This window comes from Pyrus communis, chromosome 6 (assembly GCF_963583255.1).
Source record: "Pyrus communis chromosome 6, drPyrComm1.1, whole genome shotgun sequence".
Lineage (NCBI taxonomy): Eukaryota > Viridiplantae > Streptophyta > Magnoliopsida > Rosales > Rosaceae > Pyrus > Pyrus communis.
In genome coordinates, this window is record NC_084808.1 from 25,342,977 (window position 1) to 25,622,352 (window position 279,376).

The 279,376-nt window shown below is 36.8% G+C and overlaps 35 protein-coding genes, 1 long non-coding RNA gene and 1 pseudogene across 47 annotated transcripts in view; 21 read left to right on the top strand and 16 right to left on the bottom strand.

Moving 5' to 3' along the window:
* Positions 1-2,190: 2,190 nt before the first annotated feature.
* On the bottom strand, positions 2,191-17,181 carry LOC137737981 (protein TWIN LOV 1-like). 2 transcript variants are annotated; one of them, XM_068477575.1, is made up of 7 exons: positions 16,186-17,178; positions 15,761-15,968; positions 15,584-15,648; positions 15,388-15,467; positions 15,225-15,280; positions 15,075-15,138; positions 2,191-2,844 (listed from the first exon to the last, which is right to left on the bottom strand). In XM_068477575.1, exons 1-7 carry the CDS (start codon positions 16,757-16,759, stop codon positions 2,692-2,694), a joined length of 1,200 nt encoding a protein of 399 aa, XP_068333676.1. In that variant the 5' UTR covers positions 16,760-17,178; the 3' UTR covers positions 2,191-2,691. The 2 variants fall into 2 exon arrangements, 1 of the variants encoding a protein (XP_068333676.1); XR_011068853.1 differs by having other exon boundaries at positions 2,760-2,844; positions 15,245-15,280; positions 16,186-17,181.
* A 2,662-nt stretch (positions 17,182-19,843) lies between these two features.
* Positions 19,844-26,170, top strand: LOC137737133 (uncharacterized). Its single transcript, XM_068476520.1, has 11 exons — positions 19,844-20,094; positions 20,643-20,971; positions 21,173-21,250; positions 21,354-21,910; positions 22,664-23,272; positions 23,569-23,723; positions 24,220-24,434; positions 24,519-24,652; positions 24,742-25,076; positions 25,157-25,260; positions 25,755-26,170. The coding sequence occupies exons 2-11, from the start codon at positions 20,653-20,655 to the stop codon at positions 25,823-25,825; spliced, it is 2,577 nt and encodes an 858-aa protein (XP_068332621.1). The 5' UTR covers positions 19,844-20,094; positions 20,643-20,652; the 3' UTR covers positions 25,826-26,170.
* A 3,072-nt stretch (positions 26,171-29,242) lies between these two features.
* On the top strand, positions 29,243-33,388 carry LOC137737043 (serine/threonine-protein kinase PBL34-like). 2 transcript variants are annotated; one of them, XM_068476394.1, is made up of 6 exons: positions 29,243-29,964; positions 31,287-31,621; positions 31,721-31,856; positions 31,961-32,097; positions 32,175-32,298; positions 32,611-33,388. In XM_068476394.1, exons 1-6 carry the CDS (start codon positions 29,748-29,750, stop codon positions 33,132-33,134), a joined length of 1,473 nt encoding a protein of 490 aa, XP_068332495.1. In that variant the 5' UTR covers positions 29,243-29,747; the 3' UTR covers positions 33,135-33,388. The 2 variants fall into 2 exon arrangements, with proteins under 2 accessions (XP_068332495.1, XP_068332494.1); XM_068476393.1 differs by having other exon boundaries at positions 29,244-29,967.
* Positions 33,389-40,751: 7,363 nt separating this feature from the next.
* On the top strand, positions 40,752-44,354 carry LOC137736967 (hypersensitive-induced response protein 2-like). Its single transcript, XM_068476297.1, has 6 exons — positions 40,752-40,911; positions 42,274-42,465; positions 42,633-42,753; positions 43,156-43,247; positions 43,330-43,426; positions 43,743-44,354. Exons 2-6 carry the CDS (start codon positions 42,277-42,279, stop codon positions 44,096-44,098), a joined length of 855 nt encoding a protein of 284 aa, XP_068332398.1. The 5' UTR covers positions 40,752-40,911; positions 42,274-42,276; the 3' UTR covers positions 44,099-44,354.
* Positions 44,355-44,946: 592 nt separating this feature from the next.
* LOC137737356 (mitochondrial outer membrane protein porin of 36 kDa) lies at positions 44,947-48,012 on the top strand. Its single transcript, XM_068476808.1, has 6 exons — positions 44,947-45,104; positions 45,216-45,283; positions 46,210-46,320; positions 46,902-46,988; positions 47,137-47,345; positions 47,461-48,012. Exons 1-6 carry the CDS (start codon positions 45,056-45,058, stop codon positions 47,765-47,767), a joined length of 831 nt encoding a protein of 276 aa, XP_068332909.1. The 5' UTR covers positions 44,947-45,055; the 3' UTR covers positions 47,768-48,012.
* Positions 48,013-49,373: 1,361 nt separating this feature from the next.
* LOC137736711 (alpha-amylase 3, chloroplastic-like) lies at positions 49,374-56,007 on the top strand. Its single transcript, XM_068475948.1, has 13 exons — positions 49,374-49,744; positions 50,004-50,134; positions 50,212-50,266; positions 50,342-50,461; positions 50,562-50,682; positions 51,202-51,557; positions 51,959-52,608; positions 52,982-53,171; positions 54,018-54,124; positions 54,481-54,730; positions 54,842-54,964; positions 55,065-55,232; positions 55,356-56,007. Exons 1-13 carry the CDS (start codon positions 49,472-49,474, stop codon positions 55,512-55,514), a joined length of 2,703 nt encoding a protein of 900 aa, XP_068332049.1. The 5' UTR covers positions 49,374-49,471; the 3' UTR covers positions 55,515-56,007.
* A 3,484-nt stretch (positions 56,008-59,491) lies between these two features.
* LOC137737324 (probable pectate lyase 3) lies at positions 59,492-61,638 on the top strand. Its single transcript, XM_068476771.1, has 4 exons — positions 59,492-59,887; positions 60,054-60,714; positions 60,804-61,046; positions 61,275-61,638. The coding sequence occupies exons 1-4, from the start codon at positions 59,655-59,657 to the stop codon at positions 61,494-61,496; spliced, it is 1,359 nt and encodes a 452-aa protein (XP_068332872.1). The 5' UTR covers positions 59,492-59,654; the 3' UTR covers positions 61,497-61,638.
* A 1,582-nt stretch (positions 61,639-63,220) lies between these two features.
* Positions 63,221-65,344, top strand: LOC137736307 (AP2-like ethylene-responsive transcription factor At1g16060). The gene is made up of 7 exons (XM_068475596.1): positions 63,221-63,483; positions 63,568-63,659; positions 63,914-64,002; positions 64,090-64,163; positions 64,255-64,305; positions 64,406-64,482; positions 64,695-65,344. The coding sequence occupies exons 1-7, from the start codon at positions 63,221-63,223 to the stop codon at positions 65,342-65,344; spliced, it is 1,296 nt and encodes a 431-aa protein (XP_068331697.1).
* Positions 65,345-65,907: 563 nt separating this feature from the next.
* Positions 65,908-70,433, bottom strand: LOC137737134 (uncharacterized). Its single transcript, XM_068476521.1, has 13 exons — positions 70,289-70,433; positions 70,127-70,188; positions 69,843-69,902; positions 69,657-69,744; positions 69,369-69,439; positions 69,157-69,258; positions 68,897-68,986; positions 68,415-68,489; positions 68,174-68,206; positions 67,828-67,905; positions 67,429-67,497; positions 66,810-66,922; positions 65,908-66,331 (listed from the first exon to the last, which is right to left on the bottom strand). Exons 1-13 carry the CDS (start codon positions 70,341-70,343, stop codon positions 66,310-66,312), a joined length of 918 nt encoding a protein of 305 aa, XP_068332622.1. The 5' UTR covers positions 70,344-70,433; the 3' UTR covers positions 65,908-66,309.
* A 518-nt stretch (positions 70,434-70,951) lies between these two features.
* LOC137738178 (uncharacterized) lies at positions 70,952-73,942 on the bottom strand. The gene is made up of 8 exons (XM_068477803.1): positions 73,750-73,942; positions 73,614-73,669; positions 73,097-73,259; positions 72,777-72,865; positions 72,310-72,439; positions 71,932-72,024; positions 71,704-71,806; positions 70,952-71,502 (listed from the first exon to the last, which is right to left on the bottom strand). The coding sequence occupies exons 1-8, from the start codon at positions 73,927-73,929 to the stop codon at positions 71,153-71,155; spliced, it is 1,164 nt and encodes a 387-aa protein (XP_068333904.1). The 5' UTR covers positions 73,930-73,942; the 3' UTR covers positions 70,952-71,152.
* A 5,172-nt stretch (positions 73,943-79,114) lies between these two features.
* Positions 79,115-79,919, bottom strand: LOC137736629 (uncharacterized). The gene is made up of 4 exons (XM_068475867.1): positions 79,857-79,919; positions 79,695-79,756; positions 79,412-79,471; positions 79,115-79,314 (listed from the first exon to the last, which is right to left on the bottom strand). Exons 1-4 carry the CDS (start codon positions 79,909-79,911, stop codon positions 79,168-79,170), a joined length of 324 nt encoding a protein of 107 aa, XP_068331968.1. The 5' UTR covers positions 79,912-79,919; the 3' UTR covers positions 79,115-79,167.
* A 619-nt stretch (positions 79,920-80,538) lies between these two features.
* LOC137738242 (uncharacterized) lies at positions 80,539-83,533 on the bottom strand. The gene is made up of 8 exons (XM_068477872.1): positions 83,354-83,533; positions 83,218-83,273; positions 82,701-82,863; positions 82,370-82,458; positions 81,903-82,032; positions 81,525-81,617; positions 81,292-81,394; positions 80,539-81,090 (listed from the first exon to the last, which is right to left on the bottom strand). Exons 1-8 carry the CDS (start codon positions 83,531-83,533, stop codon positions 80,741-80,743), a joined length of 1,164 nt encoding a protein of 387 aa, XP_068333973.1. The 3' UTR covers positions 80,539-80,740.
* Positions 83,534-83,916: 383 nt separating this feature from the next.
* Positions 83,917-86,357, top strand: LOC137736308 (single-stranded DNA-binding protein WHY1, chloroplastic-like). The gene is made up of 7 exons (XM_068475597.1): positions 83,917-83,934; positions 84,272-84,591; positions 84,922-85,011; positions 85,107-85,180; positions 85,594-85,682; positions 85,821-86,002; positions 86,143-86,357. The coding sequence occupies exons 1-6, from the start codon at positions 83,917-83,919 to the stop codon at positions 85,938-85,940; spliced, it is 711 nt and encodes a 236-aa protein (XP_068331698.1). The 3' UTR covers positions 85,941-86,002; positions 86,143-86,357.
* Positions 86,358-102,751: 16,394 nt separating this feature from the next.
* Positions 102,752-106,806, top strand: LOC137737816 (WRKY transcription factor 72A-like). 3 transcript variants are annotated; one of them, XM_068477380.1, is made up of 5 exons: positions 102,752-102,937; positions 103,438-103,518; positions 104,511-105,086; positions 105,430-105,543; positions 105,649-106,806. In XM_068477380.1, exons 1-5 carry the CDS (start codon positions 102,788-102,790, stop codon positions 106,564-106,566), a joined length of 1,839 nt encoding a protein of 612 aa, XP_068333481.1. In that variant the 5' UTR covers positions 102,752-102,787; the 3' UTR covers positions 106,567-106,806. The 3 variants fall into 3 exon arrangements, with proteins under 3 accessions (XP_068333481.1, XP_068333482.1, XP_068333484.1); XM_068477381.1 differs by having other exon boundaries at positions 104,514-105,086; XM_068477383.1 differs by lacking the exon at positions 103,438-103,518 and having other exon boundaries at positions 104,514-105,086.
* An 8-nt stretch (positions 106,807-106,814) lies between these two features.
* On the top strand, positions 106,815-107,951 carry LOC137737817 (SNF1-related protein kinase regulatory subunit gamma-1-like). Its single transcript, XM_068477384.1, has 2 exons — positions 106,815-107,255; positions 107,557-107,951. The coding sequence occupies exons 1-2, from the start codon at positions 107,056-107,058 to the stop codon at positions 107,825-107,827; spliced, it is 471 nt and encodes a 156-aa protein (XP_068333485.1). The 5' UTR covers positions 106,815-107,055; the 3' UTR covers positions 107,828-107,951.
* A 744-nt stretch (positions 107,952-108,695) lies between these two features.
* Positions 108,696-110,591, top strand: LOC137738323 (SNF1-related protein kinase regulatory subunit gamma-1-like). The gene is made up of 5 exons (XM_068477961.1): positions 108,696-108,876; positions 108,988-109,430; positions 109,516-109,782; positions 109,871-110,043; positions 110,312-110,591. The coding sequence occupies exons 1-5, from the start codon at positions 108,696-108,698 to the stop codon at positions 110,589-110,591; spliced, it is 1,344 nt and encodes a 447-aa protein (XP_068334062.1).
* A 104-nt stretch (positions 110,592-110,695) lies between these two features.
* LOC137738322 (pentatricopeptide repeat-containing protein At2g02750-like) lies at positions 110,696-112,405 on the bottom strand (annotated as a pseudogene).
* A 5,519-nt stretch (positions 112,406-117,924) lies between these two features.
* LOC137738314 (ubiquitin-conjugating enzyme E2 2) lies at positions 117,925-121,047 on the top strand. Its single transcript, XM_068477952.1, has 6 exons — positions 117,925-118,065; positions 118,791-118,924; positions 119,034-119,059; positions 119,162-119,251; positions 119,834-119,922; positions 120,738-121,047. The coding sequence occupies exons 2-6, from the start codon at positions 118,800-118,802 to the stop codon at positions 120,864-120,866; spliced, it is 459 nt and encodes a 152-aa protein (XP_068334053.1). The 5' UTR covers positions 117,925-118,065; positions 118,791-118,799; the 3' UTR covers positions 120,867-121,047.
* Positions 121,048-121,329: 282 nt separating this feature from the next.
* Positions 121,330-124,326, bottom strand: LOC137738313 (probable LRR receptor-like serine/threonine-protein kinase At1g14390). Its single transcript, XM_068477951.1, has 7 exons — positions 122,961-124,326; positions 122,732-122,865; positions 122,362-122,605; positions 122,085-122,278; positions 121,934-121,992; positions 121,751-121,859; positions 121,330-121,654 (listed from the first exon to the last, which is right to left on the bottom strand). The coding sequence occupies exons 1-7, from the start codon at positions 124,183-124,185 to the stop codon at positions 121,421-121,423; spliced, it is 2,199 nt and encodes a 732-aa protein (XP_068334052.1). The 5' UTR covers positions 124,186-124,326; the 3' UTR covers positions 121,330-121,420.
* Positions 124,327-127,968: 3,642 nt separating this feature from the next.
* LOC137737705 (protein IQ-DOMAIN 29) lies at positions 127,969-132,140 on the top strand. Its single transcript, XM_068477249.1, has 7 exons — positions 127,969-128,108; positions 128,523-128,651; positions 129,320-129,610; positions 129,780-129,950; positions 130,121-130,201; positions 130,624-131,620; positions 132,002-132,140. The coding sequence occupies exons 2-7, from the start codon at positions 128,568-128,570 to the stop codon at positions 132,031-132,033; spliced, it is 1,656 nt and encodes a 551-aa protein (XP_068333350.1). The 5' UTR covers positions 127,969-128,108; positions 128,523-128,567; the 3' UTR covers positions 132,034-132,140.
* Positions 132,141-132,557: 417 nt separating this feature from the next.
* LOC137737707 (uncharacterized) lies at positions 132,558-134,757 on the bottom strand. The gene is made up of 4 exons (XM_068477250.1): positions 134,554-134,757; positions 133,996-134,444; positions 133,139-133,748; positions 132,558-133,029 (listed from the first exon to the last, which is right to left on the bottom strand). The coding sequence occupies exons 1-4, from the start codon at positions 134,659-134,661 to the stop codon at positions 132,571-132,573; spliced, it is 1,626 nt and encodes a 541-aa protein (XP_068333351.1). The 5' UTR covers positions 134,662-134,757; the 3' UTR covers positions 132,558-132,570.
* Positions 134,758-152,024: 17,267 nt separating this feature from the next.
* Positions 152,025-158,014, top strand: LOC137736309 (probable serine/threonine-protein kinase PBL11). Its single transcript, XM_068475599.1, has 5 exons — positions 152,025-152,320; positions 155,543-155,729; positions 156,772-156,999; positions 157,302-157,425; positions 157,614-158,014. The coding sequence occupies exons 1-5, from the start codon at positions 152,025-152,027 to the stop codon at positions 158,012-158,014; spliced, it is 1,236 nt and encodes a 411-aa protein (XP_068331700.1).
* A 265-nt stretch (positions 158,015-158,279) lies between these two features.
* LOC137737222 (probable serine/threonine-protein kinase PBL3) lies at positions 158,280-162,343 on the bottom strand. Of its 2 annotated transcripts, none has more exons than XM_068476646.1 (6): positions 161,992-162,343; positions 160,573-160,913; positions 160,350-160,485; positions 160,012-160,148; positions 159,792-159,915; positions 158,280-158,878 (listed from the first exon to the last, which is right to left on the bottom strand). In XM_068476646.1, exons 1-6 carry the CDS (start codon positions 162,053-162,055, stop codon positions 158,427-158,429), a joined length of 1,254 nt encoding a protein of 417 aa, XP_068332747.1. In that variant the 5' UTR covers positions 162,056-162,343; the 3' UTR covers positions 158,280-158,426. The 2 variants fall into 2 exon arrangements, with proteins under 2 accessions (XP_068332747.1, XP_068332746.1); XM_068476645.1 differs by having other exon boundaries at positions 160,573-160,919.
* A 4,542-nt stretch (positions 162,344-166,885) lies between these two features.
* On the top strand, positions 166,886-169,525 carry LOC137737712 (UDP-galactose/UDP-glucose transporter 3). The gene is made up of 7 exons (XM_068477258.1): positions 166,886-167,159; positions 167,320-167,417; positions 167,526-167,656; positions 168,049-168,079; positions 168,244-168,347; positions 168,504-168,625; positions 168,917-169,525. Exons 1-7 carry the CDS (start codon positions 167,056-167,058, stop codon positions 169,323-169,325), a joined length of 999 nt encoding a protein of 332 aa, XP_068333359.1. The 5' UTR covers positions 166,886-167,055; the 3' UTR covers positions 169,326-169,525.
* Positions 169,526-173,716: 4,191 nt separating this feature from the next.
* Positions 173,717-176,997, top strand: LOC137737083 (uncharacterized). The gene is made up of 3 exons (XR_011068815.1): positions 173,717-174,022; positions 174,130-174,267; positions 176,893-176,997. It is a non-coding gene; the product is annotated as an uncharacterized lncRNA (long non-coding RNA).
* Positions 174,169-179,132, bottom strand: LOC137737081 (transcription factor MYB124-like). 3 transcript variants are annotated; one of them, XR_011068814.1, is made up of 13 exons: positions 178,474-179,129; positions 178,287-178,333; positions 178,104-178,160; positions 177,890-177,962; positions 177,473-177,528; positions 177,205-177,384; positions 176,950-177,119; positions 176,574-176,722; positions 176,165-176,307; positions 175,867-176,087; positions 175,597-175,742; positions 174,914-175,150; positions 174,169-174,810 (listed from the first exon to the last, which is right to left on the bottom strand). XR_011068814.1 is itself a non-coding variant. In XM_068476444.1 (12 exons), the coding sequence occupies exons 1-12, from the start codon at positions 178,528-178,530 to the stop codon at positions 175,040-175,042; spliced, it is 1,401 nt and encodes a 466-aa protein (XP_068332545.1). In that variant the 5' UTR covers positions 178,531-179,132; the 3' UTR covers positions 174,169-175,039. The 3 variants fall into 3 exon arrangements, 2 of the variants coding, with proteins under 2 accessions (XP_068332545.1, XP_068332544.1); XM_068476444.1 differs by having other exon boundaries at positions 174,169-175,150; positions 175,867-176,078; positions 178,474-179,132; XM_068476443.1 differs by having other exon boundaries at positions 174,169-175,150.
* Positions 179,133-191,720: 12,588 nt separating this feature from the next.
* Positions 191,721-192,580, bottom strand: LOC137737085 (uncharacterized). Its single transcript, XM_068476446.1, has one exon. The coding sequence runs from the start codon at positions 192,495-192,497 to the stop codon at positions 191,883-191,885; it is 615 nt and encodes a 204-aa protein (XP_068332547.1). The 5' UTR covers positions 192,498-192,580; the 3' UTR covers positions 191,721-191,882.
* Positions 192,581-197,021: 4,441 nt separating this feature from the next.
* Positions 197,022-199,025, bottom strand: LOC137737084 (homeobox-leucine zipper protein ATHB-13-like). Its single transcript, XM_068476445.1, has 3 exons — positions 198,588-199,025; positions 198,080-198,456; positions 197,022-197,600 (listed from the first exon to the last, which is right to left on the bottom strand). Exons 1-3 carry the CDS (start codon positions 198,715-198,717, stop codon positions 197,238-197,240), a joined length of 870 nt encoding a protein of 289 aa, XP_068332546.1. The 5' UTR covers positions 198,718-199,025; the 3' UTR covers positions 197,022-197,237.
* A 9,367-nt stretch (positions 199,026-208,392) lies between these two features.
* On the bottom strand, positions 208,393-214,133 carry LOC137736848 (sucrose transport protein SUC3-like). The gene is made up of 14 exons (XM_068476141.1): positions 213,618-214,133; positions 213,103-213,168; positions 212,738-212,836; positions 212,577-212,641; positions 212,408-212,492; positions 212,229-212,262; positions 212,005-212,104; positions 211,667-211,742; positions 210,646-211,011; positions 210,269-210,412; positions 209,922-210,155; positions 209,774-209,837; positions 209,637-209,680; positions 208,393-209,125 (listed from the first exon to the last, which is right to left on the bottom strand). The coding sequence occupies exons 1-14, from the start codon at positions 213,909-213,911 to the stop codon at positions 208,958-208,960; spliced, it is 1,839 nt and encodes a 612-aa protein (XP_068332242.1). The 5' UTR covers positions 213,912-214,133; the 3' UTR covers positions 208,393-208,957.
* A 1,781-nt stretch (positions 214,134-215,914) lies between these two features.
* Positions 215,915-216,559, top strand: LOC137736310 (uncharacterized). Its single transcript, XM_068475600.1, has one exon. It carries the CDS (start codon positions 215,915-215,917, stop codon positions 216,557-216,559), a length of 645 nt encoding a protein of 214 aa, XP_068331701.1.
* Positions 216,560-221,784: 5,225 nt separating this feature from the next.
* LOC137736926 (binding partner of ACD11 1) lies at positions 221,785-224,104 on the bottom strand. 2 transcript variants are annotated; one of them, XM_068476248.1, is made up of 5 exons: positions 223,948-224,104; positions 223,622-223,750; positions 223,457-223,532; positions 222,489-222,596; positions 221,785-222,353 (listed from the first exon to the last, which is right to left on the bottom strand). In XM_068476248.1, exons 2-5 carry the CDS (start codon positions 223,735-223,737, stop codon positions 221,955-221,957), a joined length of 699 nt encoding a protein of 232 aa, XP_068332349.1. In that variant the 5' UTR covers positions 223,738-223,750; positions 223,948-224,104; the 3' UTR covers positions 221,785-221,954. The 2 variants fall into 2 exon arrangements, with proteins under 2 accessions (XP_068332349.1, XP_068332348.1); XM_068476247.1 differs by having other exon boundaries at positions 221,785-222,362.
* Positions 224,105-226,627: 2,523 nt separating this feature from the next.
* Positions 226,628-227,774, bottom strand: LOC137738400 (transcription factor PRE6-like). Its single transcript, XM_068478034.1, has 2 exons — positions 227,392-227,774; positions 226,628-226,993 (listed from the first exon to the last, which is right to left on the bottom strand). Exons 1-2 carry the CDS (start codon positions 227,527-227,529, stop codon positions 226,841-226,843), a joined length of 291 nt encoding a protein of 96 aa, XP_068334135.1. The 5' UTR covers positions 227,530-227,774; the 3' UTR covers positions 226,628-226,840.
* A 5,197-nt stretch (positions 227,775-232,971) lies between these two features.
* On the bottom strand, positions 232,972-235,295 carry LOC137737522 (peptidyl-prolyl cis-trans isomerase CYP23). Its single transcript, XM_068477031.1, has 7 exons — positions 235,090-235,295; positions 234,740-235,002; positions 234,545-234,617; positions 234,375-234,464; positions 233,754-233,793; positions 233,372-233,454; positions 232,972-233,292 (listed from the first exon to the last, which is right to left on the bottom strand). Exons 1-7 carry the CDS (start codon positions 235,216-235,218, stop codon positions 233,272-233,274), a joined length of 699 nt encoding a protein of 232 aa, XP_068333132.1. The 5' UTR covers positions 235,219-235,295; the 3' UTR covers positions 232,972-233,271.
* A 13,856-nt stretch (positions 235,296-249,151) lies between these two features.
* Positions 249,152-251,937, top strand: LOC137736846 (F-box/kelch-repeat protein SKIP11). Of its 4 annotated transcripts, none has more exons than XM_068476135.1 (3): positions 249,153-249,446; positions 249,782-249,882; positions 250,083-251,937. In XM_068476135.1, the coding sequence occupies exon 3, from the start codon at positions 250,152-250,154 to the stop codon at positions 251,478-251,480; it is 1,329 nt and encodes a 442-aa protein (XP_068332236.1). In that variant the 5' UTR covers positions 249,153-249,446; positions 249,782-249,882; positions 250,083-250,151; the 3' UTR covers positions 251,481-251,937. The 4 variants fall into 4 exon arrangements, with proteins under 4 accessions (XP_068332237.1, XP_068332240.1, XP_068332236.1 ...); XM_068476138.1 differs by having other exon boundaries at positions 249,789-249,882; XM_068476136.1 differs by having other exon boundaries at positions 249,152-249,446; positions 249,782-251,937.
* A 14,851-nt stretch (positions 251,938-266,788) lies between these two features.
* Positions 266,789-267,370, top strand: LOC137736311 (uncharacterized). The gene has a single exon (XM_068475601.1). It carries the CDS (start codon positions 266,789-266,791, stop codon positions 267,368-267,370), a length of 582 nt encoding a protein of 193 aa, XP_068331702.1.
* A 7,849-nt stretch (positions 267,371-275,219) lies between these two features.
* On the top strand, positions 275,220-277,398 carry LOC137738021 (protein GAMETE CELL DEFECTIVE 1, mitochondrial-like). Its single transcript, XM_068477623.1, has 3 exons — positions 275,220-275,821; positions 276,423-276,612; positions 276,957-277,398. Exons 1-3 carry the CDS (start codon positions 275,283-275,285, stop codon positions 277,164-277,166), a joined length of 939 nt encoding a protein of 312 aa, XP_068333724.1. The 5' UTR covers positions 275,220-275,282; the 3' UTR covers positions 277,167-277,398.
* A 385-nt stretch (positions 277,399-277,783) lies between these two features.
* The window catches only part of LOC137737245 (pentatricopeptide repeat-containing protein At1g26900, mitochondrial), a 2,061-nt gene continuing 468 nt past the window's right edge, over positions 277,784-279,376 (top strand). Inside the window, exon 1 of the mRNA XM_068476674.1 lies at positions 277,784-279,376. This exon is cut by the window's right edge and continues 468 nt beyond it. Coding sequence (XP_068332775.1) covers positions 278,044-279,376 — 1,333 coding nt within the window. The 5' untranslated portion in view covers positions 277,784-278,043.

The window sequence follows — 279,376 nt, forward strand, 5'->3', positions numbered from 1 at the left end:
CCCGTAATCGGAGATTGAAGGAGTTGTAGTTGTGAAGCAGTCACCATCGTGAATTCAAGATCAACTTGTCAGTGAGACAATACAACAAACACAAGGTGTGCAGAATTGAGCACGTACCAAAGAAGAGCAAAAAAACGATAGGAAACCCTAGAAATTGCAGAAATGAGAAATAGGAGAAGACGAAGTCGGATCGAGAAAGAAAAAAGAAACCAATCCGAATCAGAGAAGGCGGAAGCAACAAAGGATCGTATCTTCAAGCGTAAGCAACAATGGCGATTGATACCATGTTAATCTATATCAGATGATTAACATATACTGTAATCTTGTATATTGAATCAAGAACAGAGGAGAAAGAAAGAGAGACTAGAGAGAAGTTAGAGAGAGAAGAACAATCTGTTATATTTCTCGATCATAACAGTAATTACATCATGAGTTCTTATATATACTGTTACATATAACAGCTAACTATCTAACTATAGTAAGATTGTGACAAGTGTCACAATGTTAAAACACTATACTCTAACAGTTTTTACCTATTTAAGTCAAAGCGGTAGGTTTTGTTCTGTACGGAGGGTCAGACACAGCTTGGTTATTGCCAAATTGGGCTTGTGGGCCGGGCCGGGCCAGGCCGCACCAATATGCACATATTGCTGTATATGGTAGGGTTTGGCGGGGTAAAACTGTAAAATCATTATGTGGGTGTTCCTTGAACTTGTTCATTTTTGTTCTGTGGCGGAATCGATATGAACTTAATTTTTTTAAACGTATTTACCTTTTTTAGTTATTGAAATTACTTTTTGAGTTAAAAAGTTTTGTTTTTTTGGTAATCTTACGGGCTAAGGTTATGAGCAAAAAATTAAAAATCTTGATGGAGAGATAACCACCTAATTTCCATAAGCATTTTAAGTAAGGTTTTAAATATCTCTAACATCGAGTATTCATAAACCGAGTTGTTGATCATGAAAGGAAGTGAAGCACTATATTCTTATGATATTTTTTAAATTTCATGGATAATTTGAAAATATCAACAAGTTCAATGAAGTTTTTACACAATTTGTTACAAAGTTAAGATATTTGAAAATATTTCGGTGTAATTTTGATTCTTCGTTTTTTTTTTTTTTTTTATAAGGACTAGCTCGTGATTTCGTCACGGTATTTACCATTTTGGAGGACAAGAAAGAATGTCTTTTAAACATTGTATTTAAGAATTAACGTCTTATTAGTGAGGTGCTGTGCTTTCCACCTCACATGCAAATTTTTATTAAAGAGTAATTTTTTCTAAATTTGAGTTGCCGATATACCCATAAGAAAATGGAAACAAATTATTTGATAATTTAGTAAATCGACCTTCGTCTAATTATTTCATCCACATTTACAAATTGTTGTTGAGTCCTAAATTGGCTGTGAACTGACAGCACTATCATTTGTAACCAAATACCAGTTGCAACTTGCAACATGAGATGGAGCAGTTTTATTTCCAAAGTATATAATAACACGGTAAAAATTCTACAATGCACCTCTTATGGGATGCACCGGTCCACTGAACAGTTCAATTTGCAAAGTGTCAATATAGCCATTTAAATACCTGCTCATCGCATACACAGGTTCACTAAACGGTTAGGTTCACGTAATCTCAATTTGACCGTTCAAACACCAGTGCATTCAGATCATAGAAACAGGAGTATTATAGAAAATTGCCTAATACAAGCTAGCCTTGTCAGGTTTTTAGCCAAAATGGTTTATGATATTGACATAACTCTTCACTTTGGTCTCTGAGATTTGAAATCGAGAGAAGTGGTTCCTAAGTTTGTCCATTATCAATCATTTTGGTCATTCCTTGAAAAACTTATGTTAAATAAGGACCAAAGTGACAAAATACCCTTACTTTAATAAACAATAGGCCAAAATGATTTGATAAAAAGTAAGGGTATTTTTGTTATTTTATCTTATTTAACAGAGATTTTTCACAGAATGACCAAAATAATAAATCGTGAATAGACTCAAAACTAGTTCTATCGATTTCAAATCTCTAAGACTAAAATAAAGAATTATGCTAATTTCAGATCATTTTAGAGAAAAAACCGCCTAATCGTTGTCCAAACTCATGCTAGATGCTCAAACCTAGAACTTTCAAGCCATTTTATTTTCCCAAATTATTTATTAACTATATATTTTGCCACAACACAGACGTTTGATAAAAACAAAACACAACACAAACTTTGGTGTTTAATTTAATAGACGATTGCAACGCCAAATTGCTTTCTCCACATCTCTTTTCTTGCCAAGAAAGGTGCAATACACCAAACAAGGAAGGAAGACATCAAAGAGGGAGGACAAACACCAGAAGAAAAAAAATTTAAACAAATAAATAAATAAAGCGCCACAGAAGATAAACGACCATGGAGAAGAAGACCAATCACCATCAGCAGCTTGAAGCTGGAGGGAGACTTTCGAGCAGAAAGTCGATAAATTTTCACTGACAAACCTTTCATATATACACAATTAAGTGTAACAAGGATCAGATGCGGCAACAAACCCAACTTTTTTTCCGATTTCTGCATTTCCATCTACTGTCAGATAAGATTATAAACGCAACCCAATGGAATATATTTCTAGCATGGGACCGTGGGAGACACCGGTGAGATATAAGGCGGTACTAGCAGCAAGCAAGGTACGGAGGTTGTTACTCTCTCAAGATTTGGAAGGGCCAGCACCCATTGATAAGCTCCTCACTGCAATTCTGACTGCACCAACAGCGCTAAGCTGCCTCATCTCAGGGCTTAGCCCATGTCCGACATGGTTCTTACACCCTTCCTCCATCTGAACACCCACAAAGTATGCAATCTGAACAACCATAAACATAGTAAGAGAAACGGAGAGACATGAGATGGGCAACTCAGTCCATATCAATAGATCGAGTATAAAGTGATTTTGTCAATTAGCACTGCCAGTTGAGTATTAATCTGGATCCTTTGGATCCAAGGATGCTGTGTCTAAGACTCGTAAATGGGATTTATGAAGAAAATAAACAACCACATTCAACAGGCCAAAATATCAAGAGGTTCAATTCTTTCATAGAATGGAGAAAGATCAGAAATTGGTAAACTGTAACACCTCCGAGATATTATCCATCAATGTACTTTAGTTGTGTAATACGCATACGGATGGCCAATAGCTTATTCTGAATTTACCCCAAAACATATTCTGAGCTGAACATGACGGTGCAAAGTGGTTACGCAATCAAACAAATGCGTCACATATATGTTTGCAGCAGTAAACTGAATCGCTATTGAGAACAGTAATACTTGTGCAACACAAAACGCATAGTTACAGCTCTGCCAACACATCTCTCCAAGGTAATTATGTCTAAGCTAACATAATTTCTCATTTGTTCATATAGTTGCACACAAACATGGAAATTGACAGTGTGAAGCAATGATGCAAAATATATTAAGCACACAAATTAAACCCTCTTCTGACAATTGTAGCAAAGTATGTAAGTAGGGATCGTTCAAAACCGGGGATTAGGAGGGATTGCTAAACTCTTGAAAACTGACCTAAGAACTCCAAAACAAAGTTAAAAACACTAATTTGGACTCAAAGAATGAAAAACCAAAGTTAAAACACTAAAACAAAACAAAAACTCAAAACAGCAACTAGAAGACTCAAAACTGCCTAAAAACCACTTTCTGGGCAGTTTTGAGCACCTACACTAATTTGGACGAAATTGGTTGAAAACTTGACTCAAAACACTTAAAAACATGAACCAAAACAATTTCTAACTAAATTGAGACTTCAAAGTAAAGGGGGATTTGATTTGGACGAAATTAAAGTTGAGAAAACAGATTGCAAAGTAAAACTGATTTTGAAACGTTTTTGGGGTTTTTAATGGATGATGGACTAGTTAGGGGTTCCTTCTCCACACATGACAAGTATGCAAATGACTCGATTTCCAGTTATTCCTTCATAGAATTATGAATGACAATGCCCCAAATTAACCATGACATCACTAGTTAATTCTCAAGTTTTCCTTGTGTTATTGAATTGGATGACATCATACGACAACCCAAAGCATTCTTCAAAAGTTCCTTACATGACATCATAATAAAGATACAATCAAAGATCATTACGTTCAATGAAAACTATAAGCATTGACAAAGCACTTGTGACTATGACATCATGACACTTATGCTAGGAATTGAACTTAACGCGATTGTGACTAGCAACCTTCACTACTTGTGAATATAAGTGTGTGACAATTATGTGAAACAAACTTATATTCTAGCATCATATTCATGCAAGCCAATTAAGTGTCGACCCCTAATTAACAAACACAAATACGTTATTACTCTCACAGTTAAGCCAATTGCATTCACGATTCAAGAACTCATAACTGGAATTTATCAAATCAACTTGCACACATAGTTATGGCTTCGAAATCACCCCTAACCAATAGGGGTTTAGCCACTCATGTTCATAGCAAAATGAAAGGAAAATAAATTAAACATTGAAATCATAAAACGAATTACACCTAGAATGCACCAACGACGAAGCTTGAGCATCCAAGAGTTTTTCCTTCTTTCTCCTTGCTACGGCACAAAGGTGGATGGGATGGTTGGGATGTGTTTTAGGATCAGGGATTATGGAATTGGATGGAGGATAGGCACGGCAAGGTGTAGTGTTTGGCTGGAATTGTGTTTTTAGGATTTTAGGATGTATAGAGTGGTGTGGCTAGATGAATGGACGAAAATTGGGTGAATGAGTGATCCCCCCAAGTGCCTTGCTGCAAAGCCTTATTTATAGGGCTAGGAAAGGTTTTTGAACTTAGTTGAAACACTTAAAGGATATATGTGTGTAGCTTGGACAAGGTAGGAGACAAGGTAGGACGGCTAGGAGACAAGCTAGGACGGCTAGTGACAAGCTAGGACGGCTAGGAGACAAGCTAGGACGGCTAGGAGACAAGGTAGGACGGCTAGTGACAAGCTAGGACGGCTAGGAGACAAGGTAGGACGGCTAGGAGACAAGCTAGGACGGCTAGGAGACAAGCTAGAAATTAGGCACCATGTGTGATTAGATAAAGCCTTCTAGAAATAAGGTTTTTTAGGCCCCCTTGCAGCTCCCTAACTGAATTCAAGCCTTCAAATTCGTCCATCCTTATGCCTCCATGCTTGCACTATCCAATCTTGGCCCAAAAATGCTCTAGAATGCTCCAAATTGCTTCTTTTTGCATACTTTGACACTAAAACCTGAAATTGCACGAAAATGACTTTAAACACTAAACTAACTAAGGAAAAACAACATAAATGCATGAGAACAAGCCAATTAAGTCGCATAAAAATGCTCCTATCAAATTCCCCCACACTTAGCTTTTGCTAGTCCTCGAGCAAAACAAAGAAATAAAACAAGACAAAACAAACAAACATAATCTAAACCTTCCAACGTTTGCCTCAGGGGTTTCCAATGCACATGACATGTTAAAGATTATCATTCCCACAGATTTGAGTCAATTTAACACTTAAGCACATGCTTAATCATAGTCACTACTTACTAGTTCACAATTAACCAATTAAAACAATGTTTTGAATGTAGTAACATGCCTTAGAGAATTCCTTCTATCCTTAATAGATTTGCACTCTATTTTCACTCAGATTTTCTAACTACACACCCTATACTAGTTATATGTGAGAGAATTGATGTAGATATAAAAACGAATGCTCACATATATGTATCACAAAGAATGCAATTTCCGGAGTTAATAGGCATGTTTAGATATGATCTCATGAATGGAATGCTACTACTTAGATGCGAGAACCAGTGACACCATATGCTCATACCAAATTCAAACTCAACAAATTGAAACACATAACACTCAAGATAGAAGTTTAAGGGTTGCAACGGGGCTTGGGGTATTGGTTAACAAAGAAAGGATAGGGAAAACAAACGTTACTTCAAGCATTAGTAAGCAAAGTAATGAAATTAAGACTTAGAATTCACTTAGTTTGCAGAAATTAACTTAAAAACACAAGGGGAAGACTTTAAACAACTTCTTAGGGCCGAATTCAACTTTTTGGACCCTTTCTTCAACAAACAACACCTTGGAACTCTTTTTCTCATGTTGTTCAACTCTTTTCATACTTTTTTTTTTTTTTTTTTTTTTTTTTTTACGAATTTTTCTTTTCTTTTCTTTCTACTTCCCCCACACTTGGTTTCTGCCATAAAGGAATTCCATTTGAATCATGCTTACTATACTTTAAGAACGAGGGTATGGATAGTCCTAATCTAGGCTAGGTGAAGGTAATGTGGGTTAACAAAGAAAAGGCTAAACAAGGCTCAATGGGGTTAACACCTAAACATATAATGGAGTAGGGCACACGGCTTTTTGGTTAAAGTGGTGGTCACTACACAACTTCATCTTGAATATGTGTTATGCTAATCAATACCATGCTTTGAATGAAATGGGCATGACTTCTAGTGTTTGGAACTAAATGATGAAACGCCTTCTAAGTAGCAACCAAGCAAAGAATAATGAGATCATGCAACGATTTTAGAAAACAAAGAATGCACAGATTTTAACTCTCCAAATAAACGTTTAGGTTCAAGTCTCACAAGGTTGTAGCGTTAATTTGAGTTCCTTCCTTCAAGCATGTTACAAAAACTGATTTTTTTCTTTTATGATTGCATGTGAATTCATAAGTTATAATCACAACCAAGCATAAACATAGAGTAAATCAAACTTTCATCCATGTTAATCACTCTCTTTAACAGCCATGTATTTAAAAACCAAATCCTCATCATTGTGTTGGAAGGTACTCTAAGACACAAACAAACACACAAAAACAACTCTTTTTTGGGTTTTTTAAAACAAATTTTTCAAATTTTTCTTTGATTTTCGGATTTTTATTCAAAACATACTAAAACACACCAAAACTGCTTAAAAACACTTAAAAACAGCAAGGAACAAGTTTTGAAATAATGGGTGATAAAATCCCACGAATTTGCATGAAAAACACTTAGTTACCCCCCCCCACACTTAAAATCAAACATTGTCCTCAATGTTTTAAGCATAAAATCACACAAAGAAACACACAAACAGCAAGTAAAACAACTAAATAGGCAGATTAGAAAGAATCAACAAAGATAAGGGTTTAGGAACGCAAATCTGGAATTGGAGTGCTTTCTAGGTCTTCCTTTGTTGAATGGCATGGGTTGCCTCCCAAGTAGCGCTTTCTTTAACGTCTTGCAGCCGGACGAAGAACATGTTCAGGCACCATTGGTGCCCACGGCATGGAGTGAGATCTCCTCCACAACCTGCCCCACGACATTCTCATAGTATGGCTTCAATCTATGTCCGTTGACCTTGAATTCCACCCCATTCCTTAAGCTTTGGACTTGAACTGCACCATGTGGAAAAACATTAGTAACAACAAAAGGTCCAATCCATTTAGAACGTAACTTTCCGGGAAATAAACGTAGACGAGAATTAAAAAGTAAAACTTTCTGCCCAATTGTGAAGGTTTTGCCCCTAATCATCTTGTCATGAAACGCCTTCGTCTTTTCCTTGTAAATGCGGGCATTCTCGTAGGCTTCATTCCTTAGTTCCTCAAGCTCATTCAATTGGAGCTTCCGATGCATTCCAGCAGCATCTAAGTCCAAATTGAACGTTTTGATGGCCCAATGTGCCTTATGCTCTAGCTCCACGGGTAAGTGACAAGGTTTTCCATAAACTAGCCGAAATGGAGACATCCCTAGGGGTGTTTTGTAGGCAGTGCGATATGCCCATAGTGCATCGTCTAAACGCATGCTCCAATCCTTCCGGTTAGGCCCCACGGTCTTCTCCAAGATTTGCTTGACCTCTCTATTTGATACTTCGGCTTGGCCACTTGTTTGTGGGTGATAAGGTGTTGAAACCTTATGCTTGACATTGTACTTCTTGAAGAGTGCCTCAATGGTCCTATTGCAGAAATGTGAACCTCCATCACTTATAAATACCCGCGGCATCCCAAATCTAGAGAAAATGTTAGTCTTGATGAAATCTGAAACCACTCTAGAATCGTTAGTACGGGTAGCTTTTGCTTCTACCCATTTAGAAACATAATCAACCGCAAGCAAAATATAAGTGAAACCAAATGAAGAAGGAAAAGGACCCATGAAATCAATACCCCAAACATCAAAGATTTCAACATTGAAGATGGGTGTTTGCGGCATTTGGTCTTTTGCACCAATAGAACCTGTTCTTTGACATCTATCACATGTTAAGCAAAACATTCTAGCATCTTTGAACAATGTAGGCCAATAAAAACCAGATTCTAACACTTTACGAGCTGTCCTTTGGGTACCAAAATGGCCTCCACATGCAGAAGAATGACAAAATGCTAGAATTGAGTTAAAATCAGAAGTTGGCACACATCTTCTAATAATCTGATCTGGGCAATATTTCCATAGATATGGATCATCCCACACATAAAATCTTGCATCATGTATCAATTTATCACGTTGAACCTTGCTTAGGGTGTTAGGAACTTGCTTAGTCACCAAGAAATTGACCAAATCGGCATACCAAGGGGTACTTACCTCAATGGACAGAAGTTGTTCATCCGGAAACGTCTCAGAAATGGGGAGGGATTCTTCTTCACGCACCAATCTACTCAAGTGGTCAGCCACCACGTTTTCACAACCTTTCTTGTCCCTAATTTCAATATCGAACTCTTGAAGTAGGAGCATCCAACGAATGAGCCTTGGTTTGGCCTCCTTTTTGGTGAAAAGATACTTCAAGGCTGCATGGTCAGTGAAAACAATTACTTTAGTTGCAATAAGATATGATCTAAACTTATCTAAAGCAAATACAACCGCCAAGAGTTCTTTTTCGGTTGTAGAATAATTCAATTGAGCATCATTTAAAGTGCGGGAAGCATAATAAATAACATGTGACTGTTTATTTTTCCTTTGACCCAAAACAGCCCCAAGTGCATAATCCGAGGCATCACACATCAATTCAAATGGAATGGACCAATCCGGGGGAGTTATGATGGGTGCCGTGGTTAGGAGCTCTTTGAGATGCTTGAATGACTTCTCGCATGCCTCGTTGAACTCAAAAGACACATCTTTTTGGAGGAGGCGGCATAGGGGTTGTGCAATCTTGGAAAAGTCCTTGATAAATCGTCTATAGAATCCTGCATGACCAAGAAAAGAACGAACCTCTCTAACCGAAGTAGGAGAGGGTAAGTAGCGTACAAGATCTACTTTAGACTTATCAACTTCAATTCCTTTTTCAGAGATTATATGACCCAAAACAATACCTTGTTTAACCATAAAATGGCATTTTTCCCAATTTAAAACAAGGTTTGTTTCAACACAACGTTTCAAGATTAAAGTGAGATTATCCAAGCATTTATCAAAAGAATCACCAAAAACACTAAAGTCATCCATGAATATCTCAATAATCCTTTCAACATAATCAGAAAATATGCTTACCATACACCTTTGAAACGTGGCAGGGGCATTGCACAAACCAAATGGCATGCGTCGATATGCAAATGTTCCAAAGGGACAAGTAAAAGTGGTCTTTTCTTGATCATCCGGGGCAATGACAATTTGATTATAACCTGAATATCCATCAAGAAAGCAATAAAAAGAATGACCCGCTAACCTTTCCAACATTTGATCTAGGAACGGCAATGGGAAGTGGTCCTTCCTTGTGGTGGCATTTATCTTCCTATAATCGATGCATACACGCCAACCGGTTTGGATTCTCATGGGTACAAGCTCATTCTCGGCATTTTCCACAACCGTCACTCCGGATTTCTTAGGCACACATTGGATAGGTGAAACCCAACGACTATCGGAGATAGGATAAATGACTCCACAATCAAGAAGTTTGATTATCTCCTTTTTCACAACTTCCATCATTGGAGGGTTAAGACGGCGTTGAGCCTCTCTAGTTGGTTTGGTCCCCTCCTCAAGAAATATGTGATGCATACAAGTTGTGGGGCTTATACCTTTGATATCGGCCAATGTCCATCCTAGGGCAGATTTGTACTCCTTCAACACATGCATGAGTTTTTCCTCCTCTTGTGCCGTGAGGGATGATGATATGATGGCAGGCAGTGTCTCATTTTTTCCCAAGAAAATGTACTTCAAATGGCTTGGCAAAGGTTTGAGTTCAAGGATAGGTGCCTGAATTATGGATGGAAGCAACTTGTTAGTCGAAATGGGAATGGACTCTTTGTTAGGAAACTTACCATCATGTATTGGTGATGACTCAAGGGCAGCAACTACTTCAAGAAAATCCTCACTAGGAGGCACGGCATAGGATAGTGTATTTGTGCCGTGGGGTTGCATGGATGTTGCTCCCTTGGTTTTGACTTCTACACCACTTGTAATGACTTTTTCAAGCATATCATCATTCAAATCTTCAAGGTATCCCTGCGCCAAAGAGTCAACAGTATCAATAGAGAAACATGAATGATCTTCACTAGGATACTTAATAGAATCGGAAAGATTGAAATTAACAACTTCCCCATCAAATTCCATGGACAAAGTTCCATTAAACACGTCAATCTTAGTCCGGGCCGTTTTCATGAATGGCCTTCCAAGTAGAATGGGCAGCGAGGTTGCATGATCCGATTCATCCATCTCAAGGACATAGAAATCCGCCGGAAAGATCAAATGATTAACCTGCACCAAAACATCTTCCAAAACTCCCTTTGGATAGGCATTAGATCTATCGGCCAATTGTATGATAACACCATCCTTTTTCAATGCTCCTAGGTTCATAGATGCATATATGGAATATGGCATAACATTTATAGAAGCACCTAAGTCAAGCATGGCAGATTCAAATCTAGTGTTACCTATGACACAAGGAATGGTGAAACTACCCGGATCTTTGCATTTGGGAGGTAGTTTGCGTTGCAAGATGGCGGACACATTCTCACCTACTTTTACCACTTCCTTGGTCGACATCCTCTTCCTAGTGGTGCACAACTCCTTCAAAAACTTGGCGTATCTAGGGACTTGCTTGATTGCATCCAACAAGGGTATGTTCACTTGAACTTTCCTAAATGTCTCAAGGATGTCCTTTTCAGCTTCTTCCTTCCTTGTTTGCATAAACCTACTAGGAAAAGGAGCATTCAAAGGAAAAGCATTAGTAGAAACTGAATTTGACACATTCTTACCCTTTTTGGCCGAATTAGACAGTTTTGGGGCACTAGGAACTTGCGGCAAAGACTCTCCCACCTTTGCCGTGGGTTTGCTTGATTCTTCCTCTTCAATTTGCAAGTTTTCATCACCTTTGGGACCTGATTGTGATGGTGTAGGATCTGCCCCAATCTCTTCTCCACTTCTCAAGGTTATGGCCTTTGCACTTTCGAAGCTTCCCTTTGGATTTGGAACGGTGGAACTAGGGAGCTTTCCTTGTTCACGAAACTGCCCCATAAACTCGGCAATTTGCCCCATTTGTTTCTCCAATTGATCCACCCTTTTGTCTTGGTTTTGCATAGCCTTAGCTTGATCGTCCTGCCCATTAGACAACTTAGTTAGTATCTTAAGAAGTGCATCATTGTCAAGGGACGTACCTGAGGCACTTGGGCCGGATTGGGCTTGATTTTGGGGTGGGCCGTAGATTTTGGGAAAGAACCCAGGGGGTTGTTGCCTAAAGCCTCCTTGGTTTTGAGATTGTTGGGGCTCCCTCCATTTGAAATTTGGGTGGTCTCTCCAACCGGGATTATATGTGTTGGAATAAGGATCGTTCCTTGGTTGGTTTTGGCCTTGAAACCCAATTGCATTGGCGCTTTCCCATCCACCATTTTCAATCAACTGTGGACATTTTTCAGAGGCATGTCCATGCATAGAACATACGCCACATACAATTGGTCCTTGCATCTTCATGCCCTCGGCCAACTGAGACACAATAGAAGTAAGATTAGCCAATTGTGAATTAATGTCAGAAGTAGAACTTACCTCATGAACATGTTGCCGTGGGGGTCCTCTTTGGCCTACACCTTCGTATTGTTGATCGTTCAACGCTCGATTAGAAATCAAGGTCTTGGCAGCCATAGGTGTTTTGTCCACTAATGCTCCACCTGCCGAGGCATCGAGCATTTGACGTTCTAATGGTAGGAGGCCCTCGTAGAAGTATTGCAAAAGTAGCTCCTCCTTCATCTGATGTTGTGGACAAGAAGCAACAAGTGATTTAAAACGTTCATAGTATGCAGGAAAAGACTCACCTTCATCTTGTTGAATTCCACTTATTTTTTTACGAAGAAGAATGATGCGAGAAGTTGGGAAAAACTTCTCCAAAAACGCTCTTTTCATACTCTCCCATGAAGTGACAGTGCCAGGAGCCAACTCGTATAACCAATCCTTAGCTTTATCCATTAAAGAGAACGGAAAAGCTTTCATCTTCAAAATACTTCCGTCAACATTGACGGGAGTCATGCTTGAACAAACTACTTCAAACTCTTTAAGATGCTTGTTTGGATCTTCCATGGAAAGCCCATGGTATTTAGGAATGTGGTGCAACAAGCTTGACTTCAACTCGAATTCATCGGTCTTGCCTTGGGCAGCCGCGGGGTATTGAATGCATAATGGTGCGGCATTGGCCAACCCTGAGGCCGAAAGCTCTTTAATGGTCCGATTGTCCGCTGCCATAACTTCTTCTTCCACTTCTTCAAACTCAGATTCGGCCTCTGAACTTGAACTAGGTTCACTATGTTTGGGATGCCTCCTCTTTCTTCTCAAATCACGTTCAAAATCGTCGTTAAAGTCTAAGATATGTGCATGCACAGTTTGAGAACTCCGCGTCATGCACTAGTACCTAAAAAAAAACAAGAAACAAAAATAGGTCAGAAACTAAAACAAAATCAGAAACAAAGTGAAATAAATGAAACAAAAACAATCCAAGGGATTTAGCAAAGTTGCTAATCCCCGGCAACGGCGCCAAAAATTTGATGCAAAATATATTAAGCACACAAATTAAACCCTCTTCTGACAATTGTAGCAAAGTATGTAAGTAGGGATCGTTCAAAACCGGGGATTAGGAGGGATTGCTAAACTCTTGAAAACTGACCTAAGAACTCCAAAACAAAGTTAAAAACACTAATTTGGACTCAAAGAATGAAAAACCAAAGTTAAAACACTAAAACAAAACAAAAACTCAAAACAGCAACTAGAAGACTCAAAACTGCCTAAAAACCACTTTCTGGGCAGTTTTGAGCACCTACACTAATTTGGACGAAATTGGTTGAAAACTTGACTCAAAACACTTAAAAACATGAACCAAAACAATTTCTAACTAAATTGAGACTTCAAAGTAAAGGGGGATTTGATTTGGACGAAATTAAAGTTGAGAAAACAGATTGCAAAGTAAAACTGATTTTGAAACGTTTTTGGGGTTTTTAATGGATGATGGACTAGTTAGGGGTTCCTTCTCCACACATGACAAGTATGCAAATGACTCGATTTCCAGTTATTCCTTCATAGAATTATGAATGACAATGCCCCAAATTAACCATGACATCACTAGTTAATTCTCAAGTTTTCCTTGTGTTATTGAATTGGATGACATCATACGACAACCCAAAGCATTCTTCAAAAGTTCCTTACATGACATCATAATAAAGATACAATCAAAGATCATTACGTTCAATGAAAACTATAAGCATTGACAAAGCACTTGTGACTATGACATCATGACACTTATGCTAGGAATTGAACTTAACGCGATTGTGACTAGCAACCTTCACTACTTGTGAATATAAGTGTGTGACAATTATGTGAAACAAACTTATATTCTAGCATCATATTCATGCAAGCCAATTAAGTGTCGACCCCTAATTAACAAACACAAATACGTTATTACTCTCACAGTTAAGCCAATTGCATTCACGATTCAAGAACTCATAACTGGAATTTATCAAATCAACTTGCACACATAGTTATGGCTTCGAAATCACCCCTAACCAATAGGGGTTTAGCCACTCATGTTCATAGCAAAATGAAAGGAAAATAAATTAAACATTGAAATCATAAAACGAATTACACCTAGAATGCACCAACGACGAAGCTTGAGCATCCAAGAGTTTTTCCTTCTTTCTCCTTGCTACGGCACAAAGGTGGATGGGATGGTTGGGATGTGTTTTAGGATCAGGGATTATGGAATTGGATGGAGGATAGGCACGGCAAGGTGTAGTGTTTGGCTGGAATTGTGTTTTTAGGATTTTAGGATGTATAGAGTGGTGTGGCTAGATGAATGGACGAAAATTGGGTGAATGAGTGATCCCCCCAAGTGCCTTGCTGCAAAGCCTTATTTATAGGGCTAGGAAAGGTTTTTGAACTTAGTTGAAACACTTAAAGGATATATGTGTGTAGCTTGGACAAGGTAGGAGACAAGGTAGGACGGCTAGGAGACAAGCTAGGACGGCTAGTGACAAGCTAGGACGGCTAGGAGACAAGCTAGGACGGCTAGGAGACAAGGTAGGACGGCTAGTGACAAGCTAGGACGGCTAGGAGACAAGGTAGGACGGCTAGGAGACAAGCTAGGACGGCTAGGAGACAAGCTAGAAATTAGGCACCATGTGTGATTAGATAAAGCCTTCTAGAAATAAGGTTTTTTAGGCCCCCTTGCAGCTCCCTAACTGAATTCAAGCCTTCAAATTCGTCCATCCTTATGCCTCCATGCTTGCACTATCCAATCTTGGCCCAAAAATGCTCTAGAATGCTCCAAATTGCTTCTTTTTGCATACTTTGACACTAAAACCTGAAATTGCACGAAAATGACTTTAAACACTAAACTAACTAAGGAAAAACAACATAAATGCATGAGAACAAGCCAATTAAGTCGCATAAAAATGCTCCTATCAAGCAATCCCAATACAAGAGAAGAAATGAAGAAAACTTAAGTCGCCGGAAAGCAAAACTTCGTATTTGTATGCCAGAAAAGGTTGATCAATTGAAAAGGATTTTCTGCCCTAGTTTTCTCTAAGCCAAGGCACACCAAGTCGACACACTACGTCTCATTGAAAAAAGCCATTAACAATATAAAAAATTGAGTCGTGAAAGCTTTAGCCATAAAATACCTTTCCAGAAGCATTACGAATGGGTGATATGTGAAGGAGATTCCAAAATGAACTTTTATCCTTCCTGAGAATGAAACAGCAACAAAGTCAAATCCGATGAGTAATATGTAGTGCATTTGGAACGTATAGAACAAATCGTTAAGTAGCAACCTGTAATTCAAGATACGTACTGTGCATGCTGTTTCGTTTTGAACGCTTTGCTTTATCTGGGGGAAAACAAGCAAAAATGGGATGATGCACTAACATCTATCTATTCCACCAAACCAACAAAGTATATGGTGATGACATGATCACGACGGAAAAGGAAAAATACCCGATATATTATTGAGGAATTTGTGTCCGCCCCACTTAAAAACCTACAATTGCGCCCCAAAACTTCGTGTCTGGCATAGCCTATACATGGAAAACACTGAGTTCAGTAACTGCATATGCCCAATTATTCTATAGGTTTGCAAACAACATGGAGTTTAGAATGGTTTAGAGAGACCCTGGTAAATAATACATGTTACCTGTCAGTTTGAAGAAGGCATCACTTGCATAAACTATTGGCATGTCTGGTAAGTTCGGATCAGTTCTGCAAGGCAACACGATCATTTCAAAGCAAACAAAATGTACAATCATCAGCAATCTTCAGAAAGTTTGAAACCTTCTGCAAAGTAAGAAAATGAGAATTTGCAACAACTCACAATACAAAACTTTGTTTGATTCTACCAAGAGATATATTTAAGGCTGAACTGAGAAGGCCCACCCCTGATAAGCTGCATCTCTTCCCACAAACTAATCTGCCCGTTGACTCGCTATAGTGCGTTAGCACGGACAAGATGTTATTAATTGCAGTTGCAGCTCTCATCTTCTCTACATCACTTGCCTCGCACGATTCTTCAATGTCAAATCCTGGGGGTTGCATAGTAAACGAAGACTCAACCACAACAAAAATTTGGTCACCATCCAAAACCAGAAACCGCAATCAACATAGCTCCAACACCGGAGGAATGTAACTTTAACATTAACATCACCAACACTCATATAGATAATAGGAAACAACAATTGAAAAAAAAACATATTGCAACATTACTTGGAACAAAAAATTAAGAAATTGCATTACACGAACCTCTACTATCAGCATCATCCAATGCAGATTCCAACGACAAAACACGACCCAAATCAACCAACGAATCGAAGCACACTTCTTTTCGACACGACCCGTAAACAATCTCACTCATCCTAGACCCCTCCTCACACAAACCAACACCATTTCTCCCACCAGACCGCCTCGGCCTCCTCGAAATCGGAACCTGAACTCCGACGAAATGAATCACCCTCCCGTCCTCCTTCCCAAAAACAGGACACATATGAAACAGCATCCAAAACGGCGTCCCATCTTTCCGATAATTCAGCAAACTAACTTGAACATTTCTCTCCTCCCTGATGGCCTCCCGGACCTCCATGACCGACCGCCTGCAAGTCCCCGGACCCTGAAACACTCTGCCGTTCCTCCCGACCACCTCGTTCTTCGAATATCCCGACATTTTCAGGAACCCTTTACTCGCAAACACGATTGGATGCCCGGAAATCGAAGGGTCAGTGATCGTGAAGCTGTCGGGCAATCCGCTCAGAGCTTCGTGCACCCAGACAGAGTAGCGGCTGATCAACGACTGCTCGATTAAACCCAGCTCCGATTCCATCGTCCCTGTTCCTCAATCACTTCCACAAAACCTTCCTCGCTCTGTGTTCGATCGAGTCCCAATCCCATGTGGGCACCCGTAAAGTTCAAAAATTGGAGAAACCCCAGTTGAGAAAACGAGCAGAGAACGCAGAAATCCAAAGAATTTGATCAATTGGCGTCGCCCATTGATTACTAGGGGAGTTTGGTGACCAATGAAACGTAAAGATTGCAGCTTTGATGAACATTTCTTGTGAGAGTGAGCTTATAGCGAAGGGGTAGCCATCAGGATCTTCAAATTCAGAAAATATCTAGTGCAGGTTGTTGTGATTTCGAAAGAACAATAATCGCTGATAAATACCCATCAATCGTTTGCTGTTTAATTAGTGGGAAAAATATATAAATCTGAATTCTTTTTTTTTTTTCTGATGCAATATTTGACACAGTAGTGTGTAGAAACGCACGAACCCCACGGGACAGAAAGGTTGTCGCAGCTGTGCAGAGTCACAAATTAAAATACTTTAATTTATTTTATGAATTAATAATTAATTTTAATATCAGTTGATTAATTTTGCTCTGGTTATTTTATTCACTTTGGGGTGGAGTTGAATTAAGTTCTTGTCACTTTATGGTTTTAACATGAAAAGGACAAGAGTTACGACAACCACTTGCATTGGGATTTCAGATGACACCAACCTGGGATTGTGTGCGTATGTGGATTTCAGTAACTTTACAATGTACTTGTGGTGTAGTCTTCTGTTTCATTTCAAATAATTTGTTTTTTAACCTTATTTAGAATTACATTCTATTGATATTTTTCTTCAATTATAAGTAATAAGTTTTAAGTTCGATTTGTCTTTGATGAATTTGAACCATATTATTTATAGTTCATTGTGAAGTTTAATCAACTCTCATCCCTTAATATAGATAATTATCCCTTGTACGAAAAAAAAAAACTCTGCTTCTCATTGTATTAATTTAACTCGATTTTAACTTAGAACTTCTATCTCGTAACTACAGTTCTAACCGGAGCAGTTGTAGGTATTTTGTTCATATGTTCAAACCATCTTAATCAACTTTCCTTCATCTTATCTTCAATTGGAACAACTCTTACTTTACCTAAGATATCATTGTTTCTTAATCTTATCATTTCTTGTACGCCCATGTATTCAACGAAGCATTCTCATCTTTCATTCACTTAGTTTATGCACGTGTTGATACTTGATCGCCCAACATTTCGTGCCAAAAAGCATTGTTGCCCTTATTGCAATCCTATTAATTTTTCCTTGAGTTTTAATAGCATACCAATGTCAAAGACCCTTAAATTCCAACATTTTTTGTCAAAGGATAATAAGTAAATAATAAAATAAATTTTGTTACTTTGTTTGCATGTTCCATTAGAGTGACAGTTTTTTCCTAAAGCAATCGAGAAAGCAACTTGCTTGTACTTCAAAAAAAAAAAAAGAGAAATGCATGGTAATTGTGGGAAAAATGACCAGAAGGAACTTTCCTTTGTCATTGTTGTGGGGCGTTGTGGTGGGACGTCGGTTATCCTCATCCCACAGGCCGACGCACGCCACCATCGGTTTCAAGTTTCAACTAACCCGCCTTTGGTTTGGGTTACAATGGGACCACTCATATTTGCACATGTGGACCACCCCAGCGTCCAGCTTCGACTTCACTCCAATTATTTGATCCAAACCATTTATTATTACACATCTTTGATTTGACCTCCTAATCCCATCTTAATCAGACTTGTTTAACTAATTTCTGTGGGTTTAATTCTGTTGGTTTATGGTAGTCATTGTCAAACCAAGTTGGGTTAACAAAACAAAATTGGGTTTGAGTTCGAAAATACAGTGATCGACTCTAATCATACTTATTCAATTCCTGTCATTATGTGTCATTCTTTTGTTTGAGACTAGTTTAGTACTGTTCTTTTTTCTTTTCTTTTTTTATTTTTAAACAGCTTTTTAAAAAATTTGAGGTAAAAATTGTGTTTGTGTCATTCTTTTGTTTGAGACTAGTTTAGTACTGTTCTTTTTTCTTTTCTTTTTTTTATTTTTAAACAGCTTTTTAAAAAATTTGAGGTAAAAATTGTGTTTAGTAAATAAAAAAAATGTTTTTTTTTTTCTCAAAATTATGGATCCAAAATATCAGAAAACAAAAGCAACTGTACTCCTACTTCTGAAAACAATTTTTTTTTTTTTTTTCACAGCATAACAATCTCAAACTAGCTCTTAACGGGTTATAGAATAGGGACCTTTAATGAAAAGCTCCCAGTGGTGTTCACTTTAACGAAAAACCACATTTTTACACTAAAAAGTCAATCCTGGTACTATTCATTTTACCCTTTATTTTGTCCTTATCATTAAATCTCAAAGTTTTCAAGTCATTTTCATAAGTTTTTCTTATAGAATAAAATGACAAAGAACAAAAGAAAAGTGGCTTCATTGATTTACCAAAAAAAAAAGAGTAAATGGCAGCAATGGTCCCTCAACTTTAATCAAATTGGAGCAATGGTTCCTTAACTAAAAATTCATTAGCATTGTTCCCTCAACTTATCAAAATGTGTAGCTATAGTCATTTTCATCAATTTCGTCAAAATTTTGTCAAAATAAGTTATGTTGGGATAACCATTTATATAATAAGGGTCTCTCAACTCATCAAAGTGTGTAATTATGGTCATTTTCGTTAACTACATCAAAAATTTTGTCAAAACGAGTTATGTTGGAATGACCATTGCTACCATTGGGTTAAAGTTAAGGGACCATTTCTCTAATTGAATTAAAGTTGAGGGACTAATGGTAATGAATTTTTAGTTGAGGGATCATAACTGCACGTTTTGATGAGTTGATGGACCATTGCTCTAATTGAGTTAAAGTTAAGGGACCATAGTTATAATTTACTCAAAAAAAAAAGAAAAAAAGAGAGAGATTAGAATATTTTTAAATATTTATTTACCAAAAAAAAAAAAAGAAAAAGGAAAATCTGCAATTTGGGCCCAAGTCGTTTGGGCCGATTTTCATAGTCTTGTTTCCTTCTCTTTTGGGCTTCATGAATTTGAAAGTTTCCGACCGAAAAACCAACAAACTATTTTCTTCATTTTACAGTGACGGTTATGGTGGCACCGCAGTGGTGAATTGGAACCCGGAAGTCTACCATCACAGCTCGCAGACTGTCCCATCTGAACTCTGATCGCACTCCACCGTCGCATCACCGTCGTTCAACTTCCGGAGCTTACGATTCGGAATTTGCAGGTAGAGAAGCACCGGAATCGAACAATTAGGGTTTTCAGCTTCGAAACGTTCCGGGATTGCAATCACCGCCGAGGTTCGACGGAGGACTCGATCTCAGGTCAGTATATTTGGTTCTGATGAACAGCTAAATGGAATTTAGATTTTAAATTCTCAGCCATTTGCTGCTGGATTCGGCATTGGAAGGTCAATCTCGAAATTCAATTCCAATGCCGAATCCAGGGAACCAGAAATAGCAGTATAGATTTCGTAATGGGTTGTGGAGATTTTAGAGTTTTTTTTTGTTTGCTTATTTGTTATACGTATCCCATGATTCATGAATCGTGATTTGAGATTTAGAGTATTTGAACTGTTTGATCAAGGGCCATTGTTGTAGTGTGGTAAAAGCCTCTGATTTGGATGGCTTTTCCATTGGCATTTGATTGCGTGTATTGAAAATTTGGGTGTATGGGAAAAATGTTTAGGAAGGTGATGGAGAATTTTCGGTTGTGAATTTCACTTGCTAGGCACTTTAAGTGCCGTTTCAATGAGAGTTCTCACCAGTCTTATCGGCATGGGTTCACATGTTCAAGCTATACATACATACACATTCGCTTGTTTAACGTAACCCCTGTTTTGTTTGACTGACAACATTTATGGATTTTGCAGTGGTGGGACAATGAATTTTCTTATGCGATCTACTCACCATGTACAGCGTGTGACGGCAGAACAGCCATCTGTTCCATCTGTTCCGTCTGTACCGCCTGTGTCTCCTGTCCACGAACCACCTGCAGAGACGTATACTACCCCAAAATCAGCAACAACCTTGGAGGGTCTAATTGCTGAAGATTCGTATCCACAGTATTCCACAACCGAAGATAATGCAGCAGAAAGTGAATCTAGTGGTGAAAATGGAATTGGTGCAAAGAAGGAAACCTCTGTCATAGCAAAGCATTATGATGTCTCTGATGAGGAGGGATGGATTGCCATTCCATACAGTAAGTGCTTTCCATTAGACTCAACCATGTTTTGATAATTTGCATAGTGTCAGACTGCATGTGCTCTTATAGGTTTGCACATAAACTGAGTTATGATATACACATATATAGTTGACTGAGTGCTTATATTATGTATTAAATGCGCAATTCTATCATGGTGATTATAAACTAGTATGTCTAAAGATTGTTTTGCTCTTGCAGAAGAACTCCCTGATAATTGGAATGATGCACCAGATATACAGTCATTACGCCCTCTGGACCGCTCCTTTGTTTTCCCTGGTAGTTCTTCAATCTCCCGACTCTTTTGGTCTTGACATGCTTTTTATTCTTCACATGGAGGATACATCCTTTATGAGGACCTGAAATCTATTTTTTAATCCAGGTGAACAAGTTCACATCCTTGCATGCTTGTCAGCATGTAAGCAGGACACAGAAATTATTACTCCCTTTAAATTGGCTGCAGCCATGAGTAAAAATGGCATAAGACTAAGTCCAAAGAAACAAAATCGAAAATTGGAAGATAGCAATGGCACATTGTTGGGAAAAGGAGATATGAGTCCTGATAGTCAAGGTGCAGATCAAAATGGTGAAACCCTTTCAAAAGAGAGGACTGATTCACAAAAGGATGTTTCTGCTAGTGAATCTCTTCTTAGAATGGAAGATCACAAAAGACAGACTGAAATTTTATTGCAAAGATTCGAGAGGTCTCATTTTTTTGTTAGGATTGCAGAGTCAAGTGAGGCACTTTGGGCGAAAAAAAGTATTTCTAAGAAGTCTTCAGAATCTGTTGAGGTGGATGGTCAAGAGTACACAGAAAATGGAACCCAGAAAACTGCAGTAAATGCCATTATTGATAAAGGGAATTTTGATCCCAATGTATCTGGAGGTGTAGCAAGAAATAATGTCAAGTGTTGCTCTCTTTCTAATGGTGACATAGTGGTATGTGTAATGAAGCTTGTAGGTTATTCATTGTATACATACATAATATGTGTTGTATACACGCGTGCACACACACACACACACACCCACCATATGTATATTCATATCGTACTTCAACCCGCTTGAGAAACAAACTATCTAAAAGATATTGGGACATTGTTTATAGGGTGAAAAAGTGGTGAGCTTCTATCTGCACCAAATGTTTTGCTTACCCATCCAGCTAGTCTTCACACTTAACCCCCTATAATCCTCTCATAATTTTATCTATCTTTTTCTTACGTTGACCATGGCTCACTGGCAATGACTCTGCCACCGGAATTTTTTTAGGTTTATGTTATTCTGTGCTTGTATTCCAATAATTTTGTTTTCAGGTTACTGTAGGAAAAAAAAATTGTTAATAGAATAATAGAGAGGTATGTTTAGCAGGTTTTTAGGTATACATGGAAGAACCCATGTACGCTTTTTGCTGGTTTGTTGGTCCTCATTTGTTAGCTGAAAGTTTAGAGTAGAATTTCCATCATATTCATGCAGCTTTAGTTTTTAAGCTTCCTGCAAGGTTTCACAGGAGAAAAGCCCTGGTGGGTCTTTTTTGGTACTAAAATAAGTAAGAGTTGTATAACTCTGATAACAAATTCATGACCCTTCCATTTTAAAATATTCTATATTTTCTTTTTCCTCTCACATTCATGGCTAGTGTAAGCAGTTGTTCAGATCACTTATTCTCATTCCATTTTCTTGTTTGGAAGGATGCAGGTTCTTTTACAAGTGAATGTTGGCGTAGATTTTTTGAAGGACCCTGTTATTGAGATTCTTCAGTTTGAGAAATATCGTGAGAGAAGTTTGTTTGCTCAGACTCAGGACAGCTTAGTTGATGCAAATCAGGACCCATGTGGAGAATTGTTGAAATGGTTGCTTCCTTTGGATAACACCCTTCCACCTCCGGCTCGCCCTTTATCTCCTCCTTTAACTTCCAATTCAGGAATCGGTAGCACATCTCAAAAATCTGGTTCTCAACTCCTTTCCCATTTTAGAAGTTACTCCATGTCATCATTACCACAAAATACTACACCACCACCGGGACCTATTAAAGCTGCAAGTTCTAAGCCAAGCTTTGATCTTGAAGACTGGGATCAGTATTCATCTCAGAAGTTCTTGAAGAATCAAAAAACTGGTGGCGAGGGGCTTTTATCTTTTCGAGGCGTGTCATTGGAGCGAGAAAGGTTTTCTGTTTGTTGTGGATTGGAGGGAATCTATATACCTGGAAGAAGATGGAGGAGAAAACTTGAAATTATACAACCGGTAGAAATCCTTTCTTTTGCTGCTGACTGCAATACAGATGACCTTCTTTGTGTCCAGATAAAGGTGTGAGCAATGATTGACTAGATTGAGGTGTTTGTTAAATATGCTTTTTTTCCTCCTGGATTTTGATAATATCTAATCACGCTTGTTCGAAATGACATGTTTGTATGCTTTGTTTCACATTCCTATTAAGTTATCATTTTGTTTTGCAGAATATTTCTCCAGAACATGGGTTAATACTTGTTTTTGCCCTTTTTTTTTTTTTTTTTTTTTTTTTTCATGTCTAACACTTTGTTAGGAATGACATGTTTACTAGGCTTCGTCTCACGTTCCTATTAAGATACCCTTTTGTCGTGCAGAATGTTTCTCCAGCACATGCACCAAACATTGTGGTGTATATAGATGCTATAACAATTGTTTTTGAGGAGGCTTCAAAGGGTGGACAATCCTTATCATTACCAATTGCATGTATTGAAGCAGGAAATGATCACAGTTTGCCAAATCTAGCCCTCAGGTTGTTGTTACGTCTTTGGTATCTCAATTTGGTTTTCATTTCACACTGTAGTTTTCCTTGTTACAAAAACTTCATTTTTTCATTGTGATTGTGCGTTTCTTGATCACATTAATGTCTAGGATTAGAAAATTATATTGGTCGGGCGAAATCCCTAGTACTCTGTGTTCACATAGAAGAAATTCCTTTGCATGTATAACAGTTGGCAAATTCTCTTGAACTTAGAAAGAGCTTAGATGCCTGAGAAAAAGGGTAAAAAAAAAGACTTGCATCTAGTTTGATAAAACAACGTCTGGCTACTCTGATACCAGGTTTGATACAGCAAATGCAAACTTAGTGACATAGAAAAAGGGCACCATCATTCTGGAATAAAGTTGGAGCTTCATATCTTTAGAATTTGAAACTCATATGTTACATCACACATTTTTTGAAGAAAGATGTATAGCTTTTGGAATCCCAAGTTTATTTGTTCTCTTCTCATTAAAGTTTCTCATGGCAGGAGAGGTGAAGAGCATTCCTTTATTCTTAAACCAGCAACATCCTTGTGGAAGAATTTCAAGGCTGGTGGTGATAGAAGAAATCACTCATCACAACTACAGGCTGGAAATGCAGCACCAAGCTTGCGTCCGCCGCCCAAGACTGTTGGAGGAAAGAAGGGTGCTTCAACTGCTGATCAGTACGCAATTATGGTATCATGTCGGTGCAACTACACTGGTAATTATATATCTCTCAGTGTTCCATATTTGGAGGACCTAAGTTTTAATTTCTAATTCTTCTCCTTTTATGTTACATCTGCAGAGTCAAGATTATTTTTCAAACAGCCAACAAGTTGGCGTCCGCGTGTTTCAAGGGATCTTATGATCTCTGTTGCATCTGAAATGTCTGAACAATCTAGTGCACCCAACGGAGGAGTCTCTCAGCTTCCTGTTCAGGTTTCATATACTTAGTAGCTCAAATGTGTCTTTGGGGGATTTCCTTTTTTCATGTTGTATTGGGTTCATCCAACTTTTCAATTTTGCAGGTCTTGACTCTCCAGGTTTCAAATCTAATGTCAGAAGATCTAAATCTAACAGTTCTTGCTCCAGCTTCATTCACTTCCCCTCCTTCAGTGGTCTCCTTGAATTCTTCCCCTGCTTCACCAATGAGTCCATTTTTAAGTTTTCCTGACTATACAGGAAAGAGTCCTACAATACAGAGGCTAAGCTCACCACTCCTTTCGGACAATCAGAAACAAAATGTTAAAGGTGGAGTTTGGCCAGCTTCTTTTAGCGAACAGACTTCTCCATTGTCTGATGCCATTCCAAGCGCTGGTTTGTGTTGTACACATCTGTGGCTTCAGAGTAGAGTTCCACTAGGGTAATGCTCCATTTTCTTATCTCTTTTCGTTTCATATTCATTGATATTTCAGTTATTATAATTTTCTATGGTCACATCAGGTGTGTCCCATCTCAATCTACGGCAACCATCAAGCTTGAGCTACTTCCATTGACGGATGGTATAATTACACTGGACACTCTGCAAATTGATGTCAAGGAAAAAGGTAAACATCTCATTATTTCTGCCATTTTTGTTTCCCATGCATCACTGTCGGAAGAATGAGTGGTTTATGCATTTTCATGTCTAGCAAAGTTAAGTGCTACGCTCGGATGATTAGTTGATGCTTAGGGGGAGTGTTCTACAGTCCTACTGTTCAAATTTTTCCTGCCTTGAGTGTTAAAAGACCATTGTTATTCATAGGTCTGAAAAGAAGATAAATAGCACTTGTATAGGTGTATTCTTTATGGATTCTAGGTCCGCTAGTTTGATTGCTTAACGATGGAGCATCGGGAAAAAAATTGGGCACGAGTATTGGGCAGTTAATTTAATCAATAACGAATCAGTATCCAGAAGGCACTTTGGCTGGTTTTCTGCTTTCTCTCTGGTTCCTCCCTCAACACAATCTTCCATCATACCTGAGGGTTATCCTTACTTTAATGCGAACCTCCAACTGATGCATATGTTGTTCTGATCAAGCATCATTTTCTTGCACGACAGGTGTTACCTACATACCCGAGTACTCACTGAAGATTAATGCGACTTCCAGCATTTCCACGGGGATTCTTTAGGAAATATACAGTGCAGCATGCATTTCATTCTCCCATTTTAACCCGAGCCGTGGAGGAATTTTGAACCGTCACACATGTAGTCATCCAGCAACAGGCTCTCGGCAACAGGTACCGCACCGGGGTTTCCGTTTGCTATGTTCAGTCGAGATTCTCATGTCAATCGTTCTATAAATACAATTTCCCCGTGTGTGTGTGTGTTGTAAATGGTGGTTTGGGAGAGAGTAGGGATTGTTACAAAATATCCCTTCGATGGGAGGCTCTATTCTCTGTAGACGAATCTTACTTGTGTGAGAGATGTAATCATTTTATACAGGAAAAAATTATAGAGCTTTTCATTGAGTTTTATACGTGGCAATATTGGCTCATTATTTTTTGTTCAATATTTTTGTTCAACTTTTTCAGTCTCTCTAGATCACGGCCGGATACACCACGTGTAATAGTACAATTATTTGGAATCTGAAAACAAAATTTCCAACCAATAGTATGAAAAATTTCCCCACCGTATGATGTGATGCCTCTTGCAACATTCTGAAGAGGGCTTCTTTACCTGCACCCCGCTACGTGACCGTACAGTATATTAAACTAATGATATAATGTTATTTGTTTTAATTTTTCAAACACAGTGCGTTATTTATATTGTAGCGCACTCTGCAGTATGTTAAACTAATGACATAATGTTACTTGTTTTAATTTTTCAAACACAGTGCGTTAGTCTCTTTTAGAGGTTGAGACTCGTGATTTCAACAAAAAATAAATATATAGATGTTAGATTTTTTTATTTTTTATTTATTTTTGTGTACGGCCATTGACATTCATACTAAAATTTTTAAAACAAAATAAATAATGGCAAGTTCTGAAAATGCAGGCAGATGATATTGACAGAGTTGTGGTATTCAACTTTGATCCCTTAACCTTATGGCATGATACAGGACAGGTTGGCCTACTCCCCCAAATCCCAATCATCATTTAACATTGGGTAATAATCATATGAAATTAAGTTGTAAAATGTAATGTTTCCAAAAAAAAAAAAAAAACATTGTAAGTAGAGTGAACTTTCGATTTAGTCGCTTAATTATTACTGCATTGAAAATTAAGTTCTTAAATTATTTTTTTTTTGATAAAATAATATCATAAATTCATTAAAAACTACTAATTTCATCTCTATTATTATATTCATAACTATTTTATCCTATTTCTTCGTCAACTTATATGCAACTTTAAGGGTTTATATGTGAGAAAATGATGGTATTACTAAGTAAAATGCATCATATGGCTTATGTGGAAGGAAAATTGGATAAAATAACTTCAAATCTAATGTTACAAATGTAATTGGCAAATTATTATTAGTTTAAGGAATGGCTTCTTTGAAAAAAATAGTTTTGGAACTAATTTTTACTTGGGTGATAATTTAGGAACAAAGTCGACCGTTCATACATGTCACATCCCGCCCTGAGTCCCCACCATATTTCGGGCTCGACTCTACCATAGCATGATATTGTCCGCTTTGGGCCCCTACGACACCCTCACGGTTTTGTTTCTGGGAACTCACATAAGAACTTCCCAGTGGGTCATCCATCCTGAGATTGCTCTCGTGCGAACTCGCTTAACTTCGGAGTTCTAATGGAACCCGAAGCCAGTGAGCTCCAAAAAGATCGCGTGCTAGTTAGAGATGAGAATATACATATAAGACTTACATGATCCACTCATTTGGGCGATGTGAGATGTTACATTACATGTGATTATATTCATGTCAAACTTGGTGTTGGTATAATTAGGTATAAGTTATAACCATGTGCTTCTTAATGTTCCAAACTCTATTTTTGGATTCAGTTACTGTGCAGTAAAAAGTTTGTTTTCTTCTCCATTTTTGGTACTCAAGAGCGACAAGTTTAGAGGAAAGATATTTTGTTTTCTACGAAAACCAGTAACTTTGACATTCTTATTTTTTGTCACATTTTCTCGTTTTTATTTTTATTAATTTAAAAGTTGAATCATATAAATTAAATATAATCATTGAACATTGAAAACAAAAAGTGCAGAAGGGAAAAAAACGCAGGCACAACATTCTTATTCGATAAATGAGCACAATATTGTAATTAAAAAAAGAAGAAGAATAATTAGCATATTGGAAGTTGGAAGTCAATCTTTGCGTTGCACGCTAAGACCTTAATCTCAACTCACATTTCTTAAAACTAATAAACAAACTAATGATGTCAATACCTTAATCTTAATCTTATCCTCCTTTTAATTTAGCTCTCAGTACTTATCCTAGCCGAGATCAAATCTTCTGCACCCAAAATTCGACATCTTTATGACTCATCATTCGTTGACACCTGACAATTCATTTAAACTTCACTTAACAGTGTTAACTCTTCAACTTATCTTCTCAGCAAAATAAAAAATAAAAAAACTAAGAATAAATAAGGCCAAAAGAACACGTGTCACACAAGTAGACAAGACACAAAGAGGCCACAAAATTTTAATTGCAGAAGATTGTAACTCCTCTGTCCATGATCACATAGGTTTGGCATCAATAGTCAAAGTATCTTTATTTTCATTAACAATCATAAATTTAGACGCAAAATATTTTTTGTTTTTCGCACCAATGCTTTTTACATTTTTTTAGAAGTTTTTTTTTTTTTTTAATCTAAAAGCAAATACGAGTTAAATAACTTATAATTTTTATAATTTTTAATTACTAGTAATTTTTACAATCTTCATTTTTTCAATATGAACTCATTTCTCTCTCAATCGAATAACTAGATAATGCCTGCCATTACCTTTTCTTTGTTTATGTGTTTTATCGCATTTTCTATATCTATTCAATAATTGACCATCCCTCTCTCACCAATACAAAATTAGAAAAAAAAAAAAAATGCTATTATTATTTTTTTTATTTTTTTTTAAATTGTCAACACTGTTTTGTTTTCCAACTCCACGAATCCGTGACTCATAGAATTAAATAAGATTCGGAAATACTTTTTAATTTTAACATAACAAAAACAAGTTGAAAATTTGAAAAAAAAGAAATTAAAAAAAAAGAAGAAGAGAATAACTAGATGCATGCATTGCAAGATTTTGCAGGTTCTGAGTAGTGATGATATAAACCTGACGCGGGCGTTTCCGTCCGACCAACCAAACCAGACACGTCACCATCCGACTGGGTCCCACCCTAGCCCCTTTCTCTCTCCTGCCCGAATTGTCCCTACTTTTCCCTTCTCCCCCCTGCCCGAACTGCCCGCCCCCTTGCATCTTTCCCAAAGCCTCTGAGCCTTGCACCTCGCAACGTCCAGCAATACAACGGGCACCCAGGGCAGCTCATACAAGCTGCCCGTTTTCTCCGGGCAGCTCGATTTGCTTTTATCTAGTCTTCGGTTCCATTAAAAATAGCCTTTAAACAATGAAGAGAGAGAATCGATAATTCGGAATATTATATGTGTCTTGTAAGGGTATTTTATCAAATTATTTATTTATTTTTGGTCCCCCAAAATTTTTTATTTTTTATTTTTTCACCCAACTTTAAACTGGTTAGCTTGTGGGAGTATTTTCTGAGATTTCTGCAGACATTTCTGGGTTAAAACTGAAGATTTGGCTGTTCCTTTCTGATAAAAACGGACACTTTTCTATTGGGTTTTTTGGTCTTTGTCCCTTTTTCCTCGCGAGCTGATCGATTTCACTTCAAGGGTTCGTCGAATTTGATCTACTTTCTGCGTGATCTAGCTATTTTCTCAGCGGGGTCGTCTTTTTTTTTTCTCTCTAAATTCAGTTGGATTTTTGTAAAGTTCGGAAATTTCAGAGATTTTGGTGGGTTTTCATATGGGTTGTGTCGGCGGCGGCTAGAGACGGTTCTGCGGCGGTGGGAAGGGTGGTGGGTTTGGGTGTTTGATGGTACCGGGATTTGATTTTTTTTAGGGTTTGTGAAATGGGATTGAAAGCTGAGGATGGTAAGGTGGAGGCCTGGGACATTAGCAAATCGAAGGTGAGGAGGAAGAAGAAGCACAAAGCTGACGGGGATGATGATGACGACGTGGAAGAGGAGGGGAGTGGGTGTTGGGTTAGGCTGAGGTTCTTTGGGAGCTGCATTTCTTCAAGATCCAAAGTCGATAGCTCAACCAGTGGGACCAGTGCTGCTCACTGTGGTAGTAACTTTTTGTTTTTCTTGGAATCACTTCTTTTACTAGCTCATATGCTTTCAAGTTTGCTTGTTGAGACTTGAGATTGATTGCTTTTTGGGATTGTTCTGTTGTTTCTGTTTGAGCTTGTGTTGTGTAATCTGTAGAGTTCTTACTTTGTTAGTCATAGGATAAGCAAATTTAGAGTGGAGATTCTGTAAGTAGTTGCTCATAAGTTGACTGCATTATACTACTTCGGTCCATCCAAAGAGCTTTGCTCTTGGTGGATTTTAAAGCATGGAAATTCCCTTTTATTTTTTAAAAATATACCTGCAGTTACCGGGGTAAAATTTGGGTTTTGGAAGGGGGGTTTAGAGTCTAGAGATGAAACCCAGTTGAGCTTTTTTGATTTCTCATTTGAGAATAACCCGATTGGTGGCTGAAAAAGCCTCTTGATCCTGAAAGAAACATTCCACAGAAACATGTAAGCTTGCTTTTGAGAACAAGAGTTATCCCTCTTTGCTGGGCTCCTATAGCGCGAAAACAATATCTTGATTCCAGACTGTATGACTAAATAAATACGTAAGACACACGTTTTCGAAAACTTGAAGTGTGTTCTGCCTTATTGAAGGATGAAGGCTTGGGTATCCTGATACTGTACTATCCTGTAGTTTTCACTCTCTTTTGGTTTGTTGTATGCTTTGTATAAAACTTATCTGCTTCTTCTGAGGATTGTCAACCAACAAATTTGGTCTGTCTTGTGTGGAAGGATATGAAAACTAATCACCAACTAGGAAGGCTCAGTCTGTTTGAGTTAGGAACAGTGAGGTTGATAATTACGGAATTGGCAAGGAGAAGATTGGGCATGCAGATGAAATTTTGGTAGCAGAGGTGAGTCTGTATCATACTGGGATGGAAAATTATGGCTTTAGCAACATTTTCCTGGGGTTGGAAGAGTGGTTGTTGAGTTAAATATATAGTGATTCTAGATATAAACTGGTTTTTTAAGATACATGGCCCATGTCAGATGGCTGTCGTCACAATGTCTAATTTAGATGGTCTTCTAAATTCCTATTCAACGCTACTGACTTATATGATAGTTGGAGCAGTTCTATTTGATATTCTATTCCGTGTTGGACAGCTGATACTCTTATCAAACACACAGAATTTGGTATATCTTTTTGTGCATTTCTTCGGCTGTGTGTACTTGTCTTCTTGAATAATCTCTTATATCAAATCCTATGTATGCTTTAAACTTAATTTGCTTAATGGCAACATGTTTTCAACTTTATGCGATTAAGAAATCATGTTTTTATCAGTTGTCAAATGTTTCTTTTTGGTGTGTGCAGAAATTAAATCTATAAATGATACGAGCAGAGACCAACCAACAGCTACTGTAGTCTCTTCGTCAACCACTAGTAATACAGAAAGTAATGCATCCACTTCCAAACTTGAAGAGGAACTTAAAGTTGCTTCACGGTTGCGAAAATTCACATTTATTGATCTTAAATTGGCAACAAGAAATTTCAGACCTGAAAGTCTTCTTGGTGAAGGTGGTTTTGGTTGCGTGTTCAAGGGGTGGATAGAAGAAAATGGAACTGCTCCAGTAAAACCTGGCACAGGTCTTACTGTTGCAGTGAAAACTCTTAACCATGATGGACTTCAGGGTCATAAAGAATGGCTGGTTTGGACCTTTCCTTATTTTTTTGTAACTTAATAGTTTGATGTTCTCTGCCCATTTTGTATTCAATTATTGATTTTTGTTTGGCTTTCAACGTGGCAGGCTGAAGTAAATTATCTTGGTGACCTTGTCCATCCAAACTTAGTTAAACTTATAGGATACTGCATTGAAGATGATCAAAGGCTACTAGTGTATGAGTTCATGCCTCGAGGGAGCTTGGAGAACCATCTATTTAGGAGTATGTAACTGCCTTTCTGAAAATCTATTTTTCATTCAGTGCACCCAATTAGCCAATTAGGAGTATTATTTTTGGCATTCTTTGACAGTATCTACTATGTGCAGGGTCGTTGCCTCTTCCATGGTCTATTCGAATGAAGATTGCATTAGGTGCTGCAAAGGGCCTTGCTTTTCTCCACGAGGAAGCAGAAAGACCTGTGATCTATCGTGACTTTAAAACCTCCAACATTTTATTGGACGCAGTATGTGCTTAAAGCTTTGGCAAACTCAGATACTCCCCCTTTATATCATTCATCTTTCTAATAAAGTGCCATTTCAGGATTACAATGCCAAGCTGTCTGACTTTGGACTTGCCAAAGATGGTCCCGAGGGTGATAAAACTCATGTCTCCACCCGTGTGATGGGAACTTATGGTTATGCAGCTCCAGAATATGTAATGACTGGTAAGGAATTGATAGTATATCTCTCAAAGATAATTAGTTAAGGTACTGCTTTTGAAATACTTAAATGGTCATCTCTTCGTTTTTTCTTGTGATTGTCCATCCGCCTCACTAGTTTGCTTGGTTTGGTTTCTCAAACTTCATGTCTTGGGCATATAGAAGTTATAATGCCATTATCTGGTGGTGAGTGTTATTTACAGGAGCTAGGTCTTAAGATGGTGGCTGCAATTGGTGCTCATCCTGTTGGACATTATGTTGTTGATATACTAATACTTTGTTGAAATCTTAAGTAGATTCACTTATATGTTGTTGCAGGACATCTTACATCCAAGAGTGATGTCTATAGTTTTGGTGTGGTTTTACTCGAGATGCTGACTGGCAGAAGATCCATGGACAAAAATCGACCCAATGGCGAACATAACCTTGTGGAATGGGCACGGCCACATCTAGGAGAAAGAAGAAGATTCTACCGGTTGATAGACCCTCGGCTTGAAGGCCACTTTTCAATAAAAGGTGTTCAAAAAGCCGCACAACTAGCTGCTCACTGCCTTAGTCGAGATCCAAAAGCCAGGCCCTTGATGAGTGAAGTTGTCGAAGCCTTAAAGCCGCTGCCAACCCTCAAGGATATGGCAAGCTCGTCATATTATTTCCAGACCATGCAAGGTGACCGTGTCAGGTCCAGCCCAAATACCAGAAACGGCGTCAGACCACAGGGAGGATTGCTGACAAGGAACGGGCATAATCAGCAGAGGAGTCTTTCGATACCAAATGGTACCCATGCTTCTCCATATCACCTTCAACATCCCCAACCATCACCAAAGCCTAATGGCAAATCGTAAGATAGGGTTGGCAGCTGTCTGTATCATTTCCCACCTCCTGTCAGCAATCATTTTCTTCTTCTTTTTCCCCGTTTTTCGCTTCCTCGATCCGTATAGATGTAATTTTCGGTTAAAGCATTTGTTCTTGGATAGCTGGAAAAGCAGCAGGGATTCATGTTTGCTTTGGTGTTATGTTTTAGAATGCAAGGGCAGGTGAAGCTTCTTTGAGCAAAAATGTCTTCTGCCATATTTGGTTGGAAATACCATATTTAATTTGTCATCTTTTTAATACAACAGTTTCACTATATGCGAAACAGGAACCATCCGAACACAACACGTTATCTATTTTCCATGAACAGAGGGACACACACACACACACACACACACACACAATGCTCTCAATTTCTTAGCTGGGAATCTTAAACTCCTCCCGCGGCGTGTACCCAAAATCCAGGAAAATTTTGGCCATGGAATCAATCCCATAACCATTCACCTATTTATTGTTCCAAATTAAAACAAACTTCAATACACAATGCTAACGAGATCAATTAAAAACGAATATGTGAATTAAGTCAGTTAGTGAGGGCAATATGATCGTAGTTTAGATTCTATAGAACATCGCTTTTTGTCAACAAAAATGAATGCGTATCATCATATACAAAGTCTGAAGTCTTATAGTGTTACCCCAAGAGTCCTGAATGCAAAATGATCATAGTAAATTTGTTCATCGGAAGCGGACCCAACAAGCTCCAAGATTGCTTTTGCAGTTGGGTTTCTGCTTAGGTAGACAGCCTCCATGCTTGCCAACGCTCCTCTGAAAAACGATTCAGCTCCCTCCAATACATGATCAAATAATCTAAATAACAAATACAGACTACTGTCTAGCGGTATTCCTCCCTACTAGGCAAAAGGTAAAACCTAGGAAGGAGAATCATGGGATAGTGCATCGTGTTCTGGAGCTGGGAAGGAAAATCATTCTAAATCCATCAACTCTTACTAAAGTTAACATTTTTTTATTTAAGGTACAGATTATATTTGTGTTAAATTCGATACTTAGTAAGTAGGCGATCAATTGTGTGGTTGTTGATTCTTAAAATTACAAAGCCTATGTGGCACATATGCTGAATAACTAAGAGCTAACTACGTCCTTTTAGTAGCTCGAATGCTAATGCAGGCGTGCTAATTTATTGATGAGCTCAAGCGTGTGAATATTAAGGAAGGGTTGGCTGTCTGCCGAATTGGTATTATGAACACATATACTCAAAGAAAATGAGTGTCTTAATCGTAAAGAAGGTTTGGCGTGAGTAACCAATCGTAGGTGTGAGGTTTTCGCGTAGAACGTTGATTTGTGTGTTTAGTTGAAAGTCCTCATCTTGTTGCATGATCTCTTTTTTATATACTGCACTCCTCACAAATCATTCTTCCACCGAAAATCTGTCACCTCCGAATCTCACCTTCTTTAACTTGAATTAAGATTTTGAACCTAGACTCATTGTGCAATTAATTTAAACTTCATCCAGAAACCAATCCTGATTTTTAACAATCCCACTTTGCCTAGAATTCAATCACATCAGAAGCTAATCCAAATCCCTAGGCAATCTTACATCGCCAAGAACTCAACCACGGCATCAACGTTTCATCGCTGGGCCGAAACTCACTTCTTTTAGGGTTCTTTTTGGGCCGACTTCTACCATTAATACTAATGTGACACATAATGTACCATCTCGTTTTCCAATCACATTGAAAAATCTCTCTTAATTTATGAGAGATGTGATTGGATGAGAAGGCAAAATATGAAACAATAACCTACTATAACTTCCAAAATAAGGACAGATTTTTAAGCGTTTCCATCACTTGTGCCAGGTGGTGTTCTCCACTTGTTAGAATATAAAGAAAACTAATGAAAATGATTTTAAAACTTTAAGTTTTAACCAAAAGTCATTTAATAACTTTTATTTAATGATAAGGACAAGAAATAAAAAACATAAAAAACAAAAACTTATTCAACCCAAAGCGCGTGTGCACATTAGCAGTGCGAAAGCAAGCATCTACCAATTCAACAGAAAACCAACAATGCAAAAGCAGCACACAAGTTACTTTTTAAATATTTCATCGGGAAGAAAAATGTTCACAGAGAGAGAGAGAGAGAGAGGAGAATGCCAACCAAATCCATTCAAACTAACATCAACAAACCCAAAAATTTTAGAGAGAGAGAGAGAGAGAGAGAGAGAGAGAGAGAGAGAGAGAGAGAGAGAGAGAGAGAGAGAGAGAGAGAGAGAGAGAGAGAGAGAGAGATTTGAGATAAAAAAAATATATTGTTGACATCAATACATGACTACCACTTAGCCCTACACTGGGCTAGCATCTCATCATCACCCCATGTTCAAATTATGGAATTCTTTATTAATTTTAACCCTAACTAGCTAAAACCTAAAAATAAAAAATATTACATTACTTTCCTCAATGAAAGCACATTAGCTTTTCTGATCTTTCATTTATGCTTTTGTTGTTAATTTTGTATTAAATAAATTAAGGGGAAGTCAAATAAATTGTTCGAATAATGTTAAGGAACAAAAAGGAATGTGAAAATAATTATTCTAACTCTGTAAGAATATAAATATTATTGTCAGTGATTCATATGATAATGAGAAGAGAGCTTCAAATTTTGAAATTTTTAGTGTTCAGTTTAAAAAACAATGATAGTGCTAGTGTTCGATTTTAAGAAATAATCAGTGTTTAGTTTACGAAATAGTTAGTTTTTGGTTTAAGAAATAGTCAGTGTTTAGTTTACGAAATAGTGACAGTGCTAGTTTACAAAATAGTGATAATACTAGTGTTTGGTTTAAGAAATAGTCAGTGTTTAGTTTACGAAATAATGACAGTACTAGTTTACAAAATAGTGATAATACTAGTGTTTGGTTTAAGAAATAGTCAGTGCTTAGTTTACGAAATAGTGATAGTACTATTACTTGGTTTAATAAATAGTCTATTTAGTTTACGAAATAGTGATAGTACTAGTGTTAGGTTTAAGAAATAATTAGTGTTTAGTTTACAAGGTTTTCAGTTTAAGAAATAGTCAGTGTTTTATGAAATAGTAATAGTACTAGCGTTTAATTTAAGAAATAGTTAGTGTCCAGTTTACAAAATAGTCAGTGTTCAATTTAAGAAGTAGTGATAGTATTAATGTTATGTTTAAGAAATAGTTAGTTTTCCGTTTAAGAAGTAGTCAATGTTCAGTTTAAGAAATAATGTTCGGTTTAAGAAGTAGTCAATGTTCAGTTTAAAAAATATTGTTTAGTTTAAGAAGTAGTCAATGTTTTGTTTAATAAATAGTGACAATATTAGTTTTTATAAAACTGAATAATGAAAATTTTCTTTATTTTTGATCTTGTAATACTATTACTTTTTGTTCTAAAAAAAAATTGAAAGAATAGTCAAATAAACAAATAATAAAAAAAATGTTTATAGAGTGAGGTGAAAGGAGAGAGAAGAGTGGCGAGAGGTAAAAAAAAAAAACAAGAAGAAAAAAAGTTGATGTGGATGGGTGAGGTGAAATGAGAGAGAAAAATTGATGGAAATATGAGAGAGAGAGGTTGAACGGTTGAGTGAGGAAGAGTATGTGAATGTGTGTGATGTGATGTGTGGTCTTGCACGTCAGAATGTGTTGGCTGCTTTTTATTATTATTATGATGTAAAACTTTGGTCATTTTTATTAAAAGTTTTGATTAAAGTTTTCATTAAAAGTATATGAATCGTTTTTATTAAAGTTTAAATATTTTTTATTAAATAAAGTTTGTAGATGATTTTTTATTAATTAAAAGTTTTGAGAAGTCATTTTCATTAAAGCTTCCTAGAATATAACACCTAAATTTCGTTAATTAAAAAAAAAAGAAAAAAAATATTTAAATGTTAAATTTCCACTAGTGGAAACATCACCTAGCACAGGTGCCTAGTACCCTGAATATTTCTCCTAAATAATAGACAAAGAGAGAATTATTGGTGGTGGGCTACCAAGCTTTGAATTGAAGCATGACTAAAATGCGAGGTGATTGTGTGAGGTTTTTGATCTTGGATAACTAATGAATTAGCCTATTAAATTCGTCATTTAAAATATTTGAAATTAAATCTTCAATCTTACAAGTAAAAGGAAATACTGTAATTTTAACTAGTATTGGTACAAGTAATTTGCCAAATTATAGGATATTTACAAAGTATTTATTGTAATGAGTCAGAAGCTCACTCGTATAGCCTAAAACAGGTTATACCTTAGGACCTATTTGGAGTTAACATTTTAAAGTACTTCATGAATAAGCATTTACATGTACTTCTTCATAAAACGCTTCTACGAGTCGGATATACTTTCAATTTTTTTCTGCCAACTGCAGCCAAACTCATTTTTAGATATTAAAACAAAGCTATGATTTTAATCATTTTTGAATCAGCGTCTAGTAAACCCTTAAGGACATAAGGTCGCCTTCGTTCACAATAAAATTAAAGAAAGCAAGCCTCTCTCAAATAGTAGAGCAAACGTTTTTCATGTAAAACGAATCACAAGAAAAGAAAAAGGGGGGTATTTCGGGCAGCGGCGGAGTCAGAAGTCGAGGTTAGGAGGGACCTCTGATGTGACGTCCCACATCACCCAGAGGAGTGATCCTTATATGTATATTCTCATTCCTACCTAGCATGAGGCCTTTTGGGAGCTCACTGGCTTCGGGTTCCGTAGGAACTCCGAAGTTAAGCGAGAAGGGGGCTAGAGCACTTCCAAGATGGGTGACCTACTGGGAAGTTGCTCGTGAGTTTCCAAAAACAAAACTGTGAGGGCGTGGTCGGAGCCCAAAGCAGACAATATCGTGCTACGGTAATGGAGCGGGCTCGAGAAGTGATCCACCTTGGGCGGGGATGTGACAATTTAGTATCAGAGCGAGCCTAACCCTGGTCGTGGTGTGCCGACGAGGACGTCGGGCCCCTAAGGGGGATGGATTGTGACATCCCACATTGGCCAGAGGAGTGATCCTTATATGTATATTCCCATCCCTACCTAGCACGAGGCATTTTGGGAGCTCACTGGCTTCGGGTTCCGTAGGAACTCAGAAGTTAAGTGAGAATGGGGTTAGAGCACTCCCAAGATGGGTGACCCACTGGGAAGTTGCTCGTGAGTTCCCAAAAACAAAACCGTGAGGGCATGGTCGGAGCCCAAAGCGGACAATATCGTGCTACGGTAGTGGAGCGGGGCCGGGAAGTGATCTGCCCCGGGCCGGGATGTGACATCCGAGCTATATAAAAGCAATTGGACAAAAATAATATAACTAATGGGAGAAAACTTAAGGTTCACTTTATGTAGTGGAAAGAAAATTTAATAAAAAAGAGAGTAATGTAGTCACGAAAAAATACAATTAAGATAATTATATCATCAACACTGCCTTCTTATGAGTTCCTAAATTGAAGTTGAATGAAAATTAAGGATCATGGCCCAAAACTACAGCTATGAAAATTTTCTTTTAAGATAAATTCTTCCTTTATTTCTTATATATGAGTTTGACTGTGAAACAACATTCTATCATGCAAAATTGTGAACTAACTAGGGAAGGTTAGTTCATATAAGCCTTTGGTTTCATAACAATATTATTGTAAAATACATTTTTTTAATCAATTAAAGAAACTAAATAAAACTAGTTGGAAGCAAAAGCACATAAGTTGAAGAATGAGTATCCAACCTAAAGCACACAAACATAGCTACAAAGTGAAAGAACTTCAGGATAGGCCCGAGTCTCTTTTGGTCGTCAAGTGGCTCTGCCACTAATTATGAGAAGAGAATTGCTAATGAGACTCTCTATGGACTTTTTGTCACTTCACGTTTTTCTCATAATATTGTATAATACTGACACGATAATTTGTCAAAAAAAACATAAAGTTACGAAGAATATGAAAAAGTCTTAATTTTAAGAGAATTTATTTAGTGTTTCTCTTCCGAAAAGGGAACGTAGGTGCTGCCGAATTTCCTCATTCATCTTTGGCCTTTGTTTTTGGATAATGATACAGCGCGTAGACCATAATACAAGTTTACTGGCTGGGTCAACCAATTATATCTTAACCACAAAATGTTGATTAATGGGTCCAAATTTTATACCGATTGTTGCTTTCAAGCAATTATATATTATTTTAGGAAAATTAATTAAGGAATTTTAACGAAAAGTCTACGGTATTGTTCATTTTAACGAAAAAGTCAAACCTGGTACTATTTATTTTACCCTTTATTTTGTCCTTATCATTAAAACTCAAAGTTTTTAAACCATTTTCATTAGTTTTCCTAATTAATTAATGGTTGCTTACTCGCAATTATCTATTAATTTAGGAAAATATATTTTGACAAGTCACCAGCAGCCAATTAAAATCCAGATTTTCTCACAAACAGTTGAATGACAAACAAATGAACGCCCACGCTTCTTCGACTTTTCTTCAGACGTCATATAAATGTATAATGGTGTCACTAACACGAGTACTCCTCAATTCAACATTTTTTTAACAAAATTTGTAAACTTTAGAGAGAGGAGGCACTTCTGCTCGTTAAACATTTTTGTTGAAAGTGTTTTTACTATAAGCACGTCGAAATTTTAAAAAAAAAGTCAAATAAATAATTTTTTACGCATATTTATTTGTTTTATGCACACTCTTGTTTGTTTATGTTGCACACTCTTGTTTGTTTATTCAATTCAAAGTTCATAAATAAATAGATACGTGTATGAGAGAAAAGGGGTGTGCAAAAATTAGTTCTCAAAATCAAAGTGCTTCCTGTAAAAGCACTCGAGGATCTTCCAACTCAAGTTCGATCTCCCACGATAAATTTTCTGAAGCTAAGGCTCTACTTTGGCGTAGTGATTGACGAGGGGGCTAAAATTAGTACACTACGGCTTCACATGGTATTGGGACTACACTAGAAAGGGAATTTGTCTGTGATTAATGTGCGGTGCAATACCTTTTATAAAGTTTTATGATAACATTGTCACATGCATATTTGGTTATCTGAATATATTTTAATAATTTTGAAAGCACTTCCAAACATATTCTTAGCATGTAATTAAAAAAAAAAAACACACAAATATTAATTATAAATATTTTTAGTTATTTATTTTTATTTTTTTGGGTTGGCTTGGGTTGAGAGTGAGATTGAGATCTGAGCATTCATTCATAGACCACGGTAGAATTTCAAGTCGGGTTTACTCTTTGATTTTGGGTTTGAGATATGAAACTAACAAACATACAATTGATTACCTGGTTGAAAGCTTTTAAGAGAACGTGTGTTATTTGATTGTTGTAAAAAAATAAACTGAAATGCCTCTAACCTTTTCGAGCCCTATTAAAGATTAGTCATATCTTTCGAGGTATGAGATACATAGGCTTTGGAAAAAAAATAAAATAGAAGGACCACACTAGATCAAATTAAAGTAAAATTCAAGCATTAAACATCACATGAAAGCCTAATCATCATCAATAGAATTAATCTTATTATTAAAACTAGTAATCTCATATTTAAGTTCTACCAAAAGAAGATACGGTACGGAGCTGCCCACAGAACCCGCGTTTCACGCACCAGGAAAATTCTGCGCAATGCTGTGCTGTCCCCGAGAGCGACCCGAACTTGTTCCTACGCGCGGATTAAGATAAAACCCTTTCGCCCAAAAATTCCACTCCCTTCGCGGCCCTATAAATATCCACTTCTCTGCAATTCCTATTCCCCAAATTTCACGTGGCCGCTTCTCGTCTTCCGCTAGCCTCGCAGACAAACTCTTCCGTTTCTGAGGTGAATTTTCACTCTAATTTTGCATTCCTTACCGTTTTCGTTGCTGTAATTGTTCGATTTTTCAAAGGAATTTGTTTTTTTTCTGGTTCTTCTAGCTCTTGATTTTACGGTGTGAATCGGTTGGAGTTTTAATTTTTCTTGAATTTCCGACTGAAACTTGTGTGATTTGATTTGACATCGTATAATTTTCGGTAAATTTGCTTGAGAAATTGTCATAAAATTGTTGTGTAATTATTTATTAATGTTTATTTGTTGAGAAATGCTGGGAAACTCGCTTAAAAAACAGAGAACAAGTCTGCATTGACTGAGTCTCTACCCTGGCCCAGTACACACTTTCTCAAATACTTAATATGGGTCCCAATTATGGATAGACTCTTTACCCAAGTAAACACTTTGTCAAATACGGGTCACACCAGTGTAATTTTCAGGTTTGGGCCCCACTTTTCTCCCTTCCATCACCGATTCACCGTCTCCCTGCAAACACCTCCGGCAAACCAAGATATCTCCACCACCACCACTTCCAAACTCACCCACTTTTTGTCGGAAATCCCAACAACCCCCCATCGTTCCCTTCATCACCTAAATCTGCGACCATTTCACTTTTTTTTTTTTATTTTTTATCAAAAATATCAATCAAGAGATTGAGAATCAAAATCATAATACCACGCCCTCCCTCCCTCTTTAAGAAAATTTACCACCTAATGTTCCGGACACACAAAAAACTCTCATTATTGAAAAAAACTAACAAAAAAATCTAAAAAAAGCTTTAGTTTTAATGAAAAAAGACAAATAAAAGTGTAATGAATAGTAGTAGGAAAAAGATAAAAATATGATTGTTCGTTAAATTCGAAGAGTATCGAGAATGTTTCGTTAAAATCTTGCAAATATTTCTTGTGTGGTCAAGCCGGTAAGACGTGTGTAGAAGGCTTAGGTTTGTAACAATCCAGCTCTGGTTGAACAGTTCAGCGTTGAGGCACTTAGCCAGTTGTTCCATTTGGCAGCTCATCTGCGTTATCCTTAGTTTTATGTTTTCGGATTGCTATCCTGTAGTTTATAACTTTATATGTTTGTTCGCATTGCGACGGGAACTAAAGTTTGAACATATCTTGTTGGTTACTTGTGCACTTGGTGAAATTTGTATAGTATTTTATAGGGTCATAATATCTTGTTTCTGAAAGCAAGCCTTGCCTGTATAAACCTTCTTGAAATTGAAATTTAAATGTGAAGGTTATTGCAATTTATTAAAAGATATCGTAATCCTTCTTCCTGAGATAAAATTTAATTTTCTTAAGTTGACTATAAAAATCTGCATTACAATTAACCTCTGATTACCATTGTTGTTACCGTTGTTGGCATAATCAGAAAATGGGACAAGTTCTTGGTTGTGTTCAAGTGGACCAGTCTACTGTTGCTATCAGGGAAACTTTTGGGAAGTTCGACGATGTGCTTGAACCTGGCTGTCACTGTTTGCCATGGTGCTTGGGTAGCCAGGTAGCTGGTCATCTCTCTTTACGTGTGCAGCAATTGGACGTTCGTTGTGAAACAAAGACGAAGGTTCGTTTCATATTGATTCATTTCAATAAGAAGATTTTTATGACCTTCTAAGCACGCACAGTAGCGCACTGCACACGCACTGTAGGAGTATCTCTTAGTACTAGAGTAACAAAGTCGGAGTTTGGAATTTGAAGTGCAATCAATTCTGATGTTTGGTAGTTCTTCAGGATAATGTTTTTGTTACTGTGGTTGCCTCTGTTCAATACCGAGCTTTGGCTGAAAAGGCTTCTGATGCTTTTTACAAGCTCAGCAATACCAGAGGGCAGATCCAGTCTTACGTCTTTGACGGTATGAATTTATTACTGAAACTCATAATTACACAAGTTATTTTTTGTTGTTATTTTCCTTCTAGCAATCAAGACATCTGTAAATAGCTAGTTCAGTTGTGTCATGAATAATCATTTATCACTGGGTAGAAAATAGTGCAGCTTGTGGATAACTGTGATAAGTCGACTTTTGATGGGGCTTTCGTTTAAATTTTTCTTAAAACATGATTTTGAACCGTTTAGAAATGGGACTGTTCTTTAAGTAAAACATAAAACTGCTTGGTTTATGGTTTGAGTTTCGGTATGGGATGTTTCTTAGGCTCAAGGCTTTCAAGTCTGGCTAGTTCTTGTTTCAAGCCATCGTACCCTGGAGAGGAGTATGGCGTAGTAGTTTAAACTAATGGAATTCTATTTTTCTTTTCAGTTATCAGGGCAAGTGTTCCAAAGTTGGACCTAGATTCAACCTTTGAGCAGAAGAATGATATAGCCAAAGCTGTGGAAGACGAACTTGCAAAGGTATGGATGTTTCTGCCTTGTTCGGTATAGAATCCAGCTGTGAAGCATCTATTATGCTTAGTAATTTATTGTCAATACGCAGGCCATGTCGCATTATGGGTTTGAGATAGTTCAAACACTAATTGTGGATATCGAACCAGATGAGCATGTGAAGAGAGCAATGAATGAGATAAATGCAGGTATAATATTTTGTTTAAATATTGACTGATAGAATTTTCTGGCAGTTAAAACGATTGGGATTTTTTTTTTCGATTATAAGGCTTTCCACTCCTATCTTCCAAATAACATCGGTGTGGATTCTCCTCCGTTGCACTCTGGAACATGAAAAGTGTCGAGACTGAGATGTCTCATGCGTCTCTTTGAATTATAATTCCTTTTTGTAGGACACTAACACAAATGCACCTGCAATAAGTGTTTTTCTTTGCATTATTAAGTTTGTTTGGCCGTAACAGCTGCAGAATGACTAATATATGCTTGTTTTCCAATTACTAATAGCTGCTAGGATGAGGCTGGCTGCAACTGAGAAAGCTGAAGCGGAGAAGATACTACAGATTAAGCGAGCTGAGGGAGAGGCGGAGTCCAAGTATCTGTCGGGGCTCGGCATAGCAAGGCAGCGCCAGGCCATTGTGGACGGGCTGAGAGACAGTGTGCTGGCCTTCTCTGAGAACGTACCCGGGACATCATCCAAGGATGTCATGGACATGGTTCTGGTGACCCAGTACTTCGACACATTGAAGGACATTGGTGCGTCCTCAAAGTCCAACTCGGTTTTCATCCCACACGGACCCGGTGCTGTGAAAGATATCTCTTCACAGATAAGGGACGGCCTCCTTCAAGGAAGTCAGGTGTAATGCCGTTACTTGGTAAGAAGTGGGAGGCTCGGCATCTTTAAGCTTCCGATGGTTTGTTAGCGCGGTTGCGCTAGACTCGAATTTGGGTGTGATTTAGGATCTAAAAGAGTGGTTAATTTTACTGTTGGACGTATCTTCATGTATATAATTGGCAGTGTGAGTTTTCTATGTTTGTTTTGGCTTTGAAACTGAAGGGTAATGCTTCAACTTTGTAATATAGCCTACAAGGGATTCAAAGTATTTGCCCCTTTTTCTATTTACAATTTTCTTGCTCTTTTTGTGGTTTAATTTGCTATTTTTTGTGGTTTAAATTTAATTTTGGGTTTCTCGTTCTTAAGTATAATGCTATTCATAATATGTTTTTATATCACATTTTTGTACTATCTTAGGTATGATTTGAAAAATTTGTAAAATCCAAGGAAAGGAAGGAGAAAGACTTTTTGTATATCACAATCATTATTTAATTAACTAGTTTTTCTTAATTATTAATTTATTAAATAATGAACTAAATTTAAAAATTCGATTAATTTAAATAATGTGACTGTACATATTAAATGTCACTTAATATGGTACGAGGGTGTAATACAAAAACATGATACTAGTATTACTCCGTTCTTAATTAGAAATCAAGAAAATATATGTGGAAAAATTTAAAGAAAAGAAACCGGCAACGTGTCACAGAAAGGCACCAAAAAGCCGAATATGCCCGACGCAACCACTCGTACGATTCTCGAGGTCATCAAAGCACCGAACCTCTCCTCCAAATCAACGGCCACAAACCCGTACCTCTACCCAGTACAAGATCCAACGGCCCACGCCTCTCCTCTCAGTCTCGGCAATCACTGTTTGTTGGGTTTCTAGATTATATCCACTTCGCTTCATCGTCTTCTAACTAGAACACAAATCCAGCTCTGATTTCTCTGAAATTTTCCTTCCAAATTTTCTCGAGAAATAATCATGGTGAAGGGCCCAGGACTCTATCTCGATATCGGCAAGAAAGCCAGAGGTCCGTCCTTTTAATTTTTCTCTTCATTTTTTTCTCTGATTTATCGTATTTCCTAATTTTTTAATTTATTTTTCACCCATAAATATTTATTTTTTGCTTTTTTCCGTGCAGATCTTCTTTACAAGGATTACCAGAGCGACCACAAGTTCACCGTCACCACTTACACTTCCACCGGAGTTGTAAGCTTTATATTTTGTTGAAAATTTTCCTGTTTGGTTGCTGAGAAAGTTCATAATTTTTCCTTGATTTAATTTTTCTGTTTAAATCATTCAAATCACACGATCAATACTAGAAGTTTAAGGCCTGCACTTACATTCTACTTAGGGTTAACTAATTTTCGTTCTTTGGGCTAACGAAATGCGAGCTAGTGGACTGGTTGATTGTTTTGTAGCTAAATCATAAATCAACTGTTTGATTGCTATTTGTTCCTGTGGGTTCTTTGGATTTGCAGCACGGTTTTTCACCGGTTTATGTTAAGTTAATCTTGCAATGCCATTGCATTTGTAATTTTGTGTTTTCGGTTGCTTTAGTCGAATTTATGGTCTTTCAGTCCGCTCTTTCGCGCATATGTGCAATAGGCATAATTTTCTTTTGATTGTCAAAAAATATTTTACTCCTCGAGCACGCAAAAGTACATTGTTTGTCGATATGTGTTTGAGTAATGCTATTCATATTATGTTTTTGTACCACATTTTCATACCACCTTATGTTAGATTTGATGTGGACAGTCACATCATTTGAATTAATCAGATTTTTAAATTTAGTTCATTATTTAATAAACTAATATTAAGGAAAACTATTTAATTAAATGATGATTGTGGTATACGAGAAGTTGTTCTCCTTCATTTCCTTGGGTTTTGCAAATTTTTCAAATGATGTGGCTGTCCACATCAGATGCCACCTAAGTTGGTATAGAAATGTGGTATAAAAACATGTTATATAGGCTCAGCCCTTTTGTACAGGCTCTGTTTGTAATTTTCTGCTTGCTATGTAAGATTTACGATATCTGTTTTGTATATATATTGGATCCTACTCCCTGTGATGTTAGCTTTGTTTTATCCTACTTTGTTTTGTTCTGATATTTTGAATCGTTGTACTTCTCAAGGCAATCAGTTCGACTGGAATCAGGAAGGGTGATCTGTATTTGGGGGATGTCAGTACTCAGCTGAAGAACAAGAACATCACAACTGATGTGAAAGTTGACACCAACTCTAACGTAAGTCAACAGAACTAGTCGTATCTCCATTAGCTTTTTTTCCTTCTCATGTAAAGAACTTGAATAGGTCAATGCAGTAGCCGGAAACTTCCTGTCCCGGTACTCACTACTGTTTATCACTTGTTTGTACGAGCTCTACGAAGTTTTATGGTTTTCTTAGCTAGTTTTTACTTTTTTATCTTGGTACTTTGAAGACGTGATCCCGGTGATTTAAAACATGAAACTTGTTTTTGTATAAATCTCAGATGGAAGGTATGTTTAATAGTACATGTTCTTCATTTTTCTTCCCAACTACTAGATAAGACTGTAAGCTCATTTTGTGGTGTTAGTGCAACCATACAGGCTATACTGTTACAAATTCATTGTCTACATTTACTTGGCTGATAATATTGTGTACAGGATTGCATTGGCTTCGCCATCTTGTGTATGGTTCTTGTAATTATGTGCTTATCTTATATCGTGAATTTATTCGAGACAGGGTTACACCTGTAAATGTTAGTATTTTCCTGTTGTTCTCTGGATATGAATTTCATAATATAATACCTCGTTATTGTGACTGATAATTGTATGTTAACGTGCAGGTTATCACGACCATTACTGTTGATGAACCTGCACCTGGTCTCAAGGCAATCTTTAGCTTTATTGCACCTGACCAGAGATCTGGCAAGGTAAGAATCATCGTGTCCATTTTCTGACTTCTTAACATTGTTGCTTCAGTTGTGTTCACTTTTTTGCTCTGTTGATGCATGTCATATCGGGCATGATATGCACACGTATCATTGCTGTATGGTCTGAAATTGGTTATTTTGTAAACAGGTGGAACTCCAATATCAGCATGAGTATGCTGGGATAAGTACCAGCATTGGGTTGACTGCCAATCCGATTGTTAACTTTTCTGGTGTTGTGGGGAACAATCTTCTCTCTCTGGGAACCGATCTTTCTTTCGACACTGCTTCTGGGAACTTTACCAAAGTGAATGCAGGGTTGAATTTCACCCATTCTGACCTCATTGCTTCCCTGTTACTGTGAGTACTTCTTCTTTTGACAATGTTTTGTTGTGTTATTCGAGTCGAGTTGGGCTTATTGCATATGCGTGTTTAGGTTGATGGTGCTTATCTGATATTGTCGGTGGGTATACAGGAACGATAAAGCTGATACTATTACTGCTTCCTACTACCACACTGTAAGCCCACTCACCAACACTGCTGTTGGTGCGGAGCTGGCCCATAGCTTTTCAAGCAATGAAAACAGCCTCACAATCGGCACAGCGCATGCACTTGACCCTCTAACTACAGTGAAGGCTCGGGTGAATAACTACGGCAGGGCAAGCGCTCTCATCCAGCACGAGTGGCGTCCCAAGTCATTCTTCACCATCTCAGGAGAGGTCGATACCAGGGCAATAGAGAAGAGCGCAAAGGTCGGTCTAGCCTTGGCACTCAAGCCCTAGGCGTAGGCAGGTATTCAGTGCAAACGGAGTGTTGATTGTTCTGTCTTTTGCATGGAGGGGGCAGAAGGGTAGGTAGACAGTAGGCGAATTCTCTCTGATGAACTTTGTCCCTTCGCTATGGTGATATTTGATTCCGTCATACGTTGTATAAAATAATTGGCACGAACCATGTCATGTCATTCCTTCTGAATGTCCATCCAACCCAAATCTTAACGGAGGGTATACTGAATGTGGGTTTTTGTCAATCGCCGTATTTTGTTTTAACACATTCCCAAGTTTTATTCCGGTGTTATAGTTGCGAATATAGGGTGAATTCGAACTGATGGTATATTCAAATCGGGTCTTTTGATATGGGTTTAAAGTCATTACAAATTAAACCTATTTCAAAGTCAAAAGTTATTAAAAATTGGATCTATTTCTAAAGGTGGTTTATAAAATTGAACTTATTTCAAATTTTTCCAATTCAAATTTAGGATAGATTACATGTCTTCGTGTTTTTTGAGTTTCCCTCATACCTTTTTTGGGTCATTTCCTTTCGGATCTGGCGATCGGTTCCTTGAAAGTTGTTAACGAAACAAAAAAGCTCGTACACATGGGACCCTGTGGACAAGACAAGAGGGTTCCTGCTCCACGAGACATTCGCAAGAGGGAAAAAAAAAGAGAACATCCAAAAGATGCGTGTTGCGTGAACGTAAACATCTGGAGGAACGTGGAAAATAAATCAAGTGGTCCGATTTAATTTTGAAGAAAATATCCCATGACTTTAATCATCATGTGTCAGATTTTGTTAAAAAATTAAAATGAAAAATCGTTTCTCGTCAACGGCAAAATTATGAGCGTAATCAAATCTCTATTTTCATCTCTCATCATATGTATGGTAAAATTTCTCTTAAATGAAATTTGAAACAATAATTCACTTGATTATATCATTTTTACTACATTTTAACATGAAAATATACTGAGTCTGTTTTTGCTCACCCTCCTAACTCAACACTTATGGTGAGCAAAAACGGACTCAAATCTATTAATCTGATTAAAAGAAAATTACACTCTTATAACTAATTGACTAGTATTCAAAATTGGCATGTTCTTTACTTGAGTTCGAATCCCTTTATTAAAAGTCTTAATTTTTTTTTTTATGCACAAGCGATATTGACAAAAAAAAAATTCAAACTTCAATCTCAATTTTAAAAATGAATACACTTATGTTTCGTTTGGTGTTACTTCCATGAAAATTACATCCTCTTAAAAACACTCTTACCAGAAATGTTTATTAGAAGCTCTTTTCTTTAAAACTCCATGATGCATAAATACTTTTAAATTTTTTTACTGAACGTAATCAAAAGTAATTTAATTGTGATAAAATATTTTTATCATTTTTAAAAACAATCTCAAAACTTTCTCAAAAAAAAAAAAAAAAAAACATTCTCAAACCAGCTGTTAATCACATGAGATTAGACGACGTCATGAGATTAGACCACGTCTTGAAAGCTTTGTCGTTTGAGTCGACATGCTTGAGATTAGACGACGTTGATAATTCGACCAACAAAAAGACAACGTTCAAAATAAATAAATAAATTTGAAATAAAAAGTTAAAATAACAAGAGATCCACCACCTCCCTTCCCTCATTCTTTCACTTATATTCCGTCCATAAATTTCGTTTCTTCGTGTCCTCAGTCTCCTGAGTGGCCGTTGCTCGTACCATGTCGACGGTTAGGATAGAGCCCCTCCTCCACCACTACCGTCGACAGAAACCCAGCCACCGCTCTCCCCCGTCGAAGCACCCATTAAAGCTTAGCTCTTCTTTCACTGCTTTTCCAAAGAAGCTAATAGTCTCCAATGGCCGCAGCTTCTGCAACTTCCAGCCTCCCAGTCTGAGAGTCAGAGCTGCCTCCACCGATACAGCCACCGTCGAGACCTCCGAATTCGCCGACGCCTTCTACAAGGAGACCTTCCCTCTCAAGCGAACTGAAGCGGTCTGTGCTTTCTTTCTGCCATTTGTGAATTTGCTGCTTCCTTTTCTTTTGGGTTGTCGACACTGTTTGAGTTTGTAGCCCCAATTATTGAACTCGAATTAATTTCTCTCGGTGAACAGTGTTTTCAAAGCTGGAAACTTTGAGTGGTGCTCGTTTGTTTCGTTCATTTTTCTTTCTTTTTTCCTCTGTTTTCTCTGCGATCAAACAGAAAGTCGAGTTTTCTTCTGAATTGTCTGATTCAATCTGTTTGAAATTGTAGGTGGAGGGAAAGATCATCGTGAAATTAGACAATGGGAAGGATGCAAAGAATTGGGTGCTGACTGTGGGTTGTAATCTTCCTGGAAAATGGGTTCTTCACTGGGGAGTTAATTATGTGGATGACGTCGGCAGGTAAAGCTTCAGACTTTAATGGTAGATTGCGGTCTCTCTCTCTCTCTCTCTCTCAAATGTATGTTTGCATTGTGCAGTGAATGGGATCAGCCTCCTAGTGAAATGAGACCAGCTGGTTCAGTATCCATCAAGGTATGTATTTGGGTTCTTCAGTTTGATTGCAGAGCTGTTGGTTGGCATAAGTTTGATACAGATGTGGATTTTCAGGACTATGCAATAGAGACACCCTTGAAGGAATCGTTGTCGCCCGTGGGAGGCGATACATCTCACGAAGTGAAGATTGATGTTACATCCAGCGCAATCGCAGCGATAAATTTTGTTCTCAAGGTTGTGATTTCCAACTATTAAGCCCTTTATGTTATATATGCTGGCTATTATGTTATTCATCTTTAGTTTCTGTTCTTGTTGGGGGCTTTTGGTGTTGCAGGATGGAGAAACCGGTGCCTGGTATCAGCATAGAGGGAGAGACTTTAAAGTGCCTTTCGTGGGCTACTCGCAAGACGATGACAATGTAGTTGGAGCAACAAAGGCATTGGGCGCGTGGCCAGGTTGTCAAAGCCACTCTGTTCTCTGGTTTGCTTGATTTATTTTGTTTGTGATACTGTTGAATCTTTTCCACTTTACTGCTATTTTCATTCAGAACCAATTTGTGATTAAGAAATGGTGTAACGAAAGCCTCAAAGGAGTGACGACTGTCCTAATTCCGCTTAAGAGTGAAACTCCGTTGTTTCTATACATCTTTAAAAATGATTCCTTTTCTGTTTATCCTTAGATGCAGTTAAATGCTGAATCGGAAAACAGGTGTTGTTTAGTAGCATGAATTATTCCCTTTCTTTTACCTTTCCGAGTTTTTATGGTGTGAGTCTATATTCATATGTAACCAATGTTGACAGGTGAGGTAAGTGTCTGTCTCGCAGTCGTGGCTAAATTGTATTGCCCACACAGACCCACTCCTCTCGGCTGTGGAGGTGGTGGGTTATGGGTGGTTAGTTTTGTAGTTTCAATTTATTTCCACAGTTTGTCCAACTTGAACCGAGTGAAAATTGATAGTCTCTTTTTTATTCTAGGAACTTTGGGAAAACTATCCAATGTGTTTGTCAAAGCAGAATCATCAATTTCCCAAGATCAAGATAGCAGCAGTGAATCCAGAGACCCTCAACAGAAAACTATGCGTCTAGAAGGATTCTATGAAGAACTGCCAATTGCAAAAGAAATTGCTGTTAACAATTCAGTAACTGTTTCCATTAGGAAGTGCCCTGAGACTACTAAGAATCTTCTATGCTTGGAAACAGATTTACCTGATCATGCTGTTGTTCACTGGGGAGTTTGCAGAGATGATACTAAAAGATGGGAAATTCCAGCTGCCCCACATCCACCAGAAACAGTAGTTTTCAAGGACAAGGCTTTGCGGACTCGATTACAGGTTTCTATGATCTTTTCTGTTTCTTTTCTATTCCTTTTCCTCTCTTGTTCGGTTTAAATTTATTTATAGATTTTAATTGACCATTCTTTCTTGTGGTATAAACACCGGATGTTTGTGGATGTTGTATTTCTAGTTATGGGATCGCTGTTAAATTTTCTGTGTGAATTTTCGTGGAAAGGAATAATTTCTAGAAGGAGGGTTTTTTTAGAAATTTCTGAGTGCATACATACTTGGTGTACATGATGTACATGATAGAGAAGTGGTGAGTGCATATAAGTTCCGGCTATATGCATCCTCATGCTCGCATTAATTTGTATACAATATGCCATCGTAAATCTTAGCAAGTTTATTAGCTATGTTCTTGATCAATATTGTTGTTCTCATGGACATCTTGTGTGCAGAAAAAAGAGGATGGAAATGGATGTTTTGGACTGTTTACTTTGGAAGAAGGACTCGCAGGATTTCTTTTTGTTTTCAAATTAAATGAAACTATGTGGTTGAATTGTGTGGGAAATGACTTCTACATCCCCCTTTTAGGCTCAGATAACTCAATTTCTGTACAAAGAGAGGTTCAGTCTGAAGATGCTCAGGTACCTGACAGAAGTACAGAAACTAATTTTACTGCGTATACCGATGGTATAATCAATGAAATAAGGAACTTGGTGAGTGACGTTTCCTCTGAGAAGAGTCAAAGGAAAAGATCCAAAGAAGCACAAGAAACCATTCTTCAAGAAATAGAAAAATTGGCTGCTGAAGCGTATAGTATCTTCAGAACTACTGTTCCAACTTTACCGGAGGAAATCATTGCAGAAACTGAAGAGGTGAAAGTCGCCCCTGCCAAAATATGCTCGGGGACAGGAACAGGTTTTGAAATATTGTGCCAAGGTTTTAACTGGGAATCTAGTAAATCTGGAAGATGGTACATGGAACTCAAAAGTAAAGCTGCAGAATTATCTTCACTAGGTTTCACCGTGATTTGGTTCCCACCTCCTACAGATTCTGTGTCGCCTGAAGGGTACATGCCGAGGGATTTATACAATATGAACTCCAGGTACCATATGTTACTCATAATACTTTTGTCACGGTATTCACTGTTCATTCCACCTTTCACATCGATAACTATTGTCACTTGTCTTCTCATATATACACATACCAAACAACTATTTTCTTTTGTAAATTTTTTGAATAAACAAAAAGTAGTTCGGCATGCCTCTTCTTGCCGGGTTTATCACCATACCAGTTATGTGGTGAGTCTTAAAGGCGAATTCTTTATCGTTATTGTAGTAAAATTTCTTTATTTGGTGCAGCGAGTTAACTTTTTTTTTTCAGTCTTGATACTGAACTGTCATTTAAGAGATGCTAGTTAGTACCACTATGGGAAGGATAATGTAAAAGTAGTGATTGCTCTTGTTCACACTTCTCAGATACGGAAATATGGACGAACTGAAGGAGGCTGTGAAGACATTCCATGATGCCGGTATAAAAGTTCTTGGAGATGCTGTTCTGAATCACCGTTGTGCAGAATATCAGAATCAAAATGGTGTTTGGAATATATTTGGTGGTCGTTTAAATTGGGATGAACGTGCAGTTGTTGCAGATGATCCACATTTTCAGGTATACAACTTTTCAGTGCTTGTCTGAATTTCACTTCTAGATATTGTTCATTAGTATCACATGTGCACTCGCGTACATGTGATACTGTAGTTTATGAACTTGTTAGAATGTGATACAGCAGTTTATTTTACGTCCTCACATATGCCCATGGGATGCTGTAGTTCATTACGTTATAATGTGACAAACTTCCAAAGACATCTAAACTTCGTTTCTGGAATGTCCATGCTGCCCAGTGTTGCAACCCCAAACATGGTGCCCAGTGCTGCACAACCCCGTACCATATACATAGCGCATGCACAGTCCAAATCAACCAAATGGTGACCAAAATTAGTATTTGGCTTCAAACAACATAATAATAACGGACTCTTTAGCGAAGCATGTTACCTGTTCTTTAGATAATCTTCTTGAGCGTCTTTTTTCACATGTGTGTAGTTAAAAAATTCAATTGCCTAGGTCTGTTAATAGATTTGATTATTTTGGAAAGTACTCTACTTATGTTACTTGAAGACAAACAGAACAAATGTGATATGTGGTGATGTAGGACAGAGTAGGGCAGCGGAAATTTAATAGCTTAGCGGAAGCGAAAACAATAGATTAAAACAACAATGAAGGATAACTGGAAATCACTCTAGGGACATCACACCCGTTCTTGGCCTCTCACCAAGAATTTTGGCATCACACCAGTATAATCCCATCGCAGGATAAGAATTCCAATCTCTGGAAAACCAAACTTTTCTGTTCATCGACTCTTCATTGCTGAAGTTTGCTTAGTGCATTTTTTATGGGAAAACTGTATTTTGTAGCTATACTTTAGATTTGTGAAAACATCTTCTTTCGGTTATACAGGGTAGGGGCAACAAAAGTAGTGGAGATAGTTTTCATGCTGCCCCAAACATTGATCATTCACAAGATTTTGTGAGGAAGGATATCAGAGAATGGTTATGCTGGCTAAGGTTAATTTCTAAGATGTTCTGATTTTTTACAAGTTCTTCAAATTTGTCTCACTCAATAAAAACAAAGATTGTACGTAAAAGAGCAAAGCACGTACTATATCCTAAACTTGAGTTATTTTGCACTGGAAATTATAGAGATTATAGATTTTCTGGGATTTCAAAATATATTGTGATGAGGTTGTGTTCATGCATTTCTTATGCACATTCTGACGTAGAATTTCGGTTTGTGGACGTGCCTTACAAGATTCATGGACATGTTATATGTTATCCAATTGAAGTGCATTTCCCTTTTGCTGCATATTTTATTGAAAGTTTACTATATTACTTTGATATAAATGTATGAGTGATTGTCACAGGGACGATATTGGGTATGACGGATGGAGGCTTGATTTCGTTAGGGGATTTTGGGGTGGCTACGTCAAGGACTACATGGATGCCAGTGAGCCCTACTTTGCCGTAGGCGAGTATTGGGATTCCCTAAGTTATACATACGGGGAAATGGATCACAATCAAGATGCACACAGGCAGAGAATTGTTGATTGGATCAACGCTACTAATGGAACTTGTGGTGCATTCGATGTCACAACAAAAGGGATTCTCCATGCAGTAAGTGTGCATCTTTGTAATTTAAAACTCAACTGTTATAACTTTTGTGACTTTGCTTTTGATGTTTGTATGGCGGATGATACTTTTATTCACATGGAACTACTTATACAGGCACTGGAAAGATGCGAGTATTGGCGATTGTCAGATGAGAAGGGTAAGCCTCCAGGTGTTCTTGGATGGTGGCCATCTCGTGCTGTCACTTTCATAGAGAATCATGATACTGGTTCTACTCAGGTCTGAATTTTTTTGATCTTGAATTCTGTCATTTTATAAACAAGCATAGTAATATTTAGAAGTATCGAGATACAAATTCTTTTATTCTTCCCTTTTGAAGGGTCATTGGAGGTTTCCAAATGGAAAAGAAATGCAAGGATATGCATACATTTTGACTCATCCGGGAACACCTACAGTTTTCTATGACCACATTTTCTCTCACTACCAATCTGAAATTGCTGCTCTGATCTCTCTCAGAAACCGGAACAAGCTCAACTGTCGAAGTAGAGTAAGTTTCGCTAATCAAGTCGGTCTCATTTACAAGGAAATATAAGTTGAAATAGATTTCTGTTTTCGTTCTTCTGTGGAACGTATCACCGAAGCTTGAATTTCATTTCACTTTTCACTGTAGGTTAAAATCACCGAGGCAAAAAGAGACGTCTATGCGGCCATCATTGATGAAAAGGTCGCCATCAAAATCGGACCAGGTCATTACGAACCTGCTAGTGGACCTCAAAATTGGAATAAAAGCCTTGAGGGAAGAGACTACAAGGTCTGGGAAGCGTCATAAATTTTTTCTGCACCGGTATATATGTAACTTCGAGTGTATAAGTTGAGTAGGATGATTCAATAAGGAAGTTCCCATGTTTACATTGTAAGCAAATCAAAGGATGCCAATATAGAGTAATATGTACTTCTCTCTAGAGTCTGGCTGACAACCTTGAATTGAAGTTGTTTCGGCAGACATTTCCCGAATTTAAGGGACTGTAGACGCTCAGCTGAGGATGAGACGGGCCGGCCTGCTTCAGCAGTACAGAATCGCGGCCAGTCGGCTGAGTGTAGAAATGGTGAGGATGGTATTGGTGCATGCCTGTGACTCGTGGTCCATGAACGTTGCGTGAGTTTGCTATCTGAACTTTTATTCTGTCTCGCATTGCTCCAGTCCGTCGACTTTATGCATGGACTCGTTAATTTTTTAGTATTGTTCCTGAAACGGGATGTTCGATGTATCGTTAATATGTGATCCATATATTATATATGAAACTGTTATTGACACACAAAAATTTTCACCTGTTGTGAAGTGACTACACACACAAGACAAACATATTCATATAACACAACAAATAATTAACTGATTTGTGCTTGAAAATAAAAAGTAATAAATAAGTGACTTGAGCCGAAGTTGATGATCATGAGATATATGCATCCAGTCCAATCTCAAGTTATAATAATAAATCAACAATTAAATGTCATGCTTGTTTAATTTACATATCAATCCATTCTGTTCTTTTTTTGCAACATGTAGTCAATTAGTAAATTAAAATCAAGTTACAGAAACCCCAAATCTGTTTATTTAAGCATTTATTGGTTGAAAGATTGAGTGTATACATGTGTTCCCATGGACAACCAACCTCTATTAATGATTAACGAATTTTTAATATTCAAACATTATAATTGAAACCATTCGTTCTTTTTATCATTATCTAAAGATCATATTGCAAAATTTCATTCAAGTTAGAGATCATTTAGTCATCCATACATGTCAAACCAATCAACGGTTTTGATGAACCATCCATTTGTTTTATGCATATAAATGACTAAAAAAATCTCCAAAACGAATAATTTTTTGCATATATGATCTTTAGAAAATAATAAGAGAATGAATGATTTCAATTATGATATCCAAATGGTGAGGAATCGTAAGTTGAGAGATAAGTAGGTTCACAAAATTATCCTTTTTTGACATGAATGACGGATTTGAATGTCAGTATTCTTTCTAATATTGAGAAAAGAAATACTATTATACTTTATGACTCCGTAGAACATTGTTCTAATCAAAACATCAGTTATCAGCATCATCATTAAGTTTAGGGTTTTTATCACAAATGATTCCTGAAATTGACTCTCACCATCAAGATGGTCCTTGAAATTAAAAATCAATCAATGTAGTCCCTAAAAATAGGTGTCGCAAATCATGTGATTTGTCTGTCACAATTTTGTTAAAAATTCCGTTATGTGCAGATGTGGCACATAAATAGGCCCCATAAGATTTATGGGTTTTCATCACAAATGGTCCCTTAAATTGATCCACACTATCAAGATTTATGGGTTTTCATCACAATTTTGTTATGTGCTGATGTGAGTTTAATAATTAATTAAAAAAGTTGTCTAAATATCTTTTTGCACAATGGAATTTTTTTTTTCTTTTCTTATAGTAAGACACTAAGACATACTTCGAAGAGAGATCATTTTCATAAATTCTCAAGGGCACAAGGCTTAACCAAAGTCTAAGAGGGGGTGTGAAAATATTTTTCAACCAACAATAGATGCACCTCGGTTATAACCTCAGGCCTCGTTTAGCAGTTCAGACTGTATTGACTATTTTAGTCGGATAGGATAAATAGTTATCGGATAGTAATAACTAAATAATCGGATGTTTGGTGTAATATCAAACTAATGACTCTATTATTATATTGTGTTTGTCACTCTACCGGATAAGAGGACTTGCGATTATTATTATTTGTAAGATAAAAACTAATGATTAATGGAAAAGAAAGATGAAAATTTAACTTCAAGTCTAATTTAAAATTTTAATTATTTTGATTTTTATAGAAACCAATCAAATGGTGGTTCCTAATAAGCTGGTAAAATTAACACGCCTCGAGGATTTTGTGTAAAAAAGCGGCTTCTCAACATGTTCTAATTAACAAAAAAGGGACGACAACGTCTGGTTCCTTGGTGCTCAACAACCCAGATGAAAACCAGGAATAAAAAGGGACGGCAACTGAGTTTCCGAGAAATTCTCCAACTTGGCTCTTCCAATTGAGTTCAGCAACCCATATGAAACCCAGGAAAAGAAAAGAGACGGGCATGCGTTGTCGGAGAAATTGGTCAAAGGAGTGCAACCCAGATGAAACGAAGGAAAACTCAGTTCTTGAATCCAACCAAAACTTAAAACCCAATTCTTGAAATCTTGAAAAGGAGAATAAAACCGATCGAAATCGTTGAAAATCTTGAACACAAAGTAGATCTGATTATTGCTACCATCACAATAGATACTGAGGAAATCATCATCGCCGGCGGGAATGAGAATGCAAAAAGGATTATGGAGGTTGAGGGAAATCGAAATGATTGTTGAAGCGGGAGGAAATTTGCGAAACCTCGGTTATATTAGTCAGAGTACTAAATAGGTAGGGCGTGAGTTGCACTAAATAGGTAGGGTCAGATAAATTAGTCGGAGTACTATTAATACATAATTGCACTAAACAACCGGCTCCGTATTATTAATCCTATCTAGTCCCTTATACGAGTTGTCAAATGAGGTCTCATTATCTTAAGGCAGACCTCGTCGTTCTTTGCATCACCAAACCATAGGGAAGCACCAAATAAGCTCCCCAAGATTAAGGTTGTGAGAATGATAATCGCCTAAATGTTAACGGTGATGTCACAGAAGTTGTTGCCAATGGACCAAGCCGTCACCAAAGGTGATCTCGATCTAAGTTGAATTTGGTGAAAGGTGTCAAAGTGTGTAAGATGGGTGTATTGATATTGATATATATATATATATATATATATATATATATATTTTTTTTTTTTAAGAGAATAGAGAGCGAACGAGGTAGAGAAATATGGACTGGGATCATTGGTGATTGCAAGACTGGGTTTTTGGGTTGACAATTTTTTTATTAACTATTAAATTATTAAGCCAATTTGTAATTTTTAAATTTAATTATACTTGCGTGACCCATTTATGTGTCACATCAGCACATAACAGAATTTTTGACAGAATTGTGACGGAATGACTACATTGATTTGAGACACTTGCGGGACTACATTGATCAATTTTCAATTTTAGGGACTATTTTGATGTTGTGGTCAATTTCAATGACCATTTGTGAGAAAAAATGACTTATGAGATCCATTTATGTGCCACATTAGCACTTAATAGAATTTTTAACAGAATTGTAATGGAAATATCACATTGATTTTCGACACATTTTCAGGGACTACATTAATTGATTTTTAATTTCAGATATCATCTTAATGATGATGGTTAATTTCAGGAATTATTTGTGATAAAAACCCATAAGTGTATAAAAAAACTTTTTTACAAACAAGGATGTTTACAAATATTACTTTTCAATCAAAAGATCCAAATTGAACTTATCCATACAGTCAAGACACTTGATTTACGCATACGTACGCACGTAAACCTTGAAAACCGTTATGAAAAAAAAAAAAAGACTTTGACTATTACAATTTACAAATGTATTAAACATGTGTCGATGCGAGTATTATGGTGATAGTCTTTCCTGTAACAACATCCAGAATTAGCTACCTGAATTAATCAATGCGAGAAGATAAAGAACTTTTCAAAAGGGAAGGGTAGCCCTATTGCTATTTTTAACGGTCAACCGATGCAGGGGAGCGGCTGCCCACACTTCCCGTCAAATGTTAGATTAAGACGCTTAATTATAATTAATTAACTGCAAATGACTTATTTAGCGAGTCTGTTCTCATATTTAAAGACACCCCCAGGCAAATCAATAGATAAGTCGGTTGGTTAATTAATAATCTCTTGTGACCGGTTTAATCTGTTGGCTTGGCTTGGCCGGGACTGCTTCAACACCATCGAGCAACCCTGTCCTCGCCCAACCCGACAGTGTCCTCTCGCAAGGTGTCGGTGGCCGCCGACGAAGTACCAACAACAATGGCAGCGATGTTTAACTCGCCCTATTTCTTTCTGTGTTTGTTTTTCTTATCCTTTGCTGCATTTGTTTCGAGTAATGATGGTCCAACCGATGTTACAAATGAAGATACTATGGTATTAGATTTAGATGCGTACTGGAAAGAACGAGCCCAAGAAGCCTTAAAGGAGGCCATGGAAAGCTACCATAAAAATCCTGAGCAAGCCACTGAGGAGTTCAATACTGGAGTTGCCGAGTAAGTCTAATTATTGCATGCAGATTTACCGTTCGACAATAATATATATAAACTTTTGCTTAACAATATAAGTCTGGCAAAAAATGGTACTTCATACATTTATATATACGAATGTATATGTTTTAGTTTTGTCATCAGTGACATATATACACATATATGTACGCAGGCTTTTGTCCAAGGAAAACACCACAAGAAGGAACTTGAGAGGTAACAAGGGTTATAATGGTCCATGCATGGCGACCAATCCAATTGACGCCTGCTGGAGGTGTGACGCTAATTGGGCCAATAACCGAAAGAAGATTGTAGGCTGCGCCCAAGGCTTTGGTAAAAAGGCCACCGGAGGTAAGGACGGTCCCATTTACGTGGTGACTGTGGGCACAGATAATGACGTACAAAACCCCAAACCCGGAACCCTACGCCACGCCGTGATTCAGAAAGGGCCTTTGTGGATAATCTTCGCAAGAAGCATGGTGATTAGGCTGGAGCAAGAGCTGATGGTGACCAGTGACAAGACCATCGATGGTAGAGGAGCCAATGTTGTGATAGAAGAGGGTGGTGGCATTACCCTCCAGTTTGTGAAGAATGTAATCATCACCAACCTTCACATCAAAATGATTGTGTCCAAACCCGGTGGTATGATCAGGGACTCCGTCGACCACATGGGTTTGAGGACCAAGAGTGACGGCGATGGTATCTCCCTCTTTGGTGCCTCCAACGTCTGGATCGACCACGTTTCCATGTCCCGGTGCGCAGATGGGCTCATCGATGTTGTCATGGCTTCCACCGCCATCACCATCTCCAACTCCCACTTCACTGACCACGATGATGTACTTAAATTGGAATTACTTTAACCTTAAGCTAATTAACCTAATAATTAATGGTGCGTACAAAATCTGAAAATCATGCATGCATGCAGGTGATGTTGTTTGGCGCCAACAACGCGCACACTCAAGACAAAATCATGCAAATTACTTTGGCCTTCAACCACTTTGGTCAGGGACTGGTGCAGAGGATGCCGAGGGTCCGGCACGGATTCTTCCACGTGGTGAACAACGACTACAACCACTGGATCATGTATGCCATCGGAGGAAACATGAACCCTACCATCATCAGCCAGGGTAACAGGTTCATTGCTCCCGCGAACGCGGCCACCAAACAGGTAACATACAGTTTACATGAATTAATTTTTATTAATTAGTAAATACTAATTAGCCCCAGTCAAGTGTCTTCACGCACGAGCGCGGATGTTAGTTTTTACCAAAACGTGCTAGCTTGATCCAAAAAGTAATCAGTAAATATAGTCCAAATATAACCGTTTATTATTATACATGCTCTAATACGTTCGTTCATATTTAATCTGTCAATAATTCTGGATTTAATTGTATAGGTGACCCATAGGGAGCATACACCAGAGTCAGAGTGGAAGAACTGGGAATGGAGATCTGAGGGAGATTTGATGATGAATGGAGCTTTCTTTGTTGAATCTGGATCAGGAGCCAGCCAACACCCAGCAAAGTTGGACATGATGCCCTTCCAACCAGGGACCTTTGCCACAAGGCTCACAAAATTTTCCGGCGCTCTAAACTGCGTTGTCGGCAAACCCTGCTAGGTTTTTTTGTTATTATTTTCCTCTTTTTTGAACGTGCGCACCATTGGATGTAGTACGTGTTATTCAAACGCAAAAACAAGGATCGAAACATATGAAAAAAGAGGATATTCTGAAGCCGTACATATATGTCACCATTGTTGCACTTTCTAATTATTTTCTTATTCTCTTTTTGGTAATTTATTGGGGAATTAATGAAGGAAAAAAAGATGGAAGTGGGAGAGGGATATACACCTAAATTCAAATCTAATATAAATTGAAGAAAGCAGTAAAGGTCATGCCCAATCAAACCGATCGAATAATTAATTTAGGACTGCATGTGGATGCTAATTGCAGCATTAGAGTTAACAATACTAATTATAATGGAATGATCCATAAAGATGCGCGCAGCATAATATGATCTATATATCATGATTAGTGCTAATTGATTAATTAACAATTTGACATCCAGTCTGTGAAAGCATCATCACAAGGACAAGGGTTGGTTCGAAATCTCCATAGGAATTAACGTGGTGTATGGAAAGCAACTCCACACATTTTAATTGCATACAATATTCTAGATATAGGAGATTGACACGTTTGCCATAAAATACAAGTGAATCATATCAGACACCAAGTAGTAAATATTGGACGAAGAACCCTAAGCTAAAACCACAACAAACAAACGGGGAATCATATGTTGTCGTATAGCAACACAAGCGACAGGTTTGGCCATGCCTAATTATCCCACAAAACAAAATATAATGCCCCTTGGACATTGTCATCTTTGGAGAAGCCAGAATTTTCTTGTCTCGTCCACTGCTTGTCTACTATGATTCTCCAAAACTTCACCATTTATGTGTTAAGATAACTTTTTTTTTTTTTTTACTTTGCTGCCATTTCTTGGAAATATAGGGTTCAAATTCCCTTCATACCCTCAGTGGAAACATATAATTTTATCCACTTTTATTGTACCTTGATATGCACTAGCTACTTTAATTTATTTCTATTTTAGACAAGCAATATTGAAAGAGGGGGCCCTGAATCGAGCGCAGAACCTCGATAACAGTAACGAATGCTGACTGATCTTAACAACTTTAAACTACAATCTCTTGGTATTTACAATGATTGTTGGGCTAAAAGTGCATTATCCTCCTTAATTACAAAATTGCACTGCGGATATGTATAGTTCAATATTTTCTGAAGAATTCATGAGATTTGAACTCAAAGACTGACTGTCATATTAGATCAAAATAGTTGTTGGCCAAACTTATGCTTCCTAGAAAAAGGGCAATAAAGCCATGAAAAAAAATATTTTTTTTGTCACACACAATCTGAACTTAGACAAAGTCAGCCTTAGTGTTCAGCATGTGAATTTAAATATTTGTTAAGTTAACCTAGATTATGCCGAAGAGTTAGTATAACTAATCCTCTATCCAAGAAAAATAAAAGAGTTAAATAGTGTCAATCCTGTATCATCCACTCGGAGTTTTGAAAAAAGAATAACATGGATGCCTTCTTCAGAGGCTGAAGTCGGCCGGAGTTTCTGCTAGCATGCAGACACTCATTTCTTGTCTCAGAAAGGCACCGAAATCATCGCAACTCAAAAGACAAAGTAAGCATAAAACAAGTGAAAGCACATGCATATAAGCACTTTGCATTTTTTTTTTTTCCAACAGCAAACACTCAAAAAGTGAAAGCCTAATTGTCTTATGTTGTTTAGTATTGACAAAGAAAAAGATAAAGAGATGGATACTAGTGCTGTAAAATCTGAACTGATCAGCTCCGGGAGGCGTCCGTTGTGCACGATAGAAGTTGACGCTTTGGTGAGCAAGTGCGTCAAAAGGAGGCGCCGCGATTCGTCTGCTGTTGCTGCTACAACTGCTCCAGGAAACAGTGATCAGCAAGGTGATCAAAGACTAAAGCAGCAGGCTCAGGCTGATCAATCTCCTACTAGTACTACCACGACGACAACTGTGAAGAGAAGTTCCAGATTTCGTGGAGTCAGCCGGTCTGATATGTTGTGTTTATGCTGACAATTATTTGTGTTTTAGTCGAATGATGAGGCTTGATATCGAGGAGTTTATAAATGCAGGCATCGATGGACCGGAAGATATGAAGCTCATTTATGGGATAAAGGGTCTTGGAACCCAACACAAAGGAAGAAGGGAAAGCAAGTTTATTTGGGTAAGTACTAACATGACATGACTAGTCACAGATTTAGGGAAGTGATTTCCGCACATCATTTTACCTCTCCATCACATCAATGCTATATATGTTTGGCCTTTAGATTAAATAAATCGAAAGAAACTCAAACGACAAATAAACAGGATATGCTAAATGAGAAAATGAATGCAGAAATCGTTTCACATAAACTTCTAATCATTATCTTGGTCCACATTTTAGTGTGCAACTAAACATTTTTTAGGGAAATCCAACAGGGGCTTATGATGAAGAAGAATCTGCTGCAAGAGCCTATGATTTGGCAGCACTCAAGTATTGGGGAACATCAACCTTTACAAATTTTCCGGTATGATTTTCTGACGACACGCCATTTATAGGCAATAATCTATGCGAGTGTCGTGTTAATTTTGATTCAATGTCTTCTTGTTTTCAGGTGCCTGATTATGAGAGTGAAATTGAGATAATGAACACCTTAACAAAAGAAGAATATTTAGCCTCTCTGAGAAGGTAATATTCATCTCCTAATGACCACTCCTCCTGTAAACATTTTTTGTATACTAATTTCATGTCAGTGATCTCCTTTTTCTTCTGTTTACAGAAGGAGCAGTGGCTTTTCAAGAGGTGTATCCAAATATAGAGGAGTTGCAAGGTAGTACTACTTAACTTCTTTACCATTTTAATCTTTTGTTTCTCTTAAGTTAACCAATTCGTTCAAAATTTCTAAGATTGAACGCTTGTGAGAACTGCAGGCACCATCACAATGGGAGATGGGAAGCAAGGATAGGGAGAGTTTTCGGAAACAAGTACCTCTACCTCGGCACTTATGGTGAGTTTCAATCCGATCTCTAGGGTAGCGATTTCCACTCTCCTTTTTGTCACTATGCTCCAAATTGAATATTTGATGCTCCTTCTGCACTCACAGGAGTGTAGGAGGCTAAAAAATGAGCATTAAAATCGTTGGCTGACCTTTAAATCTATTTGTTTCAAAGTACAATGGGTGTGTGAAGTGGTTTATATGGCTTCTTTTATTCCATCTAGGTACCCAGGAAGAGGCTGCTCATGCTTATGATATTGCAGCGATAGAATACAGAGGCATAAACGCAGTGACCAACTTTGACTTGAGCACATACATCAGATGGCTGAGGCCAGGAGCCAACTCTCTTGGCCCTCAGGAACCGAAATCGAATCCAGATCAGCCTCTCCCCATGCCAACTTCCTCAAATGGCGTCCCTCTGAGAAAGGAAGGAAGACAGATGTCCATGTTCCAACCGAACTCCTTCGCCGTAGATGACATAGACGCCTCAAAAAATCGCGACATTTTCCCAAGGCAGCAGCAGCCTCCTATGCCCGTTAGCCCCTGCCCCAAGTCATCATCTTCCCCAACAGCACTTGGCCTCCTCCTTCAATCCTCAATATTTAAAGAGCTGGTGGAAAAGAATTTAAATGGAGATAATGAAGAGAGTGAGAAGAATGATTCAAACCTTCTTCCGGAACAGAACAACAGCGACAATATTAAGCAGATTTCGTACGAAGAAATGCGAAATAATCCCTTTACGTGTCCTTCAAACAACGACGTTTTGCCAGCATTAGAGTCACAGGAGGAGAGCCTGCTGCCCTTGTGCAACTCCAGGGACCAACCCCTTTGGAATGGTGCCTTAAACATGTTTACTTCCCCGGACTTCAACTAATTTAACTTTAGTTTTAGTTAAATCACTCGTAAAACTCCAGCTAGATCGTTTCGGTTTCGCTTCTTCTGACTGTTAGAGGGAGTTGGTGTTAATAAATCCCTGGATTTTTCCATACGATGCAGAGCCACTGGGAATATAAAGAAATAACAAGGGATATCAGTCTTAGTGGTTTACTTTGATCTATAAGATAGGGTTTGGGTTAAATATTACTCCACCAAGAACATTAAAGATAAATGCAAGCCTTTTAATTTCCGTCTTTTGATTCTTCTTTTTCCAACGTATTTTATGAGAAGGGAGATGTGAATTCTTGTCGAGGAGGATAGATATTAGATTAGATACATTGCTCTAAGCAACTTAATTAATTCCGGTTACGTGACAACTCTTCTTCTGCCACTAAAATGTGGGTTAAGAGATTTTTCGAATTGGAAGTTGTGGCTACATATATGTGCACGATATTGAGAAAGCAGAGATTCAAACTCGGGATATCGGATGCACAGAACAATGCAATTAACGGAGGGCAAGCTCCTTGCACGATTGAGAAGACATTAGATGAACCAGAGGGAGAGAAAAAGGGTTGAGGTGAATACAAGTGAGTCCTAATTTTTCAAATCAGTAGAAAAATAAGGACAAATCGAGATTTTGAAAGTAACACTAATAGGAACTAATCAACAGCATAATGGCAACACCAAAAGAACCCGAAATTTGTACTCGAACATTATGCTTTCATTTAAGCCAACAAAATAAGGTTACTAAGCTCCACTGTAATATTTACTTCATCTCTCCGTGATCCGAAACTTCAGAAATAAAACATCTAAATGCATAAATGTGAAACAACTCCGCGGTTGCTGAGATTTTGTACATCAAACTTGAACTACTGGACCAAATAAACCTAGTTGTCTCTCATGAGTTATGACTACATAGCATTAAAACATAGCGATGCAGCCATCTTCTTTAGAATATTGCAATCAACACCTGGTTGACACCGACCTGCAAAAACAGCGAATTTAATTACAACGTAAGAATATCAATCGACGCTCAACAGGGATATAGCTCATGCATATCAGTTCCGAAAAAGAGACTTATGACACTCAACAGGATATCCATTGGACTGCCCCAGATCATTAATCTAGGCTCTAGCTACCTTATAGATACAAGGCGGGATTGAATCCTAAATCAATATCTACAATCAGCCCTCAGTAACATGGTATTGTCTCAAACTAAATGTTAATTAACGACTGCCCAAGATAGTTCACAGCAGTTAAAATTAAACACACAAATAAGAATAAAATGCAGTTCTCTCCCCTACAGATAAGAGAAACTAAAAAGAGCTAAGTCCAAAATAAGTATGGCTAACATTGCTTGGTAATCTCAGTCGAAGGCATCAGATATGGATACAAACAGACTGATAGCCATTACACTGTTCAAGAATGATGCAAATACTAGATAATAGAGTTTCTATTCAAACCTTATCAGGTTATTCTTCTGATTCTCTCCTGTCATTTCAGTATCATCTTTCACAATAGCATCAGTTGATGGATTTAAAGTTTCAGACAGAGAGTCCGCAATTTCTTTAAGACCCTGCAAAAAAGTGGAACGAATTACAATTAAGTAGCAGGTATTAATGCTTTGGATGTCAAGATTCCAGTGGCTGATATAGTAGTGTCATTTTTCAAGCCAAATAAAACAACACGACCAACTCATCCTCCAATATAAACTAAAGACACTTTGTAGGAAACGGGAAAAACTGAAAGGCCTATGATTTTCAGTAGCTACTCGGGTATATAGCTTGAAAGGAAGCCATATTTGACCTCTTTACTTGCTCCAAATGTTGTGGTGTAAAATGACAATGAAAACAAAGAGAATGCAAAACTAAAGCATCTTGCTTCGTAAATGCACTAATTTGGCATTTAATTGCCATAGATTACTCTCTGTTTTTCAGAAAAACAAAGGGATCAACCGCCTTACATTATTACACGGTTTTATCAACCACAAATAATAATAACAAATAAATATCAAGTCCTCTGCAATATTTCCAACTAGCATATAATCAACAACCAGAAGAAAAGGGATTCTTAGAAACAAACCATCAGGCCCGAAGCATCTGAATATGATGGTAAACGACCACGTGACTTCCCAGAGTTTTCAAGTTGCTTCTGCAAGTGGAAAAAATACACCATCCAGGTGGTATTACTAATTAAGTACAGGATCACAGTAAAAGATAAAGGGCAGCGCGAAAAAAACAACTTTGCAGTCACTATGTGCTGCTTTGAAGAATTTATCTGAAACTGTCGAGTAATAAGTAGCTTGCACTGAATTGATAACAGGTAGATCAACAATATCAGATGTTTCTGTTGCCACATTAACTTTGACTACGATATGACCTTACTAATTAAAGGTAACTTTGATAAATGAACACAATTTTAATTTATTTTTTCATTTTCTTAAAGTCAAAAGATATTATAAATCCATGAACGTGTACAAACCTGCAGAGTTTTAGGCATTTCAACTTTTTTTCCATCGACAAAATTGACCAGGTAGATAACACCAAGATTTGCAAGATCCTGCACAACACATTTATGTAAGTAAGACCTCAAGCAGACAAATGGATGATGTATGTACTGAACTAAATGCAAGAACCACTCAAAATTCTCCAAAGCGAAAACAAATTTGACTTACAACTCGTTAGTTTCAGTTTTAAAGATGAAGAAAGAGCCAAGTTATGCACAATAAAAAGTAAGATCAAGCATGTCATCCCTAAAAAACAAATTCTATAATTTCTCATCAATTAATCATGGCTCAACTATTCCACTAGAAGTAAAGCTGTTTTACCTGCTTTTGTTCAAGAGAACCCATCTTATGATCCTGAGAAAGGGAAATGGAAAACAAGTTACTACTAATTCAGATATATTGTGCATGCGTGATAGAGAAAGAGATACGTAAAGGACAACGAGGTACATAAGAGAAAAGAAAAATGGGTGTGCATCATGAAGAGAGAGAATGAAAACGTGCGTGCTTAAAAAGAGAGGTAAAAAATTGGCCTAAAGCAACATAATCTCGAAGGAGAACTCACCAAACCAGAAACCATGCTCTGCAATCTACTCAAGTCATAGTCAATATCAGTGAGAGAATGTTGCACTCCAGCAACCTGTTTCACAAATTGTAACCAAATATAGAGATGAAGCTAAGAAGAAAGTAAAATATATTTCTAAAGTATGGTAATCAAAAGAAAGCCATATGATATTACGGATCGCAAAATATCCATATGATACTAAAGAAAGTACGAATACCATACATCTAAGGTTAAATTGGATAGGGCTTGTTAAATACTAAAATGTGTACATTTAAGACATCAAGCATCACACTTGGATAGCGAATAGCTAAATACACCCCCAAAAACCAGCTGTGAAAAATCATTCTCTATAAATCAACACTGATCATATCAGAATTGCTTACTCACTAGTTATGGAAATCTAACAAGAATCAGCATCATTCAAACATGAAATTTTTTTTAAATCTATGAGTTAAGGGTTCAATATGCAGTAAAGGACATACATCTTCCTTAATTGACCTTGAAAGCTCATTTTGCTCCGCCATTTTGTCATCCACATGCTGAATCCTCTGCGTCAGGTGCTTCTTTGCTTTCTGTCCAGCATAAGGATATTAAATACAGTTGAATTGTTTAAATATCCATTAATATATATATATATATATGAGTTCTGCAAGCCAAGTTGATATGGGAACAACTATGATCTCCTTAATACAACTTCACACAACATAGGATTTTCTTTTTTGTCAGACAACGGAAAACTTACAGCAACAGCCTCTTTCACGTTATCCAGATTTTTTGTCAAGTTCTCAACAGCAGTAGCCATACCACGCTTTGTCACATACATCATATCTGAGAATTTTAGACCCTAACCATTTGCAAAGAGAAAAATGTTAGCTTACTCAAGAAAAAAAAACTCAGGGAATTGAGTCAATTGACTGAAGAAATAATATAAAAATATCCATATAATCTGCATACCTTCCACCACATGTATCCATAGCCCACTGCTCCCAAGGTAGCTGCTGGCATTATTAGTGATGTCATATTACCTGAAAAGAAAAACAAGAATTTCAATGAAAAGAAAAAAGAGAACCACTTCGAAATTGTTTCTTTCGTATTATGAACTGCATAACGCAAATAGTAGTTGTGGCAACTTGAACCCAAAATAAAGGGCATGACCATGCATTAAGTTTTAATACACAAAAGGAAGAAAACACAAAGCAACCGAAGAATTTATTAGAAGCACCAGAGAGAAAGGTGAGATACCAATTTGGCTACCGTTCCCATTCACAAAAACCGTTCCCCCGCCACGCGAAGAGCCAATTTGCCTGATCTCAGCTGTCATTCGGCTAATCTAAAAGATAATCAAACAGGAAACTTCATAACCATACGAACAAATTCGACACAAAAAAAACATCATTCCACACTATCTTACACCAATTTCCACAATACCTGTGCTGTGAGGGAATCATAGTCACCGTCTGCGTGTTCCCCGGATCCATTTAACAATGACTGCCACCAAACCACAAACAAACGCAAAAATCCATCAAATTTTCTCAGCAACCAAACACGAACTCCCAAATAAACAAAAAAAATTACCAAAACGATCAAACCCCTTTTCCCCAACACCAAACCGCTCCGACCCAAGTAAACAATGACAAATAAACATTTTAAAAAAATCATAAATTTGATTTTACCACTAAATAAGCAGAAAACAAAAAAGGTAAAAACAGTACCTGAAGTTCACCGAGCAGCTCGGATAATTTACCGTTCTTAAGAAGGATGGTGCCAGTATACCCTGCGCAGAGAACAACCAATCACTCAGATCGAATACAGCTAACTCCGCAACCAAACAGACCGAGTAAGAAAAACACAGAATACGGGCGAGGGATAAGTACCTGCCCCAGCTAAGATCAGGATCTTGGAAACCCCTATTCCGCTCTGCATAGCCATGGCGGAGTTCGTGTTCGATCAGAAAGTGCAGGACGGTGAGGAAACGACGGCGTATTTATTGATGAGACAACCGACTTTGACCTTTTTCTATGCCCCACGACGTCGTTTCGTGGGTATTGTGTTTAGGATAGTACTATACAAATACTTTTTTTTTTTAAACAAAGATATATTTTTTTTTTTTTTAACAAATATATTATCTACACTAAGAGAAACGAGGTGCATTTAGCCTTACAATAGGTTAGCAATAATGTGGTTCAAAATCTAAGACCTCTCACTTCCGAGCGAAAATGAATACTATTAGACCATAATACTAAGCAACTACAAATACTTATTTTTATTTTTCATATATCCTTCTCAATTTTTGACCGATCAAATAAATTATAAAAATTAAATGACTAAAGATTAGTAAAGATCTGTAAAACATAAAATGAGTCTGAATAATACTTTCCTTATTTTATAGACACGACATGTGCATTTGATTATTCAAATGCACTTGGGATTAGGTTGGTCCCATCCTAGTAATCTTAAGTGATGCTGAGCATCAGCATAACATTAAATACCATCATGAGTGTAAGGTGATACTCTAAATTACTTAATTTCCACTAATTTACAAGAAGATGATCTTGACAAACTGAGACGATATTCTAGACTACTTAATTTTTGCTAATTTATAAGAAGATGATCCTGACAAACTAATACAACTCACTTCTAGCATTGACATGTTTCATGGTATTTCATTGTGGACCTTTTTTTTTGGGAAAGGCACAACGTCAATTGCTCTAATTTCTTCTGATTGGCGAACAATGTTTTCAGGAAGATACAAATCTATTAGGACATGTCCTACTATTATGCCCATTCTCTTGGCACATCCTGCACTTGTATGTTCTTCTGCTGCCAAGCTTGACCTTCACCCCAATAAGTTTCGGGCATGTCCTGCGATTATGGCCTCTTTGACCACATATCTTGCAGTGGTGATGTCTTCTAACCCCGCTTTTGTGACTGCTCATCAACCTCGACTTTGGACAGGTTCTTCTGTTATGGCCCTTTTTGCCGCAAACGCCACAGGTGAACTGTCTATTTATCAAACCACCGTTTAATTCTGGACAGTAGTGTCTTCTATGCCCCTCGCGTCCGCAGTTTCGGCAGTAAAATTTTATTCCTGCATCGCAGAAGGGAAACAGATTTAAGTCAAAGCCTGTTGCATACGTTTACATTCCCGCATTCTGCGGAACAAGGCAATAGAACAGATGGAAAATAAGGTTACAAAATGTGCCTGTACTAAACAATGGATGTAATCCTAGTATGCAGATTCAGTGACAAACTACCAACAGTAAATCTACAATGGAGTGTAAGAACTTACCCGTCATTGAAATGCTCCTTTTGCGACGGTTTTCTGGGTCACTAAAGAAAGCTTTTAAAGCTTCCGACGTATGCTTTCTTGCTGCAGCAGTTCCTTTGGCTTTCTGCAACACATATAAAACCAATGCAATTAAATCCTCTTTATTTTGAAGTATGAATGTTTGAGCACAAAATTCATCAAAGTTAAATATTGGAAGTTCCCAAAAGTACTTAATCTTAAAATCTGGACCTTAATTGCAGCCACTCTTTGAGCATGAAGCTTAGGATCGCGATGGATGATCTTCATTCTCTTACTAAATAGACCGGTTTTGGCATTCAGACTCTGCAATCATCCAACTAGACAAAGAAGATTAAATTCATGATATGGAACTCAATGTTTATGCCGTGTCCTCTATTAAGTAACAGTTTATGAACTAATATACCAATTGCAAAACTGAGCATCAAGCCAATAACAATAACAAGCGTCTGTAGAGTTCTGATAGCTAAAAATTGCAGGTATCATATATAGGTATAGCTCTAGTTTGCAATTAATACGTGATCTTGTATGTATTCATGTCATCCAATTTACATGCAACATTTCTGGTAAGGTTGAAGCGGATAAACTAACTTTTAGAGACCGGCTGATCTTCAGTCCAACTTCAGGTGGTGGTGATTGGTACACTCGCTTCGATTTTCTCTTCACTAGCTTTATGTCTAAATTGTCAACTTCATCATCTTCCTTCACTCTGAGCGGAGAACTGGGAGGGGGAAAAGTTAAAGTAAGATATCCAAAGTTCCACTGCATCATGAAAGAACTCAAAATACTTGACATGTAAAAGCTAAACAGAAGAAAATACTTGAAAATAAATATGAAGCAAAATTTAGGTAGAAATACTTGCTTCAGTGATCATGTCAATCTTTCGGTTTAAGATATCCTTTCCAAAACTAAAGTCTAACTAAAATGACCAGATAAAAAAGGCAGTGATTAAATTGTTATAAACTAGGTACTAAATACAAGCAACAGCACGGCAGAAAATATAGAATATGGAAAACAAACCAAGAGTGCAAGATAAAGTAGGAAGGCTAAGACGTTACACTGAGCGAGCATTCTCCCATGGTCGTTCATCAATCGACTCTTCCCATATGACACAGTCTCCTGAACACTGACGACAAGTCATTATGCCCTGTTACGATAAGCGAAAGGTTAATGAGTCGAGTTTCCCTTGAAAATCAATGCCTTATGCTTTATTCATAGCTATAGCACATTCTTAATCATCAAACCGAAGCAAACGAAAGATAATAGATTCAAGAACAACAATGTCCGAATCAATAATCAACAGCAACATAGCACATTATGAAATGCATATCTTATCTATAAGCAACTCTTCACAATAAGCCTTAGAAAAAGCACAAACCTTCCCAACACACTGTGAACAATCTGATCTGGACCTTTCTATACCGCACTCTGAACAAGGAGTATATCCCCTCCCCCGGCAACTCGGGCAAGGCAGCTCCCTGATATACTGCCCGTTTGGACCAAACCACGACCTGGGTCTGCGCGCACCCAAACTAACATTCCTGAAATTAAGATACATTTATTAAGTCTAAGTGCCAACTTAAACATAATCTAAGCAGACAATGCGGGCAGCCACGTTAGCTAGAGTGGATGTGCCCCTATCTACCGAGAAATTTCTCAGTGTGCCAGTAACACGACCCGATACACCAAATGCCAGTAACACGACTCGATACACCAAGTGTCAATGTTTGGAATTTTTTTTCAAGTGTCCAATGCTCCTATCAACTCGAGTCCAAATTACCCTCCGTAGTTTAGATTGGATTAAAATAGAATATCGTCTTTTAATTATGAAATAAGAGTCAGATACTATAAACAAATGAAATTATATGAAGTGAAAATTTTACAAATTTACAAACCTCGGCTTTGAATTGGCCTCGAGCCCGAATAAGTCTTCGGAAGGATCATAACCCAGCTGCCATACCAATCCCAAAACACCATCAATAAAAAAAAATGCAGTCAGATTTTCCGGGAAATTCAAGAGAGAGAGGGTACCTGCGGTGGCTTGGGGGCTGAGACGGCGTCGTCGTTGGTTGAAGATGAAGTGACTCTGGGCACGAACGTGATACTGCTGCGACTGCAACTGGTCCTTGTGTTGGAGCGAAGAAAAAGAAAGAAGCGGACGCTCTTGTGCCTCCATTGCAGTGCGAGTCCAGAGCAACAAAGCGACGACATTTGACATGAAAAAAAAAAAGCTCGAGACTTCGCAGGCTGCAAGCGGCTTTGAGAGTGGAAGAGTCGCGTCGCGTTGCTACACTGACGTCTCGCGTGTGGCTGAAAACTAGACAACACGCGCCTTTTCCCTCCTTATGTGTCGACATGGCATGCCATTATCAACCAGCCCACTAGTTAATCATCTTGGGCCGAAATTTAAAAATAAAACGTCAGCAACCAGCCTAAAATCCGGCCCGCCGTTGTTTTAAAGCAGAGAAAATTGTAGAAACGGCCTTTTAATTATAACGGAATTAGAGCAATGGTCTTTTAATTAATTGTTCCTTTAACTCATCAAACGTGCAGATATGGTTTTTAACGTTAACTTCGTCAAAATAAGGTACATGCTACACACATGAGGTTGAATCAAGAGACAAATATGAAAAACAAAAATGAGAAAATAATAGAAATAGTCCCTTAACTTTAACTCAATTAGAGCAATGCTCTCTCAACCTTAATCCAATTAGAGAAATAGTCACTCAACTTTAACTAAATTGTAACAATGATCATTCCACCATGACTAATTTTGATTGAAGTTTCGACAAAATTTACAAAAATGACTATGTGTATATTTTGATGAGTCAAAAAATGAATAATCACGAATTTTTAATTGAAATTCAATCGGATAAAATAAAAAAACTAGTGCTACAATTTTTCCTTTTTTTTTTTTTTTTTTTTTGAAACCCAACAGCCAATTATATAGAAGCCTACAAGAGGCAAGCAGCAGAAACAAAGCCAGGCAGTGATAATGGAGATACCACAAGACCCCCCCACCAAATAGAGGCGTCATCCCCATCACCACCATACCCAAATTAGTGAGGACAAGGTAGCCCATCATTGTTCAATACAAAGACCAACGAAGATGGAGGCCTTTCGACCCATACAACATCACACATCTCCGGAAAATCAACCGACGCTAACTCATGCGCCACACCATTAGCTAACCTAGGCACCCAAGACCAACGGCACTCAGAAAAATCCCTCCCCAATTGCGTAACCCGAGCCAACATAGGAAAAGCCTCCCAACTACCCACAGACAGCGAACTAGACAGAGATTTTATAGCTTCCAGGGAGTCAGATTCCAAGATGACATACCTTAAACCCAAAGCCGCACCTAACTGGCATCCATGCATCAACGCTGTGGCCTCCGCTGCAGCCGCCGAAGGAGCCCTGATAGCGTACCTCGCGGCTGCCACCATCCTCCTGTCCTGTCCTCGCGCAATTACACCGGCAAAACCCAATTTTGAGGCCTTGGACCAGCTAGCATCCACATTAATCTTCACAAAAGGATCGACCGGAGCACACCATCGCACAGCCAGATTTTCCTTCCTCCCGTCGCCCACATTTCTATATCCTGCCGCATCCTTTGCACCAAAGAAAGAGCTCACCGCCAAAGTGATCGCAGCCAACACTTTTGGAGGGCATAAGGGCACCCCATTGAACACAAAATCACATCGGGCCTTCCAAATACACCAACACGTAACCACAATGTAAGATCTCCTCCATTTCGAATCGCCCGTGGTGCACAGGTTCGGGGAGAAGACCGCCTGGATCCAGTCCACCTAATCCGGGAGAGAAAGCCTATCCACTTTGTAACCCAACGCCCCACCAAACCAAATGGGTTCCACCCAAGAACAGGAGAGGAACATATGCTCAGTGGTCTCATCGTGGCAGCAACATATAGGACAGGTGGAGTTCTGAGAGGATCTCCGGCGGAAAAGAGCATCCCGAGTAGGAAGATAACCATGCACAGTAAGCCACAAAAAATGCCGCAGCTTGGGAGGAACCTCCAACTTCCAAATCTCTTTCCATAAACTCCTGGGAACCCCTCGGACAGAAGGCCGACGAGTATCTCTCAACTCTAACGATCTATCTTGCAGCCATCTATATCCCGACTTGACCGAGTAACAACCGTTCTTATTAAACTCCCAGACAAGCCGGTCTTTACGACTTAAATCAATACAAAAGATTTCATTTCTCTCTCTTGTTTTCTCCCAATTGTTTCTTAGCTTTTCTCTATTCTTCTGGGTTCTTCTGCATTCTTGCAGAACTGTTATTTGTTAGGGACCACATCCAAAGTGAAGATAGTAAATTTTTAACACACATATCTCACCATTTGTATAATGACATGTAGTGTGCTACTTTGTGTGCCGGTCACACTGAAAAATCTCTCATCGTACTCAAGCACCTAGAATGTCTTTGCAGTATACCTACTCTAAAAATATACATACTTGTAACTCGCTCCATTAAGAATTATACATAAGTCGCCCTATCATATAGATGATGTACTAAATGTTAGATAACTAAGTGGACTTGGATTGTCTGCCCTCCCCATCTCATACCCTTCCCATCCCTTCCTATTTATGTGGTCACAGTTAAACCACGTCAACATTTTATATTGATTTTTTTTATAGAAATAATAAAACAAAAAACAATGGGAATATAAAATGTTGACGTGATTTAATCGTGATAACAGAATATAGAAGGGGGGGGGGATAGGTATGTGATAGGGAGGGTAGACAATCCAAGTCCTAACTAAGTACGGTTATCAGTCCCATCAAAAGCTAATGCGGTAAATACCGCCACCTTTTGTAATGAGCAATTATCTCTACTAATTAATAAAACACCCATCGCTGACTGAAATTTTATGAAATTACTAGTTTAACTTTCTAATTAAAATAAAACATGAATAAGAAATATGGGGTAGAAATGTAATTTCACACAACCAAATTTTTTTTTTCTTCAAAGTTTCACCTACATGTGATCCTAACATATATATAATTATATATAAAAAATAAAAATAAAAAAACTACCCATTTCCACATTCTCTATTACTTTTTTCCTCTCTCCTTCTAATTCAAAAACAAAAATAAAAAAATTTCTCACACATTTTGTATGTGCCTATATACTAGTTTATTATTATCTAGGGGGTCCACGTTGTCAGTGGAATATTTCAGTTTGTTGACCCAAAGTTTTGGTTGTGGCTGAAAAGAGAGAAAGGCACTTCATTTCATTTCGATAGAACGGCACACATGATTGCTATGAAAGCAACTTGATTCGTGGTTGTGACGCGCGTGTGCAAAACGGGAGATAAAAGTATAACCTATTCGTGCCGCGCGTGTGCGAAACGTGTTAGCCTTTCAAGTACGAATTAGACATGAGAGGGAAACACTGCGTGAACGCAGAAAAAGGATAATTTCCTTTTTTTTGTCTTTTCAATCCAGTACGAATTGATTCCTCTCGATTACCCAAAAGTAACTGTCTGGAAAATTCGTGGGTTCATTTCATTACAGCAATCTAACGGTGATCGTTGCTGTCAAATACAGAAAGTTAAATGCCTGGAAAATTCATAGCTCCATTTATCTGCAACAATCTAACGGTGATCATTGCTCTCGAATACAGAATTGACTGAATGTTAAAATAAGCATCAAAATATACCTATCTACGCCTGATATTACGGCCACATCTGGATTGACTGTCGAACCGCCAGCAAAGCCACCTCTTTTATTGACACCTTCACCACCTTGATACAAAGCAGAAGCGCCACCCCATTCATTGGCACCTCCACCACGAGCAAAGGCACCACCTTGAGACACAACAGAACCACCACCAAAGCCGAACCACCACCAAAGCCAAGCCACCACCAGGATTGACTGTCGAATTGCTAGCAAAGTCACCTCCTTCACATCATATGAAGAAGACGTGCTAGCGGATTACCTATGGAATAAAATAATAGGAAAGCCATGTCCAGTGACAGGCAATTTCCGAGATATCGTTGGGAGGGCAGGCTCTGTGTCCTTTGATGATTCCTCTAGGTAAACAAAAATAAACTACAACATCATACTATTTTTGTTATTATTTAATTAACTCATGAATTCCTATTTTATTAGAGTTGTTCAAGTTTGGAGTCCTAAAGAATACTGGATATTTCTATATCCTGCCCGAGGCTGGGATTGAAGAAGCAAGCGTAAAGCCGTGCTATTTTGGGCTTTGGAAGCTTGCAGTTGAACTGTGCAGCAACAGAGTATTACAGTAGGTCATGCCAAAGAATGCGATTATCATATGTTTGGGGCGCCTTCTGGTCTGGAACCCGCATTTCAAATGACCGAATATCACTTAGATTTGGGCATTGTTCCTCTGGAAGCAAGCGGTATTCAGTCATTCGAAATGCGGGTTCCAGACCTGGAGGCGCCTCAAACATATGATAATCTCATTCTTTGGCATGACCTACTGTAATACTCTGTTGCTGCACAGTCCGTTCACCTGCAAGCTTCCGGAGCCCAGAATAGTACGCCTTACGCTTGCTACTTCAATCCCAGCCTCGAGCAGGATATAGAAATACCCAGTATTCTTCAGAACTCCAAACTTGAATAACTCTAATAAAATAGGAATTCATGAGTTAATTAAATAATAACAAAAATAGTATGATGTTGTAGTTTATTTTTGTTTACCTAGGAATCATCAAAGGACACGGAGCCTGCCCTCCCAACGATATCTCGGAAATTGCCTTTGTCACTAGACATGGTTTTCCTATTATTTTATTCCATAGGTACTCCGTTAGCAGGTCTTCTTCATATGATGTGAAGGAGGTGGCTTTACTAGCGATTTGACAATCAATCCTGATGGTGGCTTGGCTTTGGTGGTGGTTCTGCTATGTCTCAAGGTGGTGCCTTTGCTCGTGGTGGAAGTGCCAATGAATGGGGTGGCTTTGGTGGCGCTTCTGCTTTGTATCAAGGTGGTGGAGGTGTCAATGAAGGAGGTGGCTTTGCTGGCGGTTCGACAGTCAATCCAGGTGGTGGTCATAATATCAGTCGTAGGTAGGTATATTTTGATGCTTATTTTAATATTCAGTCAGTTCTGTATTCGAGAGCAATGATCACCGTTAGATTGTTGCAGCTAAATGGAGCTATGAATTTTCCAGGCATTTAACTTTCTATATTTGAGAGCAACGATCACCGTTAGATTGCTGTAATGAAATGAACCCATGAATTTTTCAGACAATTACTTTTGGATAATCGGAAGGAATCAATTCGTACTGGATCGAAAAGACAAAAAAAGAAAGAAAAAAAAAGGAAATTATCCTTTTTCTGCGTTCACACAGTGTTTCCCTCCCATGTCTAATTCGTACACGAAAGGCTCCCTCCCATGTCTAATTCGTACACGAAAGGCTAACACGTTTCGCACATGCACGGCACGAATAGGTTATACTTTCATAGCAACCGAAGAATTTATTAGAAGCACCAGAGAGAAAAGTGAGATACCAATTTGGCTACCGTTCCCATTCACAAAAACCGTTCCCCCGCCACGCGAAGATCCAATTTGCCTGATCTCAGCTGTCATTCGGCTAATCTAAAAGATAATCAAACAGGAAACTTCATAACCATACGAACAAATTCAACACAACAAAACATTATTCCATACTATCTTACACCAATTTCCACAATACCTGTGCCGTGAGGGAGTCAAAGTCACCGTCTGCGTGTTCCCCGGATCCATTTAACAATGACTGCCACCAAACCACAAACAAACGCAAAAATCCATCAAATTTTCTCAGCAACCAAACACGAACTCCCAAATAAACAAACAAAATTACCAAAACGATCAAACCCCTTTTCCCCAACACCAATCCACTCCGACCCAAGTAAACAATGACAAATAAACATTTAAAAAAATCATAAATTTGATTTTACCACTAAATACGCAGAAAACAAAAAAGGTAAAAACAGTACCTGAAGTTCAACGAGCAGCTCGGATAATTTACCGTTCTTAAGAAGGATGGTGCCAGTATACCCTGCGCAGAGAACAACCAATCACTCAGATCGAATACAGCTAACTCCGCAACCAAACAGACCCAGTAAGAAAAACACAGAATACGGGCGAGGGATGAGTACCTGCCCCAGCTAAGATCAGGATCTTGGAAATCCCTATTCCGCTCTGCATAGCCATGGCGGAGTTCGTGTTCGATCAGAAAGTGCAGGACGGTGAGGAAACGACGGCGTATTTATTGATGAGAACCGACTTTGACCTTTTTCTATGTCCCACGACGTCGTTTCGTGGGTATTGTGTTCAGGATAGTACTGTACAAATACATTTTTTTTTTAACAAAGATATTATCTTTTTTTTTTAACAAATATATTATCTACACTAAGAGAGAGAGATATGTTTAGCCTTACAATACGTTAGCAATAATGTGGTTCAAAATCTAAGACCTCTCACTTACGAGCGAAAATGAATATTATTAGATCATAGTACTAAGTAGCTACAAATACTCATTTTTACTTTTTACATATCATTCTCAAATTTCAACCGATCGAATAAATTAAAAAAAAATAAATGACTAAAAATAAGCAAAAATCTGTAAAAAATAAAATAAATGTGAATAACACTTTCCTTAATTTATAGACATGACAAGTGACATGAGCCTTGTGCTTGCTTGGCCCAATTTGTTTATTCAAAAGCACTTGGGATTAGGTTGGTCCCATCCAAGTAATCTTAAGTGATGTTGAGCATTAGCATAACATTAAATACCGTCATGAGTGTGAGACGATATTCTAAATTACTTAATTTCTGCTAATTTATAAGAAGATGATCTTGACAACCTGAGACGATATTCTAGACTACTTAATTTCCGCTAATTTACAAGAAGATGATCCTGACAAACGGATACAACTCATGTCTCGCATTGACATGTTTCATAGTATTTCATTGTGGATTTTTTTTTGGGAAAGGCACAACGTCAATTGCTTTAATTTCTTCTGATTGGCGAACAATGTTTTCAGGAAGATACAAATCTATTAGGACATGTCCTACTATTATGCCCATTCTCTTGGCACATCCTGCACTTGTATGTTCTTCTGCTGCCAAGCTTGACCTTCACCCCAACAAGTTTGGGGCATGTCCTGCGATTATGGCCTCTTTGACCACATATCTTGCAGTGGTGATGTCTTCTAACCCCGCTTTTGTGACTGCTCATCAACCTCGACTTTGGACAGGTTCTTCTGTTATGGCCCTTTTCGCCGCAAACGCCACAGGTGAACTGTCTATTTATCAAACCACCGTTTAATTCTGGACAGTAGTGTCTTCTATGCCCCTCGCGTCCGCAGTTTCGGCAGTAAAATTTTATTCCTGCATCGCAGAAGGGAAACAGATTCAAGTCAAAGCCTGTTGCATACGTTTACATTCCCGCATTCTGCGGAACAAGGCAATAGAACAGATGGAAAATAAGGTTACAAAATGTGCCTGTACTAAACAATGGATGTAATCCTAGTATGCAGATTCAGTGACAAACTACCAACAGTAAATCTACAATGGAGTGTAAGAACTTACCCGTCATCGAAATGCTCCTTTTGCGACGGTTTTCTGGGTCACTAAAGAAAGCTTTTAAAGCCTCCGACGTATGCTTTCTTGCTGCAGCAGTTCCTTTGGCTTTCTGCAACACATATAAAACCAATGCAATTAAATCCTCTTTATTTTGAAGTTTGATATGAATGTTTGAGCACAAAATTCATCAAAGTTAAATATTGGAAGTTCCCAAAAGTACTTAATCTTAAAATCTGGACCTTAATTGCAGCCACTCTTTGAGCATGAAGCATAGGATCGCGATGGATGATCTTCATTCTCTTACTAAATAGACCGGTTTTGGCATTCAGACTCTGCAATCATCCAACTAGACAAAGAAGATTAAATTCATGATATGGAACTCAATGTTTATGCCGTGTCCTCTATTAAGTAACAGTTTATGAACTAATATACCAATTGCAAAACCGAGCATCAAGCCAATAACAATAACAAGCGTCTGTAGAGTTCTGATAGGTAAAAATTGCAGGTATCATATATAGATATAGCTCTAGGTTGCAATTAATACGTGATCTTGTATGTATTCATGTCATCCAATTTACATGCAACATTTCTGGTAAGGTTGAAGCGGATAAACTAACTTTTAGAGACCGGCTGATCTTCAGTCCAACTTCAGGTGGTGGTGATTGGTACACTCGCTTCGATTTTCTCTTCACTAGCTTTATGTCTAAATTGTCAACTTCATCATCTTCCTTCACTCTGAGCGGAGAACTGGGAGGGGGAAAAGTTAAAGTAAGATATCCAAATTTACACTGCATCATGAAAGAACTCAAAATACTTGACATGTAAAAGCTAAACAGAAGAAAATACTTGAAAATAAATATGAAGCAAAATTTAGGTAGAAATACTTGCTTCAGTGATCATGTCAATCTTTCAGTTTAAGATATCCTTTCCAAAACTAAAGTCTAACTAAAATGACCAGATAAAAAAGGCAGTGATTAAATTGTTATAAACTAGGTACTAAATACAAGGAACAGCACGGCAGAAAATATAGAATATGGAAAACAAACCAAGAGTGCAAGATAAAGTAGGAAGGCTAAGACGTTACACTGAGCGAGCATTCTCCCATGGTCGTTCATCAATCGACTCTTCCCATATGACACAGTCTCCTGAACACTGACGACAAGTCATTATGCCCTGTTACGATAAGCGAAAGGTTAATGAGTCGAGTTTCCCTTGAAAATCAATGCCTTATGCTTTATTCATAGCTATAGCACATTCTTAATCATCTAACCGAAGCAAACGAAAGATAATAGATTCAAGAACAACAATGTCCGAATCGATAATCAACAGCAACATAGCACATTATGAAGTGCATGTTCTATCCATATCTTATCTATAAGCAACTCTTCACAATAAGCTTTAGAAAAAGCACAAACCTTCCCAACACACTGTGAACAATCTGATCTGGACCTTTCTATACCGCACTCTGAACAAGGAGTATATCCCCTCCCCCGGCAACTCGGGCAAGGCAGCTCCCTGATATACTGCCCGTTTGGACCAAACCACGACCTGGGTCTGCGCGCACCCAAACTAACATTCCTGAAATTAAGATACATTTATTAAGTCTAAGTGCCAACTTAAACATAATCTAAGCAGACAATGCGGGCAGCCACGTTAGCTAGAGTGGATGTGCCCCTATCTACCGAGAAATTTCTCAGTGTGCCAGTAACACGACCCGATACACCAAATGCCAGTAACACGACTCGATACACCAAGTATCAATGTTTGAAATTTTTTTTCAAGTGTCCAATGCTCCTATCAACTCGAGTCCAAATTACCCTCCGTAGTTTAGATTGGATTAAAATAGAATATCGTCTTTTAATTATGAAATAAGAGTCAGATACTATAAACAAATGAAATTATATGAGGTGGAAATTTTACAAATTTACAAACCTCGGCTTTGAATTGGCCTCGAGCCCGAATAAGTCTTCGGAAGGATCATAACCCAGCTGCCATACCAATCCCAAAACACCATCAATAAAAAAAAATGCAGTCAGATTTTCCGGGAAATTCAAGAGAGAGAGGGTACCTGCGGTGGCTTGGGGGCTGAGACGGCGTCGTCGTTGGTTGAAGATGAAGTGACTCTGGGCACGAACGTAATACTGCTGCGACTGCAACTGGTCCTTGTGTTGGAGCGAAGAAAAAGAAAGAAGCGGACGCTCTTGTGCCTCCATTGCAGTGCGAGTACAGAGCAACAAAGCGACGACATTTGACATGAAGAAAAAAAAAGCTCAAGACTTCGCAGGCTGCAAGCGGCTTTGAGAGTGGAAGAGTCGCGTCCCGTTGCTACACTGACGTCTAGCGTGTGGCTGAAAATTAGACAACACGCGCCTTTTCCCCTCCTTATGTGTCGACATGGCATGCCATTATCAACCAGCCCACTAACTAATCATCTTGGGCCGAAATTTAAAAATAAAACGTCAGCAACCAGCCTAAAAGTTGTTTTAAAATGGATAAAATTGTAGCAACCATCCTCTTAATTATAACTGAATTAAAGTAATGATTTTTCAATTAATTACTTCTTTAACTCATCAAACGTGCAGCTACGGTTATTTACATTAACTCCGTCAAAATAAGGTACATGCTACACACATGATGTTGAATCATGAGGTAAATGTGAAAAACAAAAATGAGAAAATAATAGAAATCATCTTTTAACTTTAACTCAATTGGAGCAATGATCTCTCAATCTTAATCCAATTGGAGAAATGGTCATTCAACTTTAACTAAATTGTAACAATGGTCATCCCATCATGACTAATTTTGATTAAAGTCTTGACGGAATTTACAAAAATGACCATATGTGTATATTTTGATGAGTCAAAAGATTAATAATCACAAATTTTTAGTTGAAAGACTAATATTTCAATTGGATAAAATTAAAAAACTAGAGCTACAATTTTTCCTTTTTAGTTAGAAGACCAACGTTTCAATTTTCTCCCTACAGCATATAGGGGAAGAGACAGAGTTGCTGAAACTACACTCGTTATCTTCCCCTGCGACTGCACAAAACCCTCACAAAAGCCCTAGCCAGTTCCTCTCTTCGCAGCTCTCCGGTAGAGGTAGGGTTTTCAGCACCAACACCTTCGGCTTCGCTCCGAGTCCGAGCTCGTCGACGAAGAGGCTTTCCTTGAAATGTCGCCAGTCGGAGTACTTCGACCAGCAGAGAACCAGCACCGCCGCTTCCCCGAACAAGCCTTCTCCTGCTTCGCAAACTCCCGCTGGAGGTACTTACTCTGTCCTTGGACTATTTTATCCTGTGCTGCTGTAGAAAAATGGTTTGAAAATGGATAGAGTTAAGGGATTGTTTGGTTACATGTAGCTGAGCAAATGAAGAGTAAGAAAGCGTGAAAATTTTGTACTTGATTGCGTGTTGTGTAGCTGTTTGGCTAGATTAGGAGCCCATTTAGCATGAAGGACAGGGTTGAGTTTGACCATTTTGAAGTTAGGGCCCGTTTGGGATTGCTTTTGGATTCTCTAAATGGCTAGATTATGAGTGACTGTAATAGCCGGTGGTCTCATGTGGTGATATGTGTAAAAATCTTGCGTTCAATACAAATGTCTTCATTTTCTCTTTGAAATTATTAAGATATCTAGACAAGCAGAGTGGGACAAGTATTTGTTCATTGCAACTGTACTAAGTTTGATAGTCTATCCCTTGAGATATGAACATCTGATGACAGATATGTAAATATACACGATTATACTTTCGTGCATCTCCAACTTGTTGATGGTGCATAATGTAAGTGATGTAATATGTACTAAAATGTTTTGTTTTGCAGTGATGAGGGCAAGATCAGGAAGGTGTTGAAGGTGGAGCCTCTTCCGGATGGATCTGGCCATTTCTTTAACCTCAGTAATTGTCTTATCCTTGAAATCTTGGTGGCGAACATTACATTTATCTTCACCTTATTATGCCATAATATATAAGTTGATGCTGCGATTTTTTAATTTTCAGTCATTTAAAGTATAGTCAATCGTTGGTACATCAATGCTTTTGGCAAACTTTTCCCATTTATTCATCAAGCTATAGACTTTTCAGCTGTAAAGTTTATAACTAAACACCATTATGCTGCATGTTTAAACAATGGATATGCAATACATGGAAGAAATTTAGGTGATCACGTTTTTTTAGGCGAGGTCTGTTTGCAACGTATAGTTTCTATTAAATCAGTACAATTTTACTGCACAGAAGCCATTTACTATACTTATTGGAGGGTGCTAAGTTTTTTTAACATATATTGCTGTTATCATTATGGCATGATCAAGGTGTTCAAAACAAGCTTATCAACTTGGACGAGAGCATTTATATTCCTATCACCAGGGCAGAATTTGCCGTTCTCAAATCAGCTTTCAATGTGTGATGTCTCTCTCTCCTCCTCCTCCTCCATCTCTCACATACACTCATCCACCCACCCAATTATCCGTGTATAAAACATACCTGCATTTGCTGAATCGTTACTGGTTAGGACTCATACTTTTTCTGTTCTTTGCAGTTCATCTTGCCGTACATTTTAGGTTGGCATGCCTATGCAAACTCCATAAAACCAGAAGCTTCGGGCCGTGCCAATAACTCTGGTATTAAATACGGAGGAGATTTTGAATGGAGCAGATAGTAGGGACACTAAGGGAACTTTAAAGTGCAAATGATGATGGTTTGATGTTAATCGTTCGTTGTGTATGTCCTGTTATTATGTGTCTCCAAATTTTGGGTTGACTATTAGTAGTCTTAGTTTGAGGTGGCTACTTTAGATTAGTTACTAAGAAAGAGTGTGGTTTTTTTTTTTTTTTTTTTTTTTTTTTGGAAAATATTACCAGGGCAAAGATGTCAGAGAACTACAAAGGAAGCCTACACCGAGGTCAACAAGCAAACAAAGCAACATAACCAAAGTTACACTGGAGATAGAAAAAGAAAGAAAGAGTTTTTTTAGCAGGAGATGGAGCCCTAGTATTCTGTGATATTTCATTAGACAAGAAAGACAAATTGTTGGTCGCTCTTTATATTAATCCGATGGCTAATCTACTTTATTAAATATTTACGTTAAAAAAAACAAAAGAAAAAGAAAACTTACAAAATAAATATATTCATCTATTTATAACAGTGAGCTACCCACAGATGTATCGAAATTACTATAAATATTGGTTTTAAATATTATGTGATCTGAACTTGAAAATCTCCAAGTAACTACAAACAAATATCAATTTATTATACCACTACCTCAAATACTAATATGTTGTTGTTTTAACTTTTCTATTTTTTATGTTAATTTATACATGATACGATCCAATTGTATAGTTGGATGTTGATTGCAGTAGCGGAGTCATGAATTTTACCCATCTATTTAAACTGAACAAGGAAAAAAAAAATTATAAGAAATATAATAACGCAAAATCATAGATTAAAAGCTCATTGAAGACTATAAATGTAAATGTATATTAAAAACTATATTTCTAATATGACATAGAAAAAAGGTCAATAATAAAAAATCCGCACAACATACAATTAGTCACCAAAGTAACATGACTAGAAATAGTCTGAGGCCCAGAAGCAATGTTGCTACTCTGATCTCAAAAGGCATTGCATAATAAGTGTTAGTTGATTACATTAATCGGTGATTAGCTGATATAATAAAGAGAAAAAAAAAAAAAAAACCAACTTCGTCTAAGGACAGTTAGAGCTTGATATGGATCAAAGACTAAGGGATATTTCAATTAGTAATACTTTTTAGAAAGTATATGTTAGTAATTCTATAAATAAAAAGAAAATTGTATAATCGTTAATGTTCATTCATTTGTTGTATTGCTAATGATATAGTATAAAGAATCAAAGTATAATATTTTTAAAGGAAATTTTAACGAAAAACTCCTGTTACTGTTCACTTTAACGAAAAATCATATTTTTACACTAAAAAGTCAATCCTAGTATTATTCACTTTACCCTTTATTTTATCCTTATTATTAAAACTCAAAGTTTTCAAGTCTTTTTCATTAGTTTTTCTATTTTTAAATGGACCAGACGGGTCAAAATTTTGAGAAATTTGATAAAAAAAAATACAAATAAAAGTGAGAAAAATCAAGTAACTCTCCTATGCCTTTATTAGCCCTGCCAGTGGTTAATTGGCATGACAATGGAAGGATCAATTTCATCATAACATGAATTTTGGATTTGGCATAAAGTTAACTTATGGAAGTTTGCTAGATTAAGATTTTGTTTTTTTGTTTTTAAATGATATCAGATGGTGGCTTTGCCATAGTCATCCACCTTTTCGGGGCTAGAAAGACTCACAGAGGCATTTCAACCTTCTTTGGTCATCATATTATGATTCACCACACCAAAAATCGAACTCAAGATGTGACATATAAAATACAGGCATAAAATTTGTCATTAACAACTGGAACATCCGACCATGATTTTTTACGCTTTGCACACGAGAGTTGAAAATGTTATCAAGCTGGCTCCATCGGTCACGATTCCCAACTTTATTCAGAAAATGAGGAAAAAAAAACCCGGATCCAATAGTTATCGAACCCAAAGCCACAACTCAATTACTTGTCGGGATAATGCTAGGAAGATTAAATTTGAAAACTAAACGATATGTTACCAACAAGAATGAGCATGTTTATCAACATTTAAGCAATAAACCAATCATCAACCTTCATGTCTTTTAATTTTCAAAACTTTGTCTACAAATTTAGTTTCTCTAGCATTACCCTTACTTGTTCCCAAACATTCTTGGCTTTTTCATAGTCAAACATTTTCTGTGTGTGCTTTTGCAAATTATGTAAACATTTAACTTATTTTAGCTATAATATTCTTTAAATTAAATTACTAAAATTCACTTCAGAATATTAATCCAATAAAAATTAGACTAAAATAATTGTTCAACAAATAGTTGTAAAATTAAATTAATATAACTCCCTAAAAGTCATTTCAATCACGGAGCGTTATGCGTGACTTACAAATTTTAGATGTATTTATATGTGATGATTGGTTCAATATATAGAAATATAAAATAAGGGCGATTATCATCTTTAATAATACATGCAGGAATTTAAAGTATTTTACATAGAATATGTAAAAATAAAAAAAAAAGTAATAAATAACAGAGGTCCTTGATACACTTGACAGCAAAACATATCATGAACTTATATCGTTCTGTCTTATTGAAAATTTAATGTGTTTGGTTAAAATCAAATATTAGCATTATTTGTATATTATTTAGAGATGCAAATTGTGCAATTTTATTTTTATTTTTTATGACCGTATGTTGGAAGTTTTCGCAAATTGGTCATAGAACTTTTTGCCATATAAGGCTAATGAATCTTTTCCAACTTACACGAATTCAAAATTATTTTTCACCATCCTAAGAATACACATCTACTATACTGCATAAGTCGCCGAAGTCATGATACTGGCTTATTTATTTACACTGTAGTCTGTACCCCCAAAAGCTAGCGCGTGGTCGTTTTTCAACTATTTGCAAGCAAAAGCCCATATATAGTTCCACAAAATCTTGCCGTGATTGATGTCCAACTCTCTGCAAAAGAAGAAAAAGATTTTCAAATGGATTATGGAACTAAAACAACGCACCATTCCACCAATTTTGATTTAAAACCATGAGCAACTCATTGGGAGTAAAATGATGAAAACAATCTACTATTGAGAAATCTTTTTTGGACGATTCAAAAGTGTATAGCATAAATAAAATTAAAAAAAAATTTTAATCTTATACCCTAATATTTTAGAGGTGAATCCATTTAGTCAATCCGTCTATCATAATCCTCTTTCTCCCTTACATTTGGCAGTTGTGTAGATTTGCATCTCTAGTCAATTTTTTCTTCTGTTGTACTTTGTTTGTTGACAAAGTACTTTGCAAAAAGGAAATAAGAATTGGTGATTAAGAGTAAATGAAATACATACTATCAAACTGAAATACATACCTTAGAATGATTATTCCCACCACCACAGCCTTGTTGGTTCGATATATGTTTGGAAATTTTATCATCTCAATAGAACACTCAAACACATGGTAAACCTCATCTTACTATTTACAGCAGAATAAGTAAATCTTTTCCTTGAAGTTGAATGCTCTCCAAATGGAGAAGAGCTTGTTCTTGGTCTTTTAGAATTCCTCTGGACTCATGTAGAAAATCTCAGCTGAGGCCCTTCAACCATCCTTACAATTAGTCTCCCAGACATATGCTCTCTAAAAACTACAAACTCAATGAACACACCTTCCTCATAAATACGATTTCTCAGCAATATGCTCCCTAAACAAATAATATTGAACACTCGAAAATGTCAGGATAGTTCTATAGTATGCAAGGAGTAATAGTTCTAGTCTTACCTATTGGGAGAATAATGTGAATTCGTGAGGACAAATCATAGAGACAAAAGATCGAAACAAATGGCTTACTGACTGAGTCGACTCCCATCTGAAGCAAGGGAAGCATGCCAACAGGCAACATACCTGAAAAAGCAAACGTTAAATAAGAAGAAATATTGGAGAATCTATATACACAAAATATTCAGGATTTAAAAAAACATAATCTTCAAAAGCGAACAAAGACAAAATCACATACAATGAATCAGAAGAACCTAATCACATGATGTACCTTGTCCTTTCTGATGAGCTTGCAGCTTGAAGGAGGACCAACACTGAAGGCTTGAGCAAGAAGCTTATCACCCATTCAAAATTAATTAGAAACAAAACGAAATTTGAGCAATTGATCGTTTGCAAGGCTGACATGCATACAATTCAGAGACGATGGTTTACCTTTTTGTTTATAGAAGTGGAAAACATAATCTTGAGAGACGATGGGATTACCATGTTCTTTTTTCTTATTTTTTTAATGTTTTTTATTTTTTCAATAAAATGAATTATAAATTTATGTTTTTTGACAAAAGTACCCCTGCTATTTTGATTGCATTATTTTCATTCAGTTTTAGACTTTTTGTTTGAGGGTTATTTTAGTCTAAATATTTTTGGTGAAACCTTGAGGCACCAAAGTTGTTTTCTGACTTTCTAATATTAGAGAATATTTTATTTTTCAAAATTAGAGGATGTAAAATTGTTTTGGGATCCGGAGTCTAAATTCCATGGTCTCAGTTTTAGGCTTTGGCCAAATACATCGGAGATGGTCTAAATGAAAAAGGGTGCATTTAGATCTAGGTCCAAAAAATTCAGCTTCTTTCGAATTTTTTTGTTAAACGATAGATTTTATTAGATTAGATGTTAAATTACTTACCGAAGGGGTTCGAACCGCCGTCGTACAAGGACTCAACACTTTCCACCATTGGCGACTTGCAGCTTCTTTCGAATTGAACCTAGGTACATTTTCTTAAAAGTTTACGTCTAATTGATCTTTTCTTATGCCCGTTTTGCCATTTATAATAAAAATGAAAATATATATTCTGGACCTTATAATTAGTACCTTCAATAGAATAGAATAGGTTAAAAATCCAAAAGAGGAGAACTGCAACGAAAGGCTCAAGATTGGCCATAACTTACCAACGCACACTCTTGGGTTACATGAATTATCTCAAATTAAACTAAAAAAAATGTTACAAATCACATCTATGTTATGGTCAAATATGTGATTATCTAACTAAAAGCAAGATGGGATTAGTTTGTTTTATGACGTCCTGGTTGAGGGGACTTACCCCAAAAGCCTATGTACATTTAAATTAAGAATAAAAGTATATACATATAATTCTTTTCAAACGATAGAAAATTTTATTAATTTTGAAGGAAACATTTATATCAGGGCCCAAAGAATACAACCATTTCGGTTCAAAATGATTTCATCTATAAAGATCATCTTTCCTCGAAACAAAAGAAACAACAAGATGTGTTGCCCTATTACAAACGCTACGAGCAAAAGAAAACCTCTACGCCTCATCAATTTCTTTTGTAAACATATAAGAGACCTTCATGCATAGCGTCAGGTTGCATTGGACCATTAATCATGCCCACAAGACACCTAGAACCTGATTCCAACGTGAACCTAAAAAAACCTTTCTCTACACATACCAAGATAAAAGCACTTTACCGCTTCAACCTCCAGCGTTATACTTGATTCGTCGGAGAAGCTTCCAAAGTCACCAGCCCCCTGAAAGAATATGCCTGCACAATCCCTGGCCACCCATCCAAAACCACCTTTCCTAGTCGCCCTTCGCCACGCTCCATCACAGTTCACCTTCATAACGCTACAAGGTGGTCGCTCCAAGCAGATAGGACCAAAAATCGCAACCTGAACAGGACGTCGCACTTGACCCACCAGAACCAAGGAATTGAATAAATTAACAGAAAATTAAGGGAGAAAAAAATAAACAAAGGTACCTCCGTATCTGACCAGCACCTCTTGCCTTGGTTTTATATCTTCAAATTCTCCCTATTGTTGTGCGGCATCATCACTGTATCCATGAGTTGGACACATTTTATCTCAACAGCCAAACTATTCCTACGCTTCCAAAGCCTCCACAAACCAAACATTATATATCCACCGTATGAGCTCATGAACTTCCATCTCCTGCAAATAGCGTTTGAGAAGCCACTGTTAGCACTCAAGAAAATCCACTCGCTGCACCGTATTAGAATCAAGCTGGACTGGACTCCCAACCCAAAAGGCTTTCGCATACGGGCACTGAAAACACACATGACACTGCGACTCCTCCCCTACACCGCAGTTAGGACAAGATGTTTCAAGTCGTATTCCTCGTCGCTTGCGGTTGACCCTAACTGCCAAAATATTCTTGCTGCACCGCGCAACTTATGGAGCGCATCAAGTTTCTAGACAGCTGACCACAAATTATTTTCTTCTTGCCCTGCTATCGATTCGTCCATACCTTTCCTCCCTAATTCACTGTTGCGATTAAGATCCTGCGTTACTCTGTAGCCAGACCTGACGGACTAAGATCCATTCTTCTAGACAGCTGACCACAAATTATTTTCTTCTTGCCCTGCAATCGATTCGTCCATACCTTTCCTCCCTAATTCACTGTTGCGATTAAGATCCTGCGTTACTCTGTAGCCAGACCTGACGGAGTAAGATCCATTCTTCGTTTGACCGCCAAACTTACTTAGCAGCATGCTAATGATTACGCGTGCATGCTTCATCAACTTGAAAGCACCTATCAACAATATATCTTCTCCATCCTCCGGTACTTGTATATCATTTTACTCCACCACCCTTTCCTGCGTCTCATCATCATATCACAAAATAGGTTTAAACGTTTCGTGCGCAGGCGCAATAGATCATGTTTCATCTTGATATACCTTCCGTCACCTACTCTCTATCTATCGTACTCCAGAAATTTTTTCATTGCGACGGAAGCACAGACTGTATACCACGTGTTTTTATATAAGTAGTGAGAAATTTTATTTTTGGAAAAATTAGTTTCTAGTCTCTAGTTTATAATGTTTATTGACTAAGACCTTATCAGTTTTTAGATTTTGATCAATGTCCCTAACATTAATATATTAATGAATTACATGTAAGTTACATAATTTTTATAAAAAAAATTAGTAATTAATTTAGAGTTTTAATACTCACATCCTTATTAAACTCCTAAATAATTTTCAATTCAAACATTTCCCAAATATAAAAAATAAAATTAGAATAAGTTTGTACCCATTAAATTTTTATAAAAAAATTTCAATTTTTTAATCTTATTTGTATCCATTCTTAAATATATCAATTTGTTAAAAATGTACCATTTTTTACTTTAAAATGTCCCCATTATTTATATAAAATTTCATCCAATCTTTTCTCTAATTCATTTTTTAAACTTATATGGGTACATTCTATTTCATTGATTCCATGTCAAGTTTAATAGAAGAAATTTAATAATGTTATTATGCCTAATATCTTTTTTTTTTGTGCTTTTGAAAAATGTATCCATACTTTGGTACAATAATTTTTTGGTCAGTTTTGATGAACGTATGTACGCATGTACACACATGCAAAATATATTGGAGAGTATAGTTCATCTTTAATTTTTTTTAATCCCACTAAATTATGGGTTCTATTTAAAATCTCATTAATATAAATAACTACAAATTTCATTTTTAATTTAAAAATATAATAACCTACGTAGAAATACATTATTACATTAATGTCAGAGACTTTGATAAAAAACTAAAAACCACCAAGGTTTTAGTCAGAGAACATTGGTAGTTAGTGTTGAATGAAGTGCCATGTCAGCATAAGTAGATAGTGACTGGAGTGCCATGTCAGCAGGGTTGTTAGGCTGATTTGTTAGAAGTCGGTTAGATAGTTAGATTAGTAGCTTAGCTGCTAATTCTTGAAAGAGTATATATAACAATCTTAGCTATGCAATTGTATTCATTCAGAATCATCAATATAAAAGATTTCATTTCTCTCTCTTGTTTTCTCTCAATTGTTTCTTAGCTTTTCTCTGTTCTTCTGGGTTCTTCTGCATTCTTGCAGAACTGTTATCAGTTAGGGACCGCATCCAAAGTGAAGTTAGTAACTTTTTAACACATATATCTCACCATTTGTATAATGACATGTAGTGTGCTACTCTGTGTGTCGGTCACACTGAAAAATCTATCATCGTACTCAAGCACCTACAACGTCGTTGCAGTATACCTACTCTAAAAATATACATACTTGTAACTCACTCCATTAAGAATTATAGATAAGTCGCCCTATCTTATAGATGATGTACTAAATGTTAGATAACTAAGTGGACTTGGATTGTCTGCCCTTCCCATCCCATACCCTTCTCATCTCCTCTTATTTATATGGTCACGGTTAAGCCACGTCAACATTTTATATTGATTTTTTTTATAGAAATAATAGAACAAAAAACAATGGGAATATAAAATATTGACGTAGTTTAATCGTGACAATAGAATATAGGAGGGGATGTGAAGGGTATGAGATAGGGAGGGTAGACAATCCAAGTCCTAACTAAGTATGGTTATCAATCCCATCAAAAGCTGATGCAGTAAATACCGCCACCTTTTGTAATGAGCAATTATCTCTACTAATTAATAAAACACTCATCGCTGACCAAAATTTTATGAAATTACTAGTTTAACCTTCTAATTAAAATAGAACATGAATAAGAAATATGGGGTAGAAATGTAATTTCACACAACCAAATTTTATTTTTTTATTTTTTTTTCAAAGTCTCAGCTACATGTGATCTTAACATATATCTAATTATATATAAAATAAAAATAAAATAAAAAAAACTACTAATTTCCACATTCTCTATTACTCTCTTACTCTCTCCTTTTATTTCAAAAACAAAAATAAAAAAATTTCTCACACATTTTATGTGTGCCTATATACTAGTTTATTATTACCTAGGGGGTCCACGTTGTCAGTGGAATATTTCAATTTGTTGACCCAAAGTTTTGGCAGTGGCTGAAGAGAGAGAAAGGCACTCCATTTCATTTCGATGGAACGACACACATGATTGCTATGAAAGCAACTTGATTCGTGGTCGTGACGCGCGTGTGCAAAACGGGAGATAAAAGTATAACCTATTCGTGCCGCACGTGTGCGAAACGTGTTAGCCTTTCGAGTACGAATTAGACGTGGGAGGGAAACACTACGCGAACGCAGAAAAAGGGATTATTTCCATTTTTTTTTCTTTTTTTGTCTTTTCGATCTAGTACGAATTGATTCCTCTCGATTACCCGAAAGTAACTGTCTGGAAAATCGTGGGTTCATTTCATTACAGCAATTTAACGGTGATCATTGCTCTCAAATACAGAAAGTTAAATGCCTAGAAAATTCATAGCTCCATTTATCTGCAACAATCTAACGGTGATCATTGTTCTCGAATACAGAACTGACTGAATATTAAAATAAGCATCAAAATTTACCTACTCGAGTCTATCCTGATATTACGGCCACCACCAGGATTGACTGTCGAACCGCCAGCAAAGCCACCTCATTCGTTGACACCTCCACCACCTTGATACAAAGCAGAAGAGCCACCAAAGCCACCCCATTCATTGGCACCTCCACCACGAGCAAAGCCACCATCTTGAGACACAGCAGAACCACCACCAAAGCCACCACCTTCACTAACACCTTCACCACGAGCAAAGCCACCACCAGGATTGACTGTTAAACCGCCAGCAAAGCCACCTCCTTCACATCATATGAAGAAGACCTGCTAACGGAGTACCTCCTATGGAATAAAATAATACGAAACCCATGTCCAGTGACAAAGGCAATTTCCAAGATATCGTTGGGAGGGCAGGCTCCGTGTCCTTTGATGATTCCTCTAAGTAAACAAAAATAAACTACGACATCATACTATTTTTGTTATTATTTAATTAACTCATGAATTCCTATTTTATTAGAGTTGTTCAAGTTTGGAGTCCTAAAGAATATTGGATATTTCTATATCCTGCCCGAGGCTGGGATTGAAGAAGCAAGCGTAAGGCCGTGCTATTTTGGGCTCTGGAAGCTTGCGGTTGAACGGACTGTGCAACAACGTAGTATTACAGTAAGTCATGCCAAAGAATGGGATTATCATATGTTTGGGGCGCCTCTGGTCTGGAATCCGCATTTCGAATAACCAAAAACCACTTGGATTTGGCCATTGTTCCTTTGGAAGCAAGCGATATTCGGTCATTCAAAATGCGGCGGGTTCCAGATCCGGAGGCACCCCAAACATATGATAATCTCATTCTTTGGCATGACCTACTGTAATACTCTGTTGTTGCACAGTCCGTTCACCTGCAAGCTTCCAGAGCCCAGAATAACACGCCTTACGCTTGCTACTTCAATCCCAGCCTCGGCCAGGATATAGAAATACCCAGTATTCTTCAGAACTCCAAACTTGAACAACTCTAATAAAATAGGAATTCATGAGTTAATTAAATAATAACAAAAAATAGTATGATGTTGTAGTTTATTTTTGTTTATCTAGAGGAATCATCAAAGGACACGGAGCCTGCCCTCCCAACGATATGTCGGAAAATTGCACTAGACATGGGTTTCCTATTATTTTATTCCATAGGTACTCGGCTAGCAGGTCTTCTTCATATGGTGTGAAGTCGCTCCCAACACCAGTAAACCCAGCAAACGAAAGAGTCTCTGGTACATGTGCAGCATACGTCAAATCAAAACCTGCCATTTTTATCCTATAACAAGTGATTATTAATTATTTATATAGGGAAGTAGGAGGCTGGAAGGGGAAACGTCTAGACTATTTTGTTTATTGGGCTGACCCAATAATATAATAACTAATAGAGAGTTTTAACGAAAAGTTTATGGTAATTTACTAATTTTTCTTCTTTTTAGGTTAATATTAACAAAAACCCTGCGTATTATCGACAATATGATCCTTATGTAGAAATGTTGGTATGTAAAACATTATTTTGTACTATCTCTTTTATTTTTAGGAATATCGGATGAAATTGTGAATTTACAAAATTCTGAAATCATAAATTTACGAATTTAATTTACTGAAATCATAATATATCATTGATATGTTACCGTACTTAATTTGATTAGTTCATCAATTTAAACTTTTGTATATTCATCGTTCCATCTAGTTTTATTTATTTATTTATTATTATTTATTTTTTTTTTTGGTAATCTTTAATCCATTTCATTTGTTTGCTCAGGTGGAGAAGTATAGAGTTATTGAGATAGTCCATAGGAGCACAAATTTACAAGCCATAAAAGGTTGGAACCCTGCCCCTGCATCAATACACCATTGTAAAGTTAGTGGTCTAACCATTTTAGCTCCTAGGGCCCCACTGGGGAGTATCGTTTTGAATTAGACACTATCACGGACGTTTTATTTTATTTTCAAGTTTTTTGTTAAGGTGATAATAATGAATTTCGTTATAACAACTCCTTTTTTAATTTTGAAGACAACAAAATTTACATTTGCATGTGTTTTGAATTAACCACCAAACCGTGGTATTGAGTGATTATATTTGCACGTGTTATTTAGTCATTAACGTGTGTATTGTTTGAAGACTCATGAGGATGAGGGTGCACCCACATTTTCCCTCCATATATATCTTTTGTCCTGCTATAAGCCATGCATCACTTTAGCCCCAAATTTTAAGCACATCAGGTATCAGTTTTGGATGTTTCTTATGATGGTTTTTTTTTTTTTTTTTTTTTTTAAATTTATTATATATATATATTTTTTTAAATTGACCTAAAAAAACAAAAATTAAGTTCTATGCAAATACAACAGTATTGAAGAAAGTGAACGTTCATGAAGTAGTCTAACTTGTTATAAGCAAGTTTCTTACCCTTTTGATATGGACAGAGTATATACCCTTATATTTCAGGGCAACCCATGAGTTCCTAATTCATCTATAGGACTATTTCTCTTATGGGCTAATTTGGAAAAAGGAAATATTTTTCTCTTCTTGATTTCATAGATAACATAAATAGAGGGAAATGAGAAATTAACATAATAGTCTGCAAGCAAAGGGAAAAATTATATATAGGCAGGAAACAGAAGATATGATCAACTAATATTAGTCTAGAACTATAGTTTCAAACCTTTAATGTAAAAAATTTAAGGCTTTGTATTTGTTGGATTGAAGTTAATTGGACTAACCAATACAATTACAAATACAAATTCAAGTTGATAATGGTATTATTAAAATTAATTAATGATAATAGAGGTTGTTAGGAAAAAATAATTTGAGGATAGGCCCGAGCCTACCCTAATCTTAGGGTGCTCTGCCAATGACTGTGTGGCTACATTTGCACGTGTTATTTAGTCATTAACGTGTGTATTATTTTAAGACTCATGAGGATGAGGGTGCATCCACATTTCCCTTCCATGTATTTATCTTGTTATAAGCCATGCATCACTTTAACCCCAAAATTTAAGCACATCACGTATCAGTTTTGAATGTTCCATATGATGGTTTTTGTTAAAATTGACCTAAAAAACAAAATTTAAGTTCTTTGTAAATACAATGGTAGTCTAACTTCTTATATGAAGTTGTCTAACTTCTTATAAGCAAGTTTCGTGCCCTTCCGATATGCATAGAGTATATACCTTTATATTTCAGAGTAACCCATGAGTCCCAATTCATCTATAGGACTGTTTCTCTTATTGGATATAGAAACCCTAGCCTTTAGATTTTAGTACATAAAAAAAGCGATACATTTCATCCTATGGAAATAATTTAAATGTTATAATCATTTTGTAAACAAATGGAAGAAACAATTGGCATGTGTGTATCTATAAATTTTCGGTGCAGCACTTTATTCTGATTTCTTGCAGAAAAGGGTTGGGACTTTGTTACTAGTTAATTTTCTAATAATTTATAATTGGCTGTATTCTTTATACATGATCCAACTCGACTGATTAATATATTATTTTAAATCGCCCACTCCACAAAACGTCATGCAATTATGTGATAATTCATTAGACAAGAAAGACAAATTTGTTGGTCCCTCTTTAGATTAATCCGATTGCTAACCTACTTTATTAAATATTTACTTTTAAAGAAAAAACTTACAAAATAAATATAATTCACGTACTACTACAGTGAGCTAGCCACAAATGTATCGCAATCACTATAAATATTCTTTGTGATTTGTGACCCGAACTTGAAATATTCTTCAAGTAACTACAAATGTCGAAATCAATGTAAACATTATTTATGATTTGTGATCTGAACTTGAAATATCCTCAAAGTAACTACAAATGTATCGAAATCACTATTAATATTATTTTTGATTTGTGATCCCGACTTTATAATATCCTCCAAGTAGCTACAAACAAATATCAATTTATTATACCACTACCTCAAAGACTAATATATTGTTGTTTTAACTTTTATATATTTTGATTTTAATTTATACGTGATACGATTCAATTATATAGTTGGACGTTGACTGACATAACAATGGATGGACCAATTTCATCATAATATGATTTTTTTTTTTTTTTTTGTGTGTGTAAATTGTAAAAATAAGGGGGTCAAAAACCCCAAACAAAACTAAGAAACACACGGACAGACAAAACGAGCCTTAGGAGATCCCTAAGCAACCATCCATCAACACCATCCCAATCCACATAGAAGGATCATGAAAGATGCAAACCCTCGGATCTATATTGGAAGGATCATGAAAAATGCAAATCCTCATATCTATATTGTAGTTCCAATTAGCTAAATGATCATCAACATAACTTTTTTTCTCCAAAAATTTAAAATATGAATTTTGGCATAAAGTAGACTTATGGAAGTTTGCTAGATTAAGATTTACCTAATTAAACAGACACAAGTGATTAAGTAGATGATTCACGTCATTAATTAAGAATATTTCCAATCCCATTGGCAATTTTCTATAACTATAATCTTATTATATTACTAGAGGTCAATGTGTTAAGTTATTCAATGTGTATATAGATATGGTTAATTTAGTTTCAAATACTTGAATGATCATCAGCATCCATTGACCTAAGTTTATACAATAACAACTACTTGATTTATTTACTAATTAAGAATCTTATATAAAAAAGTTTCAAAAATTTCTTATACCTAAAAATAAAAATCTGTTTCTTGAGATTCATTAGTGAGTAGCTCCTTAATCATGTGTACCATCAAACCCTGTGAACCATCAAACCCGTTGGCTTGAGCTGTCAACATGTACAACACCCTTGACCCTATTTTTTTTAGTTTTATATTTAATTACCAGTTGTTATTTTTCTTAATTAGATAGATTTGTAATCTTGTTTATCAGACTTCTAAAGCCAGATTAATAAGATAATGCTTGTACTGTGAGACAAGTTAGTTAGATTTAATTAATTAAGTCATCGTCGATAAGCTAATGAAACAAGTTCTTAAGTTTTAAGTTGATTTTCATCTGCTGGCTGCTGTTATTAAGATATAGTATATACCTCGCTGGCTGCTGTCGTTTGTTTATTTATTTATTTATTTTTTTTTTATTTTTACTTTGTCTTTTGTAATGAAAGTTGCAGTTTTGGACTATTCGTTTACTAATTAAATAACGATAAATAGTCCACTAAATTTGGCTTATAAATCTCTACAATGATGTGGATAAAAAGAAAGAGCCTCAGGGTCTCTCCATGTTAACCGTACTAAACTCATCATCTTCTATTTTTTATTGTGGCTGCCGGCCAACTTCTTTTGGTCACATACATGTATAATAAGTAGCGTTCAAACGGTAATTAATTAAAAATATACATATAAAATTGTGTTCAAGCGATTAAAAGATCTGTGAGAAGTAAAAGGGCGGTATAAAAATCACCAACTTTAAGTTTGTTCTTTCACTCACTCATGACCTTTGGCCAAAGATCGAAGTCTTTGTAAACGACTGATTTACAAAGGATTAATTTGATGCGTCCATATACAGCGAGGACTTTAATATTTAAGCAAAGAAATTAATACAAAAATAAGAGGAAGCTCATCGTATTTATATGCTTTCATCATACGCCGAGGATTAATTTGTTTTCAAGGGCCAATTGATAATTACGTATGTTCTATGTTGACAACTATGTGGACATTCGACAACTACGTGGCTTTCGAAAGGTCAGAAAATGGTTTATTATTTAAAAAAAAATTGTTACAGAAATATGCCTTATTTTTATAAAGGAAATTAATTAGTTGATGCAACCCAAGTTATTGATGTTATGATGGTGGCACGTTGCATATTTAAGTGTGAAAACAAAGAAATGTTTGGAACTGTCAATAGTCCGAGTTCGATTTTTCACTTGGGGCCACCGACTTCAAATTTATCCCCCAAACTTCACCTTTCACTTAAAAAAAAAAAAAAAAAAAGAACTCAAAATTTATCAATATATCTTCAAAAATTTATCTTGAATAAAAAAAAAAAATTATCGATCTATGCAACCCTTGTCACTAAATACTGCAGGTTACTGGCTCAGCCTAAATCTTCCCACTCCATGGTGTTAATATAAAAAAAATACTATACATTAACAAAATCATTTCGACAAATGACGCTTTAATGTCGTGATGAAAATCAATTATGTCTATATACTCTGGTACAGTTACCAATCCTCCTCATCTTATTTGACAACTAATACTTTAATTCACTAACGATATCATGTGTTAAGAAAAAAAAACGTTTTGCTTGGTTGACCTACAAAGGATAATACTAGGAGATTGATTTTTGAAACTAAATTTTTTAAATTATATGACATGATTATTGATACTTAACTTATTACAAAAGTGTTGATTAACATGTTTATTTTGTATTGATGACATATCATATAATTTACAAATTTGATCTAAAAAATGATCTACCTAGCATTACTCTAAAAGAAACCCAATAGTTCACCATAGCTAATTGGCTTGTCATTTCAAAATTGACTAGCACAAGAATCTGTCACAAAAAATACTGTCCGCAACTTAATAGGTTTTTGAACATGATCACGTATAATAAGCACAATATATATACCTGCATGTAGAAAATTCCACACAGTCGTCGACCACCCTTATTTTTTTATGTTGTGAACTGTGACATATTTGTTTTAAAATAAATAAACATCCCCCCTGGTTTTGAAAAACTTTCAACTATGAACCAATAATGGCGTAAAAAAAAAAAATTCTCTACACTGAAAATGCACCGAAAATCTGATGGAAGTCACTGGAGTCAAGGGTTTGATGACGGCGGATGAGGTTTGACTAGAATAATATAGGTCGGTAGTCGTGTGACTTTTTTGCACACAATTGCAAGCAAATCTTTCAATATGACTTATAGATCATGTAAAAAAATAATAATAATAATGTTATTCACACATTTTTTTTATATACATTTTATGTTAGTTTCTGTTATTTTATGTTATTCAATTTATTTAATGTGAATCTCAAAAATTAAGAAAAATATGTAAAAAGTAAAAAAAAAAAAAAAAGTGTTTAAATAATATATTCACACATTTAAAAAAAAAAAATGTGTGTGAATATATTATTCAAAGATAATGATTACGATCCTCTACATCTTTTTAGTTTAATTTTTCGGATATTTGAAGCATGATCTCGTAAAGTTAGTGTTTCATTAAAATCAAACTGTTAAATTTAATTTTTATTAGCTTGCTAGCTAACTAGCTACGTTTCTTTATAAATAGTTAATCAATTATTATAAATAAGTACAGTGGTCTAAACTTAAACTGGGAAAAAAAATTGGTCTAAACTTATAATATCGACTTGCTTTCTGGGGGGTATTTGGCTAGCACCCGGCTCCTCCTTGAAAAAATGTGTTTGGGTTGTTGACATATCTCAATGAGCTAGCTTCTTTTTCTTTAGTAACTAATAACACACACACACACACACACACACATATATATATATATATATATATATATATATATATATTATTTGTGTGTATTTAAAATTATAGATAAGCACTGGCATGGTTATATATTGAATACAGACGCAGTCAAAATCTGCAGGCTTTATATATATCTCTCCGTACACATACAAGAAGCCAAACTGCAGCCATGGAAATGCCAAAGAGGCCTTCAAAAGCATTAATGGAGAGCGATAATACTCATGAGGAAACGTCTTCTCTTGGCAAAACAGTTTTGGAAGACAAAACTGTGAAATCTGATGGTGATCATGAAGAGGGTACTCCCATGGAGATAACCAAGGTGAAAATATTTCATTTAATTATTTACAACATTTTATATTTCCTTGCCAATTTTATATGAAATTCGCTTATCCTTTTCTTTTCTGGACTGTTCTTATTTTTGTCTAAAATCTTATATTCAAAATTTAACTTTAAGATGAATTTATGAGTTGGGATATCGCTCAAAATTGTTTTACAATAATCGACCAAATACCAAAACTTGGTATTTGATGAAATAATCATTACATATGAGTTAAGCTAGCTTAGCAAATATATTCTAACTGGATTGCTGATGAAGTTTGGTAGTTAATATGAGATTAAGAATATTGCACCCTGAAGGCCGGCGTGAAATTAATTAATTAATCTTCCTTTTTTCACTGTTTATCTCCGTGTCTGCCTTCTGATGTTTTGATTCTTCTTTCTTTTCTGATATGATACTACAAAATAATTCTCGTACTGTATATATTGGGTTTTATTGATCTTAGTCTTCCTCTCAATCCCCATGAATATATCCTAATTCAGGGAGGACATGGGTGGCATGTTGAACCAGACTTGGAGCCTCCTTCGACTGGAAAAAATGGAGCCCTTGTCAACCACAAACAGGTAAAACTAGATAAAGAATGGGAAAGAACCAAGGAAATTAAGCGGATGTGGATAATTTTAGCGTTATAGTAATTTCTTCCTTTTGAATGGTAAAATAGAAAACATCAATTTACCTTGAAATGTTCTCTATATTTATATATGTTAAGCTGATCTAGTTTTAATTTTTTATTTTATTATCAAATATAGTTGATCTTACTTATGGGTGTGGCTTCAATGTTATATAGCACTTGGATTTAATAGTGTTTATTCATTTTTTCGTACTAATCAGTACTACTCACAGTTGAAGAAAAATTATTTAGTAATATCGTATATTTATCCATATTATGATGATATTTCAATCATCAATATCATGTGATAGATCTGACTTATCATCAGAGCCTTCGAATTAATGATCATGAATCTACCACAGCCGACCAAGTCAATATATAGATGTAGATTCCATCTGATATCGAATCATATATCTTAAGACACTGAATGACATGGTGTGCTCACATATCGCTTTCATTAATTGGTTTTAGCGGGTATTAGGCTAGCCTTTTACTTTTCATTTCATATTATTAATAAAATCTAATGGAGGAAGGGCGGACGGGGATTTTCTAGATGCAACGACCTTTTCTCCTTCGAAAAAAAGTTAATGCCTCACACACGATTGTTGATAAAAAGCTAATCTAGCATAATTCTTCTCTACAAAATTTACACAAATACACACACATTATATACATTATATTATTTTTAATTCACATAGATTCCATCTGAAATAGATGCACTTTTACATGTGCAATGATATTAATAAAATAAATCTCTGCATTTTGAACTCTGTCCCCACAAGAATTTAGCAAGTCCTATTTAACATAACGTTACCGCTAAATGTATATCATAACTGGTTAATTTTCCATTTTAATATTTTTTTTCATTTAAAGGTGAGATGTCTTACATTCAAATTTTGCTTAAATATATCGTTGTGTAAATATATTCCCTTTGTGTTGCCCTAGCAGGATGAGCTGCAATCAGCAAAAGCAGAAATGGTAGAGGCTACGGAAGAAAACGAAAGGCTAAAGCTGTTATTATACCAAATCTCTAAGGATTACCAGTCTCTGCGGATGCATTTTCATGGCCTTCTTCAAAATGGAGGAGAAACTAAGAAATGTACCGATACTAGTAGTAGTACTGCTCTTGATCTTACGCATGAGCAAAATACTGAAGAAGCTGATGACCTAGTGTCTCTTAGTCTTGGGAGAACCTCAAGTAGTATTGATCAGCCCAGAAAGGATGGTCGGATAAAAAAGATTAGCCAACTGAGTTCTAGTACTAATGGAAAAGATGATGACGATGATAATGGAATGCTGAATGGAGCTGGACTTGCACTGGAGTTGGGCTGCAAATTTGAACCGGCTGCTGATCAGTCAACCAATAATAGCTCTGGAGGCCCAAAGGAAGACGACCTGGCTGAGATATGGCCGCCTAGTAAGACGTTGAAGACAACGAGAAGTAGAGATGATGAGGCTTCACAACAAACCCATTCGAAGAAAGCTAGGGTTTCTGTCAGAGTTAGATGCGATGATCACACGGTTAGTATATCAAACTTAACCTTTGAACCAGATGTTTCATGCATTCCATAAATTAACCTCGACTATATACATTGAAAGTTACTGCCAACAAATTGATTAATTAAATACGACGTTTGGTAAGTAGGTATTAGGTATTGTTATACATAAGGTCACGTTGCTCAACAAATACGTAGACTGCAGACTTAGGCAGCATGCATATTTAAAGAATTAACCTAACGAATGATATAAATTCACATCTGAGAATATAAGCAGATTATGAAACAGTCATTTTATATAAATGATTCGCCTTATATTTTATTCGTGTTAATATGGATTAATATCTTATATATGTTTTATACTACAGATTTACGATGGATGTCAATGGAGAAAATATGGACAGAAAATAGCAAAAGGAAATCCATGCCCTAGAGCGTACTATCGTTGCAGTGTCTCATCATCTTGCCCCGTGAGAAAACAGGTATGTATGTCAGCTTAATTCGTTAAATTCAGCTTAATTGCACCACTATGCTTTACCTTCTTAGTTTCTTATGTGTAATATTAAAGCTTGTTCAATATTTTTCAGGTGCAAAGAAGTTTCGAGGACATGTCCATACTAATCACAACCTACGAAGGAAGCCACAACCACCCACTTCCCATGTCAGCCACAGCCATGGCCTCTACCACCTCCGCCGCTGCTTCCATGCTTCAGTCTCGCTCATCTGCCTCCCAACAAGGCCTCATCAACTCCACCACCGCTCCCATCTCCGCCTCCACTAATCTCCAAGGAGTAAACTTCAGTAGTACTAGTACTCTCTCTCACAATTCAAGGCTACCACAGAAACACTTCTACTTCCCCAACAGTTCGATCTCAACCAACAATTCCCACCCAACTATCACTCTTGATCTCACCGTCCCATCTCCCTCTCATTTCGGAATATTCCCCTCCGCGTCGGGGAGCAGCTTTTCTTCCAACCCAAGATATCCCTCAACATCTCTCAACTTTTCGTCTTCTTCAGACCACAATAACACATTGCAATTGAAATCTCCTTGGAACAACATCAATCACACAGCTTCTGGATATTTCAACTATGGGAATAGAATTAATCAAGTTGGATCAGCCCTAAACATTGGAAAGCAACCAATATTTCAAGAACATAACAAAGTGTACCAATCCTATTCCTACATACAAAATCAAAATCCCTCTCCTCCTCTTCATCATCCTCAGATGTTAACCGATTCAACGGCCACCGCCACAAAGGCAATCACATCGAATCCGAAATTTCAATCGGCTTTGGCAGCTGCACTCACATCATTTGTTGGCAATGGGAGTACAAGTAGTACTACTGGGATCAGAGAAAGTCATCAAAGTACTGTGACTATTGCAGAAAGTGCTTCTGGGCTGAAATTGAAGCGGGGTGAGTCGTTGACGTCGAATTCAATATTCCCATCAAGCCAAAATGGAATCGGGTGTGCATCAAGCTACTTGAACAAATCTTTGTGATTTTTTATTCATTATCTTTCTTTGAATAGTTACTGGCTACAAATCTTGGTATCTAGAAAAATCCATAAACCAAGCAAGGCATGGTGTAATGTAAATCAGATGAGGTGTTATATACACACAATGTAAGAACTAATACGAACGGTAAAACTTTCGGAAACTGTTTGTTGGCACTTCAAAAATGTTATCGGTACATTCCCTTATGTATATTCATAAAAAGGGTGCAGGATGACATTTTCGAAGTGTCAAAATATAGGATGAGAAATGTACCTGTAATAGAAGTGGGGCAACCCGATATTAAGAACTTCATCACACAATCAGCAGTTGTTCAGGGTCTTGAGGGATGCAAAGGAATGGAATGGTTCGACTGCATTGCTGCAAAGTCCATCTCTGACCTGGGACTTCCTTTTATGTCCTCCAATGAGGTAATCTTGGCCGTGTTACCATAACGTTCTTCTGGTTCTGGCTGACTAGCGAATCTGGAATTCCGATATGAATGTTGCATTGTTTCTTGGGCAGGTTATCAGCACCAATGTCGATGATCCGGTACTTGAAGCGTTCAAGAAAATGAGAGAGAACCAAATTGGTGGGCTTCCAGTTGTGCAGGGGCCAAAGAAGAAGATAGTTGGTAATGTCAGCATAAGTGATATCAGATTCTCTCTTCTGAAAGCAGAGCTCTTCAACAATTTCAGGTACCGAAACCAAACTCTGGACCTCATCTGCATGCACTGATTTCTGTCAAAGAAATAAAATCAATGCGTGGTTTTACTTCTACCACTCGGTAGAGTCAATCAACCACGAAAGGGAAATAATATCCGCACACCCTTTTTTCTCCTTCTGCACGCTATTATCTTGTCCTTTGATTTCCCTAGATTTACTCAATCTAAAGGCCAGAAACAAACAGGCGTGTGCCTGAGGAGAAAAGGGTTTACCGTGCGTGGAAATCACTTCCCAATGTGAAATCGAACTTAACTTGTTACCCTTTTCTTTCAGGAATCTCAGTGTTAGGGACTTCATGAACACAATCTCAGAAAGCCAGGGAAGACAAATATTACCAATTACATGCAATCTGCAGTCGACTCTCGGCGATGTGATTGAAACTCTTGCTTCTAAATCGGTTCACAGAGTGTATGTGGTGGATGATGAAGGAGAAGTTGTTGGTGTGATTACACTCAGAGATGTGATTTCTTGCTTCATTTTTGAACCACCCAATCACTTTGATGTCTACTTGGGGTTTGCTAAGAAGCAGATAATGAAGCAGTGAGACATCTGTTTGTTAAACAGAACATGTGGGAGATGCAGAGAAAGTAACGAAAACCCATTAATCTCTCTATCTTCTTTACTATTTCAAGTTGTAAAATTTTATAGAATCAGTTTAAATTCATACCATTTTCTATTCTCCTAATCAAAATCCTAATATTCCAACAATCCACTAATCACAATTCTAATATTCCAACAATCCACTAATCACAATTCTAATTTTCCAATAATCCACTAATCACAATTCTATTATTCAATAATCGTGTCAAAAATTGAACACCAACTTCTACTAAACACAAAATTATTATACAAATTACATTGTTATAAGTTAAAGCTACAGAATCTCAAATCCAAATAAATGGGAAACCAAAGTTTTGGGCAAGGGCAAAAAACAGAACAAATGCAGAGCTAAAACTTCGCGGTGGTTTTTTATGTATCCTAGGCCAGGCCCAACTGAACTCTTACCAACTCGTGACAAGTGGTGAGTCAGAAATGCAACACATTTCAGGTGGTGACACGTGTTAAAAGTATAGGTTCCATGCATGTAGAGGTTACTAGGGTAGAGAGAATCCTCAAAGTTTCCAAATAAACAGAGCCCGACAGCAGTTTCTGAATCCATTGGAAGCACACATTTGGAGGTATCTCTTTTACCAGCTTCTTTAATCTTGTTTTTCGCTTACAATTTATGTTTCTTGAATATGTTTTATTAGCCATCTATTTAGATTAATTATGTCAAATTAACATAATATAAGAGCAAATTAATAGGATCTCAACCCAGATCGAACTACATTAAGAAAATTCTTGTATAATGATTCTACGACTTCATGTGAAGACATTGGATTAAGATTTCGATTTCTGTCTTCAGAGTAGATATGGCACAAGCAGAAGCAGAAGCACAAGAGGTTAAGGAAAGATCTAAACTTTCAAGCTACGATACCTACTTCGAAACCATCCAATCCAGGAAGAAATTACCTCGTCCCCTACAGGAGGTTTTAACAAATGCATTTGCGAAAATTCCGGTTTCATCTTTCCCAGCAGTACCTGGAGGCAAAGGTGACAGAATTAACTGTTTAATCCGCAATTACAGTATTTATGGATGATAATAGAATTGACTGAGATCAATGGTTAGCTAAAACTAGTGCCTTGTTACATTATTATTTGCAGTAATTGAGATTCCGGCAGATACGTCCGTTGGCGACGCGGTTAAGATTCTGTCTGAAAACAACATTTTGTCAGCTCCTGTTAGCAACCCAGAAGCAGATACAAGTTCAGATTGGAGAGGCAGGTACCTAGGTCTCATAGATTACTCTGCCATTATTCTTTGGGTGTTGGAGAGTGCAGAGCTGGCTGCGGTTGCTATATCAGCTACGTCAGCAACAGCGGCTGGAGTCGGTGCAGGTGCAGTAGGGGCCATTGGGGCTCTAGCATTGGGGGTGACTGGTCCTGCTGCGGTTGTAGGGCTAACTGCTGCTGCTGTTGGAGCTGCCGTGGCTGGCGGTGCGGCTGCAGAGAAAGGAATAGCCAAAGATGCTCCCACAGCTGCTGATGAATTGGGCAAAGACTTTTACAATGTTATACTGAATGATGAACCCTTCAAGTCAACAACAGTAAGAAGATTCTGTGTAGAGTATTGGTTTCTTGCGAGTTATTTGACTGGGTGAACCGAATGTGATATGTACTTGTATGTTTCAGGTGAGGTCAATACTTAAATCCTTCCGCTGGGCGCCATTCATTCCAGTGGCAACAGATAGTTCGATGTTGAGCGTTATGCTACTACTTTCAAAATATAGGCTGAGGAATGTACCTGTAATAGAACCAGGCCAACCCAACATTAAGAACTACATTACTCAATCGGCACTTGTTCAGGGTCTTGAGAGATGCAGAGGAAGGGACTGGTTCGACTGCATAGCATCAAAGCCTATCTCTGATTTCGGACTTCCTTTCATGTCCTCTGAAGAGGTAAGGTTGCCTGGTTTCCGAAACAATATTCTTTATAAACAGTGAATTTGGAGTCTCACTATTATTGCTCCTTTGTTTTCTTGGCTAGGTTATTAGCATCACGAGCAATGATCTAATACTGGAAGCTTTCAAGAGGATGAGAGATAAAAAAATCGGTGGTCTTCCCGTTGTAGAGGGGCCCAAGAAAAACATAGTCGGTAATGTCAGCATCAGAGATATCAGATACTTGCTACTCAAACCCGAGCTTTTCTCCAATTTCAGGTATTCGAAAATAAACTTTGAACCATTTACGGTGCACAACCTTTGCTTGGTCCTCACGATGGACTGTAGAGTGCTCTAATCCTCTCAACTTCAAGGTGTGAAGGATCTGAAATACCTACTTATGAAACTGAACTCATCCAGTTGTGAATTTGAACTAATCTGCATACGCTGATTTCTGTCAAGAAACAAAGCCAATGCTTGTTTTGATCACTTGACAAAGACAATCATTCTTGATGAGGTACTTAATTTGTGTGCCAATTTCTTTCAGGAAGCTCACTGTTAGGGACTTCATGAGCACCATCACAACAACCAACGAAATTGGAAAAGTTATCCAACCGATTACATGCAAACTGGAGTCGCCTCTTGGCAATGTGATTGAAAGTCTTGCTTCCAAGTCCGTTCATAGGATCCATGTAGTAGCTGGGGAGGAAGGTGAAGTTGTTGGCGTCATCACACTCAGAGATGTGATCTCTTGCTTCATTTACGAACCACCAGACCACTTCAATAACTACATGGGGTTTGCGGTGAAGGAGATGTTGAATCAGTGAGATTTCTGTTTGCCGAAAACTTCTACGGAGAAGCAGAGAGTCTCAAAATTTTGGTTTGGGACTTTAAACAGTTGACATTGAGTTGCAGTTTTTGTTTCATGCATCTACTTCTCATGCAGTCTTAATAAACTAAAGCCAGGGAGCTTTCTTCGTGTTTTATCATTCATCAATCCTCTAATCTTTTCTGCGTCCTCCCACCTGCCAAGTGCAGCATATATCTTCGAAAGGATCACGAAAGGTGCTGGGTTCTCTGGCTCTAATTCTGAAAGTTTTGTAGCAACTTCTTTCTCCAGTTCTGAATCCAAATGGCCTTCACAGGCACCTAGCAAAGAATCGAAAACTGCTCCGGAAGGCTCTGGTAATTGTTCTATTAATTCTCGGGCTTCATTCAACCTGCCAGTTCGACCCAAAAGATCAACCATGCAACCCAAATGGATTTGGTTTTAGACCAAAATCTTTGTTTATCATCCTAAAAACTTGCAATCCTTTGTCCACCAAACCTGTGTGACTGCACATGGATAGAAGACTGGTGAAAGTTGCAGCATTTCGTTGTACTTTTTCTTCCAATATCTGTTCAAAGACCCCGAATGCAGATTCACTCTCTCCGTTTCTTCCATCTGCATTCTCTCCGTTTCTTCCATATCCCGATATGAATGCGTTCCAAAATGCTGGATAGTCGGGTTTTACCCGAAACCCATAAAAAATTCTTCTTGCGCAGCCCACATTTCATGTACACGTCGATAAGAGCAGTTGAAATGAACAAATCATTGCTAAAATTGCGTGCCCATGAACTTCTTTTCCACAATGCAGAGCAGATAAATCTGCACACGCTGGTAAAAGACTTGTGATAGATTTTAAACTGGGGACTTCACCAGCTGATTGCATTCTCTTAAAACACTTGAAAGCTTCAATGCCCTTTCCTAGCTGCGAAAACCCACTGATCATTGATTTCCAAGTAACAGAATCCGGTTCAAATCCTTCGAATTCTAGCTGTTCAAATAGCTCAACGGCATTCTCAGCTTGCGCATTCAATATCATTCCGGCGATCATGGCATTCCATGTAAACAAGTTCCTCTTTTCATCTAGTTCTTTGAAGAAAGCATAAGCCAGCTGCCAACGACCACGCTTGGAATACATGTCCACAAGAGCTGTTCCAATCATAACGTCAAGCCCGATCTTAATTTTGACGATCAAACCGTGAACCTGCTTGCCGAATCGAAGATACGAAAGGCTAGCACAGGCAGAAACAACCGAAATCAACGTAACTGAATTGGGGTTTTCACCTGTACATCCTCTCATTTTCTTAAACGCATCCAGCACCACACGAGGAACCCCATTCTGCAGAAGCCCTGAAACAAAAGCATTGTAGCTCACAACGCTCTCGGTGGGCATTTCTTCAAACACCTTTGCCGCAAAAACCAACTCTCCGCAGTTCGAATACATAGTCAGAACAGACGTGCCAACATAAACATCGCTCTCAATGCAAAGCCTCTCTACAGTACCCATTTTTCAAAAACCGAGTGACCACTGCGTTCAACGAACCCAAGTTCCGTTCAGGCATTTCCCCAAACACCTTGAGTGCATCTTCCATAAAACGAAGCTTCATGTACGCATCGGTGAGAGCCGTGGCGGAGTAAACATCGGCCGAAAAACGGGTTTTGAAGAGATGGGCATGTGGAATATGTGCCTGCGGAGCTGACCGGCCTTTCCGCAGGCTTTGAGAAGAGGCGGGAATCTGAATTCGCGAGGACGCAGAAACGCAGAGACGCGCTGTACGACCCACTCGCGATTAGTTTAGCAACTTCGCTCTTCATTGGTTGGATTCAAAAATGGGTGACGTCAATCTGATACCACTTCTTTGTGTTTCATTTTGGGAAACTGGGTTTACAAATGGGCTTTAGAGTTCGGCCCGGCCCAGTTTAGATATCAAGATATTTTGAGTCGGCCGACAAGCATAGCACGTGGGGTCAGCGAATCAAATATTCAATGTGCGATTGGGTACTATGCTGTCCAGCTTTTTTTTTTTTTTTTTTTTTTTTGTTTTTTTGAAACTTTAACAAAAAATTCATAATACTGTTTATTTTAACGAAAGTTCAAATTTGTACATTAAAAAGTCAATCCTCGTACTATTTACTTTATCCTTTATTTTGTTTAAAACTTAAAGTTTTTATTAGTTTTTTTTTTATTTTTTTTTTATTTTTATACCCATTGCCATATTTAGTAAATAATTAAAATATCATGATGATGGGAATATTGAAGGGTTATGGTATGGCAGAGTGTATACTTGGCTTACCTGGTATAGTGGAGGGATTCGCTCAGGCTGTTTGATCACGTGGTTCATTAACTACTTAATATCAACATGCATCTCGACATATTATTCACTTTAATTGACATGTTGTTCACACTATTATTATTATCGAACTTACGATGCTATTATGGCGAGAAATTCTCTTAAGCTGTCTAATTACGTGGTTTGTTAACTACTTAATATCAACATTCATGTTTGTATATTATTAACTATAATTGACATGTTGTTCACATTATAATTATCATCGAACTTAAAATGCTACTATGTCATTTACTTTCTACCTAAATGTTTCATTTAATCATATGCTTGCTTTATATTTTTTGAAATGATGCCTTATTTAATTTTAGGTGAAAAGTAACTGACATAGTAGCATCTTATTAAGTGACAATATGTAATCAAGTTATCTAACTTAAGACTTTTCTAACCAATATACGTATAAAATTCATGCATCACAACATCAAGGTTGCTGGTGAACTAGGGCAGATGGTTTTAAATACTCAATATGAGCCAACAAAATGTGGGGTTTGTGCAAGAATCTTTTTTTTTATTATTCACAAAAGTTTATGGAGGGATTGGTTATTCTCCCAATCAGTGTCAAGTATATCTGCAGCCTCGAATTAGAAGGACTTACGCATGGCACTTAACTGCCAACTGTTACTCGTATCGATTTACGTATAAATTTTCATATCATGCACCAATGAAAATTATTGGCAATAAAATTCAAACTTTGGTTAGGAGACACACAAAACAAAATAGAGATCTTATCAACTGAGCCAAACCTTGTTGGCGCAAAAAACTTTTCTTTGTATAAAGTCATCCACTATTCTCTTATCGTTTTATGGCAGAAGAATTTTCTTTATGACATTACTTGAAATTGACCATAATTAAAGCACTTACTTCGCGAGGAATCAAAATTGAAGAAAATGGAGTTTTCACCATGCTCAAAGCAAATTCCAGAGCGTCCTCCTGTTTTATTGGTTTGATACTAGTCTAGTAATTAGAAGCTCAGAAATAATTTTCACATTGAATAAATCAAAGAAGAATAACCACATCGAGTGCCATAGTGGTAAGAACGCACACTGCGGCTCCTCAATAAACAAAAAAATGTGAGAAGTTATGGGTTCGATGTTTTGAGCTGGTGAGTCTACTTGACTGTGGCCACATGCAGAGTCTAATTCCCCATAGCCACTCCAGATTCCTAAGAGATGAATAACTGTAACTTGCCACTACTCACTAGTTATCCCCCTTTTTAAGAAATAAATAAATAAATAAATCGAAGATTAATCAATCAATAAAAGTTGAGAGGTACTATGGCCATCTTATTATCTTATTTTTCCATCCACTTTATAGAGAGATTGGTTATTCTCCCAATCAGTGTCAAGTATACCTACAGCCTCGAGTTAGAAGAACTTTCGCATGACACTTAACTGCCAACTGTTATTGGTATTGGTTTACGTAGAAATTTACATATCACGCAATAACGAAAGCTGTTGGCAATAAAATTCAAACTTTGGTTAGGCGACACACAAAATAGAGACTTTATCAATTGAGCCAATCCCTGTTGCCACAAAAAACTTTTCTTTATAAAAAGTCATCCACTATTCTCTTATCATTTTATGGCAGAAGAATTTTATTTATGCCATCACTTGAAATTGACCATAATTAAAGCACTTAGTTTGCGAGGAATCAAAATTGAAGAAAATGGAGTTTCCACCATGCTCAAAGCAGATTCCGAAGCGTTCTCCTTTTTTATTAGTTTGATACTAGTTTAGTAATTAAAAGCTTGGAAATAATTTTCACATCTTTATTTTATAATTGACTAAATCAAAGAAGAATAATCACAACAAGTGACACAATGGTAAGGACGCAAACTGAGACTCATCAATAAACAAAAAAATATGACAAGTTTTGGGTTCGATGCTCTGAGCTGAGTCTGCTTGACTGTGACCACAGACAGAGTCAAATTTCCCATAGCCTATCTAAATTCCAAAGAAGTGAGTAATTGTGACTTGCTACCAGTTATCCTCATTTTTAAGAAAAATAAAATAAATAAATCTAAGAAGAATCAATCAATAAAAGTTGAGAGGTGCTATGCCCATCTTATTAGCTTATTTTTCCATTCACTGTAATATAAAAGTTCTATAGACAAATTTAACCTCACACAAAATGACCTTGATCTAAAAATTAAAATGTTACAAAAAAAAAATATTAATGTCACTAGCCAGCACCCACCCCAACCATTTTTGTTGACAACGAAACTGAAGAACACTCAATGACACCAAGAAATATCCAATCGCCCAAATAAAACTGCAATCGCCAGATTCCTCCTGCCAACTATTCCATACTGGGACTTTTTCGTGCAAATCTCCTTAATTTTGACGACGCGGTCATCTGAGAGCAGCCAAAAAAAGGAGACCTTGCAAGGACAAAGATGAGGCCTCACTTTATGCGATTGTTTTTTATACGAACGAGTATGGATATAAGAGGGAATAGAGGAAGGCATATATATATATATATATATATAGATAGAGAGAGAGAGAGAGAGAGAGAGAGAGAGTAGAAAATATGAACCATCCTTGTCGGGCATTCATGGTCTGGTGCAGAACTTAGGAGGGAAGGGAAAAAGATCTTGAATCTCTTCCTCCAAAGCCCGCGAATTAAAAAATTTAACTGCCAAAAATTATTATAACTTTTAGGAGTCCGGATTTCAAAGATCGTTAGATCAAATTTTAAGAATCCGAATTACTTAATATGCGAGCTATAGAGGAAAAGATTTGAAGATAATCCCTCTCCGGAGGGAAGGGGGTGTTTGTCATAGCCGTGTCTGGTACGGATCCTCGGATCTTTGAGTTTTCCTTCAGTTTTTTGTTTTATTTTATTTGTTTCATATTAAAGGAAAAACACATGAAGGTTATTTTAGTAATTAGGGTGGCTGAGAAAGGAGAATTTTTATTTTTTAATTTTTAGTTGTGGTTGAGAATATAAAGTGGGGTGGAGAGATAAAACTGCTGGATATCATTGGTACTATTAATCAAGTTGCTTTCAATCTTTTCAAAAACGTATGTAACTCAAATATTTAAAATTGTGTTTCTATACACTCGAAGTCGTTTATTTAGTTCACACACTTTTTACTATTAACTTTTTGTTGACGTACAGAGATTTATTAGTAATAATTTATGAATTATAATTCTCTCTCCTCCTAATTTCTCTTCACTTCCTTCATTTCATATTTAAATGATTACGATTAAATCATGTTAGTATTTTATATTAATTTTTTTATAGATAAATAAAGACAAAAAAATAAATTGTGAGAAGAGAAGAGGAAAAGAGAAGGAATTAGAAAGGGGGAAAATCATACTCCATAACTATAAACTCACCATATGATTTATGCGTTTTAACCAAAGATTAAATTTGGGATTAATGATTACCACGTTTGACACATAAAGTGACTAGTTGGACCCATTTGATAAAATTAAGAAATGATATTGTGACTTTGTGAATGCAAATGGTACTACCAGGATTTTCTTTGGATTCTTTTGTTGACGATCTTAAGAATTCGTAAATTTGTATCCGTTCATCATGTATCGTGCGATCAGTTTTTGTCAAGTACTGTTTATATTTAATTTTAAATAAAAATATTTAAAATAACTTTTGATCGTACAATATACGATGAACAAATATAATTCACAATCCTCACAAAAAGGATACGGCGAGAATTCGGATTCTCAAATGGTAACGTATACGTGCATGTTTATTTAGGAATGGCGTATGTGGGGTCCACATCTAGAATTATCGTTGACATGGTTGGTCCGTTGGTGCATCATTTTAGTCCAACATTCATGCTTTTGCTAATTTAATTTCGCCAATTCACTATCAGCACAGCTTTCCAAATGAGGAAGTTTCACGGTACCAACAACGAAATTAGTTTCCATGTTATATTTATTTGGCGTTCTCACGCTCAAGTCATTGATAAACATTACATTTTAAAGAAAAACGCTTTTGCCTAATGTTGGAAAAATACTTTGTCACAATGTAGAATAATAGTCATTCTTTGTTTAGAATTTTTGTTCAAAATGAAGGGTTATAAGGGGCAAATAAGTCATGCAACAAAGTTACTTATAAGAATTATTGCTTCACATTGAGACAAGTTCATAAATTAATATTCTCATATTTTTTGTTTGAAGATCAAAATTTCAATTGGTCAAAGTTCAAGGATCAATGCTATAATTTTTTTTACACGAGCTACCAACTGGCTCTTAGTGTAGCATGTCAATATCGTAACAATAAATGTAAAAAGTTACTATACCGTAGTAAAGTATGCTAGATTGTTTGTTTTTATTAAAAGAAAACTGCATTTGTAGTCGCCACAATGCTTCTAGCTATATGTCAAATACATAATCCACGAGCGGATTCATCAACAACACTAGAATACAACGTCTTCCTCCCATAACAATGCTCAAATAGGGTCACATATATTGCAAAAATCCAGCACGAATGGTTATCGTTAACATGGAATTAATTTAAAAGCACAAACTTCAAAGTGACTACAAAATTTGCACAATAAATTGAAATTGAGTTACTGCAACTTATTTCGACTCAGGAGGGCCGCTTTTCCTTATTCCGACCACTACTTTATGTTTAATTGTATAATAAGATTTACAGTACGACAATATAATAAACACCAATATCTTAATAGCCCTACGCTACACATGAAAATGATATGGTACCATACATGAAGTTGATGTGGTGATGGTTGATGAATGATGACATCCCATTGTCATGTTGGCTTTTTGCAAGTTGGCAAAGAGAAGAAGACGCGCCAAGGAAGAGACAGAGAGAGAGAGAGAGAGAGAGAGAGAGAGGGAGAGAATAAGCGCTGACCTGAGAGACTTCCAATAGCGTTTTTAATTGCCTGTAAATATAAAACCAAATCAATCCCAGCTTAGAAACCTGTTAACCTAAAAATACTTTCTCCTCCTCTCTCTCTCTCTCTCTCTCTCATCCTCCGGCCACCGCGGAAATCCTCCTCCGACGCCTTTTTCTCTAGCTTAACATCCATCTGTTTGTTTCGCGGGAAAACTCCTGAGCTGCCAAATCTTCCCATCCGTTCCCGCGGTTCTGGACATCTGTCTTTGAGAATCAAATTCTCTCGCCGTCGGCTAACAGGTTTTTCTTAATTTCTGGGTTTATTTCTTCAGCTATCTTATAACAGATGCAATATTTGAATTTTCCTCCGATTTGTGGTCTGTGTGGAATTTGATTTCGTAGAAGATCTAATTTCTTAATTGTAATACAAGAAAATAAACCCTAAATTTTTGTGTGATTTCATTTTTTTTCGTTAATGATTTTAGCTTGACGTGATTAGCTGATAGGAATATGGATCTTGGATTTTGATTATGCATGGTTGTGGTTTTTGTTTTTGTTTATAGCTCGAACTTGTATAGCAACCAGTTGACTAAGATTTTGTGTGCAATTGGGATCCATTTAGTGTTGGATTTAGACTTTATTTGAGCTCAGGTGCATCAAAGTTCAGTCAATTATTTATAGGAATCAATTATATTTTGTTTAATAATTTGGATATTGCATAATTTGGGCTTTGATATTGGTTTATATTTTAGAGGTTACTTGAGCTTTTCGGATTGAAGTCTTTGAATCTGTGTTCATTTCTAGGTTTAATCTTTAGGTAAGTTTTTGTTTAACCTCAATTATGTTGCTCGAATGCCTTAACGTGTTGGTTGGGTTGTACTTTCTGCAATTCTCTGTTGATGCAAGTTATGAATTGATTTCTTGCTTCCAACGACGCCTGCGTGTTTACTTTTTGACACCCATGTTTGGAAAAGTATTCGACCATGACTCTGTTTTTATTTCTTTGGTTGGCCTAATATATATAGGCGGTGAGGATGTCGACTCCTGCAAGGAAGAGACTAATGAGGGATTTCAAGAGGTTGCAACAGGATCCTCCTGCTGGTATAAGTGGTGCCCCTCAAGACAACAATATTATGCTTTGGAATGCTGTTATATTTGGGTATGTCTCCGAAGGAGATTGTGTTTTGTTGCCTATTTCAGTTTAGTTTGATTGTTTTTCTTGAGATCCCGTACAATTTTATTTATGCACTTTATTGTTTGAACTGCAGGCCTGATGACACCCCATGGGATGGAGGTAAAAACTGAGATGAACTTCATATCATGTTGCAATTGGATTTCTCTTCTTCCATGTGTAACTTTTAAGCTACATCTTTAAAAATATTTTTGTGTTTCCCAGGTACGTTTAAGTTGACACTCCAATTCACAGAGGACTATCCAAATAAGCCGCCAACTGTGCGTTTCGTTTCTCGAATGTTTCATCCAAATAGTAAGTTCAAACAGAAACTGCACTCCCATACCTGCATGCACGTTTTACGTTTTTACATGAGTTGGTACATATGTATGCACATACAAATACAAACTGCAATAATTGTTATTTTCGATAGTTCTTAAATTAGTAGAGGAGTTTATTGTGTTTGGATCTATTATCTCAGTTTTCCTCTTGGATTTGTGCATATGTAATTGTAGCACAGTTTGTTCTCTGGTATTGTGCTTTTATCAGGTTTTAGTTTTCTTACGCGTCATATCCTGTCATTACCTTGTTTTGGAAGAAAACTATGTCTTTCATTTTTCTTTTTAATCGTTATACACTCACTCACTTAGCCAAACTAGCTTTTCATGGGTGAAAAAGGAGCTGAGGAAATGGAAGTACTTATTTATTTTTTATTTTTATGTTTGCAAACATGTGTTAATTGAGATTGAATCACTGATCATCTTTACCTTCACAGCTTGTTGCCTTGGTTGTTCACTCATATTTGTGACTATGTTTTAACAAGTTAACCACAATGCAATTAGTTGGAAATATTTCGGCTGTTTCAAGTTTTAAGCTTTGTCTGTCTCGCCTTTCCAGTTTATGCAGATGGAAGCATTTGTTTGGACATCCTACAGAATCAATGGAGCCCTATCTATGATGTAGCAGCTATACTTACCTCCATTCAGGTATTTGTTTATGTTCTATTTATTGCTTGGTTACTTCTAATTCTTTGATTTATTGAGAACCTATTGTTTACGTGTGTCATATGCTATGTTTGTAAGAGACCACACACCATATATGAAAGGAATTTTTTTTTTTTTTTTTTTCAAACACCATATATGAAAGGATAAGTTGCTGTCTTTTGTGTCACACAAATTTGGTCTAAGTGCCCCATCTTGTTCATTCCAATCCAAAACTAAGTTTTGTAGCATTTATTTGAGCACTACGAGAGCAAGGAAGCATTGATTGTACTGATTTGTGTTCTTCCTCCAAGAAAATATCCCGTCTCTTCTGTTTTCTTTCAACCATCGTACCAATGCATGCACATGCACCTCACGCCTAATTATGTCTGTTACTTCTATCCACATGGAATTTTCATGTGTCCCCGTCTGTTTCACCTTTCCTTTCAAAGAACAAGAATTCTAAAAGCATGTGGACAATCAAGTGCTTCTTATTGCACCTCTCTCAGATCTTGGCTATCGCTTCATGTTGCATAAAATTAGTAATCATCTCAGTATAACCACACTTCCATTTTCCCATAATTATTACCATAACTATATGTATGGGAATTGTTTTTAAAACAAAACTATCTGATTATGCTCTCTTTTAACAACACACAACCGAAGGCGCACGCACATATTCATATGTTTATGTGGATATATGGCTTTTAGTCAATACAGATGAATGAAATATAAGATTGTTGAGGGAGTTCACTCTGTTTCTATTGGCCTTTTTATTTATGTTGTTTTTTATTTCCTAATATGTTTTTTTCTTATTGCAGTCTTTGCTGTGTGATCCAAACCCAAACTCTCCAGCAAATTCAGAAGCTGCACGGATGTTTAGCGAGAACAAGCGCGAATACAATAGGAGAGTCCGCGAGATTGTTGAGCAGAGTTGGACTGCGGATTAAAGAGTTAACTCCTGATGGAGAGCTTTCGAAAATCAGTTGAATCAGGCCTCTGTTTAAATAACTTTGAAACTTGAAAACCATTTGTGTTGTGAAGAACTCAACTTTCTGATCTTGTGAAATATTTTGCTTGGTCATTTTATTCAGTGGCGTTTAGGCCTCGTATATCTAATACGTTGGACCACCTGCCTTGCAGTTTTCTTCCATCTAAAACTGCATTTAATTTTGCTCTTATCATATCATGTAGACTGGGGTTGAAGGAAATGTTGATATGCATCTGCTTTATACATTTGCCTCTCACAACATCGTCACGTGACCATCGCGTGCGAAGTTGTGTACCATGAATCCATGGTGGTTGTACACTTTCATCTGGGTTTGATGTGTCCGCCCCTTTGCATTCGTGTTTGGTTCTGCTTATGCTCGCCGTAGATTATAGAGTTTAGAATATTGAGCGAACGAAAAACAGTAAACACGAAATGTTATAGACTTTGGTTTATTCGTATGGACACGTTGCCCAACAAGTATCAAGTAGAACTGTAAATCCCGCTAAAGAAGTACTACATTTGTGCGCTGAGGTTTCCACTGCTAGTCCACCCCTCCTGAACTTGAATCGAATACTGCAAATTCCAAAGAACGTTATCTATGGAAGGACGCTTGCTTGGATCTCTGCTCAAACAATTGACGGTGATTTCAACAGCCGTCTTCAGCGACTGATACGCAAAACTCCCAATCATTGACGAATCTACTATTTCTCGTAGCGTCGATCGTCCTTCTATCAAGCCCTCTTCGAACTGTTGATTAGAAATGAAAAGGAAACGCACTTCATTAGTTCAGTTCCTGCGACAACTGATAATGTTGGTCGAAGAACTCTTCTCTATAAGATTTACCTGAATCCTAAGCTCATCGAATTCGGTAGCTGATTTGATCAATCTACCAGTAAGAACTTGAAGTAGAATAATGCCCAACTGGTAAATATCTTCCTTCTCTGCTTCGGCACTGCGTTTTTACCATTCTCGTAAGAAAACTTAGACGCCGCGGTAGAACAGAAGAAGATGAAGAAAAGTAAATACCTGCTTAGATGGGAATTACTACTAATCCCTTCTCCATGAAGATGACTCTCCGAACCAACCTGCAAATTAGAGAATGCAATTGTTAATGACTACAAACACTTCACCTTCTTTTCAAAATTTTCAAGCTCGTTTACTTTTTGCCAATTCTCACCTGAAATGGCAATGGCAGATTGTAGTTACTGATTTTAGCAGAAACACTCTCATCCAACAATATGTTCTCTATCTTCAAATTGTTCCCAAAGATGCCGGGAGCCACGCCGGTGTGCAAGAACTGGACTCCTCTGGCAATGCCGATGGTAACCGCCATTCTCTGCGGCCATTTCATCCATTCCTTCTTTCTCCAATCTACAAAACCAAACCGTGCATATTACAAGTGTTTCAGTTAATCCAATTACAGTTCTTCTCTGTGCAGGACGTCCGTTCTTTACCGGTGAGATGGTCCATCAGCGACCCGTTGGTGACGTTCTCAAGAACAATAAATACCGTGTTAGATGCGGTGGGATGGTCCTGGTACGTGACAGCGCTGTGTCCGATAAGGCTGACCAGATGCTTATGCCTCATCTTTGACAAGCCTTCCATGCTCCGTTTCAAGTTTTGTGGCAACTGCTTCTGCTTTAACTTCACACATTTCACTTGCACTTGTGAACCATCTCTCAGCCACCCTTTGTACACCTGTTAATGATGCATAATGCAATATCTCGTTTCAAAAGAAATTCACTGTACATGACGTTCGTGCATCCATGTGATACTGATATTGTCCTAAATGAATAACAAACAAGTTCAAATTCAATGCAATACCTGTCCTTGAGGTCCTTCCGTGATCAAATTAGCAGTGTCGAAATTGTTTGTTGCATCATCGATTTCTTCGAGCGTGAAAACTTGATACGGGGGGAGCCCGAGTGTTGGCAGCCTCATCAACTGGGGCACACGCCCTAAAAAACCCAAATGCAAATATTAGTCACTTTTTACTTTGATTTAATTTTTTCAGGCAATAAAGTCAGAGACTTTTCACGCTACAGCCACTTACTTGCATTGACATTACGCTTTGGGGAGCTTCTGACTGAGATTTTCTCCACCTTGGATCTGTCAAATCGATCCTCTGTGCTCCTCTCCCCTGCCCTTTTGACAATCACCACAACCAGCAACCCCACACCACCAGCAACACCCACAATGCCGGCAATCACACCCAGCAACACACCCAGCTTTATTCTGTTCTCCTCCTTCTTCCCCGCAGTTTCAGCCGGCGGCTTCACGGCCAGAGCTTCCCTGTGGCAGAAGGCATACGGATGCTGGTACTTCGAGTTCCCACTCGACAAACAGTTCCACGAATCCAGAACCGTCCTGTTCGACGCCTTCGAGTTCGACCCGACGCAGGTGGGCAGCTTCCCAATCAGCAAATTCTGGGAAATGTCTAAAACTCTGAGGTTTTTGCCGCAGGTTGAGTTGGTGGACAGGGCCCCAGTGAGCTGGTTCTGGGAGAGATTGATGAACTGAATGGAGGGCAGCGAGAAGAGGAAAGATGGTATGGGACCCACAAACTTGTTGTAGGAGATGTCCAGTTCCGTCAGCTGATCGAAGTTATTCAGTCCAGTCGGAATCTCAGATCTCATGGAGTTGTTTCTGAGAACGATGATTTGAATACTGTTTCCCAACGAGGGAAATCCAGGACCCAACTTGTTATTTCCGAGGTTGATTTCTTGGAGAAATGTTAGGGGTCTGAGATCCGGAACGCTTCCGTTAAGGAAATTGTCAGCCAAATTTATGCTCGTGAGATTCTTGATCGAGCCGAGAGAAGCCGGAATCTCGCCGGAGATGGAGTTGGAGCTGAGGTTGAGCGTTTCGAGCGACCAGAACCGGTTGATCTTCGGCGGAAGCGGGCCCCACAGGCCGAGGGAGACCAATGAGAGGGATTTGAGGTTGGAGAGCTTGGTGAGCATGGTGAAGAAAGGGTCGATGGAGAAGGATTTGGACAGAGTGCTCTGTTTTGGAGGGGAGGTTTTGGTTTTGTTTCCGATGACAGTCAATTCGGTTAGGCGGTTATTTGTACAGACGATTGTGAGGGAGGGGGAGGGAGGAAGGAAGCAGAAGTTGGTCCAGTTCGTCCATCCCCGAAGAGCTTCGGGGTATTCGAGAAGCTTCCGCACTTGGAAGAGGATTCGAACTTCGGTCGGAGTGAGCTGAGCGGTTGAGACTGGAGGAGAAATGGATAGAGTGAGAAACAAGAAACAGAGAGGAACCCAGAAGCTCTTCATTTTTTGAAGAAAATGACATCAACCCAGAAAAGCCAGTTAGTCCAAGTTCGTCTGTGGCTCAGATACAACCGTTAAACTCCTCTGGATTCTTGAGCGCACGTCCAGCCGTTAAATTCAGTGTACTGCAGAATATTTCAGAAGAAGGAAGCAGGTAATGAGCAGAAAGATCTCGGTTTGGTAAGGTGAGGTGAGGTGACAAGAAAGGATTTTACAGTTCGAAGTGAGAGAAAAACTGGCGAGGGTGATGAAATCATGAAAGAAAAGGACTGGAATATCAACAGAAAGGAGGTGAAGCCGTTGTTGTGGAGGGAATGAAAGATCTGAAGAGACTAAAATTGCAGAGTTTTTGAAGTGGAGCAATGCAAGAATCGCACGGTACTTAGTGGAGTCGGTCCAGTTCAATTACAAAGCGACAACGCAAGACAACCCATCTGCAGTGACGGCCTGCACAGAATGGTTTCCGAATAAGGTATGCGTTGCGGTTCAATAATACAACGTCACTTATTATAGTTGTACAAATTTGTCTTCGGATAATTTTAGATTATTGGACAGAACACCACGAATTTATTTTTTACATGTTTATTTTCATATAAAATACATTCTTAAATCGAAATGCCGACATATTAACGAAAGCGATGTAGACAAGTTTCTTGAACAAAGCCCATCCCGATCCTCCGCTACGCGAACTAGTGTTTTAAGTAGCAAACTGGTTGTTCCGAAGTTTGTAATTTTCTACCATCCTGCACTGTTTTGTTTGTTTGGGATTAAATTATAAATGAAGTCAACTTGTCGGTAATTCAAACGCTTGCAATTGGCGATAAGCTCGATGTTGTTGACCATGTTTATAGTAAGTGAAATGTTAATCTTTATAGTAAGTGAAATGTTAAGAGACTCTCTCAAATTAAAATTATTTATAATTTTTTTGTTACTTCAGAATTTAACATTAATTTTTATGTTAATATTATAAAATATTATATAAAAAATATAAGATCTAAAAAAATCTATTGATATTTTCACTTTTTAAAAAGTAACTTTAGCATTTCTCATTATACTAAACTTACTGACGGGAGAGCCATGGCCACGTGGCCTTTTTCTATTTCTTCTTCTTTTTAAACTCATGATGAATGAAATCACGAGACCGTTTGATTTTCACTTTTCACCTAAAATTGTTCATCAACAAACAAACATGTTAAAATGTTTACGAGGAATAGTAATAAACATTAATTGAAATTTTATTAAAAATATTCATGACACGAGTTTATTTAGAAGGACATGGATCATCTATGGATCCATGTATCATAATCTACCAAATTCATGCATCCATATCATTGAAAATTGATCAAACGACTATAAACATGAGTTCACTTTAAAAGTTATAATAACTTTATCCATTAAATCAAATTTTAATGGTCCAGATACATAAATTTGATGAATTATGATACATGGATCTTGAGATGACTCATGTCCTATTTAGAAAACGCTTATATGATCCAAATGTATTTTATTATTTTTACTTCTATGTCAAACACAACAAAACACGCAAATCTTTAGTCTAGGATTAAGGTGGTTGTAGAAAATCTCATGGACTCCCCTCAAAGGGTGCATTTGATGCTTAATTGTGCTACTACTATTAATGGTGTCGCTTTGAGATGAGTTTATTCTTACATTTATCTTTAGAAGAAAACAAACAATCAGTCCGACATAATAATTAAATACTCATTAACGTAAGTTGAATTTAAAATTTAAACTTAGCAAATGAAATCCACTAGCACTAAAGTAGTGCCAGCAGTAATCTCAATCAATCCGAGAAATGATTTCAGTGAACGAAAAGGACCACAAGTCATTTTCTACCGATGCAAATCAGTAGCTAGAAAATATATGTACATTTATGATTTTGCATGACCCGAACGTCCTCCCGCATCGACGTCAATGGAAAATAATTAGACTTGCAGGGCATTGCATCCAGATATTAACTCCGATGACAAATATGTGTGCGTCGTTTTGTGTGAGGCTGTCGGTGTGTGTACGAATAAGAGAGGGTGGATGATTTGATTAATTAAGGTATTAGCTCCACCTAATCCTTTTTATCAGTGGATTATAGTGATTAATAATTCACTGGGATGCGGGGTGGCTGGCTGCTCGTTCAAGCCAGCCTGACACTTGCTTTTATCTATCTGTGTTTAAGTGTTTTGTTCTTTCTATTGGACACAACAAAGCTGAAAGATTTGTTTGCAATTTGCGAAAACGACTACTTGTTCGCATCTCTTCAATATCTGGATGGAAGAAAAATAAAGCTACAAGAAATGTTAAAAGGAAATTTTTTTAAAGTGAGATTCTCTATTATAGATGGAGCCATGAACGAACCACAATAGTTCCAGACTCATCTTGATATTTTTTTTTCACACATAAATGTTTAGTAGTGTTATATGCTTACAAAGGTTTTTAGTTTAATTTTGTTTTTCGGGTTTGATTTGAGATTGGTGGCTCTTATGGACTTCAAGCAATTTGTTACTTGTGAGCTTTGAGGAGGAAGGAGAAAGGAAAAAAGTCAGAGAGGCATGGGGTTTAGGTTTAAGGAAGATGATGATAAGGATGACACCATTGCATATCCAAACGACGGTGATCGGTACTCACCACACAGCTAAGATTCCGATAGCGTTTCAGATTGAGACTTTTGGGATTCTTCTAGGCTAATATCTTGCCTTGCCACTGTTCTCTATGAACCCTTTGCGACCTCACATTTTAACTCAATGTGCATTTCAATATCATAAAATATTGTCCCGAAAACTTGAAGTGACAGAGAGTTTATGAAAAGTCTCACTTTTTTATAGAATCTCCTTAGCATATCTCATAAAGCTATTCAACCTTTGAATTCAATGTAAATTTATGTGTTAATGTTTCAACAACTTGGTGCGACAATATTCGATTTTTTGGGTGAAAGATTCCATTAAATTGGATACCTAATATTCCATACATTTTAAGTGAAAATTATGGGTTGTTTTTTGACTCATCGCTCATGCAATGCCAAACCAAAAGAAGTTGCATGAGGAATTACAATAAGTTTTATTCCATTGATCCAACATTGCAATTATTGAAAGAATTTTGTTAATATCAGTCGTGCCTAGATGCTCATTGAACAAGTCGTGAATCATGCGCCCATGCATTAAGACTCATTCTTTTATTAGGTGAATGTATTCAATATGATAGCCAGCTTGCTTGACCACTCTCATAAAAGATATTCGTGTGCAAAAAATTGTACTTACGTCAAGTAAATTTATACTCAAATTCAAATTCTATTCCTTTGTGAGACTGGCCAATGTTTTTTCTCCCTTTAGTATAATTGCCTTCATATTTATTGTCACCTTAATTGCAACAACTACTCCTTCCTTCAATCAATCGAGAGATTTCTTAGTGTGTCAAAATACAGTCTGATACATCAAAGTGTTATAATATAATTGGTTAGAAACTCGAAAAATAAAAATTTATAATCAATTGCATTATGACACTTGATTTACCAACTATGTTCCCGACACACTGAATCTCCAATCAATCATACTCGAGAGACATCACACATGTTTGGACTTCCTTCAAGAAAAAAAAAAAAAAATACACCAATTTGGGCCAGTTGCTTGCCTTCTTTGGGTCAACTAAAAAATTGGGCTAGGTCCACATTCCGAACAAACAAAGCGAACCCACCACAAACGCTGTCGTTTCCCCACCTCGTTTCAGGAATATTATTTCCATTTCTACACGTCGCCTAATTACTTTTCAGTTTCTAATTTTGCAACTTTTTCAGGTGAAATTTCAACAGTGAAAAACCAGAGGGAGCTCACCCCCACAGTCGCCGGCCAGTAGAGCAGCAGACCCGAAACGTCGCCGTACTACTCCCTCTTCGTCTTCGCCTTCTCCTTCTCCAGTTTGTGGTACTCTTCTTTCGAACGGCCTCGATCTTTCGATAGATTTGAATTTTTTGTTTTCCCCCAAATGGTTCATATTTTCCATTCCAACCTTACATTTTATCGCATTTTAATTTTTGTTCCATTATTTTCGTTGTTTCCGTTTCAGCATTTTTGTGTATTTGTTTTTTTTTATATTTTCTTTTTTAAATTGAGATTTTAGGGCTTTGAATTTTTGTTCGCATAGCTTTCAATTCCATGGTCTTATTGGATACAAATTACTCTTACTGTAATATTTCAGCTGAGCAGACCATGTTATTATTTAGAACCCTATTTTTCTGTTTTCAAATGGGTTCAGTGATATAGGTTCTCGGTTAATCTTTACAAATTTCAGCTGGTAATTAGGTACTGCCATGGCTCATCTTGTGTGTATAACTGCAGGGTTCTGCGCATTAAGCATTTGCGGGCTGCATTTAACTTTTTGCAATGGGAAAAACCCCCGGGAAATGGATCAAGAATTTGCTTCTTGGGAAGAAATCATCCAAGTCTACTTTTTCCAAAGGAAGAGAGGTATTACTATGGTGCACATTGGTTTGAAAATCAATTCGTATGTCGGTTAAATAGAAAGGGGTTAAAAAAGGGAACCGTTATTGGCACTCCAAAAATCTCATTCTACACTCCTCACAAGTGTATTTTTCTTTTCTAATATAGAAAGTTTGGAGTGTAGAATGAGATTTTTGGAGGGTTAATAACAATTCCCTTAAAAAAAAACACAAAATATTATATGCTTGTCAAGTTAACCTAGGAATAGGAGAAAAGAAAATTCTGTCAATTGCAATTGTGAAGTATGAGCTTGACGAGACCAGACCCGAAGTTTACCATGGTTGGGTTGTGCAACTCGTTCATTGGTAGACTTCTTTTTTGTTCCCTCTCATTCATGTGGTGAATGGTTCACCAAATTTGGAGAGTGACTGCGTGAGTTAGTCTGCTATATTGCTTTTTTCTTCCGGAAAGTGATTTATTATCTCATATCATAAATGGGATGAGATGTTTACACTGGACGCTCATATTTCCTATTAAATCCTTGGATTTTTATTCTTGAATATTACTTTGATTTGGCTATTTGTATAATTTTTGCATACATGGAACCTATATGTTAATTTTCTTTCATCTTGTTGGTCATTATTAAGTTAATAAGTTCTAATTTTACAACTTATGATGTTGTTCTGGTTTTACAGAAATCTACAAATAAAGAGGAGTCATTGTTCTCATCAAAGTTATCTGTGTCGGAGTTAACTGTGAGCGCTCCAGTTATATCACCACCACTGATTGGGACTGTTGCTAGTAATGAAGTGGGTTCAGAGATAACAGTGGCTGAAAAATTGCCGAATGATGGGGTTATAATGTCATCTACGAAAGACGATGGCCAAGCACAAGTTATCTTGAGTTCGACTTCTCAGGAAGATCTTGAGACAATCAAGCAAGAGCAAGCTGCCACAAAGGTGCAAAGTGCTTATAGGAGCTATGTGGTACTTTCTTTCCTTCCCATTGATGTTCTGCTTTTGTTTAAAAGTTATGGTTAATAATATTTCTTCGCATTTTCTGTTGTACTTCTGTGAGATGACTTCAGTATCTGGAGAATATTTTTGGCCAACCTTACAACTACTGATGGAAACTAATTATCTTTAAACTTTGAAGGCTCGCCGTGCATATCGGACTCTTAAGGGAATCGTGAGGCTGCAAGCACTTATTCGTGGTCACTTGGTTAGAAGACAAGCTATATCCACATTATTATCTGTCCAGGGGATTGTTAAGTTTCAGGCTCTGATTCGTGGTCAACTTGCTAGACATTCTTATATCTTGGTTGAGGTGTGTAAAACTCATCTGGTACTTTCTGCTTACTTTTTCAAGTGGCTCATGCATTGAATCTGAGGTTATAGATTCATGCTTTTTCAACCAAGAGCGAAAGCCTATGTGTATATCCTTTCATTCCTAAACTTTTGTTGCCACTTATATGCCGATATTTTTTTTGTAATCAGGTTGCTAAATGTTTTAATTTATCTGGAGTAGGCACATCTTCCCAGGTGGAGAGGCTGTCCAAAATTGTTTTTGTTCAGAAGGTGAGATTTACTTTACTACTGCCCAACATATGGTTATTTATGTAATTAAAGATTTATTTCTTTGGATCATGCAACTGAAATTAGCTTAAGTTTACAAAGCAACACAATGTATCAGAGAGGACTTTTCCTTCTCGCTATTGTCAGCCCACCTTGTTATACGGCGAATAGTCTGGTGTTTATATGCTTGTATTACTTGTAAGTTGTAACGACGTTCTGTTAAACCTATGCGGAGAGACATGCAACTTGTGGCTCCAAAAACAAGTTTTGAAAACTGAGTAAAACCTTAGGTGCTGATCTTAGAAAGGGAAACATGATAAATGATCTGTTCCTGCACCCTTTTGTCTCTTTTACTGCTGGGCCAAAGACAGAATTTGATTGCCCGAAATAGAAACTGCTTGTTTGATTATTATTTTCATTTTCAGCTTTTGGCTTCATTGCATACTACTATTCCTGTACGTCTGGAGTACGGTCCAGGGGAGCCTAACTCGTCCTGGGTGTGGCTTGAGCGCTGGACCAGGTCATGCTTTTGGGAACCTGTTGTACAACCGAAGAAAAACCCTGATTCAAGGTCTCGTAAGAAGCATGAGAAGGGTCAAACAATAGAGACTGAAAAGGCCAGACCAAAAAGAAGTGTACAGACACTGTCCAGGACAAATGTTGAAAACGGGTCAAAACGGGTCACCCCCGATTCTGAAAAGACTAAACGCAATTTAAGGAAAGCTTCTAGCCCTTCTGAAGTCGTAAGGGTTAAAAATAATGTAAGAAAATCTTCTGATACCAATAAGGAGGTTTCTGATCGGTCATTGGTTGGTGATGAGAGACCAAAGCACAGTACCATGAAGAGTTTGGCGTCTGCTGCTCCTGATGATTCAGAGCAAGGCACTAGTGAAATTTCCGAGAAAATGGAAAAATTGGCAGTTGCTGTGTCAAAACAGTCCGATCTAGAAGGAAGTTTGGAACTGCCTTCAGCAGATGAACCAATGGAAAAGTTAGATGACCATCCTTCTGGTGACATACAACCCATGGAGAAAGCTGGGACAAGTGAAGGAATTGAAGCAATAAATCAGGTGCCAAACTCGAGGGATCACATTATTGGGAATGAGGATAAGAAAACCAGCCAGAGAAGGGCTTCTCTACCTATGAAGTTTGATCAACAGGAGAATGGGGTTCATAACTCACCAAGAGTCCCGAGTTATATGGCACCAACTGCATCAGCAAAAGCTAGGCTGAGAGGACAGGGCTCCCCTAAGTTTGACCAAGATATTGTTGAGAAGAATGTTATTACCAGGCGGCATTCTTTGTCTGCTTCCAGTAACACTAAGTTTAGTTCTCCTTCCCCACGGGCACACGGACTGGTTCAAGCTGGCAAAGGTGTGATCAGAAGTGACAGATCTTTATCGTCTTCAAGGGATGGTTTTGGTAAGCTGTGAAATCCTCTATGTGCTTTTCAATTGCATGTCTAATTTACACTGATTTACGTCATTTCCATTCTCCCATGCCCCTCGAAACTCTCTTGCACATGCGTCCATCCATCTATACTTTAAACACAACATCCCATCTTTTCAAGCATTTGTGTGCTCATTCTAGTGAAAGTTGGGATATTGTCGCACTCACATTTATACAACTTTCCTTCTAGGCTCAGAGAAGGCTATGCTGAATTTATTCATGACTTGTTACTTTTTGTGTGTTGATTTTTTTCTTGTTTCCTTATTGATCATTTTGTCTTGGTGTCTTTGGATCGGGTTGAAATATGTGGTATGCATTCTAATTGTCCTTTATTGTGGCTAACATGAATTTCAGATAAGGCAATCCAACCAGAGTGGAGGAGGTGATTTCGGGCGAGGTATTGTTCCATGGAAATATATCAAGGTCAGGTAAAGAGAAAAACACCAACCCATTTGCAGTTTCAGGTTTTGTTGTTGCTGTGACTTAGTTATAGGTTGAATTCAAGATCGATGTGTTGAGTAATCAGTGTTGTGCTTGTCGATTAAGTTTGTTCTCTTACTTACCAATAGGGGTTATTTTACGGTTTGGGTACTTTGTTTCGGGCTTGAGATGTTTGTGATATTCTGTCTGATCATCGAATTATGTAAAATTCGAGAGACAGTTCGAGTCTGGGATTCTCCTTTGCTTGTTAAATACTTGGGTTTTTTTTACTGGAAATGGATACTTTGCTACCAAATTCGCAGTTACGATGTTTACAGTCTTAGTTACTAAAAAGTCCATCACTTTTGCAGTTATTTTTATTACTGTTATTTAACTTTTTTCTCAGATGTTGAAGTGCAAAATTTTGCACCTTGACTCAAGCCTCGATCTGAAGCACAGTAAACTGTTCAGATTCCTACGTTGTCTTCAGAAAGAGGTTTCCCTCATACAACGCAGAAAGCGAACAGTGTAGTCCCAGCCGTCCAAGAAGGGTGAAACGTGGCCAGGCCAACTGAGTACCCACTTCCGACGTAAATACACCCGTAGCTTGCCGAAATGCCCCCATATATCGTAGCACCAGTGTTATACGTCCACAAAAATTTTCCAGTGCTTGCATCCATGCCATATACGGGACCGTTTGAAGCTACAGATCCAGCAAAAACAACACCGTTAGCGACTGTAACAGGTGCCTGGGAAGTATCGTTGCTAGGGTTTGCAGTTGTCCACAAGATATTCCCTGTATCTGCATCAAGAGCCACCCATACTCCGGCTGTTGTCGTCTGGGTTGAAGGTGCGAGAGTGAAGTTCTGTCGGTCGCCGTTGGCAATGTTTGTGTATACCCTTCTACCATCTGTGGCTGCACCCCATATCCCTCCTCCCTCATTGCCACCCGGTCCGGCCAACTACAAAATTCAGCGAATTGATTAGCCTTTCTGCATTCCACACTGAACTGGACATAAGCAATTAGTAATTTTAAACACAAAACCTGATTCCCTTAGCTGCTCATTTTACCTTAAACCAGACTATACTTCCATCGTCACGGTTTAGTGCCCACGCAAACCCGCTTTTCTGTACTGCCACCACGACATCCAGCGCGCGTCTTGTTCCGTTAGGGCGTATGGTGAGCAGCATGGGCGCCTCTCCGAAGTCGGCGTCCACGTTAGGTCCCGGCGGGCAGTCAGGGTTGTTCGGTACCAAACAAGCAAAATAGAAAATATCATATCCACCCAGTTGCCTAGACCATACAATCCTCCCGGAATCAAGGTCCAAAGCCAGGATCGAATTGAAGTTGATATCTGGACCAAAGCACTGATCAGGCTGGGTAGGTTTTCCTGTTTGGTTATTCTGCCTCTCTTGGCATTCAGTCACCTCAGGTGGAGCTGTGTAGAGGTTCCCAGTAGCCACATATACGTGTCTTCTGGATATATCGATGGCCGGGCTGCTTCCCCATATGGCAGCTCCCGAGTAACCTCCCAAGCTACCGCCATTGTCCGGTAGCATATAAGTCCGCCATAAGACCGACCCGGTTGTAAGGCTGAGCTTCGCTAGGCTTCCTCGGAAATTACAACATTGTGCTGCTGGTAACGCTTCTTGCAAAGACGACACACCAACATAAAATGCACTGCAAAATTAAAACATACATTAAAGTGCCAGACTTAGCTAAGATGAGTTAATACGACGCTCATTACTCATTTGAGTCCACTAAACAATATTTTTTTATAATTAGAACTGTTTATATTCTAGGTCACCTTCAAAAGATTGTCACTACAAAATTCATTAAATTCGAAAAGCAGTTAGGTATCTAACTCTGAACGAAATATGGACGTACACAAATGGTACGTATAACATATTTGAGTGCTTGCACTAACCCTAAGTGTACGGTTCCAGACATGGTGATGAGGACTCTTGGACGTGGATCAAGTTCAGTTGACCACACAAGCCTTCCATTGGATCGATCCAGGGCAATCACAACAGCAGGTCCATAAATTCCGACGATCAATAGGTTTCCAGCTATTGATGGGGTTGCTCTTGAAACTGTGGCATTCACATTCGAAACGACTCCTGTTCCATTGAGTCCAGTTAACTCACCAAGATTCTGCTGCCATATTAAACGACCAGTGAATGCATCCACAGCATACACATTTCCGTTCCATGACGGAAAATAAACCCTTCCATCAGCCACTGCCGGCGTCGCTGATATGTCTCTACCGGCGAAAAAAGACCATCTCAACCTCATGTTTTGCACTGTCCTAGGGTTGATTAGCACTTCCCCGACAGAATTCCTTCTGTTGCCAATATCACCTCCATGATTTAACCACTGATCAAAACATATAAAAATTCAGAACAAACTATACATCACATATACTAATTAACTAATTATTATGCATGCATAACTAAAGCTTCATACATAATTAGTTAGTACTTACAATGGCATTTGTGGTATCAAGAACTGTAAGCAAACACAATAGCATGATTAACATTTTCATGTAGTGACATTTCAGATTTTCCATGTAAGCCATCGCTGGTGACAGCATGGTTTCTTCTCTTTGGTTAGCTAGGGATGGTGTGTGTGTATATATAAGGTATATGAGCCAATTTGTACGTAACGTTCACAATTCACGGTTGCATTGTTTTCAGCAAGCTGTTACTCTTGGAACATTAAATTATTGGGTGCCGTCTCTACTTAAACCCTACTTTTCCTTAGTACATGCCAAACCTTCTATGGTCCTATCTATGCCCAACTTTTTATTGAAAAGCTACCAAATCCTAACTATACCCAACTCATGTTACCAAAAGTAGCCCCATTAGAACTCCAACATGCTACCATAGCTATTGACTTTTCTATATACGTAGATTATAAAAAACGACACCATTGCAAATTAGTTCTATATAATATATATGATAGTTTAAATGATATTGAACCTCCGTCTAATTGATTTTTGGTAAAACTTCAACTTCGTCACACGTATTCTCAGTCACCTAATATAAATGCCTAAATTCAGAATAATTCCATTCACTCATGTTTACTTGGAAAACATCATATACTCATGCCTTTCAGTGAATTTTACCATATTCCTAGAGTACTCTTTTAGTCTTTTACTGCCACAGTATACGGTAAACTTGGAAAACTAAACATCGATGAAAGGCTGCGGATTGTTAGGAAAAAAGTTGGGTTTAAATATCACCACCCTAAATTATTGGTTCAAAAATAGTATATGACATTTGTAAGCTGCACTTTCGGTCTGATCAGCATATTAATTAAAGTGACTGAGTTTCAGCCGCTTATCCGGGAAAAAGAGTTATTAAGTTACAACCTTAGATAAAAAAAAGCTTTCCAAATTGAGGAAGCTCCCCTCACTACTCCATGCATGATCTCATCATTATTTGTTTCGACTTCACCTGTTCTCAATCGGTCAGGTATGAGGTTTTACCATAAAAAATCTCGGTATTAGTTAGAGTAAGGCAATTCTATTTAAATCCATTGAAACTCAAAGATCGGCTCATGTTAGGCCCACTTGTTTTCAATGGAACTCAGCGGTCGTCTCTTAGCTATATTAAGAGTTCAAACTTGTTTTCTTATAGGTGACAAGCCCGTTGCTAGCATGGGCCCGCACCGTGGCTCTGATATAACATATTGGATTTTTGGATCGCCAGGCCCGCCCGCCCCACTCTAACAACACCGTCCCTAATTTTATCACTTGCCCAATCCGTCAGGTGTGGGATTTTACCATAAAAAATCTCGATATTAATTAGAGTAGTGTAATTCTATTTAAACCTATTAGGTTTCTTTGAACCCACCGATGTGGGACTTTAACAATTGCTGAGTTAACCAGATATTCATCAAGGAATATACAGTTCTGACCTGGACACATACGATGATCAGCTAGAGGTCATGCCAGATGGCAACCGGAGTTCTCCCAAACACTTTAGTTTGATGCAGGCATGATGCATGGAATTTCACCTTCAGTTGAACTGTTGGGTTTTTGGAAGATTCATCCCAATGAAGTGGTCAGGGAAACTCCAGGGGACAACTGACTTCACTTGCTTAATTTGGTTTCTAGCTGGGTGAGTAGTATACTAACATGCATACCATATTTATAATCAATTATATTATAGCTTCTCAGTTTTCACTTGTCATGATTCCCAGAAATGAAATACCAAAGTTGAGATGAGAGAAATTTACATAAATGGAATTTGGGCCACAGCAATTGTATCTGGTCACAATTGTGGGTTAGAATCAGATATATGAAAGTTCATATATGAAGAAAGATATTTGAGGAGGAGGAGGGTGGGGGGTGAGGGCTCCATATGTTGCAAATATTCTCATTCTGCTAAATAAAGCAACCATATATATTTTTCCTTTTTACCCATATTATTAAAGGATTGGAAGTTAAGCTACGCAACTATAAACATGTTTACAAGCTAAGAGTTGCATAGTTTAACTTAATTTGGCTTCTCGAGTTTTAAAGGATGATCGCGATATATACATAGGTGTGGGGGCATGCAGATACTTTTCTCACATTGGCCTTTGGCACTGCAACTTGGCCAGCTTTTGCTCACTAGAAGAGAACCCTGCAACTCCACTGTAGTTAAAATCTTAAAGCCCACTTTACTACGACTAAGATATTATTCTCTACTGTGTATTTATCCCAAATAGCGGTCTAGGTTCACCGCCTACAACTTTATCCCCACATAATGTTTTCCCATTGGATTTGAATCCGAAGAGTACTAGACAACTATGATCATCGGTCGACCGCTATATATATATATATATAGACGCTGTTGACATTACCTCATCATCTAATCAAGCTAAACATCAACAAAGAAATCAGGTGTCTCCTAGAGTTCCCTTGAACACTTCATTGGGAGGTGAGATTAATCTCCCTCTCCGATATGGTTTCGAACAATTGTCTTCTTATGTATTCCTACTGAAGTGTTTGGGGGAACTCCTGGCGTCATTTGATAAATACATGTCATTTCAAGACTAACGTTGTAATAATCAGGAGTACAAATTTTTTTAGTTTCTGCATTCTTAGTTATATATTTTCACATTCATAAATATTCTAAAGCATCTTGGTTTCTTTTCTACTATGTAATTGATATTATATTATTGTTCTTGTGATATATAGGTAATGCGTTGATCTCGTCCAACTGCTTAGGCTATCATCAATGAAGACATGGAATTGATTATATTATTCAACCGTAGATCTACTACTGAAGCAGAATGCTTATTAATTTTTCAACTCTTTAAGAAGATTGCTTAGAAGTTAGAGCTAGCCTTAGACTCTATCATGAAGAGTACATGATTGGTATTCTTCATCACATTTGAACTTAAAACAAATTCTCTATGAGAATTTCCAAACATATTCTTCTTTGTGTTTTGTGAATGAATATATAATGACTCGCACATTGTTGCTCTCCCACATCATTACTAGCTCATTGTGAGGTTTAGCTTACTCCTCCACTTCTTTAATGTAGATAATATGGTTTGTTCAATATATATATTATGATGACTCGCACATGGTGTGAAATTAACAAGAACTTGAATACAATACCCTCAAATGTAATTACTTTCTCTTTGAATCATGCGGCTCCAAAAGAATTTTCCTAAGATCTGTTAATTAATGGATTGTATTTTTGATCCCGAAACTAATTTAGTACGAGTTGGTAAGATTCTCAATCTGATAGTCCAATTATTATTCGACCCGACCCGACTTAATATAAGAAACAATTAAGCTAATTATTTATAATACAAAATCAAGTTTTGAAAAAAAAATATATATAACAAAAGAACCGCAAAACCAATCAAAATGTGATTTCCTCAAGGTCTTAATATGATGATGATAATAATAAAAAAGAATTTGATCGCTCAAAGAAGATTAATGTAAAATATCGTTTGTAAATATTGTAACTTTCTTTAAACGTCGTTCAGCACTGGTTGCATCAACTCCAAACACTCTGGATTATTCACCTGAGCATTTCGGATTTGATCCACCAAGACAGACCTGACTTGGAAATTAGCTAACAAAGCTCCATGATGATTAGTGTATCCAAAGCCACACATGTACTCCTGAGTTGTGTCATAAGGCTTGCCCTTACGGATAAAAAAAATAAAATTTTAACGAAAAATTCATAGTATTGTTTACTTTAACGAAAAATCATTTTTTTTTTTTTTGTTTATTGACGATGGATTCTGTTTTTTGGGTTAGTTTTGATGTAAGTTGGACTAAAGAATTGTTGCCGTCAAAAATTAAAGAGAAGTTTTGTGTGGCCCACCTCGAGGGTCCGTCGCATTCCAACTACAATATCGTGTCTGTGTATGACGTCGGATGTTTTCTCTAGAGCGTGAAACCCTAAATTACCATGTTGGCTTCTGATTAATTACAAATTTTACCGAACTTTAAACCGGAAGGTACTCAAATTTCTCTATTTGATCGTGCAGAAAAAGCCTGAAACCGAGAGTAGCACTGAAAATCCCAACTTTATTGTGGTTAACGAGACGAAGCATGGTCATCAAATTAATTGTACGATTTCTTTTCTCGGTTAATCAAATTGTATGGTTTATAGTTTCTCTAAAGTTTCTATTTTCGTTGATGTGATAAGAACCAAAAGCCCTAATTTCTTGTTTGGTTGCTGAGAAATTGTGAAAAAGAAAGGAACATGCGAAATCTTGTGCCGATTCATCAGTTTGAGCCTAATAATTTTAGACCTTAATACAGACCTCGATCATCAAGTCACATTAAGGTAACAATGGCCATGGCTACTTTTAATTATTTGTTTGGACAGAGCAAAACATTAATTCGTATTACAATTATGGAAGTTAAAATTGTAATGCAGCATTATGTGACTTACAAGACAACATGAAACTTGAATGTATAACTTCTTTTTATTAATTTGTATTGAGACTGAGAGTATGAATCCCACATCGAAGAAAGAAAAGGCATTGCATGTCCTTGTAAGTAATTGAATTACTCCTCATATCGCCAATTAATTTTATGTGGAACCCTAACTTTCTTCTTGGTACGTACAGAGCAGATTATCCCATGTGTGAAGCCTAATGGCCACACGTGCTCCACACCACTCGATTTGTGCTATCCATGTGCTAGGCTTGAAAATTTCTCAAACGTGAGGGGGCAGTTTGTTTTGTTCTCTTTGAACTCAATGGTTGACATTAGTTTCCTCTTGTCATATACTATTCTGTAGAATTCAAGGATTATTGAATTGGATCCAACCAAGTTCTTGGCCAAAGAAACAATGGCCTAGTGCGCAATACAAAGGCGGCCAATAAATCCTATTGTTGTCACTCAATTCCTGGTTTTAGGCACAAACATTTGCTTTATCAGGTACGTTTGTTGTTGCATTGCGCTGCTTCTGTGTTTATGGAGTGTTTGAAGATAACAGAAAAAATGAAAAAGATAAATACCAGTTTAATTTTATGACATTGCTGAGAATTGGTCATCGTTGCGCTGCTGCTGCTGCTAGAGAACTGTCTGCTATTATTGCCTGCTAGTCTAATCATGAAAAGAATAAGCAATATGTGTTTGCACACCACACATAAAGTAGAATGATTAATAATAAAACCATAACTAACACAACAAAAGGGAGGAGAATATATACTAGATAGTTAATTAGCTTATGATTGAGCTGCGAAAACAATGTAGCAAACTAGATTGTTAGCAGAACTTCATACAACAATGACATTGTGCCGGGGCTCAAACCTGTGGAAATCAAAGGTGGTGGGACTGCGGAAGGCTGGTGAGCCCTTTTTATTCTTTGTAAAATCAAATGCCAACGGGAGTTCCCCCAAACACTTCAGTAGGATATATAGTTGCAAAAAAGACTATTTCCCAATGAAGTGGTCAAGGGAACTCTGGGTGACACTTGATAATATTCTTCTTCCTCTATAACAACTTCATAGAATAAGTACATTGCGATGGGGGCTCAAACCCGGGAAGTGAAGGTGGGACTAAATGAAGCTGATAACCCTTTTCATTCTTTGTAAAATCAAATGCCGCCGGGAGTTCCCCCAAACACTTCAGTAGGATATATAGTTGCCAAAGAAACTATTTCCCAATGAAGTGGTCAAGGGAACTCTTGGTGACACCTGATAGCATTGTAGACCTATTTCTTTTCTTTCTTTCTACTTCTTTCAAAACTCGTTATGTTTTATTGGTTATGATCGTTGCAACTGACTCTACTATATATAGTGAGTGACTCTCTTTGCATTTGTTGTATATATCATGGATGGTCCTGAAGTCTTTGTCTTTGTTCAAGAGGGAAGTCGGAAGAGGAAATCGATCTATGAACCTAGACAAAATTGGAGGCCAAATGGAAGGTAGCGAATAATATTGAGGTGAGATCGATCGTCATGTGCCATTCTATCCTCTTTTCCCATGCACTTTGCCTCAATGCCTTTCCTTTTCAACATTTTCAATTCACATATACAAATTGAATTTCTGTCAGAACTCAGAACCTCATATGTGTTGTGGCTACTTGCTAAGACCTGCTTCTGGAATGTATGCTTTTTGCATCAAGAAAAATGATGAAAGGAACAGGCTTGGATATGAAACACAACAAAAGGGTTGACACTCACCTCACTTTTGGTCTCTCCTCCATCTGACTGCAATTCTGACCAGGTTCAATTTTCTATTACTTCATCTCAATCTTTTTCCTTCTCTCTCTACTGGTGGTCCTCACATGTCTTTCTCGTCCAGCTTGGATGGAACTGAACAAGATCTGGCGACCTGATATAAAGGCTTTGAACTTGTTCAGGGAAATAACTGAGTTTATGTTGCTAGCAATGCCTCAGATTATTAGAACATCAAGAAATAACTGATTTAAATTCAGTCTTAGTTTTTAAGATTAAATTGTGACTCAAATAAAAGATTTTGGATTATTGTGTAGCACTCGATTAATTGAAAAATTACGAGGTTTGGATGAGAAAACCGTGGCTTGTCTCACACTGAATGTTCTTCTTGTCGTTCAGTCGGATTCTGCCGAAATCTATATTCGGTAAGAAAACGCCGCACGTACAAAGTAATGTTGAGATTTGAATCTAGACAGAAAAATGGGTAATATTAATAAAGTAGTAAATTTTATAGTGAGTGACAGACCTAGCTCGATAACCAGCTTTCTATCCAGCAAGCATCTTGCATTTCCGAGGCGCATCCTCCTCAAGATCTCTTTGATAGCTTATATCAAGCAATGATCTTATGTCTCACTGATGATATATTCTTGTAAGTTTACAATACTAATTACGTGATTTGAGATTTAGTTTCATCTCCCTGATAGCTAGATATCGAGAGATTCTCACGTGTCACCAAGACAAGTCTCTACAACTCATCGTCATGTGACTGAGGATATATTTCGGATTGTGGGATAGGAATCTCTACTAGATATCAGATAAACGTAACAGAGGACATCTTCATGCCCTGGTACGTACATGTATAGGATAACTCTTGCTCAGGCTCGGTAGCACATGCTAAGCTCAGATGATGCCAACAAGGAATTGATGTCGTATGGATTTGCCTCATGCGTTCATCAACTTGATTAAACTTTTATTGTAGCATCCGCATCACTTATGAGAAAACCCATTTAAAATGTTTTTTTTAAGTATATTCTAGAAATAATATATAATGAATAATCACGAGTATCACTTTCTCTTCTGTCTACATATCAAATAAAACTGAAAATAATTACAGGCTGGGTAGAGAAATGTGTGAAAGAATACAATTTATACGCAGTTTGGTCGGCGGCATGTGGCTACTCGAAGTGGATTCCTTAATTAGTTCCAAACTTCCCATCTAGGCCACATTGACGTCTGGGTTCGTCGACAAAATAGTTGAACTTCAAATGGTGTGGCTGTTCTCTATGAATCTTTGATCTTGAATAAAGACGAAACAGATGTATATTCAGCTGAATCGCAAAGACAGTAATTCTCTATAAATAGTGGAGTTAGGAACCATTAGAAACTCAGCAACCAAAGATAGCGAGTTAAAAGCAATAACATCAGACGGCCCCTAGGGTTCCCTCAAACACTTCATTGGAAATTAATAGGGAGTCCTAAGTAATCCATCTCTCTCTCTCTCTCTCTCTCTCTCTCTCTCTCCCTCTCTCTACTGAAGTGTTTGGGGGAACCCCTGGAGCCATTTGATCCATATAAACCAAGGAAGCTAGCTGCTTAATCAAATTGGAGTAATGTTTTCCCACTTTTTTTTTTTTTTTTTTTTTTGCCACTATTTTATCATTGTTCCCCGTATAAATAAATGTGTGCGTATATATAAATATATATGTATGTGTGTTCACTTGCAATAACTTCACATGTGTTAATGATAACTCATCATGTATTAAGACTTTTCTTATGCAGGACCTCAAGTAGCTATTGAAATGGAGCTTTCTTTTCACATACATCTGTGGTAAACAATGGCGGGATGCACTTTACATGTTTCATTTGTTTGCAGTTAGCTATATTAATTACTCGTGGAAGTTCATTACTTGAATAATAGCAATTCACATTGTACATTCTAACTTTTATTTATGGTTCTGTTGTCTTTTTAACGGGAGTGGAATATTATGTAACATTTGTGATCAATGATAAACGAACAAGAAACCAGATTATTAGTCAGTAGGGCAACAAAGCGTTTAATCGGACAACAGTGGCTCTGTCTTAAACCGCTTCTGACCCCTCTTAAAACTCTTCCATACAGACAATGCAACTATCAGTTTTCACTTACACTAATTCTCTTTTTTTTCCTCTCTGTAGCCTCCTTGTTCAGATCATCACTTGCGCTAGTTCTCCTTCCTTTTTTCTTGCACTTTCCTCCTTCACACCATCGCTTGCACTAGTTATATTTCTCATTCTTTTATGCTCTTTCAACACATAATAACCTTCTCGTTCTCTTGTTCGTTTGCTCTTTCGAATTTGAGTGCTTTTTTGTAGACATGACATTTGAAGGAATACCTAAAGATAAACGGTTGGATTGTTGAAATATATTACAAGGTGAACGTAACAAATTAATGGTGACAAAATCAAACCCAGCCACATACTCAGTGATCACATAATTAAGACAGAAGTATCACAAAGTTGCTAGTTTCATATTTTGTGGAATATTCAGTCCCCAAGACTATTTACAAGGAGAAAAAAGTAAATAACAAGAAAGATTACAGTCAATCTAAAAGAAGTAAAAAACTTCAAGATACTTTGGGGCTTTCCGTATCCTTTCCGACCTTCCTTGGGACGATGCTTCAGTGCTTGGTGCTGCAATTGTCGCTTCTTCATCCCTTTTTCTCTTTTGACTGATCACCTCCTTCACTTGATCATCACTTGCGCTAATAGTATTTCTTCTTCTTTCTCTCTCGACCCTCCTCCCTCGCATGAATATCACTTACACTAATAATATCTCTCCTTGCTTTTCTCGCATCATCACATAAAGATTCTTCGTCACAATATTCTGCTAGCATACAAATCTGACAGCATCTCTTGCTTAACTCCTCCTTCATATTGACACACAACCCTAATACCTTACGACCCTTGTTGAAATCCCCACTGCCGATCATGTGACTGCGCTCGATGATCTCCCCCACCAAATAGCTCTTTTGATCCCAAACCACTCCAGCATGCTACAAAGAATCCCGTGATACTCCTTCAACAAGTCCATGTCAAACTGGCAGATTTTCCCTCTTTTCCTCACCTGCATCGGTCATGGCTTTGGCACTGATTACAAATCGATTAATTCTTTTATAACGGCGGTACACAAACTTGACCAGAAGTTGAACTGGCCGGACTGAGAATGACAGGCTCCGATCAACGTCGTGGTCATCCAATTCTTCGTCAACTTCAAACTGTAAGATGTTGTGTTGTGACAGAGGAATTCCATGAAAATTAGCCCACCGACGGAAATCAAAGAAGAGAGAGTATGTAGGTAGCTAGGTATTTTCAGTACTGTGATCTTAATTTACTCGTAGCAATAGTACATATAGGGTGGTGGGTTGTTTCTTATTTGTTGGGGATTTAGTAATGATATGGTTTGACCGACTGAGACATGAGTTTCTTGAGGGTAAAGTTTCCTTTTGGTCATGGGAGACCTAGTTTATTATTTGTTGGGGATTTGGTAATAATATAGGGTTTGGCCGAGGCTTGAGTTTCTTGAGGGTAAGTTTCATTTTGGTTATGGGTGACCTAGTTTTTTTTAAATAGTTAATTGAAGACAACACAGATCTGATTTTCCAACTAACGATGAAAAATTAGTAAGATTGTATCTGAACAAATTTGGTACAGGACAAATTGCTAGCCCACAAATTGGTTGGAAAGAGGCAAAATTGGCTTATGAAAACCATGTTGCCACTCAATTCTTAAAATTATTCGTTGGGTCTACTTCTAGACGGCTGCCACTCAATTCTCAGGATTAAACCACGGCTGGGATTATATAAACGCATGCTAATTGATTTTTCTTGAGAAATTGTCATTTAGTCTCATGTTACTTGTTGAAATTAGTTTTATCTCACTTCGTCCCTTGAATTTGTCATTTTCAACCCATTTAGTCTCAGTTCACTCAAATTTTTTTTTTTTTATTCATTTCATCAAATAGATAAAATTAAATCAAAGGGTAGTATGGCAGTTCACACCATATCTACACATATGCATATTGTTCTTCCACGAAAAACAGAACCACACCCTTTCGCGCTAAAATAAACATAACTGCAATTTTTGCTCTAAATATTAGAGAAAATAGAAAGAAAAAAAAAGGTTCGAGGTTAATTTAATATTATAAAAAGGAAGTAAAAACAAAAGAAAATAAAATGAATGACAAGCCTGGCGTGGTCAGAAAACAAATAAATACAAACCGTCAATGGAGAGGAATCATGCCAATCAAACGTGGGGAAGAAGGACCATTCTAGCAAAGCTATTGGCAACAAGATTCCCTTCAAGATAGATGTAAGAGCAACAAAAAGTCATCTTTCAAATCATCAAATGTGAAGGCCACGCCAAGAATTTGACCATGGCAGTCCCTGCCACAAGTAGTAGGACCATGATTTCCTTTAGACAAACAATCTGTATTAAGCTTAATTCAATGAAACTAGGGAGGAGACCATATCACATGAAGAATAGTAGGAGTCTTACGAGAGATAGGTTGGATCCCCAACATGCGGACAAGATATCAACCCAACAAATAATTGAATGAGGTCAGGTTGGGATAAGGTTTCAAGTTGGATTAGCCATGGGCGAATTAGGTTTTTAAGTCCTAAAAATTCAAATTCAAAAGAAATCATAAATCTATTTAACACATTGACAATTGGCACATTCCATGGCTTTCTTGTGAGTTGTCACAGACGATATACAGTATGCATCGTTATTGAAAATGAAAAAAATTACCAACCCATGCCATAGCTATGAAATCCGCTTATATAGTCCAACTTTCTAGCAGTGCGGCGTTTTTTATCAATGAAATCTTTCACAAAAGTAAAAGCAGAAATAAACCAAGAGCCTAAAAACAAAATCAACAAAATTATACTAGTTTATATTATATGTAATTTGATTACAGTAACATTCATCCAAGATTTTAGAAATTAAGATCAATTTTAAAGGAAAGACCAAATAAGGCAATGATCTTCATCAATCAGTAGGCAGTTCATTTTTTGGTTCAGAATCTGTAGGCACTTCTTTTTGGTTAGAATCAGTAGGCACTTGAAATCGGCAAACCGGACAATAGTGACTCTTTCTCAGCCACTTCACTATGCACCTGCCATGAAACACATGAAAGCAAGGCATGCAAACCACCGTTGATCCTCCCTTGAACTGTTCCATACAAACAGTGCAACTCTCACTTTCACTTACCCTAATTTTCCTTCTTTTTCTCTCTCTATCCTCCTCCTCCATATCATCATGGGATGGCGATTCTCCGTCATCCGCAGAAGTACTACCCACTCTAACCCTCTTTAGTACTTTATTAATCACTGGATAACTCGCTGGCACCATGCCCTTGTTACTATTATCATCGTTCGTCAATTGCGCTAACCTTGCTTCCATAATGCGAGTAACCCTTCCTACTGTACAGGAGTCACATCGGACCCTGAGGTACTCACTTCTGACATAAACGTGCAACCCTAATACCTGACGCCCCCTGTAGCAGTCTTTATTGCGAATTTTGAGCCCACCGTTTATGATTAGCTTCACAATCGCTTCCCGTCTTATTCTGACTCCAATCAACGACAACATGCTAGTTAAGATCCCGAACGAGTATTTGTAATCTTTTAACTTATCAATGTCAAATCCGCAGCTTCTTTCTTTTATTCTATCATATTCTCTGATGGTGGTTTCAGTGCGGTCTATGGTAGTATTGGTGAATTTGTAATGGAAATTGTGCACAAATTTGACCAGAAGTTGAACCGGATGTTGTACTGAAGTAAGGTTCTGGTCATGATTGCCAGGGTTGTCTAGTTTTGCGGTAATGTATCGGATTTCAAATCGGAGGCGGTCTTCCTCGTGGTAGACTTCGAAGTCTTCCATGGAAATTAGTCAAGGCTGGAATCACAAAGAGAGAGTCGTATATTTTGAAGAAGTTAGAGTACTTTTGAGGGACAACAAATACGTATATATAGAGGCTTTATAGGGTGGCGGGTGGAATCCGTATTGGTAGCGGATTAAGTAATGGATGACCGACTTAAACAAACTTGAGTTTCTTCATCGAAAAGTTTAGTCTCATTCTCGTCATGGGAGACCGACTTTAATTTCTTTTGGTTTTGGAAAGTGTATAATTAAAAATAGAAGAGGTTACCTAGGTGCAATAGACGTGCTAATATTTCTCAATACAGAAAAATAAATTAGAAATAGACGCGCTTATATATGTATGGTCTATTGATATGGATGGCTCCGAGTAAAATCTTAATGACACGTAATGTACCACCTTGTGTGCCGGTCACACAAAAAAATCTCTCCACAGCTAGGGTTAAAATCACACAAAAAATGTGAATGGTTTAAAATTGCTTATGTAAGAAGTACTTGTAATAAATGTACTTCTGCTTATGAAGTGTATTCAATAGAAACACAATAAATTTTTTATTAAAAATTCAAGTGCTTTTAAAAAAAATATTTTATATAAGGTGCCTTATTTAGACCAGTCAAAACACCCATTTTATAGATTTCTTTGGTACCAAACACATCCACATTAAACTAAATGATGATTGACAAAATAAAATAAAATTATAAAAAATAAATAGGCATGAAACAAAATGACAAACGAGAACCTTAACTATTAATTGACCTTATCGTCTCACTATGGTAAGTTTTTTAAGGGGTGTGATATTCACACACTTCTTTTTACTTTCAAACACTTTTTTAATTTTTGACCGTTGAATCAGATGAATTGAAGAATATCAAATGACAGAAATTAATAAGGGGTGTATGAGAAGTAGGCACACCCCTTTTTTAGAGAGAGGATTCTCGCCGGATCCTCTAATCACATTCGTTCATCGTATATTATGCGGTCAGTTTTAGTTAGGTAGTGTTTATATTCAATTTTAAATAAAAAAATTTACAATGATTTCTGATCGCATAATGTATGATGAACGCATACGATTTGAGGATCCTCACTTCCCTTTTTAATCTCGTAAAATAGTCAAAATATGTGTGTATTTTTCTTAAAATATTCTAATGAAATATGGTTAATATCAACTTTTATATTCATATAACAAGAATTTAAGATATGCTTCTCCAAAAGCTCTTTTATGACCGCGAGGAGTACCTTTTAACAATTTTTTACCAAAAACACTTTCAATTGTCAAGAAAATCTTGTAACGGTTTTGACAGCAATTCCAAACATTCTCTCAAATTAAAATCGATTCGAAATTGCTATGGTGTCACCGACAAATGAAATATAATGAAATACAATAAAATCATTAAAATTTAAACCATTAAGGGCCAGTTTGGAATTGTTGAACTTTTTAAATAAATTACTTATGTTGTGCTTTAATAATAATCAAATACAAAATAAAGTAGTTGAGCGTTTGATAAACTGTTTTTTTATAAAAGTGTTGTGAGTTTGAAAAACAATGGAAGGATAAATAATGTCACTGTTTAAGATTAATAAGCTTATTACAAGAATTACAACTATTATTAAAGCTTAACTCCGTTTTTTATTAATTAAAGCAGGCTTTTAAAAACAACATACATACTATTTTTAAAAGCTAGTGTCTGAAAACCGTTACTTTATATTTTATTGTTACCAAACATTTTTTTTACTAGTAATTTAAAGTGAAGCAATTTTTGGTTAAAAAAAATAAAAAAAAAACAATACCAAACTGAGCCTAAGTCACTTGTATCAATGCATCAAACAATCCTCTTATGGCACATTTACATACCCGTAATCGGAATCAATTTACGGAATTGGATTCCGATTACGGGATACACCTTTGTTTACGTAATCTGGGGAATCAAAATACAGGTGGGGTCCACACACATTAAGGAATCCAACTCCTAATTTTGGAGGAATTGGACTCCCTACATGAGGGAGGTATTTCAATTCCTTGACACTTGAGGAATCCGGAATGGATTTCTTCTACCAATTATGCCCTCACTTGTTTCTAATTATTCCAACATTGGCCTTCATTTGACACTCATTATGCCATCTTTTAATAAATAAATAAATCCTATTTATATATTTTATATAGGTGAATTCTATTATATAAATTTAATTAAGAATTTAAATTAATTAATTAGTATGAAAATAATTTATTTATGTAAAGGCAATTTAGTAATCAATCTAGTTTTCATTGCGATTGAAGTAAATTAGTAAACAACTTTTATGAACTCAACATCGTTCCTGCCATCTTTTAATAAATAAATAAAACTCATTTATATATATTTTTATATAGATGAATTTTATTATATAAATTTAATTAAGAATTTAATATAATTAATTAGTATGAAAATAATTTATTTAGGTAAGGGCAATATAGTAATCAACCTAGTTTTCATTCCGATTATAGTGAATTAGTAAACAACTTATATGGACTCAACATCATTCCTACTCCGATTCCAGACAATTTTAGTAAATAACTTGAACCAGAATCTGATTCTGATTCCACCTCATTTCAATTCCTCCTCAATCCAATTCCTCCTCAATTCGCCCTTATTTTTTTCGAACCAACACCAAAAGAATATCCTCAAACTTTTCTTTATTTCTTAATTCCTTTTTGCCGATTTGGTGGCTATAGGAGGCGAGGGAAAGGGATCCTCTCCGGATCCGTCCACCTAATCCTCCTTATCAAATAATTTGGATCCTTGAAATTTGATCCAACGGCTAAAAACACAGGCCTACTTTAAAAATTATAATAACTTTAGCCATTAGATCAAATTTGAAGGACCGGATTATTTGATGAGAAGTATTAGGTAGAAGGGATCCGGAGAGGATCCCTTTGCCTATAGAAAAATAAGCTTCTTCAGTTGTTCCGTCAAATCAACGTTAAGTTAAAACGACCTGAAAAAAAAAATAGCCATAAAGCTACAAAAATAGTAGTTTTAGATCCCCAGAAACTTATAGAGAGCCTTGACAAAATAGCGTGGAATTAGTAGCCCAGCAGCACGGTGTTGTTCATCATTGCGCACTATGACCAATCAAAGCCTGATCATGGTCAAGGTACTTTTTCTTGGGAAAAAAAAAAAAGAAGCTTATAGCAGCGAAGGGGAGGACGACAAGTTCATCCCAAATTCCAATGAGTTCAACAAGATAACTTACTTTGTTAGATAATCAAAGTTGTTAGTAAGGGCAGTCAGTTAGATATAATTCTCTCAATTATCTTAATTATCTTTGTATATTTGAATTGTATTTTGAACTTCAGATGTATTTGTCTAGATGAGATAATATTCTTGTATCTCCTGTATAGAAAGATCGTACAGCAGCATTATATAGATTAATGTGAATCACAAGGTTTACATGGTATTCGAGCCTCTGATCCTCTTCTAGGATCATTTTTTTCCCAATCTCATGGCTTCTCTTGTATCCCCAATATTTCTAATTTGGTGTTTGTCAACCTTTATGAAACGAATTACCTCCAATGGGAATGTCAGGTGAAAACCCTTCTTGGTTGGCCAAAATTACTGGCAATTTATTGATCTATCTCATCCTTGTCTTGCACCGACTGCTGTCACCAAGTATATATTTTCTGCTGTCAATCATGTTGATCACTGTCATGGCACCCGGAGTTCCCCCAAACACTTCAGATGCATGGTAAAAAATAAGCTGTGCACCCTTAATCTGGTAAGTTAATTAATTACGGGCAATGATCATATGAACTGTCCCAGTGAAGTGATCAGGGGAACTCCAGGGAACAGCTGACAATCTCTCTCTCACTTTTGTGGTTTCTTGGCAAGGCAATGTAGGGAAATTAATTACTATGCATAACAAAACTTGTAGCAAACTGGCCTATAATCTCTTTCTTACATTGTTGCGGTTTCTGGCATGTAGGAGAACCATTAGATTAGAAACATGATATCCTCAGACTTCTATTGATGATGAACCTGGTCAGTATTGCGGGAAAATGAGAGGGAGGGAATATTGTTCAAATACACTCAATGAGTGGTCACAAGCTCTCCCCATGGCCATACCTTTTCCATTCTTGCACATACATCCTCTTCGGTCACTTTCATCGCATAATATTTTTAGGGTCTATGAATTAAAAACAAAATCTTCAACATACACTTGCAAATTTTGGTGCAAAAGCTATATAGCTTGCTATAGTACCTTAAGGAACTCTAAGACTCACTCCAACCCTGCCCTATAACCTAAAATTCCCCTTCCTCCTCCCCCCTCCCCCCACCCCCCCCCCCCCCCCACCAAAAAAAAACCCAACCTAATCCATGGCCTAAAACTAACCTAAAACCTAAAACTTAATCTGAGGCCAAATATCGGCCCAACTTTAGGCCACCAAGCAAAATGGACCCTAACAAATGAGACTGAAATCGGGACTGTGAAGCCCACTGCCCAAAACCTAAATGGCTACGCGCTGCATGAGCTAGGCTTTTTATGCAGCCCAACCAACCTACGTGGGGTTGTTCCTCTGAGTGTCAGACAATTATGTATCCCAACGGCTACTTTTCTTCATCCAGTAGCTGGATTTAAATGGGCCGTTGGTTAATCCAACGGTCCAGGTTCTTTTATATATATATATATATATATATATATTTTATATATTTATTGAATCCAATAGCTTAAATCGAATATAATCAAATCTAACAGTAAAAAAAAGATCTAACGGTCCAAATTTAAATCCAACGGCTAAAATAATTTAAATTAAAATTCAACCAAAAACTCTATAAATACCTATGTATTTGTTCAAACATCCACACATAACTCACTTTTCTCCTACAATTCTTCCAATTTTTCTTTCTACCATTTCTTCTCATTTCCAAATTTTTCAAGATGGCAAAAGAGCATGTTAGAGGTCGTAATTGGACCTTTGACGAAGATATTGCTTTATGTTTGGCATGGATTTCTGTTAGCGAAGATGGTGTCGTCAGCACGAATCAAAATAAAAAGGTTTTGTGGGGTAAAATCGTTGATAAGTTCCATGAAAACTCTAATGCCAGTCGAAGGGAAGCTGGTGGTGTTTATGATCGGTGGAAGATTATCAACAAAGCGTGCACTCTATGGAAGGGAGGCTTGGAAAGAGCCATGGATGATATGCCTAGTGGAAGGGGCGCCTCAGAAATTGTGAGTTTCTTTGTTGATATTTTAGTTGTCATGTACATAATAGTATTTTGCAACTACTTGTTTTTATGTATTTGTTGCATAAGGTGACAAAGCAATGGCAATTTACAAGACAAGAACTACACCAAAAAATCAAGCTTTTAAGTTGCATCATGCTTGGAACATCCTCAAGGATTGTCCAAGGTGGGGAACCGATGCGGACCAACAATAGGGAAGATCGTGAAGCCCCATTCCCAAATGAAGTCAATGAAGGTGTGAATTTTGCCGACAATGAAGGTGTCGAACAAATGACCCCAACTTCTTCTTTTGCAAGGCCCCCAGGTAGAGATAAGCAAAAGGAAGCAAAGAGAAAAGGGAAGTCCCAAGATCCGATACGTGCACAACTTGCTAGCGGATTTGCAAGTACGAACGAAAACCATATCTCTTGGCAAGAAGAATCGGCCCAAATGTGTTTGGCCATGAAGGAAGAAGGGGATAGGGAGCAAGAAAGGTTCGAAATTAATTTGATGGTGGAGGACCTCCACAAATACACTTAAGAGAGGAAGAAATACTTACATAGTAAGCAAAAGGACATTTTACAAAGGAATGCCACAATGAGTATATTTCAAGATGATGATTCATCTCAAGACTATCACCCAAGTCTATCACCAAGTCAAGATGGTGAATATCATTATTAAGTTTATATAGTTTATGAGTTTTCGATTATATTAAGTTTATGTGGTTTATTAAATGTTGTTTGTATTAAGTTTATGTGGTTTATCATGATTTTCATGTATTGATTTAGTGATTTTTCAAAATTTATCGGAATTTAAATATTTTTAGGTTAAAATGTTCATAAAATTAATTTAGGATAGTCTACATTTTTTTAAAGTTAATTTAAAAAAAAATAGGCTTAATTTATTCTTTGATAATCTTGGGCTAAAATTTTAGGCCAGAAGAGTTGGAGCAGAAAAACTGTTTCTGAGCTAAAACCTAAATTTTCTGGGTTAAATATTTTTAGGTTTTAGGTCAGGGTTAGAGATGATCTAAGCGCAAGTTAGTTCAATATATAATGATGGAATAACGGATCTATCACACATCATAGCAATTTTTCTTGTCCTAAATTATGATCATCTTATGCTAAGCTAAGATTTGTTTATAGGTAGAAGACGAAGGAATTCGCGTGTGGGCCACTTGGAGAGACTTTACAGTGCTTACCATACAAGCTGGTATTCTAGGTTAAGAATAAGAAGCCCTTTGTCATGATCACATGCCCCCAGCATGAACTAGATTTTGGTAAAGATACCTGAAAACGAATGGCCTTGGCCTCTCAATCTCATCACAGCCTCAAGATTCTTTTCCTTAATTACGTGCATACCTCAAATTCAATTTAATCCACACTTCTGTCTAGGTTCACTGCTCAATACTACTAGTGTTATGTCGTCCTCTCCAGGATCACTACTCAAACATAACAATTGTTGCAGCTTACCACTATATTATATATATAGCTAGCATGCATGGTTTGCATTTCATAATTAAGTACCCAAGCAATCAAAAACAGTATGTAGTACGTGGTAAATTATGCTACTGTGCACATACATCTGGAATCAGGTGTCCCCTAGAGTTCCCCCGAATACTTCATTAGGATCGATACATAAATTCTTTGAAGGATTGCATCGTCTCTACTGAAGTGTTTGGGGGAACTCCGGGTGTCATTTGATCGTATCTCAACACAAATTACCGGAGGTGATGGCTAGGATTTGATTACTACAGTACCTAATTAAGTATACCAACCCTGGTTTTAAGTCAATGTTATTGACTCTCTGCAACAAATATCAATTCTCTAATTGATTATTAGCGTATGCATGGCAGCATAGGGTTTTGGGTTCATTATTAGCATTCTCTCTGTATTCTACTTACTGTTCTCATCTTCTCGAGATCATTAACATGCTATATTGTTTCTCTTGTTTGGAAAAAGGTTAGTTTTCTTATAAATTCACAGCAATTTCCCTAAAATCTTTTCCATCACTCTTCTGGCTTAGTAGCCCAATGAACCATATATATAATACTTTTTCTTCTTAATTTCTTTTGTTTTGTGTTTAAACTCCAAAGGAGGCCTTAGATATACTTGTGTCTATTTGCTTCTTTCCATCTCTCATGACAGTTTATACCCTGCTTCTCGGCATAAACATAACATTTTCACCATAACCAAGATGTATATATTTACTCCATATGCTAATTTTAAAAGTAAATAAACGACCTGTTGTCCGTAGAATCGTAAGAACATCTATATATGCCGCCTAATAACAAATGATGAATTTCGAAATTTTTGTATGGTTCACTCCCAATGGCTCACACTTCATATTCTCATTTGCTTTAGAAATTGTTAAAATTTTTCAATAGTACAGAACCACCAACGATGGGGAACCATATCCGGCTTACAGGATTAGAAAAGGAAAAATTTGAGACAGCTGAAGTTGGATTAACTCTATTATAATCTTCATCGCCTTCTACTAATTTATTAGAACCGTTTGGTTTGCGTCTTTTCCCTCCAATCTGACCCTGTGAAGTTGCGACCAGACCACCTCTTCCAGCTATAATTTAAGAAGAATTTAATAATCCACTAAGTCCACCAACCAATACCTTTGGAAGTTAAGATCAATATCTATCTCAAACTAATAAGCTGTTTGTTAGAGGCATAGAACTACCACCTGCACATATTATATTTTTTATTCATCTCCCAGCTTTTACAGTTGTGACAAGAGAAGATTTCTTGAAATAATCGACCACAGATGCTTCTTCCTGAAACTCTGGACATGTATTTGTCCACCTAGCCCACATCACCTGATTAATCATCTTTTACTAGGTTGTATTAATAATACTAATCGTGTTTTATTTATCCTTCTACTTAATTTAATTACCTCCTTAATCTCTCTCTTTCTCTCATCAGCTTCCTCTCACACACTTTTATAATTACAGTCAATTCGTGTCTTTGGTTCTGGTTCTTCTAGCGTACGTAATCATCATCAGCGAGTCTCATGGGAAACTGCTTGAGGAAACACCGTCGAGAGACAGACTCATCAGTTGTCATTCCTAAACCTCATCCCATTGGTTTGCACTCACACTGTTAATTTCTGTGTTTTTTTTTAATGATCTGAAGTTGAATATTTATAGTCAAAATGTTTCTAAAATTAAAATTATTTTTTTCTTTCTTTTGGGTAATTAAGGAGACGTTGGGTTGCAAATTTCTCTACCCAAGAAAACTAATAAAACAGTTCGAGAGAAAGCTCCAACTGTTTCCTCAACTTCCTTACAAGGTCAAGGTACTTATTAATATCTCATTTTTTGTCTGAAGAAAAAAACCTTTTTTTGGGTAGTTTGTATAAATTTTCTGTATCCTTCGGTTAATTTTATGTTTCTGGGTCCATGAGAAAACGTGAGAAACGAAGATCATCACTTAAATAGAGGAATTTATCTGTCTCTATAAACACATAGGTATTGTTATTGCATGCATGCATCCCAAAAGCATGCAGTTCCTTTTCCTCTGCTAACCAACAAAACTTTGCTCTCTTCTTCTTTTGTTGATGCGTTTAAGTGCAGAAAAAAACCGTAGCAAAAGTGCAAGGGCCACCACAAACTCCAATACTCCGAGTCCAAAAGATCGGAATTTGGAGAGAGTGAACAAGAAGGACGGAGTGTTGCGAGATTACAAGCTATACTGCTTCTGTTACAGTGCCTTGAAAGCTTCCACACGCAAGTTTAGCAGCAAGAACTTGATCGGGCAAGGCGGATTCGGTGATGTCTATAAAGGGTACGTGAGGTATTGTAATATGAAAGCTGCTGCAAAACCAAGTGAGGGGTTTCCAATTGCTATCAAAAGGCTTAGAAAGACAGCACTACAAGGCGATGAACAATGGGAGGTCAGTTTGTTTTCTCTTTTATTTTTGAATAATCCTTGTACTTCCTCTTTGGGAAATGAGCTTATTCTCCTACTTATAAATAACGTATTTTCCAGTAGAAACTTCGTAATCAAATCCGCTCAATTTCTTAGTCTTCATTTGGATATCATACTTACAAAAAATCATTTCAATTGGAGACGGTTTAGTCTTCCAATTCCAATATAGTATTTAGTATCTACACTATTAATTTATTTTATACATTTGAATGACTAAATGATCTTAGATTCGATTAATTTTTTGTATGGATGATCTTCAAATGAAGATTAAGGAATTGAATGGTTTTGGTTATAAAATTTTCTCCCAAGGCGAAATACATATTTCACCCTTCAGGTTTGGAGCAGTTTTCAATTTGACAACGAGGTTTTATTTTCCATATTACACCGTGAGGTTTTGAATTGTTTTAATTTATATCTTTTGGTATATGATCGTTCTTAAATGAGTAATGTTAGGTAGACTAATTCTTTAGTTCATATTTGCAAATCATGTAACGTGTCATCAATGGAAAATATAAGCACGTTAATTAACACTTAAGTCATAATCTAATCATCAACAACCACTTCATACGGTTAATAAAATATAGTTTAAATAGATGACCTCCCTAGCATTATCCTTCTTAAATTGATTTGACATAACAAGTGTGGGATTCAATTAGGAGTTGACATGGAAATCACACTTGCGCACACCCAAACAATTCATCATTGAACTTTAACTTCTCCTCAATCGACAAACAATCACACAATTTAGTCTCACTGATGTGAGTGTGGCTCCTACTCCGCTTAAAAGCATGTCTAACGTCTGCAACATCATCAATTTACCGAGTATCATATGGTCAAATTAGAGAAAGACATCAGGTGCAACATGTGAAAACTCAAACCCCATAACTCTTTTGAAATTCACCGAAAATATGGAGGGTGTAAATCTAATTAGCCCTTTTTCACACACGCACTCTCTTTCTTTCAATATCTATCTTTCTGCGTGTGTGAGATTTATGTTGTGGGTGCAGAATGAGAGGAAATTTATGAGCAAAATAAGTCATCCAAACATAGTGAAACTAATAGGGTACTGCTGTGAAGGTGAGCACAGAATGTTGGTTTATGAGTACATGAGCGGAGGAAGCTTGGAGGCCCAACTCATGGCAGAAAATGCGACACGGTTAGATTGGAGGAGAAGAACCAAAGTAGCACTCGGCGTGGCCAAGGCTCTGCATTGTCTTCACACTCGTGGGGTGCCAGTAATTCATCGTGATCTCAAAGCTTCAAATGTTCTGTTGGACGATGTGAGGCTATGTCATCATACTTTTTAACAATTAATTGTGGAAAATATATACAAATAGAGCCAGTTACGTATCAATATATAATTTTAAGTGAATCATGAGAACACTAAGATGTCAATAAAAGAATACTAAACATGGTTTATATGGTTTGTCGATTTACTGTTCCTCGAGTTCTATTTGTAATCAAAAGTCGTAAGGGTCCTATTCATTTGTATTTGTCAATAATTAATCTAACCTTAAGAAGCTAATAAACATTGCAGGACTTCAATGCCAAGCTATCAGACTTCGGCCTGGCAAAATACGGACCCAAAGATGACCATGACCACGTAATGTCAAGGGTTCTTGGCACCAAAGGCTACATCGCACCTGAGTACATAGGGACAGGTACTCAACCAACCACCAAATATACAACAATTCGTACATACAATTGGTGTATTCAACGTCCCTCTCATCACTTCACGTAGTTGGTGTCACTTTGACCAACTTACATGCGAAGGGTATTTTATACACCTAGCACATGCTGCCAGACATTTCATTTGCCCTAGGGGGTAATTTGGTTTTCATTTTTACAGGGCATGTGACACTCAAAACGGACGTATACAGCTTCGGCGTGGTGCTCTTAGAGATCTTCTCAGGCTCCTGCGCCGTGAAGAAATATTCGGATGGAATGGCTGGTGATCTTACCAAGTGGGCTGAACCATATCTTAGCAACCGCCAACAACTGCATTGCGTGATTGATCAGAGACTCGGAAATAACTTCCCGGTGGAAAAAGCTCACAAGTTTGCTGAACTAATTCTCCGATGCCTCGATTCAGACCCCACGAGCAGACCAACGATGACTGAAGTCGTGGCTGATTTGGAGGAGTTGCATGAAAACACAAGCAGCAATCGGATTTCAGACCATGTTACTGCATTTACACCATGCCCTCCTTACAGAAGGATTTTCCCTACACGAAATGGATGTCAGGCATAAAGCTAGGAAGCTGTTTTCCTTCATAATGCTATCCTACAATGCGCAAGTGTCCACTAAAACTATATAATGAAAGCAGGGCAACTGTTTGCATGAATTAGCAAATTCTAATTACAGAAAATACAACATTTACGAGAGCGAGAATAGCATGTATTCGCGCCGGGATGATTTGACACCGGCAGTTGTGACGGGATAAGAACATCCGTCATTCTGCAGAATTAAACTGATAGCTAACTTTTTACACAACTACCATCAAGCAGATTACCAATACAAAATAGCTACAAGGCTTCTGGAATTACAGGCGGTGGTAACCTATTCAGAATGACTCAAAACTGTGAAAAATACATGCCCAAACTCAATTCTCTGTAAACATAATATGGGATCAAACAGGTAATTTACAGACGGAAAAACTCTGTTAACGCACGCGTGGAGATTGCCTTTGGGATGCCAATGGGGATGCATTTGGTGGTACATTGAGAGGAGAACGGTGTCGTCGCATTGGCGACTTCCGAGGAATAGGAAGTGTCTGCTTTTCTGATTGAGAGTTTCTGGCTGCAGTCTTTGGGGATTCAAGTTGTTCCAGCGTTGCTAATACCACTGACATCGTGGGCCTGAGTTTAGATTCGGGGCATAGGCATTGTGAAGCAAGGGTAGCAGCTGTATAAGCTGCTTTCTGGGGATATTGGCCCTCCAACTTGGTGTCCATAATCCGAAATAGTTTTCTTCTGTCACCCAAATATGGTTTTGTCCAGTCTACCAGGTTCTGCTCCGCACCAACTTTCGTTTTATCAACAGCTCGCCTTCCAGACAGTAGTTCCAGCAGTACAACCCCAAAACTATAGACGTCACTTTTAGCAGTCAATCTACCTGTTAAACAGTGAAAATGCATGTTAGACATCCACATACGCATTAATCATGTGTTGCGAACATAGTGAATTCAAGCACTTAAGATTCTCTGCATTGTATCTGCTACAACAATGTGAAAAATTTAAGGAACGGATGCAGATACCTAGTGAAGCGGTAACTCTACGCTGAACACCAACTCATACCGAATATTCTCAGTCCCTGCCCTCCGATTACACTACATCTATCCCTGAACTGTCTACGCGCCCCCCCTCCTGCCGAGATGGCGGCACAAATCCAATCTTTTATTAACCTCGAGTCCGCTTCGGCAACTCAAAAGGTCGTAATTGACCAGTGCAAAACCATTTTTTTTTTTTTGCATTACAGAGCCCAGTTTACATAAGTTCCGCCTTAAGGAAATCTTAATGACAAATAATTACAATAATCAAATTTGTTCCGTTCAATTATCATATGCAACTCAAAAGCTTTAACTTTTTCTTTCTCAACCTTGTGAATCAATAGATGAGCAAACTCCAAATGTAAAATCACACTACTTAGTACTTATATATAGGTCTAACGAATCATTCTTCTCTAATTTCACCTCAGAGAAAGTATTGAAACAACCTCTTATTAGTTTGTCAACTGGCACCAAGGTGGATATCCTCTAATCAAAAGGTTAGAGATGACCAATCCGGTTATAGGTAATCTGGTGCAACGTCAAAGAGATAGTTCAATGCAAATTTCGTTAAAATTTATTTTGTACTAAATTCCATAGTAATAGCATATTTAGAGACTCACAATATCAGCTTTCTCAAACAAGATACATCGCATGTACTATTAAAAGGAGTCTATGATTCAGGGATATTTGCCAGCAATCATTGGTCATACATAACAAAAGTAAAACACCAATAATACTGCATATAGACATTAAACAGACCTGTAGCAACATATTCGGGTGCTGCGTAGCCTTGAGTACCCATGACTTGAGTAGACACGTGAGTCCTGTCACCAGTGGGACCAGCCTTAGCCAAGCCAAAATCAGAAAGCTTCGCGTTGAATTCCTGGAACCACAATGCAACATTTATGTCAATGATTTATCCAATCTAAAGATAAGATTATTAAACATGATGAGCTAGTTTCCTCTTTGTTCAACATACCGAATCTAGTAAAATATTGGAAGCCTTAAAATCACGATATATGACTTGTGATTCTGCCTCATGAAGAAAACTGAGCCCCTTTGCAGCACCTATGGCTACTTTCATTCTTGTTGCCCATGAAAGTGGTTGCGGCCCTCCTGTGAAACATATGTAAAAGATCAAAATTACAAAGTTTTCAAGGCAAAAACCAAGGTGTTTCTTCATATTGCCAACGCAACTGTTGCTTATTTGCAAGAAAATAAGCATAAAAGTTAACTTCCAGATAACTTAAAACAATTGTGAGAGGAGGGGGAAGGGAACTATGCTTCCTATTAATGGTAGAAGAATACATCACTTACTTCTAAACAGATGATTCTCTAGGCTTCCTTTTGGCATAAACTCATACACCAGAAGGCGGTTCTCACCCTCTAAGCAGTATCCGATAAGCTTAACCAGATTTGGATGATGGAGTTGACCAAGATAATTTACTTCTGTCTGAAATTCATTGGTTATCACTACATAAGCCAAGCATGAGAATTGAAACACAACACACATAAAGAAAATTGTTAAGAAGAAACCTACCAACCACTCCTTGTGGCCTTGGAAACCTTCGGGTTTGAGCTTCTTGACAGCAACAACCATTCCGGACCCCGGTTTTGAAGCTGTCATTGTGCTCCCATTAATCCATCCTTTGAAAACATAACCAAATCCTCCTTCACCGAGAAGACTGTCAGGGCGAAAGTTTCTGGTGGCAGTCTTTAGCTCATTGAATGAGAAGGGTTTCAAATTTGGAGATGACAATATTTCACCTTCAGTTCTTGGGGTAGGAAGACTTGAAGCATTGCTCCTTCCACTATACGATGTGACGGTCAAAGTGGAGGGAACTGAGGAAGGGTTAGTTTTGCTGGAAACTTTGGAAACCCCTGATCCTGACAGGTCAAGTAATCAATAATCAACAATCAATTTGGAAACCTACACCAACTAGAATTCCTCAGGAAATGTTATATATAGCAAAAATCTACTAGAGTAATAAGACACTTAAGCAAACTAATCGATTCAAAATTTTAGAGGAACAAAATGAAACGATTGTGTAAATTCTTTTAATGACTTCTAAGAGGACCGATGTAAACTTGTCGATCAAGGTACAGGGTTTTGAGTGATCAGGTGGCCTCAAAGAAAGATACCAGCTGGCCCGGTTCACAAAACACCTTAAATTAAGCATCTTTGCTCGATGTTCCAATGATCACTAGTACATGATGAAGTGGAATTTTGTGGAGCATAGAAAAAAAAAAACCTCTGTTTTCGTACAAAGGACCACCATACTTTTCCCCTGAGGCCCCAATTGTCACTAAAGTCTTTGATTCTACAGATCTTAGCGTGCCATTAACGCCCATCCTTCACGTGATTATTGTAAAGTACAAAATGAATGTTGAAATCACTTTCACAGTTTGCCCCCATTTCAGGGCAAAAACAAACCGAGTAAAATTGTAACAGTTATCAGCTAAAAGATTACTAAAAGCACATTGCGCATCACCAAATAATGACAAAAATATCTAAAGCTGTCTTCAACGCGTTCTGTATTCTCCTCAAAAAGGCAAAATATCCTATTTCTTTGCAGATTAAAGAACTGCTTAACAATGGAAAAACCCCGGAAAATTTTCCATCTTTCTAAATGATATTCAAAACCAATAATCCATTGCAAAAACAAAGAATTAATAACTAACAGAAAACAAAAGAAGAATAAATTAACCAATCTCCAGAAATACAGAGAGATTTGTTTCAATACATAGCAGAATTTCCTCCAGAGATGAACTAAGCTACCCAGAATCCATAAAAATAAAAAAAAACCACTTTCTAATTCAGTAAAACCAACCAAACCCACCAAAATTTTACTGCTTTAAACCAATAAAAACTCTCAGAAGACACTAAATATACCCATCAAAATACAAGACCAGCTGATGAAAATTAAGGTATTTTTTCAAAGCAAGCATTGAAACTCACCCGAAGTTCCAAAGGAGCTATGTGCGGTATTGACTTTAGCAGAAGAACCTAAACAGTTGCCCATTTGCTACTCCAAAAGCTCACAGGCGCTCTCTTTTTACTTTCTCACGACTTCTAACAAGCACAAGATAAATAATCAGCAAGCCATGGCAAAAAAACCTGAATCCGTGTAAGAAACTGCAGCTGACTTGTTCTTCTTCTGGGTTCTCTTCGATCGAGCTCAATTTCTTGGAAAAAAAATGATATTAGAAAATTGGGAGGGGAGGAAGAAGGAGAAAGAGCGGCGAAGGTGAGAAATGGAAACTGAGAAGAAATTGGCAGAGGCGGGGGAATGAGTGTCTGTCTTGGCTTCGTCTTTGGCTAAGAGACGCGACAAACGTGTGGAGGCACGCTGTTAGCCAATGACGTGGTCTACCGTCTACACCTTTGCTCGTGTGTGAATTCCCTTGTGTACCCCGTGTACTGTGGACTTGCAGTTTGTCAAATATCGATTGCATTAGTTTGAATGACGAAAGTACCCTTGTATGCTTCCATCGTACGTTGTCATGTGCATGAATGCGTCATTGGTAACACGAATAAAGGTTCCGAGATTGATCAACAAAGATGGCAACCATTTGATTAGATTTTTTATAATGTCAATTGATGATTGGTTAGTGTCAATTCAATTGAGATTTCGAGATATTTTAATTTTTTTTAATAAATCAAGGGGTATTCAATCAAAATTTAAAGTGATAATCTGAAATTCAACGCATAATTAATAAGGATATAATAACAGTTTATTACAATCTTTATAAATACGGGTGTATTCAATTGGAAAGATTTTATAGTATAATTTGAACATTCACATACAAACCTCACATCTCCCTATGAGATTTTAAAGAAATATCACGATTTTACATGAAATTTCTACAAATCAATTAAATTTGATTATAAATCCATCAAAATCTCAATTTTATACACTCCCTTTATAATATAATCGATTAGTTAAACGCATACAAGGACTGGTTGATGCAAGGATCTTAGTATACGGTCGCGCACAATAACTGTTGGTCCCTATCCAAAGTCAATATATGATCTCGCACAATAACTGGTAGTCCCATCAGTTTGTGAAGAGCTTACCTCAAATTCTAGTAATGTATAACTTGTTAGAATGATAATATGATTTTTTTTAATGTTATTCTATATTGTTGTCACAATTATAATAATTAATCTTAATGAGGAGGTGATTGTGTGCATATATATATATAATTGCTTGCGTTTGTGTACATCCTTTAATTAATTCAATCCTCTTTTCGAGTTTGTAAGAGTCAATAATCCCTTATATTTTGAGACTTGATAGTGAAGTAAAACATATAAAAAATAACAACACTCATCAATTTAAATGAAGTAAGAACAAGAACAAAGGCGTGTTCATTATCATAGAGAGAATATATATGGTAGACCGGCCACAATATTGTTGTGATTGCTCACACAAAAGAAGTATTACTACATATTTGTGTGATCCAACGCTTTATCCGAAGTTTTCTTCATCCACTTGTGCTTAATTAGTGCACATCTAATATGGGTAATATCTAATCTGAGTAATGTTACACTTACTATATGTTTATTTTATAGTAGTGTTGGGCACTTTAGAGGATACTCCCAAGCATTAAAGTTGATTGCCTATGAGCTTAGCCCGACCAGGATACGTGGAGAGTTTTCCAATCGCCAAGGGTACATGAGCAGATTGACAACTTTATGGGACATGTCTACCCAGACGTCAGACAATGTGACGACGACTCACAATTAGTAGCAAGGACCTAGGATGAGACGTAAAGGTGGTTGGAACGGCATTCAAAGAGAGGGTTGGATAACCAAGGCTAAGTGTCCCATTACTTTGAAAATGCGCATCATCTCAACTGAACACATGTCACTTCACGAATGTCTGGTTTATAGGTGAAAATGTGTCACTGTGCTATTCTAATAAGGTGGCGCATTAAATGCCAAATTGGGAGAACCCAAGGTAAGGGGTTTTTTGATAACCTATATAAAGTGGTAGCAAACTCTTGTAGTGCGTCGGACAACTGAAATAAGAGAGAGTTTATGTATTAATCGAGCGCATGTAGCTCAGTTTTAAGGGGTGAACCACTCAAACCTTTTAGTCCATTTCATTTCCCTCCATACCTGCCCACCAAGGGTTTAGTATTTTAATTTGTTAACCTGCAAGTTTTAAGCATTAACAATTTATACTATCTTTCTAATAAAAAATAGAACCCACAACACATGTGAGTGTTATTTTTATTATAAAAATAACATAAATAATCATACAGATACATGTTAAGAGTATGATTTTTAATCCAATCTAATAGCGCTTTTACAACCCTTGCAATTTCTTTTTATTTTATTTTTATGAAGTAGGTGTGAAAGAGAATGGTGTTAGTTGACTCATCGTGGTTATCTTTTTAATTCGGTCAATGAAAACTTTTGGTGCTCTGTTTGTTTTTATATTCATTTGGTCACTTTGGATTGATAGTTTGATACCCTCCTCCAATAACTTCCAAATATGCGATCAATTTAGAAATAATTGAGGGGTATATTTGGAAATGTAAATAATGAGTCATGTGAAAGCTATTGGTTAACAAAGAATCAATAGATAAATAGAGAGGAAGCATCACGTGGACAAATAGAAATACATACATATATATATAGGGATTTGATAGCGTTGAAATTCAAATTTGATGTATGCCTTGACTGCAAATTCCTTGCATTCGATAACCCTTTTCACACTGGACCTGCTACTATTATGGTTCCATCAGTTAATTCCGTGTAATTTTGAAAAATTGGAAAGGGTATAATTTGGGAATTTAACATGTATTTCTAAAAAAATATGCGAAACTACCTGAATTCTTTATTTTTTATAGTTAGATTGAAAATGAAAACTAAGAAAGTACGTGCGTAATAAGCACATAATACGTTTGAATGTAGAAAATGTGTATTTTGCATTCCATTGAAAGTATACAATGAATAAGGGTCAATTTTTTTTTTGAAATATTACGTATGCATGTTATACTTTAATGCACTTGTAGTGTGCAAATAAGAAAAAAAAAGGGAAGAGGATAAATGTTACTTGTCGAACAGTAGTTACTGCAGGAGGCGCAAAATATCATGGAAACTGGAAAGACAATGACAGGGAGAGGACTTAGAGGAGTCGACGAGGAAAGAAACCCGTATCCACCTCTCACCTGCCTAATGCCAACCTTGATTTCCAGCAAGGACATCTGTCAATGTGTTAAGTTGCTGTGTCAATGGTTTTGACGTGGCATGTTATATGACAATAGTAACATTTGCGGTGTAAGACTGTTAGTAAGTCCTCCAATCAACGGACACAGTAGCCTTGGCGGACAATCCAAGTAACCGGACGAAGTCACATGGCGCTGCTAGTATCTAAGAATGTTGACCTCACCTGTCACCTCCATGGGTCAAGTCAAACGACATTAGTATTTTCAAACTATATCAGGGAATGCAAATTGCCCTTTACCACAATCGTGGAAAGGTGTTGAATCTTTACATAATGGCGTGAGTTCAAAACAATATTAGATGAACATAAAGACGCTAACGACATTGTGTAATGATACATAATTTCACTTGGAAATTGTTTTCTCAATTCAATCATGATTGTTTATATCTTATACTGAATGGTTCGGTCTATTGACCAAAGACTTGTAGTTCAAGTGATTAAGAGCTCATCCATACATTCGAAGTCTTATATTTGATTTCCTTCCTCTCTACTATCGCTTGTACATTCACGAAACCTCTTTGGATTTCCGGAAAATCACATTATCATCCCTTGAAATTTTAAGTCGTTTTCACTTTTCTCATAATTCCTTCAGTCCAAAACTAGGATTTTATGAAAAGAAAAATTTCTCAGATGGAAGAGTTCAAGGGCGCCATGCAACTTTCAAATTTGACCATACACAGTTAATCTTCCTCACCCTTGCAGCCTAGTACCACAGCCTTCATTTATTTGTTCGTGCAGGAGCTACGTAGCGAAACAAACAGAAAACTGAATACTCATTAAACGCTTAGTGGGCCTAAATACAAACGTCTCTGGGCCCCGTCGTCCATCTTGCTATATTAGTATTTTGAGGAGTTAAACGCCATTTCTAACCGAGGGCTGGGCAGAAGACTTGTTTTAGCTCTCTGGTCTTCCAAGATTCTCTAAGATATTAATATTTTAATGAACAATATAGGACTATATTTGCCTACGTCTCCAACTAAGGGCCAGAGGGTTCGTTTTAACCTTGTCACAAAAAACCGTCTCCAACCAAGGGCTAAAGGGCCAAAGGGCCAAACGTAATTTATTATTTAAAAACCGTCTCCAACCAAGGGCTAAAGGGCCAAAGGGCCAAAGGTAATTTATTATTTAAAAACTACAACTAAATGTTGTTTAAGTTTTATGTTGTTAAATGTTGTTTATTATTTTTTGTAAATAAAAAATAATAAAAAAATTGTTAAAAAAAATATTCAAATAATTCATGTCGATTATAAAAATCTAACATAAGCAAAAAAAAATGCTAGCCCTCTAGCCCTCTCCGATTCCGTGGGATCTTCTCAGATTCCAGAATCTTCTGGCCTAGTCCTCGGTTGAACATAATTTTCGGACTATTTTCGGTCATTTAGCCCTCTGAACCTTTCGGTGGGAGATGGCTAACTGGCAGCAAAGCAGAATGATGCAATACCGTGCCAAGTGCCAGGGGTCCGCGTTTGCGCAGCCAATGAGAAGCGCGACGCAGTGTCACACTGTCACCTACTCCAATCAAAAGCCTCCACGTAGACAAACCCACGTAGCCTTGGCGCTCCCGCCTGTATTAACGGTCTCTTCGTCTGAATCGTGGCAGTTATTTACGCAAAATTATTCTGCTAATCTGCTTCTAGCTTCCTCTTGAAACTGCTCATCTGAAACCCTAATTATCTTGCTTGATTTGAAAAAAGGGGGAAAAAAATAAGAGACGAGTGAGAGAAAGAGAGAGGCCGGATTCAGATTCCGAAGGGGTATTTCCGGCCACATTTGTACCGGCGGCTGAAATGGAAGCGCATGGGTCGGGGCTCCGGCGCGTGTTGGTGTTCGGCTTCTGCGTCTTTGGAATTTGGGCTGCTTATATCTACCAAGGCGTGCTTCAGGAAACTCTGTAAGACTTCGTTTTTCTTTCTCTCTGCATTTGGGGATTTCCCAGATCACGCAAAATTTTTTATTTTTGGGGATTTTCAGCTCCTGAAATTGTTTCCGAAATTCGGAGAGCTGATTGTTGAAGTTAATCAAATTGGTGATGCCTTGATCTTTGTTTTTAGGTCCACGAAGCGATTCGGGCCAGATGGGGATAGGTTCGAACACCTTGCGTTCCTGAACCTAGCTCAGAATGTGGTTTGTCTAATCTGGTCATATATAAGTAAGTTTCAATCTTTCTGAAAAATCTTGAATTTCTAATAGTGTGGATTGATTTGAGCTGAAAAAATGAATTGGGCGATAATATTGTCATGTGGTTTTCTTTGAGTAGTGTTAAAGCTTTGGTCTAGCAGTAATGCTGGAGGCGCACCTATGTGGACGTACTGGAGTGCCGGGATTACTAATACGATTGGACCCGCTATGGGGATCGAAGCGTTGAAGTATATCAGTTATCCTGCTCAGGTTTGCTTTCCAATTTTGGGTTTGATCTACCAAATGAGCAGCATTAGAGAATATATAGTAATGGTCATAGGAAAAATTGATGGTTTTGTGTCCTAAGTCTAGTTTACTAGATTTGAGTTTCTTAGGATCTAATTAGTGCAGAAGCAAGCGATTGTCATACATGTTATGGGGTTGTTCATTTCCTCTGGATAAAAATCATTGGCAGAAAAATGGTTTAGGACCGATCCCATCTTTTGGATAAGTGGTCAGTTGAGCTGAGTTGATAAGGGTGTTGAATTGGTTGTTGAAGGGATGACAAGAACTGTGAAAAGTTTCGTTCTTGTGGTTTTTAAGTAATGCTAAATAAATGGATCCGTAGTTTTGGATGTTAAAGCTGTTCTTTTTACTTGCAGGTCTTGGCAAAGTCCTCAAAAATGATACCAGGTCAGATATCTTCAAGTTTGTTATTTTTCCATATCTTATTAAAGCACGCATTCTACTCATTAAGTTCAATTAAGATTGTGACTATTATATTGATTACATTAATTAGATTAACCATTTCATTTTGTAAATAAATAAGGTAATAAATGATTGTTATTTGTATGCAGTGATGCTGATGGGTACTCTAGTCTACGGCAAAAGATACAGCTTTCCTGAATATGTTTGTACTCTCCTTGTTGCCGGAGGGGTATCCATATTTGCACTCTTGAAGGTGAGGGTTGGTGTGTGTTCGTGTTTCTTGAGAATGGAACAAGAACAAAATAATTTTTACATTTTCTATTTCAATTTTCCTTCAATAAATTGGCCCCAATAAATATGTGCAATTTTTGTTTTTATTCTTACGTTTTTCTCATTTGGTCCATTTTAGACTAGCTCAAAGACTATTAGCAAGTTGGCACACCCGAATGCTCCCCTTGGATATGGACTATGTTTTCTCAACCTCGCTTTTGATGGATTCACAAATGCCACCCAGGATTCAATAACTGCAAGGTATACTTCAGAACAGCATCATCTTTCTCCTACCATTTAACTACTGGTTGCTTTTCTGTTATTCACTTGTTCTTGACGTTATTTAATCCAGTTATCAAAATTTGCAACCCCAGGCCCCAAATCATTTGTCGTTGACGAAAAACCTAGCTTTTAAGAATGCTCGAGGCAATTTACATTCCAATCCTCTATATATTCTTTATGGGAATAAATGCATGAAATTGTTAGAGCCATCTATACGTGACCGATACAAAGAATTGAGTCTCAAATGTTGTTGCTTTTGTCTTTGCTTAGGTATCCAAAAACAAGCGCCTGGGAAATAATGTTGGGCATGAATTTATGGGGTACCATATACAACATGATTTACATGTTTGGCTGGCCGCATGGCAGCGGATTTGAGGCGGTTCAGTTCTGCAAGCTGCATCCGGAAGCAGCTTGGGACATTCTTCTCTATTGTCTCTGCGGTGCAGTTGGGCAGAACTTCATTTTCCTAACCATAAGTCGTTTTGGTTCCTTAGCTAACACCACCATTACCACTACCCGCAAGTTTGTAAGCATCGTGGTGTCTTCGGTGCTGAGTGGCAATCCCCTGTCAACAAAGCAGTGGGGGTCTGTTTTCATGGTGTTTTCTGGGTTGTCATATCACATCTACCACAAGTGGAGGAAATCCCAGAGAGCGCCGAAGAAGAGAAAGCCAATGTAACAACAATTTTGAATTTAGATATTCAAAAGCCCTTCTTTTTTCTTTCCAAAATTTTCCATCTCTTTTGTTTTCCCTCGTTGGTCATATATTTGAACCTTATATAGTTAAATACTCAAGGTTCTTTGTAATGTAATTGAATAGACCTTCTACCAAATTTGCTCTTTTGAGAAATTAATTGAAGTATGTGAGTCAGACAAAAATGGATGAAGATTCTCTCTTCTCTAAATTTTTCTCGCCTTTCTTCTTATTTGAATGGTCACAATTAAGTCACATCAACACTAGAGAGATAAAGACAGAAAAGTGTTTTTTTTTTTCAAAAAAAAAGAAAAAACCTAGTGTCAAGAATGGTAGAAAAGCATTAAAAAAAATTAAAAAAAAGTAGAAGCAAGTTACTATGCTTCTAAAAAAAATAAAAATTCAAAGCATAGTGAACAATGCTCATTTAATGAAATTCCAATTTTTGCCCTTACTTATTATCTTTGGTAATTATAATATCACATTCATTATCATATTCTTTTTAGTTTTTAACATATTCACAACAGTTTTATATAAAAATTTACCAAGCACTATGACACTGTTTTTTATTTTTGTTAAAAGCATTTTTACAAAAAAAGTTTAACAAACACTCAACAACTTTATTTTACATTTATTTATTCTCACAAACAAATATATATGTGTGTGTCTATATATATATATATATATATATTTTTTTTTTTTAAACGTCACAATACCCAACTAGCCTTTCCTATAAGCATTTATCCATTTATCTTCGAAATTGTTTTTGAGATCATTATTTGCTTTAAAAAAGTTTGGATACAAAGTCAATAAACAAATATTGTTTCTCTCTTTACCAAGTTTAATTACAAAAAATGAGGAATTCATATGCAAATTAGAAATAACAAGTAATATTTTACTAAAATATTAAAAAAGAAATTGTAGCAATGGTCCCTCAACTTTAATTTAATTGGAGTAATGGTCTCTCAACTAAAAATATGTAACCATGGGTCCCTTAACTCATCAAAACGTGTAGCTATGGTCATTTTCGTCAACTTTGTTAGAACTTCTGTCCATACAAGTGACATGTCATTTGTGTGAGGTTGAATCAAAAGAAAATATATGGAAAACCAAATACAATAAATTGTAGTAATGGTTCCTTAACTTTAACCAAATTAAAGCAGTGGTCCCTCAATTTTAACCTAATTGGAGCAATTGTCTCTCAACTTTAACCTAATTGTAGCAATAGTCCTTCTAACATGACTCATTTTGACGGAATTCTGATGGAGTTGATTAAAAGGACCACAATTGTACATTTTGATGAATTAAGGAACCAATGATCATGTAATTTTAGTTAAAGGATCATTGCTACAATTGAGTTAAAATTAAATGACCATTTCTTCAATTTTCTCAATATTAAAATGGTTTATATAAAGAGGGAATAGCTTTCGAGGAGTAAAAGTTGAGAGATTAAACTAAAGTTTTGCAATCCTTTTTATCTCATCTTTCATAATGTCAACTGGCGATTGGTTATTATAACGTTAGGGTTTTGAACTCCAACGATAATCAACCGGATTCTGATGCCATTACCGTCGGGGATGGCTGCCATCGATTCTACGATCAAAATAACGATCGAAATTACGCAAACCACCAAGAAAGGGGTTCGAGCACAGAGGTCGGGGGCGACGATAATTATTATTATTATTATTTTTTTTTAAAAGGAAAACTGGACCTGTGAACTCGGCCCGTTTTAGACGGACTAGGGTTACGTCTGGTTTCATAATTCAAAACCCAACACCACGACCCATTATAGCCCAAAGTGGGAGAAATAACGAGAAATATGGTGCTAAAATGGGCTTCAAGTGAGCCCACAACTATTTGTTTCTAGAAGTTAGGGCAACTTAAAATGGGCTTAAATTGTCTTTTATCAGATAAATATAGATGCAAAAAATAAAAAAATAAAAAATAAAACGATGCCATTCACTTTTGGTCAAGCTCACTTTAATTTGGTCCCTATAATTTAGTTGAAATTCGCTTTTGAGAAATTACGGAAAATTATTAATGAGCTCTTATTTATTTATTATTTTATTTTCTCTGCGTAGTCAAGTCACATAGATTTATTGAATATTCACATTTATTGTGTTTCTTTTTATTTTTAGTGAAATTATGGATAAATCCCTTGATAATTATGCTTTGTTGCTTAAAGCTGACGATTTTGCTCGGTCGAAATGGACTTTTTGTTGGACGACTAGCACTTACTGCTAAAATACCTTTGTTTCTGTTCGACATACCTTCGGGTAAATAAGAAAGGAAGAGGTCTTAAAATATATAATCTGTCTTAATCTTCCGAAAAAGTAACCATCTAATTAAGAATTGCTCTTTATTTCTTAGGGTTCTTTCGGTACGGCCCGAAGAAAACATCCGCTTTTAATTTTTTATTTTTTTGTGTTCACGGAGCCTAAACCGCTAGGAGAAGCTGACTGGTTGGTTGGTCAGCGAAGGAGATTACTTTTGGCGACCCATTGTTGGATGCCCAGTGATGCCATTGCCAACCATGGCTCAAAATGGGTGATAGGTACTGGTGAAAATATTAATTTTTGGCATGCAAGATGGTATTCCACCAGATTTCAAGGTTGTTTGAGCTAAAGTTTCTGATTTTATTGTGGATGGTTGTTGGACTCCCCCACCTACTTTACATTCATGGCTAGCATCCCATTTCGGATGATATTTCTTCTATTGGGCTTCCTTCAGAGTATGGGATTGATGACAAAATAGTTTGGATGTTTGCTTCAAATGGTGACCTTTCTTTATCTTTGGCTTATGATTTTAAGCATAATAAATAAGCAACCACTGGTTCAATGGGATCGATGGGTTTGCCAATCTTGTTTTCGCCCTTGTAATTTGGTTATATTGTGGAAGTATTTACATGGTAAGATGTTAACTGATGATCTCTTGCAACAAAGAGGTTTTGCTATAGCATCTATGTGCTCTATTTGTTGTGAAGGTATGGAAACTGCTTCACATATTTTCTTTGAGTGCTTTTTTGCATGTCAAATTTTTGGTCTACTATTTTAGAATTATTCAGAGTTCAATATTTATTTCAAGATATTTTTAGCTTTTTCCATTATCCTTTACAACAAGGTTTTGGTACCCAAGTGTAGCTACTTTGGTGGGGTATGATTGGAGTTGGTTTTTATTCTATTTGGCATGCTCGCAACGCTATTTGTTTTCATGAGGAGGTTGTTTCCATTAATTATGTTGTAAGGTCTATTAAATTTCAACTCCTTGAAATTGATTCTCTCGATTTTGGTTGTATGAAGAATTATGTGGAAGAGCTTTGCATTCTTCAGTCTATTGGTGTTCATGGACGTCCTGCTAAGGCTCCAAAAATTATTGAGGTGTTGGGGCGCCCGCCTTCTCAGTCTTGGATCAAAGTAAATAATGATGGTGATGCAAGAGGTTCCCCTTGTGTGGTTGCATGTGGTGGTATCTTTCGAGATTTTACCGGTCATTCTCTTGGTTGTTTTGCCGGTTCAATAGGCTCTTTGGATGTCGAACTACGCGCTATTATTCATGTTGTATCTTTAGCTTGGGATATAGGTTGGCAATCATTATGGATTAAATGTAACTCCTCACTGGTTGTTCATCTTCACCTTCTTTGACATCTATCCCTTGGAGGCTTTTGTTCTATTGGCATAATTGTCGAGTTTTACTATCCTCCATGCAGGTTCAGATTTCTCATATTTTTAGAGAAGGTAATCAAGTTGTTGATTGGTTGGCCAATTATGGTGTTGATCACCCTATTGTCCATTGGTGGGATTCATGCCCTCCTTGTGCTGCAACTACTTATTCTCACAAATCTTTATAAGCTTCCTTGTTATAGGTTTTGCTGAATGAGGTTTTGAATTGTTGTTATAAATTCTTTAATGGTCCGAGTTTGGCCTCATGTCCCCCTTGACATATTGTATTTTGCTTGTTTATCAATAAATTCTCCTCAAAGTCACTTCCCATGATAGCAATGCTGGAGTGAGTCGGACTATACGGCCAAAGAAAAAAAAAAAAAAAAAAAAGAAGTTAAACTGTTAGTTGTTAAGGATGAGAACCTTTGAGAATCAAACATATATCAAAATACAAAAATATAATTACTTTTCACTGCTATAATAAAGCGTCATCTACTTAATGAAAACGTTAGTTGAACATCAAGCAGTCCCTTTCTCCTTTCATGTTCAATTCGCTTCTTGTAAGATCTTTCATTTTTCCTTCTTTTTTCCCCTCTTTCTCTTACCATGTTCAATTTGCTTCTTGTACGACCTTTCGGTTTTTTCATTTTTTTTTTCTCGAAAGCAAATTGCAAAGCATTACTAGAACAAACATATAATTTTGTTACTAGTTTATCCTTGAGATCAAACAATTTTAAGTTGGAGTTGAGAGGTCAAAATTGTCAATCTGTGCTACTATACCTTCACTCGAGAAAGTTTACAGAGAGCAAATAATTATATGTGCACTTTATTTTGTAGGGATTTCCCTCCCTCTTTTACCTCTTTGCTTTTGCTTTCTTCCTAATCATACTGGTCTTCCACCAACACCACCACCACCAAATAACACAATTCTCTCACAACCCTTCCTCCCCACTTCAACAACTTGCTCTCAACACAGAAGCACTGAAGACTGGGAGTTTCCTTCACGCCATCCATAACTCTCTGGTAAGCAAAACCAGTGGCTTTCTAGCTCAAATTTCGTCAACTTTTACGCCGTTTTCTTTTCGGATTTCTTGTTCCTTAATTTGAATGCAGTTCATGCATTCCTGCAGCTGTGTGCGAGTCGGTGTCTTACTTCCCTGATGCTGAATGTACGGACATTACTCTACACTTCCTAAAGATGTGTTCGTCTTTGACACAAGCGATAGTGGGGGAGGGGAGATTTAAACGAAGTAACCTCAGATGCAAAGGTAAATACTCTTGACCAACTGAGCTACGAGTGTCTTACCTGGAGATGTGTTCATCACTTCATGTCTTAATTCTAGGAAGGAAGGATATAACAAAAGAGAGTAGTGCACGCCAAAACCAAAACTATTTTCACTCAAATTGCATAAAGTTTAGTTACATCAGAAATCATGGGGGAAATCAAACCAAAGAAGAAAAAAAATATAAATTTATTCTATACCCGTTTTCCACACCGGAAAAACGATAAACAGGAATCCATTGGAACTGGTTAATCCTCTCTCCTTTTGTATCTTTCTTTTTCTTCTCTTTCTCTCTGTTTTGTTTTGATCATATACTCTAGCGGAAAATATCGGCGAGCTGCCTATGTATGCTTACATTAGTCTCACACTCTGGAACTAGGGATACAGCAAGTTCTGTACAACTGTAAAAATCAAGGCCAAAAAATGGAACACTCGGAAAACATATCGGATGACAAGAGACTAACTAAAGAATGACACGCCAAACACACGAAAAGTGAATACCGATTGGGAACTCTGAAGGAGGTAACTCTGCTTAGGACAAAAGAATGCAGAAAACTGTGTTAGATACATTTGCAAATGCTAAAATGCACCATTGCATTCTAGATCTGGGTTTTGGGAAGCAGATCCTTACCTGCCCATTTGTAAAATTTTAGGCTGGAATGGCTGCAATTCTCAGAAAAGAGGAATTCAAAACGGACAAGAACTCAGTAGGCCATGTAAAATTACTAGAGATGAGGTGGTGGATCAAAAAGGTTGGTTATAGACTTTGGAGGAGGGATCGTTTGCAGGGTGGCGGTTGTGAAGGATTGGTGCTTGGGTTGGGGCAGGGGGAGTCCTCTCCAAGCGTTTTGAGCAAGAAATTCCTTTCCTGAAAAATCCAACACATAAGTGGTCAGTCTTGAACCAATATAATATCATGCATTCGTACTAGAAGTTAAGAACTTGTTATACATACACTAACCGTCACCTAGATTCTATGAGGCAAACGAGAAGCTACAGAGGTTTCCAAATTCAAGTTTGCGGGTAGAAGAAGTTAAGAGCATGGTAATGTACTTGGATATCAATAGTTTGTGGTGCATATTGTAAATGAAAGCACAGTGTTGTAGCTCCTAAATTTTTTTTCTTTAGGATGGGAACACTCTTGTCTTTTTTTTAGCACCACCTGGACTTTGGTTAGGCATTGCATAGCTTCACTTAGATTCCAGCGGGGTGAATTGAAACAACATTAAGCATCATTGTTAATACCACTTCTTCTGCAACCATTAAGACTAATATCTTTTTGTTTGATAAAGTTGAACTTCTGAGACAACTTACACTTTCAGAAAATTTTGGGCTAGGAATTCCTGCTGCCAAGGATCTGAACAATGGGGTAACTTTAATAGGAGAATTGAACTCTGTACTTGACAATGCAGAAACAACTGCGTAGTCTTTTGTTGCTTCATCACACGACGGAAATATCTCTGCGAAAAGAAAGATTAGATAAGTTATCAGGAAATTTGATTGAATAGCAAATTTGATGTGTAATTCAAAAACAGAAGTTATCATCAGCCAACATATGTAAGATGTTATATGTTAATCCATTACCTTGCTTTTTGGAAAAATTCCCTTTCTCACAATCACCAACACCATTTTTCCCTTCAATAGGAATTGACTGTGACCCTGGTCGAATCTCCTGGTTCAGTGAACCTATTTCAACTTTATTTTGTTCCACTTGATAGTATTCTGTTTGGGACAGAAGAGTTGACCCTGTACTGTATTCGGAACTTCCTGGAGACTCATCGTATAAATCAGGCTGCCTGCAATGTCTGTGTCATCAATTAGATGTTGTGCAGGGGTTTAAGCATGCTCATATTAGAATAGTAGTCTAAGTTACTTTTCTTACTGCCAAGATGGTCGGCTTCCTTCAGTGGTGCTCATTAAGTCCTGTAACAGATATTTAAGATCTTCGAGTTGAAAATCAAAATCATTAATTCCATAACTGAGGATGTCACCATCTTTGCTTTGATTCAAGAAATCTTGCAGCACCTGAATATCACATTTGATGTTTGTTAGAGGATTTGCAGATGCAATTTGGCACCGGACATAAATCTGTTTTATTCTATGAATCAGATATGGAGGAATCAAGTACTAAAGGCATCTGACCATTACATTCACAATATATTCGAGTTATATGTATAATTGTATTTATATGTTCCTACGATTTTACTTGATAGACCGTTTTCAAAAACCAAGTAATTAAATGTTGATAGCTCAGTCCACAGGACCACAGCAAATAGATAATCTTTTCTCACCTTCCAAGCATTTTCAAGACTCTGGTCTGTGTTCTCTGCATTAACTTTTAATGCCAGCGAGCTGAGCAATTCTGCTTGTTGCATCAAAGCAATTATCTTCGGGTCATCCTTCTTGAGAAATGATCCTTGAAACTTGCTCTTTTGTACCGCTGATAAATGAAAGTAAGAGTGACATTAGATTCTTCTTAAGTTTTGTAGTTGAAAACATATAAATCAATGCATCATTAATTTTGCAAATGATAAATAGGCCAACTTTCTGCTGTCCAAATAGAAGGAATATGCTTATGTTCTCACACATTTCCTGCAATGTGCTTATCAGGCATTGTAACAGAAATCTGATGAGTTGCCGAACAAGTTTTAATTTGAGGTGATTTACCATTCACGTGGACTTCCTTGGTGCTATTCACATTATTCTGGTCTGGCAGATTCTCTACATTGTGGACATTCTGAATCAACACTGCAAATGGAGCTCTTAGCTGCTGACTCATCTTTCCACACTGCTCGAGTAGTCTGTCCCCCTCGGAGAGACTAGGAATGTGGCTTCTCCTGTGTCGCACAAAGAATGAGTTCTACGATTTTGAGTAGTAATCTAATCAACATTTTGTACATAAAGATATAAACTTTACTATACCTCATCTTCTTAGAAGGTGCTGTAGTTTCTGCTGTTCCATCTGTATTGAATCCATTTCGGATTATTACCCTTTTGTCATTCTGATTGATATATGAAGCGGCATTCTCTTTAGCTAAGGCTTCATATTTTGCTCTCTTCTTGCACAAGGTGGAAAACCGGTTTTTCACGGCATTGTCAGTTCTGCATCAGTAGCACAACTTATGATCTTAAGCGCGTCATTAGACGAAGCTATCTTATAACAGGAGGAGAGAAAAGAAAGTTAATATACCTTCCCGAAACCACCTTCGCTATTTCTGTCCATCTGTTTCCGAATATCTTTTGAGCCTGCAGATCAGATCACCTAGAAAATTAGGTTGATACCACATCCAATGATGAGGGTAATAATGTTTAATGTTGAATAAACAGTGGTCAGGTTTTCTGTTCAACTTTAGGAAGTCGCACAATCCAATCACTTGGTCTGGCCTACTTGGTCATATTAAAGAAAATGATTAAAGCTTCTCTAAAATCAAGTTATGATGATTTATTTTTCGGCTTAAACCAATTAAGGATGCAGAAAGCAGAAGAATTTCATCCCTTTTTTGACAAGCCAATATTCAAACTTGTCTAATCTACGGCGATGGGAATTAAAACTTGGGCGTAAGGAGGCTGGAATAAGGCGATATTCTAAACTACTGTAATCAATTACCTCGCACAAGAGCATGTCTTCCTCTGGTGACCACCCTCCTTTCTTGAAGTCGGAATTCAAGTATGTGTACCATCTGCAACATTATTGTCAAATTTCAGACAAAACAAATTAGCAGTCAAAACAATTAGACCTCAATAATTGAGTAGGATAAAAAACAGAGGATTTCTCAACAGAACTTAAATTCAAATATCAATATCATTGGGTTTGAAATTACCTTCTCCTGCACTGTCTGGTTGTTTTATCCTTGAATTTAGATGCAATGATAGCCCAACTGCAACACAAATTGATCACAAAACAAAGCCCTTAATTCATTTTCTACCAAGAAAATGGTAATTTTATTGAATAAATGTAAAGTAAAATGTAAAACCAACCCAGGTTTAAAAACCAAGAAACTTACTTTTCTGTTCCATGGATGCTAATTTGATTCCTCAGTATATCATCTTCCTGCAACTCATAAAAACAACCAAAACCCATGTCAGAGAAAAACCAAATAAACATAATTGGGTGTCTTGATCAAAACCCAGAACTCAAAACAGTCCAATCAAATAGAGAGAGAGAGAGAGAGAGAGAGATGAAAAGAACACCTCTTGAGACCAAGTAACGATGTGGCGCTCCTTCTTCTTTGACTCCTCCTGCGGCATTTGGGTTTTTAATTTCACCTCTCTCTCTAGCTATCTCACAATTTCTCACTCCTCACTTTCACTCTCTCTCTGTCTCTCTCTGTCTCTCTCTGACGCTCCCAGATGATCCCTTTATCAAAACCAAGTTGCATAATACTACAAAAGCCAGAGTGTTTTTCCAGCTATATAATAAAACAGCCACACCTCAAAAGCTATCCTATCTCCTTCCTGGATTGGATTTTAATTGCCTCGGATTCTACCTTTTCAGCCGCACCCTTTGGAGTTTGGAGTTTATATCGCAAGTACATGCTCAAACAGTGCATGTACTTGTAAAAACAGATTAGATTGGATCTGGGTATTTGTATTTGTATCGATTTTCAACAGCTTACAGAGATTTTGGGATGAAAAATACGATCAGGGTTCGTGAGAGTTTTGGGGTGGGAGTGGACTGGACTGGACAGAACAGTGAGAGGGTGGAGAGAAGAGGGGGAGAGGGGAGAGCTTTTTTGAAAGTTTCCCTGTGTCTTTGCAACCAATAAATTTGCAACTTACAAGCAAGTCTGGAAAAATCGTATATTTTAATGAATAAAAAATAAATAAACACCAACGGATTGTTTGGTTGCTTTAGTTTGTAGTGCGCGGGTATGAGGGGAAGTTTGAAAAATAACGCTGAATTCCATGAGATAATATTAATGGATGGATGATGCTGGAGTAGACTAAAACCCCACAGGGCCACGCACCACACTATACATACATACATACATACATACACATATATATATATTATTATTTTTTAAATATTTATTATTCATATCATTATATATTTTGTAATAATATATATGAGTTGCATACAAATTTGACCCCTAAACTTTTGAATTTTTTCACTTTGATCATTATTTTTGCCCCAAGTTAGTCTTCAAACTTTTGTAAGTGTGTTTAATGACGACATACAGTGACTTCAATTAGAAAAGTTAAAAGACAGCGGCATGTGATGTAAATTTTGACTTCCATTTCAACCAAGTCACTCACTTCTAAGCTCCTGATTCACATTAGGGGTTCATAGGCGAGCTTATTGTCTTCACTTTTTACAATCCAACACCATTCAACATTGTAGACCCGGTTTTGGATACATAAGCAATGGTAGCCTTATGTAGTGTGTTGTTATTTTATGAATTTTACACAGGCTTCACCTTCTTTCCAATGCATGCGTTTTTAATATTTTAGTTTTAATGAATTTAGTTAGTAGGGACAAGGCAGAAACAACATTGAGAAATGGAAGAAATAGGTTGGAAGGGTTTTAATTTGTGCGATTTGACTTCCTTTCAAAACACTCAAAATGTGTATAATATCCTTAGACTTATGTTGGTATTTTAAGTAGAAGTCACCACGTGTCCTTACTTTGTACACTTGCATACGTTTAGGCTTATGATGACAAAGGAATTTATTATTTGGGGACCAAACTGGAATAAACTTAATAATTAAGAGGCCAACTTTGAAAGAATTTCATGTATATTTTATACAGTTTTTTTTAATTAAAGTGAATAAAAATTGATATGATTGCGAGTGGCACATGCATGATGAACACCATCATATTCATATATATATATATATATATATGTATGTATATGAGAGCATTTTGATTTGTTGGTTTCAAATTTTTGAATACGTTTTTTTGTTTAAAGGGGACGTGACCATCTTCGTGACCTAACCTTCCCATTCAGCCACTCACTTATTCACTCTCACTCACATTAATCTTGCTATTTCTTCTACGCCGACTTCAATTTTACTGTGATTTCAGTTGGCCTTTCTTCATCCCCACGCTTATGCGAGGCGCGTGTCCACAACCTTCTGTTTCCATTGGTTCCAAACTTCCTATTCCCCACGAGCATTTGAAAATTTAAAATTGAAATATTTTAGGTATCATTGACCATACCAATTGTTTAGATCCATACACGCATGATTCATGCTAAAGGAGTTTTTTTCAATCACATATTAATGGTGTCTAATCGTATTACTAGATTTTCCCTTATTTGTTCTTATGATAGGTTTTTCTTACATAATTACTATTGATTTCAGTATTTATAAGTTAAAATTGATAGGGTTTTGATGAGACAAAAACTATCAATTTAACTTTTTTGTTACGATATAATACGCTTTTGTATATGATATGCAAAGGTCCAAAAACTGGGGAGGGAAGCAGAGTGACACGGGAGGGGGGTGGTGGAAGGATTGTGATAGGCAACGCGATGGGACTGAGCAATGGAGGGGAAATGAGAGACTGGAGGAAGGACTATTAGGGTGTTTAGCAGGCTGCCGCCAGCCCCAAACCGAAGCAAGGGACCGACGGCTGAGAGGCTTTGAGATCTAGGGTCTTTCAAAGTAGGACTTTTCATGGACTCTGTGCTACTTCACAATTTAACGTCAATTTTCGTGTCAACATCATAAAACATTATGCCAAAAACATGATGTGGCAAAAAATTCATGAAAAGTCTAATTTTTTAGATAATCTTCTTAGTATTTCTTGTGTTATCAATTATCGCAATGCAATATCCAAACAGTTAAATAGAGTTAATACACCTAGCCCTAAGAACTAGCTAGTTTGGACCGTAAATTGTATATGCAAATTAATTAGAAATTGTTCACCCTCTCCTGCAATATATATATATATATATAAAGTCAAAAAGAAAAGCCAGGAACGGGTCTTCATCAAAGCCAAAGGCGGCAAGTTGCTGTTAATTATCCGTACTCCATGTATTTGGACAGACACTAAATTGTCGATAGTAATTCAAAATTGATGAGAAAAAAAGGAGAGAAATTAGAAAAAGATATAACCCCACATTTCTCTCCGCGAAGTGACAGAAACCTAACTATGTTTATATTAAATCCGATTTGTTATTTTAGACTGAAAATCCATGCGGGCCTCAAAACTAAGTAGCGGACTGGTTGCTGGCGGACATATTATATCCAAAATATATAACACAATAAAGTAAAAGTTCCGCATTTTCATATTATGCTTCCATAATTCCATTACTTTGACATAATCTTATTCTAATTAGTATCAAAATGATAGGATCATTGTGTTGAAAATAAGTTTCACATTGATAAGAAACGAGACCTTTCATGTGCATATAAATAGTTGGACTATTATATTGTCAATTAGTTTTATAATAAAACTTCAATTTTCTTCGCATTGCACTAGCACTACATAGGGTTTGAACTTCTAATATATAGTATATGTACTATGATACGTCATGCTATTAAACTATCCATTTAAGCAGCTTACAACATAAGTATGTTATAATACTATTGTAAACCATACATTAATATTGTTCAGATAATATTCTGATCGGACGTTGTGTTCTTGTAAAGTATAAACATCCATCCATTCCTTTGTCTAAGAATAGGAAAACAATTCTTCATTTATTATACAGACAAAACTTTCACTTATACCTTCAACCAACCTGAATTCTCTATTTGCACGTTAACCTTTGCCAGGTGGGCAAGTCCGCGATCCACCACGTGGCCCAGTAAAAAGATAAATGCGTAATCCTGTCGAACTTTTGAAATCTTCAATTAGTGGAGCCCTACAAACGGCAAAAATACCAGAAATTGGCATCTCAATGGTCTCTTTCTTGACAGAGAAGTCTCCCGCCAAAACAAGCTATTGATTCAAGGAAGAATTATGCTTACTCATTCTGCATACTATTTGAGAATAATGATGCAATCAGAGTCAGAGAAAAGAATGGGACGCATATATTTATATACATACATACACATATATAACTTATGGTGATATATAGTATAAACACAAAAAATGATTTTTGCGCATCATTTTGCTCGCTTATTGCACTTACATTAATTATATTTTTATAAGTTATTAGATCGAACAAATAAAAGAGAATTAAGTACTGGAATTAAGAACGAGTGCAGAATAAACCTAAACTTATTGGAAAGGAAATCTAAACATGTTCATGTAAAAGGGAAATAGTGGGAGTATGTAGCTAGCCAGGAAGAGGGTCGATGATATTTGTCCCACAGCCAGCCATAAAATTGAAGGGCAAAGACCCAGGAAAAGAAAAAAAAAAAGACCGACTTTGTGGAACCCTATGTAAAAACTAATTTTCAGTATTTCAACATGAATATATAGATATATAATTATATATATGAATTCTCCCCTTAAAACTTTTAAAAGCTTTAAAGACTTCAGAACGAATACGTACATATATCTAACGTACAATACTCCCAGGACCATGCATGAAACCCTAATATTCAAAAAGCAAAGTTCCCTCCCTCTTCGATCATCTTCCACCCATTGTGCGTTAATTTTGTCATTTTTCAGCTTTGATTGAACCTTGAAAGTGAAACCTTTCATTTTTTTTCTTGTCCTGCCTCCCTCGACTTTTTTATCTTTTGACGCTTAGCTATATGGCTTAGCTACGCCACTGGACATTTGTAAATGCCCTTCTTATGCTGGTATATATAATCGTCACCTTTGACAAATTTCACGCGGTTTTATCAGAATTTAGGTCCATTTGGTCCCATATGCATCGGATGCATGTAAGAAAAAAGTATAGCATGCATGACTTCTTATGTTTTTGGTCAATTACCTATATTAATATTATACTTTTAGTTTCTAAACTTTGTAAATCTAAAACCAGTAGGGCATGCTTTGGCACATCATATACTAGCTGAACTGCATAACTTATTTGACAGAACCATACTATTTAGAGATGGTATGTGTTTGTGTATAATTGGCTACGACTTCAACGTTACGCAAGACAATAGGCGGTCTTGTCCCTCTCAATTTAATACCTTACGGCTAACCTAGAAGACTTTGGAAGAAATTAAAATGAATTGGACAATGTTTAAGCATTTCCCTTTCCCCACATTTATAATCTAACATATAAAATAGTTTTGTTGATAGATATGGATATTGAGGATCAAAAGTCATAATTGCAGTAACATTCTTTTGAAAAACATATCTCTCCTTTGTTTTCGAACTTTAAGTTAAACATTTCTCATGCCTTATTCATCATTAAGCAATGCACTCACATATACATACACACACACACACACGCACATGCATATATATATTATGAATAGTGTTCTTTTTCCTAAATAATTTAGCATGCTAGTAATATGTTACCAGACTATCAATATGAACCAAATAACAAAATAAAAATGTATCTAATAATAATAATAATGTGATTATATGACGACATAACATATGAAATCGAAGGAAATGATCAGGATGAGCAAGCCATGAGGTTGGGTGGCCAAAACGTTAATTATGTAATGACTAAACTCTAAACCATGCAATTATACTCATTTCACTGAGGCACTTAAACCTTAAATATAATCCAAAACCAAAATCTTGCAAGGTATAATGTTGTCTGCAGTGGAGCTTAACTAGGTAGGCAAGAGAGAGGCCCAAGTTCCCAAAGAGATTGATGGTTGATTAGATGGGGGTGGGGGCAGCAGGGCTTACCCCTTGATATATTTTGCTCAGCCATCATCCCAACCTGAGCGGCCACTCAATCAATTACCACGCGCCAAGTGTCCCTCCGCTCTCCTTGCCTTGCTTTAATTTTTTAGTTGCGTTATTCACACAATATTTTTTTTCTCATATATTCTTATTAATTTTTATTCATTATTTTTTTTTTCAATTTATTCAATGAAGGTAAGAAATTGAGAAGAGTATATGAAAGATAAAAATGATGTGTAAATAACACCACTCCAAAAAAATTTCCCCCTTAAAGCCAAAAAATAGAAAATAAAAAACACGGGCCAATTTTGAGGCTCCCATTCTCAACAAAAGGGCAATGGTGAATCATCGCTATTAAATATTCAATAAGCTTATCATAACTTACTTTTGCTTTGGCCGTATCTTACAGTGCTATCAAAGAGGAGAGCTATTCTAGCTTTAACTTGTTATGCTTTTCATCATTTCAATTCATTTTTGCTAATTAATGAATGATGATTTTAATTCTATTAAAATTGCATATATATGTATTTACATTATTAAATTATCTTAGGAAAAGAACACTTTACATTTCTTTTCTTCCTACGGACTCTTGATTATTTATGCTATTTGAATTGAATAAATAAATAAATAAATAATCAACGCAAACAAAAAAAATGCATTCATTTTATCTTTAGCAATCTCATCCTTCTTTATTTACGTTCCTTATTTGTTTATAATTTGAGTTTTCACATAACCGTGCATGTACGAAAAAAAATGAAACGCATAAACAGATTCCTTGCTTTAGTTTAGTAGCATATATGAACTTTCCAACACCAAAAAGGGGGTAAAAACATTCACTAACTTTGCTTTATGGGTTTTGTTCGAACACGTTTTCTCCTAATTATGCTCAAGTACATCCCCTAGTTCTTCTTCTACCCTTTACGGGTGAAAAGGTTCCATTTTAATTTAACAATTTTCTACATACTTCCCACCAAAAGGGTCCATATATAACCAATCCTTTTACTCTCCATTTTCAAAGAATATAAAACAAAGGGAAAGGAAAAGAAAAGGAAAGAGAAAAAACAATTTGAAAAAGTTTTAAAACACTAAAAATGAAGTTTGTCTAGAACACATTATTCTTCATAACTTATAATTTAGAATAATAATTAATATAAATACTAGAATTTAGAATTTACAAACATTAGTTAAGTTGGATATATAAATAGCGTACATATATAATTTTAAGAGATTAATTATACTTAAAACATGTTTTAGGCCCCTCATCATGAGTAAAGACGTGTGTATTCAAACATTATGTATCCCTTTGTCACTTCGTCTACATGACTTTCGGAAAGTAATTAGTCTAAAACAACTTTACTGGCCAAAACTGCATCCCTCTTCAATAAAACGCACAGTGTTTTATTTGTTTGCCAAGTACATGCATGATCATTCGTCTTGTTGTTTGTGTTAGAGGGCCCGATCTGGGATTTGCTTAGCGCTCCCTTAATTTATCTTTTTCATTAAATCAAGCTAGACTTAGCGAAAAGATGACATGAAGGTCGAAAAAGAAGGCTGAAAAAGAGAGGGTGATTTACCCTACAAATAAAGTCTCATGTTGAATACTTAATCAATAAAAGCACCAAGAAAGAGTACAAACTAACTTTTTACAATTTGTCATTTATAATTAATCTTTACTTCTTGGCAAATTCCCCGTTCCTAATTGATCGAGTCAATATTTGCAGTAGCGTTGTGTTGCTTTCTCCAGTTTGTAATGAGTAGGAGCCGCGGATTCAATATAGAACTTTGAATGCAGATATCAAGAGAGCTCTTGAATCCTATGTTGCCAATTTTACAAACAAGTCCACAATAAATCAAAAATATACAGCATACAATATATATACACACACAGACACTTTTATATAGGGTTAGACACACATTCACACCTTATTGATCATGAGATTTAAAGAACTTTGACTGTTACGATACCATAAACCCTAAGCTAGCTATAGCGTGCATACCACCATACATAGATGAGGCCTGGATTCTACTAAGCATATATAGCTTTACAACCCTGTTCTAGGGTTTGTTTTGAAATGACAATTAAAGGATGATTTTATTTCATGGGTGGCAAAATATTCCTTGACTGGTGACCGATCCCATGTAAAAATAAAAGGAAAAAACTTAGGGGCAAAGGCCCCGCGTGTGGAAGGAAAAGTATGGAGCTTATACAAAAAATTTATCTTTTTAGCTTTATGTGTATGTTGGGGTTCTTATTGCTTGGGATTCCTACATGCTTGTGGGCTGTGGGAACCCATTTTGGATATTGGAGCCACCTTTTCAAGAGAGCCTCTGGATTTTATCTTCCCTCACTTTCTCTGCGTATCTTCAACACAAACTGTAGGCTTTCTTGTAAAGAGAAAGGGTTTTGGGAATCCTATGCTCTTCCTTATATTCCCATAGTTTGGGTCTTGTCCCCTTGCAGATTACAAGATTCCTATCCCATACCTAAGTTTTACTCGTTTTATAAATTTCTACATATTGGTATAGCTAGCGTTCCTTTGAATACTTCTTATTATCTTTAATTAAACTAATAGAAACTAATGAATTTGTAGTTCAAACTTAATGCTTTGACCATTTTATGATAATCGTAGTTGACCGATGCAGTCCAACACTAGATATATCATATATACTAAACAAGTTCCATTGCTTAATTCACTAAGTTGTAGTGTTACCTTTATTCTGATTAATGAAATGAAGCAGTGAGCTTTTCTTAAGCCTGAATCCACTTTTTTAACATAGTTTGATTCATGATGGAGAATTGGAGATGCTTGAGGACCTACCTAGCTATATAGATGATCGACCTCAGAATCTAATTTAAGATATTTGGGAAATTAGGTGCTAAACAAAGACCGAGACGAGTTGGTTTTGAATTGCAGGCCCCCTGTGATTAGGAAGATATTGTACTCTAAGATAGAAAATCCTATTAATCAAAAAGGGATTTGCTTGCTCTAGTCAAACCCACAGCTCCACTACTTGAATTTCCCGCCACAATTTTATGGTGTATACACTTGAGCTGTGTGGCTAAGTGTGGCTTGGAACTTGGAAATACCAGATTGATAAACTAATGAGTAGTTTAATTAAAATAATACTACTTGTGTTCGTGCGTGCACTTTCTCTTGATGTGGCAATGTGGCATTGAGTTTAAAAACCTATTTTTATTGAACAACTATTTTTTATGAATTTTGTCTAATGATTAGATGTCGGAATTAACTTCCCTTAGGAGAAGTTCCTCCTCAAGATGTCTTGTTACCGGTTTATGAAATTTCGTTCTTATAATCGAAATTATTCATATTGTAAACCATTCTGTAAAAATTATTTATATGTAAAAAATAATTAAAAATGAGAGTGTTTAGTCATAAAACTGTATAAAAGCAAATGATCGGATACGGTAAAATATTACAAACCGTTTGTCTATTTGTTACAATTAATTGACTATATGACATTATTTTAAATTAATTTTTTTTGCTGAGATAGTTTTTACAGAGTCATGTATAATATAAAACATAAAAACAAGATTCCATAAATCGCTAACGAAGCATTGAGGACGAAATCTTCCTCTCCTCAAACTTAAGGAGCCTAAGTTTTCCTCTTAGATGCCACTAAATTGATAATACGTTCATTTTTTTTGGTGGGATTATTTATGTGGAACAAATGACACAGTCAAACTCGCAGCTTTGTTGTAATACATGGGCATGCATTTTGGGCTAACATCTTCCGTTTATTAGGTCAAAACATGGGAGGAGGCAGATTCTTTGCCCTCCCACTTCCCATGCCCTTCTGTTTGTGTGATCACGTTTAAGCCACGTCAATATTTTATATTACTATTCATTTTTTTCTTATTATCTCTATAAAAAAAATAATATAAAATGTTGACGTGGCTTAACCGTGACCATACAAAACAGGAGCACACAGGAGGGCACGGGAAGTGGGAGGGCAGAGAATCTGGCTCCCAAAACATGATTAGGTTTCAAGCGATTCTAGGGTTTGAGGTAGCTAAATAAACAGTTTTAACTGTTATTATGATTATCATTTAATATTAAACTTTGAGGTTTCTCTCATATATCCCCAATACTCCGCATTTCTATGTTTTAGGATTATTGTTTAAATTTCCTTTGCTTGTTTCGTTCCGTATAAAAGCCTTACTGATTTGAAAGAACTTATCCATGTTTTGTTGCTGACAAAATGAATTTAATTAGGAAGTTGATCCTGATCATCACAAAACATTCAGAAACAAGTGTGGTCATATAAGAAAAACCTGCAAAGGGCTAAAGGGGACCTAAGTATTAAGCACCCTCTGGTCATATATAATTAAGAATGGGGGTCTATCTCTCTTTAGCTTCTTTCAATAAAGATAGTGTTTTTTTCAGAGAGGAGTTTTGCTCACCTAACTGGGAGGACCTCCTTCTGCCTCGTGACTTGACATCACCTTCCACTACTCTTTCATTCTTTCTGATCATTCCCCCCAAACCCACACTAATACATGTGTTTGCTTTTCTGAGGAAACCAAATCAAGAAAAATGGCAGGAAAAAAAGAAGAAACTGCAATCTCTATATGGTCAAAAGGTTTCCAATGGAGCAGTAGTAACCCTAGCTTCATGATCAGTTCCCCTTTGTGACTCGAGGTCGGTCCATTTTTCTCCTTTTCTTTTTCTCTGCCCGAGCACGTAGGGATATGACATGGTGTTATAATATGGATGAAAAATATTGTTATAATACTATTCTATTTTCCTTTTGTATTTTATATCTCATTAACGTGTTATAATATGTATGAATAATATTATTAATATGTCTCTAGAATATATTAATAAAAATTTAAATATACATGTTATAATTTAAATAAACTAATAACATAACGTAGAAGTATTTCAAGTATATACAAACTTAAATAAATCGAACTTACAAAATGTGTCAGCCGTCCTACAAAACCCTACTAGGAGTACTATCGATTATTTTTCTTGAAAGATTAGATCAGGAAGGGTCGATTATTATTACTAGGGACCATAATGTGTTTGGTAGCCATGGATTAGGACCTCAATTGGTAGACCAACGACATTGAGTGAAGAGTGATGCACACCTCCAATCCACTGTCACAATATTTCAAATTGAAAATCCTTTGTCATGTTCTCACTTACAGTATATTTTTTAAAGCTACATTAACAACACTTTTTCAAAAGAATTGTTTTACTTAATGACAAAAATGCTTACATATATATTGCTTGTCATGTGATTCGTATATTTCTGGCTTAGTCGGCATGGCATGTCCATATGCTGGTGCACCTTGGTTACGTATGTTTTAAATACGATACATGCATGGATGCTAGTCTAATTGATGCTGGCATGCATATGGGTGGCGATCTCGTCCAAAACATAAGGTTTAATTAGGGCTAGCTACTGAGGATTAATCCTTGAACATATTAGAGAAACTTCAGAGAAGGTCTCCAAAGATCGTACTTCCTCAACCCCACTCGATTCGTGTCACTATTATTCCTGGTGGATGAGGGAATATTAAAAGTTGAGGTAAAGATGCTGGTGGTCACTGCTGACAGGCAAGTTCAAACAAGGAAGGGGATTGTAGGACTAAACTCTAAGTACGGCTGCTGGTTGTGTTGGATGATTGCTCACTTTTCACCGTGTCAACTTTTTATGAGTTTTTGTCAGAGCCTGTGAAATTTCATAGCTGCTCCCACATACACATATGTAATTGACAGGCCAGTTGGTTTATTTGATTGAGGATTTTAAAAGTATTTTTAACTGAAGATTATGTCTGTGTAAATCAATGATTCCTTACAAAGTTCCCGTTGGGCCCCCATGGGGCACTAACCGAGTCACAAAATCAAGTTGCAAGCTCATGTTTGATGTCTCTTTTCTTCACCCAATTACTATGAAGATTGCAGAGATGGACTTTTGGTTCTCATTGTCTTTGAAATCAAAACCAATTAAGCATCTATTGAGCCAGTCAGGGGATCAAATTTAGTACAAATTTTAGAGTTTCACCGTTGCATAGCCACTAGATGTTACTAATTCACATGTTATAATATGAGTAGACAACAAAATTAACATATTAAAGAACTAAGACGTAACATTAGTGAACAAAGTGTCACATGCTCTTCATACATTTTTGGGGTCTATAGAAAGAAGAAAACAAGTAAGAAAAACGAAAACATATATAGCACAGAAAATATGAGGCAAACAAAAGCAAACGTCCCCCCACAGCCAAAGGCTATAAAATGCATGTGAACTATGAGATATTGACATCCAGTCCGTGTTTATGAACAGACTATTCGGTCTCCACTTACCAGCAATGCGTAGGCCATGCGTGTCAACAAGCAGCCAACTCAAAGCCAACTTTGAACCAAGTGCATGTTTACCAGAAGTGAAAATCACAAGTTAATCATGCTGTAATCAGCTGTACTTAATTAACTGCTATGATTTAACTTATCTCAACGGCTCAAAATCTGAATAGCACGTCTACTACTTGATCCTGTGATAAAAGAAGAGCAACTTTCATGAACCAGGTGGGAAAGGCGATGAACGTGTTTCATATAGAATTCATTCTTGTGATCAATATTGGATATATATGTTATAGTTTATATAATATATATCTGAGAGTTGAGAGTAAAGAAGCTTTATTTTTTATATATAAAAGAAGTTAAAACGAGAAAAAATAAATATTGAAGTGATAGGACGTGAAACCTAATGACTATAAATGGTGACCCATCAACAGTTTGAAATTAGCCGAAGATAAATGATATTGGGGCCATTTTTCTGCTTCTGCGTTTTCATTTGCAGACAATTAATGGCCAATGGCTCAGGCTGTGTATATAAAAACCACAGTAGCACCTCCACGCCTGTATTTGGGTGGGCCAGGACAAAAATTAAAGTCCGACATACCGGGCCTTGCCACGATTCAAAGGCCCATAACTGGCCTGGATGCTCCAAGCTACCTAACAATTTGGATTTTTTTTTTTTAATTTTTCTTGATTTTTCTGTTTGCAGGTCTCAAAGAATAACAGGTGTTAAATCACTAGCCCCCATCAATCGTAGATCGAACATTTGTCACATACCATGAATATGTAACAAATGTTTATGTGAATTTACGATTGAACAGGTGTTTATGTGAACTCATCCCTATCTACATGCATGTGATGTTTTCATCATATGAGAAAAAAAGTGTGCCGCTTCTAAATAATATTGTGAAGGAAATAATTTTCACACAACGATCATTATCATATGAGAGTGAAAATCATAACCGGTGTGGGATTGGGCCACATATTGGGCCTAAGTTTAATGTTGCGTCGGGGCCCATTTTCAGTCCATTCCCAAATAGGGTGATTATATGAAAAACCCTAAAATTTTGCCTAGACACCTTATAATCGCCTATAGACCACCATACAAGGTTAACTCACACTGACAGTGTCACTGGTAGAGGTGGTTGTAGCAATATTAGCTAGAACAAATATGCTCCTCACTTGAATTCGAATTCTCCTCATCGATTGCAGTTGAGACTCGTTAAAAGTAAAATACTGCTGGTATAAAAAAACTTAGTATTACACTGAAGTTCTACACAACCAAAATACATTTCCATTCAAATTTCATAGTTTATTTTTATTTTTTAAGAAAACATGGGAAATCATTCAATTTCGAAGACATCGGTTCAAGTATTGTACCATTACTAATTGGAGAAAGAGATAATTTAGATTCTTAATAGTATAGTAATCTCAATCTTCAAAGTGCGAGAACTAGTTAATTATGTACAAAAATTGATTTAGCATACCTCTGAGAATTCTTATACAAGAAAAAAAAACACCATCAATGTTTTTGCATGAAATTAAACCTTGTAATAATTAAATTAAAAGCCTTTGGTTCCCGTTTCCTTCAATACGGCCGGCTTTTCCGCCAAAGAGAGGCAATACTTGGCAATCTCCCTGAACTTGGGCACACTCCTCAGGTCAACCTTGGTGCCGTCTTTGAGGGTGATGATAATATCACCCCATTCGCCGATGAATCGCGGCACCACCTGGACATCCTTGATCACCTTGTACGAGAAGTCGCTCCTGTCCTGACCTGTCAGTCCCGAGATTACCGTCACACGCAGGTTGGTGAACCTGTACCTCAAAAAGAAGGCCCTGAAGACCGCAGCTAAAGTCAAGGGCAGCCAGAGAAGAGTGAAACCCAGGATAAGGTTGGCCAGGAGGTCGCCATAGTGAGCTCCGCCGTCGAAGTAGATGGTCTCCGTCGTGGGTTTCTTGGAGGTGGAGGTCGATGTGGCGGTGGTGTTGCTGGGTTTGTTTGTTGGGGTGGACACGTGAAGTCTGGTAAGTGGTCTGTTGGAATTGAGAGTGCTGGGTTTGATGAGGGAGTTGGGAAAGGGTAATTTACAGAAGTGTAGAGATTGGTGGTGGTGGTGGACTAAGGAGGAAGTGGTGGTGGTTGTGGTGGGGGAGAGGATTGGGGTGGAGGCCATTGGGCTATCAGTTACAAGTTAGAAAATTTGCGAGAGAAGATAGAGAGAAAGGGAAGGAGTGTCGCATAAGGATTGGGTTGGTAGCTGAAATTGTGTGTTCCATATTTCCCTGGGTTTCTATTGGCTACAGTTGAGACAGCTTTGACCTCATTTTATTGGACAAAAGTTAAAACTACAATCGTTTATTTTTTTTTGTTATCATTTAAAAATCTTATTTATGCTAAAAAAAATTTATTCAATTTAGAAACCATTTAATCACTTATATAAAATAAAATATTAATATTTTGTTGAAGTTAAGTGTGTATTGTACACATAAGTAATTAAACAATAACTTTGAAATAAAAGTTCAGTTTAATTGACTAAATTTAAACTATGCCCTTCCACAAACATATTAACCGTTAAAATTTCAAAATTTTACCGTCTAAATTTTAATACCAACACAAAAATTCACCCGAATATAAGACCCTATGTGTCACAATTAAAACTGTCACATCCCATCCCGGATCCCCACCACATCCCGGATTCGACTCCAACGTAGCATGATATTGTCCCATATGGGCCCTGACCACACCCTCACGGTTTTGTTTCTGGGAACTCACACGAGAACTTCTCAATGGGTCACTCAACTTGCGATTGCTCTCGTGCGAACTCGCTTAACTTCAGATTTCCGATGGAACCCGAAGCCAGTGAGTCTCCAAAAGGCCTCATGTTAAGTACAAATGAGAATATACATATAAGGCTTACAAGATCCTCACCCCTGGGCGATGTAGGATCTTACAATCCACCCCCTTAGAGGCCCGACGTCCTCGTCGGCACACATCCGGCCAGGATTGGCTCTGATACCAAATTGTCACATCCTGGCCCGGGCCCCACCACATCCAGACTCGACTCGACCGTAATATGATATTGTTCGCTTTGGGCCCCGACCACACTCTCACGATTTTGTTTCTGGACACTCACACGAGAACTTCCTAGTGGGTCACCCAACCTGGGATTGCTCTCGTGCGAACTCGCTTAACTTCGGAGTTCCAATGGAACCCGAAGCTAGTGAGTTCTCAAAAGGCCTTGTGCTAGGTAGAGATAGGAATATACATATAAGACTTACAGAATTCTCACCCATAGGCAATGTGGGTTCTTACAAAAACACAATAAATACTACTCAAATTATATTACATTTATTATATATTATTGTTTTTATGTTGTTCTACGTCTTTATTGGTCTTGTTCTCCTAAAAAGGTTTTAGTCTCTCACTTTTTGGTCTTAATTCAACAGTAAGAGTTCATTTAATTTTTGTTATTGTACTAGTAAGAAAGTATTTTCTCTTCCACCGTTGAATTAAAACGGTGAATAACTACAATTTACTTTGGACTATGAGATATAAAACAACGAGAATCATATTTATCAACCATAGATTGACGCACACAAACAAGACACGTGCTTTTTGTAGCCTTATTTGGGCTCGTCCGAAAATTAAAAAGTAAAAATTAAAAATACAGTTGGACCAAACTTGAATACAAATTCGACTACAAACGGGCAAAAGCCCAAACTTGTATAACATCACGGTACTAGACTTAGGCCCAAACCTAATTTTCTTGCTCGGAAGCAACATATGAATCATATGTTGAATGTATACTTCACTTTTGTCTCTCTTTAATTTTTCAATTTGTTGATTTTTCAAATGGCTAGGATCAACTTCGAGATAAGAAAAAAATGATTGTTCCACGTGGAATGGTAATACGTAGTCCTCCCAGAAATTAGAATATTTAAGTCGTCTTCCAAAAAAGTCACTGCAAAAATATTATGCTACCCGTTGACAGAGCTTCAAATCCATGGTAAATCTCAACATAAATGGATACACAAAGCATTTCCAAACATATTTTAAAACGCAATAATGCATAATTCTTTTTGAATATATATAACCCTGCACATGTTTTGGTCTCAAAAATGGCAAACATGCTTCTGGGTTGCTCTTATTCTCTTCTAATAACAAATATTTAGCTTAACACATGGAGAAAATTTGATTATTAATTGGTCCTTGAATTTTCATTCAATATCCAATTAAGCTTTGCCTTAAACTAAATGTTATTATATATATATATATATAAATGATAGCATTAGTGGAGATCGAATATGCATCAGGGTAGATAGGCACTATTGTTTTCTGCCTATGGTAAAGCGTCATCTACTGCCTTGAACTAAATATTGAGTATAGGTTATTCAACTTGTCACAGTGAGAAATAATGATCATTTTGGGTAACTACATTAAAATTTTCTTCTCTTATTTGATTCTTTAAAATATTTATTTCAGACAGAGAGTTTTATCAATGTTATCCAAAATGATTGTTGCTTCACAAAATAAAGAGTTCAATAAATACTACCCACAAATTTTTAATTTAAAATCCAAAGCTCTAATTAAACTGAAGTTCAAGGACAATACTCTAATATTCTCAAACAAATAAATTATTTGGTTTAGTATATTTATTTAGTTGAGGTGTGAATGTGAAGCCACAAGGGCACGTGGCCACTTAGCGAGTTTTTGTTAACTGGAATTGTTAATTTTGCCACTAACAATATTTTTATGTGTAATATAAGTTGGCATCTCAAAGTGTCTGCAAAATGCCGAAGTTTCCAGCCATGGCGGCCAAAAATTATTTATGGCTTCATCACATGATCCCACGAATTACAAATTTTAAAAAATACAAATAATATATTTTGCGTCAACTTATTTTGATATGCAGATATGGAGAAGGTTATGCAGATTCTGTCACATTTAATTTGTTGATTTGTCCTTTTAATTACTGGCTAGTTTTAATGAACTGGGTTGCCATTAGTGGCTAATAGATCCCGTTAATTATGTTGTGACAGTTGCTAGCAACAACTGTAAAATCTACATCCTAGAGATGCTCATGATTACATTAAGAATTTTGATGACAATCTTCATGTATTTGATCCGAAACTTGTTCTGTTGAGCTCTGGAATGCACTCTCGTTCTGCATGCATGCATGCAACGTAGGGTTTGACGACTTGGTCAGTCACGCTAAGCTGGTTTAAAAGTGTTGTCCGACCTAAACATCGACATGCATGCAATGTCAGGGTAAATACTAATGCACTAGTAATCTTTGTCAGTCTGGTCGGTCACGCTAAGCTGGTTTTTTAGAAGGATTGTCCGGCCTCTTTTTTTTTTTTTTTTTTTTTTTTTTTTTTTTTTTTTTTTTTTTTTTTTTTTTTTACAGAACGACGGAATGTTTCAATACCAAGAACAAGTAAATACAAAAAATGTTAGATAGTTATATATTTTCTAATGGTCAATCTCTTGATCGATAAGGTCAATCTTACTGTTAAAACCAATTATAGGCATCAACGACTGCATATATAGGTCAAAGATACCGCTTTTGAGCTCAAAATATCTTGGAAAAAAGAGACAGAATTGAGGATGAGGATGAATGAATTCCTGTCACTTGAAAATAACTGTTCGAAAATGGACATGTGTTGGAACTTGGAAGTAAAGCATTACATCATGGAAAAGAAAAAGGAGATGGTAAGTGTGGGAAGGGAGATGTATTTTTCTAAAAGCAAGTTGAAAAAGGATCTTGTGGGACTTTAGAGAGTGGGTGATAGTGAGTTCACATGACACACTGCCCTTTTCTTTTTTCCCCATATACTAAATTTAGGGTTTCAATGAATCGCGTTCAAGTTTATCAATTTATATTTGTATCGTAATTGTATTAACTCGTAAATTCAAGGATATGAAAGTAACAATATAATAACTCATATTATTCGTCTCAAACTTGAGAAAAGCTACAATCTTACTAGTTAGCACAATGTTAATAAAAAAATGTTAATTGTATTTTAGTCGAATTTTATATTCCTACAAGAATCGAGTCGTGTAATTTATCGACGATATCGTGTCCAAAATTGTCTTCTTAACAAAGACAGAGATAGGTGAGTGGTGAAAGAGGTGGTGGAGACACAGCATAGTTGGGTTTTTGTCCATTCCCTTCGATTGTCAGAACATTAAACTTGCCAACGTCCCCTTCACGAGTATGACCTTTTTCCAACTCTGTTTTCTTCCACTCTCTTCCATCTCCTTGTCTTCATTTCCCTCTTGGAATGTGTGCTCGATACTCTCCCCTTCTCAGTACTCTCCCTCTCTATATAAATTCAGCTTCAAGTATATTTTTTAAGCAAAAACTTAATGTAGTAGATTTTGTTCTCCGTTTTGTACTGGATTGATGAAATCAGCAAACAAATCTTTGCAAAAGGACTTTTTTTCACAGCACTTGTGAGCAAATTTTCTTTGACAGTACAATGGCATGATTCCAAAGTAAGGAAAATCTCTAGAACTTTTATTTGGTTAATTTTTTCACTAAACTTATAGTTGTCCAATTTTATCTGATAAATTTAATATTAAGAAAGTAAAAGGGACAAATAAGAATAACATTTAATGAACAACATGTTAATCTTTTTTGACAGAAAATTAGGGAAAAAATCGACAATATACTAAAAAAATACACAAAAGGACGGAGGAGAGTAATCCTTTTTTTTATTTCATGGTCCATGCTAGCTAGGAGCTGCTGCCACACTCAGTCACTAGCTACCATGCAATTCAAATTCACTTAGATATTTTTTTCATCCCATTAACTTTAACCTAGTCACCAAAAGCATGGAATATTTTAATTAAAAACTGATAGAAATTAACATGGTAATTTGGATTTTTTGCCTCTTGATTATTTCATTGCTTAATTGAACTGATGTTGTTCCAACCAAGGCCAAAACCCTGCTGCAGACTGATCGTCGATGCCACAGAACATGTTGGTCAGGCTTTCTTCTTTGACCATCTGATCGATCTTCTGGCATTGCATTGCTTCAGACCTTGATGTGTTTTGGAAGAGCTGGGCAGGCCTAATTATTGAAGACGAAAAAAGGGTTGGATTTTGATGATGGTGATGATGGTGAGAAGATGGAGGGCTGTCGATCGCCGGCGTTCTCGAAATATCCAGTTTTATATCGGAATTGTTTTCACTTCTGTTGCTGCAGGATCCCTCCGTGTCTTTGTTGAGGTTGATGGATTCTGCTGGCTCTCTGTTTTTTAATGCCATTATCTGCACCCATTAAATTGATCAGTAAAAAATTCAAGTTTGTTTCGTAGCCGGACTAATTCATAGATGTTTGAAAAAAATACAGATCTCTAATGGTTACCCTTTTAACCCCCAAATCATGTTCAATTAATCAGTGCATAAAAAAGTTTAACCTACCTTGGAAAAAGCAACTTTATGTAACCAGAGTTTATTGGTTCAGGGACCCCAAATGATCAACAGTTATAAAGGTTCTTAAAATCATGACACAATAATTTTAAAGTAAAAAAAGCAAAAATCATTGTGATGAAAGGCAGATGATTAAGTTCCAAACCATATTCTACAGAACCAGAGCACGATCATATGCAAAACTTGATTTGAGCGATATTTTAGTATAATTTAAACTATATAAATAGAGTTTCAAAACTGCTTTAGCCAACTTGACTACGAGAAGAATTTGGTTTAATGCGTACTTTTATATATCACTTTATTTGAATTGAACTAACCTCAGCTTGAAGTTTTTGGTTCTGAGATTGGAGAGCATCATTGTCAGCTTTGATGGCATCAAACTGTCTCTTGAGGAGATCATAATCTTTCTCCAACTGCTTTGTCTTCCACCTGGCCCTCCTGTTCTGAAACCATATAGCAATCTGTCTTGGCTGCAAACCAAGGGCCCTGGCCAGCTGCATTTTCCTCTCAGGCTCAAGCTTGTTCCCCAACTCAAAGTTCTTTTCAAGTGTCTTCACTTGCTCCATGCTCAGCCTCCTCTTCTTCTCCCCTACCTGTGACCCATCATCTGATAAGTCATCCTCCCCATGAGCGTCTTCTCCCAACTCAATCCCTGAAAACGACACTGATCGCTTTCCTAGAAACGATGCCACTCCTGCATAAACACAACAAATATTAACGTCAAGATTTCAAAAAGACAGACCAGCGAGACGGATTAGCGGCCCACTACTACTTATGAACTTGATTGATAAAAACCAAATTGATGTTAAAGTTTCAGAGACGTACCATGGAAATCTTGAGGTGTGCAGGAAGGCAGCATTGGATTGAGAGAAGTGGGAGGTTGATAGTCATCGTGACCATGGGGGGTCTGAAGCATGAAATTTGTAGAGAAGAAGGCCATCCCATTGGTAGTCATGGCTTGATGATTAATCAAGCTTTTGCCACCAATCTTAATGATCTAGCAGCTGTCATGTTCAGAGAGTGGCACAGAATCTAACTGTTGGGGAAGGAAAAGATAGGTTTGTAGATTTATCACAGAAGGAAATGATAGATTTTTTGCTGAAATATTCACAAGGGAATATGAATTTCTTCAAATGGAAGGGGATGCAGAAATTGTTGCAGTGGGTGGCTTGTATACCTCATCAGCAGCTTCTAGGAATTCATGTATTTTTCTATATATAAATACACACACACACACATTAGTTTTTGAGGGCTAGCTGTAGGAGAGGACAGAGAGTGCACGATTCTTATATGGATAAATTAGGTTCTCATTCCTCATTTTTCCTTCTCATTAATTGAAACCTTATTTCTTTTTTATTTTTGATTAAGGTCCCTTGACTAATTTTCATGTCACTGGTTGAATACCAAAATTATTTACAAGTCATCATTTGTCAATTTTAAAAATGAAAAACTTATTAATCATTTCCAAATATATCTTTTTAGTATTTTATTTTCATATGTTTCTATTTATAATTTATACCTTTTTTTTAATTTGTACCAATATTCTTTTTAGTTTTAATTTGTACCCATAATTTTGAATTTTGATTTGTACCCATATTTTTTATTTAATTTGTACCCCATATTTTTTTTTTTTGTGAATGTACCCATGCTGATTATATGTATTTATTTTGTGTTTTAAATATGTTAATAGTTATTTCTTAAAATATAGGGGTGTGATATCTACACACCTCTTTTTACTTCTCACACACCCTTCTAATTTTCGATCGTCGGATCTGATGAATTAAAGAAGATCAACGGACATAAATTAACAAAGGGTGTGTGAGAAGTAAAAAGGGGTGTGCTATGAATTAAAGAAGATCAACGGATAGAAATTAACAAAGGGTGTGTGAGAAGTAAAAAGGGGTGTGTGGATAGCACACCCCAAAATATATCAATAGTTACACGGGTACATTATCTTTTTTCTAGAACTATATGAAGCATAATATTACTCTATTATTGATATTTAAGTAATTGTTATATTGTAAAAATATTATTTAAATTTGCTTAAATTTTATAATTTGTGAGATATTGAATGCATAAATGTAGGAGTTAAATTTATTAAATAATGTCAAGGACTTTGATCAAATTATTTAAACAAATAAGGTTTAATTCTAACAATTAGATTGATTAGGAACCGGAACCAAAATGACTCTTCTTATATACTTTTTTTTAGGCTATCTCCAACTCAATAGTGAGAAATCTTAAATTTTAGGGAATTTTAATGAAACACTCATGGTACTGTTCACTTTTACTAAAAAACCACATTTTAACCTCTCCCAGGTACTATTCACTACACCTTTATTTGTCATTTTTTCATTAAAACTAAAGTTTTTTTTTTAACTTTTCATTAGTTTTCCTTAAATTTTAACCCCGTATTTTTAACTATTTATTTATACATATAAGGTTAGACAGTTTTTTCTTCAACAGTAAGAGACTTATAATTTCCACTCCCAACTTTATAATTTATTAAACTTTTGTATTTTGTCACATTTTTTTGGCTAATAGTTTTGAAATTAGTTTTTATATAATTTATGTTGTTTTATTTTTACGAACATTTTGATATAAAAAAAAAATCAAATTCTAAAAAACAAATTGTGATGGCAAACACAAACAATTCCTTGACATTACATAACATTAATAACATTACAAGAACAACAAAAGGATTGCACAAGAATACTTAAAGACGACAATCAAAGACACCAATTAATCACTTTCCGAGATCTATGGACTGGGAGTATAGGATGCGGTGTTCGAATCCGGGTACGAGTTTTGTGCAATAATTGCATCTTGTTTAGTTTGCCAATACCTCCTTTCATAATTTATTTTCTTTTTCTTCTTTAAGCAATTGCATCCTCGCTTTTCTGTCGTTTCTCATCTTTACTCCTTGTTGAACTAAACACAAGTACTCACCAGATTGTTGAATAAAAGAAGCCCCATCATTTTTTTTCTTGTCCTCCTTCTGTTTATCGTATCCATCTAGCCGTGGGAGTGGCGTTACAGCTAGCTAGACCTCTTCCCCCAATCCACACCATATGTGGAACTGTCAGAAGACTTTGTTCGTTGCTCCCCCCAAGCTCAACTCACTTTGGAGAATGTTTACAACCTCCCAAGCATTGCAACTTGAATTTTGCATGGTTGCATGACTTATTTCCATCTTCAAAAAATTGGTGTGCTTTCCACCCTTACGCATATAGTAAAGGAAAGTTAATCAGATGAAAAATATTAACACAATTAAAATTGTAACATTTAAAGATGTGAATTTACCATATCTTCTACGTTGGTACCACGTGCTGGATTACGATGTACAACACTTAAAGGTGAACTCCATAGAGTGACATTGTGGGTTGAGAGTTTTGAAGCTAAGTTTACACCATCCTTGTATTTGAGGTTTTCCCCTACAATGCCTGGATTGTTAGCGAGAAACTTTTTGTAAATACGCCCCCACATCGTATCAATTGTTTGAAAGCGATCAACAAAACCGTCTTGGGCGATCAACACCCAAGTTAAGCATAAGGCGACATCTTCACTAGCTAGGCAGCCAATTGGCATTTCTAGCGCTCTCTATCTGCCATAAGAGATAAATTTAAAAGGAGAAATGAATGATTGAAGAAATTTGGTAGTGAAGTATGAGAAAATTGATTTTTTTTTTTTTTTAATTTTATGGATTAGTGAACAAATGTATGGGTATTTATAATTTTTTTGGAGGAGTTTTGGTGTTGTATCTAATTTGGATTAATTAATAATATTAATTTGACCGTTATTTAAATTTGAGTCATTGGATTGTTTTCTTTACCATTAAAATTTCTTAAACTAGATTTGAACCGTTGGATTTGAAAAAATAACAGTTGAAAAAAAAATTCAAAATTGGTCGTTGGATTGCAACGATAAAAAAGTATGGGCCACACAATAAAGACCTGTTGGAAGCTAATGGGTAGGGCACGCCACATTAGATCATAACCTAGGAATGCGTCTCAGCCGTAAAAAGGCTACTACTAGTGCACTCGCCCGTAGACAATCAATCTGCCATGTTACATCTTCTGCGCGAGACCGCCTTTTCCCTCTTCATGTGTTGTGTACAAGCAAGTTGGGGGCCATGCCACCACTTGCTTTCCTTATCCATCCGGGATGGGTTGCAGTCCCAGATTCTTACCCTCAAACTGAAAATCCCAAAATTTTCACACCCAAAATACATTCCTTGAAGAGATATTGACCCAAAATTTGAGGTTTTTTTGTTTCCCACCCCCTTGAGATAGCCTCATACTCATAGGATGTGATTTTTCTCTTTTTATATGAGAGTTCTGCTGCCTATGACTTTTCTTTTCTTTTCTTTTTTCAATTACAAGCATTATAGATTTTTTTGGTCTTTCTTTTCTCCGTCGCACTTTACTAGAGAGTTAGGCCATCTTCAATCGAATGAGAGCTAGAGGGTTTGTTTTAGCCCTATTATCCTCCAAGAAATTAATATTTTAATAAACAGTGTCATGCCGTATTTCTTACCATTTCCAATCGAGGGGCCAAAGGGTTATAGGCTAAACATAGCCTTGTAACAAAAAATCATCTCCAACCGAGGGGGCCAAAGGGCCAAACATAATTTATTATTTTAATTGATTTAATATGGTTACTTAAATTAAACTACCTCAATAGTTTTTCCAGATGGAATGTCAATAATTTTTCGAGTTGGAATCTCAATAATTTTACGTCTCAAATTTCGAGTGTCACGTGCCACGGAGGCGTTTAAGTTTTATGTTGTTAAATGTTTTTTTTTTAATGTTGTTTAAGTTTCATGTTGTTAAATGTTTTTTTTTCAATGTTGTTTAATATTGTTTAATGTTGTTTAAGTTTGATGTTATTTAATGATCTTCTATATTGTTTAATGGCTTAGGTAGTTATAGGAAAAAACTTAGAATTTTTTATTTTTTATTTTTTAAATTTTATCACAAAAAAAAAAAAAAATCAAATCCAACGGCTAACTGACGTCAGCTAGCCGTTGGATTCAAATTTTTGGGCCGGCCCGTGGCTGGCTGGCTCCTTTAGGCCAGCCGGTTAATCTGTTTTCCCTTTTTTGGCTCGGTGGGCCCCACGAATCCTTTGGCCTAGCCTTCGGTTGGAGATGGTTTTCGTGTCATTTCGAGCTATTTTCAACCCTCTAGCTGGATCGGTTGGAGATGACCTTAGTTGTGGGAGTAGAGTTGTTATGTCACTATGAATACGACTGGAAAAATTTGAGAGGCATTGACAAAAGGCATGCATATGTGTGTGTGTGTATATATATTACTTTTTTTTCTTGATATGCTTATGGTCAAAAGTTGATAATCAAGGCAATATGTCCATCTTTACAAATTCAAATTTCATCACTCTTAATAAACGAGAGTATTTTCAAATATTGCTTTGTCAAAAATAAAAAAGAAGAAAAGTGTCTTCAAGACTATTTTTATTGAAAATATGACTTTAGCCCTTGGAACTTAATTTTCTCTACATAAAATCCGACGTAAATTTTTTGCTAAAGAAAAACCCATTGATTAGACTCCATGTAAACAAATTCAATAATTATGTTTTACTTTACCCATTTAAAATTTTTTGGATGCCTAAAACACCCTTATTGAATGTTTAATGTACACAATTAATTCTATACAAATTGTAAGGGAGAATTAATGATTTTACAAAAATAATATTTTGCATATAAATGTAGGGATTTGTTGGTTAGTTTGGCTCTCGAATTCCAATTTACCATTACAACATGTCCATATTATATATAGGTAAATTATTGTACTTTAAAATATATAAAAAAAATTATTGTCAAAGTAAAAATATATAAATTAAAGGAGATAAAAACTTGCAGGTAAATTAATTTTAGGACAAAGAAAAAGAAAAGAACCAGCTATAGGTAAATTATTTACATATACAGTCAAGATATTTGATTCACATAAAAAACATAGGTAAATCACGTGTGCATAATTTACCTACTATTATTGAAATTTATCTACTATTATATTAATTTACCTACTTGCATAATTTAGGAAAAATGCCAACAAAACATGAGAATATTATTTGCATATATCATAGGTAAATTGCCAAAAGAAATATGACAATATTTTGTTTATATACTATATGCAGACTATAGTGCAATGTTATTTATATAGGTAAAGTAGGGACGTTTAACTATTATATATAAGAATAATAATTACATCGAATAATAATATAGTCATTATTTAAAGTAATGCACTAGATTGTTGTAGAGATAAAAAATAAATAAATAGAAAAAACGTCAGGATGATTAATTAGATTTTAAGGCCCTTGATTGAAGCTAATTTTCAAGTGTGGGTTGTGGCAAAAATTGTAAATAATTTGTATTAGTAGGTTACTTATATTCTTTTGTGGCAGTTTATTTGATTTTTGGGTTTTTGTTGGATGTTTAATTATATATGGGTTTATGTTTAAAAATCTTGATTTTTTAGGACCAATATCTAATGAACCCTTATTTTTACAAGGGGGAATGGAAACTTTTAAACTAGCTTTGATTCGATTGTGAATTAAAGGGAAAATTCAGGTGGTTCATGTCTATGCTGGACAATGTGAAGTGGGTGAATTTGGAGAGAAAAAGAAATGTCCCTCTTTTTGGACTCAAAGGAGATTGTTGGGGATGGATTGAACTTGGGCGTCCTAGAAAAAGTGAAAGCACTTTGGGTTTCATCAGAAAAAGAATAAAGCATATATATGATTGATGATTTCAGTTATGTAAAGGCAATGATCAAACCAATTACTTGAGGAAAAAAAATGGAAATGAGTTGGCGATCGAGAGCGAAAGAGAGAGAGAGGGAGGGGAGGCAGGAATGAAGGGGATGGGGTCCAAAGAGAAGGGGGCAGGGTTTGCTACCTAACCCACCAACAGGTATCGTGGGTTAGGACGAAGCTCTCTCGCTGCTAGCACTGCTCACTCCTCACCTCATCTCTCTCTCTCTTTCTCTCTCCTGCACGCCGCTGTGAATTCAAGTGAAGGGTTCAGTACGTACTGAAAGTGAAAACGAAAGGTTCTTGTCGTAAACCCTACTACTAGGGCTAAGAGCTGGTCAGTTTTGTCTTTGTGCACCCATCATAATCTTAGTATATACCCCCATATATATGCATATACTTACATATGTATATATACAGATCTATATATATCAACTCTCTCTATCTATATATATCTCACCACTGTTCATCTCTCTTGATTTGTTCAGCCACACCACCTCAATTTCCATATGGGATATGTCATCATCCCTCCACCGTCCACCCCTTCAATTGGAAACTTTCAACATCATCTTTATATATCTGTGCATATCATATAGTTAATAATTACGTATAGTAACAGTAGTATTTATACAACCACTAGTTCTTATAATTTATGGTAGGAAAACTTTACAAATTTTTACTCTTGATCATTTTTCACCCCTTTTTCACCTTGACACGTACAAGTCTACTCATACCGATCGAAAATTACCTAGTTGCTAAATAGTGTGTGGGACTCGGCGGCAGCAAGCACGCAGCTGCATGCATGAACATTTAAGGTGTGGGACTAGATTCTTTAAATAATTTTGTCAAACTCCAAGTGTACGTAAAGGGTTGAAAGGACTTGTACAAAGTTAATATTGGAAAATGGAGCTGCGTTGCTCTTTCTGTGCATTAAAAGGAATCGGCAACTAGCGTATCAGCTGGAAAGGATAACAAAGAGAGAGGGCAAGGAAAGCATAGCCCTTCACGAGAAGGATTTCATGGTATGAGACATCATAACGGCGGTGCAGTCAATATTTCAAAAAGAACTAGCGGTTCATTACTAATGGACTAATCGTCGTATTATTCTCAAGTTAGCCACATGATAGCCCAATAGATATGAGGCTTTCTCACAACAAGATCTTAAACTAATTTGAAACAAAATCACTTATTGTAATATATACTATATTACATTCTTCAACATACTTATGTCATGTAAATTACTTCGAATAAAAAGGGATATTATTACCTGCTTCTATTCATCTTCTGTTCTTTTTCCCATTTTATCATAAATTCTATATGTTGGGAAGACCGCTTCCTTAACATAAAAATTCAAATTATTGACAACAACAGAAAGAAAAAAAGCACAGAAATGTAAGAAGGTGAAGCAAGAGGGACCCATGAAATAACTAAAGTATCTATCCATGCATAGTGATATACGATTTGAACCAATTGACATTTGTCTGATCGGACGTCATTCAATTTGATTAAGGTACCGCTTCTTAATTTCTTGTTAGCAACTTAGCATGCATGATATGATACACTGATAAAATCATATAACCCAGCTTTTCATTCATCGGTAAATTAAGGAAAATATGTACTTATCAAATCTTTAACTAATCTAGTAAATAATAAAACACTAGAGATTATTACATGCATGGAGATGGGGCTAGATTGTGACGGCCAAACATATTTATTCCAAGTGGATGGAACTTGTTTTTAGAAGTAAACCCAATAATTATGAGTCGTTGATGCATAGATGCTTAAATACAAAAGAATTGGCCGGAGCATCCACATGTCAGGCTACCTGATTGAAGATTTGAAAGAGCATATGTAGTGTAGAATAATAGTGATGATGGGAAATGAGGTGCCACTAGTAACATTAAATAACATAAACAGTTGGTTTAATATTTGGCAAAGACAAGAGAGTGTAGGCTGCTAAATCACATGCCTGGATTAGAATTGAGTTGTGAGTGGTTGCAGTGGGGGTGTGCTGTGCCTGTGTGCCCACAAATCCAATGGAATGGGGTGGATATCACATCCATGCATGTTCCCAAATTCCTTAATTTAGTACCCGAATAATATTACCTATATCTATCTGTTTTGTTTTTCTTTATTTTATTAAATCCATAGAAAATTAGAGAAATTAGAAGAAGAAAAAAAAAAAAAAAAAAAGAGAGAGAAAAGGAGATAACAACCGGGCGAGTGTTTTTGGAATAAAGAAGTTGCTGAATCTTCTCCTCTCCACATGCGCTCATAGGCTTCTGCTCTCTTCATGTGCCCTTCTCTTCCATTGCTTGACGTCACTCCTCTCTCTCTCTCTCTCTCTCTCTCTCTCTCTCTCTCTCTCTCTCTCTCTCTCTCTCTCTCTCTCTCTCTCTCTCTCTCTCTCTCTCTCTCTCTCTCTGCATGCATATGTATCCTTCTTTAGAAATTACAAGATTTTATCTTGGGAGCATTTTTACTTGCCACCATAATTATGGTATATACTCACCATATTTTTAATTATCCACACGTTTCTTTTCACTTAATTCTAATTCATTTTCACATTAAATGTTATTTTTTTAATTTAAAAAATAATAATCAAAATTAAGTGAAAAGACGTAAATAATTAAGTATATGATGAACGTACACCATAATTTATGGTGATGAGCAGAAATATTCCCTTTTATCCTTTTCTTTTATGTGTTGAATCTAATTGTTATATTTTTAGAAAAACTAATGAAAATAACTTGAAAATTTTGAGTTTTAAAAATAAAAACAAAATTAAGGGTAAAGTAAATAATACCATATTTAACTTTTTAGTGTAAAAATATAATTTTTCGATAAAATGAACAATATCAGAAGTTTTTAATTAAAGTTCTTTATATTTTTAGGATTTGCTTTTTGGGCAGAGGAGATACGCATAGTGATTCCTCAACCACTCATGCTTAGCTCAAAATTAAGTCTCGCACTTTGACACGTCAGCAATTTGATAAAATTACAAAGTTCACGGATCAAGTCATCCGAACTTTTCAAATTTAATTTATCGATCCTTGAAATCCGGAGCCCTAATAATTTTTTTTGAAGGAAGTGCAGGAGAGGATCTCTTTCCAATTACAAAAACTAGAATTACATCAAACGTGTTAGGTGGCTCCCAGTCTTTTCTGATCTAGGGATTGAGGTGGGGACAGTGATTCATCTGAGCCGTCCATTTCGCTGGTTGCCTGATGCTGAAGTGAGACGCTACTAGGCAGAGCATGGACGTGGCACACATCTTTATTTCGTATTTTTTAATCTTAGCAATTGCAAGCCCAGGCATGCGTTGCCCTAACAAACCAAACTAGGTGTACCTGCTAATTAATTATAATTAATACGACTAATACATTATTAATTAGGGGAAACATTTGGTGAATCGGTTTGAGATTGAGATGCCACACTAGCATTACAATCTAGTGATCTATACAGCATGAGACTGAAACCTGGTTTGGTACTGAGGTGATTCTGAAAAAAGCTGGTATCAAAAAAAGCTGAGAGCTATTTTTGTATTTGGTAAACATTCAGCTTCAGCTTTTTTTCACAGTTTTGGATGGAAAAAAAACCAAAAACAAGAAGCTACAAAACCCAGCTTTGAAAAATCGGTTTTTTTTTCACATCTGTTTTACATAAAAGTTTACCAAACACTATAATACTGTTTTTTTTTTTCAAAAGCACTTTTACAATAAAGTTTACCAAACACTCTGCTGCTTTATTTCACAGCCGCTTATTCTCACAGCACACCAGAATCAGCTTTTTTTCAAAGCACAGCAATACCAAACCAGCCCTGAGACGACCTTGAAAAGGAAATAAAGGATGATTAGACTAAAACAAACCCACCACTTAACCTCCATCAACATCATATGAACTCATTTACCCGTGTCTCTTGATTGTATATTATCATGAACTTTTAATCAAAACAACGTTTACTTCCATCAAATTCGGGTTACCGGGAATGGGAAAGTAGTGGTAGCCACCGGCCACTTTAGGTCAGGCTTGCCGGAACCCGGCCACAACATACTTGCTGCTTTATACAAGGCAAAAACCAAAGTCTTATGAAATATACACATATCCAATCGTAAAGTGTTAATCGGATGAGGAGGAAGTGAACAATTTTCCGAGCGCGGCATTGACATTATATGCATGTATGTAATATCCTTTTCAATGTAACTGACAATATACACTCTACATAAGAAGTGAGGCAAAAAAAATGAATGAATTTACGGAATGGGTAATTCGGTTGGTAAGTGTAATACGTACGCATAATTCCAGCGCCAGAGCCAGAGCAATCTCTTGGAGAGCAAATGCTCATGCATGGTTGAATCGTACACGGGGTGGTCATCATCTGATGAGCTGCTTCTGTCATTAGCCGATCAGGTGAACTACTTCTGTCATTACCCAAAATGAAAACCCGTTGAGTTGAAAGAACTCGATAGATTTGGTAGTCTGCGAGCTGCGATAATGCCACCAGCAAGGGCAGCGAAGGAGGCCAAAACAAAGGCAGGTATATTTCCTCCCCCAAATAAAGCATCCCATGGCCCCGCACCAAGAGACACAATCATCTACGCAATATCAACAAGGAACATGAAATCAGCACTACCAAACTGGAAGAAGAAAAAGTTCTAAACAAAAAAGCTATGAATTGTCTGTCCATGAAACGGGAGGGGCAGGAATAAGAAACAGGTTTATCCAAATGCAGATATCAGGACCCAGGTTACACCGCCACACTACCAGACCTGATCATAGGCTTGACCTTGCTCCAAACTTCTACGTCACTTTTGTCGGGTTCAGGCCGGGCCTATTTAGAATTTGGCACTCTCCAAGGCCAAACCTGGCCCATGATCAGGTCAAAATTTTGCATACGAAATAAGAAGCCTGGTTCTGAAATCTTACCATGAGAAAGTAAGTTAAAAGGGGGTCGGAGAGAAGGAAAACGTATATATGCATGTATACCAAGCACAGTGACGGTGAATTGTATCACATGAAACAAAAAAGATCCAACAGACAACAGCCTGCAGCATAACATAATTGAGCTAAACAAGTGATAGAACAGGAATAGTGCATGCTAAATACCTGTGGAACAACAATTGCAAGATTCAAAACTCCAATAGCCAATCCTGCACAAGAGTAAAAACATGTGAGAATTCAAATCACCAAGTTCAGTAAGAACAGAAATAAGTTGCTAGATTCAGAGAAAAAAACACACAAACCTTGGCCACCACCTGCGTCAGCAGTCAACTCTGCTGTAACGGAAAAGGGAACGCTGTAGGTAATCTGCAACACAGAACATACTCAGCGCTTTGCATACTTAGGGGTAGCTAGAAAATGGACATTTACTACAGGAACACTAATACTCACAGCAAGAGGGAAGCCAAGAAGAGCAAAAACAATCAGGGAAGCAATCCTGATACTTTGATTCCCCCCAATTACATGTTCAATCCCTTTAGAATACTCTCCAACAGATATCAAACTTATGATAGCGGTGCCTGCCATGCAGGCAAACACAATAAAATTACTCATTGCCCACACTAGTCTTGCACCCATCCGCTGGCACATTGGCTCAATTAGGAAAGAACTGATGCCAAGAACAACCTACGCCCCAGAAAAAGAGAAGCTTAAATTAAAGGTTGCTTGATAGTATTTGAATTACGTATGAGAAATAAATTTTGGAAATCAAGTTTTGGTTCTCAATTTTGAGTTCTTACTGAATTCAATAATAGACCGAATGCACCTTCTCTGACACCCTGATCATAAGCTTGTACTTTGGCTGAGTTCCCATTCGGATCCCCATGATATACTTCTCTACCCATCCAATCCGTATCAAAAAGAAAGAATGGAAACCAGGACAACTGCATGTAAGAATTTAAACGAATATAAGTTCAAAACAGAACTTCGTAATGGCAACAAACACTCAGAAATTCTAATGGTACCAAATATGAGAAAACAGAAATCAGCAAAAATGCTATTAAAAAGGGTGAGATGGAAAGGCTCATGCAAAATAACAGTGCCACATACCCATGTAAGAGCCATAACAATTAGCACTGAAATGGAAAAGCTTGTGCAAAATAACAGTGTCACATACCCATGTAAAAGCCATAACAATTAGCACTGAATGCATCGCTGGTGGTAAATGCCTTAAACTGGTCAATAGATTGACTAACACTGCTCCAGGTCCATCATTAAAATCACCATTCTTATCTTCCTCAACTTTTGAGATGGCCTCCTTTAGATTCATATTCCCTTCATAGTCAGTTCTGCTTCCATTTGCTTTATCGATAACTTGCTTATCATGCTTTAACTTCGAAAGCTCAAGACGACTTTGTTGGGGATTTAGTTGGGGATCCTCCAATAAAGGAGCAGAATCTGATAAAGGATTCTGCTGATACGTAGTGAGTGGAACCTCCTCAGCAAAAAATATGGTAACAAGCGTACACAAAGTGAGAAAGATCTGCATACATAACAAACTTATTATCTAGAGTTGTACAGAGTACAATACACCACATGCCTCAGCACCAAATTGCAACACTAGAAGTTCTCATTTGAAAGTGAAATGAACTCATGAACAACTCTATGCCTTAAATTCCCAAAAAAAAAAAAAGGAAAATTTCAGAAACTTAAATAAATAGATCGATATGATTTCTTTCACCAACCAACTATACACTTGATGTAAGCATATCATACCTACCTCAGTTAATAAACTCAATATACATCACATTGACAAGAGCAGCCAAAACTTATATTACTTGTCCCAGACATTGAAAAATATCATAATCTGGGGCCATCTTATAAGAAATACACCATCTAGTGAAACAATGATTAGTGGCTACGCAATTTAGCTCAGCATAACAAGCCAACTGCAAGTAGGCAGTAGTTAATTGGAATCTTCCATTCATGATTAAGCTAATAAAAATATATAGCAAATCAGGAAAGAAGTCATAGAAATAGATGGTACAATTCATGGATTTCAAGCTGCATTATTGAGATAGAAGCAGGATTGCTGACAGAATTGTCAATCATTAAGCACCCAAAAGAAATTAGTATAATTCAAACAGTAGAAGATGACTTCATAAATACATGCACTTCTGTGCATGCTGGTAACTCACCACTGCAATAAGAAATGCTGCTTTAAGATTTCCACAGGCTTCACAGCAAGCTCTACTCAACAAGAAAGGAAACCATCTGCCACGAAACAAAATTGTCAGACAAAGAAACCGCCCCTAGAATTTGAGATGCAAACTATAAGTCTATATTATGTGGTAAAAAAAGAGCAGAATTCAGTGATTGCAAACTAAGTTTGATTAGTTTCAGATGGCATAAAAAGGGTTTAGTATAAGGGTGATGAGAAGTATATACAAGGACTTTAAAGTCCTAAGCAAACACATGCCACTGCACAAAAATATCCCATAAAAAAAGCAAGAAAAACATATTTGAGGAGTTTCACCTGTGCCAATTTCCACTTGCACCAGCAGAAAATCCTAGGATGTTACCAAAGGCCATCCATGAGCAAAACACAGCATTTGCAGTATTGCGTTGCTCGGGGCCTAGAATATAGTTGTGACACAGCATATTATGTTTAGACAAAGTATTACATACTTTAAATTTTATGAATAAATAAAAATTAACATAAATGTAACTAGTTCTATGATAGCTTGGGGCGAAAGTCACCTGCTAGATCAGCCAGAAGAGCACGAGCTGGTCCCTACAAAAATTACAAGCTACACTTTATTCTGAGACATAAGTAGCATTATACTAAAAAGTTTGATTTTTTTTCATCAGGAAACTACAGTGTAATCTGTTTTACATTGTGATTGAATCAAACACACTGATAGCCTTAGAAGCATTACCTGCACTGTATTGTTGGCAAGATCCAGCAACCAAAATCCAATAATAAAGACAAAAGCTGCCCTTGTCCGGGTACCTTTGAATGTGCTGCATTGGCTCAAATGATTTAGCTAACAGTTAATGAGATTTTATAATATAAAACACAAAGAATCAACAGAAGGCAACAAAAACCTGCAATGCTCCTTTGTATCTCCTAATAAATATCCAACGTCTGCAGAAAACCCGATTAACACCACCTAAATTACAAGACTTAGTTTAGCAAAAAAAAGGTATGCACCAATTAATCTAAGATATAATGGTAAAGTACAAAAATAAAAACTCTCCGCACTTACGGAAACTGAAATCATGAGAGATCCCGCAAGAATGAAAGGGCGCCTTCTTCCCAATTTTAAACAGCATTTGTCACTCCAAATACCAACACAAGGTTGAACCTGAAGAAAATAAAAGTTGAGATAACTGAAGGAAAGAAAATGTTTAAAAAATATCCAGATAGCTTCAACCCTAACCCTCCCAGCATATCCCAGTAGCCAAAATAATCGTGATGGCGCATGCACCAACAGTAGGCTAGAATAAAATCGCCCCATTAGGAGATATGTTTGTGCCCCATCAAATAGACCAACACGATTATAAAGGTTACAACATATATGTTACAATCAAAATTGTTGAAAATTGTTGGAAACTAGCCGCCGTCGATTACCACAAGGCCTGTAATAGGGCCGCAAAGCCAAATAAATGAAGAAAATGCATGCCCTATTCCGAGTGTCTGCATAAAAATTCAAACAGTGGATATTAACCAAACAAGCTTTCAATAATCCAAAATTAGCACAGGGATTTGTAGTAGATCAAGAAACGATATGAATTGCGAAGATTAAAAAAGAAAACATGATAACTAACGCAGTTCGGGTTAATCAACAACGGATTTCCATATTAACAGTAAGATTGCATTCCATATTCGGAATACACTACATTATCATCTTCGTTTTCATTTTCCAGTGCAGAATGTACCAATCGAAGATTGCGAAAATATTTCATGTTCACGCATTACATTAACAGAAAAATAAATTAGTCTACAATCTTATGCAGTGTGACTCAAACTACAGAATTTGAAATTAAAACTATACAGTAATCTACTAAATGGTAGATATTATACAGTCAATTACACAACAATACATAAAAATTGATTCTTGACATGCAACAGATTCAAAACCTAACCTGTATATAGGGAGTTAAAAGCGAAAGCTGCAACGCCCAACCGAACTGTACGCCGGCGGCGACCGTGCAGCTCAGAATAAGCGTCAAAAGAGTATTGTGTTTGTGTCCGGGCTGACCCGACGGCGAGAGGCCGCCGCCGCCACCCCCATTTGGAACCCTAGGGGAGGAAGACGTAGACGAATTGAGGTCGATACGATGAAGAGGCTCGTCCGTCACCATCATTTCCACTTCCGCCTCCCTCCTCAGGTTCCTGTACGGCACCCGGATGGACTCCGAGTCCGTCCTCCCCGCCATCGCGACTCGGTTTCACTCACTGAGTAACGGCCGCGAGCAAGAAGCTCAATTTCCCGCGCATTAAACAGCAAAACGGTGCGGATCAAGGTTTTTGCATGTAGATCGGATTCCGGCGTCAGAACTGCGAAGGATCAGACACTTGCAGGTGTGTCAAATTTGGGCGGGTGTGCGAGCGAAGAGTCTGATCGCAATTCGGTGGCAGATTTAGCGTGCACCGCAGCACCATGAGGACTCCTACTTCGGCGCCTGCTTTCGGTTTATCAGCTTTATGGGCCCCCGCCAATTTTGAAAGGCCCAGTGAAGGATACGGCGTGGGCCTAACTCGCGTGATTCGGACTTAAACATAGGCCTGGCATTTTCAACCGGATCCGTTAAAATTAGTATTTGGAGAGGTGATAAACGGGTCGGATGGTTAACGGGCCAACCCGTTAAATAACGGGTCATTTTGGATGAACTGCAAAACCCGTAACCACCCGTTAACATCCGTTAAGACAATAGCCGGCAAGCAGAGTCAGGTTCCGTCGAGAGGTGGAGGAGCTCTATGGCTTGGGTCAGCGCAAGTTCTAGATGTTGGAAATCAAATCATAGAGAAATCCCCACGATTGTTGTAATCATCTTCTTCTACGGGTCAACACCTTATTAGCTCCTAAATTAGATTAGAAGAATTCTCTTTCCTAATTTGGCTAAATGTAATCAGTATATATTTGCATATCCTTGTACAATTATAATCAATCAAAGAAATTCAATCATTCCAAATCGTCATATTATAACTAAATTAAGACTAGAAGCGTGGTGAAGGAGCCGGCGTTCTCCGGCACTATCATGAGTCGATGGATTTCTTCTCGGAATTGGAGGGACTCGAGCTCGGGTCCTGATTAAGTGGATTCGGGTACGGTTGCTCCGGTTGGTTCCATTGAATTAGGCGGCAAATTGAACTGAAACAGAGCTCAATTCCGTGGCAAATTCCCAAAATTTTCAACTCAGACATTGTCGTCTCAAACTGTTCTTCCAGCTGCAGACTGCGAATGTGTAATCAAGTTGTCACACATTGTCATCTCAAACTCGATCTGCAGACTGCGAATTCATTCTACGGCGGCTTGAGTAATCTCTATTAGTCATGAGTCAATATTAGGAAAAAATGGAATGTAAATAGTAGGAGTACTTTATTAAGTAGGTTGTTTATAAGCTTTATTTAGTTTCCTAGTTGAACACTGATTGTATATATATATATATATATTTTTTTTTTCTAAAGAAGCAATATAAAAAAAATTCCCGTAAAAGTTCTATTTGGTATCAAGAGCGCCGAAACCCTAGTTTTTCCGCTGTGCTTGGTTGACTGTTTTTCTGCAAATTTTCTGCAGAAAACAGTGGTACCGTGTGTGTGTGTAATCTTGCTGCGTGTGCAGCAGTGTGGGTGGTGCGTTTTTTCTGCAATTTTTCTGCAGCAAACAGTGTTGCTGTGTGTGTGTGGTATTGCTGCGTTTTCTGCAGTGTTTTCTGCAATTTTTCTGCAGCAAACAGTGTTGTTGTGTGTGTGGTATTGCTACGATTTCTGCAGTGTGGTTTTCTGCAGTGTTTTTCTGGAGTGTTGCCGTGTATGTGTGGTAGTGATGCGTGGGTGTGCTGTGTTTTTATGGTAGTGTGGTGAATCTCAGTATCAGTCTTGCTTTTTTTTTTTTTTTTGTGAGTAAAGTCGAATGGCATCAGAAGGAGGCAGTGGCATGTTGAAGTTAGAGGGCAGTAACTCAACCAATAATCCAGTATTAAATCCGGTTGTTATTCAGAGTGATGCATCTGCTGTACCAAATACCGTGAAATTAAATGGATCAAATTATCCTCTTTGGTCCAAAGTTTTGGAGATGCACATTGCTGGACGCGGTAGGAAGGGCTTTGTGACTGGGAGCACCAAGGAACCTGCTGAGAATAGTGCTGAGTATGACACGTGAGAGACAGGGAATGCAATAGTAAAAGGGTGGTTGATCAATTCCATGGAACCTGCTATCATGGGATTTTTTATTCACCTGTGTACCGCTAAAGAAATTTGGGAAGAGGTGGCTCGGACTTATTATGATGGCTCAGATATTTCTCAGATTTATGAATTGAAGGTTAAATCGTTCAGACTTCGTCAAGAGGGCCGGCCAGTTGGCGTGTATTATGCTGATCTCAAGTTCGTTTGGCAGGAGTTAGATCAACGGAGACCAATCAAGATGGAATGTGTTGTGGATCTCAAGACACTTCGAGAAGAACATCAAATTGATCGTGTGTATGCTTTTTTGGCGGGTTTGGATGATGTGTTTGATAAAGTGCGTAGTGATATTTTACGTACTCAACCCCTACCATCTGTTGAGGAGGTGTTTTCTATTGTTCGGCGTGAAGCTCAACGACATGCTACTATGATGGGTGGAAATAATAATCACGGAGGGTTGCCGTCCATGGCCATGATCTCTCGCCCAGTTGGTGTTTCTCGTTCTAGTAATTCTTCTACTCGATCTTTCAATTCTCGTCCCTTCAACCGAGAAAATAAAGATGATTTGAAGTGTACTTTTTGTGGACAAACCCTTCATACCGAAGATACATACTTTACTAAGTATGGGGTGCCTGATTGGTTTCCAGAATTAAAGAAAAAATTGCGTGCCAAGGAGCGTTGAGCAGCCGGGTCCAGTGGAGGTCGTGCCTCCCTTGCTACGGCCACACCAACAGTCCAGGAAGCCGTGCCTAGCCCAAGTGACTCTAGTCACAATTTGTTGACTCGTACTCGAGGTGACTCGTCTTCAGACACAGGTACCGTGGGACGTGTTCTCTTAGCCTCCGAAATTCAGCACCATACATATTGGATTCTGGACTCTGGGGCAACTGATCATATGACATATGATAAAAATATGTTTCAATACATGACTACATCTCACAGAAAAAATATCTCAACTGCCAATGGTACTTTGGCACCCGTGTGTGGTGTCGGCACTGTGCATCTCACCCCGTCACTTCCCTTACATCATTGCTTGCTTGTTCCTTCTTTATCCCATCACTTGTTGTCCATACCACAGGTTATTGAACAATTGGATTTGTTGTTCTAATGTATCTGTCATTTTGTCTACTTCAGGATATTCAGACCAAAGAGATAATTGGGCGTGGCACTAAGAGAGAGGGGTTGTACTATGTGGACGACGTTGTTTCTGGCAGAGCTAATGCAGTTCGAGCGTCCCGGTCTAGTAATTTACAAGAAGTGTGGTTGTTGCATCGTCGGTTAGGGCATACATCTTTTTGGTATTTACGACATATGTTACCTAGTCTATTTAGTGGAATAAATGAATCAGACTTACATTGTGAAGTATGTATTCTTGCTAAAAGCCATCGTGCTTCGTTTCCTCCTAGTATGAATAAAAAAGCTTTACCATTTGCACTTGTGCACTCGGATGTTTGGGGACCCTCCCCTATTGTTACTTCTTCTGGGATTAAGTGGTTTGTTACGTTTGTGGATGACTGCACTCGTATGACGTGGCTGTATGTGTTAAAAAATAAAAGTGATGTTGGTATGGTATTTCGATTTTTTTTTCAGATGATTCGGACACAATACTTGTCTGTGATTAAAGTTCTCCGTTCTGATAGTGGGGGTGAGTATATTAATTGTGAGTTGTTAGAGTTTCTGTGTGATCAAGGCATTCTCCATGAAACAACCTGTCCTTATACTCCACAGCAAAATGGGGTGGTTGAACGGAAAAATCGCCATATCTTAGAAACGGCACGTGCTCTCTTTCTGGGCGCATCGGTTCCTAAGAGTTTTTGGCCTGAAGCAGTTACTTATGCCGTCTACGTGATTAATCGTATGCCCTCTCGGGTGGTTGATTTTCGCACTCCTCTTCAAGCCCTCACTCACCATGTTCCAGTGGTATCTACTCATACTCTCACCCCCTCCCCCCCCCGGGGGGTATTTGGGTGTGTGGCTTATGTGCATATTCAGAAAATTCTTCGCACTAAGTTGGATCCATGTGCCCTCCAATGTGTGTTTGTTGGTTTGTCATCTCACCAAAAAGAATATAAATGTTATCACCCTGAGACGGCATATGTATGTTACCATGGATGTGACCTTTTCTGAATCGGAGTATTTTTATACTCCCGTATCTTCATTCTTCAGATCACCAGGGGGCGAGCTGTAGTGGTGATCTGGAATGGTTGGACTTGGGAGGGAACACTGTAGCTGATGCCGTGCATAATGAGGCAGTGATCATAGATGCCATGCGTGATAATGGGGCTAGAATGCCACGGCAAATTGTTGCCGAGAGCGGCATGCAGTCAGGAGTGATTGCAGCCGATAGTAATAGTGATCTGCAGTCAGGGTAGATTGTTGATAAGTCTGCGGACGTAACCCCCTCTCTCTCTAGCTCCACAGTGCTGCCCAATGAATCTTCTTTGGATATACCTGAGGTAAGTATTATGGATGATTATGTAACTAACGCGAGTAATGATGTAAATGCATATAAGCTGCCACCGAGACAAAATCGGGGTGTGCCACCTGACAGGTTTTCTCCGGAAGGCAAAGTGAAGTATCCAATAGTCAACTATGTCTCCTGCAATGGTCTTGCACCTTGGTGGACAATATGGAGGCTATTCGAGTACCAACCCGTGTGGAGGAGGCTCTAAAGGATCCAAAGTGGGCAAAAGCAATGGATGAAGAAATGTTGGCATTACAGAAGAATAATACCTGGGAGGTGATGTCCTTACCAGAAGGAAAAAAAACAGTTGGATGTCGGTGGGTGTTTACTGTCAAATACAAAGCCGATAGATCATTAGACAGGTACAAAGCAAGGTTGGTAGCTAAGGGATACACCCAACCATATGGTGTAGATTATCAAGAAACGTTCTCTCCAGTTGCCAAGATGAATACGGTACGTGTTCTGATATCTTTAGCTGCTAATATGGACTGGCCATTAAAATAGTTTGATGTGAAAAATGCTTTCCTTCATGGGAACTTGGAGGAAGAAGTATATATGGATTTTCCTTCTGGATACAGTGCTGGCAGAAATACCGGAGTATGTCGGTTGCGTAAGTCTCTTTATGGGCTTAAGCAATCGCCTCGTGCATGGTTTGATAGGTTTACTCGAGTTATGAAAAAGTTTGGGTATTATCAGAGTCATTGTGATCATACATTGTTTGTTAAACAGAGGCATGAGAAGGTGACAGCTTTAATCATCTATGTAGATGACATGATTATTACTGGAGATGATTTTGATGAGATTTCAAGGTTGGAGAAAAATCTTGCAGCTGAGTTTGAAATGAAGAACCTAGGGGATTTGAAGTATTTTCTTGGAGTCGAAGTTGCTCGATCTTCGAAAGGTATTTTCTTGTCACAACGTAAGTATGTTTTGGATTTGTTAAAAGAAACTGGTATGCTGGGATGTAAGCCAGTAGATACTTCTATTGTTGAAAAACACCATCTATGTTTAGATCCGAATCAGAAATCTGTTGATAAGGGAAGATATCAGAGACTTGTAGAGAGACTAATTTATTTGGCTCATACACGTCCTGATATTGCTTATGCATTGAGTGTAGTAAGTCAATTTATGCATTCACCGAGTGTAGATCATATGGCTGCTGTTATACGCATCTTAGCATATTTGAAGTCTGCACCTGGGAAAGGAGTTTTATATCGGAAGCATGGACATTTGAGGGTTGAAGGGTTCACAAATGCTGATTGGGCAGGAAGTGTAGGTGACCGACGGTCTACTTCGGGATATTTTACTTTTGTAGGAGGAAATTTGGTTACATGGAGAAGTAAAAAACAGAAGGTAGTATCAAGATCCTCAGCTGAGGCTGAGTATCGAGGGATGGCTCACGGCATTTGTGAGATTCTCTGGCTTCGAAAACTCCTTGAGGGGCTTGGGTTCAAGCCAAAGGAGACCATGAAACTATACTGTGATAATAAGTCACTGAGAGATATAGCTGATAATCCGGTACAGCATGATAGGACAAAACATGTGGAAGTTGATCGACATTTTATTAAAGAGAAACTTGAAAGGAAGATTGTGTCAATACCTTTTGTGAATTCGGAGGAGCAACTTGCAGATGTTCTAACTCATGCAGTAGGTAGTCGAAAGTTTGATGACTCACTTGTCAAGTTGGGCATGTGTGATATCTATGCACCAACTTGAGGGTGAATGTTAGTCATGAGTCAATATTAGGAAAAAAGGGAATGTAAATAGTAGGAGTCCTTTATTAAATAGGTTGTTTATAAGCTTTATTTAGTTTCCTAGTTGAACACTGATTGTGTGTGTGTGTATATATATATATATATATATATATATTTCTAAAGAAGCAATACAAAAAAAATTCCCGTAAAAGTTCTATTATCTCAACTATTCCTCCGCCGTGTTCCTCTCTACCTTCTTCTTTGAGGCTTCTTTGAATTGGTCTAAAATGTCCTCACAATCTTGCTTAGTCTAATAAGTTTTATAAACAGCAACTGACGCTTCTTCCATAATATATTAGAGTTAAATTAAGCAAAAACCCAGTAATTTGATTACAGTCTTTGGGAAGAACAGTGGACTTCGGAACTGAAATTGGGTAAGAGAGAGAAGCTGGGGAGGGAGAGAGAGAAACAAGTGTAGTTAGCAATTGTGGGCAAGTGGGTAGAGATATAATGAGAAACAGTGTTGGAGTTAAATTAAGCAAAAACCCAGTAATTTGATTCCCTTCCACTGTCTACTCAGATTGGATGAAATGCGGAAAAAAAAAAAAAAAAAAAAAGGAAATAGGTAAAATAGGTGATCCGTTAGTTTAACGGGTTGGATTCGGATGATCCGTTAATTTAATGGGTCAAATTGAATCCGACCCAAACCCCATAAACCTGACCCGTTTATAGGTCTACTTAAACATGTGGGATTGTGTGTTTTTAATGTAAAGCCCATACGTAACATCAAGGGAAAGATGACTCTGAATCTAGATCATTGGATTCGCATTGATTGGAGATTGAGTTGAATTTACACGATAGTCCACACTTGTTTGTACTTATGAAATTCAAAGTGTGTGACCTGGAAATTCAATTTGATAAACAATGCTATAGCCTCATGCCTATGGTATGTTGCCAAATAAATGTTATTTACGTAACAACATATGTTTAGTCAAGTTAGAAATCAGTATTTTGATAATGTGTAGTCACGCTATATCAAGTCCAGTAGGTCGAGAATTTGTAATCCAAAACAAATGATGTGTGTTTTAGGCTATTTCCTTCACGAGAAAGGCTATTCCAGCCTTGATCTTGATGATGACGATCCACTTGTAATGCTCTTAGAATTGATAATCCAGCTTCTTTCAGATCACCTACCTCCTCTCTCTCCTCTCTTAACCCTAATGCTCCCTCTTCTGAAATTAATCCTAGGATTGCTCCTACTGATGATGCAACTAATCCTACAAATGCTCGTACTACTGCTGCTGCTACTTGTTCTGATTCTGTTAATCCTCGTAATCATGCTCCAACTTCTCGATCTGCTTCTTCTCCTTCTCGGCCTAATCGAACAATCTCCAGACCAAAGTTATTTTCTTCTCCTTCTGCTGATTCTCCTTCTCCTTATCGTCCACTTAATCGACCAATCTTCAAGCCAAAAGCCTTCCCTGCTACAACCAACCTCCACGGAAGACCGCAATGCAAGAAGAGTTCAATGCCTTGCAACAACCAGGCAGTTCGTATTAAAAGAAACCCTGATGGTTCTGTAGATAAACACAAGGCCAAAGGCCGTCGCAGGCAAGAGGGCTTGGATTCTACTCAATACTTTCAGTTCATTAGCAAAACATGCTACCGCCCAACCTAATTCTTCTCGCTTTAGATGCGATGTACAACTGGTTTGTAAACCCAAATGGATGTTAATAATGTTTTCCTTCATCGTTTGTAAATAATTATTCGTTTCATTTCTCCCTTTCGTAATGTTCTTCGGGGTTATCAATATGTACAGCATTATTTATACTAACACCAAGGTATCGAAAGTACGAAACGGCTACAGTATTCTTTTCTATATACAAACAAAACACGAGTATACGATTTTATCCAATACCTCACTGCCTAGCATTATGATTTCCCAAATCAGCAGCACCCTTGGCTGCTCGGTTTAGAGCATCCGACACCCAAAGAGCTCCGTTAGAAAAGTAGCTACTGTTCATTACTTTTCTTCCCGTCTCTGATATTGCTGATTTGGTGATCTCTGACACATGATACCTCTCATCCACAGACTTAACAGCTCCAACCCCTGCATGAATTTTATCGGTGACGCCAAATCTCTGGTTCAGTTCAGCCACCCTAGCTGCTGCACTTGCCGAGACTTGGTTAGACTCGTCCAATGATTTTGCCTTGGTTAATGCATCTTTTCCGAGCACAAAGCCCTTGGCCAACATGGTCAAGACTACTTCCGGAGCCCCACTCACCACTTCTCGGGCACTAGGAATGTTCCAGCTTCCCTGTGGAGGCTACCAAGGCATACTAATCGCTTACTCTTGCAAACCTTTTTCAGTACAACAGTTTTGTGCGTGTGCGAAAATGTACAAACGAGAAACCAAATATTTGAGCGATAGAAAGAAACAAAATATACATACAGTTGAATAAGTTTCATCTTCGTGCCGAGGCCTGTTCCAAAAGTCAAATTCATCTTGATAGTGCCCCCAACGCGTTATGCACACAGCTTGATCTATTATTGTAGCACCCTGAGACAATAAGATTTTAAGGGGAAAACATGAATTAACACTCACAAATCATCGGCGAGAAAGATCATAAGAAACCGCACAAGCGTTATCATCTAGGCATCAGTAAGAAATCACATGCGAGCACAGACAGGTTTAAGTTAATAAAGGACTAGTAAACCGGATAAACCATATAACCGAACCATAATGATAAATACAGCTTTAAGTAAATGTTTCAGGAGGTAGTCGGGATGTGATATAAACAAGCTCCGGCTAGAAGGATACTATGATAACTCGGAAGCCCTTTCATCCAAGCAACAACTTATTTAGTTAAGGTCACCAGTTGAGCCCTGTATCTCGAAAGCTTAGGCTACATTTGGATACCATGAAAGTTCCATCACTGAATTGTTTAGTATAATTACCATTCTTCTGTCAAAGTATCTTTCTCTTGCTATGTCTATAAGCAAAAATATATTGTCGAAAGCATTTGGCAAGTTTTACACAAATTTTAATGGTACAGCCGGCATAAATGAGCTATAAGCACTGCTGTATTCATCGCTCTAGACCAACACAGAATAACTAAGACTATGAGCTCGTTTGAATGTGCTTTTAAAATGACTGAAAGCACTTTTGGTGAAAATGCTTTTAGAACCAATCCTTCGTAAAAATGAAAGTAAATTCTAGAAAAGGTGCTTCTTGCAGAAAGCCCTTAAATGCTGTTAGAATCCAAAAACATTTTCTCTAAAAGCGTTTTCAATCATTTTAAAAGCAGATCCAAACGAGCCCTATATTTATATGCACAGTGCATTAATCAGAAGTTGATCACGAAATATAGGAAGCGAGCACATGAATGATCAGTTGCGACGAGTCGAAGAAATACTCACACTGAGCAAGCAAGCAGTCTCCTGAGAATAAGAATCTTTGAACGTCACATATGCAGTGCACCCACAATCACCCGATCTGAATTTCCCCAAAATAACAACAAATTAATATCCCAAAAAAAAATTAAGACAAAAAAAATATTAAAAATGCTGAAAACACCACGAAACCTGACGATTTCGACATGGTCGATGGAACCAGAGAAGGCGAAGAAGTCGTAGACGTCTTTCTCCGTTGCTTTTGGGGACAGACCCGTAACTTCGACGGCGTATCCACCAGAACTCATCTTCTCCGAAAATCTTACGAATTTCATGAAATTAAAGACTAATTAGTCCAATTAATCCAGATTCCAACCAGAATCTCACAATCTAATCTTCCGACTTTCCAATTCCCAATTCCATCACAGAAATTGATCAGTTACATAATCTTCACACGGTTTAAACACTAATCGGAAAAATAATGAGAAACATAAAGCGTGATGAATTGATTAACGCACCTGAGCTCGGTAGGTGTTTCTGATCGATGTGTATCAGAAGAAGTGGAGGAGGAGGTAACCCCTTTTAATATCTAAACTTAGACATAGACAAAAAAAATTTGTTTTATAGCAGAGCGTCCGGTCACACTTGCTAATGGCAATTGGAGAGTTTGAATGAGACTACGGTGAATCATCTCACTAGAGATAAATCTAATCAAAATCCTTAGCATTTCACACTAAGCAAGTAAATTACTTTCATTTCATAACTAATAATAGAGAATGGTAATCCAAATGATTTACGACTATACCAGAAATAATTAGAGGAAAGGCCCATGGCAAAGCCCAATACATAGTACATTTACAAGAATGAAGCCCAACCCAGCAAATTGGCAAGGCCCATGGCCTATGGATAGATTTGGACCGCAACGTATTTAGACTCGAGGCCCAATTTCCATCCAGCGTGACGAAACCTTTGCACGCCGCCATACCTCTTGGGAGGGGTACGCTCTGGTTCTGTAGAAACTGTTTACTTGAGATTGTCGTTTGATCCTTAGATCTCAACACAAGGTTAAAGCTCTAACTATTAGCATAGGGGGTGTAAAAACTTAGCTACATGTAACTGTTAAGATTTTCTTACGCTAAATGATGAAAGCGTCTAGACGTCTCACATTACGTGTGAGCAATTGATTGTTAAAACGTACGTTAGTGAGTTCAAATTTGATGTGAGCTCATTAGTAGTCAGTTGAATGAACGAATTCAGCAATTCCTGATCGAGTATGGTATGTGAACCAATAGAATGACCAATTCTTATCATATTTCTGTTTTTTGTCAAAATCTATACCAAGAGCAATTATCTTGCAAGAAATATGTTTGTCACGTTGAAAGACCATGTGATGTCTTATCCATGTTGTTTTCAATATCATGTTTGCGGGAGTAGCGCCCGGGGAGTATGCAAATTAAGTTCCACTCTTTCTTCTTCTAGAGTTTGAATTTTGGTAATTTAGAAACGATTAGACTTTGATTTCATTTAATATAAGCTATTTATCTTTTGAATTTTGATGTTTTTTTTTTCGAAGAAGCAACATATATGCATTTCTTACATGAAGTACTTAAAGTGTTTTTTGGGGATTCACATAAATTTCTACTAAGGATTGGTTTGAAAAATATTTTCACCAAAAACACTTTAAGTCATTTTAAAAGTACTTTCAAACGAGTTCAATCTAAACCAATCTCCTTTGTAATTCGCTATTTAATTAAGCTGTTCTTTCCATGTGATGCAAGGCAGTAGATTTTCGACTAATTCTGTGAGCTATATTCTTGTGTTCAAAGTTGAAACTACACAAGTAAATGGTAAGTTTTCGGTTCTCTGCATGAGCATCTAGCTATAGCTGTAGCTGGTATATTATCGATCTTACAGTAATATTTAGGTCCAGTTTACATGGTATAACGTGTAAGACAGCACCGATTACCAAATTAATTTGGTATGAAAGTCACATTCCCCAGTTGGCCTTGAATTTGACACCACTCTATAGTAATAGTTAGGTCACGTTTTCACATGGAAACATATTGAGTGTTACACCGATAAATGATGTTACTAATTCCCATATTATATTAAAAGTATATAACATGAGTGAAATGATAACGTCATAAGGCAATGTGTGACAATCACATTGAACAATATCATACTTGTTTGTTTAATTAAACTCTTGTATTTTACTTATTTTATGTAATTAACCCTTCCACATTTGCATATTTTGGTTTAGCTAAATTGGTTAGAACAACGCTTTTCACTCTACACCATTATTTCGTTCTCTTTTCTCGTAGTTTAGATTAATTAGCGACTGTTACTTGTAAAACCATTCCACATTCCTTCATTTCCATCACCATTGGTGGAAGGGGAGTAATCACCTATAGAAGTAATGACTAGGTAACTCTTCCGTGCCTAGCTCTTCCAATTAACTTTATAATTAGGACGAGCATGAGAATTCTTTGAGATCGAGTTGTCGTATATTCAATGAGCTTCAGAGTTGATAATGTGAACACACCAGAGATTTTCTGCACGAAGTTTATTTGTCATGGCATAATCGTCCTACTGCTAATTAATTAGTACAACAAATTCACTGTAATTATTTTGTTACCAAAGTGGTAAGTAAATTTATATGTGGGGTAAAGTCACATGTTCGATCGACATTGTCAGCCTCAATGCTGCGTCTACAGTCCACATCTAACATTTTAATGTATAAAAAAAGTGATGAATAATATTTCAACAATTAACTAATCACATGTATTGTTGATGAATAATATTATCTAGACACACAAACTATCATATCATATTTGTTGATGTAAGAAAAATATTGTATTTGTTGACGTAGTCTCTTATACAAGTATGTTCTGCATAAAATAATATAGTTCATCCCTATTACGGAATTGTATCATCAGAACTGATAATTTTATATATACAAATAGTATTATCGGTTGTATATATATATATATATATATAGCTAAATATTCACTATAAGTGTCACAATCACATATAAGAAATAATATTAAGAAATTCAGTTTTCTCCGAATGGATATAGCTATTGCGATTTGAATTATATATATAATATATAGACACATACATACATACATACATATATATATATATATATATATATGATCCAACACAAATTAAAAGAAGTAGAAGTCTAAAAGTGCTTTTATTATTACCAAAGTTAAATACTTACTACAGGTCGTCCGAAGTAATAGCATAGACATGGACTGAAAAGAAAAAAAATTCCTTCTTCTGGCCTAATGAGCAAACCCTAGCTAGCTAACTAGCCAGAGTTATACATAAAAGGCTCACGACAAAAAGAGTTTAACAGTACAAGTACTTAACACTGATGATTAATTAGGAAGCTCCGTACATATATCATCACATAAGTAAACTCCTAATAATGGCTGCTTGGTCGTTATCGATGTCCGTCGTGGCCAAAAGCTCTGATAAGCGCTCACTTAGGTCATCCACCTCTCTGTGTAAGTTTCTAATATAATTGCAAGTATCTTGCAAAACCTTCGACGCCGACGCCTGCCAAAATATTAATCCGAACACATTAACTAACAAATTAATACATAATAACTAATCATCAGTTACACATATATAATTATCCATCTCAATTTAGATAAAAAACATATACAAATGAGAGGGTCTGGTGAGGATGGCATGGGGGAACAATTGGAGTCCCACACCGCAAGTTGTGGCTACAGAATAAATGAGACGAGTGTGACTTATCTACCTCTACATGTTATCTAACCAAACGGAGACCACATAAAAGAATAATTGCATTAATTTTTGCAACATTATAGTACAAACATGAAAGGCTAAAAGAGAGCCAGGAAGAATGAAATTTAATTTTAAAAAGACAAAAAATAATAAATGTACATATATATATATATATATGTATGTATGTATAGATAGATATATACCTTGTCGGAACGCCTATTGCGAATCTCAGGAAGAAGCTGCTGTAACTTGGTTACGAGATCAGTGATCTGTTCATCACTGATACTGTTGTTGTTCCTGCTCGACGACTGCCTCGACCGCGAGGACCTTCTGCTCGACATTGTCAAATATTTGGTGAGTTTGAAGTTCTGACAAAAGACTCAAAGCTCAGAAGGAATAATAGTAATAGAGTTTGAAGTTCTTCTAGAATCAATTATATTAATAGAACGAGAAAAATGAGGAAAACCCTGAGAGACAAATGAGCGAGAAAGTATGAGCTGAGAGAGAATGAGATAACGAGGTGATACTTAAAAAGAATTCTAGAGAGAGAGAGAGAGAGAGAGAGAGAGAGAGAGCAGAGAAGAAATGCTTGAGTAGGGAGACAATTGCATGGGAAGAAGCAGTGGGCTAAAGGGTTGATATTAATAGGGGTTGAGGAATGAGAGCGATGGAAAGGGATAAATTTGAATTTAAAATAAAAATCTAGTGGGGATCACAACGGAGAGCAATTTTCTTGACATACTATTTTACGTTAATATATAACGTTATATGGAGAAAAATTTATGCATAATATTGTATAATTAACATAGTATAAATTACAATAATAATGTACTCGTATCATATAAGTTTGTTTTTTCTAAAATAGGGAAGGGGATGGAAAAATGAAGATACACCAGCCATACTGTCTTTTTATCAAGTGTCTGCAAAATTGGATTAGAGTTCAAGTGGATTAAGAGGAATGTGCTTGTTATCGCCCTACACGGGCCTCTCTGTGTCAGTCCCAGCACACAAGGCCATGTTATCTTATTACTTGTTTGTCATTTTAATTAATTATTTAATTAACATCTGTACCTTCTACAACATTATTTATTCAAGTATTTATTTATTAATTTGTTTACGACTTGAGAGTGGTGAGGGGGGCTCCTCTCCTCCATTTTTCCTTGTTTTGAAAGCTCCAAGGTGGGTACTGTGCAAGTGTGTGTTGTATGACATTGTTGAATGTTGACCCGGCTGATCTCCAATTAAGAACTTTGGGTTTAGAGCATGGCACGTGTGGGTCTCGTCTGTGTCAAAATCTGAACCGGATTCCCAGGCAAAAAATCTGTCTAATTTTACTTTACTACTCATTGTAATTCTTTCATTATATGAGTTAAGCATGCTTCTTGTCAATTTAAACCCTAACTAAAAAAGAACATAAAGTATAGATTAAGCATGTTTTTAGCAGTTTACCCTTCAAGTTCAAGCATAACTTTTTTGGGGCCATGGATAGATTCTTCACATCAAGATTAAAATTACAAATTATACCATATAGTTAATGGAGAAAAACTTCTACAAGACATTTTGGTCGGACACTGTTTTATAAGACCTCTCGCCTATAATTGTTCATGTTTTACTATCTAAATAATATAATCTTTTGTAGCATCAACATACTGTCATACATTTGAACATCCAACCTGATGTAGTACAATTATTAATAGATGAATCTTACACATCGTGAGAGCAACCTTACTAGTTGGTTGGTCTGACTGGTCTACTGAACTAGTTTTTCACCCGTTATAAGATAAAATAATCTGAAATACGAGTGTCATATCAGCTTGTTGACCTAATATCTAATTCTAGTAATAGAACTACCTCGTCCATGGTTTGGTTGGAGGAGAGTGAGACTAAAGAAGTGTTGGAGAACAATTCAGAAAAAAATAAAAATAACAGAAATAAACAAAACTTGAAATTCTAATATTTTATTTACCAAAAATACTTACCGTGCATAATGAAATTACACAATAAATACAGAAATTAATATAAGAATATCAATGATACTAACTTGATTACATAAGGTAGAAACTAATGTAAAAACTATGTCCTTCGAACAGTATTTCTATCCCACTCTTGTGCTTGTGGTTCTACAACGTCTGCTCGACCAGGATTCAACTGCCTAATTCTACAACCCGCATTGGATTCTAGAATTCTAGCGAATTTCTTTGTGTGTTTACTCTCTTGAAAGTTTGTACGGAAGAGAAGGAAAGGAAAAAAATGATTTTCGATGGAACTGAGAACTCCAATTATATAGGTTGTTTTATACCTCTTCAAATACCTATTGGATGGGATGTATTTGAAGCTATACATTCATCAAAACGTTTTTAATTAATTTAATTAAAAACTTAATTTGAAATTAAAACTAATTGATCAAATTAATTTTAATTTCATGGCCCCAAGGCTTTGTCTTGATTAATTTATATTAATATTACGGTCTAATCATTAAGCCTAATCCACATAATTAATAATCCAAACCTTAATTTTCATTACAAATGGTCCAACACCTAAGCACTAATAGAAATGACTTGACCTATATAAAGGCCTTTGACAAATGGTTGTTTCCCGATGTGGGACAATGGGAGCTCAAAACTCCATCAAGAAGCACAGCTTAATGATATTGCATTGCTATTTTACTTAAAGTATTTCTCCAATATATACTCTGAAGACCTTAATGCAAGTAATTAAGTGAAATATTCATGTCTAAATATGACCAACAATAATAAAACAAAACATAATCAAAATATTAGGGGTCACAAACTGCACTTAATTGGGAATTTTTCTACTTTTCCAAGACAAAAAAGTATTAAATCCCCGGATAATATGTAAACTTTTTTTCTGGCGTGCTTCCTGGTAATTAAGTTGGTCTGTCGACGTTAGTCGTTGGCTGCGGCTTGGGATCATCACTGTAAAATCCCGATTGCGGTTTTTACTGCACGTTGTAGTGGTTTTATTTTATTTTTTTAACTTTTAACTTGCACGAGAAGGGAAGATAACAATCAATCAAAGGATTACAACCAGAGGAAAAAACCAAGGCATGCGCGTGCATGTGAAGAAGTTGAGAGGAGCCAAATTTAACTGACCACATACGCCTCCGGTGGCTTCTACACCTTTCGAATTTCAAACAATTATTTTTATTTTTCGCATATGCATAATGCACCAATTAAATAGCCATAAAAGTAGAAGGCGGTTTAGTGCAATAGCAGGAAATAATAATATCTATGGTTTTGGTGCAAGTTCGATCACCACCGATCTTCCTTACCTTTAAAATTTAACAATTCAACCTAATAACATTATCATTTGTCAAAAGAAAAAAATTATTAAAGGATAAAATGAAAAATTGTTTGAAAACTTGTTATTATGAGAGAAAACACGTAGTACCCACATCCCGGACATGGGAAAAAACTTCAGTAGGATAGAAACACTCACAAATTCTCCTGTTTTTTCTGTTAATTTGCTCCTACTTGTGACAACATAGCAACTTCTTTTTTTTTTTTTTTCTTTTTTTTCTTTTTTCAATTAGATGATGCCAAAACCTAGTCACATGACAATTATTTCAAATGCCGTGAATGAACTTGGCAAACCTAAACAGGAATGTGGCATTGCCAATATAACAGCCGACTAGTTCCTGGCCCAGTGGTTGAAATGAATTTCAGGTTCGTATTTCATACGATACGTTTTGGATTCGATTCTTGACGTTAGTGAATCACACGATGATGACCATAGGAGATTGAAATGTCTCTGTGAGTCTTTTTGACCTCCCAAAGACTATACTACCGTGATGAAGCCATCAGTTGGTCCTCTTTTTAGAGAAAAAAGAAAAGGAAAAAAACAAATCTCATCGGCCCTCTTTGTCGACATTGATGGTAATCATTTTTCTCTCTTGCAGGCGGCACTGCTCTGATACCAATTGATACGAGCTGGATGGTACTACAACTTACCTTACAAAACCAGCTCGTAAAGAAACTATCCCGACACATGCTGTTGTTCCAACATGGGATTTTGGGTCCTAACTTTTTACGAGTTTAGTCGTTTTTCTGTTTTGTCTCCAATCAACTGGAGGTGGAGCTTGGGTTGAAATTGGATTCACGTGGAACACCCCAAACAAATTCAAAAAAACGTTCGTTGTTCCATGTGATGGGTCGAGTGAATTACCAACCAAACGATGCAATTAATTACATATGGGGTTAAAGAAGATTGAGGCCATAAATTAATTCACGTAGACGACTTTGTTGTGTGTTGGCGTTTTAAATCCATGTGGGTATGTTTGTCTTCCATCACTTGGGGACATTCAAGCTTCTGAAACATCGTAAGACTTCCATCTCCCCCCAAAGTCAAGCCTGCTTGAGTCCATTGATTGGGACACAACTGTTGAGAGTGAGTCCCACACGAGAAGAAAAGAGACCTTCCGTGTGCTTCTAAAGAATTAGCCACTCCCCATATTGCCAATTGAGTTTATGATGGAACCTTAACTTCCTTCATGGTATTATAGTAGGTTGTCCCATGTGTGAAACGGAAGACCACACATGCTCCACGACTCCACGTCACTCGATTTGTGTTGTCCACGTGTACCCATTTCAAGTTTGCAACCCTAAATCGAAAAATGCTAGATGGATTGGAATGCAGCTCCTACCCAATTGGACATATCCTTGGTTTTTTTTAGGTAGGACGACATTCTAAACTAGTCTAATTAATGAAAACGGTTTGAACTTGGATGCAATGTCGGAGACATTACTATCGTAGCCAACTTGCCTAAATTAATCTAATGAACTCATATAATTTTCTACTTAGGTGCGCTCCTTTTAGTATGTTTACTTAACATAAATGAGAGAAAAAAAGAATTAGAGAACTTAAGAAGTGAAGCGATTCTCATACCCATATTCTAGTATACACAAGGAACCCAATAATCAAAATGATCCCAATCACTATTCCTTGTAAGTAAACATGCCCTTAAACTCTTATTGATTAGTCGGTGTTGAAATCCGATTTCGGCTTCATCAGTGGCAGGCAGCACGTTATGTTTCCATGGGTCTGAATATTTGGAACACATGGGGGAGGGGGAGGGGGAGAGATTTTGGTATATTGACCAAGACAAAGGGAGGGAGGGTGGGTTACCATCTTCCTCGTCACCAAACAGTTTGCCTACTCTTATCAGATTCAGACATGTGACTCTCCACTGACTGCGATTCCCATGTTGGTGTAGGCCATCTGCGGCCTTCCTGGTAGATTAGGTTGCTCGATAAATTTCACCATGCAACACACGACTCCTTGTCTGCAAGGCCAGCGACATATTTTGACCCAAATCGACAGTCAACTGAATCTAACTGTCTCGCTTTCGTCGTTACGGTGAAAGTTGTGGGCTCAATCTCCCACCATACATTTTACGGCCTCAAAGCACTAGGGTATTTCCGGTTTGTTAGGAATTTGACATGTTTCCGATTGTTACGCGAAGTTGCAAATTTCTCATCAATTCGGTGGTAAAAACCAGGCTAACAAGAGTTCAACTCTCACTGTCCTCTCGAGTAAAAATCCGACTTCCAAGGCGCCAAGCAACATTTCAATCTTATTTTATAAGTCTAGAGTTTTCTTGTCTAGGGTATGATACTTAGCAACATGTGTCATTATAGGCGGTATCTCAAGATCAAGATAACTTGGACTTGGGATACCGTCATAGTTACATTCTCGTTACATGGAAGTACTTTCCATACAAACAACAGTGAAGACTAATACTATCGACACTAAGACACTATAAATCCATTATTTGCTTCCACAGCTAACATTACGAATCAAGTTTGTGGTCTCAACGAACATGTCAGACATTATCAACATCCAGTACAACATCAGGTTTCGACGTTCACTTACAGAGACAGCTTTAGTGTCAGGTATTCAGTGGCAGATACTCGATTGACACCACAAATATTGTCTCCCATCTGCTCGAATGGATCTTTGAACTTTCCTCACCCCTTGTACACTGCTCTCTGACAACATACAGCGGATATCTCGATGATTGATAGCAACCACAGCATCTCTTCTTCCGATATTTGCTTGCTATGTCATGGGAAACATTTCATTCTCTACAAATATGACACGCGATAAGTCCATGTTTACATTTGGATGTTTGAAAGGGTCGTGTTCGTTGTAAATCTTATTTACCTGTCTCTCGATTTCAACAGCAGATGCAGCAAGCCTCTGCTTCATAACAGACCTCTCATGTTCACAATGCTCCATCTCGGTGTCTAAAAGTAACACGATCAAGCCATAAACACAATGTAAACTCAACCGATTTAAATGATTTAAATGTGATCATTAAAATCTCCAATGCAACAACACTGGACGCGTCATCACATGGCAGACATGTATCAACAAGGAAAAAAGTAACGAAACTGAGAACTTCAGAGATGTGCACGGTTGGGCCTTTGGCCTCAAACTTTTCAAAAACCCTACCGCTGCTCCTTTATCCAGTCGTTAAAGCTAGTGTCAATACATATGAAACTAGTACAAGCAATGAATAAATCAAAGGGTGCTTGATTCTCACCATAGTAGTATGTTGACAGAATTGTAATGCGCTCGGTGGGCTGGAGGGAAAAATAAGAAAATGAATTAAAGAGAATAATCATTTCCGAGCCAAGAATGCAGTGATTCTCCCACCAAATGGATATAAGAGTTGTGACCCAGAGCAAATATGCCATAGTAAGAAGCACGGCTACTTTACCACATGCAACCAATACAGACAATGTCCGGGGAAATACTAATGCCAGAGACACTGGTAGACAACACTACCTGTGGTGCATAGGGTAAAAGTACAATAGTCCAAGCATGATGACAAAACATTTATACCCCAGAGAGAGAACCATCTGACTCCACATAACAAGAATTTTAATTTAATTTAATTATACGAAACTCATCCAATTAGATGTCAAGCTCCCTAGCAAAGCGAAAATATTTAGTTTCGACTCCAATCCATTAATACATTTGCACATCAAATGTAATGGCAATATCTATAAAAATCTTAGAAGGGTGAAAATAACTAGCTATATTGTTCTATGATACCATCCTACATAACTAACACAGGAAAACTATGATTCTAACTTTACAGGATTGACGAATTGATCTTATCGAAATTGAAAATAAGCGAATAGCATAGGGATAAGCATACCATTACGAAAATCCCTTCCCGATGTGTAGGGAGTTCCTCAAGCGCTCTCAAGGTCTCATCACCTTTAGTAACTTTCCCAAATATTGCATACTGAAAAGGTTTTCTTATGTCAACACATTATCGATGATCATGCCCGATTCACCAATGTTATCAAAGTGTAGTCAGCTTACCTTCCCATCAAGATGAGGGGAATCTCCAAGCAGCATTGAGAAGGAGGATCCGGCGCTGTTCGGATCTTCATATCTACGCAAAAAAATTAGCAAAAATAACAATTACCCAGATAGTAATTCACAATTAAAGACACGAAATGCGAAAACTTCAAGCTTCTAATCAAGTAAATCAGAAAGATAGAAACTTCGCTGTACCTTCCCATGGAAAGAATGCCCCTGACATGCTTAACGTCACTGAACTCTCCGACCACCGTCTTCTCCGCCTCTCTCCGCTGCTCCTTGTTCATCGGAGCCGATCTTCCGCTGGCCACGTCGGCCACCTGGGCGACGAACCCTTTCTCAACCCTAAAGATGTGGTTGGTGTTGTAGCCGCCGAGACGGACCAGCTTGAAAATGTGCTCCACCGTCTTCGGCGCGACGGTCGGGTAGAACCCGAATTCGATGTCGCCATAGTTGGTCTGTAAAACCACACAAGATCAAAATCCAAATTCGTCCCCAAAAATTCACATTAATTTCTGCTACGTTTTCAAATTTAATTCTTTTACCTGAAAAACGACGCGGGCAGATCCGAGCAGCAGCTCCGGAGAAGAAGCGGCGACGAAACTAGTCAGAAATACGGAGTGAAAGTAAAAGCAACTGATCAATCCGATCAGCGCCGATTTGCGGTTCCACATTTTCCCACCAAATCTGCCGTCCAACAACGCATTTCGCGTCAACTACCAAAAACACGCTGCTCGGTTCAACATTATAGGGCTTTGACTATTTTATGAGGCCCACGTTTTGTATGCCCAACTATTGACCCAAAAATCGTACTAGAGGCCCAATAAATTTGTAAGCAGTGCAAAGTTATGGTTTTCGGATGTTTTATAACGGAACTGTCGTTAGTACTCCAAAAAATAATGACGCTGCAATCTTTTTTGTTTTTTAATTATGGAGGGGTACATGACGAGTTCTTTGCGGAGCTAGTTACACAAAAATTCAGTTTAATTTGATATCTGGGTCGACCTGAGACAATGTTGATTGTATGATATGTCCTCTTATTGAGCTAAAACAACATATTTTCGAGCTTTCATGGAGAGGGGCCTTGATAACACACCTTTTATGGAGGAAACTAAGATTGGGCCGCCTGACTACATGCCTAGTTAAACCATTCTCGCAAAAGTATGAAATTTTTATTTTGAGTTTCAACCGAGCTCATGTTAGTTTCACCCGATATGAGAGATGCCATGCAGATGTATAAGTTCCTTCTTTGGACCGACATGTTAAGTACTCAAGCCCAAGAGAAGAACCCAACCCAAAAGACTAGCTTGATAGGTGGGAGGACCCCAAGGACTTAAGTACCACTACACCATTTCTGGTGTAGCTGATGGTGGCGCACCCTTTGGTCGCCCGGTTAAGGTAGCCCTTTCCAGATCGTCCCCTCGGCAATGTCGGGAACTAAGCTCTGATACCAATGTTAGATACTCAAGCCCAAAGGAAGAGCCCAACCCAAAAGACTAGCTTGATAGGTGGGGGGCACCAAGAACTTAAGTACCACTACACCATTTCTGGTGTAGCCGATGTGGGATCATAACAAGGCACCATTCTTTTCTTTTTTCTTTTTTTCTTTTTTTTGTAGGCGAGAAATGGGCTCAAATAGGCCTATGACGTTGAAACGTCATCCAGTCCACATAGGCTACATTTACTATTGTGCCGCCATGACCAATGGGAACGGATTATTTGCTAATATGTGCTCTTTTTCACGAGTGGCTGTAATGACATTGAAACGTCGTCGTCCAATGCAGTCATGTTCACCAAACACCTAGTGGACAACCAAATACTTCTCCTTTTGACATTGGATTACGATAAGTAGCCATCTATGAACTTTACAACCTCAAAGGGATCGAGCAATGTCTTTGATTTGAAAAAGTCTTAAGTAAGACTGCGTCAACCAGCATTTTAGAGATAATGCGATCCCATCTTAAATGAGTGGGGTTGCAGTATGTGACAGTCTCGTCCAAGATTCTTTTATTCAATTCGTAGTATCCATCGGACTCAATGTGAGTTGTAATTGCACCCATTCTCTCAATGGCTCATATCAATTTGGTATTTGTTTCCTAAGCATATGTGCTAAATATTCCACCTACATTTCCCAAAAAGCAGTTTTTGGTCGTCAATGACATTGATAATTCGTTGATGCTTCTATCCAGCTAGTAGTAATCCGATTCCTATCTTCTAATCATATCAATGGGCTTTAATTGGGCCCTGACAAGTGTCCCTCTTGCACTCTAGCCCAGCCCAATTTTTATCTACAGTGTTTAATTTTATTAAATTGTAAAAGAAAATTACTGTTTATATGGTGTTGTTGTTTACACGCTGATCTCCCAAGTAAATTTTTGGATGTGATATCCACACATCACTTTTTACTTCTAACACATTTTTTTAATTTTTGACCGTTAGATTGGATGAATTGAAGAAGATCAAAAGATATAAATTAACAAAGGGTGTGTGAAAAGTAAAAAGAGGTGTGTGAATAGCACACTCCAAATTTTTTTCTTGCATTTTTCTTGCTTTTATATGAATTTTTATAGCATGCGTTGACGTATTCAGTAGATCGGATCATAATAGAATTCCGGTTTTTGTATACAATGAACAATCTTTTTCTTCTTCTTCGTAATCATAATTTCGTCTCCACGACACCGTGCTTACAGCCTGGTCTTCTGTTGAAAATTATCAAATCCCCAATCATCAGTTTCTCGTATCAATCTAATCAAGGTTTTCAGATTGCGCCAACCTTATGCATGTTCTAGATGTTGTAAACTTTGAAAAGCATTGGCAGGAAAAGAAAAGAAAACTCGAAAACAAAAGTATTCAACTCTCTCTCTGCGCAATGTCTGCATACACAGAATCAGCAGCAAAGAAGAGGTCGAAACAAAATCAGAATTGTCTGCTCAATTTTCTAATACTAGTTACACAACAAGCCCTTCAAAACCACAATGATGCGTGTATATTGAATGCATAGACTTGAAAATAGCTAACTAACAATCCATCATGAGTTGTACTAATTAATGTGCTTATGTGCTGTCCTTTTGGAAAACTCTAGCAGATGCCGGTTGTATGCAATGACTACGTCTATACCTCTTCTCGCGTGACGAGAAAAGTAATGCATGGACAATTGTTGCATGCAATATATCGAAACTATTGAGTTTTTCTCCTCATATATAATGTAAACGGTTACACTAATCAACGAAAATCAAACTAATATCATAAGTATTTACCAAGAAATTTAACCCTAGCTTTTAGGGAATCCAACAAACTCAAACCTCATCAAACTAAAACAATAACAAGTTGATGATCATCGGGACCATGTGATGAGAATAAACTGCTGAAGATGCCCCACTTCTGCACAATGAGGAAGACGCTGAGAATATGGATGCCATCTCATGTAAAAATTTGGCAACTTACAACACCATTTAATCGTCCTACAAAAGCGAGAAAGAAACAAAACCAACAAAATAATAACAAACCAACAAACAAAGACATGGTCTTGACAATGTAAAGTATTCCATAATTCATATAGCGTGCGTATAAAATAAATATATATCTTCTTTTTTAACTTTGGTTTTGAAAACATGAGATATTCATTACGATTAAAAAAATATGTACAATATGTGTTCAAGTGATCATGTTATAACATTGTTAGGACTTTCAACTTGATCAAAGAACAAAAAATTGTCATGCGCGCACCAACTCTTCAGCTTTAAACATGCATCAAGTTGAGATAAACCCTAGACTGTTTTATGTGATTAATTAAACTGGAAATCATCTTAATCATCAGCATAAAATTCTCCGACTAGCTTTCGTTGGCGTGGCATCATGTACGTGTAGTAAATTGCTAAAAGAAAAAAGTAATTGCAACATGGTTTGTCTCTCAACCCCACTTGATCATCTATCTTCTTTGATTAATTATTTGTTTTATGCAAAATATGATTCCGGGATATTACAAATAATTGTTATAAACTTAATTAGAAGACACGTATATACGATGATACCAACCAAATAATTCATCTCCACCACCTTATTAAATTTGTAGGTTTTCATTGACAATTGCTCTTAGGAACATGCATGCAATATTCGCAAACAATTTAGCCTATTAAATTATAAGCTATCAAGGAATAAAACATTTGCCAATGTCACAAATTTATTAACATGCATGATGATGAATGATGGTCCTCCATTTATTAGACGAGCAATCCAAGATTAAGTTGGTGATTTGAGAGGCTACTCAAGAATTAAATATTGGAATTAAAAAAAAAAATTGAAATCCCCCAACTTCTTCATAAAATAAAATGAGAAAATGATGTTTTGTTTAGATAGATACATACTAATTTGATAAGAAATGTTCGAGTCATACCATTTTTTGACAAGAAGCGATAGTGATTTCATTAACAAACATGAACAGATACAATGTTACCACGTGGACGCATTCTTCAGTTGCCAATTCAATAATATGGAAATAATTAGCACAAACAAGCATAAAGATAAACCTCTAGCTAATTGGCTACCACAAACACTATCGGTATTAGCACAAGTGTACAGGTTTAGATCCACCACAAATACAGCAGACGCAACAAACCTAAACTAGGCACAAGTAATGTCACCGCCAACAAGCGAGACCACATCAAATCATTGCTAACAAGCAAGGCCACTTTACTCACTAACAAGTGAGTCACATCATTAAAAATAATGGATCTAGGGTTGTTGCAGACAAGCGGAATAGGATAGAACACACCTAAGATTGAGTAATTTTATGTGTTCAGACGATAAGTGACGTGATCTGGTCGCTAACATTAAAGTTTTTTTTTTTTTCTCTCATTGGCGGAGAACACGCATCTAAATTCTTGGCTTTTGTTAAGAAGTAAAAGGCAAAAGGAAGAAGAGAAACTTCAAACTTGTGTTAAGATAAAGAACTCAAAGATTCTTAGTTTCTTTTTCATACATTACACAGCGTGTGATCTTTTCCCATAGCCTTAATGGACCAAAGTCGCTGTCACGAAGGCAGTCATCATTTTACATGCGTATTTAGGGTTTCAGAGTATTTGTTTTTCTAATCAAAGTCGGTTGCTTTGGTTTGGCGAAATTCACGGGTTTCTTGTTCCCCCCTTTTATTTTCTGTGAATACGACATAAAGCTAATCTCATACGCTGCATCTACAAGTGTCGTATTTATGCGTATATTTCCATTTCCATCAGAAAATAAAGAAATGAAAAAGATGGGTTTTGAAGATGACGTTTGCCTAACAAAAAATTATTTTCTCTGTTTTTTTTTCCAATATTTTTTGAAAAAGATTATTCGTTAATGCGGAAATGGGAGGGAGGGCACGAGGAATACGTCTCTTGTATTGACATTTTCCACTTGGCTTTTTACGCTTATTTGTTGCCTTATTAGGTCTTGTAGATCCCCATCAGACTTGTAAATCTGTCAATAATTTTAAAAGCATCTCCACTTTATATCCGCAACCTTTATACTATATATACATGGGTTTATGTGATGATTAAGTTTAGGTGGAGTTACATACGACTTTGTATGCATATATATATATAGACACACACATCGTTTTATCTGATGTATTGCGAGTATGTTTGTACGAAGCATGTCTATACGCAGCTAGATGCATGAATTTTTTTATTTTGTTGGAGGCATAATGTTTTAATGATACGAGATCGTTAAACACGACCCAATATGTTTTGGTATTGATAATTTGAAAAGACTGATCTCATGAATGGCAGAAAACAATTCAAATACACTTTAAAATGAAGAATTGTGTACTTTTGACAAATAGTAAGTTTTTTATTTTTTGAGTGCTCATTTTAGGAGTCTAGTAGCATATTATATGCTTTTATTTCCTTAAGCTCCGAAGTGTGTCAAATGCATGTTCGTTTGATCCCATAAATGCTTAAAACAGTTCAAATACAATCTTAATAAAATAAAATAAAAATATAATACAAATAAATAAGATTGTCCATTACGTTTTCTTTCTATTTTCGTCGTGTTTAGAAATGGTTTTGTTCATAAACAATGAATGTCATGTCAAAATAAGATATTAAGTAGTTGATAAATTATGTATTGTTTGCGATTTAAAATTTGTACAAAATAGTAAAATATATATTTGAAATCATTTCTACTCCCAACAAGTCTATTTTCGTCGTGTTTAGAAATAATTTTACTCGTAAGCAATGAATGTCGTGTCAAAATTGGATATTAAGTAGTTGATAATTTATGAATTATTTGCAATAAAATTTGTACAGAATAGTAAAATAAATACTTTAAATCATTACTACTCCCAACAAAAAAACATGAAACATTTCCCCAAAAGTGAAAGCAAAATTGAGAGGATTAATCATTTCTTAAATGAATTTGTTCCAATTGTGAGCGAAGATTAAACACAAAGTTTACCACTTTTATAGCCTTTATGTAAATTGATGTTGAAATGGGCCTTGACGCATAAAACCCAAACTAACATGCAATCAAAGCTATATTGTCTTGCAAACAACCATACATGGGTTAGCCACCGCTCTCCACAATTTCACTTCTCTTTCACTCCAAAACATCACCACCAAAAATTTGTTTCACGCAAATGAGACATTCCCCACTATATCTGGTGATAAGGGCGAGGTTCAAACGAGGAAAGGTTTAAGGTGGATACCTAGGTATCCAGAGACGAGGAAGGGTGTAGTAAGTGACGAAATGCTTTAGCGAGTTGAAAATAAATGTAGATCTGAAGATTTCCGAATAGGTAACCTTTCAAACTGCTACTTAATCCATGGGCCAAAATTTTCTTTCGTTTCTGATATAGATAAGAATTATGTTGTCGATGAACTACAATATATCGTTTGCATTCGTGTATTCAAAGAGGGATACATACTGGGACTTAGATGGTCTCACGACCACCTGGCGTTCGGAAAGTATACATGTGAAGTTTTTTCGTAGACTCTCCGAATATTTTGTACTAGTCCCTTTGTACCTACTAAGTGTTTTTGTTAGCTATATCTCGATAAGTTGCATGGACTACACTTAACAAATTCTCTCGATATCACTAGTCAAGTGTTCGAAAAAAAAGCCTCAATGAATAAACTGTTATTATTTTTTTCGTACTTCGCACTTTGTTTTTATTTAAAAAGCATAGACCTTTAATATTAGAACCACTCAAATTTCAACTCCTAAATCCGTCATTACTTATTTTTGTATGATTTTACGGTCTCACCTAACTTAGTTGAACAGACATACATAATTACGAAGAAACACATGTACATTAAAATTAAAATAAAAGAAAAATCAAGTCAATGAGCTACACGAGACTTGATCACCATCATCGTCATCGTTAACCTTAATTATCTGGTAATTAAGTTAAGTTGGGTGCAGACCGTAGAGCACTTGGAAGTTTGAAATGTGTATATATGTGCGAGTTGCGATCAGTCGGTGAGTTTCATTAAACACCTTTCTCAGCATCCAATAATGCTCCACATGACCACACGTCTTTACACAAATGACCGACACGTGGTCGGGCCCCGTTGGAGTGCCTCGGTTCATGAAAGAGGATTATTACTGTTAATAATTATTTATTATAAAATTAGCGAGTGCACGCCAGAATCTTTTTTGTGGTTTGGAGGAGAGAGAGATAGTGGAGTTGCTTGGTTTTGAAGTTTGTTTCTTTACCCTATTGGATTAGTCGATTAGACTATAGACATGCAATATTTTAAAATAATTGTTTTCGTTAATTAAATTTCTTAAGATCCTTAAACATGATGTCTGCACGTGGTCGTGTTTACACCGCGTTTCCTTTGTTTATATTTAATCCTTATCGATCAATTTTAACAAGTTATTAATGTCTTTTTACGTATACAATAAACAATAGGATTGATATGTCTTATATTAATTATACGTTAATAAAATTGTATATACAACAACAATTAAGTTTTATTCCAATAAGTGGAGTCGGTTGTATGAATCTGAAAATGATGTAACGCTCGATTTTGCGTCAAGTTTTACGTTAACTCCAAGTATTCCATTTGTTCTTATAGTCTATTTCAAAGTCTTCCTAGGTCTTTTTCTACCCCTTTTGTCTTGAGCTTTCGTCTCATAATCACATCTTCTAATCGGAGCATATGTAGGTCTTTAGTTAAACTATAACATTGCCTAATATTGTTCCGGGTAATGGTATCCACATACCATTTGTTACTTCTTACACATTTCTTTCAATTTTCAGCTGTTTGATAGAATAAATTAAAAAAGATTGAATGACTTAAATTAATAAGGGTACGAGGATAACACGACCTTGTTGTTTCGAGTGTAGTGAAAAATTTATCATCTTAATTTTGGGATGGAGCAAAATATCCTCTAAACAAAGTCACAAAGACGTACTTACAACCATTATTCTAATTAATTAGGGTTTGCTTTCATTTATATATAAAAGAGTACGACCCTCCTATAGGGTATAGCTATGAGCAATCCCACTTTCAAGTCCTTTTGCGAGCTTTTGCCTTTATTTTGCAATTGAGTGATTCCATATGAACCTTATTCTACCTTTATATTCTTTTGCACTTCACATTTATCGTTTTGTATTCCTAATATTCACTCACATTACATTTGATCCAAGCAAAAGAAAATTCCCCCCCAACATGTAAGTGCAATTATTTTTAGGATCTTATGGTTTATATAAGTTGCATTTAGATGGAGGGAATGAAAGTGTACTCATTCGAGTTTTCTTCTTTGTTTTGTTCATTTCTATCATCATGCATTTTGTTATTGCCACATCGCTCAATCTTTGAGTAATTCTTAATCTTTATAAGTGAACGCTAATTTATAATATATCACTTAAAAGTTGCGCCAAAATTTTGACAAATGAATCTTGAGGGGAAAATCGTGTCACTTTCAAATATTGACAAGACAACACCTATAAAAGTAGCACATAATTATGTTACGACTTCAGTATTATATGAGATCACTGTTGTCATCTATATTCTTCGTCTTCCAAATATGGTAGTGAAACGAAATCACAACTAGAGAATATGATTTCCGTAAGGAAAAATAACTTGGAGATCTCATAACAAATAATTCAAAGATTAGGGATGTTTTTAATCTGAGCAAGCAATTGTGGTTTGCTACGCACCTATCAGACGTGGGTATGCTCTATTAATCTGAGGGCTTAGGCCATGCTTAATGTGAAAGGATTTTGAGTATTTTTTTTTCTCACCCCAACCTTAACCTTTTTTTTTTTTTTAAACTGATGGAGAATCACGATTATCCACCATTTTTGGGCCTAAAACAGACTAGTTGGGAATTGTAGCGTACCCGTAACGAGAATTAAGAAGATTCACAGCTTACAAAGTATTAAATTCAAGACCTCATGCTTTTCCTTTTGGCCATAATCATGTCATGTCATGTAAAACAAATAATTAAATTAATTAAGAAAGGAAATTTACTATTAAATTAATTAAAGCACTGATTCACATAATTACACCAATCTGTAATTCTCTTCCGCTCTCTCGGCTACAGCACTCAGAAAAACTTAATTCCGGTGCATTGTACCATAGCATTCGACGTCATGTCATTTTACCAGTGGATGCTGCTGTCCGTTTTGCCTTTATGCCATTCGGTTCTTTTTTTCTTCCTCCGTTGTGTTCTTCCTTTCTATGGGCGTAGCAGGAGAGGCAAAAAATTTAATCAAGACTAGACTGTAAGCCGATAAGAGAGGAAGATAATATAATCAAGGTTTTTTAGTTAAAATGGTTTATGATATTTATTTAACTCTTCACTTTGATTCTTAATATTTGAAATCAATAGAAGTGGTCTCTGAAATTGTCTATCATTAATCATTTTAGTCCTTCGGTGAAAAATTATGTTAAATAAAAATTCAAATAACAAAATTACCTTCAATGTAATAATCAATAGACCAAAATAATTTGACAAAAAATTGAAGGTATTTTTATTATTTTATTGAGATTTTTCAAGAAATGACCAAAATAATTGATTGTGTACAAACTCATGGACCAATTCTAGATTTCAAATCTCAAGGACCAAAATGAGGAGTTATGCAAATCTCAAAAACCATTTTAGCTAAAAAGCCTATAATCAACTCTTTAATTGATGGGATATATATATATATATATGAAGGAAAAAGTGGTACGTTTAATTAAATGCATTGATAACCATGATTAGTGAAATAGGAAAAGAGATCATCTTCGGATCCCTTCCATCAAATCAGGAGATCTAAGCCCTTGAAATTTGATTCAACGGCTAAAGTTATTATAACTTTTAAAATAGGTCCCTGTTTTTAGCTGTTGGATCAAATTTCAAGAGCTCAGATCCCTTGATTGGGTGGATTTTGTTGAAGGGATTCGGAAATGATCCCTTTCCTTGAAATAGACACTCACACCATTCCGAAAACCAGGGTTGATGGTCCGTATCGAAGAAATTTTAATAAATTTTTTAGATATTTTCATAAAAATATCAACCATATCGAATAAATTTTAAACACTGCTTAAACCTATAGCATTAGGACCCTATGATTCCAATTAGATCCGCCACTGTTGATAGTCATCTTCAATTAGGGGATGAGCAAAAACAGACTCAAAGATTTTAGGTGGTAACTACGCCTTAGTCATGGTTTCTTATGCATCAATAAATTCTTATTCAGATTTAAAATTTTCATAATTTCGTGGTTTAAAAAAGAGAACTTTAACGAAAAACTCACAGTATTGTTCACTTTAACGAAAAACCATATTTTTACACTAAGAAGTTAATTATGATACTATTCACTTTACCCTTTATTTTGTCTTTATCATTAACATTCAAAGTTTTCAAACCCTTTTAATTAGATTTCTTTTTAAAAAATCGTGTGAAAAGCAAAAGCCGGTACAAATTCTTATTCAGATTTAACAAATTTATAGTTTCGAGGTTTAAAAAATAGTGTGAAAAGCAAAAGCCGATACAGACGGACATTCTTCCACGTGTTTAGCATGAGATATTTTGGATTGGCCGATATAATAGGGAAGCACAGTAGACGGTAGACCGCCGTATAAATAGAGAGTAATTTAATTGGCCAATTAACGTTAAAGTTAAACAAAATAAAAAAAGCCATTGCCTTTTGGACAATTTCTTACCGCCCACTAAGAGCCACCCACGTGCAGCGCCGACACGTGGCACATATTTCTAAATCAGTGTCTGCCCTCAATAGAAGCGCGCCAAATCTATGGAAATATTCTTTACTTTATTACGTACTGCAAGTGATTTACTAAAGTTAGTGAAAGTTAAAAATAAAATTGCATGTAGTTTAATATTCTAAAAGACAGTATGATGGGTTCTTATCTGTGCGTCTCGAGTTCGAATACACAAGCAAAGGTACTGTGCACGAGTGTGTGTTTCAGGAGTACTTGATAGAAAAATGTTTATTTATGACAAACAAAAATATATTCGTAAATATTTCGTAATATGCTTATAGTGCACAACCAAATTACATCGTTATTTATAAATGAAAGAAAATTACGTATTGAAGCTGCAAACCCCTTTAACTTGGTGGAGATAAAAATTATGGAGCAAAGCTTGTTTATGGATGGAAAAATGTTTTGCAGCTAAAGTTTTTTTCTCAACATTTTAATTTGCATTAAAGTTTTTACGTTGATTTTCCAAAAATAAATAATGATACAACATCTTTCTTTTGATGAACATGAAATTATATAGCATTTTAAACACTTTGTTATAACTAGCCAAAGGTAGAGCACAAAATTGGTGTCTACTTGTTTTTTGTTTGGTAGTTAATAGTATTTGTGTAGAAGTTATAATAAACATGCATAATATATCATACTCATATTCCTGTCAATTAAAACTTGAATTATCTTTTTTTTTTTTTTCAAAAAATAGGACTAGCTTGTAGTTTTAATATGACATTTCACATTTAATTATTATTGTGTGAATCATTAACGACAGAAAATAAATTCATAACGTAACGTATGAAATACGATTTTGAAATTCATTTCCAAGACAATAACTGGATTTGATTGATGTGCTTTATCTGGTGAGGAATGGATTTCTACCTGTATTTTGTTGCGTAGCTTGTGTGTGTTTGTTAGTAATCAAATAATGACACGTCCAATCCATCTATTTTTATCAGCCTCGCAATATCAGAACAAGATAATCTAAATTAATTCAAACAAATTTTGGTTTTTATTAGACGGTCAAATGGGAAAAGCCGTCTACTTAAATTGACACTTCGGCCCCTGACCCCTCTCGCACCATTTTATTATATACTATTTATTTTATTTTGATTATGTTATTCCTATTACTTATGGACCTTATCATATCCAAGGGGCAAAGGGTTTTTTTTTATGGAGGTTGAAATTGTATTTGATTTGACTGAAGCTTTTGCCTACATGGAATTTTCCACCAAAAGGTAGATTAGTTTTTGTTTTACTTTCTATTTTACGGAAAAAATGATATTATTTACAATAAGAGAATAAGAAAGCAGACTAAGTGTCATAATGAAATAACAATAATTTGGGTTAAATTCGTCTTTGGTGATAATCGAACCTAAGACCTCTTACTTACAATTGAAAACGAATACCAATAGACCATAGTACTAGGTGGTAGGAAAAAAAATAAGGAGTTAAAAGAGAATAATAAAATGAAAAAAAAATGGAAGGTACCAAGTTATGAGAAATGCTAAAGAGACTCTACATGGACTGATTATCTGTTATCTTATAGTTTAACGTTAATTCTCATGTCAACATTATAAAAGATTGTATAAAAACTATCCAGTGTTAGAAAATCCATGAAAAATCTCACTTTTAATAAAATCTTTTTAGCATTTCTCAGTTCATATTATTATGACTAGTTTCTTGGTTATAGCGTGCATGTGGGAAAGTGTGACACCTGTTGATCCTAAGTCCTAACCTAATTTATATAAATTGTAAGTTGATAATTACAAATTGGAAATGAGATCATTGAGAATGTAGGCATTAGCAAAAGTTGATGAAATGTAATTAATTTGACACGGCTCCCTTTCCCGCATGAAATGGACCTTTCTAATTCGAGCATGTCCACACGTAATTTTAAAGTGCTAATGTCCAAAGACAAACTTCAAAGTAAAAAGAAGAATAATTGATTGAAACATTTTGGAGTTGCGACACCTTTTCTTCATGTTAACAATTCGGTTGAACAAAAAGTAAGATGAAGTTTACCTATTTGTTTGGTTGGTGTCCAAGCCCAAAAAATTGAATCCTTAACCAATTTTCAACTTAGCTCCCATCTTTCATACTCTACGAATAATTAAAGATCTGGCATATAGATTGGCCAAGTTGGTTTTGATTTTGTATAATAAAAGAAATCGTTTCAACCTAAATACGTCACTATAAACGGGTGTGGCAAGTTTTTTAAGTGAATGTTTTAGATTTGTGTACTAATAAATGTTCATAAGTTTATGAAACATAACATTACTTAGTGGTAAACACATGTGTCTTATCAATCTACCTCATTTTATACGTTACATGGACGAGTAAATATAACATTTTATCCCTACATAGTGCAAACCGCTTATATCATATTTTATTGTACATTAATGTTAAAACGTTCATTCTTTTAGATAATCCAATCGAAATTTTAGTGAGCATGCCTAATTTATATATAACGCAAAAATTGACACGCACCCTATAAAACCCAATTTTCTTATTCAATAACAAATTGCATCAAATGAAATAAACAATTCACTTTTCACATCAATGGCTATTTCTAATCAATTTTTACCTGAGAAGAAAATACCAACTTAATTGAGATTTAATGGCAGAAAATTAGGATTTTATTTTTTAATAACATTGGGGTCAAATGTCCCATAACATTGATATATTATTTTTGGAACAAACAATATCGTTTACATTAAATCGGTGGGAGAGTGAGTTAAGCCTCATAATGGGCCAGCTAAATTCGACTGTTGTGATAATTAAACCTAATAACTCTCACTTACAAGTGAAAACCGTAATACTAAGTTGAGCATAAAAATTGATATTAAAGTTTCCAAGTAATAATGATATTAACAATATAATTAACGATGGATTTGACCAGTCAAATAGGGTAATTAACGAAGGTCCTTTTGTTAATAATTTCACCAGAAAGGAAAAAAAAAAAAAAAAAAAAAACCGGAACCACCAAAAAAAGCAAAACGAGTGTAAGAAGTTCAATCGCAGAGTATCCCAACCTCCAATGGGAGAGCCCGAAACCATTCGGAAAGTTCCGATAAATTGACCAAAACGTCAGACGAGAAATCGGATCTTTCACGGGCAGCAAATGACGTAAGATTACGGAGTCGTGTCCAGCCGGCCCGTCGACGCCAGCGAGGGACAGTTAGCATTACCAATCTCCCCGGTCAACACGTATGGAGGCGCCAACCGGTTCCCGGTAATTATAACGGCAACTACGGCTAGAAACTCTGTCTGCCAGGCTTTTTGGGGGCCCCACCTCCACTCAACGAGAAATGTTAACACAAAAGCGATTTCCATAGTGCTTCCGACTTAAATAAAAACTTAATTAAATAATATTATTTTCTGATCTTAAAAAATAACGTCGAAATATTAAAAGCCAAAAAACCAAGAAATTAAAATTTATAAATTTAAATGGAATGGTTTAAGAGGGATGGGGGGGCTCACTGAAGATTTTTGCTCCAAAGCCGAAGAAGCTCAGAGCTTTCTCTGATTTGCAGAGAGAATCCAAAGGACGGACAATTGGGGAAGAGAGAGAGAGAGAGAGAGAGAGAGAGAGAGAGAACTGCGAAGAAAAGAAACTATGAGTTTGGAGTTACAGTTAGAGAGAGAAAGGCAGAGAGAGAGGGAGAAATTTTGAAAATTCCAACCAGGTCCTTTTTCTTCTTATCCAATCCGTAAGTCCCTTGCATTTCTTTAATCTCTCCTTTTTAATCAATTTAATTTGCTTTTTTATGTGGGGAAATTGCTGGATTAAAAAGGTTTATTTGTGAATAGCCAATTGTAAACAGATCTAATTTAACTTTGTGTTATTGTTTTGGGGGTTAATTAGAACTTATAAATTAAGCTCTGATTTCGATTTTTTTTTGCTCATTTGATTCGCTGGGTTTACAGATTTTAATGTTTTAACATCGACCCAATTTTCTTTTCTGACAAACAAGAATTTTCATTTTTTTGGGTATTAATTTCTGTGAAACTCTGGTTTTGATTTGACTTTCTCGCATATTGAAAGGAAAAAGGATAATTGAGAGATTGGTTTTTGGAGAAAACCCATCTGGGATCGTTGGATGATGGAGTTGGAAGGCTGAAAGTTTGACAGATAGTGCTGAAAAGGTTGGACTTTCTTCATCCGATTCATGCAAAGATTTGGTTTTTATACTATTTTTGACAAACAAACTGGACATTTTTTTTTCTAATTTTGATTGAATTCTGAATAGTTTGAATCTTGTATTTTGACTGAACTTTCTGAGGGACTTGGGGGATTGGATTTTTGGAAAATTTATCTGTGGAATTTGTCAATTTTTTTTACCCAGAGATAAGAGGCTTTTGGATAGGATTTGGGTCTGAATTTGGTGGCCTTCCATTGATTGTTTCCCGGAGAAATGTTGGAGGGTCGATCCTGCTTGCTTTCGAGGGTGTTTCCGAGCTCTTGCCAGCCAGAAAGCGAGTGGCCATACATGACTTACCGCCGGCTCGACGATATTTCCAACAGCAAGCGCCCATTGGGGTTTGATGGCGGTGATGACGACGAAGAGCATCGAGAGAGGAAGTTGTGTAAGCGATTGGATTGTTGTGACATGGTGGAGACGGAGGTGAATCAGTCATTGTGTGAGCAATCGGAGGATCAGCAGCATTCTCGGGCTTCGTCAGATTCGGATAAGCATATAAATAGGATTGGTAGGGACAACTTGATCAGCTGCCTAATTCGCTGCTCGAGATCTGATTATGGTTCCATTGCCTCTTTGAACCAGAGCTTCCGCTCCTTAGTTAGGAGCGGGGAGCTCTATAAACTGAGGAGGCAGAATGATGTCATTGAGCACTGGATTTATTTCTCTTGCCACCTACTTGAATGGGAGGCCTTTGATCCCAATCGTGGAAGGTGGATGCACTTGCCAAGGATGACTTCCAATGAATGTTTCATGTGTTCGGACAAGGAATCTTGCGCTGTGGGAACCGAGCTTCTTGTATTTGGTAAGGAGGTGACTTCCCATGTAATCTTTAGGTATAGTATTTTGACAAACTCGTGGTCTTCTGGAATGAGAATGAATGCCCCGAGATGCTTGTTTGGGTCTGCCAGCCTTAAAGAGATTGCAATTTTGGCGGGTGGTTGTGATTCACAGGGAAATATACTCAGCTCTGCGGAGCTATATAATTCTGAGACTCAGACTTGGGAGATGCTCCCGAGCATGAAGAAGCCCCGGAAGATGTGTTCCGGGGTTTTTATGGATGAAAAATTTTATGTTATTGGTGGCATTGGGGGAAGTGATTCGAAGGTTCTTACATGTGGCGAAGAATATGATTTAATGGCAAGAACATGGACAGAAATACCTAACATGTCTCCTGGACGGAGTGGTGCAGCCAGAGAGACTGATGTGCCTGCTGGTGAGGCACCACCTCTGGTTGCAGTGGTAAATAATGAATTGTATGCTGCTGACTATGCTGACATGGAGGTGAGGAAATATGATAAGGAGAGAAGAGTGTGGCTGACGGTGGGGAGATTGCCAGAGCGGGCAGCCTCAATGAATGGTTGGGGTCTTGCATTCAGGGCTTGTGGAGACCAGCTTATTGTTATTGGCGGGCCTAGGGCTCTGGGTGAAGGATTCATAGAGATCAATGCATGGGTTCCAGGTGAGGGTCCTCCACAATGGAACTTGCTTGCGAGGAAGCAATCGGGTAACTTTGTCTATAATTGTGCAGTGATGGGATGCTGAAGGTACAGATGTATAAGATTGGATTGTCCATCGACACACGAGTCTTGCTAATTGGTAACTCCCCCTTTTCTTTTTGATTGTTAAATCCCTTTCGGGTGGGGGAGAATGGGGAAGAATTTTTAATTTTACTCAAGATTCAATTGAATGTTTTCTGGGAATGAGTTCTTGAGTGAACTTTTTTCTTTTTTTAACTTTCCTTTTTTCAAGCTTATATTGATTTCCTCATATGGAATTTGTCTTGCCCCATTTTTAGCAACATGAGAAATTTTAAACGTTGGCATCGTGTAGGATATAGGAACAGGTTCAATAATTTGAAGTACCAACACATTGGTAGGTTGTCAGTAGTGCCTGCTGAAGCTTTTTGAAATACACACAACTAGTCTTACGGGTTTCGCCTTCTTAATTGTATTTGTGTTGTCTTCACAAGAGGAAATAAATTATGAAGGTTGTTATCTTTGATGCTGGCTTATGTGCTGATTGCATTACTTGATGAAATTGTGATGGGTTATATATGTAATAAATTTTTGAGTTTCCTCTGAATTCTTGGATTACCATCTAATCTTCATAAACGTTTATGGTACTAAATGTGCAAAACAGTCCGATGTTAAAAGACTCTAGTCATGTACGCAACATCTTCCCTCTTCTGGTACTGTTGCTTCCACATTTAGGTGTGTCTTTTGAAATTTACTGTTGTTCGGCAATGTTCTGATCGTAGTTAGAATAATTTTAGCGGATTTGTGTTGCAGTAGATGTTGTTCATTCATGTGTTAATCTGTTGTTCTACCTATAATTGGCATGATTTTTACTTGCCCTCCATAAGTTTAGTCTATGAGGTGGTACTGACCAGCTCTCTTTTCTTCCATTAACGCCATTTGAGTGTGTAAAAGTAAAAGTACAGTGATTTCCGTACTCCTGTCCTCTACTTCTGCACTCTTCCCTTTTTCTTTTGTCCCTTGATTCGTCTTTGGTTCGTCATCCCGAAGGCTAGAAAAAGAGGGAGGAGTGTGCCATTATTTCATTTACTTATGTCTTCCTCTAATTTTTGATGCTACGGGAGTTGTTATTAGCACCCTTTCGTCAACTTTTCTCCAATAAAAAAGAGCAAGAAAATGTGTGAAATATGACTATTTCGAGCGTCAATAACGATTACCTCCAATGGTGTCTCGGCATGATTTTCTGATTGGCATGTGGAGTAGAATAGCCGTGCGATATGATTGGTAGGTTTGAAACTTTTGCAAGCAGCGCGCATTGACTTTTTGCTTTTTCTTCTTTTTAAATCGGATAAGACAGATATCTTGTTGTTCATGCACGTCAATTTGCTCGACTTGATCGTTATCTGTTCCTGATGCGGCTGGTTTTGGGAAGTGATGGTTATTCTTTCAATCGAATTTTCTGTATGGGTTAAAGTTAAGGTGGTGATTAATTTGTCTACTTTTTGATTTGTTTGGATAACTATGCTTTCGGCTCAACTTGGCGTTTTATGGTTGAAAATTGAGAAACTTTTCGTGACGGATGTCGTTCTGTCGTCACATGATGTTATCAACTCCCTTATATGATAACGTATAAATTAATTTATTACTATATCATGTACAAGGTAAAACAACAATGTTGTCGATCGCCCCGCTCTTTCATGGGCGGGGGAAAGTAGTAACGTCACATTCGGCACACTTAAAAAACAATCCAATATTGGGCCTTAATGGGCTTTTGTAAAGGGTGCTCCGACTAATTAGCTCACCCAATGGGCTCGTCCCTTTCTCACCAAATCATAACCAGAAAGTAGGCCTCTACCTTTGTAGCCCACGAAGGCCCTTCTGATTTCTAATGCGTTCGGGGACTTGGGACACTTCAAAGTAGAAAGGTTTTCACCACGAAACTTAGAAGCTCGCTGAGGCCTTTTTTGCAGAAAGACATTGCTTGGCTCCTAACATTAAATATAGGGAAGTGCTATCCATGCACCTATTTTTACCTTTTACACACCATTCGCAGTTGGATTGAATGAATTGAAGAAGATTAATGGACAAAAATAACAAGGAGTGTGAATAACACTACTCTAAATGTAAAGTAAAAACAATCATTTCTTACCGAACTCCTAATCGCAAGCTAACATATACACTTAAGTTCGTGTAAGGAAAAATTCATTACTTTGTGTTAAAATATAACTTCTCTCATTCCAAATAAATAATTGCGCCATAAAACTCTTTAGGGTAAAGTACAAAACACTACCTCAACTATTGGTATCACGACACTTTCATACCTCATCTTTTAAAATTGACAATGTCATACCTCATCTTACGAATTTGTGCCAATGTTATACCTTCCATTAGTTTGGCATGAATTTCTCAGTTAAATGCTGACGTGGCTTGATTTGGAACCCATTTTCTATTAAAAATTTAATAAAATATTATTAAAAACTAAAAAAAAATCATTTAATATTAAAATATTAAAATAATAAAGAAAAGTAAAAATATATAAAATAAAAAAATAAAAAATAAAGCCTCACGTCCCCTTTCCCCACCCCCCTTCTCTCTCTTCTCCCCCATCTTCATCTTCTTTCCCCTTCTAGCGCCCTTCCTGCAACCCACAAAAAAGAAGAAGAAGATAAAAAAGAAACCAATTTATCTCCCCCCAACTCGCGATTTTCATCTTCATCTTCTTCCCCCTTCTAGCGCTCTTCCTGCAACCCACAAAAAAGAAGAAGAAGAAAAAAAAGCGATTTTCCCCTACCCCCTTCCTTTCTTCCCCCCTCCTGTCTTCCCTAAGCCCGCACCCACCCTCGCACCCACTACCTACAACCCAAAAAAAAAAAACCCCAAATCCCGTGGAGGTGGAATCAGGAAACCTTCATGATGGGGTGGGAGTAGTGGATATGGGGTTGGCAGGGGTTGGGTTTTGGGGGGGGGGAGGAACTGAGTTTGGTTTGGGTTTTTTTTTTCTTTTCTTCCTCCTCCTTCTTCTTGGGTTGCGGGGGGTTAGGTTTTTTTTTTTTTTTTTTTGGGGGGATGGGGGGGGGGGGAGACAAAAGGAAGGTTATACCTTCCATTAGCTTCATTTAACTGAGAAATTAAGCCACGTCAGCATTTAACTAAAAAATTAACGCCAAGCTAACAGAAGGTATAACATTGGCACAAATTCATAAGATGAGGTATGACATTGTCAATTTGAAAAGATAAGGTATGAAAGAGTCGTGACACCAATAGTTGAGGTAGGTTTTTGTATTTTACCCAACTCTTTAACTTCAAAAGGATTTTCATCTTCCCTTTTGGGAGGTGCTTGATTAAAGCAACTCACAGGATAAGAACTAAGAACCAAATCATAGCAAATCTGGAGAAAGTTGAGGTTTTATTATAAAATCAATTAGAAATATGAGGAGTAGTTCAATTACTTATAAATACAAGGTCTTTCATTTCCCCGATGTGTGATTTATACTCTCAACACGTCCACTCACACAGGACAAACATTCAAATCTAACACGTGGACAACACAAATCAAATGACGTAGAGTACATGTGGTTATTAAGCTTCACAACATGGTATATTCTGCTCAATAATATAATAAAGAAAATTGTGATTATACCATAAAACTAAGGGAGGGTTATATGAGAAAGCTCCCAATAACTTAATTACGTCTAAATACATGCAAAGTCCCTATTTTCTTCAACATGGAATCTATATACTCTCAACAAAATCAAACAAACAGGCACACGAAATAACATCACCAGTCAGGTTTTCGTCCTCCCTGTCGTTTTTGGTCTAAAAATCAAAACCAGGTGCCCAGGTGTCAAATGGAAGTCGAAGCACAATCCAAAAAAACCCCATATCTACCAAGAATCTCCAGCTGCCTCGGCTAATTGTTCCCAACAGGATTCTCTCCGGATTATTTTGGTGAGGATCCTAGAGATTCGTGAATCGTGTTCATTTATCGTATATTATATGGTCAATTTTTGTCAAGTATTGTTTATGTTTATTTTTAAATAAAAATATTTAAAATGATTGTTGATCGTACGATGTACAATGAACACACACGATTCACGGATTATTGAAATCCTCACAAAGAAGATCATGCAAGAAGCCGGATTCTTAATTGGTCCTTTCCTCTTAGATGTTTTAACTTTTATATTAACAAAATCAACACAAAAATTATGTCGAAATTGACCTAAGAAATTCCGCAGAACACAAATAAAATCCATGTTTAGTTAGTGGATTATTATGCACAGGACCTGGTGGCCCATAAAAGAAATGATGAACAAGATAAAGTTGCAAAAGGCAGCTAAGAATAGTTTAGTGGTGGATAACATCCATTGAAATTCCTTTTGATGCCACAAACAATGGCTTTTAATTATGTCAGCCACTACCACCAATTGATAACAACATGGGATAAAATCAATGGAAAAGATAAACTAAAGACCCATTTCCTCCATTAAGTAGCAATATCCCCAATCTTTTTATAGTCTTCAGGTGGTTAATCTTTGGAGAGCAATGGTTTGCTTTTTCACTTTAGAACCAAAACCCACGCATTAAACCCCACATAATGTGACTAATGTGTATAATATTAGGGCTAGGTAAGGCATCCACCCTAGATTTGGTCTCCAATTTTAGTATCGTAAAAGCGATAACTTTTTTAGTGTAATTGTCATATCGTAAAAGGGGTTTTGATCAATTCATTTGTGTGTATATCATATGTATTTATTAGTATTATGTTATAGGTACATGACGTATTAACAATATCCTCTTAAACCCTGAACTCCCTTGCGTTAATCTCACAAATTCACCATAGTTTCACATTACTCTTAGCATATGGGGTGCCAATGAATGCTTTTAATTTCGTTTTCATATCATGACACATACATTTGTAAAAGTGGCAGATTTAGGATTCGAACTAATCTTGAACCAGCTTATGCCCAATATACATCCGAACGTGATTAGTAACATTAGCTGATGTAGCTGTTAAATACAGAAGTTTGTCCATAAGAAAAGAACTTGTAATGGAAGAGCATAAATAGCACCTATGCTTAAGTGACACCTCAACTCTATGACGGGCCAAATAAAAGTGACACAATTCATGCTTTTTGTTGAGTTGGTTTTGGACTTTTTAAGATCTTCAAAGATATGATGAGTTAGTGCTTAATAATCTCTCAACGATATGATCCCCCAATATATGCATACGTTACATGTGCTAAAACTAGCTATAAGATTCCTTCTAGTGATTGGAGAACTAATGAAATGGACACCAACGGTGGAGAACCTTCAAACAAGGTAATAAAAGTATATAATGTTGATAAAATATAATAGTGGCATGACTAATGGTTTACACTATAACGAACTTGAATAGTGAAAACTTATTTGTAAAGTAAATGTAAAACTACATACGATAGACGTTATCTTTTGCAAGAAGCAACGCAAAAAAGATTTCCGATTTTGGTTACATATTCAGAATTAACCCTAATAAATCATGAAGCAGTCCAAAAACACGATTACATTTTGTTACAATTAAGCATATATTAATATTATAATACTTCATAATTGTTCTAATTAATTTTTGCTTCAGGAACCAAAATCGGAAGCAGTCCAAAAACACGATTACATTTTGTTACAAAGGATTTCACCACCGGTTGATGCTAAACTGTAAGTTTTGCTTCAGGAACTATTATTTTCTCTGAATATTTAGGTAAGAAATTGAATACCTCCATTTCTGTGGCTGGCAAACTTGTACCAGAAACCCAATTATTTTGTAGTTGATTTTCGGGTAGGATCGTAACATAATTGACATTTCCACATCTTTCTACATGCAAGAAACCCAATTATTTAATTTAGTGTGTCAATTTCCAAGTTTAAAAATAAAAATTTGAATCACCCGGAAAAATATGGGGACATCATGTGCATGATTGACACAGAAAATATAGTACTCTGTCTATGTACCAAAACTGAGGCATGCATCAAACCCCACAAAGAGTGATGACATAATTGAACCCTCGACCAGAAAGGTAGGGAAGCCCATGCAACCAAACAACATGATGACATAAACACTTAGAAAACCAAAGGAAAATATGGTCCATCTGCCAAGCGGTTGCGGCACACAAATTATGGAAACTTGCAACCAAATTTTCATGCACGACTTATGACTCATCACTACTACCCCAACTCAATCAAATTTTATTTTATTGCACATAATCAGCTTAGTCTAGTTGCACCCGATTGCCATTTAATTAACGAAAATCTTAAAAGTTGTATTTATAGTGAGCTTAATCTTGAGTAATAGATGATTAAGTATCGAATTTGTTCAAATCCGCCCTGTCAAAAGGACTTGATTTTTGCACCCTCCAATGAAGAGTAAGTGGATTAACAGTTGTCTTTCTTGCATACTTTTATGTAGATTAAATTTACAAACTAAATGGTATGTTATCAAAAAGAAATTAACACTTTAATCAACACTTAAGTAATAATTTAATTATCAACTTCCATGTTATTTAATTTATAAAATTTAATTTATAATGTAATCTCTCTAACATTACCTTTTATTTTTATTTATCTAAATATTAAACAATCAAAAGATAAATCAATAATAAGCATAAACAGAGACGTGCGATGATTATTATTATTTTATTTAATTACATGGTTTATGTGACATCCCACATCACCCAGGGAAGTGATCCTTATATGCATATTCTCATCCCTACTTAGCACGAGGCCTTTTGGGAGCTCACTGACTTCGGGTTCCGTTGGAACTCTGAAGTTAAGCGAAAAGGGGGCTAGAACAATCCCATGATGGGTGACCCACTGGGAAGTTGCTAGTGAGTTTCCAAAAACAAAACCGTGAGGGAATGGTAAGCCCAAAGCGGACAACATCGTGCTACAGTGGAGTTGGGCACGGAAAGTGGTCCCGCCCAGGGCGGGATGTGACAATTTGGTATCAGAGTCTAACCCTGGTTGCATGTGTGCCGACAAGGATGTCAGGCCCCTAAGGGGGGTGGATTGTGACATCTCACATCGCCCAGGGAAATGATCCTTATATCTATATTCTCATCCCTACCTAGCACGATGCCTTTTGGGAGTTCACTGGCTCTGAAGTTAAGCGAGAAGGGGGCTAGAGCAATGCCGACGAGGATGTCAGGCCCCTAAGGGGGGTGGATTGTGACATCCCACATCGCCCAGGGAAATGATCCTTATATCTATATTCTCATCCCTACCTAGCACGATGCCTTTTGGGAGCTCACTGGCTTCGGGTTCCATAGGAACTCTGAAATTAAGCGAGAATGGGGCTAGAGCAATCCCATGATGGGTGACCCACTGGGAAGTTGCTCGTGAGTTCCCAAAAACAAAACCGTGAGGGAATGGTAAGCCCAAAGCGGACAATATCGTACTACGGTGGAGTCGGGCCTGGAAAGTGGTCCCGCCCAGGTCGGGATGTGACAGTTTATATTATGGGAAATTTTATATAAACCCATTTAATCTCTTTTTACACTCAACTTAAATTTTAAATGTTAATTATCTATTTTACCCTATTGCATAGTTACTATTAAGTACAAAATGAAATTAATAATAATACTCAAATTTATCAATAAACCCAAACACTATAATAAAACCCTACGATCACTCTTTGTTTATTTTACGTTCATTCTAGCTAAAACCCTAATAGTTCTCATAGAGAAAAATAAGTTTTTTTTATTGATGGATGGTGCTTTTGAATTTTGAATTCTCCAACCAAGGTATGACTTAATTTATGAATTTTTGATTCGTTTGATTTCAATTTTTTAGAGTAGAAGTTACTTTACTATAATTTTTTTTTCAACAACGAAAGCATCCTACCTTCCGGCTAAAACAACAACGAAAGCATCCAACAATGAAAAATGTCCGGCGTGACTTAATCTCTACTTCCCAGTTTGTCGCCAAGCATCGAGCACATACCAACGACAACAACAAGAATGTCGTTATAGAAATAATTTAGTTGAAAACCAAATATTGAATTGAGTTTATGGAGGTATATTAGGTATTAAATTTGAGTTTAAAGAGATATTAATAATTTAATTAAAAACTAAATAGGTACAAAAAGTAAGTTAAATGTAAAAATATATTATATAGGTGTAAATAAAATTTCCCTCGTACTATTCATTTCGAGATATCATTAAGGGAACGGAAGGAAGGGAAGATCCATGTTCCGAGGATTGTGTCATCACTGTCATGGAGCAGCACTTCTTTTTGAGATTAGGTCTACTAACCACGTGCAGCGCACCGTCTGATGACTCAGATGACCTCCACAACGCACATGCACTTCCTACTTCTTGGCCAGATGTTGCACGTTCGTATGCTCGCCTTTCTGTCTTTGACAATTCTGGATGTCCTCGATCTATAGTAATGTCCGTATCCGTGCTTTCCGTCTGGTCAATGGCAAATTGGAAGGAGGAGAAAATCGCACAGGCATAAAAAATCAAGACTCTTAAAAACGCTAAAAGCATTAGTTGAGTGAGGGTTCGATCTAAGTGACACGAGACCTAAACGGAGACCTAAGCAGCGTTAGGAGAGGAATTCTAGAACAGTGCATAGAATACATGTTACAATTAAAGTAAGAAGTTGGAATCCCATACGTTTTGGTAACGAAAACCTTCCTGCATAACTACTCAATGGTAGAGCTTAACTTCTACGCTTCTGATTCTTCCCTTCAACCCATGAGATTTTGTTGAAACATTGAAACAATATAAAAAAATCGCATATCTAGAACTTTACGAAATAAACATAACTTATATCAAATGATTTTACTTTTAATTGTTTTCAGAACTATGTATTAGTACTTAATCAATCAACTTTATGTTTTCATTAACTTTGAGATAGCTGAGTCTCAAACTTAATTATCCTAATCCTAAATTATCACTCCATCCTACGTTGACACTTAAACTACGAGAGGAGGGTCGACTTCAAACAAAATAAGAGTATTTAATTACGAAATTTATCTTTTTAATTGGTGATAGGCTTGTAGGTTAAGTCATAATAACTCGTTTATCCACGTATGACAAGTTTAGATTCTAACGCATCTTTCATTTTCTTGATCAATTCATAAGATAAATAATGATTCACACATATCAAATTTATTTGGAATGATTAAACGATATTAGTTGAGGTTGTATAAGTTAGAAAATGAATAGAAAAACGAAGCGGGACGATCCAGCATGATCCAGACAAAGTGATTTAGGTGTGCCCCCATTTCTTAATCCTGATTGTTGCTTGGGTTGGGATGCCTTTTACAAAACCAAATTATTTCACTTCAATAATTAAGTTTAACACCAAAGATAACCCCTAATACTAATATAATAAATTAATATATATAATAGTGTCAGGAGTTTAATTATCGATCGACAAACTGGTCATGATGCACAAAACAAAATAAGATTATTTAGGGTTAGTCGTTTTAAGTGAGATTAATTTAAAGCAACAGTCCACATGATTAAGATCCGATTGCCCTATATTTGGGGTTATTTTAACTAATTAATTTCGGTCAGGCATGAAACATGAACTGTTCAACATGAACCTTCTTGGTTACTTAATCAATCAATCAAATAAAAAAATTATTTAATTAATATTGAAATACTCTATTCGCCCTGCATACGTGCAGTTTAAGATGCAAACAAGAGGAATTGAATCCTCTATTGAGCAAAAGAAGCGGATCCTTCTGATAAACACACGTGTACCGTTGAATTTTTATCCAACGTCTACAAACAGGAATGTTCCTTTAAAGTTCTAATAATTATAGCCGTTGGATTTTTATCCAATGGCCCACATGTGTTGGTAAGGAGGATCCGCTCATTGTGCTCAGGAGAGGATCCAATTCCCAAACAAGATACTTTATAAATCATGTAGCGTGGTTGTTGAAGATTAGATTATTATCTAATTATTGATTAACGTATTTAATTCTTATAAATGACACATCACATGATTTGTAAATTTAGTTTGAAAAATTAGTTTATCTAGTAGTACTTCTTTAACCTAGTTACGCAAACTAAATGTTTAAATTAATAGATAAGATAATCACGTAGATTAATTATAAAAACTTGGGGAAGCTGGCGTGGGTGTTAGGCTTTTTGTCGTCTTGACCGGAATTCATGGGCAACTTCATCAATACGGCCGGCCTAAATTAAAAAAAAAATGGGGAGAGTAATCAAAGTTATTTTTTTTAATTAATCTTAATAAGTGAACCACTTTGAACATGGCACCCTCGACCATTGAATCAGGTGAAGGAAAAGAAATATTATCATTTTAAAAAAGCAATATTGAAATTGTGGAATGATTTGTTTCAAAGTGTCAATAGCAATCCTCAGCTTTTTACATATTAGAACAAAAAAGTATGAGAATTTTTTTTCAAACTCTTAAATACTAACTTCACGACTGACTTTGCTGTTGCATTGAATGAAGAACATTAATTGGTTACTAAAAAAATAAGTAGGGACTCCTACTTAAAATTTCTTAAAATTATTTGTTGTTAATTTATAGAATTTCATGTTTATAATTAGAACCGTTCATATTATAAAACACTCTATAAATATCACCTCTGCAAGAAATCAATTAAAATTAAGGTCATTTAGTCATCAAACTGTTTAAAAACAAATGAACGGTATTGGTAGAAGTATTACAAACCGTCTATGCATTTGCTACAATAGATTGCCTAGACGACCTTAGTTTTAATTTATTTTTTGCAAAGATGATCTTTACAATGTAATTCATAGTATGTATGATTCTGATCATAAATACAAAACTCTATGTTTAAAATACTAAGAATTTTAAGTAGGAGTTCATTTTCATATTTGAATAGCCAAGTATTGTTTTTAAATGAATTGAAGAAAATTAATGTACGAAAATTAAAAAAAAGTGTGCGCGAAAGCACTACCCTTTGGTAAATCCACCAAAACTTTAGTCTTTGTTGACAAATCAACAGCCTTGTCTATCTTATCTTCCAAGAAAGTTCGAAAAAGAAGAAATTGTATTCTCTCTCTCTCTCTCTCTCTCTCTCTCTCTAAAGTCTTAAAGTCCAAAGTCTAACACCATATATACCAACCAGGAACAATCTTGCTTTAATTAAATTCAGTTTGTGTTGCCGGCCGGACTGGGGTTTACATTTTCTAGTTGGACGTTGGAAAAATGCTATCGGGACAGAGACAGTCCAAAAACGAAATAATAAAATAAAATTGTAATATTGAAACATTATTGTTCCAATCTTATCTTTATCTTATGTGGTGTGTTTGGCCAGAAATCAACTGTTCCTCAACTTGAACAATTAGCTACGTCGATCGCAAGATACCAAAAACCCTAGAAATATTAAATAAGCAGTTAATTAGGTTACGCTTTGCTTCCATCAAACACGTCGCATCCGCAGGCCCACTGTTTACAAGTTTGACGTACGTGGCAAAAATATCTTTTATTAGATCCACCGTCGATGTCCATCTCTTATTGGACCTTAAAGATGCAGTTGTGTATTGAGGCTTGAGCGATACTTTACAGTTGTGTATTGAGGTTTGAGCGATACTTTATGTGTCAAAATATAAGTATGCAACAGTTGAAGCCTTTACGAATAATTTATTTAGAGAAACGTTAAATAAATTTTCCTAAAAATGAAACTATCTAAACTATATTTCGGCTTATGTTTTTAACATAATATTTTATAATGATAATATGAAAATTGACTTTAAATACTGAGATAACAGAAAATTCATATAAAATCGAGATATTTTCCTTATCGTTTCTCGTTTATTTATTAAATCTAACTTATAGTTGCACAAAATTCCATTGTATCATCACCTAGAATTCCAACAATAGCAACCGCACTAGGACCATGATTAGGTGAGAAGCTTTTAAATTTCATCGATCGATGTTAATTTAATAAAGGATGTATTGCTAAATGTTAAATCGGAGAAATTAAAATTGTAACAATGAGTAATATAAAAGGTAGGCGAACGTTAGGAAGATCATATACAAAATTTTGTAAACTAAATGACACGGAAGTTGAAGATTGAATTATTATTGAGTGTTGATATCCCCACCCTTATGTCTTATTTTCCCACCCATATCTTAATAAAAATTTTATTTACAAGTTTTTTATGCAGGGTGCAGCGAATAGAAACGAAATAAAACGAAAAGGAAAACTGATATATAGGGACCACTATCTCCTAGTGTGAGCAGAGACCTGAAAACCCCAAAACCCCGTCTCTAGTACCAGCCTACAACGTAGACAACTAGAAGAATAAAGCAGAACAATCTTACAAAGAGAAAGGCACAAAACTGAAATAGAGAAACACTCTGAGAATTTTCATTAAGAAAAAAGTCCAACTTCTTCATCTTACAGCAAGAAATGGTTTTTATAACCATTTGGTAACTTACATTCAGAATTTGAAAAACAATAGGATTAAATATACATAAAACTAAATTAAAGTCACATAAAACTAAAAATTACATAACTAAAGTAATAATATCAGCCATAAAACGTCCTGGAAGAAAATTGATCAGCCAATATGTATTAAACCACCCTCTTTATTCCAGCAAATAAATTTATCTTCCAATAATTTATTGTGCTCCAAGTCAAATGAATCTTTTATTTCCCATCCTGCATCATTCTCCCCTTCTCGAAGAAAACTCGTCCCCGAGTTTTGTTTGTGAGAACAAGTATCCAAACCGCAAAATGCTGCAACCATGCCTTGCCCTGCTTTGTTTTCTTTTTCACACTTACAATCAGATTCTTTGCATATAATATACAGAGGTTAGCCATCTCTTGGAATCGAACTATAGTGTCAGGATATGAACATAATGCATCAATATTCAAAACTTTTAACAAATCAATCCTTTCACTCAACCTCTTGTTGATGGAAGCATGTATAAAATCCAACCAAACTGGATCAAGGAATTGAAACTTAGAAAAAGTTTCCACCACCTCTGTCAAAACGATTGTGTTCATTTGTTTTCTTTTGTGTTCAATTTTAAATTCAAAAAGCAGATTGTGTCATCATGAATATCCTTGATAGAATTCAAATACATCTCTTGATTATCCACTCCAACCTGCCGAGAAAACTCTTGGCCACCAATACCATGATCAATTGTAGGATCATCAACAAAACGACGAATAAGGACAAGAAGTTGTTCAAATTGCAATCTTTGATTTTTACTGTTCTTACTTTGCTCTCTTAGCTCATTTTCATCCCCTTTCCGTCACAATATTATCCTCCTTTTTTTCTTTTTTCCCCATTTGATTTTTTATTTCTTTCTAAATGTTTTCCCCATCTGGGTTGTTTTGTGAAAGCCAAATGAAGCTACTTACCAAATGAAGCTACGTATGTTAGTGTGCTTTCTTCTTGTGCTAATTTGGATGGGTTGGGATCTATTTATTGGAGAAAGCAAATCCATAGGCATGTTATTTGGAATGAGATTGAATTGAATGCGTTTTTGGGGACTGCGTTGGTGGATCTTTACAAGAAGACTGATTGTTTGGATAGCGCTGGATACGTGTTCCAGCAAATGGTAGTTAAAAAAAAAGTGTACTTGGAATGCGATGATTTCTGCACTTTCTTTGAAAATGAGGCTTTGGACTTGTTTGAAAAAATGAAGATCGAGAGGTTGCCGTCGAGTTGCTTTGTGTTGTAAGGGGTTGGTTGGTAGTTGGGTTGAGTGCTTTTTTTCAGTTTATTTCTTTCAATTTCTGCAAAATAGTTGAATATGTAAAGGATATTTTAGGAATATAGGTGGGTGGAGAAAAGTGTTTTAATTTTTTTAACTTTTTTGAGGGATGATAATATAAGGTTGGGTGGGGAAATAGGATTTTGAAGTGGGTCTCGTAACTTTTTTATTATTTAAACGTTGATAAATATGTTCATTTTTATTAATAACACATCATTCAATTTGTAAATTTTATTTACAACTCTAGCTTCTTTAGGATTATCCTAAAAGGTACGTAGGAATAATTTATAAATGATAAAGTACAAGGAGGAATACGACAATCTCTCTTACATCTTTTGTAATATACATATTCCGTTTCTAAATTTCTTGTCTCTAACACAATCTTAAAGTTACGAGATTTGGATTTGGATCCTTTCGGATCAAAATATAGGAATTCTATGAATTTTGACATCATAATCATTCATCGTATATCTAATGGTAAAAAATTATTTTAAAATTTAAATATAAAATAAACATAAATAGCATTTAATTAAAATTAAATGCACTATATATAATGAATGGTTAAAATGTTAAGATCCCCTCGATAATGCTAGGAGACACATTTACTTAACATATTTATTATTTTATTGTTAAAAATCAAAATTATTTTAGTACCGGTAAAGCAACAATTCTTTTGTTTAATTACTTTTTTTTTTGTTGCCATTTAATATTATAATTCAGTAATATTTCTTTTTAATTGTAAATAAAAACTCTTAAATTCGATTATTGCTGAAATCGAATTTGAATTACATTATTACTAATTTATTATGAATATTAAATCAGTCGTTTACTATTTAATGTAATTAATATAATTTGTTTAAAATAAATTAAATTTCTAGTTGTCTTAAAATTCGGGACCAGTAGCACTTGTATTACCAGCCTCGAGCAAGAATCTGCAGCCCTGCTTTATCACACGAGAGACTCATCACTGACATTACCATTACTCTCTCTCTCTCTCTCTCTCTCTCTCTCTCTCATTCACGCCTCACTGCCTTTGTCATTTTCTTTTGGGGCCCTCCTCGAGATATCTTCCTCCTCAATTACCAACCGCTCGTTTTACTCGACAACACCAAAAGCCAATCAAACGGTCCGATGCATTTACATCTCCCCTCTGTACAACACCTTTTCCATTAAATACTATTCTTTTAGGAAAATATTTTTTTTAATTAACTCATGGGTTTCCAAGCATCTTTTCCCTCTAACACAACACCAAAAAAATGATTAAAATATTCCCCAGCCTGCATGTTCGCTTATTTTGCGGGGACTTGTATCCTCTCCTGAGCTCAGCATCCGGAGTTTACTGGGCAAATAACATAGACCGTTGGATCAAAATTCAACAACTACAATTATTATAATTAAAAAAAAATTTCTTATTTGTAATCGTTGGATGAAAATTTAATGGTCCATATGATTTGCTCAGTAAGCTCAGGATGCTGAGCTCAGGAGTGGATCCAAATCCTATTTTGCGAGCCCTTTTGACCGGCCCTTTACTTTTACTCCATCTCTCCCTCACTCTATATAAAGACTTTACATCCCCCGTTCTCTCTCATCATAACCCTTTTCTTCCTCTGAGCCACTTCGTATCTCTTCGCCTCTCTCTTCCTATCTACTTCCTCTCTTTTACAAATGGCTATCGCCGATCAGACTCCGACTAAACAGCAGAGGGATGAAACCCTAACCCCCGTGGACGACAGTGTTCGTCAAGCTACTTCCAAACGCCAAAGGGACGAAACACTAACCCTAGATGAGGATTCCGTTGATCTCAAGCGTCAGAAGCCCTACACCGACATACTCTCTCTCCTCGACGAAGAAGAAGTTGAACCTTCGGAGGACTTGTCCTCTCTAATCACAACCCTTCAGCAAGAAATCTCCTCTGAGCCTCTCAACACATTCCCCAGCTCCGAAACCCTAGCTGCTGAGTCGGCTCTAGAAGGCTATGCCTCGTCCTCTGGCTCTTCCACTCCTACTTCTTCTAATGCATGCTTTTTGAAGGAGGATGAGAGCGAGAGGGTTATGAGACGTCTTCTAGAAGCTTCCGATGACGAGCTCGGGATTCCGCAGAGGGAGGCTGACGGGTTCGATGACGAGGCGGGTAACGGGTTGAAATTCAACGGTCCGGATGGGTTTACTTTTGATGATGGGTTGTGGGAGCTAGAGGACGAAGCTGCCAACTACTATACCTTGATGCAATCTGAACTGTTCATGTAGTACATTGAGTAGGGTATGGGGTGGACAGGTCGAGGGGTAAAAATGGAAAGGAAGTACATGTTAGGGGACTTTGGAGGCAAAAAATGATGTTTTAAATGAGTTAAAAGAGGGACAATATAGAGAAAATGGAGAGAATTTTTAATTTTCATTTTGGTCCCTCTTTCTTTTGTAAAAATATCAAAAGCGTCCTCTGCCACTTATTAGAAGGAGATTAACTTGTAGAAGGAAATGAAATCCAAATTTCATGAAATTATTTAGACACAAGTCTTTGTCATTGTGTTTATTTGTTGAAGTACCCATTTTGTCCTTGCATTTAGAACTTTCACACGGTAGGACTATATCAAGCTGAAATGGTAAATCTGACCTATGAAGAAAACAAATTTCCTTAATTTTGTACCCTTGGCTTATTAATAAAGTAAGTCCGCATTATTGCTTAATAAAGGAAAGGTTTTTGGTGAGAAAAGATAAAAGACGCTGTGTGTTCTCGGGAGCTGTTAACGTGAGCCATACCCTGCGCACTGCGCACTTCAAAAGATTTTTGTAGAGTGTACAGGGTACATTTGTACGTAACCGATCAAAGATAAATTGAATGTTGCGACGTCTTAAAAACATTGGTGTCTTTTTCTTTCTTCTTTTTTTATTTTTTTATTTTTTTATTATTATTATTATTATTAAAAGGACACAATTGTTAGGAAGTTATGGTTATTATTCTTTTTTTCTTGAAGTCGAAAAGACTTATATAAGCATTTCAGCTTTTTCGTAGCCACAAGTTCAGATTCCACTAGATTTCGAATCTAAAACTTTCAGTTTTTAGCTTTAAAGAAATCTCATAATCCGTCATTTATCATTGGACCGTCAGCTCATGGTTAAAATATGAGAACTTTAATAAAAAAACTCCTGGTACTGTTTATTTTAACGAAAAACCACATTTTTTCATTAAAAAGTCAATTATAATACTATTCATTTTACTTTTTATTTTGTCCTTATCGTTAAAACTCAAATTTTCAAACCATTTTCATTAGTTTTCTTTTAAAATATTGGTTCCATTTGGCCTTGCTTGTTCTCTCGCTTCACTACACATCAAATTAATGGAGGATGATTCTCTCCCCTCCTGATCTCTTTTCTTCTATCACCTTTTATTTGAACTGTTACGATTTAGTTACGTTAATATTTTATATTAATTTTTTTATAAAGATCTTAAGATAAAAAATAATATGTAAGTGGAAAGAAAGGAAGTAGATGAAAATAGAAGAGAATAAAATCCTACTTTCAAATTAAATCCACTTTCTACTTTTGATTAGACTTAGAGCGTGCGACGACGCACCGTTCCGTAAAAAATACGAAGATAATAAAAAATGGAAAGAAAAATATCGTATTGGATAGAGAGTAGGGGTGAAAGACGATGAGAGTGCGACGAGTCGTACGCAAACCAGAGCTGTGGGGCCGTATGAGGAGGTAAAAGCAAATCGAGTGGCGACAAATATAATTGATGGGACCCCAGCGGGACCGTAGAGGAGCGCATTCGTCCCACTAAATTATTACGGTTAAATGAGATTAAAGGTTGAAATTTGTGTTTATCAACTATCATTGTAAGAAAATTTTATTTGTTAAACTTATATATTAAGATAAATAGAATAATGATCATCGTCGTTGGTAACAAGGTTATCAGGCATCGATGGCCATGCATACGTGAACTTGTACGAGATATGCACCATGTCATGGGGATGGGTGAGGTGATGTGAGATGATGGGAGGGAAGATATTGTGGGATGGAGTGGCATGCATCATGCATGGGGACCATGGATGGACACATTTGGGGCGACAAGGACAAATTACACAGTGGTGCCATGAATTCTATATCTGCTCGACATGGGGACCACGAAAATAATAACTGGGTTCGAAATATCGATATCAACATTTACGTAAACGACTCTGGTCCTGGCAACTTCCTTGGTTCGGATTTTTAGCTGTGACCTTCAATGCGTGGTTGGTTTACATTAGTTTGATTAACCAATGATTTTACCAAGTTGTCGTTTTATCCCCATTTTGTTTTTAAATAAATAGACATAAACACTAAAAATAAAGTAGTTATTCAACGATTTCTAGGTTTTTATTTTAAATTATAGTTTTAATTAGGGGCCTTCAATTCTAACAGCCCTTATTTCTTACAGCCTTCACTTCTTACAGCCCTTATAAACACTAAATTATTGTTTTGACAAAAATATGCGTTTTTTTCGGTTTCAAAGATGGAAAAATTCTACATAAATTAACATGCTTCTCTTTGTTGTCAAATTTTAAAACAACGTCAAACTTTTCTATTATTTTAGTTTAATGCTAAGTCCACATATTTCTTTACTATTTTTTTTTCGTTGTTTTATTTATTTATTATGTATGGGCATATCTAATAAGTTAACTATACTAATGCATTGGTATATCTAAGGTTTTAAAAGACGCTAGGCTTTAGTCGGGCTGGGACTTAATGCCTTGGCGGATTAGGCGGATTTAAATAAATCTATTATATTTTGTGTAAATAAGTGTCTAATTATACTTAAAATTTATATATTTTCATCATAAACTACAAAATAGAATGACATGTATATTGTGAAGTATTGGAACATAATAAAAACATGGGGAACAAGAATATAATGGGTGTTCATTTAAGTATGCAAACAAGTCTCTTACAATTTATTAAAAAAATAAAATTCAAAATGAAAGTTATTTATTTTATGACTAAGTGAGCCATGACCTAGGCAGGTGCCTAGGTGAGTCTGGATGGGTTCGGCAGGCGTCTCAGCATGTCTAGGCACCATTTCTTAATTTTCAAACGTCTAAACATTAATCGGGACGACACCCAGCCGCTTAGCGTGTAAGCTGGAATTTTTAGAACAGTGGGTATATCTAAGTTACCAATGCATTAGCATTCTTGTTCTTTCAATGTGGAGGATAACTTAGATATACCAATACATTGTTATGTAAATTAAGGTTGATGTATAACAAGAAGAAGAAGAAGGAAGGCGATTTTATTTCATTTTCTTTTAGACGATTTATTCAAATCAATTACACTTGAATTTGGCTAAGTGTGAAAAACATGGGCGGTCAAGTAGACTAGAAAACAACTGCAAGGATCGTGTCGTTTTCACTTCAAAATTAAGGAACAAGAATACTAGTCGCTGGGCACATTGAAAAATTACTTCCCATTTACCATTTTTCACTTGTTTTTTACATTTAGATGTTGACACGTGAATTCCATTAGCACATAAAACTCAATAACCAATCCTCTAAAAATACAAAATTTGTGATTCCACATATACTCTTAGTTAAAGTTCAAATACAAAATTAATCATTTCACACATTGAAGAATTTTTTTTTAATTTTCTCTAAAAACGCTTTCAGTTATTTAAAAGCACTTCTCAAACAAGCCTTAAATAATTTTCTAAATTTTTATTGCAAAAAACTCCTACTCTACTATTTTAGGCCTCATTTTAGTCTTGAAAAAGTTGTATGAACTATCGTGTGTAATGTATGATAAAGATGGAGATTATAATTGAAGCATGCCATCATCGCAATTGTCCAACAATTAATAAGAAAAAGGGGAAGAAGCTCAACAACGAAAGTGGTTGCCTTAGGGGAAGATTCCAAATTTTAAATCTCCACAAAATTACAAGTGGAGAGAACAAAGTGCGTATACGACTTTGTTAATTAAACACACAACGCAAAAGAAAGTGGGTAATCGATACCCATTGATGAGGTATGGAAAGCAATTTGCATGGTAAATGCAAACAGTTACGATGATGTTTTGTGCTAATTATATAATGACATATGAAGAGAAATTAGTATATATATTTGTATTATTTATATAAAAAGTCATCTTGTTGTGTACTCATTCTATAAAAGTCTTTTTTTTTGTGGTGTGGTGAAAAAATCTTTATCAACATCAAGAACATTAATCATGCGATGTATCGTTTCACATATTATGAAAAATATATATCTAAGATTTTATTTGAATAAATTAATAACGTCAGATGATTTGTTTGGAATATTTTGAAAAATTATTTGAGGCGCGGGAAGCTTCCTCGGACACAGGTAATTCCAAAATCATATTCTCCCAACCCCACCAGTTTCCAATTCCTTGCAATACAAGCAACTCAGCAGTTAGTAGCTTATTTCCAACTTGCAGTTTGATGGCCATTGGTTCTCTCCTGTCTATTTCTCTGCAGTTAATTCCCAGTTTTTTAAATATCTGGAACTTGAAAGGAACGCGTATAGACACTCACCACAATTTCTTCGCGACTATATAGATGCGTATTTTATGGGTGAGATGTTTCCACATATTGCTTCGATTGGTGGAGGAAGGCAAAGTCCGTCTAGGTTGACAGTTACATCCATGAACTAACTAATCATCGAACACTATTAATTATGAATCACGTTATTTGTACTTTGAAAAATCATTACATTCGTTTGCGGACTAGAATTAAATTACGGTGAATTACTCATAGAACTCAAGATATGTTGAAGATAAGGGGAATAAATTTTCATTTTGAGGAGATTAGAAGAAATTAGACATGAACGAAACTTATCTTTCTAAGCCTATCATTATGTTGGAATATTTTTCGTTACAAGGGGGACCAGCTGGCAGTTTTGTCCAGACAATCTACCATTATGTTGGGAAGACTTACAGTGCCATTTCACTCTCCCTCTGGCCACCATTGTGTGACTCACCAGTGCCAGGAATCGAACTCAGAACGTGCCATGTGAAATATGGGCGCCACCCAGTGGTAATTATGTTTGAATTGAAATATATAAGCTTATTTGTGTACCATTCATCTTCTACCTTTAAATTAGACGAAATTATTCATTTCTTTATTTAACATGCTTTGAAATTGTGAATATATCAATCTAATCCTGATCACAAAACAAGCGCAAAATGCACAATTTATTTATCAATGTACTAGATCAATTACTGAATCGTATAAGTACATATAAGACTCGTTTGAAAGTATTTTTAAAATAATTCAAAACGCTTTTGATGAAAATATTTTTGGAACCAATTCTTAGTAAAAAAAAAAGGTAAATCCTAGAAAAACACTTCAAATGCTTTTAGAATCTAAAAATATTTTCTGTAAGAATACTTTCAATCATTTTAGAAGCACTTTCAAATGAGCTCATATTTTTATTTTATTTATTATTATTAGGGTAGGAATAACAACTTCATGTTAAAAATTATAGATGTGAGATAAGACTCTTGAATTCAAGTGCTTTTAGAATCTAAAAATATTTTCTGTAAGAATACTTTCAATCATTTTAGAAGCACTTTCAAACGAGCTCATATTTTTATTTTATTTATTATTATTAGGGTAGGAATAACAAGTTCATGTTAAAAATTATAGATATGAGATAAGACTCTTGAATGTGACTGCCTTGTACAATAATGTTCCATTGGTATGCTTGTCTAAACATGCTTTAGGTAAGGTTTGGTGCTACTTAAATTATTTTAAAAGCAGGGATGAAAAAAAGTTGGAGTAAAATTTGTGTTTGGTTACTCTGCTTATTTTCAAAGTCACAGATCATTTTAAGCTGAAAAGTGGCAAAAAGATTTTGCTGCTTCTCAAAACCAGCTTTTTTCTTTCTTCAAGGAGTCGGGTGAACAGTTGAATTTAATGAAACTTTCACAATCTCAAAAATACCCTCATTCGTTTCTCCTTCTTGCTGGGTTGAATATCAGATCTTCATAGTTGATATTCTTATTTTGCCGGATTTCAAATTTTGAAATCGAAATCCCATTGGAGTATTTTTCAAATTTCAACTTGTCGTCGCATCGCAGACCAAAGAAACAAATCCAAAACCCAGCTATCAAAATCATCAAGTGCTCGATCTAAGATCACAATTTCACACAACAGATCTTCATAGCAAGCTCATTATGCAACTCCTGATTCTTGCCGGAAAGCTCAGGGATTTGAGTTCTTAGATTTTCTTATCCTCAGCACCCAAAACACAATTCCCATAACCCAAACTTGGGGTTAAATTCATGGGGGTGGAGATGATGATAATCCGGTGGTGAGATGGTCTGAGATCGAAAGTTTGTGTGTGGGGTTGTCTCGGTGGAGGAAAGAGTGCAGAGAGAGCTGAGAGTTTTCGAGAAAGTTTGGGAGTGTAAAGGGAAATGAAGACACACGGAGAAGGAAAATGGGGTGTGGGCCCCACGACCACACAAAATCCTCACTTAAAAATAGTAATATTAAATAAAATATCATAATAATAAAATAGTATTATACCATTTTTTCTCATTTCACAAAATCACAGCTGTTTTACACAAAAGTTTACCAAACACTATAATACTGTTTTTTTTTTTCTTTTCCAAAAGCACTTTTACAAAAAAGTTTATCAAACACTTTACTGCTTTATTTCACAATTATTTATTCTCACAACACTCATAACCAAGATAACATACAAAACTCGGAGCTCAGGTGGGCTTGTATGCTGTGGCCTATCCATTTGCGTAAGGTTTACAATTTCTGGGGCCCCAACACCATTACTTATTTAAATGAATGAATAATAATAATAATAGCTATTAAATACTACGGTTTGTTGATATTTTTCTTCACTTGTAAGTGAGAGATCTTAGGTTCGAATCTTGTAGATGGCGAATTTGAGGCCATCTCCAACTGAGGGTGGCCAGAGGGCTCGTTTTAGCCCTATGATCCTCCAAGATATTAATATTTTAATGAACAATACATGGTCATATTTGCTTCCGTCTCCAACCTAGAGCCGAAGGGCACTAGGGCTCGTTTTAGCCATGTCACAAAAAACCGTCTCCAACTGAGGACCAAACATAATTTATTATTTAAATTTAAAAATTACAACAACTTAAATTCAAAAACTACAACGGTAACTGGCCCAAAAAACCAAAAAAATTATAACTTAAATTTAATGAATGGTTTAGGTATTTATAGGAAGAAAAAAAAAATAGAAATTTTAAGAATTAAAAAAAGAAAAAAAGAAAAAAAAGAATACAATGGCTAATCAGTTAGCCGTTGGATTCAAAATTTTGTTTTAGCATTCTTGTCGGTTATATCCGACATGATTGCTCTGATTTTCTGGCCAACCCTTTGGCCCTTTTAGATTCCGTGGGGCCCACGAGCTCTCTGTCCTAGCCCTTGGTTGGAGACTGTTTTTGGGCTATTTTCGACCATCTAGACCTTTCGGTTGGAGATGGTCTATTACCAAATTAGGTTACCCATTGTGTGGCTTAGCCGAACTACTCATTTCCTTTAGTGTGAAATATATCGTTGTACTAAAAAAAAAACATTTTGACACTTCCTGTTAAATTTTGATATTGCAAATTGAATACTTTATCATTTTTTACATTTATTATTAAGGACAACAATTTCAGACATGACACATTACACGAATTGAAACCCGCATGAATATAAGACCTTACAAGTACACGATTAACATGAATTACTCGCATGACACATCTAATTAGATAAACCTAAACAAAACTTATTGCCACGCCCACTCCACAATAGGATTCTCTGATTTTAAATTAGACTGAGAAAACCGCTACACTTACATGTTCCTGTCAACCTTAAAACAAGGGAATTATGCTTTTGAGGTTTGCATAAATAGTGAGAAAAAGGGGGGAAAAGGTTAGGATTGGGATAAGTCGGGGTTCGATTTCCTCCCATCTTAAAAAAAAAAAAAAAAAGAAAAAAAAACAGTTTTATTTGCTTTCTCTATGGCCCAATATCGAAATTAGGGCCCAATATATCATTTCAAAGCCATTGAAATACTTGGGCTTTTGGTTAGGCCCGTATGCTCTTGTTCCTCTCTGCGTCCCCGTCTCTCTCAGAACAAGGGGTTTATGCTTCCATTTCTGCGATTCTCTCCAGTTCTCTCCACCGATTCCACAAACCATGCAAGCCCTTAAACGCATAGCAACAAAGACCGAGCTCCGCCGACTTTCGTCCACAATCGCCAAAACCCAATTCATTTCAGCCGCCAATCTCCGAACCTTCTCCTCCAACTCAAAGAAAGGCGGCGGCGACGACGACTGGAACGACGCGTGGGAGACGGCGTGGATCCCACCCGACCTCTCGGGAAACAACAGCAGAGCTCCATGGGAGACCGACGTCAATTTCTCGTCTCCCGAGTCGAGCATCGTGCTTCCGTCGGACGCCGACCCCGAGACGATGGCCTTCGTGGAGGACATGAACGAGAATTGGAACGAGAGGCGGAAACCCAAAGAGGAAAGGAAGCAGAATCAGCAGAGTGAGAGTGGGTCGTCGCTTTATAGCTTGGAGAGCTTGAAGAAGGACTATCGGCTGAAGAAACAGAAGATTCACGCTGGGCTTTGGATGAAGGAGATTGAGAAGCAGGAGGAGGCTAAATTGGCCAACTCGAATTCGATTGGCGGTGGCGACGACATCGAGCGATTGCTCGATAGTTGCTCTGAGTATGTTAAATCTTTCTCTCTGTTTACCTCTGCATGTACATGAATGTATCTGTTTGTGAACTCATTTGTAATGTGTTTTTGTGTTTTTAAGTGCTTTTAGAAAAAAAGCGTTAATTGACAAGTTTGGCTGAAAAAGTAAAAGTGCTTCTGGGTTAGAAAATCACCTTGAACTGAAAGGGAAGCATTTCAAGTCCTTTTGATTGAAGCTCTGGGCTTTTTATTTGAAATTTCGACGTGATTATGATAAAAGCGCTTCCGATAAAACTGCTTATTAGTAGAAGTGCTTTCTAGATAAGTATGGCGGGTTTTGTTGTGCTTCATCAGTTGGTAGGAACTATGGAATGTGAACTTTCTGCTATCAATTTGATGTGGGTTACGTATCCGAGTTCAGATGTTGCACTTGGACATGTAAAGTTTTGACTCGTTATGTTTTAGAGCTTCGAGTCCAATTGATTGTTTTGCATTAAAGTCTTCGGTTTTGCACGGAAGTTACCGGATTAAAGCTTCAATCTTTACTTTCTGTTTGTTTCAGCGTAGTAGCAAAGTTTCTTGAGGTTGCTTGCGAATTTACATTTTTGGTTTACTTTTTTAATACTTGCAGCATTTTTGACTCCCCTAACAACGATTTGGAGAACTCTAAAGCACCGAGTGCTTCTGACTACAAAAACAAACCTGATGGTTGGGAAACTACATCTAAGGCTCAGGAGGGAAATATATGGGAGATGACGCAGAGAGAAGAAGATATTCTTCTTCAAGAGTTTGAGCGTCGGATTGCATACAATAAATTTCAGGTGTGTATATTCACTCACACTAATAATATAAATGAACGGTACAACTTGTAGGATTAGCGCTGAACTTTACATTGTTTGTGTGAACATATTTCATATGCTAGAAAAGTTCAGCTCGTACAGTTTTGTAGTTTTAGTATAGCCCCTTTCTTGTTGAAATGAGTAATTGGAAGAGCCATCGGATTAATAACTCAAAGTTTCACATTGCTTTGGTGAACCAGACTTTGCAAAGCCTTGCTACACAAAGTTCTGAATCCCTTCGTTTTATTACATGCACGACAATCTTGCTAACAATTTCTTTCTGCCGTCTCGATGCTTACGGCTGGTTATATGACATTGGCATGCAGATTGCTAGCTTTATCAAGACTCACATATTTAGCCGGAGGAGACCGATTGATGGGTGGAAATACATGATAGAGGAGTTAGGGCCGAATGCGAGGAAAGGGAAGGGTTCTGTTTCAAGGCTACCAAGTCTATCCGATGCATCGACCCAACCCTTCAAGGAGGAGAAGACTCCAATGAGCAGCAGCAGTCTTTCCCCGTATAAGGAAAGGTAGTTTGGTCTTGGGCTACTTTCATATATTCTGTTTCTGCCTACGGGAGATATCAGCACCGAATGTATTCATAGTTACCGTATCACTTATTGCAAGTTGTGATATCGGGTTTTCTCAATGTATGACGGTACCATCCTTTAGGCAACTGAAAGTGCAATTAGTGCAAGTGAATATATGTATATCCTTCAAAGTTGCAGTTACAACTTCCTAATGGCGTTTTTCAGTTCATTTTTCAGTTGGGAGTATCATAGTATGAACCTTAAATATGGTTTTGCAGACAGCCGCTTACTCTTCCACCAACAAAGGCTTCCGCATCCCTCTCCCCACGGTTTACCCGTCTATAGGTCATTTTCACATCACTTGTAGGGAAGAGAAGTGACTTTAGATCATTTATCTTCTTCAATTATTTGATTCGAAAATCGAAAATTGAGAGGGGTATGTGAGAAGTAAAAATGGATGTGCAGATAACACTACCCTAGAAATATGCAAGATCCTATTGCCTACATTTCCACGGACAAAAGTCTAGAATTAATTGACTACCATAACAACCTAGAATTATTTATGCAAAATATAGTAGATTTAGTTAAATCCACCTGAGCGCTTGCCTAGCCATCTAAGCGCTAGGTCCCAGCTCGCCGCCTGACTAACATCTAGCGTCTTTTAGAACATTAGTAGTCACTAGATAGTGCCACTTGGTATTCCAGTAGCATGAACCTTTTTGAACCTTATTGAATGGAATGCAAAAACTGACACTACTATTATATGGCTTTGAAGCTTTGGTATTTATTTTTTGGAGCTTTGGTATTTGAGTGCCTGAATTTTTGGCGTGAGCTCCAAACAATTCAAACGCTGCCGCCGCCGTGCCAGCGCCGCATGGCTGATGACATTGATAGCCAAGTCGTCACGTCTGGGGCAAAGACTCACACTTTCGCCCACACACAACTCCGTCTTCTCCCAAGATCTCAGCCTCATTTCTCTTTTACAATCCTGCAAAACAGTCTCAGAAATCTCACAATTCCATGGGTCCATGGTCAAGACTGGTCTCGACCGCCTTCCTTTTCTCTCCAGCAAGCTTCTTGCCTCTTCCATCCAAGACATCCAATACGCCACCGCCATTTTCAACCGAATACAAAACCCAAATCTCTTCATGTTTAATACCATGCTCAGAGCCTACTCCATCAGCGATGATCCAAAGCATGCTTTTCATATCTTTAATAACCTGAGAGCTCAGAATATCACGCTGGACCAGTTCTCTTTCGTCGCGACAATCAAAGCCTGCGCTCGTGAATCGGCCATTGGGACCGGCCGAGGGATTCATGGGGTTGTTGTGAGGTCTGGGTTTGTACCGTTTGTCAATGTAAAGAATACCCTTTTGCAATTTTATTGTGTTTCTGGGAAGATTGAAGATGCCCGGAAGGTGTTTGACGAATTTCCTCAAAGAAATGATTTGGTTTCGTTGAATACTTTGATGGGTGGGTATCTTCATGCGTCTAAGCCTCATGTGGTTGTGGATTTGTTCAAGCAAATGTGCAGTATCGGTTTTGAAACTAGTGTGACCACCGTTTTGAACCTTTTGTCTGCCATTGGTGGTTTAGAGAGTCACCTTGGAGAAGAGTGTATTCATGGCTATTGCATCAAGATTGGCTTCTGTTCGGATTTACATGTTCTTACTGCTTTGATTGATGCGTACGCGAAGAAAGGGGAAATCAATTTAGGACGTCGGATTTTCAATGGAGTTTCTGTGAAGGATGTCGTGTTATGGAATTGTTTGGTTGATAAGTATGCAAGATGTGGCATGGTAGAAGAAGCAGTAGCCTTGTTACGGCTGATGAAACTCGAAGGAATGAAACCGAATTCATCTACATTGGCCGGGTTGCTTTCGGTTTGTGCTGCTTCTGGGTCTGTAAGTGTAGGGAGTTGCATTAAGGATTATGTGGAACACGAGAACTTGGTATTGGATGCGGTTCTCGGAACAGCTCTGGTTGATATGCATGCTAAATGTGGGTTTTTGGACAAGGCACTTGACATCTTTGAGAGCATGGAAAGCAAAGATGTGAAATCATGGACTGCCATGATTTCGGGTTGTGGTGTTCATGGGCAGGCGGGTAATGCCATAAGGCTATTTGATAGGATGGAAGAAGAGGGCTGTCAACCTAATGAGGTCACTTTCTTGGCAGTTTTAAGTGCTTGCAGCCATGGAGGGCTGGTGGCAG

Excerpts from the sequence above, each read along its gene's own strand:
- LOC137737222 (XM_068476645.1), bottom strand. The coding sequence starts at position 162,055 with ATGGGCAACTGTTTAGGTTCTTCTGCTAAAGTCAATACCGCACATAGC. Across the intron at positions 160,920-161,991 it reads TAGCTCCTTTGGAACTTCGG|GATCAGGGGTTTCCAAAGTT; the intron begins GTGAGTTTCAAT and ends TTGACCTGTCAG. Across the intron at positions 159,916-160,011 it reads CCAATATTTTACTAGATTCG|GAATTCAACGCGAAGCTTTC; the intron begins GTATGTTGAACA and ends TTGTGGTTCCAG.
- LOC137736308 (XM_068475597.1), top strand. Across the intron at positions 85,012-85,106 it reads GAACATCTGATGACAGATAT|TGATGAGGGCAAGATCAGGA; the intron begins GTAAATATACAC and ends TTTGTTTTGCAG. Across the intron at positions 85,181-85,593 it reads TGGCCATTTCTTTAACCTCA|GTGTTCAAAACAAGCTTATC; the intron begins GTAATTGTCTTA and ends GGCATGATCAAG.
- LOC137736848 (XM_068476141.1), bottom strand. The coding sequence starts at position 213,911 with ATGGCGGGGAGGACGGACTCGGAGTCCATCCGGGTGCCGTACAGGAAC. Across the intron at positions 212,493-212,576 it reads GATACAAAGGAGCATTGCAG|CACATTCAAAGGTACCCGGA; the intron begins GTTTTTGTTGCC and ends GAGCCAATGCAG. Across the intron at positions 211,743-212,004 it reads GCAAGTGGAAATTGGCACAG|ATGGTTTCCTTTCTTGTTGA; the intron begins GTGAAACTCCTC and ends GTTTCGTGGCAG.
- LOC137737085 (XM_068476446.1), bottom strand. The coding sequence starts at position 192,497 with ATGGCCTCCACCCCAATCCTCTCCCCCACCACAACCACCACCACTTCC.
- LOC137736307 (XM_068475596.1), top strand. The coding sequence starts at position 63,221 with ATGGATACTAGTGCTGTAAAATCTGAACTGATCAGCTCCGGGAGGCGT. Across the intron at positions 64,164-64,254 it reads TATTTAGCCTCTCTGAGAAG|AAGGAGCAGTGGCTTTTCAA; the intron begins GTAATATTCATC and ends TTCTGTTTACAG. Across the intron at positions 64,483-64,694 it reads CCTCTACCTCGGCACTTATG|GTACCCAGGAAGAGGCTGCT; the intron begins GTGAGTTTCAAT and ends TATTCCATCTAG.
- LOC137736311 (XM_068475601.1), top strand. The coding sequence starts at position 266,789 with ATGGCTATCGCCGATCAGACTCCGACTAAACAGCAGAGGGATGAAACC.
- LOC137736967 (XM_068476297.1), top strand. The coding sequence starts at position 42,277 with ATGGGACAAGTTCTTGGTTGTGTTCAAGTGGACCAGTCTACTGTTGCT. Across the intron at positions 42,754-43,155 it reads CCAGTCTTACGTCTTTGACG|TTATCAGGGCAAGTGTTCCA; the intron begins GTATGAATTTAT and ends TTTTCTTTTCAG. Across the intron at positions 43,427-43,742 it reads AATGAATGAGATAAATGCAG|CTGCTAGGATGAGGCTGGCT; the intron begins GTATAATATTTT and ends AATTACTAATAG.
- LOC137736926 (XM_068476247.1), bottom strand. The coding sequence starts at position 223,737 with ATGAGTTCTGGTGGATACGCCGTCGAAGTTACGGGTCTGTCCCCAAAA. Across the intron at positions 223,533-223,621 it reads GACCATGTCGAAATCGTCAG|ATCGGGTGATTGTGGGTGCA; the intron begins GTTTCGTGGTGT and ends GGGGAAATTCAG. Across the intron at positions 222,597-223,456 it reads AGACTGCTTGCTTGCTCAGT|GGTGCTACAATAATAGATCA; the intron begins GTGAGTATTTCT and ends TTATTGTCTCAG.
- LOC137736310 (XM_068475600.1), top strand. The coding sequence starts at position 215,915 with ATGGGATTTTTTATTCACCTGTGTACCGCTAAAGAAATTTGGGAAGAG.
- LOC137737356 (XM_068476808.1), top strand. The coding sequence starts at position 45,056 with ATGGTGAAGGGCCCAGGACTCTATCTCGATATCGGCAAGAAAGCCAGA. Across the intron at positions 45,105-45,215 it reads TATCGGCAAGAAAGCCAGAG|ATCTTCTTTACAAGGATTAC; the intron begins GTCCGTCCTTTT and ends TTTTCCGTGCAG. Across the intron at positions 46,321-46,901 it reads AAGTTGACACCAACTCTAAC|GTTATCACGACCATTACTGT; the intron begins GTAAGTCAACAG and ends GTTAACGTGCAG.
- LOC137737134 (XM_068476521.1), bottom strand. The coding sequence starts at position 70,343 with ATGGCTATGCAGAGCGGAATAGGGGTTTCCAAGATCCTGATCTTAGCT. Across the intron at positions 69,440-69,656 it reads TGGGAACGGTAGCCAAATTG|GTAATATGACATCACTAATA; the intron begins GTATCTCACCTT and ends TTTTCTTTTCAG. Across the intron at positions 68,207-68,414 it reads AGAGCATGGTTTCTGGTTTG|GATCATAAGATGGGTTCTCT; the intron begins GTGAGTTCTCCT and ends TCCCTTTCTCAG.
- LOC137737043 (XM_068476393.1), top strand. The coding sequence starts at position 29,748 with ATGGGATTGAAAGCTGAGGATGGTAAGGTGGAGGCCTGGGACATTAGC. Across the intron at positions 31,622-31,720 it reads AGGGTCATAAAGAATGGCTG|GCTGAAGTAAATTATCTTGG; the intron begins GTTTGGACCTTT and ends TCAACGTGGCAG. Across the intron at positions 31,857-31,960 it reads GGAGAACCATCTATTTAGGA|GGTCGTTGCCTCTTCCATGG; the intron begins GTATGTAACTGC and ends TACTATGTGCAG.
- LOC137738314 (XM_068477952.1), top strand. The coding sequence starts at position 118,800 with ATGTCGACTCCTGCAAGGAAGAGACTAATGAGGGATTTCAAGAGGTTG. Across the intron at positions 118,925-119,033 it reads TGGAATGCTGTTATATTTGG|GCCTGATGACACCCCATGGG; the intron begins GTATGTCTCCGA and ends TTTGAACTGCAG. Across the intron at positions 119,923-120,737 it reads CTATACTTACCTCCATTCAG|TCTTTGCTGTGTGATCCAAA; the intron begins GTATTTGTTTAT and ends TTCTTATTGCAG.
- LOC137738242 (XM_068477872.1), bottom strand. The coding sequence starts at position 83,533 with ATGTCGTCGCTTTGTTGCTCTGTACTCGCACTGCAATGGAGGCACAAG. Across the intron at positions 83,274-83,353 it reads CAGCCCCCAAGCCACCGCAG|CTGGGTTATGATCCTTCCGA; the intron begins GTACCCTCTCTC and ends TTGGTATGGCAG. Across the intron at positions 82,864-83,217 it reads GAGGCCAATTCAAAGCCGAG|GAATGTTAGTTTGGGTGCGC; the intron begins GTTTGTAAATTT and ends TCTTAATTTCAG.
- LOC137736846 (XM_068476136.1), top strand. The coding sequence starts at position 250,152 with ATGTTGGAGGGTCGATCCTGCTTGCTTTCGAGGGTGTTTCCGAGCTCT.
- LOC137737705 (XM_068477249.1), top strand. The coding sequence starts at position 128,568 with ATGGGAAAAACCCCCGGGAAATGGATCAAGAATTTGCTTCTTGGGAAG. Across the intron at positions 128,652-129,319 it reads CTTTTTCCAAAGGAAGAGAG|AAATCTACAAATAAAGAGGA; the intron begins GTATTACTATGG and ends CTGGTTTTACAG. Across the intron at positions 131,621-132,001 it reads GTCTTCAAGGGATGGTTTTG|ATAAGGCAATCCAACCAGAG; the intron begins GTAAGCTGTGAA and ends CATGAATTTCAG.
- LOC137736309 (XM_068475599.1), top strand. The coding sequence starts at position 152,025 with ATGCGGACCAACAATAGGGAAGATCGTGAAGCCCCATTCCCAAATGAA. Across the intron at positions 152,321-155,542 it reads GGGGATAGGGAGCAAGAAAG|TGCCTTGAAAGCTTCCACAC; the intron begins GTTCGAAATTAA and ends CTTCTGTTACAG. Across the intron at positions 157,426-157,613 it reads ACCTGAGTACATAGGGACAG|GGCATGTGACACTCAAAACG; the intron begins GTACTCAACCAA and ends TCATTTTTACAG.
- LOC137737084 (XM_068476445.1), bottom strand. The coding sequence starts at position 198,717 with ATGACTACCAATGGGATGGCCTTCTTCTCTACAAATTTCATGCTTCAG. Across the intron at positions 198,457-198,587 it reads CACACCTCAAGATTTCCATG|GAGTGGCATCGTTTCTAGGA; the intron begins GTACGTCTCTGA and ends GTGTTTATGCAG. Across the intron at positions 197,601-198,079 it reads ACCAAAAACTTCAAGCTGAG|ATAATGGCATTAAAAAACAG; the intron begins GTTAGTTCAATT and ends TAATGGGTGCAG.
- LOC137736711 (XM_068475948.1), top strand. The coding sequence starts at position 49,472 with ATGTCGACGGTTAGGATAGAGCCCCTCCTCCACCACTACCGTCGACAG. Across the intron at positions 50,135-50,211 it reads TATGTGGATGACGTCGGCAG|TGAATGGGATCAGCCTCCTA; the intron begins GTAAAGCTTCAG and ends TGCATTGTGCAG. Across the intron at positions 51,558-51,958 it reads CTTTGCGGACTCGATTACAG|AAAAAAGAGGATGGAAATGG; the intron begins GTTTCTATGATC and ends TCTTGTGTGCAG.
- LOC137737324 (XM_068476771.1), top strand. The coding sequence starts at position 59,655 with ATGGCAGCGATGTTTAACTCGCCCTATTTCTTTCTGTGTTTGTTTTTC. Across the intron at positions 59,888-60,053 it reads TTCAATACTGGAGTTGCCGA|GCTTTTGTCCAAGGAAAACA; the intron begins GTAAGTCTAATT and ends ATATGTACGCAG. Across the intron at positions 60,715-60,803 it reads ACTTCACTGACCACGATGAT|GTGATGTTGTTTGGCGCCAA; the intron begins GTACTTAAATTG and ends GCATGCATGCAG.
- LOC137738021 (XM_068477623.1), top strand. The coding sequence starts at position 275,283 with ATGCAAGCCCTTAAACGCATAGCAACAAAGACCGAGCTCCGCCGACTT. Across the intron at positions 275,822-276,422 it reads TTGCTCGATAGTTGCTCTGA|CATTTTTGACTCCCCTAACA; the intron begins GTATGTTAAATC and ends TAATACTTGCAG. Across the intron at positions 276,613-276,956 it reads TTGCATACAATAAATTTCAG|ATTGCTAGCTTTATCAAGAC; the intron begins GTGTGTATATTC and ends ATTGGCATGCAG.
- LOC137737817 (XM_068477384.1), top strand. The coding sequence starts at position 107,056 with ATGAATGTTGCATTGTTTCTTGGGCAGGTTATCAGCACCAATGTCGAT. Across the intron at positions 107,256-107,556 it reads GAGCTCTTCAACAATTTCAG|GAATCTCAGTGTTAGGGACT; the intron begins GTACCGAAACCA and ends CTTTTCTTTCAG.
- LOC137738323 (XM_068477961.1), top strand. The coding sequence starts at position 108,696 with ATGGCACAAGCAGAAGCAGAAGCACAAGAGGTTAAGGAAAGATCTAAA. Across the intron at positions 108,877-108,987 it reads AGCAGTACCTGGAGGCAAAG|TAATTGAGATTCCGGCAGAT; the intron begins GTGACAGAATTA and ends TATTATTTGCAG. Across the intron at positions 110,044-110,311 it reads GAGCTTTTCTCCAATTTCAG|GAAGCTCACTGTTAGGGACT; the intron begins GTATTCGAAAAT and ends AATTTCTTTCAG.
- LOC137738313 (XM_068477951.1), bottom strand. The coding sequence starts at position 124,185 with ATGAAGAGCTTCTGGGTTCCTCTCTGTTTCTTGTTTCTCACTCTATCC. Across the intron at positions 122,279-122,361 it reads GCTGATGGACCATCTCACCG|ATTGGAGAAAGAAGGAATGG; the intron begins GTAAAGAACGGA and ends TTGGTTTTGTAG. Across the intron at positions 121,993-122,084 it reads ATCTGCCATTGCCATTTCAG|GTTGGTTCGGAGAGTCATCT; the intron begins GTGAGAATTGGC and ends TCTAATTTGCAG.
- LOC137737522 (XM_068477031.1), bottom strand. The coding sequence starts at position 235,218 with ATGTGGAACCGCAAATCGGCGCTGATCGGATTGATCAGTTGCTTTTAC. Across the intron at positions 234,465-234,544 it reads CCCCTCATCTTGATGGGAAG|TATGCAATATTTGGGAAAGT; the intron begins GTAAGCTGACTA and ends AAACCTTTTCAG. Across the intron at positions 233,455-233,753 it reads TCTGTCAACATACTACTATG|ACACCGAGATGGAGCATTGT; the intron begins GTGAGAATCAAG and ends TGTTACTTTTAG.
- LOC137738178 (XM_068477803.1), bottom strand. The coding sequence starts at position 73,929 with ATGTCGTCGCTTTGTTGCTCTGGACTCGCACTGCAATGGAGGCACAAG. Across the intron at positions 72,025-72,309 it reads AGATCAGCCGGTCTCTAAAA|AGTCTGAATGCCAAAACCGG; the intron begins GTTAGTTTATCC and ends GGATGATTGCAG. Across the intron at positions 71,503-71,703 it reads AAGGAGCATTTCAATGACGG|GAATAAAATTTTACTGCCGA; the intron begins GTAAGTTCTTAC and ends TCTGCGATGCAG.
- LOC137737981 (XM_068477575.1), bottom strand. The coding sequence starts at position 16,759 with ATGGAATCGGAGCTGGGTTTAATCGAGCAGTCGTTGATCAGCCGCTAC. Across the intron at positions 15,139-15,224 it reads GTACGTATCTTGAATTACAG|GAAGGATAAAAGTTCATTTT; the intron begins GTTGCTACTTAA and ends TTTCATTCTCAG. Across the intron at positions 2,845-15,074 it reads TTCGTAATGCTTCTGGAAAG|ATTGCATACTTTGTGGGTGT; the intron begins GTATTTTATGGC and ends ATGGTTGTTCAG.
- LOC137737816 (XM_068477380.1), top strand. The coding sequence starts at position 102,788 with ATGGAAATGCCAAAGAGGCCTTCAAAAGCATTAATGGAGAGCGATAAT. Across the intron at positions 102,938-103,437 it reads CTCCCATGGAGATAACCAAG|GGAGGACATGGGTGGCATGT; the intron begins GTGAAAATATTT and ends ATCCTAATTCAG. Across the intron at positions 105,544-105,648 it reads CTTGCCCCGTGAGAAAACAG|GTGCAAAGAAGTTTCGAGGA; the intron begins GTATGTATGTCA and ends AATATTTTTCAG.
- LOC137738400 (XM_068478034.1), bottom strand. The coding sequence starts at position 227,529 with ATGTCGAGCAGAAGGTCCTCGCGGTCGAGGCAGTCGTCGAGCAGGAAC. Across the intron at positions 226,994-227,391 it reads GCAATAGGCGTTCCGACAAG|GCGTCGGCGTCGAAGGTTTT; the intron begins GTATATATCTAT and ends ATATTTTGGCAG.
- LOC137737707 (XM_068477250.1), bottom strand. The coding sequence starts at position 134,661 with ATGCTGTCACCAGCGATGGCTTACATGGAAAATCTGAAATGTCACTAC. Across the intron at positions 134,445-134,553 it reads TTGATACCACAAATGCCATT|TGGTTAAATCATGGAGGTGA; the intron begins GTAAGTACTAAC and ends TGTTTTGATCAG. Across the intron at positions 133,749-133,995 it reads TCTGGAACCGTACACTTAGG|TGCATTTTATGTTGGTGTGT; the intron begins GTTAGTGCAAGC and ends TTAATTTTGCAG.
- LOC137737133 (XM_068476520.1), top strand. The coding sequence starts at position 20,653 with ATGAATTTTCTTATGCGATCTACTCACCATGTACAGCGTGTGACGGCA. Across the intron at positions 24,435-24,518 it reads ATGTCGGTGCAACTACACTG|AGTCAAGATTATTTTTCAAA; the intron begins GTAATTATATAT and ends TTACATCTGCAG. Across the intron at positions 25,077-25,156 it reads CAGAGTAGAGTTCCACTAGG|GTGTGTCCCATCTCAATCTA; the intron begins GTAATGCTCCAT and ends TGGTCACATCAG.
- LOC137737712 (XM_068477258.1), top strand. The coding sequence starts at position 167,056 with ATGGAAGCGCATGGGTCGGGGCTCCGGCGCGTGTTGGTGTTCGGCTTC. Across the intron at positions 167,657-168,048 it reads ATATCAGTTATCCTGCTCAG|GTCTTGGCAAAGTCCTCAAA; the intron begins GTTTGCTTTCCA and ends TTTTACTTGCAG. Across the intron at positions 168,626-168,916 it reads CAGGATTCAATAACTGCAAG|GTATCCAAAAACAAGCGCCT; the intron begins GTATACTTCAGA and ends GTCTTTGCTTAG.
- LOC137737081 (XM_068476443.1), bottom strand. The coding sequence starts at position 178,530 with ATGCCGCAGGAGGAGTCAAAGAAGAAGGAGCGCCACATCGTTACTTGG. Across the intron at positions 176,088-176,164 it reads GGAAGCCGACCATCTTGGCA|ACATTGCAGGCAGCCTGATT; the intron begins GTAAGAAAAGTA and ends TTGATGACACAG. Across the intron at positions 175,151-175,596 it reads GCCCAAAATTTTCTGAAAGT|GAAAGGAATTTCTTGCTCAA; the intron begins GTAAGTTGTCTC and ends TGGATTTTTCAG.
- LOC137736629 (XM_068475867.1), bottom strand. The coding sequence starts at position 79,911 with ATGGCTATGCAGAGCGGAATAGGGATTTCCAAGATCCTGATCTTAGCT. Across the intron at positions 79,757-79,856 it reads CCTGATCTTAGCTGGGGCAG|GGTATACTGGCACCATCCTT; the intron begins GTACTCATCCCT and ends TTCTCTGCGCAG. Across the intron at positions 79,472-79,694 it reads AGCTGCTCGTTGAACTTCAG|TCATTGTTAAATGGATCCGG; the intron begins GTACTGTTTTTA and ends GTTTGGTGGCAG.